This window comes from Bos mutus, chromosome 1 (assembly GCF_027580195.1).
Source record: "Bos mutus isolate GX-2022 chromosome 1, NWIPB_WYAK_1.1, whole genome shotgun sequence".
In the NCBI taxonomy this organism is placed as follows: Eukaryota; Metazoa; Chordata; class Mammalia; order Artiodactyla; family Bovidae; genus Bos; species Bos mutus.
The window spans coordinates 140,308,395-140,596,752 of NC_091617.1; the positions used below are offsets into that span (position 1 = coordinate 140,308,395).

A 288,358-nucleotide genomic window follows, 5' to 3' on the forward strand; every position below is an offset into this window, starting at 1 on the left:
TGAACAAAGCTAGTGGAGGTGATGGAATTCCAGTTAAGCAACTTCAAATCCTAAAAGATTATGCTGTGAAAGTACTGCAGTCAATATGCCAGCAAATTTGGAAAACTCAGCAGTGGCCACAGGACTGGAAAAGGTCAGTTTTCATTCCAATCCCAAAGAAAGGCAATGCCAAAGAAAATTCAAACTACCGTACAATTGAGCTCGTTTCACATGCTAGCAAGGCAATGCTCAAAATCCTTAAGGTAGACTTCAACAGTACATGAACTGAGAACTTCCAGGTGTACAAGCTGGATTTAGAAAAGGCAGAGGAACCAGAGATCAAATTGCCAACATCTGTTGGATCATAGAAAAAGCAAGGGAATTACAAAAAAAAAAAAAAAAAAAATCTACTTCTGCTTCATTGATTATGCTAAAGCCTTTGACTGTGGATCATAACAAACTGGAAAATTCCTAGAGATGGGAATACCAGACCATCTTACCTGCCTCCTGAGAAACCTGTATGCATGTCAAGAAGCAATAGTTAGAACCAGACATGGAACAGCGGACTGGTTCCAAATTGGGAAAGGAGTATATCAAGGTTGTATATTGTTACCTGCTTATCTAACCTATATGCAGATTATATCATGTGAAATGACAGGCTGGGTGAATCACAAGCTAGAATCAAGATTGCCAGGAGAAATATCAATAACCTCAGGTATGCAGATGACACCACCCTTATGGCAGAAAGCGAAGAGGAACTAAAGAGCCTCTTGATGAAAGTGAAAGAGAACAGTGAAAAAGGTGCCTTAAAACTAAACATTCAGAAAAACTAAGATCATGGCTTCCAGTCCCCTTGTTTCATTGCAAATAGATGGGAGGAAAATGGAAACAGTGGTAGATTTTATTTTCTTGAGCTCCAAAATCATTGTGGATGGTGACTGCAGCCATGAAATTAAAAGATGCTTGTTCCTTGGAAGAAAAGCTATAACAAAGCTAGAGAGCATATTAAAAAGCACAGATATCACTTTACCAACAAAGTTCTTTACAGTCAAAGCTATGGTTTTTCTTGTAGTCATGTATGGATGTGAGAGTTGGACCATAAAGAGGACTGAGCACCAAAGAATTGATACTTTTGAGCTGTGGTACTAGAGAAGACTCTTGAGAAGCCCTTGAACTGCAAAGAGATCAAACCAATGAATTTTAAAGAAGGTCAACCCTGAACATTAATTGGAAGGACTGATGCTGAAGCTCCAATACTTTGATCCAACTCATTGCAAAAGATTGAAGGCAGGAAGAGAAGGGGGAGACAAAGGATGAGATGGTTGGACAGCATCACTGACTCAATGCACATGAGTTTGAGCAAGTTCAGGGAGATGGTGAAGGACAGGGAAGCCTGGTGTGCTGCAGTCCAAGGGGTCACAGAAGCGACTGAACATATCCATTTGAAATACAGCAGGACCCTATGGTCCTTCCCTTTCCTCCATGTCCTCTGCCTGCCTTTCATCTATGGAAAACTGCCGGGAGCCGGCGAGAGACATTCCGCTCGTGACAAAGGTCATGAGGAAGGAGGCTCGGCATACGCAAAGGCGGGATCGAGCCTCGGGAGTTTCCCCGGATATTCTCGAGCATTTACCCCCCAAAAAACCAGAGTCTGCCTACTTTATTGCTTTGTGCTCTCACCTCTGACTTTACTGGGGGCTGTCCCCTACCACCATCTCGCTCTCTCTGTCAAAGAGTTAACTTACAGCTCCAATTAATAAAGTTCCTGGGCAATTAGGAGTGTTTAAATCCAAACCCCTCAGATGGCTCTCTAACTCGCCTGACAAGTTTACCCGGACTCCTGCAGCTATGCATACGATTGTTTACAGTCTCCTAGCCTCCAGAGGCACGGGAAGCTTAAGATATTCAAATAGCTTAGAGCCTCTCAGAGAGTTAGAAACTGTCAGAATAAACTAGTAAAGGATTTCATTGATGAGTCAATGTTTGTTGCCAAGTTTTCACATCCCCTAAATTGCATCCTTGAATATGTATTAATTAATAGTTGGTATATAGAAAAAATAAGTAGTGGCCTTGGTGTCAGTAACTTTAGACCCTTAAGGTAATAAATTCTTTTCTTTGTTGTAAGCCCATTACACATCCGCCCTATAGGAATGCAATTTTATCTTTGGAAGATGGCGCCAAACCTTAAAATAATTACTCTTAGAGAAAATAAGTCTTTGTTGATAAGTCCTTGTCAAGAGTCATAAAATGTTAGTAGGCCTTCTGGCCAGAAGATGATGTAAATCACCTAAACCATTTGTATATGATAAATTTGCAGGAAAGAAACCCTGGTTTTTGATAAGAATCAAAGACTGCTGACTTTGCATCCCCTATTATCCTCTATGTGTAACTTAGGGTATAAAAGCCCCTGTTGAAAATAAAGCTACGGGCCTTGCTCACCAGCGCTTGGTCTCCCCATGTCATTCTTCCCTTTAACTTACAGCTGAGTCTCCATCTGGAGCGCGGAACCCACCACGCTTACTAATTATGCCTGTGCTTCTAAGACCCACTCGAGAAGGTGTCTAGGATGAGGCACCTTCCGCTATTCGAGAGGGCGCCTGCGGCCTACGTAAGTGGTGCAAACTTCTTGTCTTGAAGTTTTATTGGTCTCCCGCGTAAACCAAGCTACTCAGCCTCTTTTCTCCACTGAATTTTCCTACTGAGCTATCCTCATTCTATTATTCTTTATATCTCTAATTAGCATATAAATAGTTGCCTAGGCCATCTCTCCTTCGAATACCCTGGATCAGCTGGGGCTGGTCCCCAGCAGAAAACTTTAGCCAGAGATTAATTTTAATCAGAGAATTGAGAAATATGGAAACAAAGGAAAACAATCAAAGGAGACTAAATAATAATAGTGTAGTCATTAAGCATAGTCAAAAACCTTTAATTTTTTCTCAAGAGCTATAGATAGGCTTCCTTGGTAGCTTAGTTGGTAAAGGATCCTCCCACATTTTGGGAGACCTGGGTTCAATTCCTGGGTTGGGAAGATCCTCTGGAGAAAAGAATTGCTACACACTGCAGTATTCTGGCCTGGAGAATTCCATGGACTGTATAGCCCATCTGGTCGCAAAGAGTCGGATACGACTATGCGACTTTCACTTTCATAGATGATATTCTGAGCCATGTCCTGTGAGCTGTCCTATAGATACCAAAACACCAGGTGGAGAATTTAACTACATGATGACAAGACTGTACCCAGGACATGAGCTGCCACACATCCAAGAACTGGCTGCAAAGAAATGAGAACAAATAGACCCTGGAACTGAATATTAACTGTACCTAAAACAACCAAGATGGTGTTGGTCAGAGCACTGATGACTAATTTGAAGACGACTTAGAGATGACTGTGTTGTGTCTGCATGTAGACCCTCCCCCAATCTGTCTATAAAAGCTCTCATCCCCTGTTTGTCAGGGTAGGGAGGAGTCAGCCTTTGGACAGATGATCACCACCCTTCCCCTCAGGTGCCGGCATCTGAAATAAAGCCAACTTTCCTTTCCATCAGTCTGGCCTGTTTCTTGGCTTTTGAGAGGTGAGCAGCCAGACCCACACACCTCTTTTAGTAATATATTGAGTTGGTGATGCCATCCAACCATCATATACTTTGTCATTCCCTTCTCCTCCTGCCCACAGTGAACTCAGGATGACTCCGTGCAGACTGTCTGCTGATGCATGGGCCTCTGCTGGTTGTTTGGCCTGAGGCTTATCAGCACTGGAGCCTGCAGCTTGTCAGGTGGGTCCAGGTCTTGGTACCAAAATGTGGACCTTTGAGAAACCTCACTCCAATCAATATTCCCTGTGTCTTCCACTACCAGCGTCCTTGCCCCCACAGTGAGCTATTGTTGACCTTCACCTCCCCAGGAGACTGTCCTTAGGGAGGTGGAGCCCAGGTCCCCATGGAAGTACTGCTTGTTTTGGGTCCCAGTGCATGTGAGACCTGTGCATGCCCTCCAAGAATGGGTTCTCTGCTTCCCCCAGCTCTGTGGGGCTCTTTATTCAAGCCCTGCTGACCTTCAAGGCTAAATGCTCTAGGGGCTCTTCCCCTCAATGCCAGACTCTCAGACTGTCTTGGAGGGCTATCTTTCTATGGAAACATCCCTTTGTAGTGTGTGTGGGTTTCATGCTTTTTGGCACGAGGGCTATTTTTAGTATAGATGTCTGCCACCTCTTTCCTCAGTGTGTGCTGGCCATTATCCCCTTGATAGGAGGTGTGACTGACCTTGTGACCAGAGTGTTGCATACTGAACGGGGCCTTTTCTTTGCTTTGTGGGTGTCACCACCTTATCAGAGGCAGGATCTGCTCCCTAGTTGTTGGAATCGAAGCCCTCAGATCTGTTTCTTAGCTGTGTTTCTGATCTAAGGTGTGTGGCAGGTGGGACTGGAGCACTCCCATAGGGAAAGAAGCCGCTGGGTATTCCTGTTGCTGTTGTTCAGTCACTAAGTTGTGTCCAACTCTTTGCAACCCCATGGACTGTAGCACGCCAGACTTCCCTGTCCTTCACCATCTCCCTAAGTTTGCTCAAACTCATGTCCCTTGAGTTGGTGATGCCAACCATCTCATGATCTGTCTTCCCCTTCTTCTCCTGCCCTCAATTTTTCCCAGCATCAGGGTCTTTTCCAATTAGTCAGCGCTTCACATCAGGTGGCCAAAGTACTGAAGCTTCAGCTTCAGTATCAGTCCTTCCAATGAATATTTCCTTCAGGATTGACTGGTTGGATCTCCTTACTGTCTAAGTGACTCTCAAGAGCCTTCTCCAGCACCACAGTTCAAAAATATCAATTCTCTGGGGCTCAGCCTTCTTTGTGGTCCAACTCTCACATCCATACATGACTACAGGAAAACCCACAACTTTGACTATACAGACCTTTGTCAGCAAAGCGATGTCTCTGCTTTGTAATACACTGGGTTTTTCATAGTTTTTCTTCCAAGGAGCAAGTGTTTTAATTTCATGGCTGCAGTCACAGTCCACAGTGATTTTAGAGCCCAAGAAAATAAAATCTGCCACTGTTCCCATTTTTCCTCCATCTATTTGCCATGAAGTGACAGGACCGGATGCCATGACTTCAGTTTTCTGAACGTTGAGTTTTAAGCCAGCTCTTTTTTTCACCTCTGGAGCACTCTGTGGGAGTGCTCTGTCGTGTCACCTTTTACCCGCTGTGCAAGCTCTCTGATTACAAGGTTGTTGGCACAGCTCTCAGCCCGATCTAAATCATGGCTGTGCTGGCAAGTGGCCCCGGCGACACTCAGGAGTTGCTTTCCTCAGGTCACCAACACAGATTCACTGAAGTCAGATTCCAGGATCGCAGTATCATGGCTCTGCATCCACTTGTGGGCACTATGGGGGCAGCACAGTTCCTGGCCTGGCCCTGACCCCATGTGTACATGCCCATAACGTCTACAACTGCTAAAGATGACCCATCTTGGCTACGGGAGCTACTCGTTGTCCATTCACATGTTCTGTGTGCTCAGTCACTCAGTCCTGTCTCTTTGGAACCCCATGCACTGCAGCCCACTAAGCTCCACTGTCCATGGGATTTCTAAGGCAAGAATACTGGAGTGGGTGGCCATTCCCTCCTCCCCAGCAGATGTTCTATAGGTGCTAGGTTTATAAAGCTGGTCATGGGGGTGGCAGTGTGCACAGCTGAGAGAAGAGATTTCAACTTTTCTTCTTTAGTTACATGGCCCCTGGGGCTCAGCTGTGGGTAACCCCACCTCTGCATGTGGACCACCCACAGAGGTCTGCTTCCCAAGGCTGCCATGGAGCACAGGAGTCTGCCCCAGAGAGGAGGGGGCATGGAGGCAGTGGTGGTCAGGGTCGAGAGAGCATCTGCTCTGGTTGGGACAGGGGTGGAGGAGGAGGCAGCAGCAGCTGGGGTCATGAGAGTCCCAGTAGGGGCTGGTCACGCAGGGGGGCTGGCGGCCATGTGCATGAGGGAGCTGGCTCCAGTACTGATAGGTCATGTGGGGGAGCCTGTGGCTGGAGGTGCAAGAGATTGTAGGCTCTGGTGGGGGACTTCCCTAGTGGCTGGGGAGGCAGGGGCTGGGATGTGGGGACAGAGACTGTAGTGGTGCGCCCCACCCCCCCACTCCTCCTTGCACATCACTTGACAACGATGCTTTCTCCACAAGCATTCCTGGTTGTGGAACGCCTCATTCCCATCCCCCAAGGCTGTCTCTTCTCAGCCAACAGCAGGGCCCTCCCCGGGTCTGCTCTCCAAACCCCATGTTCCAGCACCAGCACCCCCCACCCCAACCTGGCCCTGTGCGCAGTGAACACATCAGGCTGGGGTGTGCAGGGCCATGGCATGCCCCTCTGTGTGGGTCTCACCCTGTCCTGTCTGCCGTGGACCAGTTACTTTACTCTCCACTGACTGCCCCTGATGTTCCCCTTCTGTCCTGACTGATCACCCAACTGGTGAGGGGGCCCCTGCATGAGGGAACCTCTCCTCTCTTTTCCTGACTCATCACCCCACCAGTGAGGGGGCTCCTCCACACGAGGGAACTTCTCCTCTCTTTGACCTCATGCCCCCAACAGGGACACAGGTCCTGTCCCACTTCACCTCCTCTTTCTCTTCCCTTCTTCTTTCTTACCCGGTTACGTGGGAATCTTTCTTGTCCTTTTGGGTCCTCTGCTAGTGTTTAGAGGGTGTTCTGTGAGAATTGTCCCATTTGTAGATGTCTTCTCGATGCATCTGTGGGGGGTGGGGGGAGGGATGGGCAGGAGATGAACTCCACCACCTCCTACTCCGCCATCCTGACTCTTTTTTATTTGCCTCATTTCTGTCTACTGTGTTCCTGTTAGGTTTTCTTGAGCGTCTGTTTTCTCTAGGGCTTCTCTGAGTGACTCCGTCTTTTTTTTTCCCCAGGCCTTTCTTGAGTTTGATCAGCTTGAATTTTATTTCCTCCAATGAGTTTGTTATTTCCCCTAATCTTTGCACGTCTTCATTATGGGCCTTCTTCATGGAAGGAATTGCTTCAGTGAATTGTTTTGGTTTAAAAAAAAAATTGTGATGAAAGACGTACTTCCATTCTCTACCTGCTTTCCAAAGACCCTTTTCAGGTGAGTGTTCCTCATTGGATGGTAAGTTTTGTTGCTTTCTTTTTTTAATTTCTCTTTTTTAATAACAGCTGCTCAAAATTCTGCTTGAGTTGTGTTTTTAAATTGCTCACTCGCTCACCATGAAACTGGAGACCAGCTATTTGCAGGAGGTACCAATGGGGAAGCAAGTGTAGGTTTCACCCAACCTCCAGGTCTCACGAATCTAATGTTCCCTCTTTCTCAGCTGCCAAATACGTGGACTGTTTTCTGGAAATGTGGAATGTGTGTGTGCTGCTTCTCCCAGGAGTACCCCCGGCTCTGGTCCCTCTCCTTCACTTTTCCCTTGTTGAAAAGAAAGGACAGGCTTTCACACTTGACAGTGAGCCCCTTCTGCGGGGAAATGAACTCTTTTTGGTGTCTTCTGAGTTGGGTGCTGCTGGAACCTGAAATCACTGGTCATCCTTTATCATTCCATTCCTTCCCTGTGGCCTCTGCCCTCTCTCAGCTGCTTCTGGAAGCTTCTCCACACTCTTTCCACCTGCAGCTTCTCCCTCCCTCCTATTTTCACTAAAAATGTAAGGTTCAGGGAGTGTGGTTCACTTGCCTTATTTTTCTGGTTTCTCATCTGTGATTTCCCAGAGAAGCAGAGGGTGTTTGCCATCTTACATGACCATGTTCATATTGAAACTCTGGTCTTCTAGGATTTTTTTTTCTTTTTTCACTTTTTTGTCATTTTTTGACCATGCCATGCAGCATGTGGGATCTTGGTTCCAAGCTGGGATTGAACCCATCCCAGTGCAGTGGCAACTGAGAGTCCTAATTACTGGGTCACCAGGGAAATCCCTGATCTTCCTTTGTAATTGTATACATTTTTATATCATTTAAGGTTTCCGTTTGCTTCTTTGTCTTTTCTACAGGAATGTTGAGTGTGTTTATTTAAATGTTTTTAAACTCTTTAGTTGAAACTTGGGTAAAGATTTAATACAAATGTATTGCTGTGCTATACAAGGTGGAAAAAACGGAAGACCTACATGTCCAACAGTACAGAAATAAAGTAATTCTCACACATTCATAAGTGGAATACTCAGCAACCATTAAAAATATACAGGCAGACCTCAGAGATGTTACAGGTGTGGCTCTAGACCACCACAATAAAGCGGATATCACAATAAAGCAAGTTACACAAGTTTATGTTTACACTATACTATAGCCTATTAAGTGTGAAGTAGCATTATGTCTTTTAAAAATACCCATGCCTTCCATAGTTAAAAAATATTGCTAAAAATGCTTACCATCATATGAATCTTCATGAGTTGCAGAAAGAGCATCAAAGATCAGTGATCATCACTGATCACAAATATCACCATAACAAATAGATTAATAATGTGGAAACTTTGAAATGTTACAAGATTCATCGAAATGTGACTAATAGACATGATGTAGGTAAACGCTATCAGAAAAGTTGTGCCAATAGACTTGCTTGATGCAGGAGGTCCACAAACATTCACTTTGTGAAAAACACAGTATCTAAGAAATGGAATGAAATGAAGTCTGCTTTCCTTTTAATAATTTAAAGGTTGGGAAATGATTATGTCATTCAGTTCAGTTCAGTCGCTCAGTCATGTCCAACTCTTTGCAACCCCATGGACTGCAGCATGCCAGGCCTCCCTGTCCAAGCTCCTAGAGCTTGCTCAAACTCATGTCCATTGAGTTGGTGATGCCATGCAACCATCTCATCCTCTGTTATCCCCTTCTCCTCTTGCCTTCAATCTTTCCCAGCATCAGGGTCTTTCCAATGAGTCAGTTCTTTGCATCAGGTGGTCAAAGTATTGGAGTTTTAGCTTCAGCATCAGTCCTTCCAATGAATATTCAAGACTGATTTCCTCCAGGATTGCCCGGTTGGATCTCTTTACAGTCCAAGGGACTCTCAAGAGTCTTCTCCAACACCACAGTTCAAAAGCATCAACTCTTCAGCACTCAGCTTTATTTATAGTCCAACTCTCACATCCATACATGACTACTGGAAAAACCATAGCTTTGACTAGACAGACCTTTGTTGGCAAAGTAATGTCTCTGCTTTTTAATATGCTGTCTAGGTTGATCATAGCTTTTCTTCTAAGGAGCAAGCATCTTTTAATTTCATGGCTGCAGTCACCATCTGCAGTGATTTTGGAGACCAAAAATATATCTTACTAAGAAAAAAATTAAACTGCCTATGCAGTGAAATCGATAATTTTAAATACACATCCACGCTTATGCAAACACACACACAAACACATTCAGAAAATATATAACATCAACTTGTTTGTGGAATCTAAAAAAAGATACAAATGAATTTATAAATAAAACATAAATAGACACACAGACATAGAAAACAAATTGATAGTTACCAAAGGGAAAGTGGGGCAGGGGGAAGTTAGGAGTTTGGGATTAACAGATACATACTACTACATATAAAATAAACAAACAACAAAGACCTACTGTATCAGACCTACTATATAGGACCTACTATGTCTGTATAGGACCTACAGATATACTCAATATCTTGTGTTAACCTATAATGGAAAAGAATCTGAAACATCTTATGGTAAACCAGAATGAACTTTTTGACCAACCCAATAGGTAGGACTGCATCCCTATTCTGTACACCAGAAACTAACACATTCTAAATCAACCAAATGTCTTCAATAAAAGACATTTTTTAAAAGAAGGATTTAAAAGAGAGACCAAAGACTGAAAAAAATGGAGCAAAAAGTCAGAGAGGTTATCTCTGAAAGAACTACAGTTAATTACAATATTCTTTTGAAAATTCTGTTTTCAAAACATATGTTGCTTTTAATAATGAGGAACAACTATTGAAAAAGCAACCTTGTGCATTGTTTTCTTCCTGTTCCACACTTGACTCTGTTCTTATTTTATTCTCTTAGTGGAGGCCAACCCTTCCCTTCCCCCTCCCCCCGACCAGAAGCCTGGGCAGAAAACCTAAGTCATTCCATGCCCTCCCTTTCCTTATTCCCCATTCAAATTGCTTTTGTTCCTACCTCCTAAAGAGCCCAAACCCCTCTGCACTCACCTGGATGGTTCCAGCCACCTGGGCTCTTGAGCTGGTTTCCTTATTCGTTTCCTTGTCTTCAGCCTCTCCCATCCTGAACCCACCTTCCCTATGAGCTGGACCACTCCCAACCTAAACACTTCCATGGCTTGCAGCAGCCACAGGAGAAAAATCCATATGCAAGCACTCAAGACCAGCCCCAGTTTCACCTAACTTTACCTCTTCCAGGGCACACCTGTCACACTCCCATGCCTGGAACAATCATCAAGCTGTGTAATAATAGCTGGCACACATCAAACTTCAAACAACCAGAATGCACACCGGCCCATGCCAGCTGCTGCGGGCTGGCTAGATCTGCCCCCTTGAGAGTGGAATGCATGAATAGTGGAGGAAGGGATTCAACCTGGCTCCCAGTTTCAGAAAGAACCAGTTCTAACCCATGCTAGAATAATAATTTGTCCCGGCTTAGGAATGTGTAAGGATAGGATCTCAGATTCCTGCCCGGCAACCATGACAGTACCCAGTCCATGTTTTGATTGTTTGAATAACATATTCTGTTACCTCTATGCTTTTCTCTGCAATTTCACTATCTCCTTGGTTCCTTCTGGTCACCTCATTAGATAGCTGGAGCAGACAGCATCCCCGTGTTATATGAAGTGGAAGGTCTGTTGAGTCAGGGATTTAAATACTTTTCCAGTGAAGCTATTCAAATTCACATTCCATTCAGCAAAGGATGAAATCAGTTGTCTGGCTGATGTTATTACCGTTATTATTATTATTTTAAGAATTTGCTAATTTTAAAGAGATCAAACCAGTAAATCCTAAAGGAAATCAACCCTGGATAGTCATTGGAAGGACTGCTGCTGAAGCTCCAATACTTTGGCCACCTGATGTGAAGAGCCTACTCATTGGAAAAGACCCTGATGCTGGGAAAGATTGAAGGCAGGAGGAGAAGAGGACGACAGAGGATGAGATGGTTGGATGGCATCATCAACTCAATGGAAAAGAATTTGAGTGAATTTTGGGAGATAGTGAAGGACAGGGGAGCCTGGTGTGCTGCAGTCCATGGAGTCGCAAAGGGCTGGACACGACTTAGTGACTGAACAACAACAATAACGTCTTTAAAAGAGAAGAAAGTGAACCCAAGCAACAGAACTCGCCCTCCACCCAGGAACAGCAACACTGAGGTTTTCCTCTTGGTGCTTTATTGGGGAAACCCCAAGAGACTTTTTTAAAAGCTGGTAAATACACTGTCAATTAAGTCATCACAGGGAGGGGAAGAAGGAAGAGGTGTTTCCTTCAGTTACCGTTAAAACAAATCCAAGGCTTATCAATCTATTTGCTCATTCGTTGTGTCCAGTCATTGAACAAATATTGAAGGAGTGCCAGCTGAGACCAGCCCTATTCGAGGCCCCTTGGATTCCACTGTGAACAAGTCAGGGACCCTATCTATCCTCATGGAACTTATTGTCTGGTGGAGAGAGGTTTACACTCCAGATGATAAGCCAGTTAACACAAAAATGCCGAAAATACTGCCGAAAATGTCTAAAACACTGCTGGGCAGTACTCAGTGCTGCAGAGGAGAGGAAAAGTAGGGGAAGGGAGAGCAACAGGGAGGGGAAGGGCTGGTTTAGATAAATATCATGGCCCCCATCCCATCACCATGGCCCATTTCCACAAAACCCCATGGGCTGCCCTTTTGTGGCTCCCCCACCTTCAAGGCTACCCTAGAGATCCATGCTCCATCCATCCAGCTCTCACCTGCACAAACTCTGGGAGAGGCCAGAGACAGCCCCAAGGCTGGTCCTTCCAGGAGGCAGAACGGAGGTTCAGTAGGCACAGCTGTGCCCCACCAGTACCAAGTAGGAGTGCCTGCCACACTGTGCCCTGGTGGCACTGGCCCAGCCAGTTCAGTCCCTCTCATATCCCCCTGCTTACCATTACCCCACTGGAGGCAGCCTCTAGTTCACACACCAGGAAGCATTAGCTGGGCATGACTGTCATTTGCAAGGTGTCTAGAAGGAAGGGGTGGGAGGAACAGGCTGTCTCTATGACCCAGCTCCCTGATTATGAGCATTCCTTCTCCCATAACCTCCCTCATAAGCTGTCCCCACCCCTCCCCTCCCATCCATCAAGACACACCCCAGGTAGACCCTCTTTCCTCCCCTCCCTGCCACGCTTTGACTAGCTATGTTACAAGGGGCCACGCCCCCCTCCCCCCAGAGGCTTCATCTGGGTGCTTGGAGTGAATTCTTAAAGTCCATCCACACTGATGCTCTGATTGAATGTCACCTAGATGCGGATGGTGAATTGCTATTTTATTCTTTTGTTTGTATTTTTTGGCAGAGTTACACAGCTTGTGGGATCTTAGTTCCCCAACCAGGGATTGAACCTGGGCCTAGGGCAGTGAAAGCACAAAGTTCTAATCACTGGACCACTAGGGAACTCCCAGTGAACTGCTATTTTAATAAACTAATTCTGTTAGAGTGAAGTAAGTCAGAAACAGAAAAACAAGTATCGTATATTCACATGTATACATGGAATCTAGAAAAATGGCATGGATGAACCTATTGTAGGGCAGAAACAGAGATGCAGATGTAGAGAATGGACTGTGGTCACAGCAGGGGAAGGGGTGGGGGTGAACTGGGCGCGTAGCATTGACATATACACACCACCGTGTGTAAAGCAGCCAATGGGAAGCTGCTGTAGAGCACAGGGAGCTCAGCTCGGTGCTCTGTGATGACCGAGAAGGGTGGGATGAGGAGGGGAGGGAGCTCACGAGGGAGGGGATATATGGATACATACATCTGATTCACGTTGTTGTACGGCAAGAACCAACACAACACTGTAAGCAGTTATCCTCCAATTTAAAAAAAAATGAGTTAACTCTGTTAATAAGTGCTTCCAGAGGAAAGAAGCACGGGTGGCCTGGTGGTGCTCTCAAAGCATCCCCTGCAGAGCATCTCCGGGAGACCCCTGGACTGCCGGGGGTCTGCAATTCCAACAAACTCCTTCCCTGGTGCTGCAGGTCCTAGGTTGCCCACTGAGGGTCCGACGCCACGACAGCCTCTCTCCTGCCATCCTTTCTTCTCAAATCCAGTGCTTCTCACCTGGGACAGTTCTGCCTCCCAGGGAGAGTTCTATGGTGCTCACAACTGGGGCGATGCCACTGGCCACAGTAGACAGAGAATAGGGCTGCCACCAACCATCCTTCTGGGGACAGGACAGCCCCCAGAGTGAAGGATTATCTGGTCCCAAATAACAAGAACGCCCCCAAAACCTTATGTACTAACTCAGTAGTACCTAATTCTGTCTACATATGGAAGCTATCTGGATTTCTTTTACAAATGTCAGCTCCTGGGCTCCCTTCTGGACGATATCAGCATCTCAGGGGTGAGGCCTTGGTTCTGCACTTGGATGTGCCTCGTGATTCCAAAGTGGGTCCTCAGCTGAGAGCCAGCAGCCTCACCAGCGCTGACCACAATGGTGGAAGTAGTGGGCTGGGGAAGACAGCTGGGACATGGGGACTTAATTTAGATTCCTAACTCCCAGCACACATTTTTTTCTAACTCTGGCTGCCAGTGCGTGGGGAGGGGATTTGCGGGGGTAGGGAGCCCGAAGACAAAGTGCTTTTTGTGGTCTGTTCAGTGTAATGTCCTCCCTTTGCACATGGCAGGGGCGGGGAGCCAGGTGGTTTCCCACTCCAGCCCAGAAGCCCCATTCAGCATTTGTGTTTGTCACTGCTGGCTTCAAACTCCTCCAGGAACCCTACAGGGGAGTTTCCATCTCATCTTTATGAAAACTGTAGAGGCAGGTAGTTAACAATCATCATCATCACCATGCCATCTTAAAGGTGAAGGAACTAAGGGCTGGAAGAATTAGGTGAACTGATTAGAAATGTGGCAGAGCTGAGACTGGAACCTAGAATTTTTAAAGTCAAATTAAACATAGTCTTTACTTTATTCCATTGCTTTCCAGAGTTCATTTGTTCATTCATTTATTCAAAAGGTACTGAAAATTTGCTATGTGCCAAGTATGGTTTTAGTAACTGGATAAATAAGTCTTGGGCTTCCCTGGTGGCTCAGTGGTAAAAACAACAACAAAAAAGCACCAACCTGCCCATATAGAAGATGCAGGTTCGATCCCTGGGTCAGGAAGATTACCTGGAGAAGAAACAGCAACCCACTCCTATATTCTCACCTTTAGAATCCTATGGACAGAGGAGCCTGGCGGGATATAGTCCATGGGGTTGCAAAAGAATTGGACATGACTCTGGAACTAAAAAACAATAAACAAGTCCTATCCATAAGTAGGGCTTCCCTGGTGGCTCAGCTGGTAAAGAATCCGCCTGCAATGCGGGAGACCTGGGTTCGATCCCTGGGTTGGGAAGATCCCCTGGAGAAGGGAAAGGCTACCCACTCCAGTATTCTGGCCTGGAGAATTCCATAGACTGTATGGAGTCACAAGAGTCAGACATGTAAGGTGAATAGGCATTGGAATACAGCATGATAGATGACCAGCAGCCCCAGTCCCACCAGCCAGGTGACAATGAACAAGTCACCAGAACTCACGGGTCCGCAACTGATCCTCAACTGTCACATCTGTAAAGTGGGTCCTACGATTCTGCCCTCCCAGGATTATTGTGGCTGTGAAATGACATCATGGAAGTCACAGGTCCAAATGAGCCTCTGTTCATTCATTCACTGCTCCGTTAAGAGCTGGAGAAGGGAATGGAGGAAGGTGAAGACCAGGTGAAACTGAGCCTATGAAAAAGTGAAAGCTGCTTTTGTTTCTCTCCTTAGAAAGAAGGCAGACACTTTTATTAAACGGGCTTTAAAATTTTTTCTTGTCACCTCTTGAAAACGTGTGTGCGTGTGAGTATGTGTGTACGTGTAACTACTTGTTATTCTTGCAACTTGCTGATCACTGTTAGACTTTGTGAGAGAAAAGCAGCTTTAGATCATGGTTTTTAAAAGGAAAGTTTCCATTATGAGGAAAGAATGAGCCAGGTTCCTTGGCACGATGGTTGTTAGGCAATGCGACCAAGGAGTTTTTGCTTTGCATTCTTCACCAGATATTCTGACTTCTTTCCACATCATGACGTCAAGAACAATCTACAACAGTGATTTTAGTGTTTTTTTTTTTCTCTCAAGAAACATCTCTCCTCCAGCCAAATCCTGTGTTGTTCAAATATCTTAGCTGTCAACACCAATGACTGAGCTAATTGGAGGTATGACTCTTTTTCCTGATCTTGTGGCCTGAATTCCAGCTACAGTTACAGGTAGTAGCCAAAGCACTCTTTTATGAAAATACAAAAATACAAGCTTATTATTACTCCAGGTTGAATCCAGTTTGAGGCCCTTGAAGATCAGGCTTTCAAAGAGGTAAGATTTAGGGATGTCCCTGGAGTTGGACACGACTGAAGTGACTTAGCAGCAGCAGCAGCTGGAGGCATAGTGAGTAAGAATTTGCCTGCCAATGTAGGGGACATGGATTTGATTTCTGGTGTAGGAAGACTCCACATGCCATGCAGCAACCAAGCCCATGTGCCACAACTACTGAGCCTGTGCTCTAGAGTTTGGAATCTGCAACTACTGAACCTGTGCACCACAGTTACTAAAGCTTGCATGCCCCAGCTGACTAATAGGGAGCTGAACTAAGCGAAACCTGGACTTGTCACCCGCTTCGCATTTTCGTAGGCATCCATGCAGCACATAGTTTATTTCTGAGTGCTTCCTCAGTGCCTCAGCGGTGCTGGATGCTGGGGACATAAAGAATAAACATAGTCCTCACCCACCAGGAACCTATAGGCCAGCAGGTGCATCAGCCATCTGGCTTTGTAGCAAATACTCAAAAAAGACCTGCATGGGGCATCAGGAGAATGAAGGGGAGGTGGGGAGCATTTTCACAGAAACATTTTGATATGGAGATTAATTCTAAAGTACTTCAACCAGGGCTCCTCATACTTCTTCCCCCACCCCCCCCACCCCCCCAAGGATACATGATTATAAACGGACAAAAAGCCTCAGTGGGAAAGCTGAACCTTGACTTGAGGAAGTGGGCAGGGCCATGCTGATGGACAGAGCATGAAATGGGGGCTGCCTGGCCAAGGGAGCTCACATACCAAGCCTGAACAGGGCCATTTCCAACATCCAGCCCTTTTTTTGAATTTACTTTTTATTCACGTCTAGTTGATTTACAATGTTGTGTTCATTTCTGCTGTACAGCAAAGTGATTCAATTATATGATTCATATATATATATATATATATATATATTTATGGACTTCTCAGGTGGCACATATGGTAGAGAACCTGCCTGCCAACACAGGACACGTAAAGAGACATAGGTTTAATCCCTGGATCAGTAAGATCCCCTGGAGGAAGGAATGGCAGCCCACTCTAGTATTCTTGCCTGGAAACTCCCCTGGACAGAGGAGCCTGGTGGACTACAGTCCAAAGGGTCAGATAGAGTCGGACACAACTGAAGCAACTTAGTATGTATACGTATATATGTGTGTGTATATATACATATATATGTATATGATATAAACATATATAATCTTTCAAAACCTACTTCTCCATTATGATTTATTACAGGATATTTTTTTAAATTGCAGTATTTACAATGTTCTGCTAACCTCTGCTATATAGCAAAGTGACTCAGTTATACACATATATACTTTTTTTAACAAATATTATTTTCCATTGGGTTTATCAGGATATTGAACATAGTTCCCTGTGCTGTACAGTAGGAATTTGTTGTTTATCATCCTATATTCTAATCCCAAGCTCCCAGTCCATCCCTCACCAACCACAATTTCATAGTGATACAGGCCTTCATCAAAAAACAAGAAAAATCTCAAGTAAACGACCTAACCTATCACCTAAAAGAATTCCAAAAAGAAGAACAAAGCCTAAAGTCAGAAGAAGGAAGGAAATAATAAAAATCAGTGAGTAAATAAATAAAATAGAGATTAAAGAACAATGGAAACAAATCAACAAAACCAAGGGCTGGTTCTTCGAAAGGGTAAACAGAAGTGACAAATCTCCGGCCAGGCTCACCAAGAAGAAACGTGAACCAAGTACACAGAAGAAAGAATGAAAAGACAATAATCTCACCTGATACCACGGAAATACAAAAACTATAAGAAAATACTATGAACAATTGTATACCAACAAATGACAACCTAGAAGAAATGGACAACTTTCTAGAAACATACAGCCTACCCTTTCTGAATGCAGTCTCCTCTGCCTTGAGAACTTGGCTGTGGCCATGGCCTGCAGTGGGGTCATTTCCTTGGGCAATTTAAGCAAACACAACCCCAGGAAAGCCCAGGGTAGTGGCTGGGCCACCAGCGGTGCCCCCTTAGGAGCCTCCCAGGGGGCTCTCCCTGGTAGGGAGGATGATGTGGGCCCAAAGGGAGGAGGCAGGAGAGGCGGCGGCGGGCCCAGGGAACACGTGGGGAGATGTTGGGGGCGCTTAGGAAAGGCGGTGAGGGACCCAAATACCACACCCACGCCAGCATCTGCGGGACAGACGCGGGACAGGTCGTGTGGAGAACCACCTTTCTTCCCCTGGAGTTCACCGGGAGGGAAATCCCGCGCAGATTGGAGTGCGGCCCCCCAGCGGCGGCGGGAGAGGCTGCATAGACTCCGCCACGTGTCCGCGGACCGGCGGGAATGGGGATGGCGTGGGTGCGGCGCCTGCTGTCCAGAACACGCAGAGGCCGGAGGCGGCCATGTGGTAAGAGAAGGGGCGGGAACCAGGGTCAGGAAGGGCCAGGGGCCGGGCGCGATGGGGGCGGAACGGAGATGGGAATCTGGGTGGGGTCTGATCCCGGTTCTGGCCTAGAGGAGACCGGGTTGGGGCTGGATACCAGACGGGACCGCGGGGCCGGTTCGCGGTTTATGGAGACCGCGGGCCGCCATGCAGGCCAACAGAGGTCGGAGGGGCCTGCCTGGGGGTCTCAGGAATAAGCCCTCAGGTGTCCAGCACCTCTGGTTTCCGGGGACGGATACCCCACATCGGGCTGAGCTTCACTGGTCCAACTCCCTGGCTCTTCTCAGCACGTGAGAGACTGCACCCCCGACTCCGTGCTTGTCCTCCGAGGGGGCCTTGAGCGAGAACACCACGTGGCCTAGGACCTCCGGGCTGGCCGCCCCCCAGACCCCACCCGAGCGCCCCCAGCAGAAGGTTCCAGAAGCTGCGGCGGGGGAGGGCGAGCTCCAGGGGATCAGAGCCCCTTCGAACCCCGGCTGTTCCCTAAATCAGTGGCTTTGGGGTTTCGGCACGTGCCGGGGTGTGGAAAAGTGGACGATGTCTGGAAAGGAAAGGTGGCAGGAAGTAGGGAGACCAGTGGGGGCTGTCGGAGAGACGTCATGAGCACCGCGTGGCACGGGGACCCGCAGGAGTCAGGGAGGGTGGGCAGGACGCCAGGGGGTTGTGCGCGGGTGACTTCTGTAGAGCCCCTGTATCTTCAGTTCTCCAACCACTCCCCGAGGAAAAGCGTTCATAATCATGTGCTTCCGAGCTGGAAGCACCCCAGGCTGGATGGAGGTCCGGAGGGCCGCGATCTTTACCAGAAGATGGGAAAGAAAAGGGGCGGGGTGGGGTTCACGTGGGGTCCCGGCAGCATGCTCTTGGGTTGATGGGGGATAGTTTGGGTACAGGGAAGGGGGTCCTACACGCGCGAGAACTGTCAACACGCTGCAGCTCAGTCCAACTCACCAAACTGAGTTTCAGAAATATTTTCGTTTTCTTCCTTTACATTTTTTTGGACTATTATATACATATGCTGTTGAGTTTTCTTGGTTTTCTTTCCTGAAGGGATTACCTTTAAGAAACATTTTTTTCTCCTTAGAATATCCTAGGACAGATGTCATACAGTGTTTCTTTGGTTGTCCCTTATATTTTTCTTAATCAAAACTGAAATTCAGCTGGTTTTTCTCTTGATAGCTTATGATAGTGAGAGACAAAATGACCCATTACCATGAGAATATCGACCTTTCATGGGGAGCCTTTCCTGCAATGTAGGACACCCGGGTTTGATCCCTGGGTTCAAAGATTCCCCAGGAAGAGGGCATGGCCACCCACTCCAGTATTCTTGCCTGGAGAATTCCATGGACAGAGGAGCCTGGCAGGCTAATCTATGGGGTTGCAAAGAGTTGGACACCAGTGAGCAACTGACACTAACTCTTGTGCATCCAGCCTCCTCCTAGGTATCTTCTCATCCTGTCTCTGAGGTGGCATTGTGATTCCCCCCACCACACACACTGGCTCACACTGAGGGACGGCACCAGGAGATACGGGTCAGTCTGATCCATTTTCCATGCTCTTCCTCCTAAAATCTGAGCCACTAAAGCCAACAAAACTAGTTTCATGAAGAGTGAAAACTAGCGACAAGGAAAGGCATTTGGGTGTTGGGTTTTTGCTTTTGTTTCTCACACATCTTGCATTCCAGGAAGAATGCATAGAATAGTGGACCATCAGCTGGCAGACGGGCGAAGAGGGAGAGACATGGCGTGAGGGTCTCACGGTCTGTGTGTGGTCAGTGAGGGCCTGTGCACTTCTGCTCGCCATTCCAGGACCTGGTGACCTCAGTTTAGATGAATCGAAAGGTGAACACTTCCTCTCCAACGTTGGAAGAGCTCTGAGGTGTCAGCCCTTCTACCCTCCTATGACCATCCTGGGCTCTGTCACATGACATGGAGAGCCTTTCTGTCCATGTAGTTGACCAGCCAGCCAGGAGTCTGAACTTCAATCCTAATTCAACTGAGGCCCTGGCTGCCTCAAAGCCCTAGAGGACCAAGCGCAACATGCAAAAATAACGAAATGTCCAAATGCCTGCTAGCTGCAGATGGTCTGTGCTGGTACATTACTTCATTTAATGTCAGCAGCTCTGAAAATGATGTTACTCTTCCCATTGCACAGATTAAAAATAAACCTCAAGGGTCAGGGATATTAAATTAGGTACTCTACATCCATCAGCACAGTGTGGAACATTGATGGAAACACAGGTCTGTCTGACTGCAGTATCTGGTCCTTCCATTTCTAAAGGGTCTGCTCAGTATTCTAGTCAGGCAGCCAGAAACAGCAGTCCTCAAACTTTTTCATCTCAGAACCCCTCTGTAAACTTAAAAGTGACCAAGGACCCAGAAAAGCTTTTGTTTCTGTAGGTTGTGTCTCTGTGTCCGTCGCTCAGTCATGTCCGACTTTTTGTGACCCCATGGACCATAGTCCATCAGGCTCCTCTGTGCATGGAATTCTCCAGGCAAGAATACTGGAGTGGGTTGCCATTCCCTTCTCCAGGGGATCTTCCTGACCCAGGGATGGAACCTGAGTCTCCCACATTGCAGGCAGATTCTTTACTGTGTGAGCCACCAGGGAAGCCTGTAGGTTATGCATTTGTAATTAAAACAGAAAATTTTTAAATATTTGTTAATTCACTTTAGAATAACAGCACTATAGTCATTTTATGTCAACATATTTTTGTGAAAAATAACTTTACTCTCCAAAACAAAATAGTGAAAATAATGCCATTGTTTTAAACTTTTGCACATCTCTTTAATGTCCTCAGCAGAAGACAGCTGGGTCCTCAGGGCGCCTTTTGTATTCAGTCTGTTTTAAGGTGTCGTTTTGGTGGAAGGACTGGCAAAACTCTGGCCACATGAATACGTAGTCAGAACAGTGTGGAGTACCTTTATTTATATTTATTTATTTGGCTGTGTTGGATCTTAGCTGTGGCATGCAGGATCTTCATTGCCTCATGTGGGATCTTCATTGTGGTGCAGAGGCTCAGTAGTTGGAGTATGTGGGCTTCATTGCCCCTCAGCACTGGGATCTTAGTTCCCCAAGCAGGGATTGAACTCATATCCCTTGCTTTGCGAGGCAGATTTTTTAACCACTGAACCACCAGGGAAGTTCCAGTGTGGAGTGTCTTAGATCCTTCTTACATAACTGTGGCTATCCTGCTTTGATCCTATGCCAAAATTCAACAAATGATACTTTTTTTTTAATCATTCCCTATCATTTTCTTTTTTTGACCACACTGTGCAGCATGTGGGATTGTAGTTCCCAGTGTGTGCATGTGTGCTAAGTTGCTTCAGTCATGTCTGACTCTATTGGACTCCATGGACTGTAACCTGCCAGGCTCCTCTGTCCCTGGGATTTTCCAGGCAAGAATACTGAAGGGGGTTGCCATTCCCTCCTCAAGGGGATCTTGCCAACCCAGGGATCAAACCAGCATCTCCTACATTGCAGGCAGATTCTTTACTGCTGTGCTCCTGAGGAAGCCCCCTTAGTTCCCTGACCAGGCATCAAACCTATGCCCTGTGCAGTGGACGTGGGGAATCTTAACTACTGAACCGCCAGGGAAATCCCAACAAATGGTATTTTCTTAAAGATGAGTTGCAATGTAGAATCTGAAAATGAATTTTCCTTACTCTGCTATGTGAAATATAGTGGTCTGTCTGGCACTTGGAGTGGGTCTTTTGCCCTTGCATGATCTTGTATCATTTCTTATCCCTCGTTTGAAAATGCTGGTTCAGTGAGTCACGCAGACCTTCTCAGTAGACAGTGGAAAGCTCCACTGTATACTCCTGGGAGAATGAGAGTGGAAAAGGCAATTCATGTTACAGTGTATCAGTTTGGACCCTGGAAAATCCCTGAAGGGTCATGTGGACCCTTCAGGGGTCCCCTGAGCACACTTTGAGAACTGCTGGTCTGCAGTATAAATTGAATGGTCATTGACGACAAAGCCCTGTAAGAGGACACAAAAGAAATAAAAAATTAAATCCGATGATCTTAACACTTGAAAAGTATGTTTCATTCAGTATGTGAAATTAGGGAAAGGCCAAAAAAAAAGAGAAAACACAGATCACTTAAGTTTGCTAAGCATTAAGAAAAAGCAAAAGCACTTTGGGTCTCATTCTCTGTGTGTGAGTGATGACTGACCTGGGCAGCCACTCATGACCCCCAGTCACATCCATGCCGTGGCTCCTAGGCCAGCCTCCTGTGAACTGATTTCTACTGGAGAAGCTGGGGTGACCAGAAGCATGTGGGGGCCGATGTGGGAGGGAGACAGAAAGAAAGGTAGGCTTGGGGGAGGCCCTGAAGGAAGAGTAGGATACAGTTTAGTGGAGGGGGGAGGTGTCCAAGCTGAGAAAGGACCACCATTATTCCCTCCAGTCCCCCAAAGAAGGATGAAGGCAGCTTGCACTGTGTGCAGCCAGTCAGAGCCAAAGACAGGCTTCAGAGGGGCCACTCGGGTCTGAACTGGCTCTTGACCAGGTGGCTGGCGTGCCCTGCATCGGCCGGACTAAGCTGTAAATGTGCTTCCGCAGCACCGTCCAGCTCTGTCATCTCTGCCCACTTGTTTTTTCTTTTCCTGATAACGTACATGATTGAAGCACTCTTCGTACTTCAATATGTGTATTTTATGCAGTAAAGTACACATATAGCCCTATAACTTTTTATGTAATATTCTTGTGTACTCGCCGCCCAAATAAAGATAAAGAACTTTTCCATCACACCTGCACATTTTCCCCGATTCCTTTCCAACTGAGTATCTTTCCACCCCTGCACTCAGAGGAAACCACCGTTCAGTCTTCTGAACCACAGGTGACTATTATCTGCTCTTGAATGTCGTCTGAATGTGATCAGTCATTCATTCGGTATGGTATGCATGTTGTTTTTGTAACATTTATTGATTTGGCTGTGCTGGGTCTTAGTTGCGGCATGTGGGATCTTAGTTCCCTGACTGGGGATTGAACCCAGGCCCCCTGCATTGCATCTTAGACATTGGACTGCCCAGGAAGTCCTGATATTCATGTTGGTTTTGAGAGTTATCCATGTTGTTGCACTTAACAACAGTGCTTTCTTTTTCTTTTTCTTTTTTTTTTAATCCATGAGTAGTATTTTACCCTGTGAGTATACCACAGTTCATTTATCTTTTTTCTTATTGATAGACTTTCGGATTGTGTGTGGGTTCGGGCTATAATCTTCTGTGGATGCTATCAACATAAATGCCTGCAGTTCATGTTCTAGGGGATGGTGCTGAGGTGGAGTTGCTGCATTGTATACTAAGTGTGTTGGGCTTTATTGGAGACCACAGCAGAATACACATTCTTTTCAAGCTAGCATGAACATTCGCCAAGAGATACGGCTTTCTGGGCCATAAAACACAGTTTAACAAATTTAAAATAATAGAAGCTATATAATGTCTGTTGTCAGACTTACAATGGCATTAAACTGGAAATAAATAACAGATAACTGGAAAATACAAAAATACATGGAGATTAAACAACATGCTTCTAAATAAAACCTGGGCAAAGAAGAATGCGTGCGTGCTAAGTTGCTTCAGTCATGTCTGGCTGTCTGTGACCCTATAGACTCTAGCCCGCCAGGCTCCTCTGTCCATGAGATTTTCCAGGCAAGAATACTGGAGTGGGTTGTCATTTCCTCCTCCAGGGGATCTTCCCAACCCAGAGATCAAACCTACATCTCCTGCATTGGCAAGCAGATTCTTTACCACCAGCACAATGAGAAAATTTAAAATATTTTGAACCAAATGAAAATGAAAACATAACTTATCAAACTTTGTGGGATACAGCCAAACATTGCTTGGGAAACACTTACAGCAGTGAATGCATATATAAGAAAAGAAGAAAGACCCAAAGTTTCTACCTTAGGAAATTAGTGAAAGAAGAGCAAATCAAATCCAAAACAAGTAGAAAAAAAGAAATAATAAGAATGAGAGCAGAAATCAGTAAAATAGGAAATCAACAAAACAAAAAACTAGTTCTTTGAAAAGATCAATAAAATTGATAAGCCTCTAGCCAGGCTAAGAAAAAACAAGAGAACACAAATTACCAATATCAGAAATTAAATTGAAATCATCACTGCTGACTCTATGGGCATTAAAAAAGTATTAAAAGAATACTGTGAACAACTTATGCCTACAAATTCTTAATTTAGATAAGTTGGACCAATTCCTTAAAAGACATGTTGCCGGCCAAAATCTTGGCTTTCTCTGCACACCAAAGACAAATAAAAAAATACAGAGACAGAGTTTGTAGGCAATAGAAAGGTCGCTTTGATTCTCAGCCAGCAGAGAGGGGAATACAGTAGGCTCATGCCTCAAGAACTGTCCTCCTTCCATGAGGAGTCTAGAGGCTTATATAAGATGAGTGCTAGCAGTCAGGAGTCAGTGATGAGGAACAAAGGTGTTAGGATTTTGTTCAAAGACACTCATAGGCTCACGTCAGTCACCCAGTAATTGAGTCCGGCAGTCCAGTGGTTCTGCAGCCTTCTTTCTGATGTGTAAAAAAGAGGAACTACAAAGGGAAGAGGGTGTTGTAAGGCTAAGCAAAGGGTAATTAATACACGTGAAATGTAGCTCTTGCAGACTTAGGGAGCAGAAAAGCAAACTTAGTTACAGACACGCAGAGTAAGGAACAGTTAAAGTAAAAAAGCTAAGAATGTTCAGGCCTCCTCACTGTTTTCTTTATCTTCTTTGTTTGCAGGAAAGAGAAAGAAGGGAGGAAGGGAAATAGGTGTTGCTCTTGTCTGGCTGAGGACAGAACCTCAGTTTTGCTATTTGACAATCACTAGCTGTTCAGGGCAGGGGCCCAGCTATCTCCTTCAAATTTCCTTTGAGAGACATGAACCCTAAGAAATCTTTAGTGGGGTGATGAGGGACAGACTGTCTGTCTTCCATAACTTCTTCAGTGCTGGCATGGGACTCATAGACCCTACCTAGTGGGGGTCACGGAGCACCCATCCTGTTTTATTAAGGGGCCCCTGGGTGAGTTTTGTGGTTATTCCCACAGGATCTGTTTAGGGGAGTGACTGTAATCTCTACATCATCATTATCTTGATGTAAAACTGTTGTTATCTGGAGGAGACAAAACTTAACAGACAGTTTAAAAAAAAAAACAGAGGCCATAGATGAGTAAAAGAGTTATTGTAGCTAGAGGCCAAAGAAGAAGAAGCAAGATACATTTGATGACAATTTTGACTGTGATTCAGATAGGCTCAGTGCTTGGGTCTTCTTGTCCAAACGAATGGAGCAATTTGGACTCGGAAATAGTTGGAGGAATGACAACCTGCACAATAATAGACAAAATAGAAAAAAATTATCCGGATGCTAATTTAGACTTAACATTAGACTTAACATTAGACTTAACATTGAGGAGACTTGTAGCCAGGTAGCCGGTTGTCTGGGTTTATCTAAGTAGGTCTTAACCTTTAATGTGGCTGTTGGTCATTACACATGTGTTTGTTTTTTTGTTTTTGTCAACACATGATCCAGAGCAATTTCATTGTCTAAACATATAATAGTTACAAAAAGAGACCTTTAGAAAGTAAGGTTGTAGTCAGCAGCTGCTAGCAGACTTTGTTTTTAGAATGGCTGATGGCATCCTAAGTCTGACACAGCTCAGGAGACTCGAGTTTTTAACAATATAGGACTTGTCTGAAATACCATTGTGTCACCTAGTTATTTCCATAACTACTCTATTTTGACTTTAATTGTAATTTTTCCTTGTTAGCCAAAGTGATTGTAACCATCAATGATGTTAATGTTTCTCTAGGTATGAGAAGATGTAAAAATCAGGGCTCATAAAAATCTTCTCCTGAAAGTGTCTATCTGAAGGTCTCTTCTGCCAGTTTTTCCAAAGCACAGAGTGCCTCATTCCTAATTTCAATCTTAAACTCCTTTCAGGGGATATTGAAGGTCAACAGCTTCAGTGGCCATGATTTAATCTTTGTAGAGGTAGATGGCAATTGCCAACTTGCAGTTGGCAGAGCCCCTTCAGGGTCATGAATTTGACCATAGTTCGGGGATATTACATGACCATTTTGTCCCATGGTGCTAGGAATGCTCATTCCCAGATCTGGTGAAGGTTTCGTTGACAGGTCACTCAATGTGCTATTACTGGACTAGGCCATAAAACAGTATTCAAGATTCTCTGGACTACCTGTACTTACTAGTCCTTGTGGTCCAGGAAAATATTCCCTTTTGTTGTTTCTTCCCATATCTAGACTTACACTGTTACAGTCGTTGACCTTATATGGAACTGCATTTCTCATCAACTGCTCTAAGTCATCTAGTCATCATTATTTTTGTTGGAGGACTGGTTAAACACTGGGTACAGTAAGAAACAATAATCTTATAAAACAGGACCTAAGTAGTGCAGCTAATAACACTGAAAAAGTCATAGTGTAACAGGGAGACAAAAGCATAAGCAATTTGGAAACAAAGGACAAATTAAACAATGATTAATATATACATTGAAGTGAAGTCGCTCAGTCGTGTCCAACTCTTTGCAGCCCCATGGACAGTAGCCTACCAGGCTCCGCCGTCCATGGGATTTTCCAGGCAAGAATACTGAAGTGGGCTGCCATTTCCTTCTCCAGGGGATCTTCCCAACCCAGGGATCGAACCCAGGTCTTCTGCATTGCAGACAGACGCTTTACCGTCTGAGCCACCAGGGAAGCCCTGATATGATTAATATAACTAGTTATAATTCAGTTGCAGTAAACCATCAAGTCCATAGGAGAGCCAGTTGGAGAAGCTAAACTCTAGCAGGATCAGGTAGGGTGGAAGAGAAAATGTTTTATCTTTGTTTTTATCAACCTGTTGTAGCTCACAGCATAAAAGAAAAGATATTTTTGAAAAACAGAGATTCAAGCTAGTATATTTTCTAAAGTCACAAAGTAATAAATCATATGTATCAGTTCATTCAGTCCCATGTAATTGAATTTTGATGACTCTTAATGACATGCCTATATTAATTAGATCAATAAATTTAAACATTAATACCAGTATCAACTTAATATTGGGTATTTCCCAGTTTACGTGAGCCTGAAATTCATTTTGGTCAGTTTATTTAAATGTAGCATCTTTTCTTAAACAATTATATAGAGCTCCTTATGAATTTAATTTCAATATTACCTTTCAGAAATAGAGATAATCTCATGTAGAATGGGTACACAGACATAAATAGGCAGACAAGAGATCTGATGGCTTCACTTAAAAGCTTTGTAATGAATCAGGCATTACAAGATAAGTTTAATAGTTTATCAGGTACTTATGACCTGTATTCATATTCTGGTTGAGACATTTGCAAGACAAAGACGGTTGTTTAGTTTTTCAACGAACGGTTTTGTCACCTTAAGTTACTAAAGTCAGTGACAAAATTTTTAATCAAACTGAAATTTATTTTACAAGTTCTATATTTTGTAACTTTAGAGTTTAAACGATTATGCCTTCAACGGTTTGTATAAGGCATTCAGCAAAGGCCTTTCTGAATTTATAAATTAAACCAAAGCAGAATTACTGTTTTTATTTTTATTAGCCCTTGTATGTTAGTTTCCAGTTTTTACTTATTTTGTATGGCGCAGGTAACTCTACTGGTTTATTCAGTATGTTAATATTTTCTTAGTGGCAATCTATATGCCTTATCTATCCCACAATATAAGAGTTGTAACCACCTGATATAAAGCTTAAATATATTAATTTTATATACCTTTATCTAAATTCCACCAACTCTTATAACTTTAGTTTTCATTTGGATCCAATCATCAAGCTTTTATCTTGGGGGAGAGTTTAGAAGGCTTTTTCTTTTTGTTCCTTACTTTATCTACTTGTTATAAAAGGTTCTGGGATCGGGTAGAGCCCAGGAAGGCAGATCCTTTCTCCTTTTGATAAGATTAGAGCTCCTGTTAGAGCAATCAGCTCAGCTCTCTGTGCAGAGGTGGAGGGGCGGGGAGTGCAGGCAGGGCTGCTGTGACAACTACCTGCTGCTCCGTAGCTACTCTGTAGCTGCTCCGTATCCTGCATACGTCTGACCCTCCTTCCCTAAACTACTGCCATCAGTAAAGAAGTGCCAATCAGCCTCACTCAGAGGCTTACCTGTCAAATCCAGTTGACTGAGGTAAGTGGTCTTCAAAACCTCCAGGCAGTTCTGGAGGATCTCCTTCTTAGAGAGTGAGGGAAGCAGGGTAGCAGAATTTAAAACATTGGTCACTCCAATGGTGACATTGGGATCATCAAGGAGGATTGCCTTATGTTTTCCCATCCTCTCTGACGTTAACCAGTATCCACCCTTTTGTTCCAAGAGGACCAGGACTTAATGTGGGATGTTCAATGTCGTTGTATTGTTGCAGGAAAGGGACCCCTTCCAGGGCCCAAAACTGGGCTCTTGTCAAACACTCGGAAATGAATTGTCCGAGGAGACACATCTGCTGACAAAGCAAGAGATTTTTTTGGGAAAGGGCACCCGGGTGGAGAGCAGTAGGATAAGAGAACCCAGGAGAACTGCTCTATCACATGGCTTGCAGTCTCGGGCTTTATGGTGATGGGATTAGTTTCCGGGTTGTCCTTAGCCAATCATTCTGACCCAGAGTCCTTCCTGGTGGTGCACGCCTTGTTCAGCCAAGATGGATGCCAGAGAGATGGATTCTGGGAGGTGGTCAGACAGGTAGTGCCTCCTTTTGACCTTTCCCAAACTCTTCTGGTTGTTGGAGGCTTATTAGTTCCCTGTTCCTTACCAGGACCACCTGTCATAAAACAACTCATGCAAATGGTTACTATGGTGCCTGGCCAGGGTGGGCGGTTTCAATCAGTGTGCTCCCCCTAACAGTATGGGCAAAGTGAACCTTTCTGTAGATCACAGGTGGTGGCCACTGCTTGTAAGCAAGGGAGCCAGCTGGCAGCTGTCGTGTCCAGCTGTTTTGAAAGATAAGCTACTGGTCAGGGAATGTCTCCCACCAGTTCTATAAGTATGCCCAGGGCCATCCCCTGCCTCTCATGCACACATAGTTTGAATTCATTCTGGAGATCAGGCAGGCCTAGGACCAGAGCAGTCATGAGTTTCAGTTTCAGAGTTTTGTAAGCTTTTTGACAGTGTATGTGTTAGTCACTCAGTCTTGTCCGATTCTTTGGAACCCCTAGACTGTAGCCTGCCAAACTCCTCTGTCCATGGAATTCCCCAGGCAAGAATACTGGATTGGATTGCCATTCCCTTCTCCAGGGGATCTTCCCAACCCCGGTCTCCTGCATTGCAGGCAGATTCTTTACCATCTGAGCCACCAGGGTAGCCCTTTGGCAGTATCCCATCCAAACCAAAAGTTCAGAATCTGCACCTTTCAAAGTATGGTCTAATGGCTTTGCAGTTAGCCCCAAATTTGGTATCCTTTTGTGACAAAATCCCACAATTCCTAGGGACCCTGGAGTTGTCAGTGGCTTTTTGGTTTGTGCTCTAGAAACTTGTTTGTTAGTTTCTCTAATTTTGAAAGGGCCCATCATTTGGTCACCAATAAATTGTATCTCAACAGAGATTCAAGCCATTGTTGTTGTTCAGTCACTCAATTGTGTCTGACTTTTTTTGACCCCATGGATTGACTCCTCTCTTCATGAATTGTCCAGGCAAGAATACTGGAGAGGGTTGCCTTTTCCTTCACCAGGGGATCTTCCCAACCCAGGGATCAAATCCGTGTCCCTTACATCTCCTGAATCAGCAGGTGGGTTCTTTACCACTAGTGCTCGTGTAAGATGAGAATTCGAAGTCAGGGGTCAGAGATGAGGGACAAAATGTTACAAACTTGTTCAAAGACAGTCACAGGCGGGCATCAGTAACCCAGTAATTGAGTCTGGCAGTTCAGTGGCTCTGTGGCCTTCTTTCTGATATGTTTTATAAAAAAGAGGAACCATAAGGTTAAGAGAGTGTTGTAAGGGTAAGCAAAGGATAATAGGTGCAAAATGTAGCTCCTGCAGAGTTAGGGGGCAGAAAAGCAAACTTAGTTACAAACATACAGAGTTAGGAGCAGTTAAAGTAAAAGAAACTAGGAATGTTCAGGCCTGCTCACTGTTCTTTTTATCTCCTTCATTCTCAGGAAAACTCATTCCTCTTTTTCCTTTCCCCTGCAACAGACACAATTTGCCAAAACTCACACCAGTAGAAATAGACAACTTGAATAGGCCTACATTAATTAAAGAAATTGAATCGATAATTAATAACCTTCTAAAACATAAAGCACCAGGCCTGAATTCACCAGTCAATTCACCAGATGAAATTCTGACAGACATTTAAGGAGGAAATTGTAACAATTCTCTATAATCTCTTTCAGAAGGTAAAAACAGAGGCAATACTTCGTAACTCATTCTGGGAGGCTGTTATTACCCTATTACCAAAACCAGACAGGGACATTACAAGAAAACTGTAGACCAATACTTCTCATATACGTGTAAAATTTTTCAACAAAATATTATCAAATCAAATCAACAACATATGAAATGAATTACATACCACAGCCAAGCAGGCTTTATCTTAGCTATGCAGGACTGAATCAATATTCAAAAATCCATTAATGCAATCCATCACATGAACAGGCTAAAAAAGACAAATCACATGATCATATTAATAGATGCATTTGACAAAATCCCAATATAATCACAGCACAGAGTTCTTGGTTAAAACTCTCAGGAAACTAGAAATAGAGAGGAACTGCATCAACTTGATAAAGAATGTCTACCAAAAAACCAACAGCTAGCATCGTACTTAGTGGTGAGAATCTCAGGGCTTTCCCACTGATGTCAGGTACAATCAAGGATGTCCTCTCTCATGACTTTGGTACTGAGCATTCTATCTATTCAGTAAGACTAATAAGAAAAAGAAATAACAGGTACACAGATTGGGGAGGAAGGAATAAAACTGTTCACAGATGACATGATCATCTGTACAGGAAAATCTAAACAATCAACAAAAAACTCCTGGAATTAAGTGATTAGAACAAGGTTGCAGGATCCTGGAACTAAGTGATTAGAGCAAGGTTGAAGGATACAAAATTTATTAACTTGACATTAAAGTCTATCACTTTTTTTATACACCAGCAATGAACAAATAGAATTTGAAATTAAGAACACAATACCATTTAATTAACACCCTCCAAAATTAAATACATATAGATCTAACAAAATGTCTGCAAAATCTATATGAGGAAAGTACAGAACTTTGATAATGAAATCAAAGAAAAATGAAATAAATGGAGAGATATTCTGTGCTTATAGACAGACTCAGTACTGTCAAGATGTCAGTTCTTCCCAACTTGATCTGTAGATTCTATGCCATCTCAGTCAAAACTCTTATGTTATGGACTTTGGCAAACTGATTCTAAAGTTTATTCATAGGGGCAAAAGACCTAAGATAGCCAACACAACTTTGAAGGAGAAGAACAAATTCAGAAGACTGTCACTACCCAACTTCAGTACTTACTGTAAAGCTACAGCAACCACAGCAGTGTGATATTGGTGAAAGAAAAAGCAAATACATCAATGGAACAGAATACACAGCTCAGATATAGACCTACCTAAGTATAGTTAGGGCTTCCCTGGTGGCTCAGAGGTTAAAGCGTCTGCCTGCAATACGGAAGACCCGGGTTCGATCCCTGGGTTGGGAAGATCCCCTGGAGAAGGAAATGGCAACCCACTCCAGTACTCTTGCCTGGAGAATCCCATTGAGGGAGGAGCCTGGTAGGCTACAGTCCATGGGGTCGCAAAGAGCCTGTCGCGACTTCACTTTCACTTTTCAAGTATAGTTATGCTTTTGAACTGTGGTGTTGAAAAAGACTCTTGAGAGTCCCTTGGACTGCAAGGAGATCCAACCAGTCCATCCTAAAGGAGATCAGTCCTGGGTGTTCATTGGAAGGACTGATGCTGAAGCTGAAACTCCAATACTTTGGCCACCTCATGTGAAGAGTTGACTCATTTGAAAAGACCCTGATGCTGGGAGGATTGGGGGCAGGAGAACAAGGGGACGACAGAGGATGAGATGGCTGGATGGCATCACCGACTCGATGGACTTGAGTTTGAGTGAACTCCGGGAGTTGGTGATGGACAGGGAGGCCTGGAGTGCTGTGATTCATGGGGTCTCAAAGAGTCGGACACGACTGAGCAACTGAACTGAACTGAACTGAAGTATAGTTAGCTGATCTTTGACAAAGGAGCAAAGGTAATACAATGGGACAAAGATGGTCTCTTCAACAAATAGTGCTGGAACAACTGGACATACACATTAAAACAGACCTTACACCCTTTACAAAAATTAATTCAAAATTATAAAACTCACAGAAGATAACATAGCAGAAGCCCTAATGGCCGTGGGTATGGTGATGCCTTTTTTGATGCAATGCCAAGGCACCTTCCATGAAAGAAATCATTGATGACCTCAGTTCAGTTCACTCACTCAGTCATGTCTGACTCTTTGCGACCCCATGAATCACAGCACACCAGGCCTCCCTGTCCATCACCAACTCCTGGAGTTTACCCAAACTCATGCCCATTGAGTCAGTGATGCCATCCAGCCATTTCATCCTCTGTCGTCCCCTTCTCCTCCCACCCTCAATCCTTCCCAGCATCAGGGTCTTTTCAAATGAGTCAACTCTTCACATGAGGTGGCCAAAGTATTGGAGTTTCAGCTTCAGCATCAGTCCTTCCAATGAACACCCAGGACTGATCTCCTTTAGGATGGACTGGTTGGATCTCCTTGCAGTCCAAGGGACTCTCAAGAGTCTTCTCCAACACCACAGTTCAAAAACATCAATTCTTCAGTGCTCAGCTTTCTTGACAGTCCAACTCTCACATCCATACATGACCACTGAAAAAACCATAGCCTTGACTAGATGGACCTTTGTTGGCAAAGTAATGTCTCTGCTTTTGAATATGCTATCTAGGTTCGTCATAACTTTCCTTCCAAGGAGTAAGCGTCTTTTAATTTCATGGATGCAGTCACCATCTGCAGTGATTTTGGAGCCCAGAAAAATAGTCTGAAACTGTTTCTAGTGTTTCCCCATCTATTTCCCATGAAGTGATGGGACCGGATGCCATGATCTTAGTTTTCTGAATGCTGAGCTTTAAGCCAACTTTTTCACTCTTTTCTTTCACCTTCATCAAGAGGTTTTTTAGTTCCTCTTCACTTTCTGCCAAAAGGGTGGTGTCATCTGCATATCTGAGGTTATTGATATTTCTCACAGCAATCTTGATTCCAGCTTGTGCTGCTTCCAGCCCAGCATTTCTCATGATGTACTCTGCATATAAGTTAAATAAGCAGGGTGACAATATACAGCCTTGATATACTCCTTTTCCTGTTTGCAACCAGTCTGTTGTTCCATGTCCAGTTCTAACTGTTGTTTCCTGACCTGCATACAGGTTTCTCAAGAGACAGGTCAGGTGGTCTGATATTCCCATCTCTTTCAGAATTTTCCACAGTTTATTGTGATCCACACAGTCAAAGGCTTTGGCATAATCAATAAGGCAGAAATAGATATTTTTCTGGAACTCTCTTGCTTTTTCTATGATCCAACAGATGTTGGCAATTTGATCTCTGGTTCCTCTGCCTTTTCTAAATCCAGCTTGTACACCTGGAAGTTCTCAGCTCATGTACTGTTGAAGTCTACCTTAAGGATTTTGAGCATTACCTTGCTAGCATGTGAAACGAGCTCAATTGTACGGTAGTTTGAACTTTCTTTGGCATTGCCTTTCTTTGGGATTGGAATGAAAACTCACCTTTTCCAGTCCTGTGGCCACTGCTGAGTTTCCCAAATTTGCTGGCATATTGAGTGCAGCACTTTCACAGCATCATCTTTCAGGATTTGAAATAGCTCAACTGGAATTCCATCACCTCCACTAGCTTTGTTCATAGTGATGCTTTCTAAGGCCCACTTGACTTCACATTCCAGGATGTCTGGCTCTAGGTGAGTGATCACACCATCATGATTATCTGGGTCATGAAGATCTTTTTTGTACAGTTCTTCTGTGTATTCTTGCCATCTCTTCTTAATATCTTCTGCCTCTATTAGGTCCATACCATTTCTGTTGTTTATTGAGCCCATCTTTGCATGAAATGTTCCCTTCATATCTTTAATTTTCTTGAAGTTTTAATTTTATTGATGACCTAGACTTCACTGGAGAAGGCAATGGCACCCCACTCCAGTACTCTTGCCTGGAAAATCCCATGGACAGAGGAGCCTGTAGGCTGCAGTCCATGGGGTCGCTAAGAGTCGGATATGACTGAGTGACTTTACTTTCACTTTTCACTTTCATGCATTGGAGAAGGAAATGGCAACCCACTCCAGTGTTCTTGCCTGGAGAATCCCAGGGATGGGGGAGCCTGGTGGGCTGCCGTCTATGGGGTCGCACAGAGTTGGACACGACTGAAGCAACTTAGCAGCAGCAGCAGACTTCATTAAAATTAAATACTCTACCCTGCAAAAGACAATGTCTAGAAAATTATGATAAGCCACAGACCTTTAGCAATCTGATTAAGGACTGTTATCCAAAATATACAAAGAAGTCTTAAAACTTAAAAACAAGGACTTCCCTGGTGGTACAATGCATAGAAATTTGCCTGCCAATGCAGAGGACATCGGTTTCATCCCTGGTCTGGGAGGATTCCACATGCCGTGGCGCAGCTAAGCCCTCGGGCCACAAGAGAAATCACCACAATCATAAGCTTGTGCACAGAAATGAGTGGTAGCCTCTGCTCACCACAACTAGAGAAAGCCATGAGCAACGATGAAGATCCAGCACAGCCAAAAAGAAATAAAACTAAATAAATAAAAATTGTAAAACTTAACAAGAAAACAACCTGTTAAAAAAGATTAAATACCTTGACACCTCACCAAAGAAGACATACAGATGGCAAATACACATAATAAAAGATGCTTCATATCATATGTCATCAGGGAAATACAAATCAAAATGAAAATGAGATACCAGAACACACTTATTAGAATAACCAGAATCTTCAACATTGCATGGTCCACCTCTCACACCCATACATGACTCCTGGAAAAACCATAGCTCTGACCATACAGACCTTTGTCAGCAAAGTGATATCTCTGTTTTTTTAACATGCTGTCTAGATTGGTCATAGCTCTTCTTCCAAGGAGCAAGCGTCTTTTGATTTCATGGTTGCAGTCACCATCCAGAATGATTTTGGAGCCCAAGAAAATAAAATCTGTCATTGTTTCCACTTTTTCCCTTTTATTTGCCATGAATTGATGAGACTGGGTGCCATGATCTTAGTTTTTTGAATGTTGAGTTTTTAAGCCAGCTTTTTCACCCTCATCAAGAGGCTCTTTACTTCCTCTTTGCTTGCAGCAGCTTTATTAATAATTGCTCAAACTTGGAAGTAACAGATGTCCTATGTACATGAATGGATAAAGAAACTAGTACATTTAGATAATAGAACATTTCAGTGCTTAAAGGAAGTGGGCTATTAAGTCATAAAAGATAGGGAGAAACCTTAAATGTCTATTACTAAGTTAAAAAAAAAAAAAAGAAGAAGCTAATCTGAGAAGATCATACACTGTATGGTTCCAACTACGTAACATTCCGGAAAAGGCAAAACTGCAGAGACAATAAAAAGATGGGTGGTTGGGGTGGAGTGGTAGGATGACCAGGCAGGGCAGAGGGGGTTAAGGCAGTGAAATGACTGGTATGAGGCCATAAAGCTGAATAGATGCCATTGTCCATTTGTGCAAACCCTCAGTGCCTGAACAACTGAGAAAAAGGCCTAATATAAACGGTGGGCTTTTGGTGTCTTTCATGTGTCAGTTCATTGTAATGATGTGTCGGTTCATCAGTTCTAACAAATATACCCTCTGGGGGGGACGTTGATAACGGGGCAGGCTATCCCTGAGTGGGCGACAGGATATATTGTCAATTTCTGTGTCTTCTTCTCATTTGTGCTGTGAACCTAAAACCGCTCTAAAATTTTCGTGTTAATGAAAAAAAAAAAAAAAGACATCTAGGATGTTTTGATCCCAGGACATAAAGATGTGGTTGCAAACATCCTCTGCTCCAAACATCCTTCATTTGTAATCTGTGTGGTCAAAGGAAACAGGTGGTCTTTATTACCATTGATTGGATGCTTCCTTCTCTGTCTCTGATCATTCCCTCCCAGGATCCTGTGGATCCTCTTGTTTCCTGGGTTCTGCCCCTTGAGCCAGCCTCTTGCCCCTCACTCAGGCCAGCCTCATAACCCAGCTCCTGTAGCAGGGTGCCACCCACTCCTGACTTGCTGTCTCTTCCTGTGGGATCACTGGTTCACACCTTATCCCTGTACTCAGTGTTCACCAGAAACTCATGGAGAAACCTGTTCATGTCAGGCTCTGTTCCAGGTGCTAGTGTCCCAGAGATGCTGACAAGGAGGTCCTGCCTTGGTAGAGCTTATATCCTGCTGAAGGAGACAGACAGTATATAGCTCCCCCAAACAAGGAAGAGAATTTGAACAGGTATAGAGGAGTGAAGAGTGAAGAAGAGTCCTAGGGAGGACTGCTTTGAAAAAGAACCCTTTAGAATTTAGGGTTAGAAATAATATACACACACACACACACACACACACACACAGAACAACAACAACAAACAACGAATAGGTTTAACAGCAGGTTGGATAGAGCTGAGCATATGATTAGTGAACTGGAGGGAAAGTCAGAAAAAGCTACACAGAGAACAAATAGAGAAAGGGTGAGCAATTTTGGAGAGACACAGTGATAAGATCTCACAGCTGCAGAAGAAGGGAAGTTAGTTTTCAGAAATTTCGGGGCATTTCAATACATCCAGCTGTACAATGGAGAAGGAAATGGCAGCCCACTCCAATGTTCTTGCCTGGAGAATCCCAGGGACGGGGAGCCTGGTGGGCTGCCGTCTATGGGGTCGCACGGAGTCGGACACGACTGAAGCGACTTAGCAGCAGCAGCAGCAGCAGCAGCTGTACAATAAACGAGAAAAATCAGAATTGACTTAGTTGTAAAGAAGTTAAATGTCATTACGTTAAAGAATTTTTTGAAGTCTTAGCATTTTATGTGCTGTGAATTTTTGAGATGGAGAATGAAACTTCGGAAGCAAGGATGTTCATAGATACAAGTAGATGGAACTTAGGGATCATAGTTATTAAAATAGAATTATTAGGAGGCCCTGGAGTTGTCTTAATTGATGAGCTAAATAAGCAGATGAACTTACCGAGGAAGGATGTGTGGAGCCACTTTCAATCCTGGAGAAACTTTGATCACTAACTGATGAACTTCGTGACATCTGATGTTTTACTTCACCATCCGTAAAATGGTTCCGATATCTCCCCTTTAGGCTATTGTGCTGTTTGAAAAAGATTTCTCAGTAAAACATCCAAAACAGAGTGCAGGCTTCGTGGCTGGAGGGTAGTAACGGTTCCACGAACCGTCAGCTGAACCCAAAGTTCATGGGGAAAGTAAACATGACCTTATTTATTAATGCAAAACAGAAAAAGCTCACAGACTTAGAGAATGAACTTATAGTTGCCAGGGATGAAGAAGGGTGCGGATAGATTGAGACTCTGGGGTTGACATGTACACATTGCTGTATATAGAATAGATAACCAACAAGGACCTACTATATAGCACAGGGAACTCTGCTCAATACTCTGCAATAACTACATGGGGAAAGAATTTGAAAAAGATGAGATACATGTGTAAAACTGAATCACTTTGCTGTACAGCAGAAATTAATATAACATTCATTGTTAATCAACTATACTCCAATATAAAATAAATTAAAAACAAATTTTTTAAGTTCATGTGGAAAGTAAACATGCACAAATCACTAGAAAATACCTACGTGGAAGGAAATAAGGCAGAAAGAAGAGAACAAAGTCCAGATATGTACAAGATTATCACACACGGCACTTAATATGAGGAAGAGACATTTCAAATCGATGAAGGAAGGTTACCATTCACCAAACAGTGAACAACTGGCTGAGCAGCTGCAGTTTGAATTTCCATCAAAACTTAGTATAGAGGAATCAAATATTTTGATTTAAAAATAAGAAAATATAGGGGAAAGGGAGGGAGAAAAAGGTCTTTCTAAGCTAAAAAAAACTATGAAAAGAAAAATCAAACATGTTTTAGCTGACAAAAGAGAAAAATTTGATATCCAAAGTAAAAACAAACAGGGAACAAAATTTTTTATTACCTGCAATAAGGAATTAATAAATATAAAACTGTAAAAACTGTAATACACACTTTATAATTCTACATCCCTGTGTACAGCAGATGTCCCTCTGTGTAGGAAGGGGGGCTTTGCACTATAACCAAGGTGTTCCCCCCTTGCTATTTTAGTTGCTTCACATCAGAATGTGTTTTAAGGGAAGTCCCTTCTTAAACAGCAGTTCTTTCTCAAAGTAAGCAAGTGAAGATGAAAATCGAGCAGTAAAAATTTTCCTTGAAAAGCCCTTAAAGGGAGCCATGCACGAACACTGCTAGGGGGTGGGGAGGAGGGGCACATGTCCGTGAACATAGCCTCCAATCCGGGTCTGTTCTGGCAGAATCTCAGGATTACTGATAGACAAGCTCAGCAGTTCTTCTAGGAATTTATTTACTTTTCTTCACTTGTTTGAAACAAGTTGTTTCAAACTTGTTCTATGTGAGAGGTTTTCATTACAGAGTATTAGTCCTAAAAGAAGGTGGAAAAGAAACAGCTGAGTTAGGGAGCTAATAAACGGTGATCCATCCTTGCTGTAGGATGCTCTGCAGGTGTGGAAAGATGAAGAAAATCTCTGTGTGCGCAAGCAGCAGGCTCTCCAAGATATCTTGAGAGGCAAGAGGTGGGTCAGAGTGAGACTATGTTAGTTTAAGTGTTGGCCGGTAGGGATATTCTTTTTTTTTTTTTAACTTTACAGTATTGTATTGGTTTTGCCATATATCAATATGAATCTGCCACAGGTATACACGTGTTCCCCATCCTGGACCCTCCTCCCTCCTCCCTTCCTGTACCATCCCTCTGGGTCGTCCCAGTGCACCAGCCCCAAGCATCCAGTATCGTGCATCGAACCTGGACTGGCGACTCGTTTCATATATGATATTGTACACGTTTCAATGCCATTCTTCCAAATCATCCCACCCTCTCCCTCTCCCACAGAGTCCAATAACCCTGTATATGAGACAGCAAAAGAGACACTGATGTATAGAACAGTCTTTTGGGATATTCTTATTTAGTTGAATATGTATAAAGAAATTCTGGAAGGACTCCCAAGAAGTTAATAACCTACTAAAAACCTATTGGTTTTCTATTGGGTAGAGAAGATGCAAGAGTAAGGGGGCAATTTATTACTATCAACCTTTTAATATATTTTTAAAAATTGAACCATGGGGACTTCCCTGGTGGTCCAGTGGTTGAGAATCCACCTGCCAATACAGGGGACACAGGTTTGACCTCTGATCCGGGAACTAAGATCACACATGCCGAAGGACAGCTTAGCCCTTGTGGCAAAACTACTGAACCTGAGCTCTAGAGGCTGCGAGCCACAACTTCTGAGCCCGAGTGCTGCAACTACCGAAACCTGTATGGCCAAGCCCGTGTTCCGCAAAGAGAAGCCACTGCAACGAGAAGCCTGCACACTGTAGCTAGAAAGTAGCACCCGCTCGCCGCAACTGGACGCAAGCCTATATGCAGTACTAAACAGCCAGCACAGCCAAAAACAATAAATAAATACAATTTAAAATTTTTAAAATAAAATTGAACTATATACATGTATTATCTAGTCCACAAATTACTTCTCAGAGCTCCTAACATAATCAGAAAAAAAAAGTTAACAACTTAATAGAAAAGTGTGCAAAGTATATGACTAGATACTTCCTGGGAAAACAAACAGGCACCAATCACAAACAGCTTTTAAACCTATGGAAGTATGCAAAGGCCATCACTTTAATGACAGAGTCAATTGGAACAATACTAAGTTTTTTCAACAATACGCTGTATAGATCAAAAAGTTGGATAATGTGTCAGGATGGATATGAAAAATTGGGATTCTCGTGTGCTGCTGGCTGGCTTGTAAATAGGTGTAACTTCTCTGTTGAGCTGTGGGAAGTATCTGGTAAAATTCAGAATTCACATACCCTTTGATTCAGTAATTCACTTCTAGGAATTTACTTTAAATCCACCCCTATATGTCTGCCAAGACAGATGCATAAAGGTGTTTCCTGCAGAATTGTTCATAGTAGAAAAGCCTGGGAAAAAAAAACAAAATGCCCTTCCATAGCCTATTTAAAGAATAGAGGACTTCCTTGGTAGTACAGTGGATAAGAATCTGCCTGCCAATGCAGGGGACACAGGTTCAATCTCTCCTCCTGGGTGATCCCGAACACCATGGAGCAACTAAGCCTGTGTGCCAAACTACTGAGTTTAGGGCCCAGGAGCCAGAACTACTGAAGCCTGTGTACCTCGAGCCAGTGCTCCGCAACAAGAGAAGCCATTGCAATGAGAAGCCCATGCCTCGCAGCAAAGAGTAGCCCCTGATCACCGCAACTAGAGAAAGCCCAAGCTAAGCAATGGAGATCCAGGGCAGCCAAAAAAGTTTTTTTAAAAAAAGAAAAGGATCACCCAACAATAAAAAATATGGTTAAAAGATCTACAATCCAACAATAAAAGACGGTTCATCAAACAATAAAAAGAATAGAAAAAAATAAAACAACAAAAGAATCCAACGGTAGAAAAGAATACAGGAATCCACTATAACAGGCCAATTCTGTGTGCGCTTGTGTATATAATGCTCTCTGAGATGTTATAACATAAAAGGTAGGTCGTGAAATACCATGTACAAAATTATAGCTTGTGTATAGAAAGGATGAGGGACTCATATGTGGGCTTGGGTGAGATAGCTCTGAAGGCTACAGGAAATGCTTGGGACAGTGGTGGTCTCTGAGAAGGGAACTCTGGACTTGGGGGAAGTACCTGTGAAGGAGAGGGGACTCCTATGAAACAGACTTGCTGGGTGGGGAGGGGCTGTGAGAGGAGAGTTTTGAGAATGAGCTGGTGGCCCAGGAAAGCATGAGGTATGGAGTGGGGATGAAGCAGAGGTTATAGGAGTTTTCAGTGCACATTTATTTTCAAAATTTTAAAAGTAATGTGGCCTTATACCAGCTTCCCAGGTGGCTCAGACAGTAAAGAATCTGCCTACAATGTAGGAGACCTGGGTTCCATCCCTGGGTCGGGAAGATCCCCTGGAGAAGGGAATGGCTACCCACTCCAGTCTGCTCCAGGAAATGAAACAGTTTTCACTTTGATGTGTTTCCAATCTCTTTATATGTACCAGTGTCCACTGTTTGTTCCTGCTTTGCCACTTAACATGTATTTCACGTACATGTTTCATGTGTATTACAAGTAATGAATGCTCCTGACAGCAATCATTTTAAATTCCTTCATAGCGTTAAGTGGTGACAGAGTAATTTATTTGAACAATAACTCCGTCATTTGTCACTCCCGTAGATTTCATTACCTTTTTCAGTGTTGTGTGTACATGGCATTTCTTCTTTAAAGAAAATTCCTTAGTACAGCTCCCCAGACATGGAACCTATGTTGTGTTGCTAAGGAGAACTTGAGGAAGTTTCTCATAGACAGTGTGAGAATCGGGAGTGGGGTCTGGAGTACGGTGATTACAGCAAACTGAAAGCAAACAGTAACCTAACTAAGTACACTGGAAAGTACAAGACTACAAAAGAAACTATAGAAGACACGAAGAAATGAAAAGACACCCAGTGTTCATAGATCTGAAGGTTTAATATTGTTAAGCTACCCATGGGCTTCCCTGATGGCTCAGACGGTAAAGAACCTTCCTGCAATTGAGGACACCCAGGTTTGATCCCTGAGTTGGGAAGATCCCTTGGAGAAGGAAATAGCAACCCACTCCAGAATTCTTGCCTGGAGATTTCCACAGACAGGGGAGTCTGGCAGGCTACAATAGGGTCTCAAAGAGTCAGACACAACTTAGCAATTAACACACACATACACACACACACACACAAGTCACCTATACTACACAAAAGCAATCTACAGATTCAATGCAATTCCTATCAAAATATTTCTGCTTTTTGCAGAAATAGAAAAATCCATTCTTGGGATCATATGGAATTTGAGTTGATTCTGAACAATTAAAATAACCTTGAAAAAGAAGAATAAAGTTGGAGGGCTCACACTTCCTGATTTCAAAACTTATTATAAAGCAGCAGTCATCCAAAAAGTGTGGTACTGGCATAACGACAGACTAGGAAGTCTTTTCAACAAATGGAGTTGGGAAAAACTGAAAGTCCACATGCAAAAGAATTAGTCCACATGCAAAAGAATTAGTCCACATGCAAAAGAATTAAATCAGACCCTTACCTAAAACCATGTACAAGGAAATTAACTTGAAGTGGATTCAAGACCTAAAACTGTAAAACTCTTAGAAGAAAACATAGGAGGAAAGTTTCCTGACACTGGATTTGATAATAATATATTGGGTATGATACCAAAAACACAGGCAACAAAAAGAAAAGTAGATGAGCCAAATAAAAACTACATCAAACAAGACTTCTGCACATCAAAGGGCACAGTCCTCACAGTTAAAACTATGAATTGGGAGAAATATTTGTCAACCATATGTCTGATCATGAGTTAATGTCCAGAATATTTAAAGAACTCCTACAACTCAACAACAACAAAACCAACCAGATTTATTAATAGGCAAATGACCTGAACAGACATTTCTCCAGAAATAATATACAGATAACCAACAAGCTATGAAAAGATGATCAACAATACTGATATATTAGAGACATGGAAATCCAACTACAATGAGCTATCACCTCACATCCTTCAGGATGACTACTATAAAATAAAAATAATGTGTTGGTGAGCATGCAGAGAAATTGGAACACTTGTAAAATGGACTTATTAGGCCTGTAAAATGGTGCAGCCACTGTGGAAAACAGTATGGTAGTTCCTCAAAAGAATTAAAATAGAATTACCATATGATCCAGCAGTCCCACTTCTGGTACATACCCAAGAGAATTGAAAAGATATTTGCACACCTATGTTCATAGCAGCATCATTTACACTAGCCTAGAGGTGGAAACAACCCAAGTGTTCATCAAGGGATGAATAGATAAAGACAATGTAGCCTATACATACAATGGAATAGTATTTGGTCTTTTTTAAATTTTTTTATTTTAATTGGAGGCTAATTACTTTACATGAATATTGACAAAGCTATACATTGACATGAATCAGCTATGGGTGTACATGTGTTCCCCATCCTGAACCCCCCTCCCACCTCCCTCCACACCCCATCCCCTGGGTCATCCCAGTGCACCAGCCCTGAGCACCCTGTCTCATGCATCGAACCTGGACTGGCGATCTGTTTCACATATGATAATAGTATTTGGTCTTAAAAGGACTGAAATCCTGTCTCATACTACAACACAGATAAACCTCAGGTTCATTATACTAAGGGAAATAAGCTGGTCGTAATAAGACAAACACTGTATGATTCCAATTATCTGAGATATCCAAAGTACTCAAAGTCTGAAAACAGAAAATAGAATGGTGGTTACCAGGTGCTAGTGGGGAGGGGATGGGAAGTTGATTAATAGGAGCAAAGTTGTAGTTTTGCAAGATAAAATGTTCTAGAGTTCTGTTGTACAAAAATGTGACTAGTCTTAACATCACTGAACTGTACACTTAAAAGTGTACATTTATTTTAATTTGGTAAAAAGTGATAAATTTTCTATTAAGAGCACTTTTGACCACATTTTTTAAATGAAAACAAACTCAGAGATAAAAGCTCCATCTCTGAAATGAGGTGAGCTCAAGACAAAGATGAGATGAAACCCACACTCCCTTTAATGAGCTGATTCACAGTGTTTGGTGTAGTTGTTAGGAATAGTTGGGAAATGACTTCTGAGTAGCACCATAGGCAGCTCAGAAAAGCATCCAGAATGAAATGTGCCATGCTCAAGCTGGTTACCCTTCTGGAGTCCTGGGGTGAAGTGAGTTAAAGTCGTTCAGTCGCGTCGGACTGTTTGCCTCTGTAGCCCACCTGGCTCCTCTGTCCATGGACTTCTCCAGGCCAGAATACTGGAGTGGGTAGCCTATTCCTTCTCCAGTGGCTCTTCCAGACCCAGGAATTGATCTGGGGTCTCCTGCATTGCAAATGGATTCTTTTCCAGCTGAACTACCAGGGAAGCTGGAGTCCCAGAGAAGAGAAGTTAGAGAAGGAATACAGACCTCTGTCTTCTGGGTGGGTCACAGCCAAGCTTCCTTGGCCCCCCACCACCACCCAGGGTACTTTGGAATCTTCTGGGCTTTCTTAGGGAGCAGAACTTCAGGAGCCAATAGATCCAGAGGGTGGTGCTCCCTGCCTCTTGGGAACTCTTTTTTCCACAAAAGTGACCAACTGCCCTTGGAGCTTTAACTTGCCCTTGGGAGTCTGAGTCCACCATGACTTTCAAAAGCCCCTACAACCTGATGGATATCTGGAGTGCAAGCCATCTGTGGGTGAGAAGCAGCTCTTTCTCTTTGGAGATGGTGCGTCTTCTGGGAAGCTCACTTCCAACATCTGCTGGCCTCCCGCTCAAGCATGCCTGGCCTCCTGGAAATTCAAGGACCTGCAGCCCTGCCATCCTGACCACGGGGCCTGGGACATTGTTCTGTTTTCCACGATCAACTGCCGGAGTCAAGGAGGAAGCAAGAGGCAGGAGGCTGGGCTGTGCAAACAGCAGTGGGCAGAAATTTCTGGAGGAAGCGAAGAGCCTTAGAACAGTGGCTGTGGTGACCTGGACTTTGAACCTGGATTCGGGTGGAACATCTTAAAAACTCAGAATATGGCTATTTTGGCAGTCTCTTGACCTTGAGAGACGTTAATTGGGGTCTAGAGCTGCCAACCATAAAGGAAGGGCGTCCTCCCTTCAGAGCAAAACCCTCTGGTTCTCTCTGATCCCCTAGTCAGCCTGGGCTGCTGACCCAGAGCTCCAGGGCGCCGCCAGCGCACCGCCGCGCTCACCTGCCCCGCCCGTACCGCCTGGCACACCAGCACACGCATCTGCCCGCCCTCTTTGCCGCCGGCCTGCCCCCCAGGGCGAGTCGCCCAGTGGTCAGTCCAGCCCTCGAGAAGCTCTCTCGGTCGCCCGGAGCTGCGGCCAAGGGTCAGAAGGGCCCGAGCCGCACCTGGAAAATGCGCCCCGTGGCTGCCGGTGAGTGCAATCCCCCACCGGAGGGAGGCGGGAAGGGGGCCCGGCACTGGAGAGTCGCCCCCTCGCCCTTCCTGGGACCTGCCACACGGAGCCAGAGGTGGGGGCGGCACAAGGAGGGTCTTCTCTTCGGGGATCAGGGATGCGCGAAGCGAATCCAGCCGTGGTGTGGGCTGAGGTTTCATCCGCCCTCCCGCCTGTCCCCACCGCCCCAGCGGCGTGCAGGGCGGAGAAAAGGGGGGAACCAGTGACTGTGACGCTTTGCCTGGAAAGCAGGCGGTGGCTGAGCGCAGCTGGAGCGGAACCCAGTGAGCCCTTAGGCGGGAGGTGCTCAAGTGCCCCCTCGCTCCAGAGCGGGGAGGGGTCCGCCCGAGCCGGTCAGAGGCCGTTGTGAACTGCACTTGGGGTCCCTCTGGCTGAAGCCAGGGATCCTGAGCCACAGGTCCACCTGACGAACCCAGGGAATTATGAAAAGTGCAGAAACTGAGACTGTTTTAAGTCACCTGTCTGCGGGTGGCTGGGAAGTGGGGGCTCATTATCAAGGAAGGCCCCATTGTCCCTTTTATGACAGTTCCGGTAGCATCTTTTTATAAGACTCCCTACTCCCCACTCCTCACCTCCAAACTACTTGAGCCTGCAGAAGGTTTGGGGAAAAAGTAGGAAAGACACTATTTCATCTCCTAGCACTCGGTTTTCCCAACAGTGGCCTCTGTGTGCCTCGCCCTCCCACCTGCCTGTGAATTCAGGCACTCTGGGGTCCATGTGAACCTCTGGTTCCTGCCACACATTCTAACCGATTCTAATCGATTTTGCTGTTTCTTCCGTAATCTGAGGAATCTAGATTCCTCCCAGAGTATGGCAGCATAGTGGGAAGAAATGAAAAGATCAAAAGCATTCTCCTGGACTCTCTAGAGGTCAGCCCTCCATCCCTGGGTGGCAGGTGATCTCCTTCCTCCCTGAGAGGCTTATGGTTGTGTGACCACACTGCAGAGAGTCCCACTCACTGCCTTTCTGCTCCATGCCCAACATGTAGGAAAGCCCAGTTTTAAGATTTTTATTGTATTTGTGTAAAATATCCGTGCTTTCTACAAAACCATCTTCCTACGAACAGTACTGCTTTGGGTAACTTGCATGGCTTGCCGGATAAATGTGAGAAGATGCACCTATTTGCTTGGGGGAAAATATATCTCTTGGGGCACTGACTTTTATTACAGCCATTTTGGAAGAATTTTTTTCATTATTTCTACTTTATATACTTGGGCTTTCCAGGTGACGCTAGTGGTAAAGAATCTGCCTGTCAATGCCAGATACAAAAGAGGCGTGGGTTCAATCCCTAGGTCAGGAAGATCCCCAGGAGGAGGAAATGGCACCCCAGTTTAGCATTCTTTGCAGAAGAATTCCATGGACAGAGGAGCCTGGTGGGCTACAGTCCATGGGGCCACAAAAACTGGGACACAACCAATCATCTGAGCACAACATGTTATTTGGTATATACTTATCATATGATTTTGCTGCTGACTTGGTGGAAAATAATTGAATATCATTAGATTGCTTTTCTCCCTACCTACTACTTTTTCACACGCAGTCCTTGTGATTCATTTGTGAGTTATGTGGTCCTTTCATGTCAAGCTTTGAGGTCACACCGAGTTTGCATTTATCTGGGTGTGGCTGCCAGAGAGAATACTCACAAAAGGTCAAGGCTATGCCACTTTTGATTTTGTGAGCTAAGGATCTGGCAATGTGTGGAAGTAGCATTTCCCTAGACACTTCAGTCAAGCCCCAGATTTGCCCCAGGTAGGGCTCTAGGAAGGACCTAGGAAGGACACTCAGACTGAAGGAGAAGGGCAGCCACCTGGAGCAGTCATCCTAATTCCTTAAAAGTAAGGGTGCTGGTGGGTGAACTCTGAAAGGTGGGTTACCTTGCAAACCTGCCAAGATGCTCAGGTGTGACACTTCCCAGCCCTACTGCCAAAAAGCCTCATTGACAGGACTGTGACAGTTGTGGCCACTGGGGCTAGCAGGGCCTGGAGCCTCAAAGCTGCTGAAATCCAAGTCTGGTTCACCCACCCCTCAGCACCCCCAGCCTCTCAAGGACAAGAAGTGCAGGTGTGGCTGCTCCGGGGTCCAGGGGATGTGGGTCCCTGTGGGGAGGCTGCCAGTGACAAACAGCATCGTCATCCACTTGATATGGAAGGAATCCCTCTTGAGAGTGCTCTTGTGGGTTCAGGATTGGATGGGCAGGGGGATCCTGAGACCCTCCTCACCAGTATCCTGCCTTAGTGTGCACTGGCTTTGTCCTCTGGCCTAAGTGGTCAGTGCCAGCCTGAAACACCTGAGAATCTGAGGGGGGGGGGCGGCGAGTGTAGGGCATGCACACACGTGCCCTAACAGAGGGTCTCTGAGGAGGAAGTTCCAACTTCCTACCTGTGCCCAGGATGGCGTTTGCTCTAATGCTCACAGGTGACTGCTGGTGGAAGTGCTCAGGACATGTCTGTGGGCTGATGACAACTTTATTGCCTTTGAGGAAAGGCCAGATCCTGGTCACAGAATCACAGAAGTTCCTGGACTCTGTGTACTTCCTCTGTCTCCTCCTCCACGTCTGAAGGTGCTGGACCTCTCCTGCTGGGGTAGACCTCCCCCTCCCCGCCCCCTGCACCGGGGCTGGTCTTGAGCCCCCACCTTTCCCAAGAGGAATCCTCAGCCATGCTCCCCACGTGGCCCCAGGTGCTAGCTCCACCACCTGCTTGTGCCTCATCTTACCGTAAACTGGTCCCAGTGCGTGCTGTGGGTCTGCCCTCCCTCCCCAGGAGGGATCTGGCTGCAGATCCTGGCTCCTCCCAGCCACTGTGGGAAATCTGGCCTGGGGGTCAGCAGCTGCACCCCTCCCCCGGAGTTCCAAGTTCATGATTCTCCACGTGAGGATGTCTGGGCTTTATTCTCTCTTCATTATCTTCCCTGTCACTGCCACCGGTTTGTCCTTGTTCACCTGAGGACAAAACCATGCCTCCCTTCGGAGCGGGAAGGCATCAGAGAGGTGGCACCCCATTCCCTTTCAGTTTCCTCCAAACCAAACAGCAACCCTTTGCTCAAAGATCTCACGTGTGACATTGAGAAGATCTGAATAACCTCCGCTTTGCCAGTTTTCTTCAAGTACGACACTTGTTTGTGAACTGACACACGGGACACAGTGAACTATTGTTTTTGAACCTGAGACTCTGTTGACGCCGAATCCATGTTTCCAGCAGTCGCATCACACAGTTCACTCAGGGCACATCCAGCAGCCTGTTTGGAACACCCTGTGACCCTCACACCATCCCAGGTGTGCGGCACAGACCTGGAGGGGGAGACGTGGTGGGCAGCGATGATGGCTGACCTGAGGTTGGCCGTGCAGGCCACACCCAGGAGGCCACAGATCCGCGCGGGGGGCGTTGAAGGAACAGATGGCCAGGGGTCTGGAGGTGGGCACCGTGGGGGCAGAGGGACAAACTCACCCCCAGGGTGCAGATGGAGAGGCCAGCATGGCAGCGGGTCAGCACGGCTGGAGCTCAGAACAGACAAAGGGTTTCTGGGACAGCATGCCGGCTTCCCCTGGCCTCTCACTGAGTTTTCTGTGGCTGGTTTTTCCAGCTTGGAGATGTCCCTATGCCAGGAACTGCAATGACCACACTGTCTCAGTCATTTTCCAGCAGGAAGCCTTCTCTGCATTATGCTCTAACCTTCTCAGAAACCGCATGGTTGGAAAAAAGAGGGAATGGATGTTGAAATTATGCACTTGAAAAAAGACTAAATGATCCAGGTGAGGCAGAGGGGCCCTGTTTCACCAGGTGACTACCTAAGCTAACCAGACACACCTCCCCAAGCACCTGCAACACTGATGGATATAACCTACCCCGTGTTAGTACAGGTCGGTGGGGAGGGGCGGGGGAGAAGGGAATCTCTAGGTACTAGGAAGGAAGAGGGAGCTGAGATCCGGGGCTCAACATGGCCAGACTGACAGAGGTTTGCATTTCATCATGGCCAGAGAAAGAGGATACCCAGGGCTGGGTTCTGGAGAGTTGGAAAGGGGGCTGGGGAATACCCCCTGGTCTCTGCTCAGGGCTCTGGGTGGGGAGTCACCAGCCCTCTGACACGGACTAGGTGTCCAGCCATTCAGTTCACCTCTGACACCCACCACCCACAGGAGGCGCCAGAGCCCAGGCCTTAAGGGCAGTGCCCTCTGCAAAGCTGCCCTGTCTTCAGATGCCAGCCTCAGGGGCCACCCACACTTCTGAGCAGTCGGCTACAAAACTGGGGGTTCCCACAACTCCTGGGTGGGGGTGGGGGGTGGGGTTCTGTAATTTGCTGGAACGGCTCACAGAAACACTGCAAGCACCACTATATTTGCAATTACAGTTTCATCCTTTAGGATACAAATCAGGAGGACCAGCCAAATGCAGGGCTTCCCAGGTAGTACAGTGGTAAAGAATCTTCCTGCAATGCAGGAGACGCAGGTTCGATCCCTGGGTTGGGAAGATCCCCTGGAGGAGGGCATGGCAACCCACTCCAGTATTCTTGCCTAGAGAATCTCCATGGACAGAGGAGCCTGGCGGGCTACAGTCAGGGTGGTCGAAGAGTCAGACATGACTGAGCAACTAAGCACAGCACAGTGTGTTTACTGGAGTGGGCATTTTGTCTAACTGGGAGTCAGGAAGCTGGTTAGTAATGATCAGGGGGCTTTTGGCAATGGTTACAAAGGGGCTCAGTCAGCTTCAGAGGTGACCTTGATTCGGGGTTCTGCTTCCACTTCCGTGTGATCTGTGCAAAGCCTCGCACCTGTGGCCTGCAGCAGAACTCAACAACATCCTTCGCCAGGAACCGTGAGTGTCCCTCCAGCCTTGTCTGAGGATAATGACAGTCTGGGACCATTTCCAGTGTCACAGGGGTGGCTGCCTGCTCATGGGCACCAGGTACCACCCTCAGCACTGGTGACACGGTAAACACACCAGGGTGCCTCCGCCACCCGCTGGGTTTCTGTTTGCTTCCAGGAGCTTCCTAAGTCCCATGGGCTCTGGAGGGAAGGGCCTCGTCTGTCCTTAGGCCTGTCAGGGCTGCCTGACGAGCCCTTGATGTCAGCCCGGGAGGAAGCTCTGAGACCCAGCACAGCAGCAGATGGGAACCTCAGCCCGACTGCCTTCACATCCCACTCCTGTCACCCGCTCATGTCCCCTGATCCTGTTCCCCTCAGCAGCTGTGCTCAGAAGCTGATGGGCTCCACTGACTGGCCCCAGGCCCTCGCCAGGCCACCGTCCTGAGGAATTCCCCATGGGGCATTCTGCTAAGACTCAAGGGTGCCATCAGGAAGGCCTGGATGGGGTCAGAAAGCAGGTGGGGGCACCCACATGCATCTTGTCATCTGTCTGTCCACAGGCACCCTGAAGGCAGTGTTCTTCATCTTCGCCTCCCTGTGTGCCTGGTACTCCGGGTACCTGCTGGCAGAACTCATCCCAGACGTGCACCTGTCCAGCGCCGTCTACAGCATCCAGAGCATTGGCAAGAGGCCCGTCCTGAAAGGTGGGTACCACGGTGGGGTCAAGGCAAGGACTTGCAGCCCTGCTGCAGCGGTGAGACTGGGCTGTGGTCTCTACTGCCATTTATGTTGATGAAAAAGAGGAGGAGGAGGAGGAAGAGGAAGAATCCTCTACCATAGTTCCCACTCCATTGCCCTGCTCACACCCCGTGAGACCCCAAGCAAGCCATGATGTTAGGAAAACAAGCTTTATATGTGGGATGCATTAAAAATTCACACTGGAATTGGGGATGAAGTGAAATTACAAAATATCCACTAAAAGTTACATTGGAAAATGTGTGAGACCCTGAAGTCATCATCTGTACCTTTTCCACAATCTCATTGTAAATAGGTAGCTGATATATTTTTAACAGAAATAAATGATACAAAATTAATTTTCACACATATAAAGAGCCAGGTAATGATTTTAAAATGTTATAAAAAAATCATTCCTTTTCAAACTTGATTACCTTTTGTGGCCAAAAAAAAAAAAAAGAACTTTTTATGTATTGACTATGACTGAAGTGTTTTTATTTTAAGTAGGATTTTTCGCAGTGAATTTGCTTGTAATCAGATGGATTTTATTGCATGTGGATTATGGATGAGGCCAGTACCCTGGGGGAGACCCTGAATGTTCAGGGAATGGATCTGCTTTCAAAGGGCTGACTTTCTCGTTTTCTCCGATTTTACACAAAATGGGAAGTCTGTTCTGGGTGAGGGCTTGCCTCCAGGAGCTGCCTCTAACCTGATCTTTTTATGTGGGCTAGTTCATGTGGTTTCTGATTCCCACCAGGGGAAAGGGGAGGCCCTGTCACCCTCCCTCGTGACAAAGCACGTCGAGTTATTGGGAACCAAAGGTAGTGCTGAAAGCCAGCAGCTGTGTCCTGGATCCTACTGGCTTGGAGCCTCTGCTCTGGGGGAACTCATGACTGCTCAGGAGTCTGATGGACCCAGAGTGTGGAGGTTGTATCTTGTGATTCGTAGTCTGATGCTCACATGTGTTGACTTAAAAAATATTCACAACCTAAAAGTTGAGAGTTATGTTTTATTTGGTGGGAAATTTTAGGACTTTAGGTCCAGGAGACAGCATCTCAAGTAGCTCTGAGAGAGAAACTCTGAGGAGGCAAGGGGAGGAGTCAGTATATATAGAAGTTTTGCAACAAAAGGCAGGTAGTCTGAACATCAAAAGATGATGGTTAATTAAAGAGAACCAGATATCCCAAGTTAAGGAATTTAGCACTTTAGCACCCAAGAATCTAGGTGCACTGAAATCATTTCCTTTTATTTGCATCTCAGCTCTCTGGGGCCAGTATCCTGTTTTGTGTCCTGAGTTCCTCAGAGCTCACCGTAGGAAGTGGCTTCATTCTGACGGCTGCTAGATGGCAGGTGTTCTTTCCTTCCTGAGTTCCCTCAGGGCTCACCGGCTCTCGTAGGAGGGCTACAATCGCTGATGACTGTGACATCCTTGTTTACTGATATGGCAGGAAATATTCCATTTCTTACGTGGATAAAAGATTAAAAGGGGACAGCATCATCCACAGGGTCAGGCTGGCTTTGCGGCCACACTTAGTCTGGGCTGTTATCCACAGTGTGGCTGGGGGAATGGATGCTCCCCAGGGACAGGTGCCCCCTGTCCAGGTGCCACCTTTAGAGCCCCTCTGTGCCTGGCAGACAGGTGGGTAGAGGATGCTTTCCTGGCCTCAGGACCAGGTCCAAAGACAGAGCACAACTCCTGCAGGCCTCAGGGCCCTGGAATCCTCTGTTACTTTGGGCTCCACACAGAGTTTGTAAATCCAGCTCTCCCTGGGTTCACACCATCTGTCAGTAGATTGGGTGTAGCCTCCCCACCATATCCGTGTGATTTTGCATGCATGGGCAAGTCCCGCTGACTTGGCTTATTTTCTAGAGCCAGTCTCCTCCTGCTCAGGAACCTGGGCAGTGGTTGGAATCTGCCTGGACGGCAGGTTTTCATCCTCTGGCCTCCCTGCCTCCCCCTGCTGCAGCCAGCGCAGCATGTAGGGATCAAAAGTGGTCAACACACAGTTTGGAAAAAGGAAACTAGAGACAGAATTAAAGTTTTAAAGATGGGACCAGGGGACTCATGACCTCTAGGATCAAGGGCCCTGCTGACCAATTCCACACCACTTTTCTTGAGCTCTTAGTATGCAGAAGTATCTGGTTTTTAGATAACATAAGGTTCCCATGCCCCTAGTCAAGTCCGAGTTCGTGCTCTTCTCTGTGTTTGTATGTTACCTCCTAGTACCAAGGGCATCACACAGCCAAGGTCAGCAATCTTCACAGGAACATCGGAAGAACCGTCAGTGTTTCCGCAAGCGGCGTTCTGAACTTGCACTGACCCGGAGTTCCAAGGTCCACACCATGTTCCTCCTTAGCTCGGCAAGGCATGACGAGCCCAGCTAATCAGCCCGATGTATGTTTTCTTTAGATTATACTTAATTGCTCTATCTCACTTTTATTCTTTTCCTATGGTGTTCTTCTCATGACTTAGCCAGAGTAACAGGTAGCTGACTATTAACCCCTGCATTTCCCCCTTTTTGTTTTTGTAGCAGAACATATGTCAATCTCACGACTTCTTTCTTCATTAGTTCTTGGAGGACTTTCATGTGCCTCTGAAGACTAAACAGAAGATTATAGTGAAACAACAAAGCACGTGTAATGTTTAAATGAGACCACCTCTGATACCTTTGATCCACTCAAGAGGACTCAATGATTTAAGGCCCTTTGCTATTCCTTGAAGTATATCTGTTCCTGGTAGTAGTCTAAGAGAAGCATGCTGCATGCCCATGATTTTTGCTTGTTTAATATCTAGAGTAAGGTTGTCAGCCATATAGCCCTGCAAGTGTTGTCTAATATTTTCCCAGGTATGTTCAGATTGCTTATATTCCTGGGGTCACACAGAAAGTAGTAATGTTCCAGTCACACTTTAAATGCATTTGTAATTTAAGATTTTGCACTTCTTCCCCTAAGAGTAGCACTGCAGGATGTAGGTTCCTTTCTACATCCACCGACCTGTTGTTAATCTCCTCATCTATATGAGTTTGGGCTCCCCAAGCGGAACTGGCATTTTTATGCCACTCCTGCACAAAAGTGGTGGTTTGTACCATCTGATGGAGAGCTACTCCCGCCACTGCCACTGTGGTAGTGATGGCAATAATGACCATTATGGCGGCAATAAGGAGCCCAATGAAACGCTTGGATCTTTTCAAAATGGTATTTAGTACTGTGAGCAAAGTATGCATGTCAGGGGAGAGTTCCTAAGGCCTGCTTTGAGTTACTGGCAGCCAGACTCCTAAACATCTGCGCAACATCACATAGGAATGGTTACAGTTGAATCAAGCAAGTATATAGTTTGGAATCCTGGCAGGTTAGGTCCCTTTCTGTCTTGTTAATAGTTATAGTGCCAGTCATAATCACATATGGATCCCAAACACAAGTTTGAGTATAAAACGTCCAGTTTGTTGATGTATTGAATGACAGAGTATAAATTGTGGAATGAGAATAATTTCCATCCCAAATTCGATATCTCTTCAGGCTTATGGCCAACTTCCATATTTATGTCTGAGCCCTACCTGATTCGAGCTGTGGCTGTGGTGAAGTCATGCCACTGCCAGGCCAGATAATGGGGTATTCTCAGTGTGTAGTAATAGTAGTGTGATTGCACTCACATACATGCCAATGCAACTTCTTTTAAGGATTGCAGGGTGAGTTACGGTGTAAGCAATTAGAGACTGTATACCCCTCAGGGGACCAGTCCCAGACAATTCCATAGGAACCATTAAGTCAGATCACTCCCTCAGTCCCGCGACAGGTATCCCATTGTATTTGGTCTTGTTGGTTGGCCCATATGGGTCTGTTCTCACATGGGTCTATCTGATGTGGTAGATTATTTTGATTAGTTTCTCGATATCCAAAGCTCAATCCAGAAAGCAAATACTGTTGAGCCTTAGTGTGATTTCTGTTCAAAGAATTTACGGAAAGCCACGCCCGCATTGATAGATTAAGACAGCCCTGGTCAGCACCCAGGCAAACAGGCCAAGGGTCAAAATCCAAAGTACTATTGTAGGGGGTCCCCTTTTCCTTTTTATGAAGGGCAAACGCTTCTCTTCTGGACCAGGGATCCAGGAGGATTCATTAACATAAATAGGGATAGATCCTTCACCCCAATTAACAGGCCTTAGCAATGGGGGAATTAGGTACATAGGCTCAATAGGTATAATTCTTTGCTTCTGCCAAAGTCAGGAGTATACTCACTGCAATGGTTATCAGGGCAAACATAGCCATGATCAGGTTGCCTGGAGTCACTGATTGTTTCTGCTTGGTTTTACTCTACGAGCTGGAATCCACACAGGTTCTAGACCTTCTCCTGGGGAGATACAAGCAAACGCTCTTCCCCATGTAATTAATGTAATTAATTACAATGTAATTACAATGTAATTAATTCCCATGTAATTAACTTCCCCAGTAACAGCATTTGTTAGTGGATCTGCCACCAAATCACAGGCTTAGTTTTATTTGTGGATGTAGCCTGAAAATGTCACTCAGCTGCAGTTTCCGTAGTTTGTGCTGAAATATTCAAAAATTGAGAGTAAATAAAGCTTTCTTCAATATTATTTATTGTCCTGTGGCATCTCCCCCTTTTTTTGTTTTTGTATCATATGTTTAAGTGATTGATTAGCCCTCTCCACTATGGCCTGTCCTTGTGGATTATAGGGCATTCCAGTAGAATGTTTTATAGACCAAATTTTAAGAAATTGTTGGAATGCTCTACTGGTATAAGCAGGGCCGTTATTAGTTTTTAGAGGTTTTGGTAGTTTTATAACAGCAAAACAAGCATATAAATGTCTTTGTACACATTTTGTAGGCTCACCAGATTGAGTAGTGGTCCATATAAATTGAGAGAATGTATCAGTAGTCACATGTATGTAACAGAGATTACCAAAGGAAGATATATGAATTATATCCATTATAACTATGGGTTTCATATGGAACTATATACCATTATTATATCAGTGGCTTAGTCACACATTTGATAATGTAAGGGACAACACTTTTTGAAACAGGCAATATAGAAAGCAATATAGTTAGCAGTAATAGTAAAATCATAAGTAAGAACTTAAGTCAAGAACTTTCATTAGGTATAGCTCAGTAACATCTCCAGGTCATCTGACTTAGTTTGTTAAATGACTATGGCCTGTTGTTAATTTGCTGGTTGTAGATCCTGGAGCATCTGATCTTCATTCAAAGACTGGTTACTGATATAATCTTTAGAAACAAACTTAGAGTGTCCTTTTAAATAACTTAATTAAACCTCTTAGCAGTGTAACATAACCACGAGGAACTAGCCTTCCAGGCTCATCTGTCCATGAATTCTCCAGTCAAGAGTACTAGAGTGGGTTGCCGTTTCCTTCTCCAGGGGATCTTCCCAACCCAGGGATTGAACCCAGGTCTCCCGTATTGCAGGCAGACCTCTATCATCTGAGCCACCAGGGAAGCCCCCTTAGTAAATACAGATCTTATTAACAAAACTAGAACTGAAGATTCAGTGAAACAGATGTTATAGGCCTGACATCAGTTGGGTGGAGATTTCTTTTAGAAATCCTCAGTATACTCTGAGATTTTTGTAAATGTCTGGAAACCGTCCTTTTTACCTTGATGAGGCTGTTCACAACCCAAATGTTTCCAGTTTCTGGAGGAACAAGGTAAAGAGAAAAGAGAAAATGTTTTAATTTTACCCACAGGTGTAAATGACTAAATTGTTTTAAACCATCAGTGACTTGAGGAGAAGAGCTTTTTTATATCTGAAAACAAAAATGAGAAGCCAGTAATATGTCAGACGAAAAGTCATGAAAACTTTAGTCATATTTAGCAGTCTGTTCAATCTCATGTAACCAATCCCTTTGTTCTGTGGTCCTTGCCTGATGACCAAGGACATCAGTAAAAATGATAGTCTGCAAGAAGTTTGTGAAGTTTTTTGCCAATGTCTGTATGACCTGTCCAGCAAAGTGGATGACCCAATCACTGGAGATTGTAGAAAACACATTTTAACCTTTTTTTTTTTTCTATTGTGAGATATCAACCCTGAAGCCAGGAAAGGCTTTAGCTTATGAAATAAAAGTGAGGTTTGAAAGGGACCCAGGAAAAGCCACGTGGCTGTCTTGGACTTCCCATAGCCCTGACTGTTTGGTTTATGCTGCTACTGCTGCTAAGTCGCTTCAGTCGTGTCCGACTCTGTGTGACCCCATAGACGGCAGCCCACCAGGTTCCACCGTCCCTGAGATTCTCCAGGCAAGAACACTGGAGTGGTTTGCCATTTCCTTCTCCAATGCATGAAAGTGAAAAGTGAAAGTGAAGTCGCTCAGTCATGTCCGATTCTTAGCGACCCCATGGACTGCAGCCTACCAAGCTCCTCTGTCCATGGGATTTTCCAGGCAAGAGTACTGGAGTGGGGTGCCATTGGTTTATAACCATTGTTTATCCTTTTTAAATTTCCTGATGAGGGGTTAATTTTGTAGAAGCAGAATGATCTTTGTCCATGTGTGCCATAGTCTCCATAGATCACTGTGAAATAGCACTCATTCATTTTATCAAAGTAACAAAAGATTTTATAAGCAAGTATGTACTTTGGCCACCTCATGAGAAAAGTTGACTCATTGGAAAAGACTCCGATGCTGGGAGGGATTGGGGGCAGGAGGAAAAGGGGACGACAGAGGATGAGATGGCTGGATGGCATCACCGACTCGAAGGATGTGAGTTTGAGTGAACTCCGGGAGTTGGTGATGGACAGGGAGGCCTGGCGTGCTGCTATTCATGGGGTTGCAAAGAGTCAGACACGACAGAGTGACTGAACTGAACTGATGAATCACTTAAAGACAAAGAAATTTGTATAATCTGTTATCAAAAGCCATATTCCAAACTTTGTTTGGAAGAGAAAACCAAATTCCAGCTTGGTACCAGCTTATATTCACTGTAAAATAATAGCTTTTTTACTTAGTCAAAGTAACAATAAGACTTCAAAGGCAGTTTAATGTCTTAAGAAAATGTACCATGCACAAAACTCTTCTTTCATTTGCTACAAACCTTTTTCACACTTTTTTGTATTCATCACTTCATTTATCTATTTAGCAAATAACCACCGGTAAGTTTAGGCTCACTTCTTTTTTAATAGACTGTAATTTTATTTTTCATACCTTTTTTTATTAAAAACATAAATCTCATTTTCCTTAAACCATAAACTGTCTTTTATATTAGCATTTTGTAGATTGGTGAACATAAATACCAGTTTTAATTTTTTCTTAACAGAGAACATCTCGGGATGGCACTAAACATATTTATTAATAATCCAAAATCTCTTTAGTTTCTCTGTTAGTGTTCAGTAATTAATGTTTCAAAATCTTAATTTGTTTGGAAATGACCTAGCTATTTAATAAACTTTTATCATTTAGTTTAGCACAACCCTAGAAATTTAAGTTACCCCAGTCCTCAGATTATTTTAGATAGACATTTCTATAATATAATCATTTTAGTAGAGTTTATCTAAAAGTTTTCATCTCATATATATTTGTATGTGTGTGTTATTTTTGAAGTTTCTTCACTCGAGTTACTTTCCTTGTCAACAGATTTAGTTTACATTAAGCCTAGGCACAATCAAAGTATTACACAATGTTGATGACTCAAGACATAATTAGCTTAACAAAAAAACATTAATGTTGGATAGTTAATATTGAATATTTCTCAGTTCGTGTGAACCTGAAATTAAATAGAGCTCATTTATAAATTAACCTCATATTATCCTAAAACAAAGACACACACTGAGATACAGATAAATTTAGACAGACAGACGGACAGAGATCTCATAGTTTTCCTCTTGAAATTTAAAATGTCTCTTTGCCTCTTCTTTTTTTTTTTCTTGGTTTAAGTTCTACCAATTTGTTCATGGCTGGAGTCCCAGATAGAATGGGCTGTGTATCCCAAGGACAAGATAAGAGTTAACTTCAGGTTTTTTCCCAGGCCTGTTTTTGTTTCTCAGGCAGAATTGAAGCTCCAAAAAAGTATTTTAACAAGTCAACTTTTTCCTAATTGTACATGCAAGAAGAACCGGTTTTGCAATTTCAAAAAAGATTTTATTTTAACCAGTTTTCTCTGGAGTCTAAAGAATATCCTGGCCACTCAGTGTCAAAAATGTCATCTCTCTTTTTTGTAGTCATTGTTTCATAGCTAAAAAATAAACCAAAGCGTGTTCAAATGGGCTCTAATGACAGGTGTGGCCTGACTGATAAGATGTTCCAGCAGGGATTGTCTCTCTGGAGCGGTGAGGTCTTCTCTTAAAGTAAAGAAAGCCTGTCCTTTAACCTCTATTTTCTCCCAGGCTCTTCTGTAGTATCGCCTCACCTGTTCTATAGCCTGATCTTCCATAAGCACTTGATCTTGAGTTCTCCCCCAATTTCCACTGCCTATCAATTGATCTGAAGAGATGGGGATCTACCTGACTTGGTCATGAGCTTCCATTATCAAAAGGGAACCCTCAGCTAGTCCCTGCACTATTCCCATGATGAAAGGAGAATTTACTCCATAATTCTGAACAACTTGCTTAGGTTCCTTTAATATTTTGAATCTGCTTGTGTATAGCCTCACACACCCCACTAGGATTATTAGGATCTGTCCCAGGAGCTATCCGTTCATGTATTGTCAAAGGAAACGCCCTAGCCATAACCTCCAAATCACCCCTCCTGTCGAGCGCCAAAAAACCTTTCTGGAGGGGTGACAGAACTGCTGTCTATCCTAAAGAAGCAAAAGCTTGAGCTGCTCCAGCAGTTAAGACAAGAGGGGGAGGAAGAGGAGGCAGAGGAAATTCCTTTCTTAAACAAAGGCAAAAAGGAACTGCAGCTTGTTCTACCCCCTTGGGCTCTGTATATTCAAGTCCTCCCTCTGATGGGGTTTCACATTCATCCTCACTCCCTTCTGAGCTTTTAGGGGTCGGAAGAGGTTCCAAAGCAGTTGACCTGATAGATGCAGGCAAGGGCACTCCCTTGCAAAGAAGTTTCTCTAATTCACTACCTACCTTCTCCCATGTTCCTAAATCTAAAGAAGGGAACCGCCAGCAATGTTTCTCAATGGTTGGTGAAAGCTCCAATAGCCGGCCCTCACTGATTTTTGTCCCCTCCTCCACCCCGGTGCCTCACCTCTTAAAAGCTGCCTTACAAGGCATATATACGGCGAAGGCAATGGCACCCCACTCCAGTACTCTTGCCTGGAAAATCCCATGGATGGAGGAGTCTGGTAGGCTGCAGTCCATGGGGTCGCTAAAAGTCGGACACAACTGAGCGACTTCACTTTCACTTTTCACTTTCCTGCATTGGAGAAGGAAATGGCAACCCACTCTAGTGTTCTTGCCTGGAGAATCCCAGGGATGGGGGAACCTGGTGGGCTGCCGTCTCTGGGGTCACACAGAGTCGGACACGACTGAAGCGACTTAGCAGCTAGCAGCATACGGCGGGTATTGTTCCGAGCTTTTTGAATTTCCCATGCTTAACCCCGGTTTCAATGCCTGAGAGAGTGTTACTTACTGCAAAGGGGGATTTCCAGAGGCCTCACCCCACTTTTCCTCTGGACCCTGCTACAATTGTTTAACTTTAGCTTCCCTCTCAGCGATCCTTCACTTTTGAGCCCCACATTGGGCACCACTTACTGCGGCCAGAGCAGCAGGTAGGGATTGAAAGTGGTTAACGCACAGTTTGGAAAAAGGAAACTAGAGACAGAATTAAAGTTTTTTTTAATTAATTTATTCATTTTAATTGGAGGCTAATTACTTTACAATACTGTAGTGGTTTCTGCCGTACATTGACATGAATCAGCCATGGGTGTAGATGTGTTCCCCATCCTGAACCCCCCTCCCACCTCCCTCCCCATCCTATCCCTCCCTTCAGGGTCATCCCAGTGCACCAGCCCTGAGCACCCTGTCTCATGCATCGAACCTGGACTGGTGATCTGTTTCACATATGATAATTTACATGTTTCAATGCTATTATCTCAAATCATCCTACCCTCGCCTTCTCCCAGAGTCCAAAAGACTGTTCTATACATCTGTGTCTCTTTTGCTGTCTAGTGTATAGGGTCATTGTTACCATCTTTCTAAATTCCATATATATGTGTTAGTATACTGTATTGGTGTTTTAAAGATGGGACCAGGGGACTCATGACCTCTAGGATCAAGAGCCCTGCTGACCGATTCCACATTGCTTTTATTGAGCTCTTGGTATGCAGAAAGTGTCTGGTTTTTAGATAACATAAGTTTCCCATGCCCCCAGTCATCCCAGAGTTAATGCTCTTCTCTGTACTTTTATGTTACCTCCTAGTGCCAAGGGCATCACACAGCCGAGGGGCAGCAATCTTCGCAGGAACATCAGAAGAACCATCAGTGTGTGCACAAGCAGCATTCTGAACTTGCGCTGACCCAGAGTTCCAAGGTCCACACCATGGTCCTCCTTAGCTCAGCAAGGCATGACGAGCCCAACTAATCAGCCCGATGTACTTTTTGTTTAGATTATACTTAGTTGCTATATCTGGCTTATATTCTTTACCTATGCTGTTCTTCTCATGGCTTACCCAGAGCGACAGGTAACTGACTATTAACCCTTATATCCCCCTTCTCATATTTCACGGGGAGATTAGGACTTTGTGGAAGGTTCTGTGCTCGCCTCCACGACAGGACAAACACACAGTCTCCCTCCCCCTGAGGGGTAAGGCTTCCCACGTCTCTCTTCCTTGACCCACTCCTTCCTTTCTTCCCTGTCGGGCTGTCCCCCAGCAGGCCTACAAGCCCTGCACTTGCCCAGTTTCAAGACCCAAGAAAGCACCCAGAGTCAGCAACACAGACATCATTGGTTTAATGGATGGGGGGCTTACACATTGGAATCAGGGTCCTGGGGTGATACCCACACTCACTGTGCTGCCAAGGGAGCAGGTCCTGGTGGCAGGTTTTGCTCCCGGGGGAAGGGGGAGGTTATCAGTTACAGGGGACACTGAACCAGGTGGGCTCTTTGGTTACCAGGGAAGCCAGCAGAGAGGCAGGCCCCTCACTGCCCCTTTAATAAGAACTGTCACTAGGTGGGCCTGGGACAAGTGTCGTAGGAAGGAAGGTCAGGCAGGTGAGTGGATGGATGTGAGGCAAGCACTGGTGGAGCCAGGGAGGGACAGAGAGCAAGAGGACAGCCATCTTCAGTGGTCAGAACCTCTGGACTAGGAGTAGAGGTGACCTGCCATGGACCAGGCTGCCCTCACTTAATTAACTAATTAATTAAAAAAAATTTTTTATTGGGAAAAAATACAGTGTAGCCTTAGTTTCTGCTGTACGGCAAAGTGAATCAGCCACATATATACATATATCCCTTCCTTGAATTATACTGAGTAGAGTTCCCTGTGCTCTACAGTCGGTTCTTATTAATTATCTATCTCATACATGTGTTTGTGCTCAGTCCCTCAGTCCTGTCCGACTCTTTGTGACCCCATGGACTGTAGCATGCCAGGCTTCTCTGTCCATCACCAATTCCCAGAGATTGCTCAAACCCATGTCCATTGAGTTGGTGATGCCATCCAATCTCATCCTCTGTCATCCCCTTCTCCTCCTGCCTTCAATCTTTCCCAGCATCAGGGTCTTTTCCAATGAGTCAGTTCTTCACATCAGGTGGCCAAAGGACTGGAGTTTCAGCTTCAGCATCAGCCTTCCAATGAATATTCAGGACTGATTTCCTTGAGGACTGACTGGTTTGATCTCCTTGCAGTCCAAGGGACTCTCAAGAGTCTTTTCCAACACCACAGTTCAAAAGCATCAATACTTCAGCACTCAGCTTTCTTTATAGTCAAACTCTCACATCCGTATTTGACTACTGGGAAAACTATAACTTTGACTAGACGGACCTCTATCAGCAAAGTAATGCCTCTGCTTTTTAATAAACTGTCTAGATTGGTCATAGCTTTTCTTCCAAGGAGTAAGTGTCTTTCAATTTCATGCCTGCAGTCACCATCTGCAATGATTTTTTATTTTGGAGCCCCCCAAAATAAAGTCTTTCACTGCTTCCATTGTCTCCCCATCTATTTGCCATGAAGTGATGGGACCAGCTATCATGATCTTTGTTTTTTGAATGTTGAGTTTTAAGCCAGCTTTTTCACTCTCCTCTTTCACTTTCATCAAAAGGCTCTTTCGTTCTTCTTTGCTTTCTGCCATAAGGGTGGTGTCATCTGCATATCTGAGGTTATTGATATTTCTCCCAGCAATCTTGATTCCAGCTTGTGCTTCATCCAGCCCGGCATTTCACATGATGTACTCTGCGTGTAAGTTAAATAAGCAGGGTAACAATATATAGCTTTGAGGCACTCCTTTCCCAAATTGGAATCAGTCTGTTGTTCCATGTCCTGTTCTAACTGTTGCTTCCTGACCTGCATACAGATTTCTCAGGAGGCAGGAAAGATGGTCTGGTATTCCCATCTCTTTAAGAATTTTCCACAGTTTGTGGTGATCCATACAGTCGGAGAAGGCAATGGCACCCCACTCCAGTACTCTTGCCTGGAAAATCCCATGGACGGAGGAGCCTGGTAGGCTGCAGTCCATGGGGTCGCTAAGAGTTGGACATGACTGAGCGACTTCACTTTCACTTTCATGCGTTGGAGAAGGAAATGGCAACTCACTCCAGTGTTCTTGCATGGAGAATCCCAGGGACGGGGGAGTCTGGTGGGCTGCTGTCTATGGGGTCGCACAGAGTCGGACACGACTGAAGCGACTTAGCGGCAGTAGCAGCATACAAAGGCTTTGGCATAGTCAATAAAACAGAAGTAGATGTTTTTCTGGAACTCTCTTGCTTTTTCAATGATCCAACAGATGTTGGCAATTTGATCTCTGGTTCCTCTGCCTTTTCTAAACCCATCTTGAACATCGGGAAGTTCACAGTTCACATACTGTTGAAGCCTGGCTTGGAGAATTTTGAGCATTACTTTGCTAGTGTGTGAGATGAGTGCAGTTGTGCGGTAGTTTGAACATTCTTTGGGATTGGAATGAAAACTGACCTTTTCCAGTCCTGTGGCCACTGCTGAGTTTTCCAAATTTGCTGGCACGTTGAGTGCAGCACTTTAACAGCATCATCTTTTAGGACCTGAAACAGCTCAGCTGGAATTCCATCACTTCCACTAGCTTTGTTCGTAGTGATGGTTCCTAAGGCCCACTTGACTTTACATTCTAGGATGTCTGGCTCCAGCTGTGTGAGCACACCATCATGGTTATCTGGGTCATGAAGATCTTTTTTATACAGTTCTTCTGTGTATTCTTGCCACCTCTTCTTAATATCTTCTGCTTCTGTCAGGTCCATATGATTTCTGTCCTTTATTGAGCCCATCTTTGCACGAAATGTTCCCGTGGTATCTCTAATTTTCTTCAAGAGATCTCTAGTCTTTCCCATTCTATTGTTTTCTTCTATTTCTTTGCATCAATCACTGAAGGAGGCTTTCTTATCTTTCCTTGCTCTTCTTTGGAACTCTGCATTCAGGTGGGTATATTTTTCTCCTTTGCCTTCAGCTTCTTTTTTCTCAGCTATTTTATATATACATTATTAATGTGTATCTTATACACAGTAGTGTATATATGTCAATCCTAATCTCCTAATCCATCCTTTCCCCCACTTTCCTCCTTGCTCTCTCATTTTATTTATTTCTCCCTTTATCCCCACTTCCCTCTCTGACATCACCCAGCATCCCCCAGGCCTCTAATGCATCTCCTCCTTGCTCTCTCATTTTATTTATTTCTCCCTTTATCCCCACTTCCCTCTCCGACATCACCCAGTGTCCCCCAGGCCTCTGATGCATCTAATGACACCCTTCTGATGAACACCTACTTGCATGCCAGCTTGTCCTGTTTTGCAGGCGTGCATTTCGGTGCTTCAAGGACCTGGTTCTTGGTGTCGCTCAGCGCCATGCCTGAGGCCCTATCTGGCTGTGGGTGCCTCTCCTCTGAGGCTGCTCAGGCTGCATGGTGCCTGGGGCTTGAGTCTTCGCATTTTCCTCCTCTTTCTCTTGGGAGTGGGGGCCAGCTCCCCGTTGCCTCCAGCTTGTCACCACACAGATGCTGTGTAGCAGACATCCCACAGGTCTCCTCGTGGACATGGCTGAAACTTTTCTTGGTATTTACATACCCAGGAGTGGAACCACACCGCACCTGTCAGTTCAGGTGACTCAGTCGAGCCTGACAGCTTTCCAGAACTGGCTCCTGTCTCCCGCCATCCTCAGCAACAGGCGCAGTTCCCAGCTTCCCAAGTTTCCCAGTGGGACAGGCACAAAGCGGCAAGTTGCCGCTGTGATGAGCATTTCTCAGGCTTCCAATGACCTTTGGAACGTCAAGCCCAATTTAGACAACTACAGTCATCCCCCTTATCTGTGGGAGATTGATTCCAGGACCTCTGCAGATGCCAAAGTGCACAGATGCTCAGGTGCCTTATATAAAATGGCGCAATTTCTGCATGTTACCCACCCACATCCTCCTTTATACTTCATCTCTTTTTCTTTCAATTTTATTGCGATATAATTGATATACAGGCGGATTCTTTACCAGCTGAGCTACCAGGGAATCCCATAATTGATATACAGCACTGGATTTGTTTGGAGGCTTCTCTGGTGGTCAGTAGTAACAAATCCACCTGGCAATGCAAGAGACATGGGTTCAGTCCCTGGGTCAGGCAGATCCCCTGGAGGAGGGCATGGCAACCGACTCCAGTATCCTTGCCTGGATAATCCCATGGACAGAGGAGCCTAGCGGGCTACAGTCCATGGGGTCACAAACAGTCGGACACGACTGAGCGACTAAACAACCAAGTATAAGTTTAAGGTGTGCAGCATGATGACTAGACTTACATACATCATGCGATGGTTTGCACAAGTTAGTAAATATCCACCATCTCATATAAACACAAAGTTAAAGAAATAGAAAAAAAATTGTGATGAGAACTCTGAGCATTTGCTGTCTTAACAACCCTCCTACATACTTTAAATCATAACTAGGTTACATACAATGCCTAGTACAATGTAAATGATATGTCAATAGTTGTAAATACAATGTAAATGCTATGTAAAGCATTGCCTGCCAGACGCAAATTCAAGTTTTGCTTTTCGGGTCTTTCAGAAATTTTTAAAAATCTTTTCAGTTCCTGGTTGGTTGAGTCCAAGATGTGGAATCCACAGAGAGAGGAGGGAGGGCTGACCTTATTTTTCTTTCTGACAGGCAGGAGGAGGAACAAGGGCCAGTTGAGGGAGGAACCCCAACTCCCTGGTGCCCAAGCACGCTAGGCCGTCATGCAGCTGTGCTTCTCAGAGAACTGCCAGCTCCCGCTTTCCTTCCTGCTCTCAGCTGGCAGCCTGCTGCTCCTGCCTCGGGCATCTGTCATGCAGGGGCACACAGAGGCCAGACCTGGGGCTTAAGGGCCTGTTGCTGCTAGAACCCAGAAAAGAAGGGTGAGGAGTGACTACCCGCTACTTCAGTGTCACAGCTTATTTCTAGGAGAAATAAACTTTATATATATATATATATATATATATATATATATAGTATGAAAGTGAAAGTGTTAGGCACTGTTTATGACCCCATGGACTATAGCCCACCAGGCTCCTCTGTCCAAGGGATTCTCCAGGTGAAAATTCTGGAGTGGGTTGCCATTTCCTTCTCCAAGGGATCTTCCCAACCCAGGGATCAAACTGAGGCCTCCCATACTACAGGCAGATTCTTTACCATCTGGGCCACCAAGGAAGCCCATAAATATGTATATATAATACATATTATATATAATATATAATGTATATATTATATATAAAACATTATATATAATACATAAACTATAACATTAATATATTAATAAAGTATATTAATACTTTAATATATTGAATATGCTATCATTATACTATATATAGTATATATAATATATTTGATATATTTAACATGTATTTAATATATATAATATAATATACTTAATATACTATATATAATTTAATATACTATACTAATATAATATACTTTAATATAGTATTATACTTTAATAAAGTATAATAATAAAGTATATTAATATTACTATATATAAGGCTCCACTGGTAGAAGTATATATTAATAGATACATATATTAATATATACTATTATTAATATGCATTAATATGTTATATAATATATTAATATATAGTGTATATAATATATATTAATTATTATAATGTATATGTATACAGGCATACTGTAGTTCATGGGGTCACAAAGAGTCCAATATGGCTTAGCAACTGAACAGCAAATATGCATATATATATGTGTGTGTGTACATACGTATATATATATATGTATATATGACTGAAGCACTTTGCCACACACCTCAAACTAACAACATTGTAAATCAACTATGAGCTATTCTTCCATAAAAAGGAAACCACTCACTGCTATTTTCTCAACATAAAAATGTATTTGAATCTTACTGAAATCATATTAAATACATAAAACTGCATTTGATATGTTTGCAGGCACAGCCCTTAGCTGAATCATAAAAAGACAGGCTATTTTTTAAATCTTCCCAACATTTTTGCAAAACGGGCTCTCTTGCCTTATGGCCTTCTCCTTCCCTGTTACTCAGAAGTTGAATTCCTCACCTGAGTTTAACTTCTCTCTGCTTTCTGGGCTGTGTCATGGAATCCCTTACGGAGCAGGCCTGCTCAGGAGATAGCTAGCACAGGGTTAATGGCTGGGAACATGGTTGGTTACACCCAGGACGTTGTTGGTAACCATGGACCCTCAGAAGCAGCATGGGTGATGCTTTGCCCAGGTTCCGGAAGACAGGCTGCCTCTTTCACCCTGTGGGAATATTTGTCCCACTTATTTGTGATGTTACCAGGCCCTGTTTGCTTCTCTTTTTCCAGCTGGCTTAAAAATAGAGTAAAATACCATTTCCGGTTCCACGCCCTGCCTCCCATACTAATCTGCTCTCATTCTGTCTCCAAACTACCACTTCCACTGGGGGTCAGGAGGTACAGTGTCCCCATGACCTTGGGATATTTTAAGCAACACTGGGGCTGGGCCATATTAGACCTTCCATCTTGCTGGTCACACCACAGCTGTCTGCACGCCCAGAACTCAGTGAGGACAAGAGGGTTATGTAGCCAGGGCACCCACCAGCATGGTGATGATGGCAGAGGGCCTGGAAATGTTGCCTTTCTCCAAGAGCAGGGGGAAGAGGAATCTCAAAGAAGTCCTGCCAAGAAGAGCAGGGTCCACTGAGCAAGTCTGTGTCCTTGGGAAGAGAAATACAGGTGGCAGGCAGGATGAGTGTGGATCCCACTTTAGGAGTGTTCTCTCTAGACAGTACAGAGCCTCCTTGGCTTACCTTTTTTGAGGGCTGTGCTGGGTCTTCATTGCTGCTCGTGAGCTTTCTCCAGTTGCAGCAAGTGGGGGCCTCTTATTGCAGTGACTGCTCTCCTTGTGGAGCACAGGCTCTAGACATGCAAGCTTCAGTAACTGTGGCTTGTGGGTTCAGTAGTTGTGGCTACAGGCTTACTTACTCCGTGAATGTAGGATCTTCCTGGAGGAGGGATCAAATCCTAGTCCCCTACATTGGCAGGCTGATTCTTAACCACTGGACCACCAGGGAAGTCCCGCTTCCTTGACTTTACAATAGAGTTGCATCCCAATAAACCTATCATAAGTTGAAAATATCACAGGTCAAAAATGTATTTAATACACCTGAACATCCTAGCTTAGCCAAGTTTACCTTAACTGGGCACAGAACATGTACATTAGCCTACAGGTGGGCAAATTCATCTATCACAAAGTCTGTTTATAATTGTGTTGATTATCTCCTGTAATTTGCTAAAAACAAAAAAACCAGAATGGCTGTCCACATACCGGTTATTCACCCTTGTGATCATGCAGTTGACTGGGAGGAGCTGTGACTGCCACTGTCCAGCATTACAAAGGCACTGGACCCCACAGCACTAGGTGGGAAAGGATCGTTGTTGTTCAGTCACTGAGTCGTGTCCACTTTCTGCGATCCCATGGACTGCAGCATGCCAGGTTCCTGTGTCCTTTACTATCTCCCAGAGTTTGCTCAAATTCATGTCCATTGAGTCGGCAATGCTATCTAACCATCTCATCCTCTATCGTCCCCTTCTCCTCCTGCCTTCAATCTTTCCCAGCATCAGGGTCTTTTCCAGTGAGTCAGCTCTTCACATCATGTGGCCAAAGTATTGGAGCTTCAGCAATAGTCCTTCCAATGAATATTCGGATTCTCTGCCACTGAGCCACCAGGGAAGCCCTGGGAAAGGATAGAAATTCACAATTCAAAGTATAGTTTTCTCTGAATTCATATTTCTTTCACACCATCATAAAGATGAACCATCATAAGTTCATCATAAAGATAAATCATCATAAGGAACCAACTGTACACACTCAGGATATCAGCAGAGTCTGGAAACAGACTTTAGGCAGCGTGTTAGTTACATTTTTAAATATTATGCTCAGTGTGTTTTTAGGTAAACTACCCCTGAATTCAAAGTAATGAGCATTATCATTAATTTTTTAAAAAACTAAAATAAATACACTTTCATGTTCAAAACTGAGAAACATTGAGAAGATACTGTATTTATAGCACTTTCGCATGTTAATAGTTGGACAACTTGCTTTAAATTTAGGTAACTGGAGATTAAGAAAAAATGTATTTAGTATATTATATGAAAATGTAAGTGAGGTAACATATATGTTCATATATGTTATAGATAAACTGTTTATATATTGTTAATCCATGTTTTCCAACTTTGCAGATGTCCTCTGCAGGCATAGAAAAGTCCAGAAGAAAATATACCAAAAGAGAAAACAGTGATGATTACTTAGAATAATACATAAGACTTTTTCCCTTCTTTTTGCCTTTCTATTACTTTCAATTTTTTTCTTCAGAAATTAGATTAAAAAAGATAAAATCCCAAGGTCCTTTGTTATTACTAAAAGCAAACCAGAGCTGCTGTAGCGCATGTACAGAAAGCCCTGACTCCAGGTTGCTCATCCCCTTTGTAGTGGGGGAGCAGGTTCAGTGGCTCTGAGTTTTCTGCCAAAGTAAGTAAGGTTTCTGCCTCACCAAAGGGCCAGATGTCCATTCACTTGTTACCGAACCAAACCTTGATATGCTCACCTTCTTGCAGCAAAGCCAGTCTGCTGACACTGGGTTGTACTGCAGGAAAGTACAGCATTTATTCCAGGTGCAAAGCAAGGAGTCCAGGCAGCTAGTGCTCAAAAGACTAGAACTTGGGTTTCAGGGAAGCATTTTTAAAGGCAACCTGAGGGAGAGAGCCTTAGAGTACATAATCAACTTGTGCACAGTTCTCTGATTGGCTGATAGAGAGGTGACAGGGCAGGGTACCAGGGGTTAACGTAATCACTCCTGAGGCTCCAGTAGGTCTGGAATATACATGCTAATAGTGGTCATCGGGTGGCTTCCCAGTGGCACTCACTAGTGGTAAAGAACCTGCTTGCCAGTGCAGAAGATGTAAGAGATGTGGGTTCAGTTCCTGGGTAGGGAAGATCCCCTGGAGGAGGGCATGGCAGCCCACTCCAGTATTCTTGCCTGGAGAATCCCATGGACAGAGAAGCCTGGTGGGATGCAGTCCATAGGGTCACAAAGAGTCAGACACGACTGAAGCAACTTAAAACACACACAGTAGTCATTGGGTAGTTAACCTCTTCCTTTTGGTGGTGGTTTTAGAACCTGGAAAACAACTCAGTGATGTGCATGAGATACTATTAGCCCTGCTGTGGACTTCAGGGAGGAACTAAAGATTCTGTCAGTGCCATATGGCTGATTTACTGTTTGAATTGTTACCAGTTCTCCTGGCCCAACTGCTACTTTTGTCACTATACAATCACATACCTTCAGTCATTAATCCTTGAGTCAGGCTTTTGTGACTCTGGGGAGTCCTGGGAGACTAAGCTCTTCTACAGACGAGAGGCAGGCAGAGGACTGTGGGGCCAGGGGGAGAGTGGGGATCTGGCCCAGGAAGACCCCATAGGGTCCTGCTCCGTTACGTATTTGTTCAACATGTTGATGGAGCAGCTGCTTGTGCTGCACACCCACTAGGTGCTGGGGGTGCTGTGAAAATAAACAGATGACATCCTGTCCTCATGCAGAAGCTTTTAAAGAGGGAACTATGGGGTGTTAAACAGTGATGAGCGCTAAGCAAAAGAAAATAAAACAGGGCAAGCTGGACGGTGCGAGGTGGGTTGAAGCTTTGGTTAGTGATGGGGGTAGTGCCAGTGAGGGGAAGAAAGGTGTGAAGAGCTAAGTGCGATGTTGGGGTGCACCCCCCCCAAGAACTCTGTGGCCTCCTGGGCACCAGGACTGGGCATGGACCAGCATCCGCATGATCCCCAAGCAGCTCAGCCCTGGTCCAGCTCAGCCCCATGGCGCTTGGCCATCACAACACTCACGGGTAGTCCTGACTCCCACAGCAGGGCCTCCCAGCCACCCTGCCGGCCGAGCTTTCATCCAGGTAGATGAAACAGAAGAGCACTGCAGGGATCCATAAGGCAGCATGTCCCCACTCAAACTGGAGGAGTGGGAGCACTTTCTGATTTTCATTTTTTTCTGGAGACTCAGGATTACAATTTAAGCCCAGCACAAGACTCTGGGTTCTGTGGGTGATGACAGATAGCTGCACCTGTGAAAGGAGGGAGACACAAGTGATGGCAACGAGGCACCCAGTAGTGGGAGATGCAGGTAATGCCCAGGGCTGGCTGACCCCATCCTCCCCAACTGCTGCCCTCTATTGCTGGGCAAGACATCTCTGGGGCCTGCCACCACTGACATAGCAGCCCAGGCAGAAAACCTCAGTGTCTCCAGCTTAAGGGAAAGGAGAGAGGTCAGCCAGGGCCAGAGTGGTGTTGTGGAGGCAATCTGAACGTGGGTTGGAAAAGAGTTTCCAGACACAGAGCATCTCAGAAGGGAGTGAGTTTATAGAGACCAAAGAGCAGAGATAATGTGGGTGCTGCGAGCTAGCAGGCTGATACCTCCAGACAGACCAGGGAGAGCCGACCCCTTTCGTGGATTAGTAGCCAATTTTTATAGCCTCAAAACAAAGAAAATTTGTGCTGGAAGGGTGGCATTAGTTGATTGGTTAGGGTGAGCACTGGAGAGGGCATTTTTGCCTAATATGGAGTCAGGAAGCCTGTTCATGAAGATTAAGGGGTGGCTTTTGGCAACGATGAGGTGACCTTGTTTCTGGGCTCTCCTTCTGGCCTTGGTACAAGGTCTTGCACCTGTGGCCTGGGGGCAGGACTAACAGTAGTCAGGAGTGTGTGTGTGTGTGTGTGTGTGTGTGTGTGTGTGTGTTTTTAGGTATGTAAATTCAGAAGCTGGACAGATGTTCCACAGGCTACTGGTTGGTTCACCATAATACTTAACGATTAAGAGTGATTCCCAACTCCTTTTAAATGGTTCCACCTACTCAGCATCCCCTCCTTTTGCATATTTGGTATTTGAATACAAAAGCAGGTTCAGTTAGCTTCACATCTTCCCAGTTTTCCTCTACCACTACTGGCATGGGAGGCCATTCCCTCCTCTGGGGGATCTTCCCAACCCAGGAATTAAACCGAGGTCTTCTGTGTTGTAGGTGGATTCTTCACCATCTGAGCCACCTGAGAAGCCCTCTACCACTCCTGGGATTTGCCAATACGAAGTCCTGGGACAGACAAACTGCCATTCATAGCCAAGCAGTGGTTTCTCCTGATCAGTACTGTGTGGTGCTAACTGTTACATTCTTGTTTGTTGCAGCCCCAACCCCAAAAAGGCAAAAATGTGACCACTGGTCCCCGTGTCCTGAAGACACCTACGCTTACCGGTTGCTCAGCGGGGGTGGCAGGGACAAATACGCCAAGATCTGCTTTGAGGATGAGATGTAAGTATCAGTGCAAGAAAAGAAAGCCTAGCTCCCCTGCGTGGTTGTTTGCCTTCTCTGAGGCTGAAAAGTGAAAATGAAAGTCGCTCAGTTGTGTCTGACTCTTCCTGACCCTATGGACTCCTCTGTCCATGGGATTCTCTAGGGACGAATACTGGAGTGAGTTGCCATTTCCTTCTCCAGGGGATCTTCTCAACCCAGGGATCGAACCCAGGTCTCCCGCTTTGCAGGCAGAATCTGAAACTGACTAGGCAACAAGTCTGTCCCAGGAGAGAAAGGCATGTCTTGGACTTCAGCCAGAGGCTAGGGGCATCCGAGGGGAGCTGAGAAAGCCTGCTGTGCCCATGGTGGGGTGGGGACACATGGATTGTCTCTCGTGGTTTTATGTGTCACATGTTGAGCTTCCATCTGACAGCAGTCAGCACAAAACTCAGGGCTTTCCAGGCGGCACTAGTGGTAAAGAACCCATCTGTTAATGCAGAAGATGTAAGAGACGTGGGAGTTCAGTGCCTAGGTCAGGAAGATCCCCTGGAGAAGGAAATGGCAACCCACTCCAGTATTCTTGCCTGGAGAATCCCATGGACAGAGGAGCCTGGCAGGCTCCAGTCCATAGCATCAGAGTCAGACATAACTGAAGTGAGTAAGCACGCTTGCACACACACAGCACAAACTTCAGGATATATTTTGCACTCTAGCCGTTCAAAATCAGGGAAACACCAAAACTCAGGACATAGCTGTCCTTGCATTTGGGTTTTGAGTCTCACCCTCCTGAATAGTGTCATCTCTCCCTACAGCCCACACCCCTTGCTCAACTCAGTCCAGGTTCCCTGCAACTGCCTTACCCTTAATAGCCCACTAATCCCTGGCACTTGGAACACTCCTAGCCCAGCGTGTTCCATGACTAGAGCTGCATAACAAAGTACACAGACAGTGCAGCTTAGGCAAGAGACATTCATTCTCTCACACTCTGGAAACCAAATGCCAAGATCAAGGTGTGGGCAGGGCTGGTTCCTTCTGGGGCTGCTAGGGAATGTCTGTCTCAGGCTCTCCCCTTGACTTGCAGATGCCATTTTCACCCTGGGTCTTCACATCACCTTCCCTCCTTGTGTCTTGGTCCCAGATTCCCCTCTTTGAAAGGACACCGTTCATATTGGATTGTTGTTGTTGCTCAGTTGCTAAGTCATGTTCAATTTGTTGTGACCCCATGGACTGCAGCACACCAGGATCCCTGTTCTTCACTATCTCCTGGAGTTTGCTCAAACTCCTGTTCATTAAGTCGGTGATGCCATCCAACTATCTCATCCTCTGCCACCCCCTTCTCCTGCCTTCAATCTTTCCAGGCATCAGGGTCTTCTCCAATGAGTTGATTCTTTGCATGATGTGGCTAAAGTATTAGAGCTTCAGCTTCAGCATCAGTTCTTCCAAAGAATATTCAGGGTTGATTTCCTTTAGGATTGCCTGGTTTGATTTCCTTGCTGTCCAGGGGACTCTCAAGCATCTTCTCCCACACTACAATTTGAAAGCATTAATTCTTCGATGCTCCTCCTTCCTTATGGTCCAAATCTCACATCCATACATGATGATTGCTGGAAAAACTATAGCTTGGACTAGACAGACCTTTGTCAGCAAAATGATGTCTCTACTTTTTAATACACTGTCTAGGTTTGTCATAACTTTTCTTCCAAGGGTCAAGTGTCTTTTAATTTCATGGCTGCAGTCACCGTCCACAGTGATTTTGGAGCTCAAGAAAATAAAATATGTCACTGTTTCCACATTGTCCCCTTATATTTGCCATGAAGTTATAGGACCAGATTCCATGATCTTAGTTTTTTGAATGTTGAGTTTTAAGCCAGCTTTTTCACTCTCCTCTTTCACCCTCATCAAGAGGCTGTTTCATATTGGATTAGGGTCACTCTAAAGAACTTGTTTTAAATGAGTCATCTCCTCAAAGGTCCTGTGTCCAAATGAGGTCACATTCTGAGGTTCTTAGGATTAGTATAACATTTGAACTTTGAGGGAACACAGGGTAACCCACAACACCCAAATTAAGGATGGTTTGGGTGATTAAGTGATTACTGCAGATAAAAGAAACTGAGTGCTCCTAACCCTGAGTAGGAGGTCATTTGGAATCATCCCACCAATTCCCCCAAAGCCAGGCCAACCCTCCCTTCTTTGTTAGTTACTTGTTGCCTAGAGCACTTGGCTCATTCACATTTTCCTCCCTCCATCTCAGTCACTTGTCTCTGCACACACCTCATCCACCAGGGAGTGGGCAGCATGCTCAGAGAGGGGGTCAGATTCAGTTCCACATGCCTTACTTGGTCCTGGCATATCCTTTGTTCAGTATTTATGAGTTGGGTAGAAATAGCCCCTCTATGGGTCCATCCCTTCTCCAAGCCCCATTCACTCTGCCAGACAGTTTATTGACAAACGTTCATCCACCAATGAACCCCCGGGGGTGAGGCACTCAGTGGAGGGACCCTGACATGGAACATGTGGCTCCTGCCCAAGAAGCTGACATCACAGTTCAGGGTTCGCCACCTCAACCCCATGGCCACAAGGGCCTGCTGGTTCTGTGTGGTGGGGGCCTCACTGGGCATTGCAGGCTTGGCAATTCCCCAGGCCTCCACCCACTGGATGCCATAGAGCCTTCCCCCCTCCCTCTGGCTATGACAACAGCACTCATCCCAGATATTGTCACATGTCCCCAGGGTGGCATAATCCTACTCCCCACCCCATTAAGAACCACTGGTATGGAGAGAACAAGTTGGCAGAGGAGTAGGTGGACGTGGAGTACATCTCTCTCCACAGATACATCAGGAATACACCTTCAGACACAGAAGTGCATGTGGAACACCAGCTGAGAGCCAACAGGAGTACCTGACCAGTGGAAAAGAATATATAAAACCATGGAAAACTCACTAGCATGAAGGAACTACGGGGAAAAACTGGAGTGTTAGTAGGACTGGACCTCGGCGGGTGGGGGACTGAAGCAGGGGTCCAATCCCCACATCGGGTTAGTTGTCTGAGGCAGAGGAGAGACATTTAGGGCTGAGAGTGAAAAAGCTGATCTGTGGCAGCCTAAATGAAATGAGAATCAGACAGTCCTTGCCACAGCCATACATACCCCGGACAGGGACACAGGTCCTCCGGAAGACACAGCGGCTAGGAGCTGAAGTTTAGGGATTGTGGAGCAATCCCAGGGGGAGGGCTGCTGATGACTATGGAGAGGTGGATTGAGGGGATGTGAGGTAAGAGATTGTGGAGAAAAGATTCCTTTTCCACTGCTCCACTGGGCAGCCATAGGAGCAAGGCGAAACTGCTGAGTCACATGTAGTGGGTGGGGCCATCACCATAGGCTCTCTCTCCCCACATGCCAGCACTGGCAGCTGAACAATAGAGAGGCTGGCCTGTCAAACGCCTGATGCACTGAACTACAGAGCAGGACCCCACTCGGGGTGCTCCTTTAAGTGCCTGATGTGCTGATTTACAGAGTAGGACCCCAGTCAGAGGGGCCCCCTCTGTGTGCCTGAGGCACCAAACAACAGAGAAGGACCTCAGGGAAGGGAGCCCTCTAAGTGTCTGAATGGGCAGAGTTATGGAGAAACACTGGCCAAAGAGGCCTTCTGATCGCCAGCTACAAGAGGCTCGAAAAAAGACTCTGATAGAGCCATAACTCCTGCGGTGGAGGCAGTCTGTGTCCCTGCACACTTGGTGCCGCCAGGGTCGCCTCAAGCCAAGCAGCTGCGCTGCCTTCATGTTCAACTCTCACTGGGGCAGAGCTGCCACAGGCAAAAAAAAGTCTTTCATCCATGTGCGCAGGGTTGCTTCGCTCACGTCTGACTCTTTGTGACCCTGTAGACTGCGGCCTGCCAGGCTTGTCTGTCAGGGAGGGGGTTCTCCAGGCAAGAATACTGGAATGTATTGACCAATACTGGTTGCCATACCCTTCTAGAGCACTGTGTTTCCTGCTGCCCTAGCCGCCAACTCCCCTGAGTTACCTGGTGCTGCCAGAACCCCTGAAACCCAGGCAGCTTCACGACCTCCATACCTGGCCCTCACAGGGGTAAACCCGAGTCCTCCAGGGAAGACTCAGGAGCAAACTTCAGTGGATGACCCACATACAGAGGTGGAAATAAAACCACAATTGAAACCCAGGGGCAGTGTGGCTAAGGAAGACCCAAAACCTTCCCACCAGCTGTACAAGCTGCAGACAAAATCCGCACAATCGACTAGGCAGACTCTGTCTATGAAATATATAAAAGGGCACTGAGAGCTCCCACAGAAGAAAACGCACTAGTTCTGATAGCTGTGGACATTGGAGGCAAGAACACACAGGAGAAGGACCAGATTAGAATCTGAGCTGCCCCCACAGCAGGTACAGAGATCAGCACAGTGTTGGAGGGCATTCTAGGGAGGTGAGGTGGACTGTGACTCCAAGCCAAGGAAAGGACTCTGACAGCAGTGACTCAAGAAAAAGGTTTATTATTCTTATGTTTTCACTTGTTCTGTAGATTTTTTGGATTTTTTCCCCCTTTTATCCCCTCTCTGTTGGAGTTGACGATTTTATCAGCACTATGAAATCTAATTAAGCTTTTGAGCTTGTTTTTTTTTTTCTCAGCCACATTTTCTATTGTTGTTATAAACCTCTGCCTCTATGTTGGGCTTTTGCAGTTCTGTGGAGTTTTCCTTTTTTTTTTTTTTAATTTCATTTTTATTTTCTCTTTTTAAATTTAAAATTTTTTAAACCTGTTATTATTTTTTCTACATTTATACCTTTGTTTGGCTTTCTTACTGTTCTTTTCCCCTTTAAATTAATCTTTAATATATATAAATCTTCTTCATCTACCTCGATTTAACCTTGCATGTCTATTCTTTATTTCTTTCCTTTCCTCTCAACATATTTGTTACTTTTGTTTTCATTGCTTTATTTCCCCCTTGGCACCTTGTTTTAGTTTTGTTTTCCAGTTTGTGCTTTAGTTAGCTTTGTTCTTATAACTGGTAAATATAATTTTTGATTTCTTTGTTCGCTGGGTCAATCTACTGTACTTTATTTTTGTTGGACTGTTTTCTCTTTGCTCATGGGTGTATATGTATATGTGTATATTTCATTTTTTAATTCTCATTTGCCAGTTTTCTAACTGCCATTTGTCTGCAGTTCATCTTTGGTTTCTCATTTTTGGATATTTGTTTTAATCTCACTTAATGCCATAACAAACCACTTGTGGAATCTTCGTTCCTGAAGAGATCAAGCCCTGAGCCTTTGGAGTGGGAGCACTGACTCCAAGACCCTAGACTACCAGAGAACTAACTCTGCTGCTGCTGCTAAGTCGATTCAGTCGTGTCCAACTCTGTGCGACCCCATAGACGGCAGCCCACCAGGCTCCGCCGTCCCTGGGATTCTCCAGGCAAGAACACTGGAGTGGGTTGCCATTTCCTTCTCCAATGCATGAAAGTGAAAAGTGAAAGTGAAGTCGCTCAGTCGTGTCTGACTCTTAGCGACCCCATGGACTGCAGCCTACCAGGCTCCTCCATCCATGGGATTTTCCAGGCAAGAGTACTGGAGTGGGGTGCCATTGCCTTCTCCGGAACTAACTCTAGGGAGTATCAAATACTGAGAACTCACATAAAGGAAACCAGTTGAATACAAGACCTGGCATCACCCAACCACCAGTAGCACCCTGTGCAGGATGCCTCATCTAAACAAAACAAAACAAAAATGCAAACCCAATCATCAACAGACAGGATTACCACCTAACTCAACCTTGACCATCAGAGGAAAAACAAACAAAAACTCAGCACAAATCTCACCCGAAAAGAAGCTTACACAAACCTCTAAGGACCAACCTTAGAGGGCAGAAACCAAAAGGAAGAAAGACTTCAACCTTGAAGCCTGGGAAAGTTCAGTTCAGTCTCTCAGTCGTGTCTGACCGACTCTTTGAGACCCCATGAATTGCAGCACCCCAGGCCTCCCTGTCCATCACCAACTCCCGGAGTTCACTCAAACTCACGTCCATCGAGTCAGTGATGCCATCCAGCCATCTTATCCTCTGTCGTCCCCTTCTCCTCCTGCCCCCAACCCCTCCCAGCATCAGGGTCTTTTCCACTGAGTCAGCTCTTTGCATGAAGTGGCCAAAGTATTGGAGTTTCAGCTTCAACATCAGTCCTTGCAATGAACACCCAGGACTGATCTCCTTTAGTATGGACTGGTTGGATCTCCTTGCAGTCCAAGGGACTCTCAAGAGTCTTCTCCAACACCACAGTTCAAAAGCATCAATTCTTCAGTGCTCAGCTTTCTTTACAGTCCAACTCTCACATCCATACATGACCACTGGAAAAACCATAGCCTTGACTAGATGGACCTTTGTTGGCAAAGTAATATCTCTGCTTTTCAATATGCTATGTAAGTTGGTCATAACTTTCCTTCCAAGGAGTAAGCATCTTTTAATTTCATGGCTGCAATCACCATCTGCAATGATGTTGGAGCCCAAGAAAATGAAGTCTGAAACTGTTTCCACTGTTTCCCCATCTATCTGCTATGAAGTGATGGGACCAGATGCCATGATCTTCGTTTTCTGAATATTGAGCTTTAAGCCAACTTTTTCACTCTCCTCTTTAACTTTCATCAAGAGTCTTTTGGGAAAAGGAGACCTCAAACATAGTAAGTTTAAAAAAAAATAATGAAAAGGCAGAGAAATGCTACACAAATGAAGGAAAAAAACTAGAAACACAGAAGTACAAGTAAATGAAGAGGAAATAAGCAAACTACCTGAAAAATAATTGAGAGTAATGATAGTAAAAAATGATCAAAACCCTTGAAAACAAAATGGAGAAAATGTAAGAACCAATTAACAAAGACCTAGAAGAATTAAAGAATAAATATACAGAGACAAACAACACAATTACTGAAACTAAAAATACTCTAGAAGGAATCAATAGCAGAACATCTGAGGCAAAAGAATGAATCAGTGAGCTGGAAGATAAAATGGTGGAAATAATTTCTGAAGAGAAAAATAAAGTAAAAAGAATGAAAAGAACTGAGGATAGTCTCAGAGACCTCTGGGACAGTATCAAATGCACCAACATTCAAATTATACAGATCCCAGAAGAAGAAGAGAAAAAGAAAGAGTATGATAAAATTTTTTAAGAGATTATAGTTGAAAATTTCCCCAACATGGAAAAGGAAGTAGTCAACCAAGTCCAAGAGGCACAAAGAGTCCCATACAGGATAAACCCAAGGAGAAACATGCTAAGACACATACTAATCAAACTAACAAAGACTAAACACAAAGAAAGAGTATTAAAAGCAACAAGGGAGAAGCCACAAGTAACATACAAGGGAAACCCCATATGCTTAGCAGTTGATCTTTCAGCAGCAACTCTGCAGACCAGAAGGGAATGGCAGGATATAGTTAAAGTACTGAAAGGGAAAAATCTACAACCAAGACTACTGTACCTGTCTAGGATCTCATTCAAAATTGATGGAGAAATAAAAAGCTTTTCAGACAAGCAAAAGTTAAGAGAACTCAGTACCACCAAACCAGCTTTACAACAAATGTTAAAATGGCTTTTATAGTCAAGAAGTACAAGAGAAGAAAAAAAAAAAGATCTACAAAATCAACTGCAAACAATTAAGAAAATGGCAATAGGAACAAATATATCAATAATTACTTTAAATGTAAATGGATTAAATGTTCTAACCAAAAGACACAGACTGGCTGAATGGATACAAAAACAAAACTCATATATATGCTGTCTACAAGAAACCCACTTCAGACCTAAAAAGCACTTATAGACTGAAAGTGAAAGGATGGGAAAATATATTCCATGCAAATGGGAAGCAAAAGAAAGCTGGAATAGCAATCTTCATATCAGACCTTAAAATAAAGATTACAAGAGATAAGAAAGAACACTACATAATGATCAAGGGATCAATCCAAGAGGAAAACATAACAATTGTAAATATTTATGCACCCAACATAGGAGTACCTCAATACATAAGACAAACACTAACAGACATAAAAGGAGAAATTGACAATAACATAACAATAGTAAACTTTAACACCCCACTCACGTGAATGGACAGATCATCAAAACAGAAAATTAATAAGGAAACACAAGTGTTAAATGACACATATGATGAGATGGATCTCATTGATATCTTCAGGACATTCCATCCAAATGCAGAAGAATACACCTTCTTCTCAAGTGCACATGGAATATTCTCCAGGATAGACTACATCTTGGGTCACAAACCAAACCGCAGTAAATTTTAAAAAATTGAAATCGTTTCAAGCATCTTCTCTGACCACAATGCTATGAGACTAGTTATCAATTACAAGAAAAAAGCTGTAAGACACACAAACACATGGAGATTAAACAACATGTCTCTAAATTACCAACAGGTTACTGAAGAAATCAAAAGGGAAATCAAAAATTTTCTAGAAACAAATGACAATGAAAACACGACAGCTCAAAACCTATGGGATGCAGCAAAAGCAGTTCTAAAAGGGAAGTTTATAGCAATACAGTCCTACCTCAAGAAACAAGAAAAGCACCAAATAGACAACCTAACTTTACACCTAAAACAACTGGAAAAAGAAGAAGAACAACAACAACAACAACAACAAAAACACACCAAAATTAGTAGAAGGAAAGAAATCAAAAACTCCAGCGGAAATAAATGAAAAACAAAAGAAAGAAACAGTAGTAAAGATAATAAAACTGAAAGCTGGTTCTTTGGGAAGATAAACAAAATTGACAAACTTTTAGCTAGACTCATCAAGAAAAAAAGAGAGAACAGTCAGATCAACAAAATTAGAAATGAAAAAGGAGAGGTTACAACAGACAATGCAGAAATACAAAGGATTATTAGAGACTATTATAAACAACTATATGGCAATAAAAAGGATAACCTGAAAGAAATGGACAGATTCTTAGAAAAGTTGAATCTTCCAAGACTGAACCAGGAAGAGATAGAAATTATGAATAACTCAATTATAAGCATTGAAATTGAAGCTGTGATCAAAAATCCCCCCAAAAACAAATGCCCAGGACCAGATGGCTTCACAGGAGAATTCTGTCAAACATTTAGAGAAGAGCTAATGCCTATCCTTCTAAAAGTCTTTCAAAAAATGGCAGAGGAAGGGACACTTCCAAACTCATTCTACGAGGCCACCATCACCCTGATACCAAAATCAGACAAAGACAACACAGAAAAAGAAAACTACAGGCCAATATCACTGATGAACATAGATGCAAAAATCCTCAGAAAAATTTTAACAAACAGAATTCAGCAATACATCAAAAAGCTCATACACCATGATCAAGTTGGGTTTAGTCCAGGAATGCAAGGATTCTTCAATATATGCAAATCAATCAGTGTGATACACCATATTAACTAATCGAAAGATAAAAATCATATGATAATCTCAATAGATGCAGAAAAAGCCTTTGACAAAATTCAGCACCCATTTATGATTAAAACTCTTCAAAAAATGGGCATAGAAGGAACCTACCTCAACATAGTAAAGGCCATATATGATAAACCTACAGCAAATATTATTTTCAATGGTGAAAAACTGAAAGCATTCTCCCTAAGATCGAAAACAAGACAAGGATGTTCACTTTCACCACTATTATTCAACGTAGTTGTGAAAGTCCTAGCTGTAACAATCAGAGAAGAAAAGGAAATAAAAGGAGTCTAGATTGGAAAAGAAGTAAAACTCTCACTGTTTCCAGATGACATCAAACTGTACATAGAAAACCTTAAAGATAGTATCAGAAAATTGCTAGAGCTAATCAGTGAATTTAGCAAAGTAGCAGGATACAAAATCAATACACAGAAATCACTTGCATTTTTATATACTAACAATAAAAAATCAGAAAGAGAAATTAAGGAATCAATCCCATTCACCATTGCAACAAAAAAAAATTAAATATCTAGGAATAAACTTACTTAAGGAGACAAAAGAACTGTACACAGAAATTTATAAGACACTAATGAAAGAAATCAAAGATGACATAAACAGATGGAGAGAGATATTCCATGTTCCTGGGTAGGAAGAATCAATATTGTGAAAATGACTGTACTACCAAATGCAATCTACAGATTCAATCTGATCCCTGTCAAATTACCAATAGTATTTTTCACAGAGTTAGAACAAAAAAATTCACAATTCATAGGGAAACACAAAAGACCCTGAATAGCCAAAGCAGTCTTCTTGAGAAAGAAGAATGGAGCTGGAGGAATCATCCTTCCTGACTTCAGATTATACTACAAAGCTACAGTCATCAAGACAGTATGGTACTGGCACAAAAACAGAACTATAGACAAATGGAACAAGACAGAAAGCCCAGAAATAAATTCATGCACCTGTGGGTACCTTATTTTTTTACAAAGGGGGCAAGAATATACAATGGGGCAAAGATAGCCTCTTCAATAAATGGTACTGGAAAAACTGGACAGCTCCATGTAAAAGAATGAAATTAGAACACTTCCTAAAACCATACACAAAGATAAACTCAAAATGGATTAAAGACCTAAATGTTAGACCAGAAACTATAAAACTCTTAGAGGAAAACATAGGAAGAACACTCGATGTCATATATCAAAGCAGGATCCTCGATGACACACCTCCTAAAGTAATGGAAATAAAAACAAAGTAAACAAGTGGGACCTGATTAAACTTAAAAGCTTTTGTGCAACAAAGGAAACTATAAGCAAGGTGAAAAGACAACCCTCAGAATGGCAGAAAATAATAGCAAATGAAACAACTAACAAAGGATTAATTTCCAAAATACACAAGCAGCTCATACAACTCAATACCAGAAACACAAACAACCCAATCAAAAAGTGGGAAAAATACCTAGACAGACATTTCTCCAAAGAAGACATACAGATGGCTAACAAACACATGAAAAGATGTTCAACATCACTCATTATTAGAGAAATGCAAGTCAGAACTACAATGAGATATCACCTCACACCAGTCAGAATGGCCATCATCAAAAAATCTACAAACAATAAATGCTGGAGAGGGTGTAGAGAAAAGGGAACGCTCTTGCACTGTTGGTGGGAATGTAAATTAATACAGCCACTATGGAAGAAGGCACGGAGATTCCTTAAAAAACTAGGAATAAAACCACCATATGACCCAGCAATCCCACTCCTAGGCATATACCCTGAGGAAACCAAAATTGAAAAAGAGACCTGTATCCCATTGTTCATTGAAGCACTATTTACAATAGCTAGAACATGGAAGCCACCTAGATGACCATGGACAGATGAATGGACAAATAAGTTGTGGTACATATACACCATGGAATATTCAGTTTCAGTTCAGTCGCTCAGTGATGTCCGACTCTTTGCAACCCCGTGAACCACAGCACACCAGGCCTCCCTGTCCAACACCAACTCCCAGAGTTTACCCAAACTCATGTCCATTGAGTCGGTGATGCCATCCAATAATCTCATCCTCTGTCGTCCCCTTCTCCCACCCTCAATCTTTCCTAGCATCAGGGACTTTTCAAATGAGCAGCTCTTTGCATCAGGTGGCCAAAGTATGGGAGTTTCAGCTTCAACATCAGTCCTTCCAATGAACACCCAGGACTGATCTCTTTCAGGATGGACTGGTTAGATCTCCTTGCTGTCCAAGGGACTCTCAAGGGTCTTCTCCAACACCACAGTTCAAAAGCATCAGTTCTTTTGTGCTCGGCTTTCTTTATGGTCCAACTCTCACATCCATACATGACTACTGGAAAAACCATAGCCTTGACTAGACGGACCTTTGTTGGTAAAGTAATATCTCTGCTTTTTAATATGCTATCTAGGTTGGTCATAACATTCCTTCCAAGGAGTAAGTGTCTTATAATTTCATGGCTGCAATCACCATCTGCAGTGATTTTGGAGCCCCAAAATAAATTCTGTCTAAGGAAATGGCAACCCACTCCAGTGTTCTTGCCTGGAGAATCCCAGGGACGAATCCCAGAGAATCCCAGGTGGAGCCTGGTGGGCTGCCGTCTATGGGGTCGAACAGAGTCGGACACGACTGAAGCGACTTAGCAGCAGCAGCTGTTTCCACTGTTTCCCCATCTATTTGCCATGAAGTGATGGGACCAGATGTCATGATCTTCGTTTTCTGAATGTTGAGCTTTAAGCCAACTTTTTCACTCTCCTCTTTCACTTTCATCAAGAGGCTCTTTAGTTCTTCACTTTCTGCCATAAGGGTGGTGTCATCTGCATATCTGAGATTATTGATATTTCTTCTGGCATTCTTGATTCCAGCTTGTGCTTCATCCAGCCCAGCGTTTCTTATGATGTACTCTGCATATAAATTAAATAAGCATGATGAAATATACAGCCTTGACGTACTCCTTTTCCTATTTCGAACCAGTGTGTTGTTCCATGTCCAGTTCTAACTATTACTTCCTGACCTGCAGACAGGTTTCTCAAGAGGCAGGTTAGGTGGACTGGTATTCTCATCCCTTTCAGAATTTTTCACAGTTTATTGTGATCCACACAGTCAAAAGCTTTGGCATAGTCAATAAAGCATAAATCGATATTTTTCTGAAACTGTCTTGCTTTTTCGATGATCTAGCGGATGTTGGCAATTTGGTCTCTGGTTCCTCTGCTTTTTCTAAAACCAGCTTGAACAACTGGAAGTTCACGGTTCACGTATTGTGAAGCCTGGCTTGGAGAATTTTGAGCATTACTTTACTAACGTGTGAGATGAGTGCAATTGTGTGGTAGTTTGAGCATTCCTTGACATTGCCTTTCTTTGCGATTGGAATGTAAATTGACTTTTTCCAGTCCTGTGGCCACTGCTGAGTTTTCCAAATTTGCTGGCATATTGAGGGCAGCACTTTCACAGCATCATCTTTCAGGATTTGAAATAGCTCAACTGGAATTCCATCACCTCCACTAGCTCTGTTCGTAGTGATGCTTCCTAAGGCCCACTTGACTTCACATTCCAGGATGTCTGACTCTAGGTGAGTGATCACACCATCGTGATTATCTGGGTCGTGAAGCTCTTTTTTGTACAGTTCTTCTGTGTATTCTTGCCACCTCCTCTTAATATCTTCTGCTTCTGTTAGGTTCATACCATATCTGTTGTTTATTGAGCCCATCTTTGCATGAAATTTTCTCTTGGTACCTCTAATTTTCTTGGAGATCTCTAGTCTTTCCCATTCTATTGTTTTCCTCTATTTCTTTGCATTGATCACTGACGAAGGCTTTCTTGTCTTTCCTTGCTATTCTTTGGAACTCTGCATTCAGATGTTTATATCTTTCCTTTTCTCCTTTGCTTTTCACTTCTCTTCTTTTCACAGCTATTTGTAAGGCCTCCTCAGACAGCCGTTTTGCTTTTTTGCATTTCTTTTCCATGGGGATGGTCTTGATCCCTGTCTCCTGTACAGTGTCACGAACCTCAGTCCATAGTTCATCAGGCACTGTGTCTATCAGATCTAGTCCCTTAAATCTATTTCTCACTTCCGCTGTATAATCATAAGGGATTTGATTTAGGTCATACATGTATGGTCTAGTGGTTTTCCCTGCTTTCTTCAATTTAAGTCTGAATTTGGCAATAAGGAATTCATGATCTGAACCACAGTCATCTCCCGGTCTTGTTTTTGCTGACTGTATAGAGCTTCTCCATCTTTGGCTGCAAAAAATATAATCAATCTGATTTCAGTGTTGACCATCTTGTGTATTACTCAGAATGGATATTACTCAGCCATAAAAAGGAACACATTTGAGCCAGTTCTGTTGAGGTGGATGAACCTAGAACCTGTTATACAGAATGAAGTGAGTCAGAAAGAGAAAGATAAATATCACATTCTGACATATACATACGAAATCTAGAAGAATGATACTGAAGAACTTATTTACAGGGCAGCAACAGAGAACCAGACATAGAGAATAGATTTATGGACATGGGGAGAGGGGAGGAGAGGGTGAGATGTATGGAAATAGTAACATGGAAATTTACAATACCATATATAAAATAGACAGCGGATGGGAATTTGCCGTATGGCTCAAGTAACTCAAACAGGGGCTCTGTCTCAACCTAGGAGGGTGGGATGGGGAGGGAGATGGGAGGGAGGTTCAAAAGGTAAGGGATGTATCCCTATGGCTGATTCATGGTGAGGTTTGACAGAAAACAACAAAATTCTGTAAAGCAATTATCCTTCAATTAAAAAAAAGAAGAAGAACCATTGGTATAGATGGAGAGAACAGAGTTTGCCAATGTCCATGGTAATACTTTCAACAGTACATGAACCGTGAACTTCCAGATGTTCAAACTGGTTTTAGAAAAAGCAGAGGAACCAGAGATCAAATTGCCAACATTCGTTGGATTATCAAAAAAGCAAGAGAGTTCCAGAAAAATATCTATTTTTTCCTTGTTGACTATGCCAAAGCTTCTGACTATGTGGATCACAACAAACTGTGGAAAATTCTAAGATGGGAATACCAGACCACCTGACCTGCCTCTTGAGAAACCTGTCTGCAGGTCAGGAAGTAACAGTCAGAACTGGACATGGAAAAACAGACTGGTTCCAAATAGGAAAAGGAGTATGTCAAGGCTGTATACTGTCACCCTGCTTATTTAACTTATATGCAGAGAGCATCATAAGAAATGCTGGGCTGGATGAAGCACAAGATGGAATCAAGATTGCCTTGAGAAATATCAATAATCTCAGATATGCAGATGACACCACCCTTATGGCAGAAAATGAAGAACTAAAGAGCCTCTTGATGAAAGTGAAAGAAGAGAGTGAAAAAGTTGGCTTAAAGCTCAACATTCAGAAGACTAAGATCGTGGCATCTGGTTCCATCACTTCATGGCAAATAGATAGGAAAACAGTGACAGACTTTATTTTGGGGGATTAAAAATCACTGCAGATGGTGACTGCAGTCATGAAATTAAAAACACTTACTCTCTGGAAGAAAAGCTATGACCAACCTAGAGAGCATATTAAAAAGCAGCGACATTACTTTGCCAACAAAGGTCCGTCTAGTCAAAGCTATAGTTTTTCCAGTAGTAATGTATGGATGTGAGAGTTGGACCATAAAGAAAGCTGAGCACTGAAGAACTGATGCTTTTGAACTGTGGTGTTGGAGAAAACTTTGAGAGTCGCTTGGACAGCAAGGAGATCCAACCAGTCAATCCTAAAGGAAATCAGCCCTGAATATTCATCGGCAGGACTGATGTTGAAGCTGAAACTCCAATACTTTAGCCACCTGATGCAAAGAACTGACTCATTGGAAAAGGCCTTGATGCTGGGAAAAATTGAAGGCGGGAGGAGAAGGGGATGAAAGATGGTTGGATGGCATCACTAACTCAATGGACATGAGTTTGGGTAAACTCCAGGAGTTGGTGATGGACAGGGAGGCTTGGCATGCTGCAGTCCATAGGTCTCAAATAGTTGGACATGACTGAGCAACTGAACCGGACTGAACTGATGGTTATGCTGTATGGTAATTGTGTGAGTCCCTTGGACTGCAAGGAGATCAAACCAGTCAATCCTAAAGAAATCAGTCCTGAATATTCATTGGAAGGACTGATGCTGATGCTGAAGGTAAAGCTCCGATACTTTGGCCACCTGATGGGAAGAACTAACTCACTGGAAAAGACTGATGCTGGAAAAGATCAAAGGCAGGAGGAGAAGGGAACAACAGAGGATGAGATGGTTGGATGGCATCACTGACTCAATGGACATGAATTTGAGCAAGCTCCTGGTGTTGGTGATGGACAGGGAAGCCTGGCGTGCTGCAGTCTATGGGGTTGCAAAGAGTCAGAGTGGACACAACTGAGCAACTGAACTGAACCTAATTGATATAATTTCAGAGGTGATGGCCTAATGAACAGAATTGTCATGAGATAGGTTGAAAACTTAGCAGGATCCCTTGGAAAGGAAGAGGTAGGAAGACCTGGGAGGACTGGGCACAGGGGGTCAGGTTGCTTATCTAGAATCACATCATCAGAAGGGGGTTAGTCAGGCTCAGACCCCAGAGCCTAGGAGTCGCCCTGCTCCACAGTTCCGGACACCTTCTCCAGACCATGACATAGGAGTATATCATCCTACCTGGTACACACCACCTCACTTAAACACTAACTTCATATGACTCCCTCTGAGGTAGTTACCATTATGATTCCCATGATACTGACAAGAAAACCAGTCACAGAGAGGTGAGAGGTTCAATCACCTGCCCCCCCATCACATAGCTGTTAGTGACAGGACCAGGATTCCACCCTGGGGAGCGTAGGATCTGCTGAGTGGACCACCTTGAATCCAGTCAACTAAAGGAACCACTAAATCTTTCTATGAATGTGTAGCACCCAATGATAGCTTGCCTGCTTCCAACAATATTCTAGATGTTTTTCAGAATTCAATGCAGAATAAAGCAGGATAAGCAGAAATAAAAGCAAATTAAAAGGAACAGGAATAAATGCGGCCAGATGCCAAGACATTTGTTTGTGGCTTTAGCATTGTATTTTTCTCGTTACTGACTCCTGGAACAGACAGTTCAGGTTGTAGAGACCTCGTTGTCTTATATAGAAAAGAAGCAGATTTGTGTAGAATGACAAGTATTTTGTTGGTTTTTTTTTTTTTTTTTGCATTTCCTTCAGCCCTACAAATGTCATGGTCTGGGCACCTGCAGGCACTCCTGCCCCGGGAACAGCCCCTCCAGCTGTCAGCAGAGCTCCCTCCTCACTTACATCCCTGCCTCTGATCAGCAAGATTATACCATACTCTCGTTTCCCTGTTTTATCTGCTGCCTTGCCCCAGTAGGTCAGCTCTCTTTCTACTGTACCACACAATTTCTATTCTCTTTTCTTGGGCTTCCCTTCTGACTCAGATGGTAAAGAATCTACCTGCAATGCAGGACACCTGAGTTTGACCTCTGAGTTGGGAAAATCCCCTGGAGAAGGGAACTTGCCCCTTGGGAGCTTAGCTGTCTTCTATTATATCACACAATTCCTGTCCACTTTCCTTACCATTGTTCTGATTAATTCACTATACTGTCATCGTGGTTTGAGCAAAATTCATCCTTTACATGATTATAACTGTGAGCATAAAATTCAGAGACCTTTAATTGATTGGAATATTTTACCAAGTGAGAACCCAACTTCTGGCGAACAAGGATACTTCCAGCTGGAAGGTGGTTAGGTGTGGCTCCCAGTGCTCACGACTGGGTTTATAAATCTTGTATGAATAAGTGCCTTGTCTTCTAGTGTGATTTGTTACTAGAAACTTACATGTTTTTGTATTGCATGAGCTGACTTGTTCATAACTGCAAGTTCATGATGACATGAAGAAAGTGTAGGTTTTGTTTAAGGTCAAAGTGAGCACTGGGGGGACATCAGGAAGGTTTTAAGTTTTGGTTATGTGGCTGTGAGGGTCTGTCTCAGGATATATTCAAACTCTAGCCTCTGGTTTTTTACTAATGGGATGAAGCAAATGTTCTTCACGACTGAAGCGTGTTGTGTACAATAATTACGTTTTGTTTGTGGTCGACTCTCTTGGTTTTCCATGAACTTAATGTCAATTTAATCCCTAAATTTCCTCCAGTTAAAATAAATCTCTCACATCAGATATTTGCCAACTTCACCTTGTGAAGCTTCTGTTCCGCTCCAATCAGCCAGGTTGTCCTGAAGCCACTGTGTGTCTGTCATCCCAGGACCCCTCTCTAACACCACTCTGGATGACCTCTGTCTCCTTCTCTGCAGTTGGAGCCCCTGTTTCCTGGATACAGTACCTTCTGCTTTCTTAGTTTTCACCTTTGTTTTGCTGGAGCACACCTTCCAGTAACATCTTGAGAAAAGGGTACAAGGGGAGGTAATTTTTTTTTAAGATTCTTTATGTTTAAAGTGTATTCATTCCCACTCACAATCAACTGATAGTTTGGCTGAGTACAGACTTATTGATTACCGCATACTTACTACAGTGTTACTATATAAATGGGCTTCCCTGGTAGCTCAGCTGGTAAAGAATCCACCTGCAATGCAGGAGACCCCTGTTTGATTCCGAGGTCGGGACGATCCCCTGGAGAAGGGATAGGCTACCCATTTTAGTATTCATGGGCTTCCCTGGTGGCCCAGACGGTAAAGAATCTGCCTCCAATGCAGGAGATCTGGGTTCAATCCCTAGGTTGGGAAGAGCCCCTGGAGGAGGGCATGGCAACCCACTCCAGTATTCTTGCTTGGAGAATCCCATGGACAGAGGAGCCTTGTGGGCTACAATCTGTAGGATCGCAGAGTCGGACATGACTAAGCACAGCACAGCACTGTATAAATAGCGTCCACTTTGAATCTTAAGTCATTGCCTGGAATTAAGCAACTGTCCCTCCAGCAACATTTGAGTAAGGTGACTGTGAGATTGCACTTCTCAGATTTCTAGTGGCAGGAAGTTCATTGAGGAAGAGTTCCAGCTGCTGCATTTTGAAATCCCTAGCAGGTTTGCTGGAGACCAGGCTTCCCCTGTCTGCTTCCAGCCAGTGACTGAGGACTGTTACAGAAAAGAAAAAAAAAAAAAAAATGTTCATGACACTTTGTGAAAATGGCCAGTCAGACTTTATTCAAGGGAGTGATGGCAGTAGATGTGGGGACAACTGCTGTGAGGTCCTGCAGTGAAGGTGAGAAATAGGATTCAACTCCAGATACATCGTGGGCAAGAAGTGAGAGCCAAGAAACAGTGTGGAGACCATGGATGGAAGCCTACCAAGAGGAAGCACCGGGGATTAGGGCATTCTGGCTAAACAGGCTAACAAGATTCTTGCTAAAGGTGGGCCATGGTGATCAGACATCACCTAGAGGCTAGGAGGATAAGGAAACTGATTTTATATGGGTGATGATCAGATATCAAAGGGGAGACATTTAACCACACCTTTAAACTGACTTAGCAGAATTCCTACTTAAATTGGAGGATGTGAAGATAAACACTGAAGTTTATCCAAAGTCACGCCTAGTTTAAAAAGATTTCAGGGCAGGGCTTCCTTGGTGGCTCAGTAGTGGTAAAGAACCCACCTGGCAATGCAGGAGTTGTTCAGTCACTCAGTCGTGTCCAACTCTTTGCGAGCCCATGAACTTCAGAATTGTAGGAGACACAGGTTCAAATCCCTGATCTGGGAGGATCCCACATGCTGCGGAGCAACTAAGTCCAAATTGATCCTGTGCTGTAGAGCCTGGGAGCCACAACAACTGAAGCCGGAGCTTCCTAGAACCCATGCTCCAGAGCAAGAGAAGCCACTGCAATGAAAAGCCCACACACTGAAACTAGAGAGTAGCTCCCACTCGCCACAACTAGAGAAAAGTCTGCACAGCAACCAAGACCCGGCACAGCCAAAAATTAAATAAATAAATAAATAAATAAAATGATTTTTAAAATTTGAAAAAGAGCTTGGAGAGCTTGAATACATTTTGGCCAAAAAGATAATAACCCTTGTCAGAACCTAGAAGCAGGAAGCTCCATTCCTGGGAAACACAAGCTCAGCTGAAGGCCAGATTGAGGTCTCAGATGTCCAGTGACCTTGCTGTAACCTCCTGAGACTGCCTAGCAGCCTGGGACATGTCCACCCCAGCTTTTCCTCCCCTTAGAGTCAGGCTTGAGTTGGGGTCTGCCCACCATCCCTGTTATCTTCTCTATTTTCACAACAAAAATTCTTGGCATTTAGCTCTGTTTCATTATCTGCTTCTCAGAGGACTCATATGAACACAATGAGAATGATGGCTTCCTCATAGTCTGTCCAACAAAGCATGTTGACCCATATTTTTATTTTTTTCCATTCCAAGAGAAGAATGTTTATCTCAGATAGTGTTTTACTCTCATCATTCTTGCTGTGAGTGAACCCCAGTGAATCCAGGGTCTTTTCATGCTAAAAACACCTAGCTGTATGTCAGCTCTCCCCCTCTATGTCTATGATCTGTGCTTGGTTGAATCCACTGATGTGGATCTGGCAGATACAAGGATCAGCTATGCAACTTCAGCACTTGGATTTGGGTATCCATGGCAAATCCTGGAACCAACTCTTTGCAGAGACTGAAGGAGGATGATATGTCCTGTGAACTGTTCATATCTCTTGCCCATTTTATTACTATCATTGGGCTTCTAAAATTGATTTCTTTATGTATTAAGGTAGTTAGCCCCTTTGTGTTGTAAAACTGTTCTCCATACTTTGCTTTTTATTTTTTAGACACCTTTTTTAAACATGCTTATCCATGAGTTCTTTGGTGGCTCAGATGGTAAAGAATCCACCTGCAATGCAGGAGAGCTGGTTCTGATCCCTGGTTTGGGAAGATCCCCTGAAGGATGGAATGACAAGCCTCTCCAGTATTCTTGCCTGGAGAATTCCTATGGACAGAGGAGCCTTGTGGGCTACAGTCTATGGGGTCACAAAGAGTCAGGCATGACTGAGTGACTAAGCCCAGCACAACATGATTTAGTTTTGGCTTCCCAGGTAGCCCAGTGGTAAAGAATCCTCCTGCCAGTGCAGGAGCCACGAGAGACATGGGTTCAATCCCTGGGTCAGGAAGATCCTCTAGAGTAGGAAATGGCAACCCACTCCAGCATTCTTGCCTGGGAAGTCCCATGGACAGAGGAGTCCATGGGGTCACAAAGAATTGGACATGACTGAATGACTAAGCATGTCCATGCTGTAGTTAATGTAGGACCTTTAACAAAGCAAATACACCCCATATAGTGAAAGCAAAAGTTTAAATATTTGAAAAGCAATGAAAACAACACAAGTATAAAAGCATCACACTCACACACACAAAAAACAAATATATCTCACATGTTAATAAGTGGCCTATAAACTGCCAAGGTGACTCTTAGATGAATCACAGCACAAAATTCCCAAATTATGCTGTATATTAAAAACATGTACATACAAAATAATTGAGATCACAGGGCAAACCAGTACCCTGAAAACTGGAGAGACAGGCAGATTCATAGAATCACAGCTTACCTGGAGCAGAGAGCTCAGCTGGAGCCTGCATTAGGTAGGAACCCTTAAAGGTGAAATGACTAACTGCTGGAGATTGAGCTTGGACAGGCTTGAGAAATTAACTCCTGGAAGCCAAGCCTTGGAGGAGCTCCTAAGCCTTCCTGAGTTTTTCCTCCAAGAACCCTAACAGGCTTTCGGAGTGAAAATCAAAAGAAAAAAAAAATCCCCTTGAGCTTCTGGCAGTGGCAGTGGAAAAGTGCTGTGCGGTGCTGTGCTTTGCTAAGTCGCTCAGTAGTGTCTGACTCTGCAACCCCATGGACTGTAGCCTGCCAGGCTCCTCTGTCCATGGGGATTTCCCAGGCAAGAATATTGAAATGGGTTCCCATTTCCCACTCCAGGGGATCTTCCCCATCCCAGGAATCAAACTCAGGTCTACCACATTGCAGACCGATTCTTTACCAACTAGGGCTTCCCTGATAGCTCAGTTAGTAAAGAATCCGCCTGCAATACAGGAGATTCTGGTTCAATTCCTGGGTCCAGAAGGTCTGCTGAAGAAGGGATAGGCTACCCACTCCAGTATTCTTGGGCTTCCCTTGTGGCTCAGCTGGTAAAGAATCCACCTGCTATGCAAAAGATGTGGATTCCATCCCTGGGTTGGGAAGATCCCCGGGAGAAGGCGAAAGGCTACCCACTCCAGTATTCTGGCCTGGAGAATTCCATGGATTGTGTAGTTCACGGGGTCACAAAGAGTCGGACATGACTGAGCCACTTTCACTTCTTTACCAACTGGGCTACCAGGGAAGTCCAAGAATACTGGAGGGAATCCCTTCTCCAGGAGATCTTCCCCAACCCAGGAACCTAACTGAGGTCTCCTGCATTGTAGGCGTATTCCTTACCGGCTGAACTTCCAGGGAAGCCAGTAGAAAAATAGCCCTTTTGAAATAAGTTCACAGTGTTCTGTTCTCCTTAACAATAGCCTGCCTTCAAGGGAAGTGGTTTTACCAGAGTCTAACCAATGTAGATTTTAACAAAGGCTGACCTGTGTTGGGGAGGAAAATACCCAACTCCAGGCCCCTCTGGCCTTTCTGTCTCACCTAAGGAGTGAAAGAAAAAATAAGGTCACTTGTGAAGGCCACAACCCAGGGGCACAGGCTCACTGAGAGACTGAGACCTAGTCACATGACTAGAGAACACGTCCTCATCCGACGTCTCTGTACCACATAATAGGGCTCCTGTAAAATAACAAAGGATTAAAGCTGAGAAGAACCAAAAGTCTCAAACCCAGTGTTAAAGAGTCTGTTGTTGTTCAGTCCCTAAGTCAAGTCTGGCTCTTTGTGACCCCATGGACTGCAACACACCAGGCTTTCCCATCTTTCACAATCTCTTGGAGCTTGCTCAAATTAATGTCCATTGAGTCAGTGATACTATCTAACCATCTCATCCTCTATCACCCCCTTCTCTTCCTGCACTCAATCTTTCCCAGCATCAGGGTCTAAAAAGCCTATAGGGATACTCAAGAAGGCAGGGAGAAATGTTAGCCTCTGACACAACCCAACTCTTTGCCAGATGAACATAAAGTTCATGTTAAACACTGAGTTATCTATGTCTGGCTTTCAGCAAAAAATAACAATGCTTATTAAAAGTAAAAACAACAACAACAACAATTTAAAGAGACATAAAAAGCATCAGTAGCTTATCCAAATATAGCAGAGATTTTGGAATTAACACAAAAGGAATATTAAAACAACTATGGTTAATATACTAAGAGCTGTAATGGAAAAAGTGGGCAGAATGCAAGAACAAAATGAGTAATGTAAGCAGAGACATGGAAATCCCAAGGAAGAATCAAAAGGAAAAGGCAGAAATGAAGAACACCTTTGATGGGCTCATTAGTGGACTAGACACATCCAAGGAAAGAATCAGTGAGCTTAAGAATATGTCCGTAATACCTCCCAAACTGAGAAAAGGAGAAGAAAAAAAGAGAAAAACTTGGAAAAACAAAAAAGAAGAGAACATCCAACAACTGTGGGACACCTTCAAAAAGTATAATAAATGTAATAAGAATACCGGAAAAAGGAAAAGAGAAAGCAACAGAAATATTTGAAGTAATACTGCTGAGAACTTTTCAAAATTAGACACAGACTCCAAACCACAGATTCAGGAAGCTCATAGAATTCCAAGTAGGATAAATACCCCAAAATGTACACCTAAGTAAACTGTATTCAAACTAGAGAAGATTGAAGACAAAAAAGAAAATCTTGAAACTAGCCGGGGGAGGTGGGAATAGCCACAAAACAAAAAACACCTTACCTGTAAAAGAACAGGATAAGAATTACATCAGACTTTCCTTCAGAAATCATGCAAGCAAGAAGAAACCATGCAAGAAGAAATTGGAGTGAAATATTTAAAGCAAAGTGAGCATACCATTTTAATTCCCTATCTATGTATAAGAGTTACAGTTTAGACACTATACTCACCAGTGCTTGGTATGGTCAGTCTTTCTAATTTGGACATTCTAATAGGTGTGCAGACTGTGGTTTAAATTTGCATTTCTCTAGTTACTAATAATGTTGAGCCTCTTTTCGTGTGTTTATTTGTTGTAAGTGTATTTTGTTTTGTGAAATACCTATTCAAATCAGCTCATTTTTAATTGGGTTGTTTTCTTATCAATTTTGAGGTTTCTTTATATATTTTGTATTCAGGCTCTTTATTAAATATAAGATTTGCATACAGATTTTCCCATTTTGTGTCTTGTGTTCTTCTCCTAGCTGTGTTTATCAAAGCCCAGAGAATCTTAACTCTAATGAAATCTAATTTACCAGTTTTTGTCCTTCTACAGAACATGTGTTTCATGGCATATCTAAAAACATTCTGTCTAACCCAAGGTCACAGATTTTTTCTCCAAAGTGTTCCAAAGTTTCTTTTAAATTTCTGGAATTTTGATAGTTTTAGGTTTTCACTTTATATGAGATGATATATCCATTTTGAATTTTTTTTTTTTGCAAATGATGTGAAATGTGAATCGTAATCATTTAAAAATGTGGCTAATTTTCTACAACCATGTGTTCATCACACTGTCTTTCTCTACTGAATCCTCTATGGAAACTCTATTTCCATATGAGTTTTTGAATAAACTTATAAATGTCTATACAAAAAGCCAACTCGATTTTTTTTTTTTTAATTGAGATTGTGTTGGATCTCTACATAATTTGGGGGAAATTGACATCTTGGTAATATTGAGTCTTTTACTCAGCTCCATTTATTTAAATCTAATTTGTCTCAGTAATGGTTTGTAGTATTCAGTGTATGCATCTTACAGACCTTTTGCCATTTTTAATCTCTAAACATCTCACACTTTTATGCTATTGTGCATTTTTTTTAAATTAAAACCTACAAAATAAATTTAAATTTTTAATTTCCAATTTTTTGTTGCTAGTATATAAAAGCAGTTGATTTGCATTGCTGTATAATATTGAATTGCATAAATATAGTACAATTTATTTATTCATTCTCCTGTTGAATGACATTTGGGTCATTTATACTCTGGAGTTGTGATTAATCCTGGTGCTATAAATAGTTCTATTCATACTTTTGCTGCATATGTGCATATATTTTGGTTGAGTATTGGGGGAGGGGCATAAACACCCTTAGTTTCAATGACTAGGACTCATAAGACTAAAAAAGAGTTAATACTACAGATAAAATTTGTTACAGCAAAAGACATGGAGCAAAAGCTACTGAATGGTTTGCTGGTGGAGAATTTTCTAAGTTTCAAATCTCTTTATTTGAATGTCTTTTTCAAATATCTTTATTTCATCTTCATTTCTAAAAGATTTTTTTTCTGTGGTGAGTTGGCTATTATTTTTCTTTCAACTCATTCAAGATACCATTCCATTATCTTCTGGCTTCTATTGTTTCTCTTGAGAGGTCAAACAACAATCTAAAAGCTGATACTGTAAAAGTAACTCTTTTTTTCCCCTCCCTCATCACCTTAAAGACTTTTTTCCTTGTCTGTGGTTTTCAGTACTTGCACCTTCTTTGTCTATTGTTTTTGTTGCTTTATCTTGTTTGGAATTTATTTGGCTTCTTAAATATGTGCCTATTGAAGTCCATCATCACATTTAACAAATTCGTCATCATTGAATCTTCTGCCCCATTCACTGTCTCCCATACTTCTAGTACTCTTGATGAAACGTATGCCAGACTTGATTGCTATGTTCTCTGTAAAATCAGTTCAGTTCAGTTAAGTTCAGTCGCTCAGTCACGTCCGACTCTTTGCAACCCCATGAATCACAGCATGCCAGGCCTCCCTGTCCATCACCAACTCCCGGAGTTCACTCAGACTCACGTCCATCAAGTCAGTGATGCCATCCAGCCATCTCATCCTCTGGTGTCCCCTTCTCCTACTGCCCCCAATCCCTCCCCAGCATCAGAGTCTTTTCCAATGAGTCAACTCTTCGCATGAAGTGGCCAAAGTACTGGAGTTTCAGCTTTAGCATCCTTCCCTCCAAAGAAATCCCAGGGCTGATCTCCTTCAGAATGGACGGTTGGATCTCCTTGCAGTCCAAGGGACTCTCAAGAGTCTTCTCCAACACCACAGTTCAAAAGCATCAATTCTGTGGCACTCAGACTTCTCCAACTCTCACATCCATACATGACCACAGGAAAAACCATAGCCTTGACTAGACGGATCTTTGTTGGCAAAGTAATGTCTCTGCTTTTGAATATGCTATCTAGGTTGGTCATAACTTTCCTTCCAAGGATAGACTCCATTTATTGTTTCCCATCTTTGTATCTCTGCCCTTCATTGTGGACAGGGCTGTTTTCAGTTCCCTAATTCTCTTTTCTACTGAATATCAGATCAGATCAGTCGCTCAGTCATGTCCGACTCTTTGCGACCCCATGAATCCCAGCACGCCAGGCCTCCCTGACAATCACCAACTCCCGGAGTTCACTCAGACTCACATCCATCGAGTCAGTGATGCCATCCAGCCATCTCACCCTCTGTCATCCCCTTCTCCTCTTGCCCCCAATCCCTCCCAGCATCAGAGTCTTTTCCAATGAGTCAACTCTTCGCATGAGGTGGCCAAAGTACTGGAGTTTCAGCTTTAGCATCATTCCTTCCAAAGAAATCCCAGGGCTGATCTCCTTCAGAATGGACTGGTTGGATCTCCTTGCAGTCCAAGGGACTCTCAAGAGTCTTCTCCAACACCACAGTTCAAAAGCATCAATTCTTGGGTGCTCAGCCTTCTTCACAGTCCAACTCTCACATCCATACATGACCACAGGAAAAACCATAGCCTTGACTAGACGAACCTTTGTTGGCAAAGTAATGTCTCTGCTTTTGAATATGCTGTCTACGTTGGTCAGAACTTTCCTTCCAAGGAGTAAGCGTCTTTTAATTTCATGGCTGCAGTCACCATCTGCAGTGATTTTGGAACCCAGAAAAATAAAGTCTGAAACTGTTTCCACTGTTTCCCCATCTATTTCCCATGAAGTGATGGGACCGGATGCCATGATCTTCGTTTTCTGAATGTTGAGCTTTAAGCCAACTTTTTCACTCTCCACTTTCACTTTCATCAAGAGGCTTTTGAGTTCCTCTTCACTTTCTGCCATAAGGGTGGTGTCATCTGCATATCTGAGGTTATTGATATTTCTCCTGGCAATCTTGATTCCAGCTTGGGTTTCTTCCAGTCCAGCGCTTCTCATGATGTACTCTGCATATAAGTTAAATAAACAGGGTGACAATATACAGCCTTGACAAACTCCTTTTCCTATTTGGAACCAGTCTGTTGTTCCATGTCCAGTTCTAACTGTTGCTTCCTGACCTGCATACAGATTTCTCAAGAGGCAGATCAGGTGGTCTGGTATTCCCATCCCTTTCAGAATTTTCCACAGTTTATGGTGATGCACACAGTCAAAGGCTTTGGCATAGTCAATAAAGCAGAAATAGAGGTTTTTCTGGAACTCTCTTGCTTTTTCGATGATCCACCGGATGTTGGCAATTTGATCTCTGGTTCCTCTGCCTTTTCTAAAACCAGCTTGAACATCAGGAAGTTCATGGTTCACATATTACTGAAGCCTGGCTTGGATAATTTGAAGCATTACTTTACTACCGTGTGAGATGAGTGCAATTGTGTGATAGTTTGAGCATTCTTTGGCATTGCCTTTCTTTGGGATTGGAATGAAAACTGACCATTTCCAGTCCTGTGGCCACTGCTGAGTTTTCCAAATTTGCTTGCATATTGAGTGCAGCACTTTCACAGCATCATCTTTCAGGATTTGGAATAGCTCAACTGGAATTCCATCACCTCCACTAGCTTTGTTTGTAGTGATGCTTTCTAAGGCCCATTTGACTTCACATTCCAGGATGTCTGGCTCTAGGTGAGTGATCACACCATCGTGATTATCTAGGTCGTGAAGATCTTTTTTTGTACAGTTCTTCTGTGTATTCTTGCCACCTCCTCTTAATATCTTCTGCTTCTGTTAGGTCCATACCATTTCTGTCCTTTATCGAGCCCATCTTTGCATGAAATGTTCCTTTGGTATCTCTGATTTTCTTGGAGATCTCTAGTCTTTCCCATTCTGTTGTTTTCCTCTATTTCTTTGCATTGATCACTGAAGAAGGCTTTCTTATCTCTTCTTGCTATTCTTTGGAACTTTGCATTCAAATGGATATATCTTTCCTTTTCTCCTTTGCTTTTCACTTCTCTTCTTTTCACAGCTATTTGTAAGGCCTCCCCAGACAGCCATTTTGCTTTTTTGCATTTCTTTTCCATGGGGATCGTCTTGATCCCTGTCTCCTGTACAATGTCACGAACCTCATTCCATAGCTCATCAGGCACTCTATCTATCATATGTAGGCCCTTAAATCTATTTCTCACTTCCACTGTATAATCATAAGGGATTTGATTTAGGTCATACCTGAATGGTCTAGTGGTTTTCCCTACTTTCTTCCATTTAAGTCTGAATTTGGCAATAAGGAGTTCATGGTCTGAGCCACAGTCAGCTCCTGGTCTTGTTTTTGCTGACTGTATAGAGTTTCTCCATCTTTGGCTGCAAAGAATATAATCAGTCTGATTTTGATGTTGACCATCTTGTGATGTCCATGTATAGAGTCTTCTCTTGTGTTGTTGGAAGAGGGTGCTTGTTATGACTAGTGCATTTTCTTGCCAAAACTCTATTAGTCTTTGCCCTGCTTCATTCCGTATTCCAAGGCCAAATTTGCCTGTTACTTCAGGTGTTTCCTGACTTCCTACTTTTGCATTCCAGTCCCCTATAATGAAAAGGACATCTTTTTTGGGTGTTAGTTCTAAAAGGTCTTGTAGGTCTTCATAGAACCATTCAACTTCAGCTTCTTCAGCATTACTGGTTGGGGCATAGACTTGGATTACTGTGATATTGAATAGTTTGCCTTGGAAACAAACAGATCATTCTGTCGTTTTTGAGATTGCATCCAAGTACTGCATTTTGGACTCTTTTGTTGACTATGATGGCTACTCCATTTCTTCTGAGAGATTCCTGCCCACGGTAGTAGATACAATGGTCATCTGAGTTAAATTTGCCCATTCCAGTCCATTTCAGTTCGCTGATTCCTAGAATGTTGACATTCACTCTTGCCATCTCTTGTTTGACCACTTCTAATTTGCCTTGATTCATGGACCTGACATTCCAGGTTCCTATGCAATATTGTTCTTTACAGCATCGGACCTTGCCTCTATCACCAGTCACATCCACAGCTGGGTACTCTTTTTGCTTTGGCTCCATCCCTTCATTCTTTCTGGAGTTATTTCTCCACTGATCTCCAGTAGCATATTGGGAACCTACTGACCTGGGGAGTTTCTCTTTCAGTATCCTATCATTTTGCCTTTTCATACTGTTCATGGGGTTCTCAAGGCAAGAATACTGAAGTGGTTTGCCATTCCCTTCTCCAGTGGACCACATTCTGTCAGATCTCTCCACCATGACCTGCCTACCTTGGGTTGTCCCACGGGCATGGCTTAGTTTCATTGAGTTAGACAAGGCTATGATCCTAGTGTGATTAGATTAACTAGTTTTCTGTGAGTATGGTTTCAGTGTGTCTGCCCTCTGATGCCCTCTTGCAACACCTACCATCTTACTTGGGTTTCTCTTACCTTGGGCGTGGGGTATCTCTGCACGGCTACTAAAGCAAAGCGCAGCCAATGCTCCTTACCTTGGACGAGGGGTATCTCCTCACCGCCACCCTTCCTTCAATGTAGGATAGCTCCTCTAGGCCCTCCTGTGCCCAAGCAGCCACGGCGTGGGGTTGGTCTCCCCGGCCACCGCCCCTGGCCTCGGGCTTGGGGTTGCTCCTCCCGGCTGCCGCCCCTGGCCTTGGGTGTGGGGGCATGGGGTAGCTACTCCTACCCGCCGCCCCTGGCCTCAGGCTTAGGAGCGTGGGGTATCTCCTCTCGGCCGCCGCCCTGACCTCTGACACGGGGTAACTCCTCTTGTTGCCGCCCCTGACCTCGGACGCTGGGTATCTCCTCTCGGCCGCCCCCCCGACCTCGGATGTGGGGTAGCTCCTCTCGGCCGTTCCTGCGCCATCGCAGGCTGGCACTCTTGGCCGCTGCCCCTGACCTCGGACGTGGGATAATCTGCCGTTAAATTATTAATTTTAAATATTCTATTATCCGAACTTTATTTTTCTAATCTATCTTTCTTTTGTAGTTTCCAGTTCTGAAATCTTCAGTCTTATCTGTCATCTTCTTGAACATATTAAGTATGGTTGTTTGAAAGTCTGTTTGATAATTCTACTATTTGGGGTCCATGAGTCTATCCTTATCATCAGTTTTTTTTGGTTGTGTTGGTTCTTCTTTATGTTGGCTTCTCTCCTTACATGCAGTATGCCAGAGAGTGCATTTGATAAATTGCTTTGCTTTGGGTTTTGTTGTTTGTTTTGTTTTTTACTGAGGCATTAGATGGTATTATCTTCTACTGAGGATTTTTTTTTTTTTTTTTTTTTTTTTGCTTCTGATAGGGATGCAGAATCTTTAGCAAAACAGAATGATCTGAATATATGTTAAGGATTGAGATTTATTTTTCTGAGCCACCCATTGGACTTAAAACAGCATCACAGCCATGCAAGTTCTTTTTTTTTTTTTTTTTTCTGATTCATTTTCACTTCTAGGATTCAATTCTTTTTGACCCCAACCCAAACAAAAGTGGAGGGTTTATCAGGGCCCTCCCTTTGGTTGGCCCTAGCTTCCAACCTTTGTCCTCCTTGCCTCAGATGGTTGTCAGAAATGCTACTCATCTTTTGTACTTTCTCTGAAATCAGCAAATGGTCCTAGTATTAAAGTGACTTTAAATGCTGGTCACCACCTTGAAATTTAGCCTTCTCAAAAATCTTGGCTAAGAATGCTTTACTACTTACTAGGTAATCTAGCATACTTCAGCAGATCTTCTTTTTTTTTTTTTAAGTTCCATTTAAAAAATTTTCCCTATAAGAGAATAGATTTATAATACCCATTTTTTCTTTCTTCAGATTGTTATAGGATATTCTCTAAAATTGCCCCCTAAAAGCTACTCTCTGCAAAAGGACTTAGTTTGGAAGATCCATGGGGACTTTAGGTAAGCATGGCAAGAACAGAATATTCCAGGGCCGTATTTACTGTTCTAAAGCATGGAAAGAGGAGGACAGCTTTCAAATTCTTTTTATGAAGCTATCGTATCATTGATTCTAAAACTTGACAGAGGATGCGTGCACACATACAGATGGACACACACACACAATTCCAGAGGTCTTCAGTAATGTTTCCCATTTCCAGGATAGTCAGTTTTCTCCTTGGTTTTAAGGCATAATCCGCTTGAACCTGGGCATTTCATATTCTCCAATTTAAAAGTAAAAATTAAGTGAGATAGTGAATGGAATTTATTTAAGGAGATAAACAGGGTTACTTTTTGTGGTTGGATAAAAGGATTCTTTGTTGTTCAGTCGTTCAGTCATGTTCCACTCATAATGACCCCATGGACTGCAACAGGCCAAGCTTCCCAGGCATCAGCAAAAGCTCTGTCAGAGCAGTGAGCGGAACAGGATGAATAGAAGCTGACACCAGAGTTGGATCAGACCCAGCTCTTTTCATTCACCTCTTGTACCTCATTTTTTCCAGCCAGCCAGGCTGAATGTGTCAGTCATGTTTGCCACCCCCTTCTCTGTGTGTCTCACATCCCACCCATTGTCGAAGCCCAGCAAGTATACATCTTCAATATCTCTTTACTTTGCCATTTCCTTTCTCTTCCTATTTCTCATCTCCTTGTTCATGGTCTAGTAAACTTTCATTAGACTATGCAAGTAACCAGGTAAAGTATGTGTGTGTGTGTCTGTTTGTCTACAGACTTTCTGGCTTCTAATGCTTTCTATTGGTGGTTGTTCTCCATATTTATATGGTTGGAAAATGAATGCCCTCCCATGAGGAGGTTAAAGCTTCAGTGAGAGAGTGTTTGCAGAAATGCTGTGCTAAGCAAACACTGGTGTTTCTCTCCCTGGCTGTTTGTGTAGATTATGAGACTATATGCAATTCCCAGATTCCGTGAGGGATTCCATCTACAGACCTGTGTGTAGGGATGGATATGCATACAGCAAGTGTAGGGATGACTTTCAAGGGAGCTGGGCCAAAGCCAGTGTATATCTACAAGGAAATGATAAGTGACAAAGGATAAATAGTAATTCTACCAAGAGAAGATCTTATAGAGCAGGGAGGGCTGCTCACTGCTCAGCGAGAAAGTTCTGTGATTGATGCTTATTTACATTTCAGGCTCATAGGAGAAAAGACTGGGAATGTTGCAAGAGGAATAAACATTGCCATTGTCAACTGTAAGTTATTAAATGTTTTCTTTAAAACACGTCTAAAAGCTTTGTGATTGGGTATTCCGTGGTACCTTGGGTTTCTTTATGATTTTTGCACACAGTCTAGTCTAGGTTTATATTTTAATGCACTTAAGAGTATATATTTAACTATTTTTACAATGCCTCACTCTATAAATTTGTGATTCTTCCCCCCAAAAAATGAAATCGGATATAAATTTACTAAGTTTTATTGGTGTATAATTGCTTTGCAGTGTTGTGTTAGTTTCTGCTGTACGATATAGTGAATCAGCTATGTGTGTATATGTATCCTCTCCCTCTTGGGCTTTGCTCCCTCCATCCCACCCTTCTGGACCACACAGCACCAAGCTGAGCTTCCTGCGCTTTATAGCAGGGTCCCACCAGCTATTTATTTTACATATGGTATTGTATATATGTCCTAAATTTTCAACAAGAGATGAATGGATAAAGAAGATGTGGTACAGCCACTGAAAGGAACAAAATAGGGTCATTTGTACAGACATGTGGACCTAGAGTTTTTCATAGGGTGAAGTCAGTCAGAAAGAGAAAAACACATATCCTGTATTCGTGCATATCTGTGGAATCTAAAACGACTTTAAGAAAACAAAGAAGGACCTGCAGAAGTCAGAGCTAAAACAGGATCAGCAGACCTGAGCACACAGACGCCCTGGGGGTGGGCCTCATGTTTGCTCTGCTGCCTAGCAGAGGGTGATACCAGTTCCTACCTTGTCTGATGAAAAGACCTCAGAGAAGCACAGCCTGACCTCCTCTTAGGCCTGGAAAAGAACACCTGTCCCTTTTGCCACTGGGACCCCTGACAGTAAGGACGGTAGCAGGTTTAGGGAAGGGGCTTCCAGTGGTGTCTGTCCCTGTGAGCGAAGTGAGCACAGACTCCTGTGATCGCAGGCTGTAGGATCCTGAGGAATGTGTGCCTGCTCTGATAATCAGGCAGGAAGATATACAGAGGGAGCAGAAAGGGCTGAGGGCGGCCCCAGTGTTCTCAGGAAGAGGCAGGTGCCCTGCGCAAGAGCATAGATGAGAATCTAACTGGAAGCAGGTGGGAGGGAAGCTCTGGGCAGATGAGGAGCCCTACCTTCCTGACCCACATCCTTGGGGGCCCCTCCAGGGAAGGCAGGCCTTTCCTTCAGGTGGGACCAGACATCATGCTTCCTAGAAGACAGGGAGAAGGAACACACCATTTTCAGAACTTTGGTATTATTGTTCAGTCTCTCACTTGTGTCCAACTCTTTTTGACCTCATGGACTATAGCCCTCCAGGCTCCTCTGTCCATGGGATTCTCCAGGCAAAAATCCTGGAGCAGGTTGCCATTTTCTCCCCTGTGGGATCTTCCAGACCCAGGCATTGAACCTGCGTCACCTTCATTGGCAGGCAGGTTCCTTACCCCTGAGCCACCAGGGACGCCCATTTTCAGAACCGCAGTACCACACGTGCACCCTGAGTCTCCATGAACCATCTTTCAAAAGCTGTTTCTTTCATTTCCAGATGTGACTGGGAAAGTGATAGCAACACAGTATTTCGATATGTACGAAGGTGGTAAGAAAACTCTTTTCTTCTTAAATTTAAAATGAATTATATCAAATTAAAATGAATTGAGATTAAAAACCCGCAATCAAATATGTCAAACGTTCTTATTCTGTCTACCAAGAAAGCTGCCAGAAGTGCACGTGAGTGCTCTAGAATGGTCTGACACAATCCTTGTGGTCTCTAAGTGAGTTTGTTTCAGTTGGAAGGCATGATCTAGAGAGTGTCTCTTCTCTGCTCACACTTGTCCTGGAACTGTGCTTCTGCTCCTTCATCAGATAAAGGAAAAGAGAAAACATCTCTTTTTGTTTTAAACCAGACAGGTAGAATAACGTGCTCAGTGCCCAGTCCTGAATGTCATCATATATATCGTTGTCTTCCCTGTGATGGGCTTGTTGGTCGGCATGACTTTGGAGACCATGTGCCCACCCTCCTCCAATGATCCCTCCATTCTGGGCTCTGAATCTCCACTGCAGTTATTTTTATTTAACCCTGAGAATTAACAGAAACAACTCTTTGTAAAGGTAATGGAGAGGAACAATTAAGAAGTATCCCAATGCCCTTGGGAATACTGTGTTTTCACTGTGTCATTAAACTTGATCGTAACTATAAATAACAAGCTCCAATGGTAAATAACGGGGTTTGAGCTGAGCCTTTGTTTTCTCCCTGTAAGAAACAGAGGGGTCTCTTAGCAAAGACTTACCTGTCTGGGTCAGGCATGTATGCCTCCTATTGCTCCTCAGTGTCCTAGGGCCACTCAGCTCTAAGATGGTCACACCAGGTCTGGTGCTTTCTCAGTGATTGTAGAGAAAAGCCCACCTGATCTGTGAAGTCATTGCTGGTTGGTTGAGAGTCAACCACAAGAGTCTTTATGATCTGATCGTGCTGCCCACTTCACGTGGCCCCACCGTGGAACCCAGGTCATTTACATGAGGGCACTAGAGGATCAGGTGCATGGTGGAGAGACAGCTCTAGAATCAGAGGTTCAGAACACAGAGCACAGAGCTGAGAGCAGAGCAACCTCTAGGGTCACAGCCTCAGCTGACGGAGAAGGTCCTAAATCTGATGTACGTTGACCCGGCAGATAACTCTGGACTGATGACAAAGTTTATTCAAAGCGCTCCCTCGAAGTCCTTGCTCTTCATGGTAACCCACGATGATGGCAGCAGCAGGTAAGTGTACAGTTGTATCACCGCAGGGGCCAGAGTCAGAGATGCCAGCTGAGGGCAGAGTGCCAGCCCTGTCAGGGTCCCGCAGGACACCCTTTGGGAGAGAACAGAGCTCCAAGGAACAGGAGGCTCCTTCAAGGAGAAGGAATGGGAGGCCACAATGAACAGATTGCATTTCCACAAAAATGATGAGCTGGTGGAGCACATGAATCCTAGAAATAAGAACTATTTCCAGGTAGCAAGACAAACTCATCACTGACAGTAAATAAAATAGCAAAGCTAACCCTTGGCCAGAGAGCTAAACACAGAGTGGGACTTACACACACACACACACACACACACACACGTGCACTCAGATACAGTGCTTTTATGAGAGAGAAAGTGACCTGGCTCAGTGTTTCTCCAGATGTGCTCGTCTAAGTAAACATGTGCATCTTCACTGCATAACTTCCGAGAACCTCAAGGTCCTGATACGCATTGTGACTTCCCAAGATGGGACTACTGAACAAGACATTTCCCAGATGTGTTTGAATTCAGATCTTCTTCTTTAATAGGGTATCTTCCCGGGCGGAAATTATTTGGCATATGCTTTGAAAAACTTGGATTTAGCCCACTTAGGAAAATCTGAGCTTATTTTTTTCTTTTCCTTTCTGCCCTCTTTCCTTTGTGAGCTCTAAATGGCAGCTTTCTACAAAGTAAGATTGTTTAGGGCTTCCCTGGTGGTTCAGCTGGTAAAGAATCCGCCTGCAATGCAGGAGACCTGGGTTCAATCCCTGGGTTGAAGATCCCCTGGAGAAGGGAATGGCTACCCACTCCAGTATTCTGGCCTGGAGAATTTCATGGACTGTATAGTCCGTGGGGTCACAAAGAGTCTTAACGAAACTGAGTGACTTTCACTTTCAAGATGTTTAGGTTTTTTTTTTTTTTTCTTTTTTGATACTGACTTTTGTGAATATGAAAGATACAGTTTTGACATTTGCTTTCATCTTTCAGCATTTTCTGTCTGTTTTATTCTGTGGTCAGTAAACAGGCAGCAGCAAGGACCGGAAATTATGTTGTTTGGGGGTGAGGATAATTGGACCATAAGCCCAGGGCTTTTCAGAATTGAGAATTAAAACTCTGTGCCCAGATTGAATCTAAAACGGTCCTTTGTTGTTGCTGTTCAGTCATTCAGTCACATCTGACTCTTTGTGATCTTCCCTGTCCACTGTCTCCCAGTTTTCTCAAACTCATGTCCATTGAGTTTTGAGTTTTTTATTCATCATCTAACCATCTCATCCTCTGTTGCCCCCTTCTCCTCCTGCCCTCCATCTTTTCCAGCATTAGGGTCTTTTCCAAAGAGTCCTGGATGTGGCTTTATGGGTAACTAGAGGCTTCCCAGATGGCTCAAGCAGTAACAAACCTGCCTGCCAATGCAGGAGACACAGGTTCGATCCCTGGGTCAGGAATATCCCATGCAGAAAGAGATGGCAACCCACTCAAGTCTTCTTGCCTGGGAAACCCCATGGACAGAGGAGCCCGGCAGGCTACAGCCCATGGGGTTGCAAAGAGTCGGACACGACTGAGCACACATGCACACAAAGATGTGACACACTCAGCCAGTATTCACGTCTCTCTCCTGCCCTGTGCCCCAGGATAGCAGATGCTGCTTTAGAAACCTGTCCTAGGACCAGACTGTGTTCTAGGGTACACACCCAAGTCTGCAGGTGAGACATTCATAGGCTTCCCCCCTTTGCATCCCTCCAGGCTGAAGGAAGATGCCAAGAAGGCCATAGAAGCCCTGGGAAGTACAGAGATCAGGAACATGCGATTCAGGTCAAGCTGGGTGTTTGTGGCAGCAAAAGGCTTTGAACTTCCTGCAGGAATTCAGAGAGAAAAGGTGAGTGGTTGTTAAACATCCCTTCTTCTCAGACAGTTACCGTATGTCCTAGCAATTCCATTCACAGATGCACAGACAAGAGAACAAAAACACATATTCGCACAAAAACTTGCGCAGGAATGTGCTATTACTCCTAACAGCAAAAAAGCAGAAACAACCCAAAGATTGGATGAATGGACTTAAAAATGTATAAATAAAATAGATATAAGTGCCCACTGGAACATTATTCAGGCACATAAAGAAATGAAGTATTGATATATGCTGTGACATGAGTGAACCTTGAAAACACACTGAGTGAGGAAAACCAAAACCAAAAGGCCGTATACCGTATGATTCCACGTGTATGAAAGTTCCATAACAGTCAAAACCCAGAGAGAGAAAGTAGATTAGGAGCTGACTGGGTTATGGGGCATGGTGAGTGGATATGGGCTTTCTTATTTCAGGGGTGAAAATGTTTTCGTTTGTGTTTTGCCAGGATGTGGCTTGCAGGGTCTTAGTTCCCTGACCAGGGTTTGAATCCAGGCTCCAGCAGTGAAAGCACCAATTCCTTACCACTAGACTGCCAGGGAATTCCCAGAATATGTTTTAAAATTGAGTGTAATGATGGTTGCATGTCTCTGAATATACTGAAAACCACTGAGTAACCACTTTACCATTAAAACCAGTAAAAACCACTTTAAATAGATGAATTTTATAGATATGCAACAAGCAACACAGGTTTACTATATAGTACAGGGAACTATAGTCAATATTTTGTAATAATCTATAACAGAAAATAATCTGAAAAATAATATATGTGTACATGTATAACTGAATCACCTTGCAGTATACCTGAAACATAAGTCAGTTATCAGTTCAGTAGCTCGGTTGGTCTGACTCTGTGCAAGCCCATGGACTGCAACACGCCAGGCTTCACTGTCCATCACCAACTCCCGGAGCCTGCTCAAACTCATGTCCACTGAGTCGGTGATGCCATCCAGCCGTCTCAGAAGGGGATCCTCTGTCATCCCCTTCTCCTGTCTTTAATCTTTCCCAGCACCAATGTCATTCGTTTCCAATTAGTCATTCGTTGCATCAAGTGGCCAAAGTATTGGAGTTTCAGCTTCAGCCTCAGTCCTTCCAATGAATGTTCAGGCTTGATTTCCTTTAGGATGGACTGGTTGGATCTCCTTGCAGTCCAAGGAACTCTCAAGAGTCTTCTCCAACACCACAGTTCAAAAGCATCAATCCTTCAGCACTCAGCCTTCTTTATGGTCCAACTCTCACATCCATAAGTGACTACTGAGTAGGCTGGAGCAAATCCCGTTCTAGGAATTGATCCTCTTTTCTTATTTTGCTCACAGCTGGCACATTAAACATTGTTGATTAGATGAATGGATACATTAAATCCTTTTCTTTCCTTTGCACAGATCAACCACTCAGATGATGTGAAGAACAGGTATTCTGGCTGGCCAGCCGAGATCCAGGTAGAAGGCTGCATACCAAAAGGGCCCAGCTAACACTGCCCCGCCTCGATAAATGGGCTTCTTATAGACAAATGCATCCTGAATGGACTACTGCCCTTTTCCAATGGTCAATATTTGATGAATATTTCAGGTTTGTCAACCAACCAACCAAAATATTTGCCAGTTGTATAAAATCTTGTCCCACAGACTTTTTATGCCAGTGTTTATAGAGTGAAGATGTTGAGCTGAAATACACGGGAGTGTTCAAGAGGATTCAGTGACATCACCTGGGAAGCAGCCCCTGCCTGTCCAGGTGTGGAGCTATTTTATCATCAGATCCAAGTTTGACCCATGTGGTCCAGATAGCTCTGCAGAGAGAAAACCTTTATTCTCCGACCACGGAGCACACCCTTGTTATGGACGGTCATCTCACAGGGACAATGAGCAGCAGCCATAGGGCTTAGCTACCTTCTTGGGTCAACCTTCTTGAGCTCTCCCTGCAGGTCCCTGAACTTATTCATTCATCCCACAAATGTGGGTGCGCCTAACTCAGGCACAAGCAATATGATGGTGAAGAGATTCAGTGTCTGCCTCCATGCAGGGGTGTTGCTCCAGTGGCACCTTGTTTAACAGGATGGGGAGGAGGGATCTCTGATGGGCTGGGTGGGCAGGGGCTGCTCTCAGGAGGACCACTGTACAACCCAGACTTCCTAGGAGACACACAGTAGATCCACATACCAAGATGCCCAGTGCCTTGGGGTTAAGAAAACCAAGTCATTGCCAAATGCTCTTTCTGACCTCCCTCCCAAATCTGGCTCCCAGAAACGATAGGAGACTTTGATGCCAGCTTGATAGTGCTTATCCAGCCTCCAGTTTCTCATCTATCCATAGAGGGGTTGGAACAGATGAACGGTTTTCTTCTTTTTGTTTTTTTTGAACGGTTTTCAAGTACGTTTATCAGCAGGCCTCCTTTTAAAAACATGGCAGTATGTGTCACCCTGAATTTCAGCATCCTTGCAGGACCCGACTCCCCAAGTCTCAGTGGCTGACAGCAGTGCTGAGTCCTCCATGGTTGTAGATGGGCTGCAGGGCAGTGGAGGCTCAATTCTGAGCATGGGGGCCAGGCTGAAGGAGGGTCCCTGTCGGGCATGGAAGCCAGAGAGAGCACAAGTGCAGATGTTTGCCAGAGCTCCTGCCAGGACACATGTGAGCCCTCATCATTGCATCCCGCTGCCAACCAGGGTGAACGTCAGCCTCCTGGCAGTGGCGGGGGGTGACCGTCGGCCCCTCAGGGAGCCTGCGTCTCTTTCTGCAGAGGAGTCTGCAAACCACTCGGTGGGATCTTGGCTGGGGCCCTGTTACAGGCTAGACTCTGTTCCTCCCTGACTCGTGAGTTGAGTCATAACTAACCGGCAGTACCACAGAATGTGACCTTGTATGGAAATAGGGTCACTCTTGGTGTAATAAGTTCAAGTCAGGTGGCCCCTATCCAGTGTGACTGGTGTCCTAACAAAAAGGAGAAATTTGGACACAAACAGGCCATCAGAGAGAACCCCCTTCTGGGCTCTGAACCACCTTAGAGGAGGCCTGGAAGGGAACTTGAGGGTCACTGAAAAGGCAGCAGAATGGAGATCCCAGGAGGGTGGGGGCTGGAGGAGGGAGGGGTGATCAGGACTTGAAGGGCAGCAGACTCCTCTCAGGACTCACGGTGGGCGCCTGGCATTACACACTTGTCCAGACCCACCGGGCGTCCAACCCCAAGAGTGACCCTACTGTAAACCATGGGCTCTGCGTGATGACAATGTGTCAGTCCGGGGGTCACCCCTCTGGAGGGGGGGGAGGGGGGGTCGACAGAGGGGAGGCTATGCCTGTGATGGGGGGTGAGGCAGGGAGTCTAGGGGAAATCTCAAAATCTCTGTATCTTCCTCTTTTTACTGTGAACCTAAAACAAATAAAGTCTATTACAAAACAAAGCTGTCAAGGAAACAGACTCAGATGGGCAGCCACCCGTCCTGAGCGTCTGTCCTCTCTCCCCAGACGCCCCACCCTGCCCCCATGTGGAAGTCAGCCTGAGCCTCCCCTACCCCCAGCCCCACCCTAAGAACTTTCCCAGCAGGGCCGCCCCGCCTCTCTCTGCTGCTGGAGAGCGGGTGGACCTGCAAGGACTGCCCCTCCCATGAGAAGGCAGGGCCTCTAACCTCCACCCTGTGAAAGGCAGGCACTTCTGAGCTCTAAGAATCTCTATTACCAATATGCCTGGATTTTTTGACAGGCTTCCCTGGTGGCTCAGCGGTAAAGAATCCGTCTGTCAATGCAGGAGATGCGGGTTCAATCCCTGAGTCGGGAAGATCCCCTGGAGAAGGAAATGGCAACCCACTCCAGTATTTGTGCCTGGAGAATCCCATGGATAGAGGAGCCTGGTGGGCTGCAGTCCAAGGGGTCTTAAAAGAGTGATTGAACACACACACACACACACACACACACACACACACTGGACTTTAGACATCACAGATTCAGAAATGGAGCATGTTCCTGTCTAAGGAGCTGAGCCCCTCTACTGCCCAGCAGCCCTTTGTCACCCCCTAGCCCAGACAGACACTGCCCACCCAGGCCTGTCCTCCGTCCACAGGCACCATGCATGCATGAGGGCAGACAGCCTCCTAGCACCTGCCCTGAGATGGGTCACCATCATCCCCCAGCCCCGCCCCTGCACCGCTGGAGCAAGGGGGGTCCAGACAGTGACAAGTTGGGGGATTTCCACCCACAGAGGCCTCTGCCACTCCACCACCCTGCACAGACACACACTTAGAACTCCTCACCTGTGCACAGGCTCCCAGTTCCTCACCTCCTCAAGCCATTAGTGGGGGAGACACTGCATGGTCTCTGCGCAACCAAGAAAGCAAACTCAGAAGGAGCAGTCCTGCTGAGGGTGTATGAGCACCCGGGCCAGCCCTTCCTCGGAGGGTCAGTGGGCCGGGTGGGATGAGGGACCCCGGCCAGGGTTCATCACCAAGCTCCGGCCTGAAACCCCGGACAGCAGTTTACGAACTAGTCCAGCACCTTGATGCTGCTGAGGCCCTGATCCTTCCCAGAGAGACTTCCTGAAGGGCATGCCGAGGGGCGCTGCTGTGCTGCTGGGGAGGGTGGGTCCTCAGCCACCTCCTTAGCGAACTTCCCTCGCTGCCTCCATGGAAGTGGTCCCACTTTGTCTGGCCTCTGCAGTGTCTTCCCTGTGCCTTTCCTGGAGCTGCAAAGGCATCCACCCTGTGACACAGTTGATGAATCAGAAAACTCACTGCAAAGTCAGCTGTCCAGTTCTTCCCTCCATCTTCCTCCTCTGCCCAGGGGTCTCTGGATGGATGACCTGGGCATCAGGTCCTGCAGGACGCAGATCCTGGAAACTCCCCCCAGGACCTCTTCATGCCAGGCTTTGAAAACCATCTTTTAAGCCTCCAAATTTCTTCTTTAGAGGAAATTTTGCCCACAAGTCAGGTGAATGAGCAAAAAAGTGCTCGGGATTCATTTTATTAATTTTCTAAGATTTTTTGTTTTGTTTTGGAAAGCCTCATGGGTGTGACGCTGAGACGGAGGCAGAATCCCCCCATCCTGTGCCAGCCCAGAACCCCCAGGTCTCCTTGGGGCCCCCAATACTCTGGTGATGGGAGTGCCCAACTCACCCTCACTTCAGTCACAGCGAAGGGAGGGCTTTGGGACCCCCAGGGGGTGCATACCTGTAGTTTTGCAGGCAAAGTAACCCACACAGGACCAGGAAGTCAGGCTCACTCCTGGGAACCAGCCCAAGTGTGAGGGTACGCACCTCGCACTTACATGAAGGATGCTGTGGAGGAGCTGTGGATGTCCCTTCCTGGAATGTTCAGAGCTTAATACGGGCAGAGAGTGGCAGCACACAGAATCTCAGAAAGGCCTGGGCAGCGCCATGCTAAGTGACCCATTCTCCAAGTGTGGTCAGCCCCGGCCTGCCGGAGAACCTGTTAGCCCCGTTACCCGCGCCCCCCCCCACCCCGCCCCTCCCTGTGGTTCACGAGCCCACCAGGAGACTGATGCAGCTGAAGTCAGGATCACTGTGTGAAGCAGCAGGAAATGGATGGACGCTTCAGGTTTCATTTCTGTGGCAGGCTAATGGTTTCGTTTCTAGGGCAAGCCATTAGTTTCATTTCCCTTACTTCTGGGAAAGCAAGCCACGAGGGCAGGAGGGATCCTATAAAAAGAAAGGGAGGAATGGGCAGAGATGACTTGCCGGCCTCCCTCCTACAAGTGCACAGGTAAGAGCTGGGTCAGTGCGGGGAGGGCTGCTTATTGCGTCTTCCTGCAGCAGATCTGCTTCCTGATAAACGTGGCTTGTGCCAGAAGGCTGGAGGCAGAAAGATGCTGTTTCTGAAGTTGCCTGCGTTGTGCGCTGGTGCTGGCCCCTAGCCATCCCTGCATGCACGCTCTAGAAAGGGAGCGGCGGGACTGGGAACACAGGGGGTCCCCATCTCCCTGAGTCTGGCCAAAGACCTTGTGACCACTCAGAGGTGGCTTCTGGAACTTCCATGGAAGTTGCACATCCTGAGGAGGGGAGAGAGTTTCATGCTCTGTGAAGCTGTGATTTATAATAAGAAATATATTAACTATAGTCACCTGCTGTACATTGCATCTCCACAGCTAATAATGTGTAGCATTTTAGAAAGTTGCTAAGAGAGTAGAAGGCTTCCCAGGTGGCAGTAGTGGTAAAGAACCCGCCTGCCAATGCAGGAGACTCAGGAGATGCAGGTTCGACCCTCAGGTTGGGAAGATCCCCTGGAGAAGGGCATGGCAACTCACTCCACTATTCTTGCCCGGAGAATCCCATGGACAGAGGAGCCTGGGAGGCTACAGTCCATGGGGCTGCAAAATAGACACGACTTAGAGACTAAACAATAACAAAAACAGTAGATCTTAAAAGTCCTCATCGCAAGAAAAAAAAAGTAAGTATGAGGATAGATATTAACTCATCCAGGTGACTATTTCATAATATTCACAATTGTAGGGGAAAAGGAGAGATTATTTGGTCTGTGTCAGTTCCAGCCTAACAGGTGTTCCTAAAACCCTCAGAAGGGAGGAGAGCGTCGGCTTCTGTTATGCTAATCAGGTGGTGTCAGGTCCCTGTGTTATGTTAATGAGATGGGAGCCGGTTACCTAGGTGAGCGGTCACGTGACAGAGGACTGGCACTTCCAGCCACTCCCTTCCTCCCGGAAGAGAAGCAGGGCAGGAGGTTGAGTTCAATCTCTGATGGTCAGTGATGAAATCACTCAGGTCTATGCAATGAAGCCGCCTGAAAACCCGAGTGTTTGGAGGGCTTCTGGAGCGCACTGGAGATGCGGGAGAGCAGCGCTCGCAGACGGAGCGTAAGCTCCACCCTCGCCCGGCGCCTGCCATCTGGCTTTTTCCGAGCTGGGCTTCCCTGGCGGCTCAGCTAGTAAAGAATCCACCTGCAATGAGGGAGACCTGGGTTCGATCCCTGGGCTGAGACGATCCCCTGACGAAGGAAAAGGCCACCCACTCCAGTTTTCTGGCCTGGAGAATTCCGTGGACTGTATAGTCCATGGGGTCTCAAAGACTCGGACGTGACTGAGCGGCTTTCACTTTCACTTCTCCTGAGTTGTGTCTGTGTGCGTGCGATTTCACTCAGTCATGTCCGAATCTTTGTGATCCCACGGACTGTAGCTCAGCAGGCTGTCCATGGAGATTCTCTGGGCAAGAACACTAGAGTGGGTTGCCGTGCCCTCCTCCAGGGGATCTTCCCCACCCAGGGTTCCCACCCGTGTCTCTTTTGTCTCCTGCATTGCAGGCAGGTTCTGTAAAGAACTAGCGCCACCTGGGAAATCCTTTTATAATTAACCTGTGATCTAGTCAGTGAAAGGTTTCTGCTCTAGCAGATTATTCAAACCCAAGAGGGGCGGTGGGATGAGGTTGGGGGTGTCTTTGCTAGCAGTTTGCATCTGAAATGGGCAGTGTTGACTGGGGAAAAAATGCACATGAGATTTGTGAGTTAAGTTCTATTTGGGGCAAAATGAGGATGGTAGACTGGGAGACAGCGTTTTGGATAGCTCTGAGGAGCTGCAACAAACAGCTAGTGGGGAAGTCAGTAATATCTGATTTTAGTGAAGGGCGTACATGCAATCAAGCACGCATTTCGGCAGAAGCTCACTGCTAGTCATGAGGAGCAGATGTCACTATTACTGATTTTAGTGCTTTTCTAGATATGAGGAGATTCAAGAATTGTGCTCATAAAATCTTCTCCGGAAAATATCTATCTGAATACCTGTTCTGCCAGTTTTTCCCAGAGCACAGAGGGCCTTGTTCCTGATCTCCATCCTGAACTACTTTCAGGGGAGCTACTGCAGTGGCTCAGGATTTAATCCTTGTAGAGTTAGATATGTGTGTGTGTATGTGTGTGTGTGTGTGCTCAGTCACTCAGTTGTGTCCAACTGTGACCCCATGGACTATAGCCCAACAAGCGCCTCTGTTCATGGGATTTCCCAGGCAAGAATACTGGAGTGGGATGCCATTTCCTTCTCCAGGGATCTTCCTGACCCAGGGATCAAACCCAAGTCTCCTGCATTGGCAGGTATATTCTTTGCCACTGTGCCACCCGGGAAGCCTAGAGACAAATGACAAGTGTCCATTTGCAATTGGCAGCAGGATGGGGTGGGGGCAGGTGAGTAGGGTGCACCCCATCTGATAATAGTCTGCTGTCATCTCCCGGTAGATAGTGTCTGAATTGAGTCAACTGTTTGATGATATAGAATGACACACTTTGGAACTCGTATCAGAATTGAAGCCCCAAAGCCTGATCTCAGAGCTTCAGGATCCCTCTTGCTTGAGGCAGTAGTGGCCAAGAGGCCTCCTGACACTGTTTCTCGAGGGGCAAGGACACCTGCTTTCTAGCATTTGCTGATTCCCATTGTAGCATGAACTGGTGGATTATTACACCTTCAGAATTTTACTTAGAGACAGATATGATGCCAAGTCCACCCAGCAAAAAAGGCACTTGGGGGGAACAGATTAGGTATAAACCATGATGCTTTTGAACTGTGAGGCTGGAGAAGACTCTTGAGAGTCCCTTGAACAGCAAGGCGATTAAACCAGTCAATCCTAAAGGAAATCAACCCTGAATATTCATTGGAGGGACTGATACTGAAGCTGAAGTTCCAAAAATTTGGCCACCGATGTGAAGAGCCGACTCATTAGAAAAAACCCTGATGCTGGGAAAGGTTGAGGGCAGGAGGAGAAAGGGATGACAGGATGAGATGATTGGATGGCATCACCGATTCAATGGACATGAATTTGAGCAAGCTCTAGGAGACTGTGAAAGAGGGAGCCTGGCATGCTGCAGTCCATGGGGTTGCAGAGAGTCAGACACGACTGAGTGACTGAACAGCAATGGTGTGTGAGTGTCCTAGGGTTGTCATGGCACAGTATCCCAGACTAGAGGGCTTACAAAATGAAAATTTAGTCTCTCCCAGCCCTGGAGGCTGGAAGATTGAGATGGAGGCATTAGCAAATCCTCCTGAGATTCTGCATAGAGTCCATCCCTGTCTCTTCCAGCTTCTGCTCATTGCCAGCACTCCTTGGCACTACTGGGGGAAAATATCTGAGGATGCTGCCAGCAGGATGAAAACCAAAAAGCAGAGGCCTTTTCATGGGATCATACTTTCTCTAGACACTTGCTGAAGGGTCATGTATTTTGTAAGACGAGGAATTTCGTGGAGGAGACTGGCCCCATGGGAAACAATCAGATGCAGAACAGAGAAAAGGCTAAACCTCAGGGACTCAGAGAAATGAAGAATAGAAAGATGCAAAACAGCTGTAAAAACCCAGATTTAGTTTTAGTCCCCAACCAGTGGGAGGGGCTGGCTGAGAGTCTTTTCCTCTAAAGCTAGCCACAGGGCATTTGAGGGCTGCGTGCCAGCAATTCCTGGCCCGGAAGTGCCCGCTTCATCCCCCAGCAGCCCCACACATCGGGAATTGGCTGACCATAGATTGGGGTTACCTGTAAAATTGGCCTTCCACCCAACACTCAGCTGAGCAGTCTTACTGCCCTCATCCACAGGAGGGAACAGAGGTGCTGTCTTAGGATTTCAGCACCGAGATAAGGGTGCTCCCTCCACTGGACAGCCTTTGCAGGGCTCCCCCAGGAGCGGGGCCGAGCCTGGGGGGGTCTCCCTTTCCTTAGGGTCTCCAGGTCAGTGGGGCTGACTGCTCAGAAAAGTGCAGGTAGAAGACTTCTCCACCTCCTTCCAGCCCATACCCAAATGTCAGGTCTAGCCCCAGCCATGTCAGGAAAGGCCAGGGCACAGCCCGGAAAGAGCAAGGCAGAGAGGACCAGAGGGGCCAGCCCCCAATCCCAAAGAAAGGAGCCGCCCCTGGGCTGGGCTTTCTGAGCCCCCAGGAGACAAGTGTGCTTCTCCCGGTTCCCTGAGCTCATTCTGACCTCAGGACCTTTGCACTTGGACTTGCTCTGCCAGGAAGGTTCCTCCCCAGGTCCTCACATAATAGTTCCTCTCTTCATTCATTTCCTGTTTTCTGTAAACACGGACACGCCCTCAAACAGCCCCTGCCTCCACCTCTGACACTGACCCCAGCATCTGTCACCCACGCCCTTTCGTCCAGACACTCCATCGTCACCTGGGGTTGCATTACTGCAGGCTTCTTCACTGGTCGGCTTTCTTGTGTTTTTTTTTGGGGGGGGGGTCCCCCTGACAGAATGTGTGTACCGGAGACAGGGATTTCATCTGGCTTGCTCACCACTGAATCCTCATGGCAGGAACCACCTCGCACATAGTTGGTCCTCGTATTAGTTTGCTCAGGCTGCTGTAACGAAGTGCCGCAGGGTAGATGGCTTAGACAACAGAAATTTATTTTCTCCCAGTCTGGAGGTCAGAAGTCCAAGACTAAGGTGTCAGCAGGGTTACTTTCTCCCGAGGCCGCCTGGGCATGGAGACGGCGGTCTCCCCGTGTCCTCATCCGCTCTTGCCTCTGTGTGTATTTGTCCTAATCTGTTTTTTCTAAGACACCAGTGAGATTGGATTAGTGACCTTGTTTACCTCAATCACCTCTTTAAAGGGCATCTCTCCAGTATAGACATACACCGAGGTCCTAGGGGTTAGGGCTCTGACCTATGAACTTGGGGACACAATTCACCCTGCATCAGTCCTCAAAACACATCTGTTGAATGAATGAATAAGTGAATGAACCACCCGCACTTTTAAAGCTAGGCCAATGGCACACACAAGGCGATGAATGTGCAGATCCAGTTTGAGGGAAGGTAAAAAAACCTGGCCCAGCATTCAGAGGTGGCATCAAATAGGAAAAGGTAGGTTAGGACCAAATTCTTTAGGAACTTTGTTCTGAAAGAAAAAGACCCCAGAAGTTTTTAGAAAGCACAGTGACAGGATGAGCCAGGGTTTAGACGGGAAAGGGCCACAGTGTGTGCAAGGGTGGAACCACTGTTGTGAGGAGGGGATGGATGGAGGGCTGGAAACGGGGCACACATGGATGCCCCAAGGGGCAGCTATGGGGTAGGCACCACCTCAAGACTCCAATCCTCCCCACTGGTTAGTGCCCTGGAGCTGGCCTGACAGATGCCCCCAATTCAGACACACAGGACATCTATTCTCTCCCGGTTCTCAGGCCAGAAATTCCAGGGTGAGGTGTCGGTAGAGTTAGTTCTTCCCAGAGGCTCTGAGGGAAACCCCTTTCAGGCTCCTCTCCCAGCTTCTGGGCCCCTGATCCCCTCAGGGGTCCCTGAGGTGGGGCAGCGACCCTCCAGTCTCTGCCTCCGTTGCCCTACAGCCAAGGGGCTCTGAGTCTCAAACCCTCTCCGCCTGTCTCTTCTTGCATTTCGGGCCCACCGTCATCCCCAGATCTGCCTCAATTCCACTGCAAGTAGACTTTTCCAAATAAGGTCACAGTCACATATCCAGGTGGACTCGCATGGGAGGGAGCGAAGCCATCCAACTCACTGTCTCCACTCTGGCCCCAGTAGTGGGGTGGCTGGGGGCTGGGCATAGTGGGAAAGTGTTCATGACCCAGAGTCCCTGGCCGGCCTCTGGGCCCTGACTCAGGCCAGTATCTAGACCTCTGCGCTTTACCTTCTTGACCTGAAAAAGTGCATATTAGGCACTGACATGCAGGGTTGCATGAACCCCAGAAACCTTTTCTCCCAGAATCTCCAGCAGCCTGACCCAGCCTGGGTGAGAAACAGCGATGGCGGGGCAGAGATTGGCTACCAAGGGACCCTGGAGGGGCTCCCTGTCATCTCTCCACGCCTTACTGCTTCCTCTTCGCCCTGAGCTGTAGGTGACGACGCGGAGCCCAGCAGAAGTGACAGCAGAACCTTCAGACTCTCCCGTGGAAGCGTGGAGTCCACTTGTCTCCAGGCCCACCAACGCCCCTTTTGTGTTCTGTGCCCGTTTGCTGCCATCAGCCCCGTCTGCAGACAGGCCTGAGCTAGGCTGCTGGTCTCCCCTGAGTCGGTGAGCAGCAGGTGAGTTGTAAGGGATTAGATGAGGCAGAGCTGGAAGAAATACAGCCCCCAGGAAGGTCTGCTGGGGGACCTCTGGGCCACATTCCCGTCTTGCGTCTTTGCAGAGCTTGCCTAGAGGACCAGAGGCACTGAGCCCCGAAGACCGCACACCCCAGCTCTCCGAGCAGACAGTCATGTCGATGTCCTTCAGGCCTTTGAAGTACAAGAGGCACACTCAGACTTCCACTCAGCACCGCCCAAAGCAAGACATTTACTTCCATCAGCAGCCACCAGGGCCACCACTGGGGCAGACAATGAGTCCCCCACAATGGCAGGTGGAAGAGAGCAACCCGGACTTCCTTCCCAACAACTTCAATCAGCTGAATTTGGACCCTCAGCAGCCAGAAGCAAAAGGGGGCCAACAGATGTCAAAGGTAAGGTGAGAGGAGGGTGGGTCAGGAAGGGTGCATGCATGGGGAGGGCTGGGGGGATGTGGAGAGAAGTGTGTGTGTTAGTCACTCAGTCGTGTCCGACTCTTTGCGACCCCATGGACCGCAGCCCGAAAGGCTCCTCTGCCCATGGGATTCTCCAGGCAAGAGTACTGGGGTGGGTTGCCGTTTCCTCCCCCAGGGGATGGATCTTTACGACCCAGGGATGGAACCTGGGTCTCCTGCATTGCAGGCAGATTCTTTACCATCTGAAAGAAGGTGGAGGGGTTGGGGGGAAGTGGGGAATAAAACCTACCAGTCTAGTCCAGTCCCCATGGCACAGCTGGTGCCCTCCCCCTCCCCCAACCTTCTGGGCACTTCCAACAAGCCCCAGGGGCAGACACAGTCTCTGGGGCACCATGACCTTCCTGGACATGGATCTGGGGCCTCCGTTCTCTGTGCTGGGGTCTCCTGCCTGGGAGCTTTCCCTCCAACTGTGACTGCCACAGTCATACTGCCAGCCACCCCCTACCCCAGCCCTGCAGGCCCGGGGTGGGCTTCTCCCCTCCCTCCAACTGGGAGTGCCTGCCCTCGCAGGGCCATCTCCCAACTCACACGGGCACCTCCACCTCCAGCCCACAGCAGTGGAAGCCAGGCCTCTGCAGGAACAAATGCAGAGGCCTTGCCTCTGGCACACCTGGGTCTGCCTCTCGCCCCTCCTGTCTCCAACCCCACATGAGCAGATTCACCAATTCAGTCGCAAATTCCAGAAAGCGATGGGAGTCCATCAAAGGCCAAGGCTGTGAGTCTGTGTCTCCTCCAGGGGCCGGAAAACAACCTGTACAGAAAGTATGAGGAGAAGGTGCGGCCCTGCATTGACCTCATCGACTCCCTACGGGCCCTGGGCGTGGAGCAGGACCTGGCCCTGCCCGCCATTGCCGTTATCGGGGACCAGAGCTCCGGCAAGAGTTCCGTGCTGGAGGCTCTGTCGGGGGTTGCCCTCCCCAGGGGCAGCGGTAAGTACTGCTGGGGCAGCCTCCTGCAAGCCACAGAGCATCCCAGGACCAGTAGGCTCAGGAGAGGTCACGGGAAGCCCCCCTGGACCGGTGATGTGGGCAGGGGGCGGTGGGGGGGTGGACCTGGATGCTCCTGCTGCCCCTAGGTTCTGAGTCCTCTTTCACGTGGCAACAGTCATTGCTGGGCTTTGTATCAGTTGGTTTCTTTCTAGTCCTCTGCTGCTGCTAAGTCACTTCAGTCGTGTCCGACTCTGTGCGACCTCATAGACAGCAGCCCACCAGGCTCCCCCATCCCTGGGATTCTCCAGGCAAGAACACTGGAGTGGGTTGCCATTTCCTTCTCCAATGCATGAAAGTGAAAAGTGAAAGTGAAGTCGCTCAGTCGTGTCTGACACTTAGCGACCCCATGGACTGCAGCCTTCTAGGCTCCTCCATCCATGGGATTTTCCAGGCAAGAGTACTGGAGTGGGGTGCCATTGCCTTCTCTGTCTAGTCCTCTAAGACTCTAGAAACATTTCTATGTTAATTTGTTAGTTTCTGGTAACATGTAAAGTCTTTTTGAAGAATTTTCTCAAATTTGAGAAGCTACTAGCCAGGATCATGGTGTGATAAGACACAACGTTTCATTTTAAAAAATAAATTTTTTTTTTGGTCACCGTCTCAAGGCATGTGGGCTTTCAGTTTCTCAACAAGGGGTCAAACCTGCACCCCCTGCATTGCGAGTGCAGAGTCTTAACCACTGGACCACCAAGGACGTTCCTGCTTCCTTTCAAAAAAAACAAAAGACAAAAAAATTTAAGCCTGTGTAGAATTAAGCATGGCAACCCACTCCAGTGTTCTTGCCTGGAGAATCCCATGGACAGAGGAAACTGGCAGGCTACAGTCCATGGGGTCTCAGAGTCGGACAGAACTAACTAACACTACTACTACGATCGTCTGGGCTTCCCTGGTGGCTCAGTCGGTAAAGAATCTGCCTGCAGTGCAGGAGACCTGGGTTCAATCCCTGAGTTGGGAGGATCGCCTGGAGGAGGGCATGGCAACCCACCCCAGTATTCTTGCCTAGAGAATCCCATGGACAGAGGAGCCTGGCCGGCTACAGTCCATGGGGTCACAAAGAGTCAGACATGACTGAAGTGACTTAGTACACACACATTCAAGCACAGAATGAAAAAGCTGTCATACATTCTGACAATGAAAATAATTATAAAGGGGAAAAAAGGATGGACCTGGCACCCTAAGGTGGGTAGTTTCCCCTGTCCTGATTCCCTCTCATACCCATCTTCTTCCAGCACTGCCCATCCGTCAAAAACAACAGGAACCCAGGGAGCCAGGGCTGCCTCCTGGGCACAGAGGAGGGTATGGGGGCTTCATGGACCCTGCACAGCCCTCAACAACCACGCAGACCAGGAGCCCCGGCCTGTGTGCCCTCCCAAGCATGGGCAGCCGGTCCTTTACTCCAGGGTCTCCTGTGAGATCCCCATCAGCCCAACTCTGGTGTGTGATGGAGTCAGAGTGGACACCAGCAGCTCCTCCTCTCCACCCTGGGTTCAGCATTTCCAGGAGAAAAGCAACAGAGCAAAGCGTCTGGAGGCCGGTGTGGCCCTGGCAGTCTTTCGGGGCAGGCAGGAGCCCCTTACAGTAGTGCTTTGGGCTCCCTCCATGCCCGAGTGTCAGGGGCTGGGAGGGCTGGATGGGGTCAGGTAGATCTCACTGCTTCCCTCCCACTCCTACCCCAGTCCTGGCCCTTGGCTGCCACCTGGTCTGTGCCTGAGGCCTTCCTAGGGCCGGGGGTAATTAGTGGGGCTGGACTGAGTCCTCCCTAGAGAGGGATACAGAGTTCAGACAAGGCCTCTGAGGACACTGGGGAGGATAAGAGCAAAGGGTGGGGCTTCCCTGGTTGTCCAGTGGTTAGAACGCCATGCTCCCAGTTCAAGAGATGGGGGTTCGATCCCTGGTCAGGGAACCAAGATTCTACATGCCTTGTGGTGCAGTCAAAAAAGAAAAGAAAAGGGCACCTGTGAATGCTTCTTTTTAAGGGAAACTTAGAGGCTGTTTGGGAAACTCTCTCTCAGGAATCATCACCCGGTGTCCGCTGGTGCTGAAACTGACAAAGCGGGAGTGTGAATGGACCGGGAAAATCACCTACCGCAACATTACGCAGCAGCTGCAAAATCCCTCCGAAGTGGAGTGGGAGATTCGGAGAGGTAGGGCCCTGCGGGCATCTGCAAGTCGGCTCCTTCTCCCCCTGGGGTCATCAGCGGTCACCCAGGCCTCTCCAGCTCCACAGCGAGCACCGTCTCTTCTTTCCAGGCTTTCCCACGTGCCGGCCCTCTGCCTCTCACATGTCCCTCCTCCTTCCTACATAACCCTACCCTTTTGTGACTGTCAGTTTACCTGCCTCTCCTCTGGGAAGTGTCCCGGGCAGCACTCCTGCTTCAGCTACCCTGGTCAGTGCTGGGGACGTGTGTCCTGAGGTGCTGCTCTAACCTGAAGTGTCTGGTTGCCTGTGGCCACATCCCTGTCCCCAAGCCCTGAGGTTTTCCCCAAGGCAAGCCCCGCCCACCCATCACTCCTAGAAGTACATCCAGCTCTTGAGATTAGCCTGAGGGAACCACCAAATGAGAAGGCTCAGTTGCTCCTGGAATGTCTTCCCAGGTGGCGCTAGCGGTAAAGAACCCCGCCTGCCAATGCAAGAGACATAAGAGACACAGGTTTGATCCCTGGGTGGGGGAAGATGCCCTGGAAGAGGGCATAGCAACCCCCTCTAGCCTTCTTGCCTGGAGAATCCCATGAACAGAGGAGCCTGGTGGGCTACAGTCCATAGGGTCACAAAGAGTCGGACATGACTGAAGTAGCACGCACACACGCTCCTGGAATCCACTTCCATACCCACTCAGAGGGGACCCTGGAGGTCATCCCCTCGCAGCCCTGCCTCCAAGGTCCCTGAGCCTGCCCACCCCTCCCCAAGGCATCTTCCCCTTCCTGCTCTCAAGCTGGGCTCAGCCAGACAGGCAAAAATTCCCTCTGATCATAACAAGAAACTCTGTGGCCATAGCTTCCATTCTAGGGAGATGGGCTTATGCCTCACTGAGCAGCAAACTGCATCTGAGGCTGGGGTTTTCACATGACTCCTTGGGCTCAGCTCCCTGAGAACCCTGTGTCTCCAGCTAGCTCACCAGAGGGATCACTCCCCAAATTGCAAGGTGCTGCCTCAATTCTAGATCCACCCCCAAAACAGGAACTTCCTGAGATCTTCACCTGGCAAGTTTCCTAGCTTCAAATGATAAAAGCTCTGCACTGCCATGCCTGCTACACCCATCCTGTCCACATGTGCCCAGCACATCCTTCAGCGTGGCTGAGATCTGCCCAGTCTCTCTAGCTGTGAGCTCTGTGGGCAGGTCTGGGAGGGTACGTTCTGTGAACGTGGATGAATGTTCTGTGTAAGGATGAGTAATGAGCATCTTTAGAACAGCATCTCTAAAGCATCTATAGCATCTGGGAACTCTGGTCCACTGCAGGTAGGAGTGTGAGTTGGTGCAACTACTTTGGAAAATTGACAAAATATCCACTAAGGCTGTGTGCACACCCCATGACACCTCAAAACTCTAATCCTGAGTATCAGTTCAGTTCAGTTGCTCAGTCATTTCCAACTCTTTGCGACCCCATGAACTGCAGCACGCCAGGCCTCCTTGTCCATCACCAACTCCCAGAGTTTACCCAAACTTATGTCCATTGAGTCGGTGATGCCATCCAACCATCTCATCCTCTGTCGTCCCCTTCTCCTCCTGCCCTCAACCTTTCCCAGCATCAGGGTCTTTTCAAATGAGTCAGCTCTTCATATCAGGTGGCCAAAGGATTTCAGTTTCAGCTTCAACATTAGTCCTTCCAATGAACACCCAGGACTGATCTCCTTTAGGATGGACTGGTTGGATCTCCTTGCAGTCTCCAAGGAACTCTTGAGAGTCTTCTCCAACACCGCAGTTCAAAAGCATCAATTCTTCGGCTCTCAGCTTTCTTTATCCCAAGTATACCCCAGCCAAAATGTGTACACAAAGTCGCTTCTAGAATCTCTATAGCAGCACTATTGTGATACCCGGATGGCGCTGGTGGTAAAAGAATCTGCCTGCCAATGCAGGAGACATAATAGATTCAGTTCCTGGGTCGGGAAGATCCTTTGGAGGAGGGCACAGCAACGCACTCCAGCACTCTTGCCTGGAAAAGCCCATGGACAGAGGAGCCTGGCAGACTCCAGTCCATAGAATCGCAAAGAGTCAGACATGACCGAGTGACTTAGCAAGCAAGCAACTATGATTACCCATCCCCCACCCCCCAGCCCCAACCCCCCCACACCCCACAGACTGGATCAAGACACAGAATGGCAATGAAAAGGAACAGCCCTCAGCCACAAGCACCAGTATAAGGTAATCACACAAACGAAATGTTGAGCTGAGGAAGCAGGACCAAGAGAGGGCTTCCCCAAGTGGCTCAGCAGTGAAGAATCCACCTGTGATGCAGGAGCCACAGGAGACTCGGGTTTGATCCCTGGGTCGGAAAGATCCCCTGGAGGAGGGCATGGCAACCCACTCCAGTAGTCTTGCCTGGAGAATCTCATAGATAGAGGAGCCTTTCGAGGTACAGTCTATGAGGTCGCAAAGAGTCAGACATGACTGACTTAGCATACATGCACACATGCATGATACCAAGAGAAGACATAGTTTACGATTCCTTTTATAATTAGGTGGGACCACAGGAAAATGCTCGTCTTGTAGGTCAAAAGTGATTATCCATCAGCAAATTCACTTAGCTCAACCAAGTATAAAGTACAAAAATGGGCAAAAGAGTAGATGCTGGTAAAGCTTAAGATAAGCGCTACTTTACCTGAGGGCTAGTGATCCACAGGGAGAGAGGGGCTTTAGCAGGGTAGGGGGCGCTAACCATGTTCTGTTTCTTGATATGTGTTTCTGTGACACCAACGGGTCCCACCTGTGAAACTCACCAAGTCACAGGTTTAAGACAAAGGGTACTTTCCTGTACGTATGTTTCACTTCAATACAGAGTTACAAAATCATAGCTTAAGTAGTGACAGGGCTGCTGCTGCTAAGTCACTTCAGTCGTGTCCGACTCTGTGCGACCCAATGGACAGCAGCCCACCAGGCTCCCCTGTCCCTGGGATTCTCCAGGCAAGAACACTGGAGTAGGTTGCCATTTTCTTCTCCAATGCATGAAAGTGAAAAGTGAAAGTGAAGTTGCTCAGTCGTGTCCGACCCTCAGCGACCCCATGGACTGCAGCCTTCCAGGCTCCTCCGTCCATGGGATTCTCCAGGCAAGAATACTGGAGTGGGGTGCAGTGATAGCTAAAACAGGAAACATTTACAAAGTAGCCTGGTTGCCATCATTCTCCCACCTCCTAATCTCTAAAGAACTAGGCAATTCATCAGGTCTGTGCTTAAATTGCCTCCCTGTTTCTCACCTTAGGACTGTCCCCAGATACAGGTGAGACACACAAATAGGTGAGGAACATAAATCTGCCCACAGATTCCACTGCTTTTGCTTGGTTGGGTTCTTCATCTGGACTCAGGGTTTCTCCTCTCTTGGTCTCCACAGCCCAGAACATCATAGCTGGGAATGGACTTGGCATCAGCCATGAGCTCATTAATCTGGAGATCACCTCCCCTGAGGTCCCAGATCTGACCCTCATTGACCTTCCTGGCATCACCAGGGTGGCTGTGGAAAACCAGCCACAAGACATCGGACTGCAGGTGAGCCTCCTGCAACTTGGGAGTGGGCCCCACGCTCAGCAGGGGGCACTTCTGAGGTCTCTGCCGGTAGCCCCCAGGGCTCTGGTGCACCTTCCCAGCCTGCTCTCAGTAGTTGAGGAAGAGGCTGAAGAGGAGAGTCTAGGGATAGGGCCTCATAGTCGGGGTCTGACAAGGGCCCGGCAGCCATGGAAACAGGTAAAGCTGACTCTGTAGGCCTGGAGATGTATAACGCACACCCTGCCCAATGCTGTCTTGTGGAAATATGGATCCAGTGTTACCACTATCCTAATATTTAAAAGAAATCAGACATTGGATTTTTACATGGGATCTGCCAATTTTAGCCACAAGTTTTTTAAGTAATACTACGTAAGTCAATCAGGACGCAGATTGTGGTCTCTGGCTGGGGACAAGAAGGCTGGTACAGTGGAGGCATGAGAACCGCAGAGCAGTTCTGACCGATACAAACCAACAGCTGCTGAGCCTGGGGCTTCTTTACCAAAGACCTTCCCACTTAAGGTTGCCTGAGAACATAGTCATCACAGGGATGCCAGAATCACACCTGATCTCTGGCTGGGTCTACCCTGAGACCAGCCTTGTCAAGCCTTGCTAAGCCAGCTCACATGGAGGCCAAGGAGGCAAGGACAGTCTCAGAAGCAGGGTTGCTGTCCAGGGTGTAAAGAGACGGGGTGGAGGAGAGGGAGAAGATGAGATCCTCTTCCCCTGGGACTGAGGTCACAGATGCCCTCTTGCCTTTTCCGAAGCGGGGGAGTGCACTGACAGTGTTGGGAACCCAATTACAGCCCAACTAAGACCATGGCAGTCCCTCTTGGATGGGTCTCTGCTGGCCCCACTGTCTTAGGCACTTGATTACTCTTTCTTCCTCAACATCCAGATCACCATTCTCTGTCTCTGGGAGCCTTGTAATTAGGTCATTCCCCTTCCTGAATTAAGGGACTAATTCCACACTTCCTACCCTGCTTCACTCAGCAAATGGGTGGGATTTCCCAGGGCATGACAAAAATGCTTGCCTGGGGTCAGAGCATGCCTCTTCCTCCTGTTGTCAGCTCAGAAGCATCCCAGGGAAGATCTGTTGAGGAAGGAAATCATGGGAATCAGGGAGCCTTTGGGAAAGAAGAAATACCAGTGATGAGCTCTGGAGGATAAGCAGGACATCAACAGAGAGCTCAATGGGGGCAGGTGGTCAGACATTCTAGAGGAAGGGTATAGGCTAAGCCAAAGCTCAGAAGTGTGAAAACTGGGTGGTGCTCTGGGATGACCAGCTGTGCTCTTGGGTGACCAGAGATGTGCTCTTCCTTTGTGACTCCCTGGCATCAGATCAAGGCACTCATCAAAAAGTACATCCAGAGGCAGGAGACCATCAACTTGGTGGTAGTCCCCTGCAACGTGGACATCGCCACCACAGAGGCGCTGAGCATGGCCCAGGAGGTGGACCCCGATGGAGACAGGACCATCGGTAAGAAGAAAGCACCAAGCTTCTTAGAGGACAGGAAGCCGGGGGAGACCCCTCAGATATTTGGAAGGTCCTGGATGTAATAGCTCTGTTAGAGGTGCCCACATCCTGCATCAGATACAAACTCTGTTCCCAGGGAAACTCTGTGGGCTCAGGGTGCAGTTGAACACAGCAGACGGGTCACCCTCACTCATGGTCAGGGCTAGATGTATGGCCAATATTTGGAGGTTCTTTGCCCTCCTTCCTATTGTCCCTTATTTGCATTCTCAACCCATTCTGGATCGGGGAGGAGAAATGCCTTATTTTCTCTCCCACAACGGTCCAGAAAGGAGGAAATGACTGGCCCATCAACTCTGCAAGTCCACAGGAAAAATTCTTGTGAGTCTTTGGTTCATGGAAAAGATCCTGCCAGGGCGTGTATGAACGTATTCCGGGAATACACTTACAGGTTTACACTGCAGCACAGGTGTCTACAGAGTTTATATTCAAGTAGAACTCTTCCTTGGGGAGATGGGTGCTCTTAAATTCCTTTTTAAAAAATGTCCCCCACAGAAGGCATTATAGGGGATTTGGTTTAAGAGCACAGATTGCCTGTGTTTCAATCCTTGCTCTACAACTTACTGGCTACATATCCTTGGGCAAATGAGAGCTGCTATTTTTAAAATTCTAATAATATTACTGAATATCACTTCTCCCCAGTCACTTCACTTACCCATTGAGCTTACTTTCCTGAAAACGTGCCAGTCATTTTCTTTGACTAAATGGATACCCAGTATATTACTGCCTTTTCCACTTTTTTTCCAACAAATGCCCAGGTTTCCAATAAGGATAAAAATAACAGTAGGGGAATACAACTCAAGTTTAATGTGTTATTATATGCCAGACTAGACTTGTACCCTGTTACCTGCTGACTTCTACAGGCATCTAGAATACATTGAACCAGAGAGAAAACTCAGGTTTGGGGTCATCCACCATTATGCAATCATAAGTCATTAGGGATGTCTCATTAAGGACCACAGAAGACAGTTTCATCTGTTAAGTAGATAGATCTATTTGGATATCCATCTCTTTATAGAAATTGAGTAATACTTCTTACTAGTAGTTTTCTATTCTTCTCATGGGGCTTCCCAGGTGGCTCAGTGGTAAAAAAAAAAAAAATCTGCCTGCCAATGCAGAAGACACAAGAGACATGGGTTTGATCCCTGGGTAGGGAAGATTCCCTGAAGAAGGGAATGGCTACCCACTCCAGCATTCATTAGCCACAAACTCTGATAATCTGTAAGCTTTCACTAAATATTAAGTATTATTGTTGTAAATTCAGTTAAGTACTATACACAAAGAGTATACACAATAAGGCCTTAGTATATTCCAAACAGCCTTATAACAGTGTGCAAATCTTCCATGCATTCAAGGTTAAGTATAGAAATAGAGAAAAGTATGCTAAATTTAAAAAAAGAAATGGAATACACTCAAGTACACAGCAGCCAAAAGGTGGAAGCAAACCAAGCATCCACCAAGATCACAGTCGCTTGGAATTCAAAGCCTTCAGTCCAGTGTGAGCGAGAGGAGTAAGGGCAGGAGAGTGGGAGAGGAAGGCAGGGAGGATCTCAAAGGAGGTACCACTAGAGGGGCAGAGTGAGTCTGTGACAGGAGACCCTAGAGAGTCACAGACCCTCCTTACAGTAGGGAGTGATGTGCTTTTGGAGACATGGTGATGGAGTGAGTTGGTTCTGATGATGCCAGCTGCCTTAGTGTTGGGGACTCAGAGGGCACCCAAGAGACATTTGTTAAATAAATTACACAAGGCAATTAATGAGTTGAGTGACTGGATGAGCAAATAAAAATACAAGTGATAGGAATGAAATGGAATGAAAGAATGAGCTGAGAGGCACTGGGCAGAAAAGACTCTTGGTCGTATCAATCTTGATAAAGAAGAAAGTTGGAGGCATCATAATTCCTGATGTTAAGTATATTACAAAGCGACTGCGATTAAAGCAGTATGGTGCTAGCAAAAAGAATAGCAAGCCCAGAAATAAATCCATGTCTGTATAGTTAGCTGATTTGGGGCACAAGTGGTAAGAATATACAATGGGAAAATGATAATCTGCTGGTCTTGGCCAAAAAAGACCCCATAGCCTAGAAGTGTTCAATATATTTGAAGAGAAAATTGACCTTTCCACTGCCCTCCTCTAATCATCTCACAGGGATCCTGACCAAACCAGACCTGGTGGACAAGGGCACCGAGAAAGGTGTCCTGAAGGTCATGCAGAACCTCACCTATCATCTCAAGAAGGGCTATATGATCGTGAAGTGCCGGGGCCAGCAGGATATCACCAACAAGCTGAGCTTGGCAGAGGCAACCAGGAAAGAAACGATGTTCTTTGAGACGCATCCGTATTTCAGGTAAGATTCTTTACGACAGCCTTGGACTCGATGGAAACCAGCCCTGCCTACCAGAATTGGCCAAGATGATTACCATATTTAAAAATTATACAATTAACTTCAGTTCAGTTCAGTCACTCAGTCGTGTCCGACTCTTTGTGATCCCATGGACTGCAGCATGCCAGGCCTCCCTATCCATCAATAACTCCTGGAGTTTACTCAAACTCATGTCCATTGAGTTACTGATGCCATCCAACCATCTCATCCTCTGTCGACCCTTTCTCCTCCTGCCTTCAATGTTTCCCAGCATCAGGGTCTTTTCAAATGAGTCAGTTCTTCACATCAGATGGCCAAAGTATTGGTTTCAGCTTCAGCATCAGTCCTTCCAATAAACATCCAGGACTGATTTCCTTTAGGATGGACTGGTTGGATCTCCTTGCAGTCCAAGGGACTCTCAAGAGTCTTCTCCAACACCACAGTTCAAAAGCATCAATTCTTCAGCACTCAGCTTTCTTTATGGTCCAACTCTCACATCCATACATGACCTATTGGAAAAAAGATAGCTTTGACTAGATGGATGTTTGTCGGCAAAGTATTGTCTCTGCTTTTTATTATGTTGTCTAGGTTAGTCATAACTTTTCTTCCAAGGAGCAAGCATCTTTTAATTTCATGGCTGTAGTCACCATCTGCAGTGATTTTGGAGCCCCCAAAAATAAAGTCTGTCACTATTTCCACTGTTTCCCCGTCTATTTGCCATGGAGTGATGAGACTGGATGCCATGATTTTAGTTTTCTGAATGTTGAGCATTAAGCCAACTTTTTCAGTCTCTTCTTTCACTTTCATCAGGAGGCTCTTTAGTTCTTCTTCGCTTCCTGCCATAAGAATGGTGTCATCTGCATATTTAAGGTTATTAATATTTCTCCCGGCAAACCTGATTCCGGCCTGTGCTTCATCCAGCCCAGCATTTCTCATGATGTACTCTGCATATAAGTTAAATAAGCATGGTGACAATATATAGCCTTTTCCTAATTGGAACCAGTCTGTTGGTCCATGTCCAGTTATAACTGTTGCTTCCTGACCTGCATACAGGTTTCTCAAGAGACAGATCAGGTGGTCTGGTATTCTCATCTCTTTCAGAATTTTCCAGTTTGTTGTGATCCACACAGTCAAAGGTTTTGGCATAGTCAATAAAGCAGAAATCGACGTTTTTCTGGAACTCTCTTGCTTTTTCAATGATCCAACAGATGTTGGCAATTTGATCTCTAGTTCCTCTGCCTTTTCTAAAACCAGTTTGAACATCTGTAAGTTCACAGTTCACATACTGTTGAAGCCTGGCTTGGTGAATTTTGAGCATTACTTTACAAGCATGTGAGATGAGTGCAATTGTGCGGTAGTTTCAGCATTCTTTGGGATTGGAATGAAAACTGACCTTTTCCAGTCCTGTGGCCACTGCTGAGTTTTCCAAATTTGCTGGCATATTGAGTGCAGCACTTTCACAGCATCATCTTGCAGGATTTGAAATAGCTCAACTGGAATTCCATCACCTCCACTAGCTTTGTTTGTAGTGATGCTTCCTAAGGCCCACTTGACTTCACATTCTAGGATGTCTGGCTCTAGGTTAGTGATCACCCCATCATGATTATCTGGGTCATGAAAATCTTTTTTGTATAGTTCTTCTGTGTATTCTTGCCACCTCTTCATAATATCTTCTGCTTCTGTTAGGTCCATACCATTTCTGTCCTTCATTGAGCCCATCTTTGCATGAAATGTTCCCTTGGTATCTCTAATTTTCTTGAAGAGATCTCTAGTCTTTCCCATTCTATTGCTTTCCTCTATTTCTTTGCACAGATCACCAAGGAAGGCTTTCTTATCTCTCCTTGCTCTTCTTTGGAACTCTGCATTCAAATGGGTATAACTTTGCTTTTGTCCTTTGTTTTTTGCTTCTCTTCTTTTCACAGCTATTTGTAAGGCCTCCTCAAACAGCCATTTTGCTTTTTTGCATTTCTTTTTCTTGGGGATGGTCTTGATCCCTGTTTGCTATCATGAACCTCCATCCATAGTTCTTCAGGCACTCTATCAGATCTAGTCCCTTGAGTCTATTTCTCACTTCTACTGTATAATCGTAAGGGATTTGATTTAGGTCATATCTGAATGGTCTGGTGGTTTTCCCTACTTTCTTCAATTTCAGTCTGAATTTGGCAATAAGGAGTTCATGATCTGAGCCACAGTCAGCTCCCAGTCTTGTTTTTGCTGACTGTATAGAGCTTCTCCACCATTGGTTGCAAAGAATATAATCAGTCTGATTTTAGTGTTGACCATCTGGTGATGTCCATGTGTAGAGTCTTCTCTTGTGTTGTTGAAAGAAGGTATTTGCTCTTGTGTGTGTTCTCTTGGCAAAACTCTATTAGCCTTTGCCCTGCTTCGTTCTGTACTCCAAGACCAAATTTGCCTGTTACTCCAGATGTTTCCTGACTTCCTACCTTTGCATTCCAGTCCCTTATAATGAAAAGGACATCTCTTTTGGGTGTTAGTTCTAGAAGGTCTTGTAGATCTTCATAGAACCATTCAATTTCAGCTACTTCAGCATTACTGGTTGGATTACTGTGATATTGAATCATTTGCCTTGGAAACGAACAGAGATCATTCTGTCGTTTTTGAGATCGCATCCAAGTACTGCATTTCGGACTCTTTTGTTTACTACGATGGCTACTCCATTTCTTCTAAGGGATTCTTTCCCACAGTAGTAGATATAATGGTCATCTGACTTAAATTCACCCATTCCAGTCCATTTTAGTTCGCTGATTCCTAAAATGTGGACATTCACAATTAGCATAACCAACTGTTTTCATTAGTTTGGTATTAAATGCATTGGCTTACTTAAATCATTTTTTCTTGAATTCCGATGATGACACTGATTAAAAATTGAAATCGAGTATTTCACAGGGCAAGGGTCCCCAACCCCCAGGCCATGGACCATTGCAGGTTTGTGGCCTCTTAGGGACTGGGCCACGTAGCAGGAGGTGACTGATGGGCGAGTGAAGCTTCATCTGTATTTACAACTGCTCCCCATTGCTTATGTTACCACCTAAACTCCATCTCCTGTCAGATTAACAGCAGCATTAGGTTTTCATAGAAGCACAAACTCTACTGTCAACTGCTGATGTGAAGGATCTCGGTTTCAAGATCCTTATGAGAATCATCCCAAAACCATTCCCCTCTGTGGAAAAATTGTCTTCCAGGAAACCAGTCCTTTGTGCCAAAAAGGTTGGGAACCACTGTCATAGGGCATAGCACACTTTGGTTTCCCAAAATGTTTTCCCTTGCTCTCTCTTTTGAGTCCCACAAAGTCTTGAAAGACGTTGGGATTTTTTCCACTGAACTGGATACTTTTTTCCTTTCCTTTTATTTAGGAACTTGCTGTTCCTGAACCATGGGGGAGAGGGTAATAAGATATAGTGGTCACTCCCACTTTAAGGAGTGACTGTGGGAAACTGGTGAATTTTTGCAGACCTGGTTTACTACTTACTCTGTGCCTTTGGGAGATGGCTCAACCTCTCTGAGCTTCTGCTTTTTCATCTGCTCAGAGAGTCCTGCTACTGCTTCATGGGATTAGGTTTAGGATTAAATAACATGGCACATGCAAATGTTCTGGCCAGCACACCATAAATATCACCTTGGTTCCTTCTTTCTCTCTGCTCTGGCCCTGAATGACAGAAATAGAAGGTTTTCAGAAGTATTGAGGGTTACAGCAGAGAAGACTGCTGCCAAGCAAAGAGAAGATTCTGTAACAATCACACACGTGGTTTTCAACCCTGAGCAAGCAACAGAATTTGTGGGTTATTGTTGTTCAGTCACTCAGTTGTGTCTGACTCTATGTAACACTAAGGACTATAGCATGCCAGACTTCCCTGTCCTTCACTATCTCCCAGAGTTTGCTCAAACTCATGTCCATTGAGTCAGTGATGCCATCCAACCATCTCATCCTCTGTCATCCCCTTCTCCTTTTGCCCTCAATCTTTCCCACCATCAGGGTCTTTTCCAGTGAGTCAGGGGTTCATATCAGGTGGCCAAAGTATTGGAGCTTCAGCTTCAACATCAGTCCTTCCAATGAGTATTCAAGTTTGATTTCCTTTAGGATTGACTAGTTTGATCTCCTTGCTGTCCAAGGGACTCTCAAGAGTCTTCTCCAGCATCACCATTTGAAAGCACCAATTCTTCAGTGCTCAGTCTTCCTTATGGTCCAACTCTCACACCCTTACATGACAACTGGAAAAACCACAGCTTTGACTCTACAGATTTTGTTGGCAAAGTCATGTCTCTGCTTTTTAATATGCTGTCTAGATCTGTCATAGTTTTTCTTTCAAGGACCAATTTGTGGGAGAGTTTGTTAAAATTCAGCTAGCTGTGCCATCCCAGAGTTTCTGAGTTCTAAGGTAGGCCCCCAGACTTTATAACAAGTTCCCAGACTTTCCTGGTGGCTCAGCAGGTACAGGATCCACCTGCAATGCTGTAGACTTGAGAGACTTGAGTTTGACCCCTGGGTCAGGGAGGTCCCCTGGAGGAGAAAAAATGGCAACCTACTCCAGTATTCTTGCCTAGAAATCCCATGGACAGAGGAGCCTGGCAGGCTACAATCCAAAGTGTCTCAAAGAGTCACATGGCAGTGACTAAGCACAGGCACAATTTCCCAGTTGAGGTCAACGTTGCTGGTCCAGGGACCACACTTTGAAAACCCTCTTCAACGTCTTTGGGAAAGTTAAGGCTTGGATGAAAAAGTGTGCTGAAGTTCTTTGTCACTGAACATCTGCGTTTCAATCCTTGTGTGCCCAAGTGCTGGGACTCAGCTCTTTTACAGCAAAGATGCTCGCAGCAGCACTGGAAAAAGTGATCCTACTGGGTCCTTCGTGAATTTATGTTAAAGGTAAACACTTTGCAGCCAGACCACCTGGTCTGTGACTCTGGGCAAGCTGCTTAACATTCCCGTGCCTTTGCCTTTCGCTCTCTAAAATTGGTTGTTCAATGATTAAATATTTGTAAAGCCCTTAGAATGGAATAGGCACTTAGTACAGACCATGTAAACATTTTTAAAATTTAATTTTACTATGGAAAGAACATTTAACATGAGGCTCACCCTCCTAACAAATATTTAAGTGCACAATGTGGTGTTGTTAAGTACAGGCATGATATTGTTCGGCAGCTCTCTAGAATGTGTTTATCTTTCGTAACAAAAACTTTTTGCCCTTTGATTAGCATTCTTCATTTCCTCCTCCCCACAACACCTGGAAACCACCATTCCTCTCTCTGATTGCCTGCGTCTGACTGTTTTAGATAGAGCACATAAATGGAATCATGTAGTATTTGTCTTTCTGTGACTGGTTTATTTCACTTAGCATGACATCTTCAAGGTTAATTCATGTTATCACATACTGCAAAATTTCCTTCTTGTGAAATGCTGAATTATATCCTATTGCATGTATCTACAATTTTCAATCCATTTATCTTTCCATGAACATTGAGATTGTTTCTACATCTTGGCTCTTGTGAACAGTGCTACAGTGAACAGAGGAGCCCTAATAAATCTGTGAGATCTTAATTTCAATTCTTTTGAATAAATGCCCAGAAGTGGGATTGCTAGATCATATGGTATTTCCATTTTTAATTTTTTACAGTACTTTATTGCTGCTTTCCATAGAGGCTGCATCATTTTGAGTTCCCATCAACAGTATACTAGTGTTGCAATTTCTCCACATCCTTGCCAACACTTGTCTTGTTTGTTTTTTTTTAATATTATCCTAACTGATATGATGTGATATTTAGTTGTGGTTTTGATTTGCATTTCCCAGATAATTAGTGATGCTGATCATCTTTCCATGTGCCTTTTGGCCATTTTTATGTTTTCTTTGAGGAAATCTCTATTCGAGTCTTTTAGCCCATTTTTAAATTGGGTTATTAGGGTTTATTTGCTAGTGAATTGTGGAGTTCTGTGCATATTTTGAAAGTTAACCCCTTATCAGATACAAGGTTTTGCAAGTGTTTTCTCCCACTTTGTAGGTTGCCTTTTGCTCTGTTGATTGTTCACTTGCAGTACTGGAGTTTTTAGTTGGACATCATCCTACTAGTCTATTTTTGCTTTTGTTGCCTGTGCTTTTAGTGTCATATTGATGAAATCATTTCCAAGGTCGATATGATGAAGATGATCCCCCATGTTTTCTTCTGGGAGTTTTACAGTTTTGGGTTTTACATTTAAGCCCTTAATCAATTTTCAGTTGACTTTTGTGTCTAGTTTAAGAAGAGGCTCCATTTTGCTGTGGTTACCTAATTTCCCCAACACCATTTGTTCAAGTGGTTATCCTTTTCCCATTGTGTATTCTTGGCACTTTGGCAAGAATCAGTGAACTGCATAGCATGGGTTTGTTTCTGGGCTTGCTATTCTGTCCCATAGGTCTCTGCTGTTGCTGTTTAGTCACTAAGTCATGTCCAACTCTTTGCAACCTCATGGACTCTAGTCGGCCAGGCTCCTCTGCCCATGGAATTTTCCAGATGAGAATACTGGACTATATCTGTCTTTATTCTAGCTCCATACTGCTTTCATTACAGTAGCTTTGCAATATAGTTTAAATCAGAAATATGATGTCTCTAGCTTTCTTCTTCTTTTCAAGATTGATACACCTAATCAGGGATAAATATTTGCTATAAGAAATAAAATACTAGTTTGGGCAAGTCACTTAACCTCTATGAAATTGTATTGTTTTGCTTTTCCTGAAAAAATGACTTACCACTTGAGTTTATTGGGACACAAAAAGAAAAAAAAAGTAACCTCTCTAGTACTATGCTTGCCTAGGTGTGATCTTGCTCCTTAATTATCAACTGTCCTCATGTACCACCTGGCTTTTCTGATGGTGTGTGTCGCTCCACGGAACTGAGCTCATCTACCCACTGATAAGGTACAGTACTGGAAAGTGATCCTAAGGGCCCTTCTTAAATTCATGTGTGTTCTGTCTTGTTTCAGAGTTCTTCTGGATGAAGGAAAGGCCACAGTGCCTCTTCTGGCAGAAAGACTTACCACCGAGCTCATCTGGCACATCAATGTGAGTCAGTAGTTGAAGTTGCAAGCTATAAAATAAAATGACAGCCTTGGGCACTTCCCTGGTGGTCCAGTGGTTAAGACTTAACCTTCCAATGCAGGCGTACAGGTTCAACCTCTAGCTAAGATCCCACATGCCTTGTGGCCAATAAACCAAACATAAAAGAGAAGCAATATTGTAACGAATTCAATAAAGACTTTAAAAATGATCCACATCAAAAAACAAATCTTAAAAAAAAAAATGACAGCCTGTCCAGGTCACTTTCTTAGTTATGGGTTGACTAGGATACTCCAGTGAAATGTCCAAACCAGCAGATAAATAAGAACATTCTGAAAACCAAATCACTCCTGGTCAGAGGCTCACAAAAGAGCTTCTGAAACAGAAAAGCAGTAACTGCATAGTGTTGAAATAAAGAGTTGAATCTGTCAATTTGGGGCAAGCAAAGAGAGAAGAAAAATTCTAACAGCAGGTTAGCAGTGTAAAAAGGAGTGAATATCGAGTTAGCAAATTTTTAATAGTTTGTTAACAATTCACAATATAAAAATCACTTTCCTTTTAGACTTCCTGATGGAACACTGGTTAAGACTTCACCTTCCATTGCAGGGGTGCAGGTTGGATCCCTGGTCAGGGAACTGAGGCCCCATGTGCTTCAAGGCCAAAAATCCAAAACATAATACAGAAGCAATCTTATAACAAATTCAATAAAGACTTTAAAAATGGTTCATCTCAACAAGTCTTTAAACAATAATTTAAAAATATAAATATAAAACATTTTCCTACCTTCAAACTTGTAGGAAATAAATGTTCGGTTTTCAGTGATTCTCAAAATAAGAAAACCACAAAGTTCTCATGATGTCATTGAAGGGGGACTCTGGCTTAGTGCTTATTGAGAAATAGAATATTTATAGCCATCACCATCACCACTGTGGGCTCCAGGACCAGGCACCAGCCACTGCATCTGCATACCCCCATCAAGAGGATGACTTGAGAGTTGGACCATAAAGAAGGCTGAGCACCAAAGAATTGATGCTTTCAAATTGTGGTGCTGGAGAAGACTCTTGAGAGTCCATTGGACAGCAAGGAGAGCAAATCAGTCAATCCTAAAGGAAATCAAACCTGAATATTCATTGGAAGGACTGAGGCTGAAGCTGAAGCTCCAATACTTTGGCCATCTGATGTGGAGGGCTGGCTCATTAGAAAAGACCCTGATGCTGGAAAAGATTGAAGGCAAGAAGAGAAGGGTGCGACAGAGGGTGAGATGGTTGGATAGCATCACTGACTCAATAGACATGAGTTTGAGCAAACTCTGGGAGATGGTGGAGAACAGGGAGGCCTGGCATGCTGCAGTCTGCGCAGTTGCAAAGAGTCAGACACAACTTATAGACTGAACAACAACAAATCAAGAGGATAATGGCCAGAACATGCAGAGGAAAGAGTGGCAGGTGTCCATACTAAAAATAGTCCTCCTATTAAAAATATTAAACCCACGCAAGCTACACAAGGACCCTTTCAAAATAGCCCTCTGAGACCACAGTGGATAATCATTTCTCCTAAACTCTCTGAGTAAGAGAAATACAAGTAAAATGAAGATGCAGAAGAGCATCTCTCAATTAAAAGGCCAAGAGAATGCCCCTGAAAGAACAATGAAAGAGACTTCTTCAGTCTCATAGATGCTGAGTTCAAAAGGGAGATAATGAAAATACTGGAGGAATTAAGAAAGGCCATGGATAGAAATGCAGGTTAGTATAAAAAAGGAACTAAAAACTATAAAGAGGAGCAAAAAAAAAAAATTCATTTGCCAAGATGAAAGCTGATCTAAAAACAATAAATAGCAGAATGAATAATGAAGAAGAATAAACAAGTGATCTGGAAGATAGAATAATGGAAATCACTCAGTCAGAACAATAGAGAGAAAGCCAAATGATAAATGGAATATTTGTCATGCTTGCCTGAACCATTGTACATGAGAAGATGAACCTTGAGAACAGAGGTGGAACCTAAGGGCTGGATCCCAGTCCGTGCTACATTGCACGTTGCATGGAAACAATGAATTCTTTTGAACCACAAAACACATACTCAAAATATTTGTTTGTAGAGGGGCAGCATTTCTCAAACTGTGTATGGTGCTTGTGGTAAAGAACCTGCTTGCCAGTGCAGAAGACAGATGTAAGAAATGTGGGCTAGATCCCTGGGTTGGGAAGATTGCCTGGAGGAGGGCACGGCGACCCACTCCAGTATTCTTGCCTGGAGAATTTTTGCCTAACACACAGGCAAAAATGTTACCTAGAAAATTTGTGTCAATTCATATTCCTGGGCCCTGGCTGAGCTTCTGAGTCAGTAGGTCTGGTGTGGGGCCCATGAATTTGTTTTTCTCAGGTGGTCTTTGGGAACATACTTGGAGAAGTACTGATTCTGGTGAAATCCCTTCAGTTTGCAGCAGAGAATTCTAAAAGAAATAACCCTGTCTAAAAACTATGCTGCTAGTACTAAATCACTTCAGTTGTGTCCGACTCTTTGTGACCCTATGAACTGTAGCCTGGCAGGTTCCTCTGTCCATGGGATTCTCCAGGTAAGAATACTGGGGTGGGTTTTTGTGCCCTCCTCCAGGGGATCTTCCCAACCCAGGGATCTAACCCACATTTCTTACATCTGTCTCCTGCATTGGCAAGCACTTTCTTTACCACTAGCACTACTGGGGAAGCCCGTCTAAAAGCTATATCTCCTATCTAATTGAGAAAAGCATCTTTTTTAAAAAGATGTTGTATTTTGATAATTTTTTCGTAACAGTTCTCAACATTTAAATATTGAACTTAAAATTTTGAATTTCAGTTTTGTACTATTTTAAATTAATTTTAAAATTTATATCAAGACGCAATCATGATCGTTTGAAATACCAGGAAAAAGATTAATACCTTTCTGCCTACAGATACAAACTGTCCAAAGAGAGAGAGGAGAGACCTTATCAACTTCTTGGTACGCTACTCCACAAACTTCCTCTAAATCCCAATAGCTCATTCTGCCTGGCTGACTACACTAACATCCTTCACTCAGATATCTTTACCTGCAGTTTTTACCTGCTCGGGCTGTAAAGGTGTGAGCAGCTGTGAAGTAAAGTCTGCTGCTTACCACCTCAGTGATGATATCAAACAGTTTGTCTCTCTGAGCCTTTTCCTCTCTTGTGAAAAACAGGCAACAAAGTCATGTGCTTTGTACCACAGCGCAGGGCTTCACTAAGATGTAAAGGACTTGGAATGATGCTCAACCCAAAGATAACCCTCCTCGGTGCCCTCTCCATCGTTCCTGCTCCTCCACTTTGTTAAATTGTCATCGCAACATTGACTGCTTTGGACCTTTGCCAGCCGACACCAACACATAGGCATAACCTCTTCCAAAGCACCGTTTATCAGTTTATAACACTCAAATGTTATAGGGAACATTTCACTAAGGAAACCTTCCATTATATTCAAAGGTACTTGTTATCTCAACGAAAGCTCTGAGTCAAACAAACAAAAAACCCAAAACTGGCCACCACCGATCCCCTCCCCACTCTGGTCACATGACAGAGCTGCAGAATTCTCAACACCAGATTGTTCAAGCATTGCATCCCGAGTCCTCCTTGAGTTCTTAGCAGGAGTCGCGCTCAACAAGAGTCACAGGATAATAGAAGCTGAATGCTTTCAAACGGGATTCTGCCCATACACCTAAGATACCCGTCAGCTAATTTCAGCAAGCGGCAGCATTTCCTTGTTTGCTCTTATCAGGGAAGATCCCCTGGAGAAGGAAATGGCAATACACTCCAGTGTTCTTGCCTGGGAAATCCCAGAGACGCCTGGCAGGCTACAGTCCCTGGGGTCACAAAAGAGTCAGATAGGACTTAGCGACTTAAAAACAAAACAAGTTCATCACGCTGCAGCCTTTCATTGCTTGCTCTTGTTTTGTTCAGAAATCGCTCCCCTTGTTAGAAAACCAAATAAAGGAGAAGCACCAGAGGGCGACAGAGGAGCTGCAGCAATATGGGGACGACATTCCCAGCGATGAAGGGGATAAAATGTTCTTCCTCATTGAGGTGGGGATTACCCAGGACTCCCTGTTGCTCTGCCCTCCTTGTTTCTCATGAGGTGGTGGGTGTGGGGAGGGGGTAGGGGGTGGGGGATGTATGAGGTGGGTGGTGGGTCATCTCACCCCCTTGGAGCCCCAGCCCCCACCCCACCATGCACGGCTGATCCAGATCCCTGCTCTTTAATACAATTACAGCACAGATTGATGATTTTATCTCATCTTTTCAGAAAATTAAGGTATTTAATGAGGACATTGGAAAGTTAATAGAAGGAGAAGAAATTGTAATGGAGACAGAGTCTCGCTTATGTAACAAAATCAGAGAGGAGTTTACAAGCTGGATACTCATACTTACCACCAATATCGAAAAAGGTAAGTCCTGGGACAGGGCTTCCCCAAAAGCAACATCACGTTTACCAAGACCAGAAGCAACTTCTGGCACATAAAAATTGTGCAAAGAGCCGACTGTGCCCATACTACGGACCTCTTAGTATCTATAACAGCTTCCCAGCCATTCTTGTGGAGCACGGCCCTTGCCAATTCAATAGTAGACCATTCCACCACCTACTTCCAACTATCTCCTTGCTTCTGTGTTTTGAGGCTCGGCAGTTTCTCTTACCCTGTCTCTTTCCTCCTCTTTACCCCCATTCCGAGATCAGCAAGGTTTATGCTTTGACAACAAACTCCTTACTTCCTCTGGCAGAGTTCCAACTTCTATCTGCTCCAGCCCAAAGGCCAATAGGGTGTGTGCCTGTGTGGTGTTGTAGTGTGTGTATGTGTGTGTATCTTTGCTTTGACACTTTAAAATCCATATTTATTTATTTATGTTTGGCAGCACTGGGCCTTCATTGCTGCACACACGCTTTCTCTAGGTGCAGAGAGTAGGGGCTTCTTTTGTTGTGGAGTACAGACTCTAGGACACTCGGGCTTCAGTCATTGCTGCATGTGGGCTCAGCAGTTGTGATTCATGGGCCCTAGGGCGTGGGCTCAGTGGTTGCGGTGCATGGGCTTAGTTGTCTTGCAGCATGTGGGGTCTACCTGGACCAGGGATCGAACTAGTGTCCCCTGCATTGCAAGGTGGGTTCTTAACCACTGATCCACTGAGGAAGCTCTGTTTTGACATTGAATAAAAGCAGCACTATCCCTTCCATGGTAAGAGCCTTCCAGCTACATGTAGCCTTGGAAGAAGAGCTGTAAGGGCCACAAGAATTTTTTGTTTCTATTTTCATTTAATTAATCAGATTTTTTTCCTACCAATTATAAACACTCAGCTTCTCTCCTGGCATGATGACTCTCAACTGAAACACAATGGAGTATAAAAAGATTTTTGTTTCTTAACAGTCAATATTTCTCAAACTGGCATTATCAGGCCACAGATAATTATTTTCATGATTAAAAGAAACTCTATTTAGAAACATTGCCATAGGATTCGTTGGGTAAGCAAGACTTGAAAAAAATCCCTATCTTTAAACTGTCTGTGAAATTATTAGAATTTATCCTGGTGGTTTGTTTTCGTTGCAGTTAAAAGTGTCCTTAACGAAGAAGTCTCAAAATATGAAAAGAAGTATCGAGGCAAAGAACTTCTCGGATTTGTCAATTACAAGACATTTGAGACTGTCGTGAAGCATTACCTGGGGCAGCTGATAGATCCAGCACTCAAGATGCTCCAGAAGGCCATGGGTGAGGAACTCTCATAAAAAAACTTTCAGATTGTTACCCTTGTACCTCCCATAGGTCTCATTGCTTGGAGGGAGAGATTTGAATGGAAGTATCAAACACAGCCTGTAGATGTTTGTCCACTTAGCGGGAGGGGGAGAGTGTTGTCAAGGCTGTATATTGTCACCCTGCTTATTTAACCTATATGAAGACTATATCATGTGAAATGCCAGGCTGGATGAAGCACAAGCTGGAGTCAAGATTGCTGGGAGAAATATCAATAACCTCACATACACAGATGACACCACCCTTATGGCAGAAAGTGAAGAACTAAAGAGCCTCTTCATGAAAGTGAAAAAGGAGAGTGAAAAAGTTGCCTTAAAACTCAACACTCAAAAAACTAAGATCATGGCATCTGGTCCCATCATTTTATAGCAAATAGATAGGGAAACAATGGAAACAGTGACAGACTTTATTTTGGGGGGCTCCAAAATCACTGCAGATGGTGACTGCAGCCTTGAAATTAAAAGATGCTTGCTCCTTGGAAGAAAAGTTATGACCAACCTAGACAGTGTATAAAAAGCAGAGACATTATTTTACTAACAAAAGTCTGTCTAGTCAAAGCTATGGTTTTTCCAGTAGTCATGTATGGATGTGAGAGTTGGACTATAAAGAAAGCTGAGTGTTGAAGAATTGAAGCTTTTGAACTGTGGTGTTGGAAAAGACTCTTGAGAGTCCTTGGACTGAAAGAGATCCAACCAGTCAATCCTAAAGGAAATCAGTCCTGTATATTCATTGGAAGGACTGATACTATAGCTGAAACTCCAATATTTTGGCCACCTGATGCAAAGAATGGACTCATTGGAAAAGACCCTGATGCTGGGAAAGATTGAAGGCAAGAGGAGAAGGGGACAACAGAGGATGAGATGGTTGGATGGCATCACTGACTTGATGGACATGAGTTTGAGCAGACTCTGGGAGTTAGTGATGGACAGGGATGCCTGGTGTACTGCAGTCCATGGGGTCGCAAAGAGTTGGACATGACTGAGTGACTGAACTGAACTGAACTGAGAGTGTGTATGAGCTTTATGTACCTCTTACCTAAGCCTGGATGACGCAGTGTGTGGAATAATTAGCTGCTAACCCTGCAGAAAGGGGCTCCCAAGTGGCACTAGTGGTAAAGAGTAAGCTTGCCAATGCAGGAGACACAGATGTCGTGGGTTTGATCCCTGGGTCAGGAAGATCCCCTGGAAGAGGAAATGACAACGCACTCCTATTCTTACCTGGAGAATCCCATGGACAGAAGAGCCTGGAAGGCTACCATCCATGGAGTTGCAAAAGAGTTGGACATGACTGAGTGACTAAACAACAGCGGCAATCCTGCCGAGAATGCACACCCAGGAAAGGACCAGAAGTTGACAGGATCTGCTTAGGATGGGGGTGGATTTGGTGTCTCCATGGTATTATGTGCCATCCCGCCTTCTCTCTTGGTCTGTAATCTGAGGAGCTCAGCACCAGAATGGGGCCAGTGTATCATGATTTATCCTCCTGTGTCTTTAACCCATTTCATTCCTGCTTGCATTTTGCTGATGTTTCGTTCTTTCCTTGATCAGAAATTGTCTGGCAAACTTTCAAGGACACAGCCAAAAAGCATTTTGCTGAATTTTGCAATCTGCATCAAACAGTCCAGGTAAGCTCCCGCAGTTTGCTTGCTTATAGTCTGCCTGCCAGTGCAGGAGACGTGGGTTTGATCCCTGCCTGGGAAGATCCTCTGGAGAAGGAAATGGCAACCAACTCCAGTATTCTTACCTGCTGCAAGCATAGGCTGTTCTGGGGCCAGGAAAGTTCAAAGGCCCCTTCCCCTGTAGCATCCTGGAATGAACAGAGGTCTGGGTGAGGGATGAACAGAGGTCTGGGTGCAGCTTCCTGGCTCCCAGCCAGCCACTTCCCTCCACCATCTGTACCTTCTCCTGAGTCTCATCAGAAGCCAGGATCTTGTGTCCTTCCATAAAACTCCTCGTGGAAGTGACGCACAGTCCATTTCTGCTCTCAGGCCCCCAACCTGCAAGGAGAGTGAGTTGTCACATACGTATTTGTGTCCACATACACTCCAACGAAGAACCTGCCCTTGTGAAGCTCTCACTTTCTCTCTTCTCGCAAACCGTTGTCTCTGCCTTCAGTGCACAAAAATCCCTTTGAAACTCAAAAGTCAACCTGTAACCCAGTTCCACCAAGTCATCTCTCCCTTTCCTGGGACACCCTTGCCCATGTGCATGACTCAGGAGTCGCAGGATTTCTGAGAAGCACAGAGATGGCGCTGTTCTCCCATGGTGCTCATTAGCACCGGATGCATTCTTGAATGCTTCGATTCAAGCCAACAACAGAGACAAGAGTGATGGGCTTGAACCTGTGGACTAAACCGTAACTGAGGAAGCAGAAAGGCAGTAACATGCGAGGAAACAGGTTGGGGCCAAGAGAAAGAGCAGACAGGTGCTCGCTTCGGCAGCGTATATACTGACAAACACACAACAGGCAGGAGAGAGGGTGAGCATGGCATGTGCAAGGCGGGGAGCCACAAGAGGCAACAGGTGAGGACACAGCGGAGGGCAAAGTGGGAGCTTCTGAAAATTGCTCGAAAAGTCTCACACCTTCGTTGACCTCGGATTATTTTTAATTCAGTGTTCAACGGTACTATAATAATAGTACAGTATTATAATAAGTAATAATAGTACGGTATTATAATAAGTAATAATAGTACGGTATAATACGGTACTATAGTAATAGTAATAATACTTCCTAAGTTGTTTAAACAGCAGGGGAAGAAAAGGGAAAGTAATGTATTTCTCTTCCTTATTCGACCAGAACAAGATCGAAGACATAAAAACAAAACAAATGGCAGAAGCAGCAAATCTGATCCAACTTCAGTTCAGGATGGAGAAGCTGGTTTTTTGTCAAGACCAGATTTACGGCGTGGTTCTGAACAAAGTCCGAGAAGATATTTTTAATTCCATGGGAAAGGCTTCAGAGACGCCTCAGTCGAAGCAGCCCTTTTTAAATGATCAATCTTCGATTTCCTCCATCGTTGAGATTGGGGTCCACCTGAACGCATATTTCATGGTGAGCATGTAGGGACACAGGTCAGTGTGCTGTGGTCCCTACCGAGCAGAAAGCAGGTATCCTGGTGGACAGCTGCTTAGCTGAGCAAAGAACAGGGCACTGCTGCGTACAAAGCCCTTTAGGCTGTGAAAACCTACTCATATATCATCTCATCATAGTTTTACAGTAACACTGAAAGGGAAAGAGTTAGTTGCTCAGTCAGGTCCGACTCTTTTAGACCCCATGGACTATAGCCCTCCAGGCTCCTCTGTCCATGGAATTCTCCAGGCAAGAATACTAGAGTGTGTAGCCATTCCTATCTCCAGGGGATCTTCCCCACCCCAGGATTGAACCCTGGTCTCCCACATTGCAGGCAGATTCTTTACCATCTGAGCCACCAGGGACAGTAACCCTAATAAGACACTTTTAATTAATTTGCCCCAAATCAGATTTTTCATCTTAGCAGAACATGTACTCAAAATTGAAGAAGGCAATGGCACCCCACTCCAGTACTCTTGCCTGGAAAATCCCATGGATGGAGGAGCCTGGTAGTCTACAGTCCATAGGGTCGCTAAGAGTCAGACACGACTGATCGACTTCACTTTCACTTTTCACTTTCATGCATTGGAGAAGGAAATGGCAGCCCGCTCCAGTGTTCTTGCCTGGAGAATCCCAGGGATGGGGAGCCTGGTGGGCTGCTGTATACGGGGTTGCACAGAGTCTGACATGACCGAAGTGACAAGGCAGCAGCAGCAGCAGTACTCAAAATTAATTCCAACTCCAAAGTTCATTATATTTTATTCTCTGCATAAATTCCAAAATTACTATGATCAGAATACAGCAAAACATAAGCACTAACTTTACTGGCTATGTTTTAGCTTTCCTGCATGTTCTCAGAGGGTACCCAGAGTGCCTCAAACTCAAACTAAGTCCCACAAAGTGGAAGTGAAAAAGCCTGTCCCTAAATTTTGCGGTCCAGTTGACTTCATGGTTTCTAAGGCTTCATCCATTGATTAAAGTATTAGGGTGCATGGAAAAGAAGGTAGCTTTTTATTTTAGTTGAATTTTTATTTATTTATTTGGTTGCATGGAATCTTAGTTGTGACATATGGGATCTAGTTCCCTGACCAGGGATCAAACCCAGGTTCCTTGCATTGGGAATGCAGAGTCTTAGCCACTGGACTACTAAGGAAGTCCAAGAAGGTAGCTTTTAAACTACCCAACTCCTGAAACCCTTTCTTGATTAGGATAGAAAGTAGAGTGACCCAGATGTGGGGTCCAGCTGTCAGGCAAACTGGAGATGCTGATGAAACGAGTGAATGAAATAAGCATTGAAATATGTCCCGATCATCTCCCAGAAGGGACCTGGGGTTCACTGCCAGGAGGTCTCTCCAGGGAGGAGAGTGGAAGTGAGGAGGAGATCCCTTCCAGGAAGACTGGGATGTCCAGAAGGTGGCTGGTTCTGCTGGCCTTCAGGTGGATCTTAGTGTCAGAGGGAATACCTGAGTAGTGAAAATGAGGCAACCCAAATAGATCCTTCCCTTGGTTGGTACTGACCACTGGAGTGGAGGTGGACAGGACCCCAGGACTTAGCATGCATCCAAGGAACTTCTCTCTGCAACCATAGACCCCTCCAGCTGACCTCTTACCCCTTCTTCCAGGAAACCAGCAAACGTCTCGCCAATCAGATCCCATTCATCATTCAGTATTTTATGCTCCAAGAGAATGGTGATAAGGTCCAGAAAGCCATGATGCAGCTACTACAGGACACACAGCACTATTCCTGGCTGCTTCAAGAACAGAGTGATACAGCTACCAAGAGGAAATTCCTGAAGGAGAAGATTTTTCGGCTGACTCAGGCACAGCAAGCTCTCTACGAATTCCCCCATTTCAAGGGGTAAATGCCAAAGGAACAGCAGTACTTCTGGGTTTTGCTTATGTGCATGATCATTAAGGGAGGTGGTCCAGGAATTGGCCTCTTGTGTGGGGCCAGACCTCTCTGCTGCTGTCTGCATCTATCTCTGCTGTACTGCACTCAGAACAAGAGTTTATATCTGAAGTCCTGAGCCGTTCAGAGCTGTCACCTCCTCCAGGAGGTCTTCCCGGTCCTCTGTGAAGAGGGGTCTCTCCAGTCCTTGGGCCCCATAGCTCCCAGTTACAATATTCTTAAATACTACTGCCATTCTTTGTTCACTTGTCACCCCTCCCCATTAGATTAGGAGACCTCAGAGAGGTAAGGTCAGTTCTTATTCTTTTGTATTTCCAGAATCTTGCGTGGCCTCTGGCGCATAGTAGTTCACTTAATAAATATCTCATTGAACAAATGAATGATGGGGATTACCTGAGGCTGTGGCTTAAATCCAGTTTGGTTGTTTGGAATGGTGTCCCTTAGCTGGTCCTTTTCTTATAAATTCAGTCGTACCACCTGCTTCACATCATTTGCTGTGATGGTGTTTCCCAGCCCCCCTAGAGGAAACCAGCTGAGTGATACCATTTTTAATTTAGTTTCTCTGAATGCAGTGAGCTCCATTGCTGTATTAAGTCTTAAAGAGAAATTTAATAATGAAAAACATTTTTTTAAAAAATATAGAGCTTCACAACAGTGGTCATCTCTAGATCGGGGGATTATGGATAATTTTATTTTCTCCCTCGAACTAAGCTAATGACTTCACAGCAATTTTAGGAGAGTTAAGTGAAACCATTTTTACAAACTGTGTGTCCCAAAGCAGGTGTTCAAAACTGCCAGCAATTTTTCCCTCTAATTTTTCTTTACCTCTAGGTCTATAGAGAAGTCCTCAGCTCTAAGACTCTTCCAGTCAATTCTTACATTTAGTTCTTTGATATTTTGACAATTTTTGTATATCATGTTAGATAAGCATCCTTTTGCATATGGATATCCAGTTTTCCTAGCACCATTTTTTTTAATGACTGTTCTTTCCCTATTGATCTTAGTTCCCTTGTCAAAAATCATTTGACCATATATGCAAGGACTTGTTTCTGGGCTTTCTGTTCTATTCCATTGGTCTATATGACTGTCTTTATGACATTACCATACTGTTTTGATAATTGTAGACTTGTAAGTTTTGAAATCAGGAACTCTGAGTCCTCCAGCTTTGTCCTTTTTTCCCATGAGTTTTGGCTGTTCAGGTTTCCTTGAAATTCCGTATGAATTTTAGGATGAGTTGTCCTATTTTTGCCAAAAGAAAAGGTCATTGGGATTTTGATAGAAATTGTAATGAATCCATAGATTGCTTTGGGTAGTGCTTGCATCTTAACAATATTAAGTCTTTCAATCCGTGAACATAGGATGTCTTTCCATTTATTTGTGTCTTCTTTAATTTCTTTAAGCAATATTTTATAGTTTTCTGTGTACAAGTTTTTCAGTCCCTTAGTTACCAAGTATTTTGGTCTTCTTGTAAATGGAATTGTTAATTTCCTTTTCAAATCATTCACTGCTAATTTACATACATGTGAATTTACATATATCATTTTTATGTGTTGATTTTATATCTTGCTACTTTGTTGAATTCATTCTTAGTTACAATAGTTTTGTGGTATATTTATGGTTTTTCTAATACACACAAGGTCATATCATCTGTGAAGCAAAATCATTTTGATTCTTCATTTCTGACTTGGATGCCTTTTATTTCCATAAATTGCCTAACTACTCTGTCTAGAACTTCCAATACTATGTTAAATAAAAGTGGTACAAGTGGGAATCCATGTCTTACAAATTTACTCTGATTTTAAAGAAGTGTAATATCAAAATTGAAGATTATGAGAAAATTTAAAAGACAAGCATTGGTCTCAGTTTAGGTATCATACTTTTCTTATTTTTGGCTTTCCCTCCTCATTTTATGAATTGGGTCACAGGTACAAATAGTAGCAGAACTAAAGAAAAGAATCAAATCCCTTCACAGTATAAATGCAGTTGTGAACAATAGAATCTAAGAAAAATGAAATCTGATGTTATCATTTGTGTCATAACTTGTATAGTCAAAGCTGCCCCTAAATACTTGGTACATTTCACACATGTGTACACATGCATTCACACCTGTGTGCACATGCACACAGCCTCAACCAAGCCTTCTCACTTACCACGTCAGGACTGACCCCAAAACTTAGGTGCGAGGCATCTGGGGAAGATGCTCAGTATCAGGTGTGTAGGTTTCCGGGGACTCCAACACAAGGCACCACGAGCTGGGGGGCTTAAAACAACAGAAGTTTGTTCTCTCACAGTTCTGGACGCCAGGAGTCTGAAATCCAGGTGTGGGCAAGGTTGGTTCCTTCTGGAGGCATTCTTAGTCCACAAGGACAAGCAAACTTACTCATTTACAGCTGGTGGTAGCAAGCGGGTCAGCCACGGTTGCTTACATTTTGGCAGAAACTCAAGGACAGGCAGAGGAGTGGGAAAGTTTAATAGTGGGGTCGGCGGAGGGGGGGGGCGGAAATGAAGGTTCAGATTGCACTGAGAAGCTGCTCCAAAGAGAAAACAGAGAAGCCAGGATATTTATGAACATTTTTTGCTAGGAAAAACACGTGTGTGTGTGCAGGCTCCATCATGTCCAACTCTTTGCAACTCCCTGGACTGTAGCCCATCAGGCTTCTCTGTCCACGGGATTTCCCAGGCAAGAGTACTGGAGTGGGTAGCCATTTCCTCCTCCAGGGGATCTTCCTGACCCAGGGATCAAACCCGGCTCTCCTACATTGGCAGACAGATTCTTTACTGCCTGAGACACCACAGAAGCCCAAGAAAAACATGTGGTCAAGCAGAAAATGATTACTGCTGGTCACAAAGAACAGATATCTCAAGTTAATGATTTCAGTGCTTTTCTAAATAGGAGAAGATGCAAGAATCTGGGGCCATTGAAACTTTTCCTTAGTGTACATCTTCACGATTGGTATCTAAGGGCTGGTGTATCTAAACACAGAGTGCTCCTTGTTTTTTCCCCCTCCTGTGTTCCCCTCAGGTGCACTGTGAGTGGGCAACTGTGGTGCCCAATGGCTTGATCCTTGTAGAACTGGAATGTCAGGCAACAATTCTTTTTCTTTACAGTCTTAAGTTAAAATTGGGGACAAAAAAGTGAGACTTTATTGGTAGGGACAGAGTAAAAGGAAGAAGGAGGTGATTAAATAGTTAATCCCACTAGGGATTGTAAGTAAAGAAAAAGTATGGGAGACCCTTGTAAGTGAATGATCACTCAAGATAGTGCTCAAGTGGTTTTCGAAACCTCAAAACCAAGCAGGCTCGCTTAGCAACAAAACCATGCAACAGAAACATGAAACGTGCCCCCAAACAAAAATACAATGGTGGCATGAGACTCACATCCTGCCCAGTGAGCTCAGTAAGTTAATAATTCCTAGGATACCATCCTCTGCACTGCTGCTGCTGCTGCTAAGTTACTGCAGTCGTGTCCAACTCTGTGCGACCCCATAGACGGCAGCCCACCAGGCTCCCCCGTCCCTGGGATTCTCCAGGCAAGAACACTGGAGTGGGTTGCCCTTTTCTTCTCCAATGCATGAAAGCGAAAAGTGAAAGTGAAGTCGCTCAGTCGTGTCTGACTCTTAGCAACCCCATGGACTGCAGCTTTCCAGGCTCCTCTGTCCATGGGATTTTCCAGGCAAGAGTACTGGAGTGGGGTGCCATTGCTTTCTCCAATATATATATATATATATATATATATATATATATATATATATATATATATGGAAAAGGTGACATTATACTAAAACCTAAGCTGATTTTCTATTTTTAGCATATGTTACCACCTTTTTGCTCATTTCTGTTGAACATGACAGTCCAGAATTGACCGTGTAGGCACAAAAAAACTCACCTGCCTGAAGTGGAGCTGATGATGGAAGTGTGACATCTATTCAAGAAAGAGGAAGAAAGTGGTCTTTTTCCCCTCCCCACTTTTACTTTGATTATAAAACTGGATCCCACTAATTTCTTGAGGTGCAACACCCTCTTGCCTGCCTGCTTATAAGTCACATAAACTTCATATTCTAATAAATCACTTCATATCTATCACACTACCTCTTGCTGAATTCTTTCCTGTGCTCAGACATAAAGGACTTGGAGGCCCCAGAAATGCCATCTGGTGGTTACATAATAACCGAATTGAAACTGTGCACCCCGTTCCTCCTCTGCCCATGGAATTCTCCAGGCAAGAATACTGGAGTGGGTTGCCACTCCCTTCTCCAGGGGATCTTCCTGACCCTGGGATGGAACCTGGGTCTCCCACATTGCAGCCGGATTCTTTACCATCTGAGTCACCCGGGAAGCCCCACACAGAAACCAGTGATAAATGGATTCGTTCCTGCCATATCAGTAAACAGTGATGTCACAGTGATCAGAGACTGCAGCCACAGCTGATGGTGAGCCGGTATCCCCGAGGGAACTCAGGATGGAAAAGAATATCTGCCACCTAGCAGCCATCAGACTACAGCTACACCCTAATTGAGCCCTGAGGAAACAGTATGTGAAAACAAAGAATCCTGGCCTCAGATAGGTGAGGTGCATATCAAAGGAATAAGATTTCAGTGAGCCCAAACTCTGGCATCTTCCCATACTTGGAAAAGTGCTCAACTCCTTAACTTGAGACACCTAGTTTTCTTTTAGCAGCAGTAATCTTTCGATGATCCAAGTACCTGTTTGCTGCAAAAACTTCTACTCATCCTGGCTCCCCCCATTGCCTCCTCAGAGCAGTTCTCTCGGGTTTACTTGAGATCCTGCCTCCCGGGCTTGAAGTCCTAAAAATTCCTGCTGAATAAAATGTAACTCTCAACTTTTAGGTTCTAAATAATTTTTTAGTCAATGTATGCAACCCAGATGTGCCTGTGCAGAATGCCAATGACCTCAGCTTTTTCCTCCATCTCCATCACCTTTCCCCAACTCTAAGACCACCCTGCTTACCCCATAAATATTCCAACTCCCTCATATTCTGGGAGGTGGATCTGAGACTTGTTCTCTCTTCCCCACTCTTGGCTGCTTTGTGAATAAACTCTTTCTCTGCTGCAAACAGACCTGGTTTGGTAACAAATCCCTGGTCATTTGAAGCTAATTATTCCAGGAGTTACTGTTTGACGTCCCAGACTATTGGAAACAGCGATCTGACTTCCTACAAGTTGGCCTGAAACAGACTGGCTTTCTTGGTTGGCTACCGCAAAAAATGGATTGGTTTCCTAGACAAGTCGCTCCAGCCTAAAGGTCAGATTTTTCACATGTGGTCTGACCATTCACTGTATGTTAAGCCTCTGACAGCTTACAGAGAAGGGAAGGAGGTGAGGAAGTAAAGTAGAAGAAGTCCTGTAAAATATCTCCTGGTTTCACCAGTCTTGGGGAGGGGTAGGTTAATTTCTTCTTTCCTGCAGCCATTCAGAGATGGGTAGGTCCGGGTGTCTCCCTGTGAAATGAACAAAAGCAGTTATGTTTAACATCCAGGCAGAGGGGCAGGGTTCCCTGAGATCTTGCGGGGCCTTCCTTTCTCCTCTACCCTTGGATACTGTAGACCTGCTCCTACAGGTGAAATCTGCTTTGATCAAAATCTGGTGATCTGCCTATGCTTGAATATGATCCCTCCTGAAGCTGATTCCAGCCTCTCTACCCCCACACTGAATTAATTTTTGGAGACAGATTTGGATGAAGTAGAAAAGAATAGCTTTATTGATGTGCCAGGCAAAGGGGGCCACAATAAGCTAATGCCTTCAAAACTGTGTGTCCCAACTTGGAGAGGGTAGTGAGAAGTTTTAGGGTAATGGTTCAAAGAGGACATGGTCAGCTTGTGGACATTCTTCTCATTGGTTGGTGATGAATCAACCTCTGAGGTCTATGCACTTATGGGCAACATACCGCTAATTTCTCCCACCTGGCAAGAGTTTCAGTATCTGCAGAACAGCTCAAAGATATTGTTTTATACGTCCCTTGATGGGGAACCAGGACCCTGGTCCAAGGCTGTACTATTGCCTCTCAACTGTTTCTCCCTTGTCTCAGCATCACCTCCCTTCCCTAATCGGCAACTGCTGGAACTCAGGAAGGGAGGCTGAATGAAGCCTAAATGGGGGACACAGAAAGGCTTTTGTGCTCAGCAACCCCACAAGATCCTGCTCAGTATCACTCTCTCCCCTCCCTTCCCTTGAGATTCCATATTGGGGGGGAGGTGGGGTGGGGAAGGAATATTCTCCCCAATCAATGGTGCAGTGATAATAAGACAAAATCTGACTCCATGTTGGATCTGTTTCTTTTACTTTGACCTCTGCTTTTCATTACTTTTGTTCTGTCTATAGCTATGTTGTCATTGTTTAGTCTCTAAGTTGTGTCCAACTCTTTGTGACCTCATGGACTGTATCCCACCAGGCTCCTCTGTTCATGGCACTTTCCAGGCAAGAATTCTGGGGTGGGTTGCCATTTCTTTCTCCAGGGGATCTTGCCGACCCAGGGACTGAACCCGAGTCTTCTGCATTGCACGCAGGTTCTTTATTGCAGAGCCACCTGGCAAGTCTGTAACGGCCTGCCTTGGGGACCGTGCCCCTCTACCTTAATGTTAAACCAAACTGCTCACAAGGAGACACCCTGACCTGCCCACCTCTGAATGGCTGCAGCAAAGAAGAAATTAACAGAACTGCTCCCCAAGACTGTGAAACCAGGAGATGTTTTGCAAGACTTGTGGCCTTTTTATTTCACTTACTCACCTCCTCCCCCTCTCTGTTCTATAAAAGAAATTAGCATCCAGACCCCCGAAAGATGGTCCTCTAGAACTCTACTTCACCGTCTTCCTGGAAGGCTAACTCTTTGATAAAGTCACTATTCTTTGTGATAGCTTACAGCGAATGGTGCCCAGCTCGTGGTATCTAAAGGAGAAAATTTCTCTCCGGGACCAAAGACACAGTCTCAGTCACTCAGAGCTTCGTGCAGCATATATTTTATTAAAGTGAAAGGATAGAGAAAGCTTTTGACATAGACATCAGAAAGAGGTAGAAAGAGTACCCCTTTTTTTGAGGTTAAACGGAGCTTTATACATTTTTCAGTTGGCTACTAAGAATAGGTAAAAGAATACTTCAAGGTTGCAAAACTTTTGCCGGACCTCTTTCTCACAACATATATCTTAGATACTATCACCATAAGATTAGCCAAGGAGAATAGGCTCCGGGCACTGTGTCTTCAAGCGAGAAAGCAGTGATATGGGAAAACAGACTCCAAGGCAAGATTTGTTAAAATTATAATCATTAACGTGGAGCCTAAGAAAAGCATTTTCCACCAGTAAGATATATTGTGATATATCATTAACTCTGGCCTTAAAACCAATTTTCAGACAAGATATATTGCTGCAATACAGAGCTTTAAGAAAAGTATGTCCTTGAGCAAGATGTATTGTTGCTTAAAGGGCCCATGTGACTAAGGCAAAACAATGTGAAAAAAAAAAAGAATGTTTGCCTCCTCCTCCTTAAGGGGCCTTGGACTCTCTTATCAACCTGCCTAACTGTGAACTTCCTGATGTTCAAGCTGGTTTTAGAAAAGGCAGAGGAACCAGAGATCAAATTGCCAACATCCGCTGGATCATGGAAAAAGTAAGAGAGTTCCAGAAAAACATCTATTTCTGCTTTATTGACTATGCCAAAGCCTTTGACTGTGTGCATCACAAGAAACTGTGGAAAATTCTGAAAGAGATGGGAATACCAGACCACCTGACCTGCCTCTTGAGAAATCTGTATGCAGGTCAGGAAGCAACAGTTAGAACTGGACATGGAACAACAGATTGGTTCCAAATCGGGGAAAGAGTACGTCAAGGCTGTATATTGTCACCCTGCTTATTTAACTTCTATGCAGAGTACATCATGAGAAATTGAGAAATGCTCAACTGGAAGAAACATAAGCTGGAATCAAGATTGCCGGGAGAAATATCAATAACCTCAGATATGCAGATGACACCACCCTTATGGCAGAAAGTGAAGAGGAACTCAAAAGCCTCTTGATGAAAGTGAAAGTGGAGAGTGAAACATTGGCTTATAGCTCAACATTCGGAAAACGAAGATCATGGCATCTGGTCCCATCGCTTCATGGGAAATAGATGGGGAAACAGTGGAAACAATGTCAGACTTTATTTTTCTGGGCTCCAAAATCACTGCAGATGGTGATTGCAGCCATGAAATTAAAAGACGCTTACTCCTTGGAAGGAAAGTTCTGACCAACCTAGATAGCATATTCAAAAGCAGAGACATTACTTTGGCAACAAAGGTCTGTCTAGTCAAGGCTATGATTTTTCCAGTGGTCATGTATGGATGTGAGAGTTGGACTGTGAAGAAGGCTGAGCGCCGAAGAATTGATGCTTTTGAACCATGGTGTTGGAGAAGACTCTTGAGAGTCCCTTGGACTGCAAGGAGATCCAACCAGTCCATTCTGAAGGAGATCAGCCCTGGGATTTCTTTGGAAGGAATGATACTAAAGCTGAAACTCCAGTACTTTGGCCACCTCATGTGAAGAGTTGACTCATTGGAAAAGACTCTGATGCTGGGAGGGATTGGGGGCAGGAGGAGAAGGGGACGACAGAGGATGAGATGGCTGGATGGCATCACTGACTTGATGGACATGAGTCTGAGTGAACTCCGGGAGTTGGTGATAGACAGGGAGGCCTGGCATGCTGTGATTCATGGGGTCGCAAAGGGTTGGACACAACTGAGCGACTGAACTGAACTGAACTGAAGCTTTAACTCTCTCACTTGCCTCAACACCTCGTCTCCCAAATTATTGGTCTGCTGTGTAGTGAGCACAGCAAGCTTGGACTTAGTAGCTATAAGACAAAGGACTATCCATAAGAGGGTATCTACAGGTAGGATAAACAAACTTGGATTGTCCATCTTGTTTCTTCTCCTTGAGGTCCTAAAATGCCCCCTTTGTCATGCATCGGTTCAGTTCAGTTCAGTCACTCAGTCACTCAGTCGTGTCCGACTCTTTGAGACCCCATGAATTGCAGCACGCCAGGCCTCCCTGTCCATCACCAACTCCTGGAGTTCACTCAGACTCACGTCCATCAAGTCAGTGATGCCATCCAGCCATCTCATCTTCTGTCGCCCCCTTCTCCTCCTGCCCCCAATCCCTCCCAGCATCAGAGTCTTTTCCAATGAGTCAACTCTTCACATGAGGTGGCCAAAGTACTGGAGTTTCAGCTTTAGTATCATTCCTTCCAAAGAAATCCCAGGGCTGGTCTCCTTCAGAATAGACTGGTTGCATCTCCTTGTAGTCCAAGGGACTCTCAAGAGTCTTCTCCAACACCACAGTTCAAAAGCATCAATTATTGGGTGCTCAGCTTTCTTCACAGTCCAACTCTCACATCCATACAGGACCACAGGAAAAACCATAGCCTTGACTGGATGGACCTTTGTTGGCAAAGTAATGTCTCTGCTTTTAAATATGCATAGTGACATGGTATAATGGTTATTATATTTTTACATAACAAATTACTCCAAATTTTAGCCCTGAAATTTCCTCATCATTTCTTGACTCAGGAATTCACATGAGCCTCAGACTGGTGCCTCTGGCCCAGGGTCTTTCCTGAAGTTTCAGTCCAGCCGTGGGCCAGTCAGCTGCACTTGAGGCAGGAGATAGATGGGTTCCAGGTCAGACATTTGAAGATGAAGTTCCAATACCCTGACCACTTGATGTGAAGAGCCGACTCATTGGAAAAGACCCTGATGCTAGGAAAGCTTGAAGGCAGGAGGAGAAGTGGATGATGAGGATGAGATGGTTGGATGGCATCACCAACTCAATGGACATGAGTTTGAGCAAACTCTGGAAGATGGTGAAGGACAGGGAAGCCTAGTGTGCTTCAGTCCACGGGGTCGCAAAGAGTCAGACATGACTTAGCAACTGAACAACAATAGGTTAGACATTTACAGACAGAAATAACTTCCAGATAGAAATAATAACAGGAACAAGGTAAATAGCTGGCTTTGCCTCTAGATAGACAATTAAGATTAACAGTAATGGCATTGGCAAGAGCCCTGTCCAGATAAGAGACAAAGACCACATATTTCTCATCCTCAAGGTCAAGGTGACCTTCTTGACGGCACATGCACAGGAAGGCTCCTTGGGGGGTCAAAAACGGAGGGAGTTGGCACCCTCCCTACAGGTAGTGATGTCAACCTACCTGGGGGCCTCTTAGCTGTAATCCAACTTGGCTAAGAGATGTGTGCACACATGGGAGGTTCCCGAGATATACCAAATACAGCCACAGAACCAGGTAAAGCAAGATGATTGGCCAGAGGAAACCTGGAAGAAATGCCCCATGTAAGTAATTCAAACTACCGCAAGGGCGTGACTCTGAGCCCACCCATGTGTGTCCATTCACACCTACTCTTTTTTTCTCCTAATAAACACTTTACTTGTTTTACTCTTTGTGGAAATTTATTTCTACACAGCTAGTGGGCTGGAGCCTTATCACCAGCCACTGGCCCCGGTGGCCTAATGGCTAGGATTCAGTGCTCTCACTGCCGGGGCCTGACCTCACTCTGGCTAGGGAAGCCAAGCCTGCTGCAAGCCGCTGCAGGCCAAGGCCACCCCAGATCAAGTCCGTTTCTCTGAGCTCCATTTCCCTGTTTGATTTATTTTTGCAATCTTCCAGATCGTATGTGTAGACAAATTAGCCCAACACCTGACGTGGTCACTCCACAGATGCTCCATAACCAAGAGATGGCAATTTTAACACAGAAATTCAACTTTATTCCATAAAGCATGGAACTCAGTTGCAGACAGAGGAGGAACTGAGTTGGAATTTGCAGGAAACTTGTATAAAGGACAGCCTGGATGGACCAATTTCCATTCCCCTGGGGAGAGTTCCCCGGAAGGCAGGTAACATGCACTTTTGCCTCCTCCATTGGAATATCAAACCTTCGCCAAGTGATCACGATGAATGCCAGCTGGACAGCTGGCCCTTATCCAGGACAAAATGATTTTGGAATGGCCACCAACCGTCCCCAGCGACTCCACATTGGGCCACATGAGAGCTTCTCCAGTAGGTCAACAGTAAAGAATCTGTCTGCAACACAGGAGATCTGACAGGAGATGCGAATTTGATCCCTGGGAGTTCCATTTCTGGGTCAGGAAGATCTCCTGGAGGAAGAAATGACAACCCTCTCCAGTATTTTTCCTGGGAAATCCCTTGGACAAAAATGTCTGGTGGGTTACAGTCCCCGCGGTTGTAGAGTCCAACTGGGCGACTAACACCACCACCAAGCCTCGTCCCAGGGCCACCAACTCAGCTTCACCAGTGACAGACCCTGCGTTTCTAGTAAGCTCCAGGGTGAAGCCGATACTGCCGGCCGGGAGACCTTCCTTTGAGAAGCACGGATATATGTCACCCGCACAGAAGAGAAAACGCGGCAGTGACACCAGACTCAGTCTTCAGCAGGGACTGACAGGGCCCTGACCAGCATCAGAGAGGGGAACATGACCCTGGTGGGTCGGTTCCCAGGCCCCCCGGAGCCCCGCGCAACCCTGCGCTCCGGAAGAACTGCGTCCGGGCTGGATGCAAGGTCCTAGCAGCAGCGCGGCCACAACGCGCAGCGCACGAGACAGCCAGGCTGCGAAATCATCCGGCGGGGCGGGGTGCGGACCCCTAACTCCACCCCCTCCACCTCCCGCGAGTCCTTCTGTCTCCTGAGGCTCCGCCCCCCACCCCGCGCACCGCCCCCTCCTCTCCGGGTCCCTGGACTCCAGGGGGGCGCCAGTAGGACTTTTCTTTTTTCTGAACCGAGAAGAAGAAACCGAAACCCAACTTGAATAGACTGGGAAACCGGAGATCAGAAACTGAGAGGCCTGGGGAAACTCTCCGGAAGTCATGTAACCTCCGGAGTGGTCATGCAGGCCATTCTGCAGGAACAGAGCCAGTCCCCCGACTCTTCACTCACTCATTCATTCTAGAACATTTATTGAAATGCTATGTGTCAGGAACTGTGCTGGATCACAAGGATAGCAACAAACACCACCGACTTGTCCGCCCTGTTGATGGCCTGGTAGCAGACAGGGCGTTCAAGAAAAGACCAAGACGGTGTGATGAAGCCATGGTCCCGGGAAGCCGGAAGCTGGGGCGGGGAGCTCCCAGAAAGCAAGTCCATTAGGCCTGGAGAAGGACGGAGACTGGCTGACTTCTGGGGAGAAGCCCAGATGGAAGATGAAAGCCCTGAACTGGAAGTTCTTGTGCGGTGAGGAGGCATTACATTCAGGCAATGGAGGTGGAGCAAGGTGAGGCTGGGCATGCCAAGCTGAGCAGGTTGGAATGCCTCTACCCTCTCCCAACCCTGCAGTGGGGCACGGGGGTCCGTTCGCTTCCCACAGGTATCTGAGGAAATGCACCAGTTACAAGTAGGGAGTGATGCATAGAAGACTGCTCAGCCCGGCTTCCCATTAACACCAGTGCACCTCTCCTCTGCAGATCCAGGCCAGCAGGTGATGAGAGGGCTGGACAAGGGCCAGAGAGACCTACAGAGCCCTGAGCACCCAGGACAGCACAGGCAGAAGGGGTTCTGGAGTCAGCGTGATTTTTTTTGCCTCTGATATGCTTTCCTGGAAAAGACCCTGATGTTAGGAAAGATTGAGGGCAGGAGGAGAAGGGGGAGGCAGAGGATGAGATGATTGGATGGCATCATCGACTCAATGGACATGAGTTTGAGCAAACTCTGGAAGATGGTGAAGGAGAGGGAAGCCTGGCATGCTGCAGTCCATGGGTTGCAAAGAGTAGGGCACGACTGAGCAACTGAACAGCAACAAATGCTTTCCTGTGGATGCTGTGTTTTCGCCAGACACTTTAATGAAGTTAGGAAACAGTAAGAAGAGGGTAGGGGGCTTCCCAGGTGGCGCTAGTGGTAAAGAACCTGCTTGCCAATGCAGGAAACATAAAAGACATGGGTTCAATCCCTGGGTGGGGAAGAGCCCCTGGAGGAGGACATGGCAACCCACTCTAGTATTCTGGCCTGAAAAACCCCCATAGACAGAGGACCCTGGCAGGCTACAGTCCATGAGGTCGCAATGAGTGGGACCCGACTGAGTGACTAAGCACACACATGATTACTAAGCAATCACTGTTGGTAAGTAGTTAGGCACTGGAGCATCCAAGCTTGATAGGCTTTTATCAAGATGACAGCCTCATCAAGGAGGTGGCCGTATCCACACTATTCAGAACATCCATCTGAAATGCAAAGCATCTTTGCCTGAGCTAATTAGGCCCACAGAAGGGAAGAGGTGGAAGAGGTGCGACCCAAGCTGGAAGAGGTGTGACCCAGGCTTAGAAGGAGCTGTCCAGGGTAGCTGCAGAGACAGGAAACACACAGCTGGGGCTTGACCAGAAAGGAGCATGTCTCTGGGAGCCCAGGATGACAGTTAGGTCAGCAGAAGTGGGATCAGGGGTGGTGGGTGGTGAGTGGGGTGCTGAGCCTGGAGGGCAACTCTCAAGGGCTAAGAGTTTGACACTTACCTGGTAGACTAGAGTGTCTCTCTAGTAGGCGAAGAGTAGTCCACAAGTCAGGTAAAAGGTTGTGAACTTCCCAAGAACAAGAGCTGCATCTTGTCAGCTTTAGCATGGAGAGAAGATGCTAGGGAACCCAGGCTTAAGAATAAATGTCTTGATTACAGTCTAAGCTCCCCCACTTCCTAGTCAAGGGGCCCAAGAGTAACCTGACTTGTTGGCCTCAGTCTCCTCATATCTAACATGAGTGTGATGATCTTACTCCCCTCACAGGGTGGTTCTGAGGTGAGTTATTTTCTCAGGGTGGCACCCACATACTATGGCCTAGAGCATACAAGCTATTATTGTCTTATTATTGAATTACATTCCAAACAGAACCCTGGGCTCTTTAGGGAACTACCTTCTAAGGTGCATATAGAAGCAGCAGGTACCAAAATCCCAGACCAGGAGGCAAGAGGGGGAAGAGCGTGAAGCATCTGGGCACCAATGTTAAGGATACACTTGACCTACTGACAGGGAGTGATTCTTTCAACACTGAACTCCAGGCACCTCACTCACCTGTTTCTAGTTCTGGCCCGGGCAGTGACTTTTGCCCTGGCCAATTTTCACTTTTGCCAGTGGCTCTTCTGAGTTCATTTCTGTACAGGAATCAAGGGGAGAGCCTCCTGTGGTTTGAAGAAGTAGGATCATGCCTCAGATTTAAGTCTTCACTCTTCTTTGTGTCAGCTGAAAAAATACATGCAACCTAAAAGTTTGGAGGTATGCATTATTCAGCAGAAACTTTTAGGACTGCAAGCCCAGGAGACAGCATCTCAAGTGACCCTGGGAAAACTGCTCTGAGAACAAGGGAGCTGGGGAGAAGCCAGGTTATACAGATGTTTTGCAACAAAGGGCAGGTAGTTTGAATTCCAAAAAAATTTTTTATAAATTACAGAAAACCAGATAATTCCAAGTTAAGGAATTTAGCGGCTTTTCTTTGTATGCGCCTAGCCCAAGCTATAGTTTTTCCAGTAGTCATGTATGGATGTGAGAGTTGGACCATAAAGAAAGCTGAGCATCAAAGAATTGATGCTTTTGAACTGTGCTGCTGGAGAAGACTCTTGAGAGTCCCTTGGACTGCAAGGAGATCCGAATAGTCCATCTTAAAGGAAATCAGTTCTGAATATTCATTGGAAGGACTGCTGCTGAAGCCGAAACTCCAATACTTTGGCCACCTGATGTGACAAACGGACTCATTGGAAAAGACCCTGATGCTGAGAAAGATTGAAGACAAGAGGAGAAGGGGATGACAGAGGATGAGATGGTCGGATGGCATCACCGACTCAATGGACATGAGTTTGAATAAGCTCTGGGAGTTGGTGATGGACAGGGAGGCCTGGTGTGCTGCAGTGCATGGGGTCACAAAGAGTCGAATATGACTGAACGACTGAACTGAACTGAACTTGAACATTCTTTGGCATTGCCTTTCTTTGGGACTGGAATGAAAACTGGCCTTTTTTAGTCCTGTGGGCACTGCTGAGTTTTCCAAATTTGCTGACATATTGAGTACAGCATTTTAACAGCATCATCTTTTAGAACTTGAAATAGCTCAACTGGAATTCCATCATCTCTACTAGCTTTGTTTGTAGTAGTGTTTCTTAAGGCCCACTTGACTTCACACTCCAAGATGTCTGGCTCTAGGTGAGTGATCACACCATAGTGGTTTTCCAGGTCATTAAGATCTTTTTTGTATAGTTCTTCTGTATATTTTTGCCACCTCTTCTTAATATCTTCTGCTTCTGTTAGGTCCATACCATTTCTGTGCTTTATTGTGCCCATCTTTGCATGAAATGTTCCTTTGGTGTCTCTAATTTTCTTGAAGAGATCTCTAGTCTTTCCCATTCTGTTGTTTTCCTTATTTCTTTGCATTGATCACTGAGGAAGGCTTTCTTATCTCTCCTTGCTATTCTTTGGAACTCTGCATTCAGATGGGTTTATTTTTCCTTTTCTCCTTTGCCTTTCACTTCTTTTCTTTTCTCAGCTATTTGTAAGGCCTCCTCAGACAACCATTTTGCCTTTTTGGATTTCTTTTTCTTGGGAATGGTTTTGATCACTGCCTCTTATACAATGGTACGAACCTCTATCCATAATTCTTCAGGCACTGTGTCTATCAGATCTAATCCTTTGAGTCTACTTATCACTTCTACTATATAATTGTAAGGGGTTTCATGTAGGTCATACCTGAATGGCCTAGTGGTTTTCCCTACTTTCTTCAATTTAAGTCTGAATTTGGCAATAAGGAGTTCATGATCTGAGCCACAGTCAGCTCCTGGTCTTGTTTTTGTGGACTATATAGAGCTTCTCCATCTTTGGCTGCAAAGAATATAATCAATCTGATTTCAGTGTTGACCATTTGATGATGTCCATGAGTAGCATCCTCTCTTGTGTTTTTGGAAGAGAGTACCATGATGGCTGCTAGATGGCAAGTATTCTCCTTCCTGAGTTTCTTTAGGGCTCACCAGTTCACCGTAAGCTGTGGCTACAATGGCTGGTGACTGTGACATCCTTGTTTACTGATATGGCAGGAAATATTCCATTTCTCATTTGTAACTAGGAAGTAACTGAGGCCTGGATGGGTAAGCAGCCATGCAAGGGTTCCTTGAAAATTGCTGGGGAAGCCCGTGTTCTCCCATTAGACCCCAGCAGAGGGCCACATACCAGACTTCAGGCCAGGGAGCTGCTCTGTGTGGCCCCCGCCCCTTCTTTTGGGTGCCACGACATTGAAATTGGTTCCATCCAAGTTTTCCCAGTGTGGCTGAAGAATGTCACCTGCCATATCAGTAGACAAAAGATATTGCAGCCATCACGCTAGCACCCACTGCATTTTTTGACCTGTGACTGTATGTCCTTCAGGGATTCAGGATGAAGAAAAGCAGGATGCTGGCCCTAGACGGCTAAGGTGCACATCAAAGGAATAATTTCAAGGAGCCCAGACTGTTGCATCTTCCCATACATAGAATAAGTGCTGAATTCATGAACTTGAGATGTCTGGTTTTCCTTTAAGTAACAGTAATTTTGTTAATATTTTCACTACCTGGATTTTGTTGCAAAAACTCCTGTATATTCTGGCTCCTCTCTGACCTGTTTGGAGCCATCCCTAAGAGCAGTCTGAGAGGCTGTCTTCCAGGGAAAGTCCTCAGCAAGTCCACCAAGTAAAATATAATTCTCAATGTTTTTAGGTGTGCGGTTTCTTTTTTTTTTTATTTTTTAAAGTCGACATCTGACCCCAGGACTTGGAAAAGGGGCAGTTCTGGGTCTTTGTGTAGGGCGCAGGAGACGCTCTCTAACCACAGGAATCTTTGTGGGGAGGACACTTGTCCAGGCTTCTTAGCTGAGCCAAGGAGAATGGAGGTGGGGTGCCAGCCCTTTCCAAAATGAAATTTTACTCCTCACCCCCAAAGCCCTCCGGGAGGGCTCATCTTTGGGTCTATTTGACCTTGGTCCCCCCACTTTCTACTCATTTCCATCCTGAAGAAATCAAATGAGCTAAACTTCAGGGAGGGCTTGGGACTTCCCTGGTGGTCCAGGGAACCCTTTGCTTCCAATTCAGGGGGCACAGGTTTGATCCCTGGTCAAGAAACCAAGATCCCACATGACATGCAGAGAGGTCAAGAGATTTAAAGGTGGGGAGAGGGGGCGGTGCTTGAAGAGGATAAGGAAAATTGAGAAAGGAGCCTGATGTAGGTCTGGGTGAGGAGGGGGCTAAAGGGGTAGCTCCCTAGCATGCTTGAGAATCCCTCCGGGGCTGGAATGTTCCCAATGAACCTACAGCAGGAGTTTGAGACCCAGTTATCAATGCATCTGTTCAAACAACCAAAGGTTAAGGGACCGGTTCCAAGCTACCTTGGGCTTTGGATGACTCGGGGCTGCTTGAGCAGAGGTTCTCAAACTGCCAGGAACTTCAGAAGGGCCGGATAAAGCTCGGGTAGCTGGGTCCTGCGCCCGAGTTTCTGAGGCAGCAGGTCTGGGTGCGGGCCGAGAATCTGCATTTCCCGCAAGCTCCTAGGGATGCTGTTGATGCGGGGCGCACCTAGAATGCCTTTGGGAGAATACAGTTGAGTGTGCGGGGCGCAGCGACCTCGGGAGGCGCAGGTTCGGAAGTGCGCCACCCGTTCGGTTTCGGTTTCCTTTCCGATCCAGCAGCCCTGAAAACTTTCTGAGTTTCGTTTCTCCGTTTCTCCGAGGCTGGGTAGGAGATGAGGGACGGGGAGGCGGGGCAGCGAGCTAGGGGCGGCGTTAGCGCTGAATAAAGCCGAGGAGGGTGAGCGCTGGGAGCCTGCCGGTCTCTGTGCTGGGGACGGGTAAGTGTAGCGCTCCTGGGTCTGGGCACTCTCCGCGCGTCGGGGCATTTGGGCGTTGGCTGGGAGTTGAGCGCTCTGGGGTGCCGGTATTGCGCAGACTAGGAGAAGGCGATGGCACCCCACTCCAGTACTCTTGCCTGGAAAATCCCATGGACGGAGGAGCCTGGTAGGCTGCAGTCCATGGGGTCTCGAAAAGTCAGACACCACAGAAGCGACTTAGCAGCAGCAGCAGCAGTAATAGTAAAAATGAAAATGATTAATAGTGATGGCAACCCAGTATTCTTGCCTGGAGAATGCCATGGACAGAGGGACCTGGTGGGCTGCAGTCCATGGGGTCTCAAAGAGTCGGACACGACTGAAGCGACTTAGCACGCAATAGGGATGATGACATGATGATGATGATAATGCAGTGTTGGCTGGGTTCAGAGCATACTTGATTCTGCTTTCCCACCGACACGCTGCTGAGGCTTTTGAGTTACGCGTCAAAAAACAAGCACTGGCGACTTTTCTGCCGGAAGAAATAGGAAGGTGGAGCAGAGCAGGTAAAGAGGGTCTCCGAGGGAGCTAAGGAGTGCAAGCCAAACAACTCTACGCCGGGGGCTGGGAGGTATCCTTGGAAGCGCAACGACCCAGGGGATCTTCCCCAATCTCGCTGCAAAGAGGGATGTTATAGCCGAGGGTCTCCGCGGACAGGTTTTGCCCGCGGGAGCTTCCCTGTAGAAAGCCGGGGCTCGCCGGAGATGGGGCATGCGCTGAAGTGCCCTGTGCGGAGTACAGGTCACCCAGGGGATGGAGAGCTGCTTCCAGCAGCTGTGCAGCGGGATGCGATGGTGTGCGGCCGGCTCAGTTAGTTTTCCGGGTGGAGCGAGGTAGGACCGTACTGGGGGCTGGCCGAAAGCCCAGGCATTGCTGAGACCTGCAACACGCGGAGCAGCCGGGGGTGGCATTCGCGGAATCAATAAGTCAAATTTTAAATCAAGTTTTTGTTGGACTTGGGAAGTAAGAGGAGATGTGTTGATTTCTTCTTTATTGTAGTCATTCACAGGCGGCTGGGTCAGGATGCTTCTTGTGAGCTGAAAAAGTGTTTTAGTTTTACATCCTGCCTTGGGGGTCATTGTGTTTAAGCTGTAGGGAACACCCCTTTAATGATTAACTTGTGGCAAAAGCAATAGTGTTGCAGGAAGCGGGACCCCTTCCAGGGCCGGAAACTGAGCCCTTATCTAACACTCGGAAATGGATTGTCCAAGGAGACACACACATGTGCTGACAAAGCAAGAGATTTTATTGGGAAAGGGCACCCGGGTGGAGAGCCGGATGGTAAGGGAGCCCAGGAGAACAGCTCCGCCAAGTGGCTCGCAGTCTTGGATTTTATGGTGATGGGGTTAGTTTCCAGGTTGTCTTTAGCCAATCATTCTGACTCAGGGTCCTCCCTGATGGTGCACAGCTTATTCAGCCAAGATGGATGCCAGCAAGAAGGATTCTGGGAGGTGACTGGACGTGTGGTGTCTCCTTCTGACTTTTCCCAAACTCTTTCTGTTGGTGGTGACTTATTAGTTCCCTTTTCTTACCAAGACCTCCTGTCATAAAACAACTGATGCAGATGGTTACTGTGGTGCCTGGCCAGCATGGGCAGTTTCAGTCAGTGTGCTTCCCCTAACAATAGAATATAAAGGGAAAAGTTAAAGAAACAGATCTAATACAGTGTCAGATTTGTTATTCCCTATTACAATCATAAACAATTTAAATGTCAGTGAGTTTTTGGAAGGCGAAACACTTCCATGAGAAAAAGCAAATAGAAGTTCTTAAAGGATTACCTGGACTGAATTATTTGGGCTGTTCAGTTCGACAAGTGCAGCCAGGTGCTGAACGTGACGAGTAAGTAAAACACTGATTTTTATTAGGAGATGGCCTTGCCCCAGAGATCCAAATTGATTTTCAAAGACTATCTGAGATAGGTACAGATGTTTAAGATGTACAGACAAAACTCACAAGACTTGGTTTTCAAGGGAATGTCACTTTATGAAACAAAGATAGAGACTTTTTTGTTCTCAAAGCACCCATGGTCATTGAATGCTAGCCCTGGGGATCAATGATGCCACATGACTGGGCACAGTAAGGTCAGCTGAGGTTGTGGTCTTTAACCCGGGGCCCCAGCTCCAGCCTAGGAGCCCCTGGGCACACGAAATCATGGGGATGGGTGGTGGTTAAGAAATAAATTGCCAGATTCCATAAGTATTCTTTAAAGTTGATCTCTTTCAAAATCACCTTTCACTATAGAGTGAACAGAATCCATCCCTCCCCCGCGCTTTTTTATTTTAAGCAAGCTTGCCCTTTCAACTTGTCCTTTCAAAATCCGAATAGGCCTTGGGGGAGGGTCCCTAGAGAATATACAAAAAGAGCATCAGGAAAAAAAAGTGTTGATTCAGTACACGGACAGCAAGTCTCTCTGCTTTATCCTTCAACCTTAGAATTTAAATATTTAAGGTTTACAAAAGGACTCAGGGAACTGTGAACTTCCTTCAAAGCACATCCCCTCTGCATCTTCACCATTCTCAGCAATGGGATGTATGGCGATGAGCACTGACATGTATTGTGTTCATCGGGTTTTGGTCTAATTTGTACGTTTTGCCTGATTCCAAGGCGGTGTTGGAGCAGAGCTCTGCATTTCTGCCAACTAGTCAGCACTACATTGTCAAGTAAAAGGAAGGTATATTGAGGTAAGTGTTTTATACTTTTTATAACATTTATTTCAAGTCCTAGGAGAAATATATTTTCATTTACTTTTATCCAAGATTATTACATAAGTCTTAATATTTAGAAGCTTATGGTCCCAGAAAAAAAATTACAATTTTTTAACATATAGTCCAGTGGTTAGGACTCAGCACTTTCATTGCTGGGACCTGAGTTCAAGCCCTGGTCAGGGAACTAAGATCATGCAAGCTATGCTATATATATATATATATATATATATATATATATATATATATAATAATGTTTGGGTATTATCAAATATTTAGAATCCCTCATCTACATTGGAAAGAGTCTTACAGTAATTTTATTTTTAAACGTAAATTTTAAAATGCATTAGAAATTTCATTCTTTGTTGCTATTTAAATTTATGGTGAAAAAAATTTTTGATGTTCACCTATAAACATGATTGGAAATACAGAGTTTTAAAAAAGCTTTTGACATCCAGAAACATGTCTTTGAAGACCACTGAGCTGGGATGGAGCGTGTCTTCATCTGACATTTGGTTCCTTGGAGTTCTCCTGTCATTTCTTTCTGATCTCCCACTCTGTCCCAGTGTGTCTTATGGTGGGTTTGGTTCCATGATTGAATGTACCCAGCTCCTGAATTGTGTTAATTCTGATGTTCTTGATTTATGCTGAACTGATAAAGGAAGAAGATGGTTCATTCTGACTTGGGTATCAAAGAACTTGATTCACCTGAATCCAGTCTAAATGGAAGTGAAGATATGGTGAGGGAACATGAAACTGTAAGTTGATGCCTGAAAACCACTGTCCATGTGGACATGAACTGTGTTCACTTGAGGGCTGCCCATTGATAACTGCGATGCCATTGGTGCCCAGGGATGCTCGCTTCCTCATCTCTCCAGGGGCTATATGTGGATGCAAAGATGTGTGTGATTCATTCTGCTTGGGCCCTTCTTGCAGCCAAAGGACTTCCCTGGTGGCTCAGACGGTAAAGCGTCTGTCTACAATGTGGGAGACCCGGGTTCGAGCTCTGGGTCGGAAAGATCCCCTGGAGAAGGAAATGGCAATCCACTCTAGTACTGTTGCCTAGAAAATCCCATGGACAGAGGAGCCTCTGGTAAGCTACAGTCTATGGGGTCGCAAAGAGTCGGACACGACTGAGCGACTTCACTTTTCTTACAGCCAAACGCCATTAGTGTTTTGTCTTAGCTGATCCTGAAAGTGAAAGTGTTAGTCACTCAGTCATGTCTGTCTGTGACCCCACGGACTGTAACCTGCCAGGCTCCTCTGTCCATGGGATTCTCCAGGCAAGAATACTGGAGTGGGTAGCCATTCCTTTCTCTAGGGGATCTTCCCAACCAAGGCGTCAAACCAGGGTCTCCTGTATTGCAGGAGGATTCTTTACCATCTCAGCCCCCTGGTTGGGGTGCAATTTTGGTCTGGAAAATCCAGGCAAGAGGCCAATGGGCTGGTGTAAGAATTGGGCCCAGACACTGGGCCCAAGGAGCCCTGTGAGATCACGTGCCCACATTATAGTTTGGTCTCGAGCTCAAACCTCCTAAGTGTCATTGTGATATCTCCAACAGTGAAGCCATGTGGTGTCTTTTCTCCCAGGAATGAGACATATTTTTGGTGGGAAGCAAACTTGGCTTCTCGAATCAGTTCAACCTGAATTTGATTCCACTGCTGACACGTGCAGCTGTAAGATCTTGGGTGGTTACTCCTCCCTTTAGAAGCTTGGTTTTCCATTTCTAAAATGAAAATAATAAGAGTATTTACTTTGTGCAGCTGTTGAGAGGAGGAGTATTTACTTTGTGCAGCTGTTGCTGAAGCTGAAACTCCAGTACTTGTGGCCACCTCATGTGAAGAGTTGACTCACTGGAAAAGACTCTGATGCTGGGAGTGATGGGGGGCAGGAGGAGAAGGGGACGACGGAGGATGAGATGTCTGGATGGCATCACTGACTCGATGGACGTGAGTCTGAGTGAATTCCGGGAGTTGGTGATGGACAGGGAAGCCTGGCATGCTGCGAATCATGGGGTCGCAAAGAGTTGGACAGGACTGAGCGACTGAACTGAACTGAACTGAGAGGAGGTAGAGTTTGGGCACTTAGAAAGAGCTCTGTTTATTGCTGTCATATGTTTTAAAGCAATGGATCTTCAGCCTCTTTCCAATTGCCTCCATTTTAATCATCAGTGGTTAACAATATTTTAAACAATATTATAAACTACACCAAAGGACACAGAAAAATAAGAAATTCACCCATCTTTCCAGCACCATAATATAACTGTTGTCTCTTGCCTGGCTGTAACTGGCAAGGAATAGGGCAGTAGGAACTCATAATGCTCACACCCACATGTTTGAATGTTGTTGTTGTTGTTATTCAGTTGCTAAGTTGTGTCCTACTCTTTGAAACTCCATGGACTGTAGCATGCCAGGCTCCTCTGTCTTCCATCTCCCAGAGTTAAATTCATGTGCATTGAGTCGGTGCATGCTATCTAACCATCTCATCCTCTGCCAAGCTCTTCTCCTTTAGCCTTCAGTCTTTCCCAGCATCAGAATCTTTTACAGTGGGTTGACTCTTCGTATCAGGTGAGTGTAGCTTGGCCTTTCTGGCCAGGTTGAACAAGGTGTATCTTATGACCCAGAAATTCCACTTCTAGATATTGACCTTGGTTCTCAGAGTATGATCCCCAGAGAAGCAACATTAATACCTCTGGGGAAGTTTGAAATGCAAACTATCACCCTCACACACCCTTCCCCAGACCTAGTGAACTAGAAATTTCAGGGGTGGGACCTACCATCTGTGTTTCTACAAGACTTCTAGGTGATTTTTCTTTGTGCTGAGGTTTGAGATGCATTTTGCCATGTTTGTACAGCATTTTTTTATAAGCAAAACCAGAAATAACACAAGTGTCCATGAGTAGTGGAATGCATACATAGATTGTGGTATGCAGTAGAATTCCACACAGCAGTGAAAAGTAATGAGCTAGACTTCCAGGGATCATGATGGCTGGGTCTAAAAAACAATGGTGTAGCTGGTGGCTCTATGGTTCGGGCTCAACACTTTAACTGCCATAGGTTGGATTCAATCTGTGGTTGGGGAACTAAGATCCCCTGGAAGCCACATGGCATGGCCCTCCCCCAAAATAAATAAATTACAATAAATAGACTGTGGTGAATCCCCTAGAATCAGGTCACAGAAGAAATATACTGTATCATTCCATTTATATAAAGATCCAGGCCGCCATAAGCCATGTATTTTTTAGGGAAAGATGGGTGGGGGGTAAAATGAATGAAAAGCAAGGACATTGTTTTCATAAACCTGGAAATAGAGGGACCCTCTAGAGGTAAAGGGGTTTTAGGAGGAAGTTGCCTGGGGAAGGGTGGACAAAGTGTCTCAAGTACAGGGGATATGTGTTTTCTTAACCCAGGTGGTTGGCACATGCATTTTGGCTAATTACCGTTCATGTTTTATAAACTCTTGGGAATGGGTGATATAAAGAAATGAAAACAAAAAGAATCATAGTGAAAGAAAGTGAAGTCGCTCAGTCATGTACGACTCTTTGCGACCCCATGGGCTATAGCCTACCAGGTTCCTCTGTCCATGGGATTTTCCAGGCAATAGTCCTGGAGTGCATTGCCATTTCCTTCTCCAGGGGATCTTCCCAACCCAGGGATCAAACCCGGGTCTCCCGCTTTACCGTCTGAGCCCCCAGGGAAGTCAATAACCCATAAAGAGGGCTAAAATAAGCCACTGATGAGTAGGAAGGTACAGCCAGGTATGTGCATAGCCCCCACAAGGTTTTCCCTGGGGATTCAAGCTCCAAACCTTTCTTAAGTGAGAAAATTCACACAGGACACTTATTTAAAAATAGTGGGGAAGATTTTATTCAAGACTATTGCAATAGAGGAGAGAGCTTGAACTTAGTGTGGCTACAAGGACAAGAGGACAGGATAGAGGAGAGGAGAAGGAATTGCCAAGAGTAATTTGGGAAGGGTAAAGGGAGGTGAAGAATTGATGTTTTTGAAGTGTGTTGCTGGAGAAGACTCTTGAGAGTCCCTTGGACTGCAAGGAGATCAAACCAATCAACCCTAAAGAAAATTGGTTACCACAGCTTTAATAATAATTATGGAAATCAGGTCATGTTAACCCTCCAACTCTTTTGTTTTTCAAAGTCATTTGACTATTCTAGGAGTATTTAGACTCTTTAGATTTACTGTGATTGTTAATATAATTGGACTTGGAAAGATCATTTTGCTATTTGTTTTCCATTTGCCCTATTCTTCATTTCCTCTTTTTCTGCTTTCCTTTGAATTAACTAAGTTTTTTATGATTTCATTTTATTTCCTTTGTTGGTTTATTGAGTACAACTGTTTTAGGGAGTATATCATGTCTTTAATTTATCAAGTTTACCTTCAAGTACTAATATATTATTTCATATATAATATAAGAACCTTATGATAATATGTGTCCATTTGTCTCCTCCCAGCCTGCATGCCATTTTTGTCATGAGTTTTTATTTTATCAATATTTTAAGCCCCCACATTATACTGTTATCCTTTTGGAAATGGCCAATGTCTTTTAAAGATATCTGTGGCAACAAAGTGGATATTAAGGACAGAAAGGTTAAGGCAAAGTCAGTTGTCTTCCACCGAAAGAAGAATCTTCAGTCCTGTGACATTTCTGCCAAAAGTAACTACAGCTTTGAAAAGCCCTTCCTCTGGCTTGCTAGAAAACTGATTGGAGACCCTAACTTGGATTTGTTGCCATGCCTGCTCTTGCCCTGCCAGAGGTGGTCATGGACCCAGCCTTGGCAGCATGGTATGAGCACGATTTAGAGGTTGCTCAGACAACTGCTCTCCCGGATGAAGATGATGACCTGTGAGAAAGCGAAGCTGGGGCCCAGCGTCGGAAGGCTAGTTTTATAGGCAACTGTCCTGTGACGTCAGCGGTGCAGTGTGTTTGCCACTTTATTATATAGCTAAGCAGAACATGTGCTTAATCTTTGGATGCTGAAGGAGATGGATGGGCTTTGGAGTGAATGTGGCAGTTTAAAAAAAAATACCTTCATTTTTTGGACCCGCATATTTAGGTGTTTTGGATCACAGTTGTTTCCTCCTTGAGTTTCAAATACAAGACTGCTATAGTCACATGACAATATTGAGAGGTGGAATCTTGTTTGTTACTGTCATTCCCATCCCTTTTCGTTTAGAATCAGAATAAAGTTGTATTTCAAATATCTAAAATAAATAAATAAAGAGATTTAAGTAATAAAAAAGAATAGTAGTCACCATTTCTGGTGTAAATTCCTTGGTGTAGATTAAAATGTCCATTCAATATCATTTTCCTTTGGCTTGAAGGGCATCCTAAACATTTCCTGTAATGCAAGTCTGCTAGTGATGAATTCATTCATTTTTGTACATCCAGAAAAGTCCTTACTCACTTTCTTATTTTAAAAGATTTTTTTTTTCCGAGTAGAAAATTTTAGGTTGATGATTTTTCTCAGTACTTTAACAAAGTTGCTACACTGTCTTCTCATTTGCATAGTTTCTCCTGAGAAATAGGCTATAAATCTCATGTTTATTCTTCTGTACATAACATGTCATTTTCTGGCTGGCATTCTGTCATTATCACTGATTTTGACCAATTTGACTATAGTGTGCCTTGATATAGTTACTTTATGTTTCCTTTGCTCTGGGCTCATTGAGCTTTGGGGATCTTTGGGTTAATAGTTTTCACCAAGTTTGAGGACATTTATTTCTTCAAATATTTATTTCTGTTTTACCCTCATTCTCTTGATTGGGGAGCTTTAATCACCTGTATCCATTAGGATGATTGAAGTTGTCCATCTTTGATGGAACGTGACCTGCAGGTTATGATAGAGATCTCCCATTCTGCCTCTTCCAGGAGTCCAAGAGCAACCTGTACAGCCAATATGAAGAGAAGGTGCGGCCCTGCATTGACCTCATCGACTCCCTGCGGTCCCTGGGCGTGGAGCAGGACCTGGCCCTGCCCGCCATCGCTGTTATCGGGGACCAGAGCTCGGGCAAGAGCTCTGTGCTGGAGGCCCTGTCTGGGGTCGCCCTCCCCAGGGGCAGTGGTAAGCACTTGGCTTCTGTGTTGGTTAGCTCAGGCTGCAGAAACAGAGGACCTCAGACTTGGGCTTAAACAATAGAAGTTTACTTCTCAAAATTTGGGAGGCTAGAAGGCCAAGATCAAGGTATTACCAGTGTTGGTATCTCCTGAGGCCTGTGTCCTCCGCTCACAGATGACTGTCTTCTCCTGTGTCTTCTGGGGGATGGTGGAGGATGTTTGCAGAAGTCTGGGGTTTCCCAATGCAGTGTACCACCTGGGCTGATGGAAAACACCGGGGTGAAGCAAAAGATCTAAAGTAGGGGATTTCAAGTCAAACTCCATCTGAAATGTACATTCTAGATGCACATTCGTGAGTCACCCCAGATAGCATGCCTCAGAGAGTCAAAGGGTGAGAACAGGGAGTTTGCAGTTTTAGGAGCCTCCCGGATGATTATACAAATTTAAGAACCACTGGTCTAAGACCACCATATAGGACTGTTAGCAGCAGAGTATAGACCTGATGAGTAGTGGTTTCCTAGGTATTGTTACAAGATGTCCTCTTGTGCTGAGGCTGAAAAAACTTGGGAATGAAGACGAGTGGAAAGGCAAAGTCAGCTTCCTGGACAAAGAGATTGAGATTCCAGATGCTTCACAGGTGGAAAAGGAAATCAGTGAAGGTAAGTGTCCCATGTTTGTTCTTCATGCCTATTTGGATATCTGGTCAACGAGGTGAAATAGATGGGGTCTGCCTGTCACTGTTCCCACTCTCCCCTTTCTAGGCCTGTTCTGGTCCCTCAGGAACCTTCCCTTCCCTCCATCAGGCCCCCAGCTCTCTTGTATTTTCTCTTTTTTTTACTCTCATTAAGACCAGTGCTTTGGACAGAATCTGACCTCAGTAATTTATTACTTAGTATGTAAGTATGTATCTGAGCATAATGTGAATTTTGAAGCTTGTCTTCAAATATGGAGTATTTGTCCTTTATTCAAAGGCCTCCCCACTCCACAGATCTGATGTCAGGGTGTGGGGCCAAGGAACACCTTCACCTGTTAACCAGCTTTCCAAAATGCTGACTGGACCATCACTGAATCCTGTTCAGAACTGGAAGTCTTTTTCTTCCAAGAGTGGGATGCATGTGCTTGAATAATCCCAGTTTAGAATAATATATGGCAGGTCTCAGTAAATGCACACCACAGAGATTACTGTATCAATTTGAAACATCTGAAAAGAGAAAATTAACGCTTAATGTCGGAGAAGGCAATGGCACCCCACTACTCCAGTACTCTTGCCTGGAAAATCCCATGGACAGAGGAGCCTGGTAGGCTGCAGTCCATGGGGTCGCTAAGAGTCAGGCAGGACTGAGCGGCTTCACTTTCACTTCTCACTTTCATGCATTGGAGAAGGAAATGGCAACCCACTCCGGTGTTCTTGCCTGGAGAATCCCAGGGATGGGGGAGTCTGGTGGGCTGCCGTCTCTGGGGTCACACGGAGTTGGACACAACTGAAGCGACTTAGCAGCAGCAGCAACGCTTAACGTCAGAGATCAGATCAGTCACTCAGTCATGTCCGACTCTTTGTGACCCCAAGAATCGCAGCACACCAGGCCTCCCTGTCCATCACCAACTCCCAGAGTTCACTCAGACTCATGTCCATCGAGTCAGTGATGCCATCCAGCCATCTCATCCTCTGTCGTCCCCTTCTCCTCTTGCCCCCAGTCCCTCCCAGCATCAGAGTCTTTTTGAATGAGTCAACTCTTCGCATGACGTGGCCAAAGTACTGGAGTCTCAGCTGTAGCATCATTCCTTCCAAAGAAATTCCAGGGCTGATCTCCTTCAGAATGGACTGGTTGGATCTCCTTGCAGTCCAAGGGACTCTCAAGAGTCTTCTCCAACACCACAGTTCAAAAGCATCAATTCTTTGGCGCTCAGCCTTCTTCACAGTCCAACTCTCACATCCATACATGACCACAGGAAAAACCATAGCCTTGACTAGACGAACCTTTGTTGGCAAAGTAATGTCTCTGCTTTTGAATATGTTGTCTAGTTTGGTCATAACTTTCCTTCCAAGGAGTAAGGGTCTTTTAATTTCATGGCTGCAGTCACCATCTGCAGTGATTTTGGAGCCCAGAAAAATAAAGTCTGACACTGTTTCCACTGTTTCCCCATCTATTTCCCATGTAGATAGGGACAAAGTAGTGATATACTTAGTTGCTGCTAAGTGTGAGTGAGATGAGTAAGCAATTTTCCCTTATTGACTTTAATTTCTTCCTAGTATGTCACATAATTAAGTTCTAGTAATTTGGGGAAGATACAAAAATGGTATGAACTGATATCCAGCAGTAGGAAAGAATGGATTTGACTCTATAAAAGTGGAAGTACTAACTACCATTTATTGGCTGTTGTGTAAAAATTAAATAATGTTATCATGAAAATGTTATTGTGTGTTTGTTGGGATTAGGTTGCCTGCAGAAAATGCAAAATTAGTGTGTATCAGTTAGTCCTTGGTGTGTAACAAAACAATCTCAAAACCTAATGGCTTGGAACAGTTTATTTCCTGTGATTCAAAGGATCAGCTGGGCAATTCTTTTCCTCTAGGATGATTTGGCTGGGGCCAACAGTCTAGGATGACCTCGGGTACCCACCCAATCCTCGACTGGAATGACCAGACCTTCCCATGGTCTGACAGTGGCCTGTCCCCCCCAGGTGACTGGGTTGGGTTCTTTAACATGTTGGTAGAAGGGTTCCAAGTACCAAGAGACCTGAGTTTGAAGCTCTGATGTGTAAGCACCTTTCAGTGTCTACTGGAATACATTTTGTGACAACCTGTTACCCAAAGAAATGAATGTACTCAGGCCCACTTTCAAGAAGCAAACTCTCTTGATGGGAGAAGTGGCATTCTTTCTATAAAGCAGCGTTCATATGGAGATGGGAAGGAGTATAGAAGCCATTTGTGCAAGCAAGTTACTAACACAGTGGTTTAAACAATGTCAGTTTTATGTCTCTCAGAGCTGATGTAAGGGTTCCAAGGTTATGAACCCAGACTCCTGTCTCATTCCTACACTCTGTGTGGCCTCTGCTCCCAAGGCCCCCTTATCATTTAGTCAAGTGCCCATTCTTGCCAGCTAGTTGTTGGCAAAGGACCTATCCCTGTCTTAAGCATATTTCTGGAAGTTACACATAGCATCTTCACATCTATCCCATGGGCCAGACAATTTTATATGACCGCATCTCTGGGAAATGGATTTGGTGGGGTGGGGGGCAGAATTAGCAGATTGTGCTACATATAACATTGTTACTATTATTTCCTTCTACATTCTTGACCAATATAAAGCATACCAAAAAGACATTCCGGATGTATAAAATAGTCAACTGGTATTAGCTAAAAGTTTGATGAAATAAACTCTTATCTTGAAATTTTTATTATTATGGAGGAAGGGACAGAATTAAATCTCTTAATGGAATATCAACAGCTAATGCTCAGCTTACCTGAAACAAGCATGTACCACCACCCATAACTTTCCAGGTCATGTTTTAGGAGTCACCATTTATTTTTATTTGTTTTCATTTTACCTCTTTGTTAAGTTCCTAGTGGATCAATGGGAGGAATTTAGGTGTGGCACCAGGAAGAACTTACCTGCTCTGCCAGGTTAAGACTGGTTCAGATGGGTGTCACCTACAGAGGTGTTCTCACTAGTTCTCTCTGCAGACTATTCTGGCCACTGGCAATGCAAATATGGGATTATCCTTTGATGTCCCTTTTTGTTTTGGAGAAATGAATCTGCTCCAAATATGCCTTACTGTTGAATCACAGCAGGTGGGCGTTGCCTTCAGAAGATTCACTGTAATGAGATATTCCATCCCAAGCTCTATTCCGTTTTTCTTTCTCCTCTTCTCTAGCCCAGATTGCCATCGCTGGGGAAGGCACGGGGATCAGTCATGAGCTGATTAGTCTGGAGGTCAGCTCCCCTCACGTCCCAGATCTGACCCTGATAGACCTTCCTGGCATTACCAGGGTTGCTGTGGGCAACCAGCCACCCGACATTGAATATCAGGTGAAACTTCAGGCTCCATCCTGGCCCAGGTCTTGTGCGGGGAGGGGCTGCATTAGAGCATCAGTGAGTCCAAGACCAAGCTTGAGGAGTGGGTATGGGGAGGTGGGGAATTTGGAGCATGCATTGGTCAAAATTACTCCACCAAGTTGGATGGAAGCTTCTATGGGAAGAGGCAAAGTTGGGAAAGCATTTTATTTGTGTTTTATGCAGTGACTCATTTTTGGTTATAGTTATACTCTATGCCATATCTAAATTGCATGCATTAGGAAGGGGTTTTATGTGGGAAGAAGGAGCATTAGGAGCAAATATAATGATATTCCTGTATCAGTGAATCTCACCCTGTGGATTAAAGATTTAGGGAATATCAAGCAATTCTTTTGGCATCTTATTTTTCATTGTGACCTTCAGATTTGAGGTCTTGGCAGATGACTCATGAGTTAAAACCTCATAGTGTTCCCTCAGAAAATGTAGTTTTCCTGACTTGTATTGTCAGCTCATTTCTGTGTTTGCTTCTTGGAAGAAATACCTCTGGGACTTGGAAGGCCAGAAGCAAGTACAAGGTCAGGACCTGTCTCAACTCTCAGACCCTCTAATTTTCTTACAGATCAAGTCTCTCATCAGGAAGTATATCCTTAGGCAGGAGACCATCAACTTGGTGGTGGTCCCTGCTAACGTGGACATCGCTACCACAGAGGCGCTGCACATGGCTCAGGAGGTGGACCCCCAAGGAGACAGGACCATAGGTAAGAAGAATGAAATTGTCAGTCACTCGGTCATGTCTGACTCTTTGTGGCCCCATGGACTGTAGCTCTCCTAGCTTCGATGTCCTTGGGATTTCTGAGGCAAGAATAGTGGAGTGGATTGCCATTCCCTTCTCCAGAGGATCTTCCTGACCCAGGGATTGAACCCGTGTGTCCCCCATCTCCTGCATTGCAGGCAGATTCTTTACCAGCTGAGCTACCAAGGAAGCCCACAGTGGAATAGTTCAGTTCAGTTCAGTCGCTCAATCGTGTTTGACTCTTTGCGACCCCATGAACCGCAGGACGCCAGGCCTCTCTGTCCATCACCAACTCCTGGAGTTCACTCAAACTCATGTCCATTGAGTCAGTGATGCCATCCAGCCATCTCATCCTCTGTCTTCCCCTTTTCCTCCTGCCCCCAATCCCTCCCAGCATCAGAGTCTTTTTGAATGAGTCAACTCTTTGCATGAGATGGCCAAAGTACTGGAGTTTCAGCTTTAGCATCATTCCTTCCAAAGAACACCCAGGGCTGATTTCCTTTAGAATGGACTGGTTGGATCTCCTTGCAGTCCAAGGGACTCTCAAGAGTCTTTTCCAACACCATAGTTCAAAAGCATCAATTCTTCGGCGCTCAGCTTTCTTCACAATCCAACTCTCGCATCCATACATGACCACTGGAAAAACCATAGCCTTGACTAGACGGACCTTTGTTGGCAAAGTAATGTCTCTGCTTTTGAATATGTTATCTAGGTTGGTCATAACTTTCCTTCCAAGGAGTAAGCGTCTTTTAATTTTGTGGCTGCAGTCACCATCTGCAGTGAGCCCAAAAAAATAAAGTCTGACACTGTTTCCCCATCTATTTCCCATGAAGTTCGTTTTCTGAATGTTGAGCTTTAAGCCAACTTTTTCACTCTCCACTTTCACTTTCATCAAAAGGCTTTTGAGTTCCTCTTCACTTTCTGCCATAAGGGTGGTGTCATCTGCATATCTGAGGTTATTGATATTTCTCCCGGCAATCTTGATTCCAGCTTGTGCTTCTGCCAGCCCAGCATTTCTCATGATGTACTCTGCATAGAAGTTAAATAAGCAGGGTGACAATATACAGCCTTGACATACTCCTTTTCCTATTTAGAACCAGTCTGTTGTTCCATGTCCAGTTCTAACTGTTGCTTCCTGACCTGCATATAGGTTTCTCAAGCGGCAGGTCAGGTGGTCTGGTATTCCCATCTCTTTCAGAATTTTCCACAGTTTATTGTGATCCATACAGTCAAAGGCTTTGGCATAGTCAATAAAGCAGAAATAGATGCTTTTCTGGAACTCTCTTGCTTTTTCGATGATCCAGCAGATGTTGGCAATTTGATCTCTGGTTCCTCTGCCTTTTCTAAAACCAGCTTGAACATCTGGAAGTTCACAGTTCACATATTGCTGAAGCCTGGCTTGGAGAATTTTGAGCATTACTTTACTAGTGCGTGAGATGAGTGCAACTGTGAGGTAGTTTGAGCATTCTTTGGCATTGCCTTTCTTTGGGATTGGAATGAAAATTGACCTTTTCCAGTCCTGTGGCCACTGCTGAGTTTTTCATATTTGCTGGCATATTGAGTGCAGCACTTTCACAGCATCATCTTTCAGGATTTGAAATAGCTCCACTGGAATTCCATCACCTCCACTAGCTTTGTTTGTAGTGATGCTTTCTAAGCCCCACTTGACTTCACATTCCAGGATGTCTGGCTCTAGGTGAGTGATCATACAATCGTGATTATCTTGGGATAGTGGGATAGTATCCAACCTTAAAAAGGAGGGACATTCTGACACCTGCTACAATGAGGATGAACCTTGAAGACACTGGGCTCAGTGACATAAGCCAGTGCCAAAGGACAAATACTGCATGACCTCATTCATATGAGGGACCTAGTGTGGTCAGGTTCATAGACAGGAAGTCAAGTGGGGGAAGGGAGAAATAGGAGTTAGTGTTTGGCGGTTACAGAGTCTCAGCTGGGGAAGAGGAAAAGGTTTTGAAGATGAATAGTGGTCAAGGTTGCCCAACAACGTGAAAGTGTTTCATGCACCTTAAATGCGCATGTAAAAATGGTTAAAATGTTATGTTTGAAAAAATGCATTTGGCTGTAAAGAGCAGAGAGCCTGAGGAGAGTGGCTGAAACAAACAGCAATTTATTTTCACACCTAACAAGAAGTCTGGGCAGAGGCTACTCACCTGCATACCAGTGATGCCGTCAGTCCCTTCCACATTCTGCTCCACCATCCTTAGCTGCAGGTTCTCATTCTTTGCTTGTCCTGCTGCCCATCCTGCCTGGGATGAGAATCTCTCAGCCAGGGCTGCGGCTACAAGTGGGCACAGTAAACCTCAGAGTTAATCCTGGGCTGGACAACCGCACGGGGCCTCACATACAGATGGGTCCGTGCTCGGGGCAGTGTTCTGATGCTGCCATCTTGCAATACTTGTTTAAACAGGCATTCTGCATTTTCATTTTGCACTGGGTCCTGCAAATGACCTAGCTGATCCTGGTCAGACCCTTATTTTCCCAAGTGTGAGCCAGGCCCCACCTGCACCAATATTAACTGAAGAATTTTTAGAAATGCAAGTCCCTTGATCCTACCAAATCTGCTGAATCAAAATCTCTGGAGCGGGGCCTTAAGGTGGCTCTGTTGTACAGGGAAGTTTGAGACCCATTGCATGAGAGTGAACTCCTTTGCTGAACAGGAGGAACGTAATGGGCCATTACACGCTGCTGTCTCTCTGGCATGAGAGCCAAGGTCTTGGTGAAGTGAACTTAAGGAGCACAGAGGGGCTGAGCCTCGCACCTTCACTAGGCAAGCTGCATTGTCTGCCCCAAGCAGCGTGGGAGCAAGCCCAGGGCTAGGGGACCTCGCTCCCCAGGAGGAGAGCTGACCTTACTTCTCACCCTGCGAAGATGTGAACATTCTGTAACCAGAGTCTCTGGATTGCAGGGATCTTGACAAAGCCCGATCTGGTAGACAAAGGCACGGAAGACAAGGTCGTGGACGTGGTGAGAAACCTGGTTTTCCACCTGAAGAAGGGCTACATGATCGTCAAGTGCCGTGGCCAGCAGGACATCAAGCATCGGATGAGCCTGGACAAGGCTCTGCAGAGAGAGCGGATATTCTTCGAGGATCACGCACATTTCAGGTATGTGCATGCAGCTTTCCCAGGGAGAACTGAAATTAAGGACCTCCTTCCTCACAGGAGAAATGCATGCTGTCCAAGGTTGGCTGTTGAGAGTATCCGTGTGTGTCTGTTCCTTTACTGTGATCATGGGGAATCTGCCTGGAAGAGTAAAGGAGGAATTCACAAAGTAGCCAAAGAATAAATCTAAAACTTCAGAAGAAAGCGGAGACTTTTTGCAATAACTTATTATAGTTCTGGAAACAGAATATAAATGTAAGTGTAACAGGATGGAAACAAAGTGGAAAACCCAGAAGTAGGCTCAAGTACATACATTTGGTCTGTGATAAACGTGGCACTTCAAATTCCTGGGCTTTTGTCAGTTTCATTATCAATCAGTGGCACTGAAATAATTATTTAATAGTTGGGAAAGATTAAATTTGTCCTTACTTAACATGGGATACCAGAATAAATATCAGTGGAAGTTTAAAATTAAGTACAAAGAAAGTACCACTTCTCATAAGAAAATATAGGCGGAGAATTAATAATCCCAGGATAAAGGCCTTTCTAACCCTGATGCCAAAAATGAAATTTTTTAAAAAAAGGATGATACTGATAAATTGGTTATTTTGAAATAATGAGAAGGTGTAGAGTTGGTGGGAAAGGAGGGGTGTGGGCTTGCATCTCCGCTGCCAATGGCGTGTGCTGAGATCACACAGGTGTCCCTAAGGCTGAGTTCCATTTCTAGGAATTCCACACAGGCAAGCAATCAGAGATGTGTTCAGTAATGTCCCCTAAAGCATGTTCAGCACAGATTTGTTTTTAATTGTGAAGACTGTGGAATGTACATGTTGAAAATCATGGGATTTGTGTGGACAAACTAGAGTAAGAGATCACAGTGCTAGCAACCATTATAGTGCTGTGCCAAGGAGATGCCAATAAAAAGATTCTTATAGGACGTTGAGGAAAAAATGACACATTCACTGAGATCCCTTGTGTGTGCACATGTGTATGTGGGAGGAGACGCATGTCCTTTGTAAACATTATCATATTTGATGTTCCCAGAAGCCTGCAGAGACACATAATTCAGAAGAGATCCTTGCAGTCCTGTGTTCATAGGAGCATTATTCACAATAGCTAAAAAAAAACATGGAAGCAAGCTGAGTGACCACTGATAGATAAACACAATGTTTATCCAAAATGGATTAAAAAAATTCTATCCACACAGTGGAATAGAATTTGGCCTTAGAAAGGAAGAAAATTCTAGCACCTGCTATAACACGGCTGTACCTTGAGGGCAATACGCTCAGTGAAATAAGCCAGTCATGAAAAGACAAGCACTGTATAATTCCTCTAATACAAGGTCCCTAAAGGGGTAAATTCATAGAGACAGGACCTGGGGGAGGGGGTGGAGAGATGTTTAATGGGGACAGAGTTTCAGGTGGGGAAGATGAGCTGTTTCTGGAGGTAGATGGTGGTGATGGTCACACATCAATGTAATTGTACTTAATACCACTGAATGTGTGCCTACAGGCTTCGCAAGTGGCACTCCCCACTTGTGAGTAAAGAACTCACTTGCCAATGCAGGAGATGCAGGTTTGATCCCTGGGTCAGGAAGATCCCCTGGAGGAGGGCATGGCAACCCACTCTAGTATTCCTGCCTGGAGAATCCCACGGACAGAGGAGCCTGGTTGGGCTACCTTCCATGGGGTCACAAAGAGTCAGATATAACTGAAGTGATTTAGCTCACACATGTGCACTTACAAATTATTAAAGTGGTGAATTTTATGTATATTTTCCCACAATTAAAAAATTAGACAGGTACAGAAGCTGAAACTTAGGTATGAGTGTACTCTTGCAAAGATGTGTGTGAACTCATGTTTCCTGGCTGCCCTTCATCCTAAAAAGTCCTTTAACATGTGGAAAACTGTGTAGTAGCTCACTCTACAAACACATATTTGGAAAGAGTGAGAGGAGGGCTTGATCTCCTTCCCCAAGCAGCTCATGGTTTAAGTTGTCATTTTGGAGAAGGGTGGGTCCCCCAGTTCAGGCTTCATCCATGCACCTGTGTAAATATCTGTCAATATATTTTCATGAAGCCCAATACCAATGCACTGTGTATACAGAAGGGTATGTGCATGTTATGGAAACATATCTGTAGGTGATATGTGAATTTTTATAAAGACCATTTGTAGTCAGGTGTCATAAGACACATTTAATGTATCAGCTGGAAGGGATCATTCTATACCATTTTCGAAATATGCAACATTACAAAAATTCAGTCATGATTCTGTGTGATCCAGTTGCAGGACATGCCATCCAGTGGGAAGTAACTGCACTTACTTTGGCTTTCCCCAGTGACAGAGAGCCAACCTGCGTTTTCTGGCTAGACCCAGGTGGACATGAATGTTGTCTTCTCTTGCAGGGACCTTCTGGAGGAAGGGAAGGCCACTATCCCCTGCCTGGCAGAAAGACTGACCAGTGAACTCATCATGCACATTTGTGTAAGTGCACGCAGAGCTGAACAGAGTCTTGCAAGTGCAGAGCTAAACCATGTTGACACACATGGACCGCCTGGACATCTTGTTAAGATGTGGGCTCAGATTCAGGGGCTGTGGATGTGGCCTGGGATGCTCCCAGGGGGTGTGGCTATTGCCTGTCAGAGGATCACATGTTGGGTGGGATGCTGATAAACCACCCACCCGGCCTAATTAAAAATGAGCTTCTTGCAAGCACTGGCCTAACCCTAGCCCTTCCCCATCGCCAACCACAGCTCATTCCCTCTTCATATTTATGTCTTTCTGTTGTTTTTCTCAGAAAACTCTGCCCCTGTTGGAAAATCAAATAAAGGAGACTCACCAGAGAATAACAGAGGAGTTACAGAAGTATGGCAAGGACATCCCAGAAGAAGAAAGTGAGAAAATGTTCTGTCTGATAGAGGTGAGGACTGCCAGTGGTGCCGAGCCGGGGAGTCGTACATCATTGTCCACAGGGATTGTGGGCGTCACGCTCATCTGTCTTCACTTCCCTAAAGCTGATCCAAACGCATTCTGCCCACTTAGCACCAAAACGGGCCCGGAGTTAGAAGGCGGGCAGGGAGTGGTGGACCACCCCATGCGTGCTATTGGCTCTTCCTCAAGTGCGTTCCCTCACTGGGGACCCCCCAGGCTGTGAGGGGAGTTTGGGGTTGTCTGCTGCCCAAGCTTCTTCTCTCCTGTCCTCCCATCTGGCCTGAGAGACAGCAAAGAGGGACTCACCCATGCACACGACTGCCAAACTCCCTTGCTCTGTTTGGAATATCTCTGCTGATTCTTTTTTTTCTTCTTGGCAGAAAATTGATACATTTAATAAAGAGATCATCTCAACAATAGAAGGCGAGGAATTCGTGGAGCAGTATGACTCCCGACTGTTTACCAAAGTACGAGCCGAGTTCTCCAAATGGAGTGCTGTGGTTGAGAAAAATTTCGAAAAAGGTGAGTCTGAGGCACCACGGTAAACATGTCAAGTTGAGCTGAGTCCAAGGCTGGGGGAGGTGCGTGATGACGGTGGCCAAAGACGGTCAGAGTAAGGACTCGGCAGCGTGAAAGCCACATGTGCTGTTTCAAGTCCCTGAACTCAGGCCAGCAAGCATCAGGTTCAGACTTCAGAGGACACCTGGAGAGAAGATGCAGGTTCAATGGCCCATGCCAGTCATGACTCTTAGAAGACTCAGTTTTCCCTCAACAGGGAGCAGGTGAGCCTGCCATGTATGTCATGCCCTTTGTGTTCCCAGTGGTGCTGCCCCTGAAATAATTCAGTGGGTAATCCACTGAGGCCTTGAAACCTGACGTGTCCTGTAATGGATCTTATAGTCACTGTTTAGTTGCTCAGTCATCCGACGCTTTGCAACCCCACAGACTATAGCCTGCCATGCTCTTCTGTCCGTGGGATTTCCCAGGCAAGATTAATGGAATGGGTTGCCATTTCCTCCTCCAGGGCAACTTCCCAACCCAGGGATCAAACCCATGTCTCCAGGTTGGCAGGTGGATTCTTTACCACTGTGCTACCTGGGAAGCCCTTATAGTTGCAGTGGCGAAAAGAAAATACAGCAGCATCTTGGGTACCACCTTGCATCATCAAATCCTCAAGAGTCTAAGAAAAGTAGAAAATGTGATTTGAAATTTTTTTTACTATTTTAAGAAGCCTAAAGGACTGCAGTACACCAGGCTCCTCTGTCCTTCACGATCTCCCAGAGTTTGCGCAAACTCATGTCCATTGAGTCTGTGATGCCACCCAGCCACCTCATCCTCTGTCATCCCCTTGTGCTGCTTACAGAAGCCAAGTCCGTGAGCGGAGAGTTGTACACCTGCTGTGCAGCGTGTTCTTATGTCGGGGAGGGGGAGCACCATGCTAACCCCTTTCAAAGAAAACAACAATCTTTGGCTTCCAGAAGCTCCCTCGTGGCATTGCCTGGCCAGGTTTTTATGGCAAAAGTGCTTATGGCAGACAGCCTGTGAGAAAAATGGCTCATTTTTTAAAACGATACATTCCTCCCAACAAATGATCAGTTCCATATCACTGGGTGTCCAAATGTAAGAATTGATTTGGACCCCTACTGCACCTCCTATCCAAAAATAAACTCAAAATGGATCAAAAACCAAAGTGTGCAAGCCAAACCTGTAAAACTCTTAGAAGAAAGCATAGATTTAAAACTTTGTGACCTTGGGATTAGGTAGTGGTCTCTTCAGCTAGGACACCTGAAGCAGAAGCAATACAAGGGAAAAAATGATATATTGGATTTCATCAAAATTTAAAAGTTGTGTGCATATCAAAGAACACTATCCAGGAACACGATCAAGAAAATGGAAAGACATTCCACAGAACTGGAGAAAGTATTTAAAAAGCATGTATATGATAAGGGTCTAGTCTTTATAGGACTTCACTTCCTAGGTGGTGCTAGTGGTAAAAAACCTGCCTGGCAATGCAAGAGACCTAGAGTTGTGAGTTTGATCCCTGGTTCTGGAAGATCCCCCGGAGAAGGAAATGGCAACCCACTTCAGTATTTTTGCCTGGAAAATCCCCTGGACAGAGGAGCCTGGTGGGCTACAGTCCATAGAGTCACAAAGAGCTGGACACAACTAAAGTGACTTAGTACTCACTCACTTGTATTTATAATATGTGAAGCACTCTTACAGCTCAACAACAAAAAGAGAAATAATTCAATTTAAAGATGGACAAAGGATTGGAATAGACATTCCTCAAAAAAAAGAAAAAATATACAGGTATGGCTAATAAGATTGTCTTCCCAGTGGTCAGTGGTAAAGAATATGCCTGCCAATGCAGGAGACATGAGTTTCCTCCCTGGGTTGGGAAGATCCCGTAGAGGAGGAAATGGCAACCCACTCCAGGATTCTTGCCTGGGAAATCCCACGGACAGAGGAGCCTCAGGGGCTACAGTCCATGATAGGTGGCAAAGAGTCAGACACAACTGAGCACCCGCACACACATGGCTAATAAGCACGTGACAAGATGCACAATATTGTTAGCCATCAGAAATGCAAGTTAAATCCCATCTCACACGTACTAGAGTGGCCCTTATGCTAAGTGGAAGAAGTGAGACACAAAAGGCCACAGGATATACAGTTCCATTTACATGAAATGTTCAAGACAGGCAAGTCCATAGAAATAGAAAGTGGATTAGTGGTTTCAGGGGCTGGATAGAGGGAATGGGGAATGAGTGCTGATGGAAACAGGGTTCCCTGGGGTGGTGGAAATGCTTGAGAATTAGATAGTGGTGATGTTTGCACCACTTTGTGAATATAATAAATATATACTTTAATAATGGTGAATTTATGGTATGCCAATTAAATCTTAATTTTTTTAAATGCCTTTCAGAAAGTATCTCCTAACCAAAAGAGGGTAACCAGGCTACCATCCCTGGTTAGTTCTTCAAAAAGAAGGAACCTTAGTCCTTCTGAATCATCCTCCCCCCACCCCATGAAGGAGGTTCTTCACACCCTAGTTTGTTTAGAGTAAAAAGAATTCCAAGAATATAGAGAAAAAATTAAGTGCTTTATGTGGTAAACAGTGATAACATATCACATTAATAATCCAACTGTATTATCCCTCTGGTTTATAAATACATTTTACTCCTACTGCAACCTGGGAATATATGCTGAGTCACTGACTCCAGCTGGCCTTACGGTCATTTCTTTATTTTTTTTTAAGTGGGTCCACCTCGAGGGGCATGTGGGATGCTAGCTCCCCGACCAGGGATCAAACCCTCGCCCCCTGCACTATGCCCACAGAGTCCTAACCACTGGGCCACCAGGAAAGTCTCCATTTCTGTTTTTTAAAGTGTCTGCAGGTCATAGTATTCTATGACACAGTTTTCTTTACAAAATCAAATTTGACTTACCAAATTTCCTACTCAAGTTACCTTTTCCAGAATATGTCTTGGGACTTCCCCAGTGGTCCAGTGGTTAAGACTCCACCTTCCAATGCTGAAGGTGGAGTCCAGCTGAACCAGGGGGCCCTGGTTCAGTTCCTGGTCAAGGAACTAAGATCCCACATGCTGTGGTGTGCAGCCAAAATTTTTTTAAACTGTCTTAGTAAGTTTCTGCATTTGCTATTTTTCAGTGTCCTTCCCTGGCTTTACACATGCCATCTTGAGATGACTAAGGACAGTTATCTCAAAATCTGTTTCTTTATTGCAATCCTTGAATCTTTTTCAATTTGAAAATCAGATTTGATTTTTTTTCTTGCTCCTCTGTATTTTCAGGAAGGTCAGAATGCTACTGTGTTCAGCCAAACCAGCAAGGTTATTTCTGCAAAATAATTCAGAGCTATCCTTTCCTTCTGTAGGTTATGAAGCCATACGTAAAGAAATCAAGCAATTTGAAAATCGGTATCGTGGCAGAGAGTTGCCAGGGTTTGTGAATTACAAGACGTTTGAGACCATCATAAAAAAGCAGGTCAGAGTTCTGGAAGAGCCTGCTGTGGACATGCTGCACACGGTGACAGGTGGGTTCTTGGTTTTACTTTAGGCATTTTATCAATTTTTCTAGGAGAAGGTCAAAGCCAGTACCTCCTGCTGGGGTGTTTTCCAACACAAGCAACCCAACCAGTCTTCTCCAGACTGTAACTGGGTGTCCAACAATTCATTCCCCTTCTGACACTAACTGCCTAGAGTTCACATAGACCCATAGTTCAGCTCACAAGACCCGCCTCTGTGGATGGCAGCTCCGTGTCTGAGACTCCTGTACTGCTGAGTGACCAGCTATAAGTCACAGTTCCCACCACCCACTCCTGGGATTCCATACTCAGCTGAAACAGCTCACAGAACTCAGGAGCATACTCTACTTTACTGGTTTGCTATAAAGGATTTGCTTACCTTTACCAGTTTATTACTGGGGCTTCCCAGGTGGCTCAGTGGTAAGGAATCTGCCTGCCAATGCAGGAGCCGCAAAAGACATGGGGCTTCCATCCCAGGGTCGGGAAGTTCACCTGGAGAAGGGAATGGCAACCCACTCCAGTATTCTTGCCTGGAGAATCCCATGGGCAGAGGAGCCTGGCAGAGATTAGTCCTGGGGTCACAAAGAATGGGACAAGATTGAGTGAGCACACACACACACACCAGTTTACTGGTGTTGGATATGAAAGATTGCAAGTTTGCAACGAAAGTTTGCAGTGAAAGGTTGCAGATGAACGATATGCATAGTGTGTGATGTGGGCGGGTCACAAGTGCGTCTGTTGGAGGAGTGGAGACGGCGGGACCACCCTTTCGGCATGTGGTCATGTTCACCAGCCTGGCTATCTTTGAGCCTGGTCATTAAGGGTTTTTATGAAGGTATAATCAATTATACAGCTTCCCTGGTGGCTCGGATGGTAGAGTCTGCTTGCAATGAGGGAGACCTGGGTTCGATCCCAGCATCAGGAAGATCCCCTTGAGAAGGGAATGGCAACCCATTTCAGTATTCCTGCCTGAAGAATTCCATGTACAGAGGAGCCCCGAGGGCTACAGTCCGTGGGGTCACAAAGAGTCGGACATAACTAAGCTATTAACACACACACACACACACACACACACACAATCAATTATCCCATGGGAGCATAATCAATTTTTAATTCAATCTCCAGCCCTTCCCCTAGCCCCCAGAAGTTGGGGAGAAGGGGGAAGCTGGGTTGGAAGTTCCAGGCTTCTAATCAAAGGCTTGGTCTTTCTGGTGACCAGCCCCATCCTGAAGCTGTCTAGGGCCACCTTGTTAGAACAAGCGATGCGCCCGTCACCCAGGATATTCTAAGGGGTTTAAGAGCTCTGTGTTAGGAACCAGGGACAAGAACCAGATGTATGTTTCTTATCATACCTCACCTCCCTCTACTCCACCACTTTGCATACTTTACAATCTCAAAACACTATTGTTTATTCGAAATCTCTGAGAAGTAAGGTTGACTAAACAGCTGCACATGATGGGAGTGGGCTGTGCCTCTAAAGTGCGGCATGAGCCTGAGACGGTGTCACTGTGGTCACGTGCCGACCGCAAGCCAAGTGGGCACTGTGGAGGAGACGCACAGTCCCCCGCAGTACTCAGCACCCCCTTCACCTCGAGAATCTTCGCTCCCTGGTTTCCTGTTTACTGCTCTGAGCTTACTGAATCTCTTTTCTGTCATCTCCTTGGCTGACACCCTCCTCACTCAGGCTTCAACTGTCTCATTTTAGCATCGAGTCGCAATCTTGAGGATCCGTGAACTCGTAGGGGTGAAGGGAGGACAGCCTTTTCACAGTTGATAAGACACGTATTTCTTTTTTGTTTACTTTGCCCTTTTATTTACTTTTGGCCGCACAGGGTCTTCCCTTCTGTGCACAGTCTTTCTCAGTAGCCGCGAGCGGGGGCTACTCTCCAGTTGCCGTGAGCGGGCTTCTCATTTGGGTGGCTTCTCTTGTTGAGGAGCGCGGGCTCTAGGGCCTGTGGGCTTCAGTAGGTGCAGCACGTGGGCTCAGTAGGTGAGGCTCATGGGCCCAGTGGTTGTGGTATACAGGTTTAATTTCTCCTCGGCTTGTGGGATCTTCCTGGACCAGGGATTGAACTTGCGTCCCCTGCGTTGGCAGGTGGACTCTTATCCATTGAGCCACCAAGGAAGTCCAGGTGGCTTCCCTGGTATTTCTAACTAAATTTTACCTTCAGGCTTAATAACTACAAACCAGAATCTGTAATTGTGTCTTGATGATCAATTGTGCATTCTTCAGTCAGTCCTAAAGAAAATTCTTGTGTAATGCTTCAAGGCTTTCTGAAAATTCTTCAGAAAACATTAAAAAGTCTATATATACCTATTTCTGTTTAGAAAAATGTGATATGTAGCCAAAAGATTTCCAAGCATAGCAGCCAGTGGTTAGCACTGGTCCAGTGGTTAGGACTCTGCACTTCCATCACAGGGGCGAGGATTCACTCCCTGGTCAGTGAACTAAGATCCCACATGCCTCACAGTGTAGCCAAAAAAAATTTCCAAGCATAAAGATACTGTACATCACACTAAGATAACATTCTGTGAGGAAGTCAAGTGGAGACATCAGTTTCAAAAATGAAATAATGTAAGTTTTCTGATTGAAATGAGAGTTTGTTCACCTATTTGTTTCAAATGGATAACAGAGCTATTTTGATTCCATTGATGTATTTTAAAAAGTGATGTGTTTTACTATAAATATTAATGTATTTATAATAACAGAAATTGCATTCTTTGCAACTATTTATACTTGGGAAGAAAATGTAAACATCAGATAAATATTTCAGTGGACATATAGATTTTTAAAATTCCTCCAGGATGTTTTTGAGTAAGAAAGCACACCTTCTTCCTTCAGAAAGAAAGAGAAGATTGGGGGTGGGGAAGAGGGAGGCAGGGAACTGTTTCTGTTGTTTTACCCTCTTATTTTTTGCAATTTATGAAGTCATGGGTCCTTCCAGCAAGACTTGACTTTTCTTTCTTTCACCAGATATAATCCGGAATACCTTCACAGATGTTTCAGGAAAACACTTTAATGAATTTTTCAACCTCCACCGAACTGCCAAGGTAAAACTGACCATTAAGTTACTTAAAAAAAAAAAATGTAGGCCTGACATTAGAAAACAGATTTCTTAGATTAAGACTGTTCAACCTTTATTGTGTATTTGGAGAAGCAAATAGTCAAGATCAATAGTGAATTTAAGATATGAGCAATGATGTCTCGTTAAAGGCAGTAAGAGGGAGAGAAAGAAAGAAACAATTCAGAAGGAAAATATTTAGTCACAGGAACAGAGGAGAACCACAGTAAGTGTGGAACCCTGTTACAGCTGAAGAGACTGGTCCTGAACCTGGAAACTCATCAAGGAAACCAAATAGGAACGACTCGTCCGATCTAGGAACAGGGGCTCCCCCTTGTCCTGGCTTGGGCTGCATAGCTAATACCACTGCAGACACTTAATATTTCTCATAGTCCAAGAGACTGGAATCCCAGATGGAGGTGCTGGTGGCCTCATTGGCGTCTTCACAAAACAGGAGGCTGGGGGCAGAGGTAGAGAGAGAGGTCCCTGGGATCTCTTCTCAGAGGGTCACTAACCCATTTGTGGGGGCCCCACCCTCATGACCTAATTACCTCCCAAAGGCCCCCCACCTCCAAATTCCATCCTGTTGAGGATTAGGCTTTCAATGCATGAATCTGGTGGGGACACGAACCTTAGACCCAGCACCCAGCAGAGATGGGAAGACTGGCTCTGCCTTTTGCAAGCCAGAGGTCTTGGGGCTTCTTAACCTGCCTGGGCCTCTGATTCCTCATCTACAGACTAGGACTAAGAGTGCCCTCTTAGTCAGAAGGAACATAGAGAAGAAGATTTAGGACCACACTTGGCATCACACTCTTGCATTCAGTGAAGCCAGGGGGTCCAGGTAACTTTCTGTGTGAAGGGTCCCCTCTTTGACTTTCTGGCAGCCAGTTCCTCTAAACCCCAGGAACATGGAATATGTGCAATTTGACTGATGGAATCTGGCTCCCATCTTATCCCTGTGAGCTCTCTGGTAGAAAAATATTTCTCCTCCTCAGATGGAAAAGTCTGTAAAAGGGAAAAGGAAAAAAGCTGGAAATCAGGCCTGAGAACAGAGCCCATGCAGGTTCCCAGGCCCTGGGGATGCACGGTCTGGTCATCTGTGTGGCTCAGGCTTCCTGGGAAACTCTGACCCTCAGCCAGAATAGGAAGTCCCACTCCCTACCCAGATAAGCTGTTGTGGGGACAGAAGGCTGCTCCAAAGCCACCAGCTCTTTTCTAGATGGCACCTGCTAGGGGTGGCCTTTGCAGTGGAGCTATTGTCCTCTGACCCAATGCTTTGTTTCTAGATGGAAATTCTGTTGTGTTTCTCCTTTGCTATAGTCCAAAATTGAAGACATTCGATTAGAACAAGAAAATGAAGCTGAGAAGTCCATCCGACTACATTTCCAAATGGAGCAGTTGGTCTACTGCCAGGACCAGGTGTACCGGCGTGCATTGCAACAGGTCAGAGAGAAGGAGGCAGAAGAAGAAAAGAACAAAAAATCAAACCATTACTTCCAATCCCAGGTCTCAGAGCCCTCCACAGATGAGATCTTTCAACACCTGACCGCGTACCAGCAGGTGAGTCTGCTAGTCTCAGGACAGTGCTTCTCATCCATTCTCTGTCTCTGAGAATGAAGAGCCTGTCTCTTCAGTCTTATCCCTGTAAGGGGACCACCAGCCCCATCTTTCAGCCCTTGGTAAGCCTCTGTAGGAGCAATTCAATCAGACATGGAAAGAGTTGTTACTTAGAGCCATCTGCATCTGGTTTGGGCTGGCTGTGTGGCCCCAGTCAAGTTATTTAACCTCTCTGAGCCTTAGCTTTCCTCTCTAAAAGGAGGTAAAGTGGTTACCTCCTCCCAGGGTTCTTGTGAATATTCAGCAGGATAAGTGTAGAAGGCAGTGACCACTGGCCCTGGAGAAGCTGCTGTTCACAGAGACTTGTACTTTGATTGCTACCCTACCTTTGGGGCTTCCCAGGTGACACTAGTGGTAAAGAACCCACCTGCCACGGCAGGAGATGTAAGAGACGTGGGTTCAACGCCTCAGTCGGGAAGATATCCTGGAGGAGGGTGTGGCAACCTATTCTAGAATTCTTTCCTGGAGAATCCCACGGACAGGGCAGCCTGGCAGGCTGTAGTTCATAGGGTTTCACAAGAGTTGGACATGACTGAGCAATGTAGCACATGCACTTTATGTTTCAAATAACTTGAGGGTCCATCTAATTCATCTGGGGAAGGATGCATAACTCAGAGCCCGGAGGGATGTGAAAGTCTGGACAAGAAGACAAATGGCAACCTCCTGGTTTACCAGATGTCTCCATCACTTCAGGCAGAGCATCTCACACCAACCATGCTCACATGTTTCCAGGATCTTCCAGAGATGCAGATGTAGCAGTAGCGGGGCAGGTCTGAGATGGGGCACAATTCTGCATTACTGACGGGCTCCCGGAGGATGCCATGCTGCTGGATGGGGATACACTCTGAGCAACAAAGCTCAAACGGTCAGACTCTGCAGACCTTGGGATGTGCACGGGTGTGTGTGAAGCCAGTAAAGGGCAAGGCGAGGGCAGCCCTGTGCCCCCTTGGTTTCTCCTGCAGCCAAGCTCACCCCCCAGTGCTGCCTGGCAGAACCTTTGAGAGTGAGTAATACACACACACTCATACACACATATTAAAGCCTTCACCTGATTGGGTGAGGCCCACCCACATTCTTGAGGATGATCTTTTTTTTTTTTCTCTCTCTCTCTTGTATTCTTTGAGTCTTGCTTTCTGTCCTGGTCATCTGATAGTACATCTTATATTTCGTAATAGACTACAGAATACTTGAAGAGTACAATTTAAAGAAACAGAATCATAGAATATAGAAATTTTGACAATTTTCTGCACTATGCTATTGTCAAAAGCAGGAAAGAATGCCAACTAGCAAGGCTTAGGACAGTCTAACAAGAACCATAATGAAGACAAAGAAATTGTGTTAGGAATGAGGCTACAAGTCCATAGTAGCTTTACTTACTTAAAATTGACTGATTGGAGCTATTAACCACATCTACAAAATATCTCCACAGAGATACCTACATGAGAGTTTCATTGAATAAGTGGGTCTACAACCCAGTCAAGCTGACACATGAAACTGACCATTATATCTAGGGAAAGGCTAGGGCTTGTTTTATATCTATAAATATAAACAAAGGAACTGGCTTATACAATTATGGAGGCTGGCTCATCAAGTCCAAGGTAGGTAGGACAAGCCATGCAGAAAGCCAGGCAGGTGCCGAATCTGCAGACCACAGGCCAAAGTCCTTCTTCCTCAGAAGAATTTCTACCTGCAGTGGAGGAGTTGACACCTTTGTGCCTTTAAATTTCCTACCCAAGAACATCAGGAGACCCCTGATGTTCCTTCTTAAATATCCTTTTGGGGAGTCTCAAAAGTGTTTAAACTTCTCTTTGTGTAGGTGGTACACACGTCTGGAGTTTATTCCTACTTCTTATCTCATCTTTGTACCTCCTATCAATGAGATTCTTCTTCCATGACATCTCATTTGTAGATTTCTGTATGTTGTCTTACATTTGTCAACTGTGCTGATTCCTTTAACTGTCTGTGGTGGTTTTACATCTGTTTCTCCGAGTTTTCCCAACAAACATTCATCCCTCTGCAGACAGTGGTGGTTTTACACTTTCCCTGATCTTTCCAGTTTTTATATCTCAAACTTTTCTTGCCCCTTTAGTGCGACTTGAAACCACTGTAGACCAGCAGACAGCCTTGCCCTGTCCTGACTTTAATGAGAACGCCCTACTTTTCCTATCAAGTATGATCCTCACTGGATAAAGTCAAGATGTTAGCAGGGCTGGGTGCCTTCTTGAGGGTCTAGAGGGAGAATCTCTTTCTTTGCCTAGTCCAGCAGAAACAAAGGAAAATAGTCAAGTAAAGCAAATTAATATCGGGTTGGCCGAAAAGTTCATTTGGGTGTCTGCCTTTTTTCATTTTTCTGATTAAATTTATTCTTTGGATAATTTTTTTAGTAGACCAAAAGGAAGCAGAGGACGTGGGTGAGGTGGGAAGCAGGTATTGTCTCAGGAAGGACTCCCTCAGGAAGAGGGAGAAAGGAAAGTTGAAAGTGACTTCCAGCGTGCTTAGAACTCAGAGGGCTCCCTTCTGTGGCTTTTGATAGCCCACCTCCTTTTATGCTAAATAATTTCAGCCTTGATTTAAAACAAAAAAAAAGAGGTTATAGAATCTTTTAGGGAGAGTTGTAAATGATTTTAAAATGCAGGTTTGTTTAAATTTATTTTTAATTGGAGGATAATTGCTTACAATGTCGTGTTGATTTCTGCCATACAACAAGAAGAATCATCTGTAAATACACATATGTCCCCTCCGTCTTGAACCTCCTTCCCATTCCCTCACCCCCATCCTACCCTCTAGGTCATCACAGAGTATGGAGTTGAGCTCCATGTGTTACATAGCAACTTTCCATTAGCTAGGTATTTTACACATGGTAATGCATATGTTTAAATGCTACTCTCAATTCCTCCCACCCACAGACTGTCCACAAGCCTGTCCGCTGTACTTTCTGTACTCCGTGCATTTACCTTCCTAGGGCACGTTTTGCCCTCTTGCATCAGAAGTAACCATTTAGTGGTCTGGAGAGGCTGGCGGGAGCCCAGAGTGGGGGTTGGTCCCTAGCCTGGTGCTGCCCAGACCACAGAGGATGCGGGTGGGTTTGAAACCCAAGCGGGGACTGTGCACCCACGGGGTCTGGGTCCCTGCCGGGGTGCCGTGCTGAAGTTAGGGTGTCCTGGCTGCCGCGGCCCCTCACCCTTGTGTGAACTGCGCCTTCCTTCCTCGCAGGAGGTCAGCACCCGCATCTCCGGCCACATCCCCTTGATCATCCAGTTCTTCGTGCTCCGGACGTATGGCGAGCAGCTCAAGAAGAGCATGCTGCAGCTGCTCCAGGACAAGGACCAGTACGACTGGCTGCTGAAGGAGCGCACCGACACCAGAGACAAGAGGAAGTTCCTGAAGGAGCGGCTGGAGCGGCTGACCCGCGCTCGGCAGCGGCTGGCCAAGTTCCCGGGCTGAACCCGCCCTCCGTGTAGCCCCGGGTCTCCAGGGAGCGGACAGCCGACAGCTCCCCTGACGGCCGCACGCCCTCAACTGCCCGTTTCACAGATGCGTCAGTGGTCAGCCTGCGGCCGTAGTCTCTGCTGTCTCTTAGTGGATAAGCACACTGGCTTCAAGCATCAGGTGATTTCCTTCGATGCTTCATGCCCACCCTGCCCCATCCCTGAACTCTCTCCACCCCTCTGTCAGTTAATGATCCCCACACAGCACTGTAGAAGGGTCATTCCAATTGCTGTAATAGCCTTTCACACCCCATGTTTTAGGAACATGAGTGCCATACTTGTGAATGCATACAGAAGCCTATGTCTTCAATTTGTAATACACTTCTTTCTACCAGACATTTCTCTGACACTTTCTTTTCTAATGTTTATTTATTTTATTGTTATTTTGCTCACACTGGGTCTTCATTGCTGCACTCGGGCTTTCTCTGATTGTGGCGAGTGAGGGCTACTCCGCAGTCATGCTATGCGGGCTTCTTACAGCTGTGGCTTCTCATTGTGGTGGCCTGTCTTGTGGTGCACGGGCTCTAAGGCACGTGGGCTTCAGTACTTGCAACACGTGGGCTCAGTAGTGGCGGTGCATGGGCTTCATTGCTCCTAGGCATACGGGATCTTCCCAGATCAGGGATCAAACCTGTGTCTCCTGCCTTGGCAGGTGGATTCTTACCCACTGTGCCATCAGGAAACCCTCTCTGACACCTTCTTTATTTGGGAGACGTTTGAAAATGACAGCAGGTGGGAATCTGTGGGGCAATCAGTGGACACTAAGGCTGCCCTCTGTACTGGGTCAGGTCAGAAGGAATGGTTGAGCAAAAGAACGTGGTGGGTTATTTCTAAGAGGCTAGAAGGGAAATGGGGAATAAAGTTAAAGAAATGGGACAGAAGGTGAAGCAGTCAGCATTTGTGGTTTATAATGTATGCTGATCAAGCATCCAGTCTGCTTAATTGCTGGCCACCTAGTGTGGAGCTGAAAGGTGAAAGTCTAAGTCGAGAGAGGTCACTGCCCACCTAGGAGGATTTTACAGCAGATGCTGTTCTGGTCTGGGAGGTGAGAAGGCAGAATATTAACCACGTGTTGTCCAGAAGGAGCAGAGCAGGGTCCCGACTGGCCTCCTTGGACTAGGCAGCCATGGGGACATGCAGACACCCAGCCAGAAGGGGAGTGGCTGCCTCATGAGCTGTCCATTCACTCCCAGGCCAAGCTGGACAACAGCTTGTTGGAAGAGGTGGACTAGCTGCACTGTCCCCTCCCATCTAGCCCCTGCCTCACCCCCACCCCTAGCCCCTTCTGACACTCAGGATTCCACAATCCTCAAAGCTTGGGACAATGCAAGAATTTCTGTACAAGATTATTTATGTATTATTTTCTTGGGCTCCAAAATCACTGCAGATGGTGACTGCAGTCATGAAATTAAAGGACGCTTGCTCCTTGGAGGAAAAGCTATGACCAACCTAGACAGCATTTTAAAAAGCAGAGACATTACTTTGCTGACAAAGGTCCGTATAGTCAAAGCTATGGTTTTTCCAGTAGTCATGTATCGATGTGAGAGCTGGACCATAGAGAAGGCAGAGAGTCGAAGAACTGATGCTTTTGAGTTGTGGTGTTGGGGAAGACTCTTGAAGAGTCCCTTGGACAGCAAGGAGATCGAACCAGTCAATCCTAAAGGATATCAGTCCTGAATATTCATTGGAAGGGCTGATGCTGAAGCTAAAGCTCCAATACTTTGGCCACCTGATTCGAAGAGCTAACTTATTAGAAAAGACCCTGATGCTGGTAAAGATTGAAGGCATAAGGAGAAGGGGACGACAGAGGATGAGATGGTTGGATGGCATCACTGACTCAATGAACATGAGTTTGAGCAGGCTCCAAGAGACGGTGGGGGCCAGGGAGGTCTGGCGTGCTGCAGTCCATGGGGTCACAAAGAAATGGACTGAGCGACTGAACAACCAATGTACGAGAAGGGATGCTCTGAGACTTGGGGCTGCTGCCCCCTCGTGGCTGGCTGAGTAACTGCTCCAGTATCAGGCGTCCCATAGAATCTACCTCGACCAGAAAGAGGTGTCACTGTTGCCAAGGATTCTTCTTTGCTGTTGTTATAGTTTTCCTAGAGATTCCTAGATAGATGGGGGAAGAAAGCTGATAATATTTCAGAGAACAGGAATTAACTTGGGGGACAAGCCCACTGGGGACTCACAAGGAGCTCACAAGGTGCTGGGGACTCACAAGGTACTCACTTTCATCAGAAAGAGCAGGTGTCCAGGAATCCCTCAGATCTGTCCTGACTGGCCATCGACAGGGCAGAAGAACACTGGCTCCCCTCCTATCTGTTGAGGAGTCAAGCAGAGGCTGGCCTGGAGTCTGCTCTGTGTGAGTCCATCACTCAGAGGGCAGTGGGGCTCAGGCAAGCGGCTGAACTGCCCCCCATCCTCCAACCCCCACCGCCCCACCCCAGTCCCCCATCTCCTCTGTGAAGGGCAACACCAGGAGCAGAGCCTGCCTCTCGAGATTCTGCTGCCGGCTCCACAGCGCCGGCTTCAAGGTCCATGAACCTGGGCAGACTAAACTAGAGGAGCAATCATGCGTACTCAGGGACCCTCTCTCCAGGCAAGTCTGGGGCTCGGTTGACCCCAGAGTGTGGGGTTGAGTTTGGAGCAGAGCTAGGAGAGGAACTAGATAACATTGAAGTGACAGAACTAGGAAGCCTCGGTTTTCCAGAATACAGGGTCTGCTGGTGCTTAGTAAACGCTGTGGGAGGGAGTGGGCGTAGGAGATGCCAGGCACATGTCCAAGTGACTTGCTGCTTGCTTGACTATCTTCTAAGGTGCTACGGAGCAGCTACCTTTATTAGTTTCCTTCTTAGAGCAAAGACAAAAGCAGCCAGCCAGGAAAGTCCCCACCGTCAGTTACTGTGTGGGAGGAAAGGAATCCAATCCAACTGGTAAACCAGGAAGCCCTAAAAGCAGCTAATGAGGCACTGACGTTGGCTTTCCAAGTGATTAGTGGATTTTCAGGGGATTATGAGTTCAGGTTCTTTAATCAAAGCAAAACGATGGCTCAAACACCAATATTTATGGGGTTAATTCGTTTAAAATGAAATAGCTGGTATATTATGGGCTTTCGCAGGTGGCCTAGTGGTAAAGAATCTGCCTGCAATGGAGTAGATGTGGGTTTGATATCTGGGCGGGGAAGATCCCCCAGAGAAGGAAATGACAGCCCACTCCAGTATTCTTGCCTGGAGAATCCCATGGACAGAGGAGCCTGGTGGGTTGCAGTCCATGGGGTTGCAGAGTCAGAGAAAGCAGGCACAGCTGGTACATTAGTGACTTTTTAAAACAAAGAACTGATGCTTTTGAACTGCGGTATTGGAGAAGATTCTTCAAAGTCCTGTGGAAAGCAAGGAGATCAAACCAGTCAATCCTAAAGGAAATCAGTCCTGAATATTCATTGGAAGGACTGATGCTGAAGCTGAAGCTCCAATACTCTGGCCATCTGATGTGAAGAACTGACTCATTGAAAAAGACCCTGATGCTGGGAAAGATTGAAGGCAGGAGAAGGGGACGACAGAGGATGAGATGGTTGGATGGCATCACAGACTCAATGGACATGGGTTTGAACAAGCTCCGGGAGTTGGTGATGGACAGGGAAGCCTGGTGTGCTGCAGTCCACGGGGTTGCAAAGAGTCGGACATGACTGAGTGACCAAACTGAACTACTTTGGAAGTAGCATAAATTGCACATTTTTCTTAAAACACTGGGCACACTGGGAGAAGAGCTCTGGCCTGTACCATATCATACATCACCCTCTCTACATCCAGAGCAGAAAAGGACTGCGGCTGGGGGATAGGACTCCAACCGGGAGTATATGTGTGTGTGTGTGGCTCTTCACAAACTCGGGTCCAGGGTGAAGCCTTGGTCAAAAGAATAAAGTCTCTGAATTTCGAGCCAAATCAGGGCAACCCCAAGAGAACCAGGGAGGTGCTGAGAACAGACCAGGTGCCTGAGTTTAAGGCAGGACTGTGCCCTCCCCCATAACAGCTCAGTGAGAATCGAATCAAAGTTAATTCATTCTCTACCCTGGAAACTCACCTACTTCCCCAGCTGCAAGAAGCCACAAAGTGATCAACACAGATTCCACACCTTTAATACTCATGTGTCCACTTTAGTATTTTGGGTTAATTTATATTAAGCAAATTAATGTTTGTCTCTTGTAAAGGTTTAAATACAGAAATATCTATTTCCCTAGTTTCAGCATTCAGGCTGGATCTTTGTTGTTTATATTTATTCATTTGGCTACGCTAGGTTTTAGTTGCCGCACGCAGGATCTTCGATCTTCTTTGTGGCACGTGGGATCTATTCCACCCTGGGATTAAACCCAGTCCTCCCGCATTGGGAATGTAGAGTCTCAGCTACTGGACCACCAGGAAAGTCCCCTCCCTGGCTGGATCTTTTAAGTGAAATCAGCTTCATTCAAAATTAAAGCCACTCATGGGAGGAGGACTGCAAAATGAGAAATACAACTGAAAAAGATGTCAGCTGCCCTGCCACGTGGACACTTTTAGGACACAGTCCATCTTCATTATTCACAGATTCCGTACCAGTAGATCCACCTACTCATTAAAGTTGATCTGTTACCCCAAATGAACACTAGCAGCGCTTTCGTGGACACCGGCAGAGGAGCAAAAACACTGAACAGCTGATTGAGTGTGAAAGTGGCTACCCTGCCTTCCTGCTTCGGCTCAGACTGTAAATAAGTATCCTTTTCAGTTTATTTAGCACCTGTTCTTTAGCATTTTTGTATTTTCAGATGGTGATGTCAATGTTGAAATGGCCCCAAGCAGAATGGGAAGTGCTGTCTAATCTAAGTGCAGGAAGGCTGGCTGTGCCCTCCAGACAAAACATGTGTGCTAGGGAAGCGTCCTTCAGGAGTGACTTATGGGGTTGCTGGCCATGAGTTCAGTGTTAATGAATTGACAGTATCTACCAGTAAGGTGTCTTTAAGCAAACATACAGAAAACAAAATTCTATGGCGATCAGGTGACAAAGACTGGTGGCTGGCAGGCACCTGCCCCAACTTGTCCCCTTTCGTTCTTTTGTTGTTCAGTCGCTAAGTCATGTCCGACTCTTTGCGACCCCATGGACTGCAGCACGCCAGGCTTCCCTGTCCTTCACCATCTCCCGGAGTGATCTGACTCACGTCCATGGAGTTGGTGATGCCATCCAACCATCTCATCTCGTGTCATCCCCTTCTCCTCCTGCCCTCCCCTTCTCCTCCCACCTCCAATCTTTCCCAGCATCAGGGTCTTTCCCAATGAGTCAGCTCTTAGCATCAGGTAGTGAAAGTATTGGAGCCATAGCATAAAAGATTCTAAAGATGGCCCACATCAAAAAAAAAAAAAACTTAAAAAAAATATTATCTAACAAAACACATGTTTTCTTTACTTTTTTATTACAACTTTTACCATAATTTTAACACAAACTGACACAACGCAGACAATTCTCTCCAATCACCTGTTACACATTGGGACCTGCCAGATTTGGGCTATTTGAAGAGCATGAGTGGATATCTCTTCCAGGGAGGAAAACATTTACCCTCTCTCTCTCTCTTACCTGTAGTCACAACTCCAGGGGCTGAGACACATGTTAAGGAAGCAGCTCTGCTGCCATGAGCTCACAGGAATTTTAGGGGAGGAGATGCTATACAAGTTTGAGAAGGCAGAATCTGAGGACTCTGGGGTCACTGGGCAGAGAGTTCTAGAAGGGAATTGGGTCTCAGGGTCCATATCTGGGAGAAATGGGAGGTACAGGTGATGCTCCTTAAGGAGCTTGGTTACCTCCTATAGCAGGGGTCCCCAGCCCCTAGGATCAGTACTGGTCCAGGCTGCACAGCAGGAGGTGAGTGGCGATGGGAAACTTCATCGGCCGCTTCCCATCGCTCCACCTGAACCATCCCAGTTCATGAGAAAATTGTCTTCTATGAAACTGGTCCTCGGTGCCAAAAAGTTGGGGACTGATGCCTTCCCTGGTGGCTCAGACAGTAAAGAATCTGCCAGGAATGCAGGAGACCTGGATTCAATCCCTGGATCGGGAAGATCCCCTGGAGAAGAGAATGGCTACCCACCCCAATATTCTTCCCTGGAGAATCCCATGGACAGAGGAGCTTGGCAGGCTACAGTCCATGGGGTCACAAAGAGTTGGACATGACTGAGCAATTAACACTTTCACACTTTCACTTTGCTATCCTACAGGACAAGCTGTGGGGGCCAGCAGGGCAGCCAGGAGACCACATCTGCCCCACCCCACCTGACCTCACCCCCTGCCAACCCACCATTCAGGGGCTGCCCTGACATCAAGGCCCAATGCGGAAATGCAGACTGGTTCTGCTTGCCACATGTTTGGAAAAAAAATGCATAATTTATTTGTTCAGTTTTTCACAATTGAATTTTACAGTTTAAAAAAGATACAAAACAGAGAACAAACAGTGGTCACATAAATTAAAAGAAGCACTAAAGAAGGAATGCTTGCTCACCATGACGACGCTTTTTAAAATCTGACTCGGGAGCAGGCAGGTCAGGATGGCCCCTGGGATGCTGCCGCCCGAGCATCCTGCTAGCGCATCGTCCTGACTTCCACTCCAAGGTCAAGTCCTTGTGCAGAATCACTCAAGTCGTTCTGCGAAACCAGCGTGTCGGAGAGGAGGCAGGACCTCACAGCACCCGTGTTTACGCTTCACACTTGGTCACTGAAGCCTGACTCTCCCCTGCAGGGGAGCTTGAGGAGTGGTTGGAAGGGGCCAGGGGAGGCCCATGCACACCCCTCTCTCCTTTCTCACAAGCCCAGATGCTGTGCTTCAGGACAACATTTACAGAACATTAAATTGGGAGCAGTCACTTTGTGAAAGTAGCTCAAGTCGGCTACTGCTCACACAAGCAAAGGCAGCAGTAATTTCAAAAAGTAAGAGTAGGACTACGGCCCGGTTTCATGGGCACTGAGGTAGTAACAGGTAGACGCTTTACAGGAAACAGTGTTTCTTTAATTAGTATCCCTGATTTCCCTGGGTGAGCTCGATTTCCAGGTGAATGATTAGCAGGCGTTAAGAGGGTCAGCAGGCACCCTACTCGGGGTGAAGACCTCAGTGGGGGCCCGGGGCATTGCACCATCTTCAAGGGAGGCCAGAGAGAGACTGGAGAATAAGGCGGGTCTCCCTGGGTGGGGGCCCCCAGCAATGCTGGGGGTGATCACATATGTTCCCAGGGCCCTGTCTACACACCCCCCGAAAGAAAAAGGTTTGGGTCCCCTTTCAAGTGTCTATCAAGTCATCACCCATGAAGAGCTGGCCCCTTTATTTCCAGCCAGCACTCTGGGCTGCTAAGAAGGCACTCAAGAATGTTCATCAAATTCCCTCGTGGAGAGACAGGCCCTGGGGCTACCCTAAGTGGTCTCACCAGCAGTGGCCCCAGAGGCTGGCCCCTGCAGGTTCTGCCAGGCTTTTCGCCTTCCTTTCTCAAGCCGTCCAGCAGCTGAGAAGTCGCCAGCCCCCTGTGAATCCAAGAGGAGTCCCTGCAGTGGGACTCAGAGGGGAGGTCCCCGCGGGGCAGACCCCGTCCCCTTGCTCTGCGCTGGCTCTGCTGTCCATGGCCAGCCAGCCTCCCCGGTCAGATGAGGGGTCTGGAAGGGTGGGCCCGGGGGGGTAGGGGAGCCACGGGGTCTGCACAGAACTGTGGAAAGGGCCCAAGACATACAGGATCATGATCGCATGAAAACAAAAGGACCTGGAATCACTTCAAAAAATACATAATGCGTGGGGATTAACAATCAGCCCCTTCTTTTTCTTGTGCAATGTTGTCAAGGACCCAGGCTGTACAGATTAGCTGTTTGCCTGTTCAAAAAGGAAAAAGAAACGATATTATTTTCTTAAGACAAACAAAGGCAGAAAATTATTTTTCCCCTACATTGACAGGGAGGGCTTCCCTGGTGGCTCAGTGGTAAAGAGTCCACCTGCTAACACAGGAGACATGGGTTCTATCCCTGATCCAGGAAGATACCACATGCTTCGGAGCAATTAAGCCCATGTACCACAACCACTGAGCCTGGGATCTAGAGCCTGTGCTCCACAGCAAGAGTGCATGCTACATTGCTTCAGTCATGCCAGATTCTTTGTGACCTCATGGACTGAAGTCCGTCAGGCTCCTCTATCTATGGGATTCTCTAGGCAAGAATACTGGAGTGGGTTGCTGTGCCCTCCTCCAGGGGATCTTCCCAACCCAGGGATCGAACTCAAGTCTCTTACATCTCCCTGCACTGGCAGGCAGGTTCGTTACCACTAGCGTCACCTGGGAAACCCCCCATAAGAGAAGCCACTGCAATGAGAAGCCTGCTCACACCATGAGAGAGTAAACCCCGCTCACCACAATGAGAGAACGTCTGTGCAGCAATAAAGACCCAGCATAGCCAAGAATTAAATAAATAAATTATTTAAAAAATAAGACAAAGGGATATTTTTTTCTACAGCATGAAGGTTGGGTTAGACTGACAATGGAGGAGAACAGTATGTGCAAAGGCCCAGGGACAGGAGGGGCCGGGATGTTGGGAGGGGGGGGTCCTATCACTCAGCACCGCTGGGACACAGGCATCTCTGGGCCAACCAAGCATGACCTTAGCCACTGAAAGTCATCCATGGTCTACGTAGTCCTGCTTTCTACTCCACCTCCTCTGTTGTCATCCAGCCGACCACCCCCCACCCCCGCCACCACTTCCTGCTGATGAGCCACCAGCATTGCCTAGACACACGGTGCCTGTTCGCTGTCTCATCCTGGAGGGACAGTTACCCCATGGCCTGCCTCACCTCCCCGGCCAGTCTCCCCAGGACCCCCTCCCAGCTTGCCTGCATCATGCAGGTCCTCAGTGGGACAGTGGGGGCCATGAATTTCCAGAACTCGGCCCTTTGTGGGGCGGGGACTGGCTGGGCCCCGAGTCACTTGAAGGTGTTAGGTCTTAGGTTTGGGCTCAGGAGAGACACAGGCCATGCCTCACCAGGCACTGCCCTCGGCTTCTGCCCCATCTCCTGGCACCTGGGCACCTTTGGAGACTTGAGGGAGACAGGACTTTCACCTGGAACCTGGCCCTGGAAGGAGCCAAAATCTGTGAGCACTGCCCAGTCCCAAGACCCCTGCGATGGACAGACATCCAGTCCTCACCCAGGATCCAGACAGGACCCAAGACTGGGCCCCTCTGAGTATCATGCACCAGGCCAGAAGCCAGAGGCAGCAGGGGCACCAGGAACCCCTGGGATCTTTCCCTTCTCATGCCTTGTACCAGAGACCCCAGCTGCTCCCCTGGGTGCCTGTGACAGCCCAGAGAAGGATAGGCCTGAATCATGCCTGGCAGCCTGGCTCTGCTTTCTGCCCATCCCCAGAAGTTTGATGCAATGACATCTGAGTAGGTGAATGGAGCTATTAGAGCCAGAAGCAAGCCCATCACAGGTAACCCTGGACCCTGCAAAGCTGGGACCCAGAAGTTTTCATCCAAACGCGTATGGGGAGGGGTGCGACCTGTCACAGGACCACACCTCCTAGACCCCCAGGCTCTGACACAGTGAAGTGGGGAGCCGATCAGGAGGATGGAAAGGTTACCCTCATTTGTTGATAGATCCAGTCTGTGAACACTGTCACGTTCCCGTACACTCCCGGTCGGTACGCCTTGGCACAGCCTGACCCCCAGCTCGTGTCTCCAATCAGCCACCAGACACTGCTCTTCAGTGTGACCAGAGGACCTCCACTGTCACCCTGGGGGACACAGCAGGTTACAGAACAGAAGTCAATCCACAAGCCACACAGGCCAGAGGGCAAGAAGGTGGGATGAGGGCTCAGCGGGGTGATGGGAGAGTCTCCAGGTCTTCTCCAACCCCGGGTCCCAGGTAGGGGAGGGACACACTTCATGGGCCCAGTGGGAGCCGGGCAAAGCCCAGCTGGTCATCACCTGGCAGGAGTCGACAGTGCCCCGCAGGTAGCCTGCACAGATCATGGCGGGCGTGATGAGGTTGTCGTACATGTACTTGCTGTTGCACTTCCGGGGCTCAATGAGGTGCACCTTGGCCGCGTTCAGGTCATCTGAGGTCTTCCCTGCAACAAAAGACAGCATAGCTTTCACAGGAAGCCTGGTCTCCCTCCTGGACACGTGGACATACGGCCATGCCACTCCTACCAAGCCGGCTCCTGGGGAACCCAGGTACCTTTCAACTGCTGGGGCGTGCATTTAAAGTGGCTCTGGATTGTGTTTGGAGAGGACTACCTGCCTCTGGGCTGAGGACCAAGCTCCAACTGTGTCCTAGAGTCACCCGCTCATGGCCCAGCCACGTGGTTCCCTGGGATCACTTCTCCTCCTCCATCGCTCTCTCCCCTCTGGACAGTTCCCAGGCTGACACCAGAAGCTCCTGGGTTTCCACCTCAAGCACCCTAAGCTTTCTCAAGCCCACGCGCTGCTCCACTCCTGACTGCCTGCCCTCGCTCCCTGCACGTGGGAGCGACCAATCACTTGCAGGTCTGTGCTGTCTCCATCACCCACCTGCTACACAGAGGTTTTCTAGGCTCTGTGGCCTTGGGGGCTGAAGCAGAGCCTCTCCTGGAGTGCTTATCCGCCCTAAGCCATGCCACTTGAGCCTCCTCAACTCGGGAAGTGGCCCCATGCCCCACCATGGGGCTCAGATCACGAGCACGAATCAGGCCCCCCAAGACTGCTCACTTTCCCGTGACACTCCATCGATCAACGGATTTGGTGGCTCTGCCCCTACCCCTACACCCACCTCCCTGGTCTGGCCACCTTCTTGTCTCGCAGGATGTGGCAGTGGTCTCCTCTCCATGCTGTCACCTTTTCTGTGAGTCCCTACTTAGCCGTCCAACCATGTCACTCCCTAGCAGCTCCATAGCCCACTTGGATTAGAAGCCAGCGCTATCATCATAGCCTACAATACCCTATGCAACCTGACTCCAGACTGCCCCCTCGCTCCTGGTTCATCATGCCCTGGCCACACTGGCCCTTCTGTTCCTAAGACATTCTTGTCATGATGATTTCAGCTCAAATGTCCCCTCTTCCGGGAAGCCCTCCCTGACCACCTCTCACCGTGACAAGCCTCCACTGTTTGAAAGCACCTAGTTTCTCATTTCCTATCTGAGCACAATCTGCCCCCAGCGCCCACAGGAGAATGCGAAGCTCCTGCAGGCAGAGGTTTTGTTTTAGTTTGCTCACTGTTACTCTCCCAGCCCTTGGAAGGTGCCCGACAGATCATGGCTGACTTTTCCTCTGGTCTTGGCTGCTGAGGAAACTTGCTCACAACTGGAAGGATCAACCCAGGAGCTTCTCTCGTCCAGATGCCAAGATACTCAGCCCAGTTGCCAGCTCTCCCTTCTTTCTCTAAGTCGCTCCTCCCATGTACTATTCACCTCGCTTTAAACCAGTGGTCCCCAACCTTCCTGGCGCTGGGGGCCAGTTTCGTAGAAGGTAGTTTTTCCATGGACCAGGGAGGTGGGGGGATGGTTTCAGGATGATTCAAGTGCATTACATTTATTGTGCCCTTTGTTTCTATTATTAGAACATTGTGATAATGTGGTAATGAAAGCAATGGGGAGCAGCTATAAATACGATGAAGCTTTGCTTGCTCACCCGCTGCTTGCCTCCTCCTCTGTGGCCTGGTTCTTAACAGATCACTGACTAGCACCAATCCATGGCCTGGGGTTTGAGACCCCTGCTTTAAAGAATTCCTTGTAGGTGTGCCCTAAATACTTCTGGAAGGATGTAAACAATATATTAATATAAACGTACCACTAAGCACATCCACATACTCAGCAGTGGCCACAGGACTGGAAAAGGTCAGTTTTCATTCCAATTCCAAAGAAAGGCAATGCCAAAGAATGTTCAAACTATCACACAATTGCACTCATTGCACACACTGGCAAAGTAATGCTCAAAATTCTCCAAGCCAAGCTTAAACAGTGCATGAACCATGAACTTGCAGATGTTCAAGTTGGATTTAGAAAAGGCAAAGGAACCTGAGATCAAATTGCCAACCTTCTTTGGATCACTGAAAAAGCAACAGAGTTCCAGAAAAACATCTAATTCTGCTTTATTGACTACTCCAAAGACTTTGACTGTGTGGATCACAATAAACTGTGGAAAATTCTTAAAGAGATGGGAATACCAAACCACCTTATCTGCCTCCTGAGAAATCTGTATGCAAGTCAAGAAGAAACAGTTAGAACTGGACATGGAACAACAGACTCGTTCCAAATAGGAAAAGGAGTACGTCAAGGCTGTATACTGTCACCCTGCTAATTTAAGTTATATGCAGAGTACATCATGAGAAATGCTGGGCTGGAAGAAGCACAAGCTGGAATCAAGATTGCTGGGAGAAATATCAAAAACCTTAGATATGCAGATAACACCACCCTTATGGCAGAAAGTGAAGAAGAACTAAAGAGCCTCTTGATGAAAGTGAAAAAGGAGAGTGAAAAGGTTGGCTTAAAACTCAACATTCAGAAAACTAAGATCATGGCATCCAGTCCCATCACTTCAAGGCAAATAGATGGACAAACAATGGAAACAGTGAGAGACTATTTTGGGGGGCTCCAAAATCACTGCAGATGGTGAATGCAGCCATGAAATTAAAAGACGCTTGCTCTTTGGGAGAAATGCTATGACCACCCTAGATAGCATATTAAAAAGCAGAGACATTATTTTGCCAACAAAGGTACATCTAGTTAAAGATATGGTTTTTCCAGTAGTTATGTATGGATGTGATAATTGGACTATAAAGAAAGCTGAGCATGGAAGAACTGATGCTTTTAAACAGTGGTATTGGAGAAGACTCTTGAGTGTCAATCAAACCAGTCCATCCTAAAGGAAATCAGTCCTGAATATTCATTGGAAGGACTGATGCTGAAGCTGAAGCTCCAATACTTTGGCCACCTGATGTGAAGAACTGACTCCTTAGAAAAGACCCTGATGCTGGGAAAGATTGAGGGCAGGAGGAGAAGGGGACGACAGAGGATGAGATGTTGGATGACATCACCAACTCAAGGGACGTGAGTTTGAGCAAGCCCTGGCAATTGGTGATGGACAGGGAAGCCTGGTGTGCTGCAGTCCATGGGGTTGCAAAGAGTCAGACAGGACTGAGTGACTGAACTGAACTGAAGCACATCCAATGCTCCATATAAAGGAAACAGCCTGGATCTCTTCATTTGAAAAAGGTTATCAGACATGAAACCAAATTATAACTGAAGGCAGCAGGGCCAGCCTGCATCAGGAGAGTCTAGAGCCTCTTCCCCTCTGTGTGGTCAGGGCAGGAGGACTAGGCTTTGATGACTTGCAGCCAGTTGCTGCCAGTCACACAGGCCCATCCTCACTGAGACCATTATCCTCGCATCAAAGGCCAGCAGACTTCCAGGCAGCCCGTTAATGACTCTGTGACTTGAACATGGTGGGCCATGTGCCTCTCACGTTTAGGTGCCCTCTACACTCCAAAACGCAGTTTCCACTCACTGTTCCACTTGATTTGTTTTTTTAATTAATTTTTTGATGTGGACCAGTTTTTAAAAAGCCTTTATTGAATTTGTTACAGTATTGTTTCTGCTTATATTTGGTTTTTTGACCACGAGGCATGTGGGATCTTAGCTACCTGATGAGGGATTGAACCCACACCCCTTGCACTGGAAAAAGAAGTTTTAACCGTTGGACCACTAGGGAAGTCTTTGCATTTGACCTTAATCAGGGCACTGTGGTAGGTAGGGCAGGTAAGATTTTCCCATCTAACATGTAGAGAACCTGAGGCAAACAGCCTGGGTGAATCACCCAAAAATCATCCAATCATTCAGTGGTAGAACCAAGATCAAAACCTAGATCTCCCACTTCTGAACCCATGCTCTGATTCATGGGACCTGCAGACCCTGGGCGGGGAGACTCACCTTTCTCGTAGGTGGCCCCCCACCCGGAAATCCAGCAGGACTGAGTTGGCTCCAGCATCATGCCTGGATTGGGTAGACACACTGGCTTCACTTTGTCTGTTTCATGAAAAGAAAACACCATGAGCGGCTCTGGTCTAACTGAAGGCCTCGGGTGATGGTCTCCACCTGGACCTTTCCGTGTGCATGCACTGGGCCTGGGACCACCACCCTATGGCCCAGGGAGCCTTCTAGATTCCAATGTGTCCTAGCATCCTCTTCCTCTCCCTGCCACGACCCTTTTTCTAAGAGACAAGAAGTTCACCTCTGGAAGTTAGGGTTTGGGAAAACTGAAGGTCAACAGTTAACAGCTGAAAGTCAACAGTCAACAGTCCTGTGATGCAAATAGTTGACACTGGGCACGGCAGGGCTGTATCAACTACAGACTAAACTGATCACGATGAAGGTAACTGATCAGTGTATTATAATTAAAGGCACAGTGTCAACTGTCACTGATCAGACCCTGATTATGAAATGACTTTTGTAGATGTGCATGTGTGCTAAGTTGTCACCGTGTGGTGGAGGAAAAACATGGTGGTGACCACATCGCTCAGTGGCCACAAGCACATTTTGGGGTGGCTCAGTCTCTGGAAACCCTCTTCTAGCAGTCATCCCCTCCCCCAGCCCTGCACACTGTAGCTCAATGCACATTTCCTCCATCCAGTCTTCACAGCACATTTTATTTCCAGTCAGCCTCTTAAGATTTGGTCAAAACTGTTCACACACCCTGGGCTGCTGGAACACAGGTACACACCGTTGAAAGTCAGAGGCGTCTGCAGCTTCATTAGCGCGATGTCATTGTTCTTGGTCTTGGAATCATAATTTGGGTGGGAAATCACTTTTGCTACTCGGTATCCACTTCCATAGAACATGTAAGATTGTTTCAAGATTCCTGCAAAGGCCACCCAGATCTTGGGATTGTTAAGAGGTCTGGAAGACAGAGAGGAACACCGCTCAGCATGTAAGAATGGCAAATACAAAACATGCATTCCACAGTTCTCAAAAGTCATCAGCCCCAGAGGCGACATGACTTGTCAGAAGCCACACCAGAATGGCCAGGTGGTCTCAGGCTCTTCTCTCTCCCCATCTTACACAGCCTCACCCTCCTACACCCCTCTCCTTTACTTCATCAGTGAATCATTTTCCTCCTGTATTTCTGCACCAGCCTGCAAACACTTGCAATTCCAAGAACACTTATGCATGTGTGCTAAGTCGCTTCAGTCATGTCTGACTCTTTGTGACCCTATAGACTATAGCCTGCAATGCTCTTCTGTCCATGGAATTGTCCAGGCAAGCATACTGGAGTGGGTTGCCCTGCCCTCCTCCAGGGGATCTTCCTGACCCAGGGATCAAACCCATGTCTCTTAAGTTTCCTGCATTAGCAGGCAGGTTCTTTACCACTAGCGCCACCTGGGAAGCCCAACTTATTCTTGAATCTACACATCTCCCTGAGGTTTGAAACCTTATTTCCAGCATGACTGGGTCTTACTTATCTTTATATACTAGAACATCTCCTGGCACACAGTAGGTGCTTAATAAATGTGTACCAGGGAGTAGACTCTGAGTCTAATAACCACCCAGGCACTACCTTCTTTTGGGTGCTTCCCTTCTAAGAAAACCCCAAGTCTTAGAGCCCATGGAATCTGGTGGATGGAAGGAAGGGACACTCCTGAGTTATACACACTCCTTCCTTCAACCTTCGCAACAACCCTCAAAACAGCACACCTGACTTACAGGTGCAGACACTACTGTCAGACACCTGGGGTGAACTGTGTGAGGCTAATCAGCCAGGGAACAGCCAAGTTAGGCCCAGCCTCACTCTAAACATGACAAACAGCTCCCATGAGTGAGGGTTTTTCAAAATATCCATGTGACCAAAAAAAATTCCTTGTTTAAGAAAAAAGAAGGAAGAACAGTATCGTCTACAAAAGCTAACGCTATAAATGATGGCCACCCTCACCCCTCCCCACCCATCTGTATGGGCAACTCTGGGGCCCAGGCTGCTTAATGGATCACAGAGAACCTTCTGGCAGGACAGCCTGACGTTTGAGTGTCCCCAAGTTTCTCTGAGTGTCTCTCTGGGGACGAGCATCCAGGGAGCCCAAACTTGTCGAGAGGGCAGCGGCCTCAGGAAGGATAGGACCGAGCTGAGAAGACTGTGGACTGGAATTCGTTCTGATCATAGCATCACCCCAGCCTTACACTGCATCCCTATGCTGACTCAAAGCGATGGACACACGCTATGGGATGTATTGGCCACAGTTTCATGTGCTTCATAAGTCATCTGACCCTCCCTGTGACGCCAGCGAGGCGCCCTTAGAAGCCCCAGTTGTCCCCAAGGAAACCGGAGCCTGCAGCAGTCAAGGACTTTGCTCAAGGCCTCTGGCAAAGCCTCCTCAGAACCCCAGGCTCCGCCCCCTACTCCTCTGGTTCCGCCCCTTTCCTCAGGCCACGCCCCCTTCCTCAGGCCCCACCTCCTCGAGACTTACTCCTCTACGCAGTGCGCGGCTGTCACGATCCACTCCGGGGTGATGATGGAGCCCCCACAGACGTGGATGCCCTGCACGTGCAGGCTAACCTGCCAGGGCCATTCGCCCGAGTAAGCATTCGATCCCCCCACAATCCGGCTCTGGCGGCTCGTCTTCACGGAGACCCCGCATTCTGAGAGAGACAAGCACAGTGCAGCCGGCGAATGAGCAAAGCAGGGCCGCCCCCACCCAATCCCACTACGCCCTTTGCCACCCTCCATCCCGCTTCTCCCGGACACCTGCCATACTGTGTTCCCATCCCAAGGTTCCGGCCTGGCTGCAGGGTGACCGTGATCTCCTCTTGTTCCTGTTTCTTTGGGCTCTGACTTTGGAAAACGCCGCCTGGTCTCTTTAGGCTGGGGTGGGGGGCCAGAGGACACTCCTCCAGCAACCACCCCACCCCCGCAGCCACCCCCGGGAAGCACCGCTTCTGATAGCCTGGATGCCACCAGTTGCTTGGCACTTGTGTGATTCCATCAGCATCTCCCAAATACCCATGTAGCAGGGCAGATAACAAAGGCCCTGGAACCCCCTTGAATGCTCAGAGACCCTAAGATTCCTGAACAAAGCTAAGGAGGGCTTTTCTCCTATGCACTGCTCTCAAACCATCACAAGGTGGACAGCGTGGGCAGGAGGGCAGGGCAGGCACCACGCTCTCCTGGTATCTCCTGGTATCTTGAACCAACATGTGTGGGAAGTTACTGCCAGGACCACTGGGGAATGGTGTTCACCCCGGAGCGACTGCTAGCTTCACCTGTTCAAACTGGGAATCCAAGCTTCAGGGCCGAGACCCATACGGGAAGAGGATGGGGCCATACCAGAGAAGGGAGCTCAGGGACAGTATCCTCCATACCCATAAAACGTTTGGAAAATGTGAAAGTGTTAGTTGCTCAGTCATGTCTAACTCTTTGCGACTCCATGGATTGTAGCCCATCAGGTTCCTCTGTCCATGGAATTTTCCAGGCAAGAATACTGGAGTGGGTTGCCATTTCCTTCCCCAAGGGATCTTCCTGACAGAGGGATTGAACTCAGGTCTTCTGCAGTGCAGGCAGATTCTTTACTGTCTGAGCCACCAGGGAAGCCCAAAAGGTTGGAAACTACAAGTAGTCCAAACGCTGGAATGGGGACACCCATGGGTCTCCAGCCCCACAATGTGGACACCACAGAGAGGGCCACATTGTCTGTCTCTGCAGTTTGTCTGTCCTTGGGACAGCTGTTTCTTGGACCAAAGCAATAGGTATCTAAAGTGTATCCAGATTCAAGAACGGGAACCCTTGGGCAGGGTGCTGGGTGTGTCCTGACGCGTCACTCCACCTTCTATCTCCAAGTTCCCCAAAGACACACTGGGATACATTTCAATAAGGTATCAAATTTGATACCATTTGATTTTGGTATCAAATGGGATACCAAAATGCATCCCATTTTAGAAACAGAAAACCAAGAATCACTTACCTATACAGCGTAAAGAAACCACTGTTTTTGAAGAACAAACATCGCTGCAAAAGAAGAGGGGAAAATTCTGCTCACTATAACAATAAAGACACTTGATTCTCAAAATAATTAGAAATAAATATTTTCTTCCAGTGTTCTCACTCCCTGCCTCTTTAGATATAGAAGAGTTTGCAATTGAAGACATGAATAGAGAAAGTAAACCTACATACATAGGGGACAGTAGTAAAGAGTGGACACCAAGTCAAACTGGAGGGTTAAAATCCAAGCTGTGTGACCTTGGGCAAGGCACTTAACCTCTCTGTGCCTTGATTTCCCCATCAACAGAATGGGCTAATGATAGTACCAAAGGTGGTTGTGAAGATAATCACACATTGTATGTATGTGTGTGTATGTGTGTGTATGTTAGTCATTCAATAGTGTCAAGTCAAAGCACTTATCATATCAGCTGTTATTTTTTTTCTTGTAGTTTAAAATCATCCTTTAATTTTGTAAGGAAGACTTTTGTAAACTTCCAGCTTCTTGTAACTGCTTTATATGAACTGCACAGAAAACTATACAACCATTTGCCTGGGAACAGAAGAAGAGTTACTCCTTGGGAGGCAAACATTCCAGGTTACAGATGAAAAAGAACTAACCAATGCATTCCATTGTACACTGAATTTTCTCCAACATGTTGAAAAGAGAAGCAGCATTGATGCCCAGGTATTTGAAGCTGGCAGTGTTCCTTTTTTTTTTTCTTTCTTTTTTTATTTTTTTTAAATTTTATTTTATTTTTAAACTTTACAATATTGTATTGGTTTTGCCAAATATTGAAATGAATCCACCACAGGTATACATGTGTTCCCCATCCTGGACCCTCCTCCCTCCTCCCTCCCCATACCATCCCTCTGGGTCGTCCCAGTGCACCAGCCCCAAGCATCCAGTATCGTGCATCGAACCTGGACTGGTGACTCATTTCATACATGATATTATACATGTTTCAATGTCATTCTCCCAAATCTTCCCACCCTCTCCCTCTCCCACAGAGTCCATAAGACTGTTCTATACATCAGTGTCTCTTTTGCTGTCTCGTATACAGGGTTATTGTTACCATCTTTCTAAATTCCATATATATGCGTTAGTATACTGTATTGGTGTTTTTCTTTCTGGCTTACTTCACTCTGTATAATAGGCTGCAGTCACCATCCATAGTGATTTTGGAGCCTAAGAAAATAAAATCTATCATTGTTTCTAGTTTTTCCCCATCTATTTGCCATAAAGTGATGGGACCAGATGCCATGATCTTCGTTTTTTAAATGTTGACTTTTAAGCCAGCTTTTTCACTCTCCTCTTTCACCCTCATCAAGAGGCCCTTTAGTTCCTCTTCATTTTCTGCCATTAGAGTCATATCACCTGCGTATCTGAGGTTGTTGATATTTCTCCCTGCATTCTTGATTCCAGCTTGTAATTCATCCCGTGAACCTGGTCCAAACCTCACAGTGACCAACAGCCCCCTCTGCTGGCTGGCACAAGTGACTGCACTTCTTTGCCAATCCCAGCAGTAGCCTGGCTTCATGCTAGCCCACCTTCTGACAAAAAAGCATTGAGGTACCAACTATAGAATCACCCTCATTTCTGGACAGCATCCAGTCCATGGCCAAGCCTAGCTTTCTGGAACCTTCCCCAAATGACTCAATACAAGCCCACATCCCATTATAAGTCCCTTCTAACACCCTCCCACTGAGACACCCATGGTTCCAAGACAAGGTGTGCCCTGGTGGTCTCTGGCTGGGTGGCACTAGATGCCAAGAGAAGACATGCTCCCATTAAGAGTGGATGTTTTCTAAAGATCATCAGGTCATTCCCCCATTCTGATGGCACACTGAGCAGCCATCAGACCCTGATGCTGGGAAGGATTGAAGGCAGGAGGACAAGGGGGCAACAGAGAAGGAGATGGTTGGATGGCATCACCATCTCAGTGGACATGAGTTTGAGCAAACTCTGAGAGATGGTGAAAGACAGGGAAGCCTGGCGTGCTGCAGTCCATGGGGTCACAAAGAGTCAGACACGACCAAGTGACTGAAGAACAACACAGCATCAGGGCACAAAGCAGTCACTCAGACGAGCCCTACCAGGAGCCCGAGGTTCGAGTATCAAAGTGCTACATCTGAAAGCAAACAGGAAAGAAGTCCTCCCACCCCCTGATGAGCATAGGGGATACCATGTGCCAAGCAATGGCCTCTTTTTTCCTCCAAAGTCTGAAGCCATCTTACGAGTTACCACAAGGTGGCAGCCTTCCCTCCCTTGCTCAGTCCTGGTTCCAAGTAACCAGCAAGACAAAGAGACAGTATTTACAAAGAGCCCAGGCAGCTGTGTTTAGCTTCTCAGGGGGACAAACCACGGCCCGCTGTTTTGATGGCCACACCTGGCTATGGGCACCCTTCCTCCTAGGCTCAGCCTGGCATAGGCTCAGGTGCCCCGGGCAGAAGTCAGCCCCCCAGGCCACCAGGAACACAAACCTGCTTCAGTCTCCCACTCACAGAAAAGGAGGGGGAAGCTTGACTTGTCCTTCTTTCCCTAAACACAGCACCTGGCACCTGGCCAGCAGGGAGGGGACGGCATGGTTTGGATGAGTGATGGGGAACTGGGAGCTGAGGAAGCTGTATGTTGTGTGTCTTTTACATGAAAGAACATTCCATTTGGATAACAGTATTCTATACTCCCTGGTGGCTCAGTGGTAAAGAATCTGCCTGCAATGCAGGAGACCCCGGTTTGGTCCTTGGGCGGAGAAGATCCCCCTGGCGGAGGGCATGGCAACCCTCTCCAGTATTCTTGCCTGGAAAAATCCCATGGACAGAGGAGGCTGGAGGGCTACAGTCCATGTGGTCGCCAAAGAGTCAGACACGACTTAGTGACTAAATAACACCAGCGTGAATGATTCTAGGAAGACTGCAAACATTTTAAACATACGCAACACAGACTGAGTAGCCTAAGCCTAGCCCTCTCCCCGACCTCCTAACTAGTCAAACCATCAACCGTGGGACCAACTCAGGTTCACGTCCACCCACTGGACACACTGCGACCTTCCCAGCACTGCAAGTTGGCCTCCAGGTATAGGAAACACTGGAGTACTGGAATAGCCGCTAGCTCCCAGGCCCACCCCTCACACAGCATCCTCTGACTCTACGGCTGGGGCTGGGGGACCAACCTTCCCCACTGCCTGGGCTGAGAGGACCTCTGGGAAGCAGAGTTTCCAGTGTGAAACCATCAGGGTCCTGTGAAAACCAGGATGAGTTGGTCACCCCAGTGGGGACCACGAGACATTCTTCTGGACCCCTAGACACACACCCTGACACACGCCAAGATGCATCTCTAGTGTCTGCAGAGAGAAGAAAATCGGGAAAGAGGAATCTTCATTTTGTGATGTTACCCAATACCCCGGAGGGCAGAGGGCACACACGGGTGGCCAGCAGACCACAGCTGCTTCCCAAGGTGGCGCTGATGGTAAAGAACCTACCAGCAATGCAGGAGATGTGGGTTTGATCCCTGGGTCTAGAAGATTCCATTGGGGAGGAAACGGCAACCCACTCCAGTATTCTTGCCTAGAGAATCCCATAGACAGAGGAGCCTTGTGGGCTCCAAAGAATCAAACATGACTGAAGTGACCTAGCACAAACGCCTCCCTAGAATGAACCCAGAGCTGCTCAGAGAGACGGGTCCTACTTAGAGTCCAATCTCCTCCCTGTGAGGAACTCAGACAAATTCTCACCAGCAAGAGAGAAATCAGACTCTAACGGTGATTCTCCCAGACATCCCCTACTCATTTGCAGTTTTTGAAAGGAAAAAAGAAACAACCATGCCCAACACACCCGTGAAAAGATGCTCAACATCACTAATTATTAGAGAAATGCAAATTAAAACAACAATGAGGTATCCCCTCACACTGGTCAGAAGGGCCATCATTAAAAAGCCTCCAAATAACAAATGCTGGACGGGTTGTGGAGAAAAGAGAACCTTCCTACACTGTGAGGGGGAATGTAAGTTGGTGCAGCCACTATGGAGAAGAGTGAGGAGATTCCTCAGTTCAATTTAGTTCAGTCACTTAGTCGTGTTTGACTCTTTGTGACTCCATGGCCTGCAGCATGCCAGGCTTCCCTGTCTATCACCAACTCCTGGAGCTAGGTCAAATTAATGTCCATCGAGTCAGTGATGCCATCCAATCATTTCATCCTCTGTTGTCCCCTTCTCCTCCTGCCCTCAATCTTTCCCAGCATCAGGGTCTCTTCCAGTGAGTCAGTTCTTCCCATCAGGTGGCCAAAGTATTGGAGTTTCAGCTTCAGCATCAGTCCTTCCAATGAATATTCAGAACTGATTTCTTTTAGAATGGACTGGTTGGATCTCCTTGCAGTCCAAGGGACTCTCAAGAGTCTTCTCCAATACCACAGTTCAAAAGCATCAATTCTTCAGTTCTCAGCTTTCTTTGTAATCCAACTCACACGTTCATACGTGACTACTGGAAAAACCATAGCTTTTACTAGACGGACCTTTGTTGGCAAAGTAATGTCTCTGCTTTTTAATATGCTATCTAGGTTGGTCATAGATTTTCTTCCAAGGAGCAAGCATCTTTTAATTTCATGGCTGCATTCACCATCTGCAGTGATTTTGGAGCCCAAAGAAATAAAGCCTCTCACTGTTTCCCCATCTATTTGCCATGAAATTATAAGAACAGATGCCATGATCTTAGTTTTCTGAATATTGAGTTTTAATCCAAATTTTCACTCTCCTCTTTCACTTTCATCATGAGGCTGTGATGTTTTCTTCACTTTCTGCCATTAGGGTGGTGTCATCTGCATATCTGAGGTTATTGATATTTCTCCCAGCAATCCTGATTCCAGCTTGTGTTTCATCCAGCCTGACATTTTGCATGATGGAGTCTGCATATAAGTTAAATAAGCAGAGTGACAATATACAGCCTTGACGCACTCCTTTCCCTATTTGGAACTAGTCTATTGTTCCATGTCCAGTTCTAACTGTTGCTTCTTGACCTGCATACAGATTTCTCAGGAGGCAGGTAAAGTGGTCTGGTATTCCCATCTCTTTAAGAATCTTCCACAGTTTGCTGTGATCCACACAGTCAAAGGTTTTGGCATAGTCAATAAAGCAGAAGTAGATGGTTTTCTGGAACCTCTCTTGCTTTTTTAATGATCCAACAGATGTTGGCAATTTGATTTCTGGTTCCTCTGCCTTTTCAGCTTGAACATCATGTTCATGTATTGTTAAAGCCTGGCTTGGAGAATTTTGAGCATTACTCCAGGGATGGGGGAGCCTGGTGGGCTGCCGTCTACGAGGTCACACAGAGTTGGACACGACTGAAGTGACTTAGCAGCAGCAGCAGTTGCTAGCCTGTGAGATGAGTGTAATTGTGTGATAGTTTGAACATTCTTTGGCATTGCCTTTCCTTGGGATTGGAATGAAAACTGACCTTTTCCAGTCCTGTGGCCACTGCTGAGTTTTCCAAACTTGCTGGCATACTGAGTGCAGCACTTTCACAGCATCATCTTTCAGGATTTGAAATAGATCACCTGGAATTCCATCACCTCCACTAGCTTTGTTTGTAGTGATGCTTCCTTCCTAAGGCCCACTTGACTTCACATTCCAGGATGTCTGCCTGGGTGATCACACCATTGTGGTCATCTGGGTCATGAAGATCTTTTCTGTATAGTTTTTCTGTGTACTCTTGCCATCTCTTCTTAATATCCTCTGCTTCTGTTGAAGTGAAATGAAATGAAGTCACTCAGTCATGTCTGACTCTTTGCGACCCTATGGACACCAGGCTCCTCCGTCCATGGGATTTTCTAGGCAAGAGTACTGGAGTGGGTTGCCATTTCCTTCTCCAGGGAATCTTCCCGACCCAGGGATCGAACCCAGGTCTACCGCATTGTAGACAGACGCTTTACCAACTGAGCCACTGGGGAAGTCCACTGCTTCTGTTAGGTCCATACCATTTCTGTCCTTTATTGTGCCCATCTTCGTATGAAATGTTGTTCCCTTGGTATCTCTAATTTCTTAACGAGATCTCTAGTCTTTCCCATTCTATTGTTTTCCTTTATTTCTTTTCATTGATCACTGAGGAAGGCTTTCTTATCTCTCCTTGCTATTCTTTGGGACTCTGCATTCAAATGGGTATATCTTTCCTTTTCTCCTTTGCCTTTAGCTTCTCTTCTTTTTTGAGCTATTTGTGAGGCCTCTCCAGACAACCATTTTTCCTTTTTGCTTTTCTTTTTCTTTGGGATGGTCTTGATCCCTGTCTCCTGTACAGTGTCACGAACCTCTGTCCATAGTTCTTCAGGCAGTCTGTCTTTCAAGTCTAACCCCTTGAATCTGTTTGTCACTTCCACTTTATAATCATAAAGGATTTGATTTAGGTCCTAACTGAATGGTCTAGTGGTTTTCCCTACTTTCTTCAATCTAAGTCTGAATTTGGCAATAAGGAGTTCATGATCTGACCTACAGTCAGCTCCCAGTCTTGTTTTTGCTGACTGTGTAGAGTTTCTCCATCTTTGACTGCAAAGAATATGATCAATCTGATTTTGGTATCGACATTTGGTGATGTCCATGTGTAGAGTCTTCTCTTGTTTTGTTGGAAGAGGGTGTTTGCTATGGCCAGTGTGTTCTCTTGGCAAAACTCTGTTAGCCTTTGTACTCCAAGGCCAAATGTGCCAGTTACTCCAGGTATCTCTTGACTTCCTACTTTTGCATTCCAGTCCCCTATAATGAAACGGACATCTCTTTTGGGTGTTAGTTCTAGAAGGACTTGTAGGTCTTCATAAAACCATTCAACTTCAGTTTTACTGTTGAGGCATAGACTTGGATTACTATGATATTGAATGGTTTGCCTTGGAAATGAACAGAAACCATTCTGTCCTTTTTGAGATTGCATCCAGGTACTGCATTTTGGACTCTTTTGTTGACTATGAGGGCTATTCCATTTCTTCTAAGGGATTCTTGCCCACAGTAGTGGTCATCTGAGTTAAATTGGCCCATTCCAGTCCATTTTAGTTCACTGATTCCTAAAATGTCGATGTTCACTCTTGCCATCTCCTGTTTGACCACTTCCAATTTACCGTGATTCATGTACCTTACATTCCAGGTTCCTATGCAATAGTGTTCTTCACAGCATCAGACTTTACTGCCATCACCAGTCACATCCTCAACTGGGTATTGTTTTTGCTTTGACTCTGTCTCTTCATTCTTTCTGGAGTTATTTCTCCACTCTCCTCCAGTAGCATACTGGGCACCTACTGACCTGGGGAGTTCATCTTTCAATGTCCTATCTTTTTGCCTTTTCATACTGTTCATGGGGTTCTCAAGGCAAGAATACTGAAGTGGTTTGCCATTCCCTTCTCCAGTGGACCACATTTTGTCAGAACTCTCCACCATGACCCATGCATCTTGGGTTGCCCTACATGGCATGCCTCATAGTTTTGTTGAGTTAGACAAGGCTGTGGTCCATGTGATTAGTTTGATTAATTTTGAGATTTCTCAAAAGACTAAAAATAAAAGTGTCATGTTATCCTGCAATCCCACTCCTGGGCATATACCCAGACAAAACTATAATTCAAAAAGATACAGGCCCCCCAGTGTTCACTGCAGCACTATTTACAGTGTCAAGACATGAAAGCAGCCTAAATACCCACTGATCGACGAGTGTATAAAGAAGATGAGGTACATACATACAATGGAATACTACTCAACCGCAAGAAAAAATGAAATAATTCCTTTTGCAGGAGCATGGATGGACCTAGAAATGATCATCCTAGGGGAAGTAAGCCAGACAGAGAAAGACAAATATCACATGATATCACTTATATGTGGAATCTAAAATAAGAAACAAATGAATTTACTTATGGAACAGACAGACTCACAGACGTAGAAACAGACTTGTGGTTGCCCAAGGGGAGGGAAAAGCAGATAGACTGGAATTTTAGGATTAGCAGATGCAACCTTTATATATAGGATGGTTATAAACAACAAAGTCCTACTGCACACCACGGGGAACTATGTTCAGTATCTTATGATAAACCACATGGAAAAGAATGTGGAAAAGAATGCATGTATTTGTATAACTGAATCACTTTGCTGTTTGGTGGAAATGAACACAACATTGGAAATCACCCATACTTCAATAAAACAAATTTTTAAGAAAAGAAATCAACAAATTAAATACCTGTGGTAGAGTTTTTTATAGAGATCGATATCATTGGCACTTATGTTCAGCTTCATAAAGCTTGTGGCTCCGCTGTCATCTGCTATTCCTTGGCTAGAATAAAAACTGTTCCTAAAAAAAAGACAGAAAGTCTTACTTAAAATAATAGTTTTTCTGCAAGCATTTGCACATCCTATGCTATAGCTATATCATAGTACTTATCTTATACTACATGCAGGTTAAGAGCATTTTGGAAAACAAAAACACAACTTCTAATTAAGTGACACCCCATTATAACCATCCAATAACCCTGAAGTGTCAAGGGAAAGTCCTCCATCAGTCGTGTTTCGAATCTAATCTGGATCAGGATAAAAAAGCAGTAAGAATATAGATGTGTGAGGACGTATAATGTAACCAAACATATAACGTAACCACACGTCCAAATGCTCCCAGTGATAAAATGTAGCCCCTGAACCGTGATGAGACATCCCTACATCATTCATAGTGACACACACTGCAACTAGGGCAGAGTGGCATTTGGAAGTAGTTCCCTAGCTGAGATGGCAACTTTTTTATCAAGTGATAATTCATTTTGAAAACTGGCATAGGGTCAACAGGCTGGAATTGCAGAGAAGTCACATGGGGACACGCCCGAGGAAGAGACGGTGGCAGTAAAATGGCCCAGCCTCTCCCTGGAAGGCCGGGCTGGCAGGCGCGCTCCAATGAGCCCCTGGCTGGAACCTTCTCTGGTGGCTACATGAGGGATGTATTCTCTTACCGATAAATCCAGTGATCAGCACTCTGTGTTCAAAAGCCCCCAGTGCCTCCTGCACTCCTGAAGTGAAGCTCTCACATGTCTGTTCCCTCCGACCTCCCCCGCAGTCCTCCCCACTGGCCCCCCACCCAGGAGGCGAGCTGAGTCAAGGCTTCCACCTTGCACTGGAGTCTCCTCTGGAAACCAGTCTCTTAAGGCCCTCAGCCAGCACCCGGGACCCTGGTGACTTTGGTGCTGGACAGCCCAGAGGAACCAGGAGCAGATGGGGGCCCAGGAGGAAGTGGGGCTGGGGGTGTGGGGCACACACTTCCCTGCTGGTTCCCTGGGGCAGCTTTGGGAAGAAGACAGAGGTGTGTGGTGTCCGTGGGCTGGCACTTCCGGGAGGGGCAGAGAGAAGCACTGATTCTATGCTTCTGTGCCTGTCACCATCACAAGGGAGGATGAGGGGCTCGGAACTCACCGGTAGCCCATGTCCTGGCAGGCCGCCCTCCCGTAGCTCTCACTCCAGTCGTCCTGGCACACGGGGTGCCAGGACTTCCTCTGTGCTGAGTACACCTGAAGGATGAAGTTTGGTCCATAGAGGCGAACTGTGGGAAGGGAGGCTCCGGTGAGTCCCAGACCGTGACCTTCATCCTGTCCTCACGCGGGCCCCACCCTCCCCGGACACAGAGGCTCCAGAGGGCTTGGCTCCCTCCCCCCAGCTACACAAAGGAGATGCCCGGAATCTTGCCTTTCCTCCCAAAATGTGCCCTTCACCCTACAGAGCTGAAAACAGGTATTCAGACAAAAATGAACATTGTGCACACATGTTCGTGAGAGCATTATTCACAGGAGCTGGAAGGGGGTAACATCCAAACATTCATCGATGGAGGAGCACACAGAAGGCAGCCCTTGCGCACAATGGAACGCTATTCGTCCATGAAAGGGGATGAAACACTGACTCGACTCAACAGGCGTGAACGTTCACACGTGATTGATATGCTCCTGACTGAAAGAGGCCAGGCAACCGTCCACACACTGTAGGACCCCATTTCTATGAGACATCTGGAGGAAGAAATCTACGGAGAAGGAAAGCAGGTTAGTTGTTGCTTAGGGCCTGACACTCAGGCTCAGGCCGCCGTGGAGCGACCAGCTGGTTTCCTGATGCTTCCGTGGTGAGCAGTTCCATCCACCATGTGAGTGGACAAACCAACTGTAAGCGCATCCAGACAGTGGAATATGATTCAGCCCTAAAGAGACATGAGCCACCAGGCTGTGGACAGACATGGAGGAAGCTTAAGTGCACGTCAGTCAGTGATGAAAGAAGCCAGTCTGAAAAGGCTGCATACATCCTGTAGGATTCCAACTCACGACACTTGGGAAAAGGCAAAACCATGGAGACAGTAAAAGGATCAGTGGTTTTCTGACGAGAAAGTGGTTTCAAGACAGGGGGTGAGGGGCTGACAGGTCCAAGCTTCTACCCGTGGCTCAGTCTTTGTGGTGACCAGAGCCCCCAGGAGCCATTCAGGAGCCACCCAGAATCGCCTCATAGAACAAAAGACCCTTCTATCACCCAGGAAATGACAAGGGCCTTAGGAGCTCGGTGTCAGGAGCTGGGGTCAAGGACCAGATATCAGAACAAAAGATGCACCAGGTGGTCTCACCACTTGAAATTCACCATGGTCTCAGGAGCCCTGTGCTGGGAACTGGGGTCAGAGACCAGCACCTGTCCTCTATCTAATCTCACAGTGTATGAGTGTATGTATTAGTATCTGTGAGCATGAGACTGTGTGTGAGTGCATCACGTGAGAGTGTAAGTGAAGTGGTAGGTGAGATTTTTCACTGCCTACCCTTAGCTACTTCCTGAATTTTGATCTATTTGAAGACATTAACTCTTAACAGTATTTAAGTAAATACAACTTCAACATTAAGAAGAGAAAGTCTCTCCAGGCAACATCATGAGTTGGTCTTGCTAGAGTTATTGACACGTGAGTGGACACAGGTATTAAAACATCAAACACCATTCCATCCGATAGAGTAACCACGTCTGCTCAACCTGAGAAACTCTCAACTTTACTTAAGAAAATGGTGACAAATATACTATCACCCATAATGGCAAAGCACTATGTGGACACTTTGCAGAGTGAGTGAGTCTGCCAAGTGCAAATCCTCTCCTGTAAGCGAGAACTCCAGGAACTCCCAGTGCAGGGGAATCCACAGGCAGGACAGCAGTGTCTCACACAGGTGCCCTGACCTGGACTTGGGGTATAAAAGAGAACCATCTCCCCAGGACGGCCACAGAAGGATGGACAGCTCTGGGGTGGAGCACAGCCTCTGTCTGCATCACTTGCACTCAAAGTTAACAGCTCCCAGAGCATGCAGCAGGCTTCAGGCTTTGGGTAGGGCCTTCAGCAGATATCAGCACAACCTTCATCCTCAGGCATCATTTCCCTGCTGTACCTACTTTGTGTTCAGTTGCTCAGTCATGTCTGACTCTGTGCAACCCCATGGACTATAATCCACTAGGCTCCTCTGTCCATGGGATTCTCCAGGCAAGAATACTGGAGTGGGTTGCCTTTCCCTTCTCCAGGGGATCTTCCCGAACCACGGACCGAACGCATGCCTCTTGCATCTCCTGCACTGGGAGGTGAATTCCTTACCACTAGCACCACCTGGAAAGCCGACAGCTACTGAAAAATTCATTGAAAATAAAAGCAGCAGCAGTGTCCACCCTGTGACACGGACACAGGCCACCCGAAAGGCAGCTTGCTTAGAAAACACAGAGCCCACTCCCAACTTGATATTTTAAACAGTTTGCTGTTTTAGTCATGTCCCGTGGCAGCTGGGGCATGAATGTGGTCTGGCCCTAGGCTGTGGTCTCCCATTCCCTGGCTGTGTGACTCCCGGTGGGAGCTCGCCCCCTCTGAGCCTGTCTCCTCACCTGAAAACTGGGCTTGCATGCAAGGTTCAGCCTCCAGCAATGGAGTCGGTGATGGAGTGATTGACGTGCGGGATACAAGCCTGGCACCGTGTGCCTGCCTTGCTGTGGCCTCTGTGGGGGCCACCCAGTGCCCAAGCCAAATGGCCCCCTCTCACAAGCAGCCCTGCCACTTACCGCAGCGGTTCTCGTCCTCGCCACTGGGGCAGTGCAGGATGCCATCGCACCAGAGAGAGGGGCTAACACAGGTCCCGGAGGAGCCGCACTCCATCCCTGAACACTCGTCCTCCACTTTCAGGGAAACAGAGGGAGACGCTCATCAGGCTGAGAAACCAAGGACACCCTCAGCCCTCGGGACAAGAGACAGCAAGCTGTCCCCCTCTATTTTAAAAGGAGGAGATGGGTACTTGCCAACAGCATATGTCAAAGGAAGCAGGGCTGGCCAGAGCAATGGTGAATCCCCCAGGTTTATTACTTCCGGTCAGAGGCGGGTCCCTAACCTGGGACGTCAGCAGTTCCCCACACCCCCGCCACACAGGTGAGTCCTGTGACCCATGATCCCCGCCCCAGGCTGGTGGAGGAGGCCTGGCTGTGGGTACAGGAGTCCCCGGGGAGGGAAGGCCTCCAGCCACCACCATGTACACTGAAATGCAGGAGACAGGTGTGCCCCCTAGGTGCGGGTGCTCACAAGTGCCAGGCCCCACTCAGGGTCCTAAAGCACAGGGTGAACTCAACGTGCTTCTCCCGCATGTGTCAATACCACGCAAAGGACATGGGATCTTGACAACCCACAGATGAGGAGGAAGTATGCCAACAAGACTGGCAGCTTCCAAGAAAGGTTATTCAAGCATCTAGTAGTCAAACAGGAGGAAAGAGATGGGAAACTTCATGAGCGGCTGGGGGTGGGCCCCCGGTCCAGGCACCAGGGCTGCTGAAGGGCCAGCACAATGCAACTCAGCTCTGGCCAGCACTTACTGTACTTCCAGAGGAGGACGGCGGCAAGGATTGCTCCTGCCAGCAGGACCACCAGGGTGAAGGTGATGCACAGGGCTTTCTTAGTCTCTGCAGGAAAGGAAGTGAGTACACAACTTAGTCACCTGGTTTCTTAGACTCTCAAATTTCATGCACTACTTTTATGGTATATCTTATCAAGGAAGAATAATTTTGTATACACTTAAATGGGGCTTCCCTGATAGCTCAGTTGGTAAAGAATCCGCCTGCAATCCAGGAGAGACCGGTTTGATTCCTGGGTCGGGAAGAAGACCCTGGAGAAGGGATAGGCTACCCCCTCCAGTATTCTTGGGTTTCCCTCGTGGCTCAGCTGGTAAAGAATCTGCCTGCAATGCGGGAGACCTGGGTTTGATCCCTGGGATGGGAAGATCCCCTGGAGAAGGGAAAGGCTACCCACTGCAGTATTCTGGCATAAAGAATTCCATGGACTGTATAGCCCATGGGGTTGCAAAGAATCGGACACGACTGAGAGCCTTTCACTTACTTATACACTTAAATATTATTCAGCCATAAAAGGAATGAAATTGGGCCAGCTGTAGTGAGGCAGATGAACCTAGAGCCTATCATACAGAGTGTGAAGTAAGTCAGAAAGAGGAAAACAAATATCATATTTTAAAACATATATATGTAATCTAGAAAAATGGTGCTGATGAAACTATCTGCAAGGCAGGAATAGAGATGCAGACATAGAGAACAGACCTGCGGACACAGTGGGGGAAGGGAGGGTGGGACGAACAGAGAGCGCAGCGTGGACATACACGCACCAGCATGAGTGAGACAGCTGGTGGGGAGCTGCTGCCGAGCACAGGGAGCTCAGCTCGGTGCCCTGCGATGACCTAGAGGGGTGGGATGGGGGGCTCGGTGAGAGGGAGGGCCACGAGGGAGGGGCCATATGTCTACTTGTGGCTGATTCTCATTGTCGTACAGCGGAAACTAACACAACATTGTAAAGCAATTATATTTCCATTTTTTAAAAGTGACTTTTCTCTTTAGGAACATATCCTGTGAGGCCTTATTTCTTCCACAGAGTTGAACTAAAGTTAACTTTTTGGAGAACCAAAGCAGGCAGCCGGGATATAAAGCAAACATACATTGAAGTTAAGCTCTTAAAAAAGTAAGATAGTCTTTTGGTCTTAAGATAGTCCAAAAAATGATGAATGTAAAAAGTTGGTTGAATAAAGGAAATATTCCTTGCTCCAGTAATTACAAGCATAAGCAAAATAATAATAACACTCCCCAAACTGTCATCTCCAGGGACGTCCCTGGCTGTCCAATGGTTAAGACTCCAAGCTTCCAATGCAGGGGGTCCAGGTTTGACCCCTGGTTGGGGAGCTAAGGTTCTGCAAGCCACAAAGCACAGCCATTCTCTCATCTCCGTGTCAGTGGTACTTGAAGCAGAGAGAAAAAAGCCTCTTCCTCAAGGCAGTTTAGGGAATGGATGGGCCAGAGTCACACTGACTCACTGACTCACAGTCACTGGCCTCATGTGGCTATTTTCACTTTAATTAATTCTCATGTTGCTGCTGCTGCTGCTAAGTCGCTTCAGTTGTGTCTGACTCTGTGCGACGCCATAGACGGCAGCCCACCAGGCTTCCCTGACCCTTTAAATAATATTAAATCATTCTGTAAATTCAACTGCTCGATAGTCCCACATGGCCAGTGGCTGCTGCGAGTGGCTGCTGCGCTGGACAGTGAAAAGGAAGGATGATCTATCACTGTGGGAGTATCTACAGCACTAGGGTCGCCCCTCAGGTCTGAGGATAGGAGCTCCGAGCTCACATTTCAGCTAAGAAGACAAGCTGTAGGACAAGGTCACCAGTGTTCTCTGCTGCTGCTGCTGCTGCTAAGTCACTTCAGTCGTGTCCGACTCTGTGCGACCCCATAGACTACAGCCCACCAGGCTCCCCCGTCCCTGGGATTCTCCAGGCAAGAACACTGGAGTGGGTTGCCATTTCCGTCTCCAATGCATGAAAGTGAAAAGTGAAAGTGAAGTCGCTCAGTCGTGTCCGACTCTTAGCGACCCCATGGACTGTAGCCCACCAGCCTCCTCCATCCATGGGAGTTTCCAGGCAAGAGTACTGGAGTGGGGTGCCATTTTGAAACAAACTGACACGCGGCTGTTGGTCAGAGCATAAGCCACAAGTCGTGCCGAGCTTCAGAGTAAGATGTCCACCACCGCCAGCCCCAGCAGTTCCTGTTCAGAGAGCACCCCAAGCAGGTGCTTCCCTCGGGAGATGGGCGGACAGGCAGAGGAGAGGAGAGCCAGGGCGAAGGCTCTTATACATCCTACTACTCCTTAGCTCCTACAGGAGGACACTGGGCGGCAGAGGTGGAGCTCATGGGGAGGCCCTGCACCCCACCTGTGCCCATTTTTCCTTCCAGAAGTCCACCAGACCAAGAAGTCCAGTTTCTGGAGTCAACTGAACCACTGGATCTGGGCATGAACCCTCACCCCTCATTTTGTTACCACATTCTGTAAATTCCACAGTTTATGCTCAAACTGGCTTAGGAATCACCTGGCGAGCCTGTCACCCAGAGATTCTGACTCAGCTAGGGGAGAGGAGGTGAGTCTCAGACCTACAGGCTCCTAGGTGAGGTCACCTGCTGGTCTGAAGAGTGCCATGTGACACCAGCCATGTGTTATCAAGGCTTGGTTCATGGTGAATGCTTCTGGCAGCAGGCAAGGTGGGGTCGCCAAGGAGGCTCAGGGGAAATTCCAAATGGTCAATTTGATCCATCAGTAAAGGGTGATTTCTTCCTTTGGGTGACTTCCCTGTGTGTCATAGAATCCAAGATAATATACCATGCCTGGTGAGTAGAAGGATGTTAAACCAGGTGTCCTGAACCTTTCGTTGGGAGGGTGTCCTGAACTAGGCATCCTGAACCTCTCCTGGACAGGGTGGCAACCCGCCCGGCTTTTGCTAGGGGGCCCCAGATCTCACTGCTGCTGGACAACTATTTCAGGATCAGTGTCTTGTCCATCAGGCTGGACTGGGTGCTGGTTTGCAATTGTACCTCTTTGGGTGTAGGTACAACTGACTAATCATTTGCTGTTGTTATTGTTGTTCAGTCCCTAAGTCATGTCCGATTCTTTGCAATTCCATGGACTGCAGCATGCCAGCTTTCTCAGTCCCTCACTATCTTCTGGAGTTTGCTCAGACTCATGTTCATTGAGTTGGTGATGCTATCTAACCATCTCATCCTCTGCCACCCTCTTCTCCCGCCTTCAATCTTTCCCAGCATCAGGGGCTTTTCCAATGAGTCAGCACTTTGCATCAGGTGGCCAAAGTATGGGAGCTTCAGCTTCAGCATCAGTCCTCCCAGTGAATATTCAGGGTTGAATTCCTTTCGGATTGACTGGTTTGATCTCCTTGCAGTACAAGGGACTCTCAAGAGTCTTCTCCGCCACAATTTGAAAGAATCAATTCTTTGGGGCTCAGCCTTCTTTATGGCCCAGCTCTCATATCTGTACATAAGTACTGGAAAAACCATGTGTGTGTGTTAGTTGCTCAGCTGTATCCAGCTCTTTGTGACCCCATGGACTGTAACCCTCCAGGCTCCACTGTCCAGGGGATTCTCCAGGCAAGAGTACTGGAGTGGGTTGCCATTTCCTTCTCCAAGGGATCTTCCCAATCCAGAGATTGAACCTGGGTCTCCCACATTACAGGCAGATTTTTTAGCATCTGAGCCATCAGGGAAGCTTCTGACAGTTTGGACCTCTGTCAGCAAAGTGATGTCTCTGCTTTTTAATACACTGTCTAGGCTTGTCAGAGCTTTCCTTCCAAGGAGCAAGCATCTTCTAATTCATGGCTGCAGTCACCATCCAAGGTGATTTTGGAACACAAGAAAATAAAATCTTGTCACTCCTTCCACTTTTTTCCCCTTTTATCCACCATGAAGTAATGGGACCAGATGCCATGTCTTAGTTTTTTTAATGTTGAGCTTCAAGCCGGCTTTTTCACTCTCCTCTTACCTTCATTGTTATTAATTGTTGATGTAGCCCTTCTGTGACCAGTGTCAACTATTTGCCTCACAAGATTGTTGACCTTCAAGCCTCCAAAACCCAAATGCTAACACATGTATTAAGGTTCAATGTGAAAGATCTGGAGAGCCAGGAAGATAAAACAAACAGAGCCAGGAAGATAAAAAGTCCCTTGTACTCTCAGTGAGGATCTCTTGACTTTGTGCTTTTTAAGTCACTTGCAAAATACTGTCAGGCTCTGACAGGCTATGTACTGCTGCATGACTCCAACTCTACACTCTAAAAGAGATAAAATTACGGAGACAAATCAGTGGTTGCCAAGAGTTAGGGAAGGATGAGCTAAGACCATGAGGGGCTAAGACCAGCGGTCCTCAGCCTGGGTGCCATGGACATCTTGGCTGGGCCATCCTCGGTGGTGGTCATTCTGTGCACTGGAGGATGTTCAGCATCATCACTGGCGCCTCCCGAGCAGATGCTGGTAGCAACCCCACCCCAGTTATAGCAGCTGAAACTGTCTCCAGACATCGCCAAGTGCCCCTGAGGGTCAAAATCACTCCGTTAGGAGCCACCGGTCTCAATCTAACAGCCACCACCAGAAAGACATCAGTGCAGAGACAAGTAATTTATTGAACCAAGATGAACTGATGGAGAGAAAGAGAACCACACAGGAAAGGAGTAGGAGTAATTAAGGAGAAGGGATCACAAAGGGGTAGAAAACACAGGAATGGAAGAGAGTAGCGGTGGGGAGAAGGAAGGATGGAAGAGCCATCTGTGAAGCATGAGGGAGACAAAGGAAAGGACAGGGAGAGAAATACAAGGAGGACGGCAGTTGTGAAGAGCCAGGGAGGTCTAGGGAGGTCTGCGGAGAAGGCAATGGCGCCCCACTCCAGTACTTTCGCCTAGAAAATCCCGTGGACGGAGGAGCCTGGTGGGCTGCAGTCCATGGGGTCGCTAGAGTCGGATACGACTGAGCGACTTCACTTTCACTTTTCACTTTCATGCATTGGAGAAGGAAATAGCAACCCACTCCAGTGTTCTTGCCTGGAGAATCCCAGGGACGGGGGAGCCTGGTGGGCTGCCGTCTATGGTGTCGCAGAGTCGGACACGACTGAAGTGACTTAGCAGCAGCAGCAGCAGCAGGGAGGTCTAGGAGAGGAATCTTCAAAGGGTACAGATATTACCTGATGCCACTGTTTATGGTGTGTTGTTGGCACGTAGAAATTCACCCTGTCATAGATCTTTAACTGTGTGAGTTGTGTGTGAGGGTATGTGTATCTCACAAAATAAAATAAAAATGTTATCAATGAAAATGTTCCTTGGGCCAGCCCCTGTACTAGCTCTGTGCTCATATAAGTAACTGGCTGTACTCGTCCTGCCTAGGCAATGCTTACCACATCAACTTGCCTGTGTTACAAGTTAGGGGATGGGGCACAAAGGGAAGGCATCTGGAGGGAAAGAAGATAAAATGAAATGTAAGGAGAGCAGACGAGGACTTCCCTGGTGGTCCAGAGGTTAAGACTCCGTGCTGCCAATGCCAGGGGCACGGGTTCAATCGCTGGTCGCAGAACTAAGATCCTGCAGGCAGCATAATGGGGCCAAAATGATTAACTAATTAATTAAAAGTTTGAACTACTAAAAAAGAAAGCAGACAAATGAGAGGACTTGAAAGACATGGAGTTAAGGTGGTGGGCAGAAGACACACCACCTGCGGTCCCTCATCCTCTCCATGACCTGCTCAGGTCTGCCTACAAGACCCTTCAAGCCATGAGAAAATGTTGCAGATGCTTCTGGGTGACAACCCCACCAGCCACTTTCTTCACTGAATACACAATACTCATCCAGCACCTTGACCGTGACTTGTAGCATCCAGGAAATGGGTATGTAGAGAAAGGTTGTTTCTTCCTGTACCGGGGGCTTGCCATCTACTCAAGATGATACAGTGGTAAACCATGCAGACAAGAAGCAGTTCAGAGAGGCTGGGCTGGCAAGACCACCCTGGGTGGTACAGGCCAAGCTGGTACACGTTAGTGGGAGATGAAGGTCTTAGCAGCTGTGTATGTGTGCTGTGTGCTCAGTCATGTTCGACTCTTTGTGACCCCATGGGCTGTAGCCCGCCAGGCTCCTCTGTCCACAGGATTCTCCAGGCAGGAATACCGGAGTGGGTAGCCATTTCCTCCACCAGGGGATCTTCCCGACCCAGGGATCGAATTCACCACTCTGCCATATCCTGCACTGGCAGGCAGATTCTTTAACACTAGCGCCACCTAGCTAACAGGCTAGCAAAGGCCTCCAGGAGGTGAGAACCAGGGTCCACGACTTTGACCCAGAGATGGAGAAGGGAGAGGCATGCGCACCAGCCCTGCAGACAGAGGAGAGCCGGCACCGAGCTGGTGGGGGCAGAGGGCACCCTGGAGAAGGCAGACCCCAAACTCGGCTCCATTAGAGAAAATACAAGCAAAAAGGGCCCTACTTGAGGTGCACGCTGTCCTGGATGGAGGTTTGGGCTGCCTGTAGATGACAGGTGTCGAGGCGTGCGTCTGAACCCTTGGGGTGTACTGGGGCACCACGGGCGGGTAGTACTGAGCGGGGTACACCTCGAAAGCAGGGGGAGCCGTGGGCAGCTGCTGAGGGTACAAGCTTTCCGGCTGGTATCCATGGTTCTCATAGTAAGGCCCGACACCTGGTGATGATCCCTAAACGATTAAAAAGAAGATGAATGATACAAAGCTGTAATTATTCCAAAGCTTAAATGAACATTCCATGCTGCTGCTGCTGCTAAGTCGCTTCAGTCGTGTCCGACTCTGTGCCACCCCATAGACGGCAGCCCAACAGGTTCCCCCGTCCCTGGGATTCTCCAGGCAAGAATACTGGAGTCGGTTGCCATTTCCTTCCCCAATGCATGAAAGTGAAGAGTGAAAGTGAAGTCACTCAGTCGTGTCCAACTCGGCACTCAGTCAATTCATGGGTTCAGCACTGCAGATTCCTACGTGAAAGTGAAACTCCTAGTGACTCAGTCATGTCTGACTCTTCAAACCCCATGGACTGTAGCCCATGGATTGATATTCATGGAGTTTTCCAGGTAAGAATACTGGAGTGGGTAGCCAATCCCTTCTCCAGGGGATCTTCCTGACCCAGGGATTGAATCAGAGTCTCCCGCTTTGCAGGCAGATTCTTTACCAAAGATACCAGGGCATCTTGAATCATGTCAAACCCTCACCTAGAATGAAAACTCACCAGGATGTCCAATTAATTGGCAATAGCGTTTGGTTTTGTTTGTTTGCTATTCATTTTTTGAAATAAAGGAAAAATAAATGGCTGACATTGAGATTGCATAACAAACTAAAGAAAAAACATGTGTAGAAGTCTGGGAATGAGCCGGTATCCCGGTCCCGAGGCTGGGGTACCAAGTTATGAACTAGCAATACCAATGAATTACAATGAGAATAATAAAAGCTAACATTAGAAAACTTACCAACTTGGGTATCTGTATTCAAGCCTCCTTAAAGCCTGACCATAACCTCCTAAGACAGAGAAGGCAATGGCAACCCACTCCAGTGTTCTTGCCTGGAGAATCCCAGGGACGGGGGAGCCTGGTGGGCTGCCATCTATGGGGTTGCACAGAGTCGGACACGACTGAAGTGACTTAGCAGCAGCAGCAGCAACCTCCTAAGACGGTACAGGTGTGATGGGTATACTCAGACAGGAACGTGAGTGACAGAGGTTACGAAATCTATCTGAAGGACTTACAGCTGGAGGCAGCTAGCAGCTCTGCTGCCCCAGGCATCTTTCCATGGCAAGAGTGTCTGTGTGGACAGCACCTGGACTCTGGCAGCTCCACCTCTGAGTGGTATTTCTGGGGTGCAGTGTACACACTCACACAGACATAGAAGGGATGCCCAGTCTCTGCATCGCACTCTCAGCTCCATCCTTTGGCTGGTTCCTATCCGACTTTCTTTTTAAAACTATTCTCTTTGTACCTAGCGTTGTTTTCTTATCTACTTGCTTAAAATTAAAGTTTTTGATAACAAACAGGAACATTTTTTCATGAAATGGTAACGATCTGGGGGGAAGGTGTATCTGCTATGCCATAAGTTCTTTCCAAGATTTCAGCAATGCTGAGGTTGGCAACATTGATAAAGGTCCAGGGTCTTCCAGTGTTTACAATCACAGAGTTATGATTATAAAAAAAAATAATATTTTCTTTAACAAGAAGTATTGGTTTATGCTTTTTGCCAAAGTATCCGTTGGAACATTGTGTGTGTGCTAAGCTGCGTCAGTCGTGTCCAACTCTGTGTGACTGTACCCTATCCTCTGTCCATGGGATTCTCCAGGCAAGAATGCTGGAGTGGGTTTGTGTGCCCTCATCCAGGGGATCCTCCCAACCCAGGGATTGAACCTGTGGCTCCTGCATTGCAGGTGGATTCTCTACCCCTGGGCCACCAGGGAAGCCCATTGAAATCTTAGTGTTCTACCAATTAATTTTTGTGAACACTCTATGTAGAAAGTGATAAATCTTTTCTTTAAAATGTATTTTCTAGCTTGTCATTTGCCTTTTAATTTTGGTTTTACTTGTTTTTCTTTTCTTTTTTTCACTTCTCTTCTCCCCTTATGCCTACTTAAAATCTGTCCTTTCCAAATCCTGACCCCCCAAGGCCACTGGGGACCCCAGGAGTTTGTGAACTTGCTGTGCTTCAGACCCACTCCTGCCCCCACAGACCACCCACTGGCTAGGTCACCCTGGGAGCCACACCTGCCCTCTTATCTAAGCGTCCACTTGCAACACTCCTCCCCACTCTGTAATTCCTCCCCTTGTTCCTTGTTGACTGAGAGCTCAGAGAAAACTAGTATTCTGAGCATAGGCGACTTAATGCTGAGAATTTTAAATGAGGCCTCCAGGGCAGCGTGGTTAGAAAACAGTGAGCCAATCTTGAGTTTAATAACTCACCAACGTGCCCCTTCCAGAGTCCGAAGATTGCACCCAAGACCAGAGCAGTAACAGAAAGGGAGAACAGAAGGTAATCTCTTATCTAAATGAGGAAGCCAGAGGCCAAAAAGCAGAACAGGCATCTGGTCTCCATCTGAAGCATCTGAGAACATGGTGACCTTCCCAGGAAAGGTGGCAGTGGGCACGGCGGTCTAACCCTGTGAGTTCCTGTAACATGGGTTTGGAATTTTAAAAGGATCCAATGGAAACTATCAAATACAGGAACGGGGCAAGTGAAGGTCTGCTTTCCAAACAGAGAGATCTCTGTTGTCAACCACAACTTTTAGTAATCTAAATGTAAGATGATAAGTGAGATGCGATGGGGAAGGAACAGCCAGTCAGTCAGTTCAGTCTCAGTCATGTCCAGCTCTTTGTGACCCCATGGACTACAGCATACCAGGCTTCCCTGTTCATCACTAACTCCTGGAGCTTGCTCAAACTCATGTCAGGGATTGAGTCAGGGATGCCATCCAACCATCTCACCCTCTGCTGTGAGAAGGGTTGTCCCCTTCTCCTCCCGCCTTCAATCTTTCCCAGCATCAGGGTCTCTTCCAATGATTCAGTTTTTTGCATCAGGTGGCCAAAGTATTAGAGTCTCAGCTTCAGCAACAGTCCTTCCAATGAACATTCAGAACTGATTTCCTTTAGGATTGCATGGTTGGATCTCCTTGCAGTCCAAGGGACTCTCAAGAGTCTTCTCCAACACCACAGTCCAAAAACATCAATTCTTCAGTGTTCAGCTTTCTTTATAGTCCAAGTCTCACATCTATACATGAGAAGGCAAAGTAATGTCTCTGCTTTTTAATATGCTGTCTCTGTGTTCTTGCCTGGAGAATCCCAGGGATGGGGGAGCCTGGTGGGCTGCCGTCTATGGGGTTGCACAGAGTCGGACAGGACTGAAGCAACTTAGCAGCAGCAGCAGCAGGTTGGTCATAACTTTTCTTGCAAGGAGCAAGCATCTTTTAATTTCATGGCTGCATTCACCATCTGCAGTGATTTTGGAGCCCAAGAAAACAAAGTCTGTCATTATTTCCATTGTTTCCCCATCTATTTGCCATGAAGTGATGGGACCGGATGCCATGATCTTTGTTTTTCGAATGTTGAGTTTTAAGCCAGCTTTTTCACTCTCTTCTTTCACTTTCATTAAGAGGCTCAAATGTAAGGTACATTTGTATCCAAAGTGTGGGGAGGGGGCGGGGGGTATTTCAGGAAGGGGTGGCCAGCCCTTTGCTTCAGCCACGGCCTCTCCCAGGCTACCAGTAAGCGAGGCTACACTGTGCTCTGCTGGCCACTGGTGTCACAGGCACTCTCTTTTAACTGGGAAAGAATCCTCCTGCAATGTGGGAGACCCGTGTTCAATCCCTGGGTGAGAAAGATCCCCTAGAAAAGGAAATGGCAACCCACTCCAGTATTCTTGCCTGGAGAAACCAATGGACAGAGGAACCTGGTGGGCCACATACAGTCCATGGGGTCACAAAGAATCAGACATGCTTGGGCGACTAACACATACACACACACACACACACTCCCTCTCACCACCATCCTGCCTCTGTCCCCACATCTCACCCCTGCCCCCTGCTTCATCCTGATCAAAGCAGGAAGAACCTCATCCCCACACACCCCCAGCAACTGCACAACTGCCACGCGGCTCCCTGCACCCCACTCCTGCTCACCCTTGAACCCTGGAATGCCTTCACAGCATCCCAGGGGGCTCAGGCATCCAGCAAGCAGCTCTGACAGTGCTGACCAGCACACACTGCCGCTGGAAAGAGCAGAAGGAACCCAGGACAGGGCAAGGCCAGGGAGGTAATGATTAACCACTTACTGAGTTTAAAGCCATCCTGATGTTATCAGCAGCATCGGGTAAAGGGAGGTATTTGGAACGTTCGAGTTGACCTAGAGGAAAGAACAACAGGACTGTTTTGCTTCTGTGCCGGTGAGTTTACGGGAGATGAGACGGGAAAGAACCAGAAGAGGTCCTGGGTGACAGTCAGCTCTCACCACAACCACGGTGGTTCTACCTGCTCACCTTCACCTTCACCTCATCACCTGCACCCACAGCTGCCCATCCTGAAGGAGCTGGGGACCTGCTCGCTTGTAACTTACATTCAGGGCCTGCCTCACTCACCCTGCTCCCACTGAGAGGCCCAGTCTTCCCCAACATTGCCTCCACCAAAATAAGAATCCATTGAAAATGAAACAGGCATGGGGAATTTTCTGCCATCAGGTTCGGCAGAAGTGATGCAGGGCAAAGCCCTGGGTCACCTCCTGACAGTGCCATGTCTCGTGGTGCCCTTGGGCGAGTGACCTCTCTGGATGTCGGGCAGAAGCGAATGCAGCCACCACACTGGCTTGTGTGCATAAGGATTTAACTTGAGAGTGCAGGCAGATACCTCACATGCCCCAGCAGTGGCAGATGTGATGAGATATTGTGGCTCTTCCCTACAGAGCATCCTCGGGGAGAAGGGAGCAGCAGTCCACTCCCCCCTCCCCGAAGTGGTCTAGAGCTTAGACCCAGATGGAGGCCACACCTGACTTTTCAAATAAGCCATCAGGGGCTTTCCTGGTGGTGCAGTGGCTAAAACTCTGCACTCCCAATGCAGGAGGCCCAGGTTGGATCCCTGGTAGGGGTACTAGATCCCACATTCCGCAACTAAAGATCCTGTGTGCTGCAAGCAAGACTCAGTGCAGCCAAATAAATAAATAAAGTAGTTTTTTTAAAAAAAAAAAACAAGCCATATGAAGTGAGAGGGAAGTTCAAGAGGGAGGAGACATATGTATACATATGGCTGATTCATGTTGATGCTTGGCAGAAACCAACACAATATTGTAAAGCAATTATCCTTCAATTAAAAATAAATAAATTTTAAAAAGCAGAAAACACACACACACATACAAATAAGCCACAAGGAGTCACTGCAACCTTAACCAACACAAATGTGTAATAATTCTATAAAACACATTTAAACTCACTTGATACTCCACTTACTATTCCCAAACCCAGAAAAGAAGGAAATTCAGGACTAATCATTTGAGTGGTTTCTAAGGATATCAGTCCAAGAGAATTTTTCAAGCAAGAATACTGGAGTAGGTTGCCATTTCCTCTTCCAGGGGGTCTTCCCTGCCCAGAGATTGAACCCAGCGTCTTCTGTGTCTCCTACGTTGGCAGGCGGATTCTTTAGCACTGAGCCACCTGGGAAGTCCTATACAATATACTTATCAATATATAAGGAAACTGGTCACAAAATATAAAGCCCTTGGTCACTTTGTTTGCACACGTTTCTAAACAGTGGTGTCTAGGAAGACCATCAACATAAAAAGCTTTATAGTAAAGGCCCATCTGATGTCACTCTTCCCATCATAAGCAAATAATGGCTTTTGTCCACCACTCCTGGAAGCCTTGAATTGATCAAACAGTAACTCCAAGAAACAGCCTTCACAACCACCCATCCACAGGACCTGTCCCGGGTGAGAAAGCTCTGGGCTTCAAAGCTGGCAGATCTGGTCAGAGCATCTTTCATCCATAAAGTGCCTGGTGCGCAGCCGATGAGGGCAGCACGGCAGGGTGGTTGAGCCCATGACTCCTGGGACCAGACTCTGGATCCAAACCAAACTCACTCACACTAGCCAGGACCTGGGGGCAAGTCTAATAATGCTTCCGGGCCTCAGTTTCCTTGTCTGTAAAAAGGGAAATGGTTTAAGGAATCATTAGGGTTGGTTTGCCTAAATCACTGCTTTTTAAAAGTGGTTTCACTGTACATAATACAGAAGTTATCTAAGACATACTAGAAGCATCTTTCAGAAGAATGTAGTTTGGTATTTATTTAGTATAAGAGGTTTTTTCGCAATGTAACATAGTGTTTACAAACCTGATTTTAAAAAAAAGGAAGGGGAGGGGATAACAGTGGCACCCAATACAGGGTTGAAAAAGAAATAAAAGGAATCCAAATGGGCAAAGAAGAAGTCAAACTGTCACTGTTTGCAAATGGCATGATTCTTACTATACATAGAAAACCCTAAAGATGCCACCAGAAAACTACTAGAACTACTCAATGAATTCAGCAAAGTCGCAGGATACAAAATTAATACACAGAAATCTCTTGCAGTCCGACACACTAACAATGAAAGATCAGAAAGAGAAATTAAGGAAACAATCCCATTTACCATTGCAACAAAAAGAATAAAATACCTAAGGAATAAACCTACTTAAGGAGGCAAATTGTGGAAAATTCTTAAACAGATGGGGATACCAGACCACTCTACCTGCCTCCTGTGAAACCTGTATACAGGTCAAAAAGCAACAGTTAGAACCAGATACGGAACAACAAACTGGTTCAAAATTGGGAAAGGAGTACATCAAGGCTGTACATACAGAGCTGACTCTGTAGCCCACCAGGGTCCCCTGTCCATGAAATTTTCCATGCAAGACTACTGGAGAGGGTTGCCATTTCTACTCCAGGGAATCTTCCTGACCCAGGGGTCGGACCTATATTTCTTGAGTCTCCTGCATTGACAGGAGGATTCTTTACCACTAGCACCACATGGGAAGCTCTTAAAATTGATCATAAAGCTGATAAATGTTGAACAGCCCATAGAGGCAGGATGGGCCTGATTGGCAGTATTTATAGATTCGCAGATCTGCATCTGGAAAGAATGCCCAAGATACCAACAAGAAATCCACCAGCTCTGAAAAATGTACTGGAGCTCCTGCTGGAACTGCCTCTCTGAGTCCCAAGCAAAATTATTATTTGACTCATTACACATTAAAAAAACCTCAAACATTAACTTGGATAAATAAAAATATAAGTAAGGGTGTTTAATCTCAGGAAAACTTGTTGAACAAGTCACAAGAAAGATGTACCAGATCATTCATTTACTTTTCATGTAAAGATAAAATAAAAGAACCAGTTCATGCTGACAGCTTTGAGATTTTTTTTTAAGATTAAAAAAAAAAAAGAGTCAACATGGTTCCAGGTATGAGGGAAAAAACCTGACCCATACCCAGGAGGAAGAGATCAGCATGTAGAATATACATGATGTTTACATCTTTACGTGGGTGTGATGATCACATATTAATAACCTTTCCCACTTCTGCTCTGTAACGAGAGACGTTCCTGAGACTTGAGAGCAGCACAGAATCCTCTCGTCTAAGCAGTAAAAGCTGGCACCTTCCTTGGATTAGTTTCAGGTGAGTCCTGCCCCGGCCAAGGTTCTCGCCGCTGGTTTCTCTGCCCTCAGTGGTAGGCACTCCCCGGGCCTCTGAGCTATCTCACCAGTTATAGGTTTGGTTGGAGTTTCAGGAAATGAAAATCTGATCTCACTGGCGGCTCTCCCAGTTTAAGAGCCCTCTGAAAGGAGTGATGAATCAGTGCCCAAAATCCATGCTCCCTAGTCATTCAAGATCCCAAACAGTGAGACCAGGAAGCCAGGAGCTCAGGGGCACCAGGCAGCCGTGAGTTGTCCCCTAAAAGCCCAGCACCCAGAAATAACTGCAGCACAATCCTCTCTCACCCAGAGATCCCACAGCCGGCAGATCCTGAGGACCCAGGACACCAAATGTGCCCAGATGGGCTGCCACGGACTCTGGAAGGGAAGACGAGTCGGAGTGCTCCTAACTGTCAGTGTGTGTGTGTGTTAGTAACTCAGTCATGTCCAACTCTTCGAAACCGCATAGACTGTAGCCTTCCAGGCTCCTCTTCTATGGAATTCTGCAGGGGGGATACTGGAGTAGGTTGCCATTTCCTCCTCCAGGGGATCTTCCTGACCCAGGGATTGAACCCAAATCTCCTGCACTGCAGGCAGATTCTTTACCATCTGAACTACCAGGGAAGCCTAACTCTCGGTGGCCAGAGACAAAGGAAGGAAGAAAGGTCTCCCCTGGGACCTGGATCTGATGGAGACGCACTGCTGTCCAAAAAGACCAGGGGATCACGTTCTGTGTGATTAATTTCCCAAACAGGCAATTCCACTCCCATACGAGGTAGCAACTCTCTTTAGCTGGTTTCTGAAAGGAACAAGACAATCCAGATGGCAGAGACAATACCGCCTCTCGAATGTTCTCTCCGGTCATCAGAGGACACCCATGAGTGCTCTTGATTCCGGAAAGCCAGCCTCAGGGAAATGCTTTTCCCCAAAGTGACCAAGACTCACGTGAGGCGAAGCTCTGTCCTGCTGCTCCTGGCACGCCTCCACTTCAATGTCGCCCACTGAGTCACATAACAGAGCATGACTGTCCTGGGCCACCCTGGGCTCTCCTTTCAGGGGACTGACTCAACCCTCGAGTCACCTGCCCGGCCACCACTCATCAGGACAGTTTTGTGCAATACCACCAGTCTCCCATGACGTGATGAAGCTATTTCTAGACAAGGAGGGTCCCTCCTTACAGTATCTTTACTCTGGACCTCAGAACACATTTGCTGGAGATTTATTTTGAAAACTACCAAACCAATGGAAATGAGGTCAGAGAGGTAGATACTGATGCCCAAGCAGGAGTCAGGGGTTTTCCCTATTATGAAGGCTCCACTGACTTTCCCTCACACATCATTCATGTATGGCGCCTGCACTGGGCCCCTTCTAATGCCTTCCAGACACCAGTTGTATGATGAGGCGTGACGGGTGGAAGAAACCCCACCTTCCTGACCTCAGATTCGGTGTGCCTTCTTCAAACTTCTAAGCAAACACCACCAACAGATACTCCCTATCTGAGGGTCCATGACCAGTGGAGCTCCTTATGTCTCAGCCACTGCATACAATCACCTTACATGTGGAGAGGTTCACAAAATGCACTGGGAGAGGGGAGTTAACAGAGACAGTGGTGGATTGAATTAACAGTTCAATGTAAACAGATATAAGACTATCAGAGAAATGGCACACACAGTGACTGACGCAGGAATGAGAAAGACAGAGGGAGGGAGAGAGCCGCTCAGGAGAGGCACTGCCTGCATCATCCAAGTTTCTTTTTCTATGAATGCCTCATTGTCCAAACGAGATTGCAAACTTTTTAGGGCAGGAATTGAATCTGGTCCTTTTTTCTTCAGTCTAGTTTTGTACCATACACAGAAAGTGTTCCAATTTTTTTTTTTTTTTTTTGCATCCCACCAAAGGCCAAATGAGTAAGATGAAATTTAAGACAGAGAGAGCCAGAAAGCCTGCAGCTGGACAAAGCAGACGCCAAATTGAGGATGTCAGTGACCTCACAGGTCCAGGTGCACAGAACTGACCGAATGCCAGCAGGCAGGCTGGAGAGGTGGCCAGTCCCGCGATAAAGTACAAAAGCCACTGTCTAAGGTTCGAAGAACTTGCCTGAGTCGATCTGTGAAATGGGCATGCATGCAGGTTATGCGTGCTGAGTCACTTCAGTCATGTCCAACTCTTGGCAACCCCATGAACTCTAGCCCGCCAGGCTCCTCTGTCCATGGGATTTCCCAGGCAAGAATACCGGAGTGGGTTGCCATTTCCTTCTCCAGAGGATCTTCCTGACCCAAGGATAGCAGATAAATGGGGTTCTGTCCAGATTAAATGTGTTTGTGGCCTAACACCATGCCCATCACAGGATGAGCCCTCCAGAATAACATAATGACAATAGCTAAGGGACTGATGTATGGGAAAAGGACTCAATTTTTTTGTGTGAAGATCCAAAGGAAGAACTCAGGATCAAAAAGGTCAGAAATATCAGGAGGGCAGATTTAACTCAATCCAGGGAAACCAAGTTCCAACAATGAGGAAATTTCAGTATCCACTGGGTTCCCTTGTGAGAAACAGTTCCTCAAACCAAAAAAAAAAAAAAGTCTGATCCAACGCTGGAAGGCTATGTCTACAGCACATTCTAGAACCAAACTGGCTGAGAGGCCAGACAGGATGATCTTTTATATTTTGTGGTCAGAAACACAAATCTATCCCTAGAAAACACAGGCTCCACATGCCTGGTGTTCAGATCGAGTCCCAGATGAGGCCAGGTGCTTGCCCTGCCAGGAGGGCCCTTCCGAAATCAGGGAGCTTAAAGCGATGCTGATGTGAGGTGACATCCAAACAAGCCATCATAAAAGCCTAGGCTTCATCTCATCTTCCAGATCAGAGCTCCCTAGAAAATATTTCTCTAATGGACATCCACTAGAAGGCCAACGGAACTCCCAATGATTCTGTCCACTCTGCCTTTGCAGTAGCATCCAAACTTAAGCTTTTGTTGCTATTTACATGCAGCTAGCTGCAAGAATTAATGTGAATTTCAGGGCTTCCATTGTGGCTTAGATGGTAAAAAATCCGACTGCAGTGTGGGAGACCTGGGTTTAATCCCTGGGTTGGGAAGATCCCCTGGAGGAGTGCATGGCAACCCACTCCAGTATTCTTGCCTGGAGAATCCCCATGGATAGAGAGAGAAGCCTGGCAGGCTGCAGTCCACGGGGTTGCACAGAGTCAGACACAACTGAACGACTAAGCACAGCACTTGCTAAGTCATCTCCAACTCCTTGCAACCCCATGAACTGTAGCCCACCAGGCTCCTCTGCCATTTCCTTCTCCATGCCTTTCAAACATTTCCTGCTTCCTTATAACATTTCTGCACCCTCGTCCCTCCTGCACCCCACCCCTACACACAACATAAATGCCTGGAGTTTCCACTCATGGCAAGTCCTTCCCTCCTTCTCCTTGACTGACCTCTAACAAGCATAAAGCTCTGCTTTGAGTCACCTGCCCTCTTCAAGATTCACACTGTTCACAGTTCAAGGAGCTGCCCACATGTCCACCAGAAAATCAGGGTCTGCCATTCTTCCTGGATGTCTCTAAGACTGCCCATGACATTTTTCATGCCCCTGGTTCCTCTTCTCTGGACCTCTGTCCAGTGGCTGGGGCAGACCAAGTCAGAGGTCACTTCCCCTTCCTCCTGATCTCGAGTTCTGCCTCTGGGTTGTTCCTCAGACCTGTCTGTGTGATCAGCTGAGCCCTCTGCTACTGCATTTGGGACCAGGCTGGCCATCGGCACGGTGGGGGCAGGGGCACTGGGAGTTCCCTCCCCCACATCCAGGCCCACAGTCCTGAGCGGCTTTCAAGCCAGATCCCCCAAAATGGCCTATACATAGGGATCCCCAACCTCAAGCTAGGAAGGGACTCACCAAGCCTGGCCCAATTCACATCTCAGCACCCAGGTGTGTGACACCTCTTCCCTCCCCAGAAGCCCCTTAGCTCATCTTGGGGGTGCCAGGAAGGGTAGCAAAGACTGAGCAATTGTGGGAAGCAAGACCACCCAGCAGACCCAGAGCTGAGAGAGCAGCAGAAGGTGGACGAGCCCTGAGTGCCCCCACCCCAACACCAACAGAGCCGGCTTCCCCTCCGTAATTAAGCAAAGCTGACCAGACACTACTTTGACCCAGTCGCCTTTCTTTTTTCTACTTCCATGCCTAAGGACTGCATAATTCTGGAGGGCTTCGAAAAATAGATTTCCTATTCCATCAGAATCTGATGCAGCAACTGAAACCAGGGCAATGATCCCCAGTGGTCACAGAGGCCCCCAGGACTCCTGCCACAGGCCTAGGTGGAAAAGAGTGAGAGGCACCAGCCTGGAGCCCTGGTTTACACATCCTGGTAGACCCCGTGTCCCAGGCTGGGTCGAGTCTCCGCAACAACCATTATAGTGTCCTTCGCGTGTCTAGGCTTCACCGCCTACAAGACGTTTGTACCCTCAGCCACATCACCAGAGACGGTCAACCCTATGCACTGCCCCATAAAGGGGCAAGCTGTCCTGCCCAGGTCACCCTGGAAGTGGGCAGCTCGGAGCCAGCGGGGCAGGTGTTGGCGGGGAGGGGGAAGGGAAGAGGCTCTGCTCTTGGATGTTGAGGAAGTCAGCCTGGCCCTAGAGCCACCCCCTTTCCCACGAGGATTCCAGGCCTCACAAAGCTTCCCTGGAGCCATCTGGCCTGCCTGCATCCCCTGATCTCCCTACAGGTCATGGGATCACCTGGGGCAAGTTATTTCCCGACTGCCTTAGTTGCTCTCAACTGAGTTACATGCATCATAAAGAGCCTGGAAGGATGCCCAGTTGGAAGTAAAGGCCACATCCACATGGGCTGTTCCTATGATAACAGGGGTGCAACCCAATGTTCTCCTACAATTAACGCAGGAGTCCAGGGTGGAGCAACCCAGGGTGAGCAGAAGCCAATCAGCAAGCAATCCTGAGCCCTGTAGGCTCCAGGCAACTACACAACCTTGTAGGAAAAAGACTGACCTTGGAGGTGTCAATAAGAAAGGCATTGCTGGGGATCAAACAAACAAACCTCCCAGTCAAGAACAAAGGACTCCTGCTGCTAGCCAGCTCACGGTTTTAAAAGCGGAGAGGGAGGTGTCCGTAGTCAATCTCCAGGAGGAGCCCGCCCCGTAGCTCCCTGACTCCTGTGGTGTGGGCTTGCTGGTGCTGCCCTGGCCTCTCACATTGACCTCAAGGGTCCAGTAAGGTTGGCCGTGGTGGGGGATGCAGGCAGGCCCACCTCTGGAAAAGCTGTGGAAGGGGGGAGCAAACCTCCACCGCCTCCCTGGGTTCCCCAACCCCTGCACCTCACTCAGCAGCAGCAGCGCCTGCGCCCCCAGGAAGCTGTCATGCAAGCCCGGCTCCCACTCCCAGCCCCCACCGTCCTCCAGGGGAGATTGGCTCAGTCCCCACTTCCTGGAGAACCTTCCGAGACCTCCCAGGCTAAGTCAACAACCCTCCCCTCACTTCAGGTTTTCTAAACACCTTGAAGTTCTCCTTAGCAGCCTTTGTAATTTTCCATCACTTGGTTGGCTCTCTACAGCCCGGAGCCCAGGACGCCTGCTGTGTGCCCGGTACTACCACGCGGGTCTGAATCCGGCGGGAATCGGGCGGGATTCGCAGGCTAGAGGCGAGCCCCGGGTGACCCCTGCCCGACAGGCAGGTCTCCAGTCACTCTCTTTTCCCTCCCAAACGATCCACTGGGATTCCACCTGATCGGCCTGCAGCCACCTCAGCGTCCGAAACTGAACTCCGGATTTGGGATCACCGGCGGGGTGGGCCCTTCCCAAAAGCCGGGGAGCACGCCAGGGCAGGCAGCCGCCCGCAACCCGTGCTTCCCCTCTGGGGCCTGGAAGTGCGGAATTTGGGGCCATAAGGCAATTCTTATCGGTGCCCACTGCCAAGCTGGTGCGTTCAGCCGCGGTGCCATGGCCCGGGGTCCTGCCAGATGGCATGCAGTGGGCCGAAGTGCCCAGGTGTCCGGCCTTGTCCCTGGCATGGAGTGTGAGCCGAGAGACCAGGACCGCTCCTTCCCTCACTGGAAGCGCAGGAGACCGGAGCAGGGGCGGGGGGCGTTGCCGGCTGTCCAGGCGGCCCAGCCCTGATCGTGGCCTCCGGGTCGCCGCACTGGGGCCCGTGTTGTGGGAATTGCCTTCCTGGGGCCACCGAGCGGTTCGCACCTCGCCCGGAGGCCCTCCAGGCCCGCCCCCGCCGCGCCGGCGTTATCGCTCCCTGCATCTCCGAGAGTTTCCAGTTTCTCCCCACTTTGGGAGGGAACCAAGAAGCAGTTCAGGTAACACTACGAGGCTGCAGAGATTTTCCCGAAACAAAGAAGCGGATGGACAACCCTCCCTCCGTCCTCGTCCTCGAAGGGAAAAGGCGCACCCCTTGTTCCCAACTCGGAGCTAAAGCGGCCAGGGGAGCATGAGCCGATTTCAGCCAAGGGGACCCACTCCGAGGCACCTTTCCGGCTACCAATTGGCTAAGGACCGGCAGAGTAGCCTGCACCAACCCAGTGATGCCAAAAGAGCAGCCTGGGGGGCTCTGACTCCCATGCCAAGGCGTCCCAGGCGCTCGGAACACTCCTGACCTCACGCAGGTCGCTTTGCTCGGCTCAGCCCAGTGCGTCCAGACGGCGGGAGGACGGAACTACCGGGCCGGAGCTGCTCACACCTGGCTTCACCTCCCGCTACTCTCACCCAGCCCGGGCGCCCAGGTCCTCCCTTGCTCCCGGGATCTCCAGCACAGAGAACCCGTCGCGCGAGCCACTTACCTGCTGCCCTCCGGGGCAGCTCCCCTCCCCTCGCCCCTTCTTCCTCCTCCTTCTCCTCCGCCTCCTCTGGAGTTCGCTGCTTCCTCGGCCCGGCTCGGAGTCCTCGATCCTCCCCGGCTCTCGCTTTAATCTTGGGAGGCGGTGTCCGAGCGCCCAGGGCAACACCCCCAAGCGCCGGTCCCGGGTCACCTCGGACAGAGGGAGGGGACGGACCGGAACGGCTGTCCCGGGCGGGGCTGGTCGGGGTGAAGGCGGCGAGAGGAGGAGTTTCCTCCAGGGAAAGCCCGGCACGCGCTCCCGGAGGGACCCTGAGGGAGCTCGGGGGACGCTTCCATCCTCGGCGGGCAGTCTAGGGCTGGGAGGAGTGCGTCTCCCTCCCGCATTCCCCGGGACCGAGCCGGTCGCCGGCGCCTTGTGCCCGAACGCTCAAGTTTGCATTCGGCAAGGGGATTCTGGGGAGCGCTGACCGAGTCTCCTGTGAACCGGCCGAGCCCTGGCTCAGGGGATCCACCTGATCTCTGTGTCCTAGGCGAGGACCCAGGAATCTGGTTCCAGAGGCCGCTGGCCTGGGCGCTAGAGTCCAAGGACCCCAGTCCTACTGGGGGGCCTTTTTCTGCTCTCAGGTCCCAGGTCCCTCCCCTTCCCTCAGAACGTCCCCAGGAGTGGCTTGAGGTCTTCCTGCCCCAACTAAGGCAGAGGGTGAGGGTAAAGGGTGAAATAAAGCTTAGCTTTCTGCCTCCTTTTAAGAGGCTCTTCCCAATGTCGTTTGCAATACAAATGAATCTGGATTGCTTTAGAATCAGGTAGAGGCAGAAGAAAGCCCGATTCATTCCAAGTCATGTGCTGCCTTGGCACAGCATTCCTTCCTGGGCAGGTGTCCTGGGACTGGACTTGCCTAGAAGTTCTTCCCAGCCTCTCCTGTGGCTCCCATCCTTTGGCCCATCCCATCTCTCATCCTTCACCGTGTGCAGGTCGTCCAAGTAGAAGACCCTTGAGGACTGCTTCAAGGTGAGTGTCAGGTCACTGCCAGGTTAGGTGGTGACTCATCTATTGCTGTTTTGAACAGTGCATTTGGAGTCTGCTGGGAACGGCACCGTTGTTCACCAGACCTCAGTGTCCACCGCACACCAGGCACTCTGTGCATCCACCTGCATCCCTTTAGTGCTTATTTTCTCACTATCCATTTCCCCCTCTTTTGTCAACTTTCTGCAACGTTTGTTCCCAGGAGCAAATGACGAGCTTGGGGAACCACCTCAGTTTTGGAGGTGAGCACATGGCCAGTGTCTGGCTTAGCAGCTAAATCCCATCCTTGCCTGAATTTGTGCTTCAGGGGCCTTCAGAGACCCTCTCCCTTGTGCTTGGAGGAAGAAGCAAGTAGTCACAGGAATTGTTGATACCTATCTTTCCATCACCAGGGAGCTAGTACCACAACAAAGATAGCTTCTCCACCAAAAACCACAGCATACACCTCACACCAGCCAGAATGGCCATCATTACAAAGTACAAGTAATAAATGGTGGAGAGGGTGTGGAGAAAAAGGAACGCTCCTACACCACTAGTGGGAATGTACATTAGTGCAGCCACTGTGGAGAACAGTATGGAGGTTCCTTAAAAAGCTAAAGATAGAGCTACTATGTGATCCAGAATTCCCACTCTTGGGCATTTGGTGGAGAAAACTCTAACCTGAAAATAAATGTGCATCCAATGTTCACTCCAGCTCTACTTAAAATGGCCAAGATATGGAATCAGCCTAAATGTCCATCAACATAGAAATAAAGAAGATGTGGTACACATATATAATGGAATATTCAGTTCAGTTCAGTTCAGTCGCTCAGTCGTGTCCAACTCTTTGCGACCCCATGAATCACAGCACACCAGGCCTCCCTGTCCATCACCAACTCCTGGAGTTTACTCAAATGCATGTCCATCGAGTCGGTGATGCCATCCAGCCATCTCATCCTCTGTTGTCCCCTTCCTGCCCCCAATCCCTCCCAGCATCAGAGTCTTTTCCAATGAGTCAACTCTTCGAATGAGGTGGCCAAAGTATTGGAGTTTCAGCTTTAGCACCAGTCCTTCCAAAGAACACTCAAGACTGATCTCCTTTAGAATGGACTGGTTGGATCTCCTTGCAGTCCAAGGGACTCTCAAGAGTCTTCTCCAACACCACAGTTCAAAACCATCAATTCTTTGGCACTCAGCTTTCTTCATAGTCCAACTCTCACATACATACATGACCACTGGAAAAACCATAGCCTTGACTAGACGGACATTTGTTGGCAAAGTAATGTCTCTGCTTTTTAATATGCTATCTAGGTTGGTCATAACTTTCCTTCCAAGGAGTAAGCATCTTTTAATTTAATGACTACAGTCACCATCTGCAGTGATTTTGGAGCCCAAAAAAATAGTCTGACACTGTTTCCACTGTTTCTCCATCCATTTCCCATGAAGTGATAGGACCAGATGCCATGATCTTCATTTTCTGAATGTTGAGCTTTAAGCCAACTTTTTCACTCTCCTCTTTCACTTTCATCAAGAGGCTTTTGAGTTCCTCTTCACTTTCTGCCATAAGGGTGGTGTCATCTGCATATCTGAGGTTATTGATATTTCTCCCGGCAATCTTGATTCCAGCTTGTGCTTCTTCCAGCCCAGTGTTTCTCATGATGTACTCTGCATAGAAGTTAAATAAGCAGGGTGACAATATACAGCCTTGACGCACTCCTTTTCCTATTTGGAACCAGTCTGTCGTTCCATGTCCTGTTCTAACTGTTGCTTCCTGACCTGCATATAGGTTTCTCAAGAGGCAGGTCAGGTGGTCTGATATTCCCATCACTTTCAGAATTTTCCAGTTTATTGTGATCCACACAGTCAAAGGCTTTGGCATAGTCAATAAAGCAGAAATCGATGTTTTTTTGGAACTCTCTTGCTTTTTCGATGATCCAGCAGATGTTGGCAATTTGATCTCTGGTTCCTCTGCCTTTTCTAAAACCAGCTTGAACATCTGGAAGTTCAGGGTTCACGTATTGCTGAAGCCTGGCTTGGAGAATTTTGAGCATTACTTTACTAGCGTGTGAGATGAGTGCAATTTTGTGGTATTACTCAGGCATAAAAATGAATTATATAATGTCATTTGCAGCAATATAGATGGACCTAGGGATTACCATATCAGGTGAAATAAGTCAGAGAGAGGAAGAAAAATATCATATGATACCACTTATATGTGGAATCTAAAAAAAAAAAATACAAATGAACTTATTTACAAAACAGAAATAGATTCACAGACCAAGAAAAGAAACTTATGGTTACTAAAAGGGGATAGAGGAGGGGAGATAAATTAAGAGTCTGGGATTAACATATACAGACTATTACATAAAATAGATAAACAACAAGGACCTGCTATGTATATAGTACAGAGAACTATACTCAGTATCTTGTGATAACTTATAATGGAAAAGAGTCTGAAAAAGAATATGTATATAACTGAGTCACTTTGCTGTACACTTGAAACTAACAGAACACTGTAAATTAATATCAGTTCAGTTCAGTCACTCAGTCATGTCCAACTTTGTGACCCCATGGACTGCAGCACACCAGGCTTCCCTGTCCATCACCAACACCCAGAGCTTGCGAAAACTCATGTCTATCAAGTTGGTGATGCCATCCAACTGTCTCATCCACTGACATCCCCCTTCCTCCTCCTGCTTTCAATCTTTCCCAGCATCAGGGTCTTTAACTATACTTCAGTTTAAAAACAAAAACAAAAACACAGTATAGAGATGACAGGAAACCCTAATTCTTAATGATATCATTGAACCACTGCATCCAACCACTGAAGTTAAGCCTCCTTTACCACATCTTCCATGAGTACTAATAGAAATCAGAATTATCAACCAAGGGGAGTAGCCATATACAATAAAACAAAACAATATTGTTCTATGATAAAAATGTGCTATGCTTAGTCCCTAGGTCGTGTCTGACTCTTTGCAACCCCATGGACTGCAGCACACAAGGCTTCCTGTCCTTCATTATCTCCTGGAGTTTGCTCAAATTCATGTCCATTGAGTCGGTGATGCCATCCAATCATCTCATCCTCTGCCATCCCCTTCTCCTCTTGCTCTCAGTCTTTCCCAGCATCAGAGTCTTTTCCAATGAGTTGGCTCTTCGCATCACATGGCCAAAGTATTGGAACTTGAGCTTCAGCATCAGTCCTTCCAATGAATATTCAGGGTTGCTTAATGGAGGGGGACTAATGCTATACTGAGAATTTACAAGTACCAGCAAGCCCTCTTACAAGAATTCAAGTTTTGAAGCCTAACTCCCACCAAGTTTGCAGTCAGAGAAACATCAAGTCAAGAATTTAATCAAAAGTGGTCCCAGATAGGTAATGCCCCAGGCAAACGGCAGAAGCAAGCCTCTCTAGTAGAATGTCACTTGTAATGAATAATTTTATGTGTCAACTTGACTAGACTTAAAGGATACCCAGGTAGCTGATAAAATACTATTGCTTGGGGCAATAACACCTTGGTGAAGGTGTTTTTGGAAAAGATTAGCATTTACGTTGTAGATTAAGTAAAGATCTGTCCTCACCAGTGCTGGTGAGCATCATCCAATTCTTTGAGGGCTTAAAATAAAAAAGACAGAGGAAGGGCCAGTTTGCTCTCTCTGCCCAACCTGAGGCATCCATCTTCTGCCTACCAGCATCAATGTTCCTGATTCTTAGACCTTTGGGCACAGACTAAACTATGCCACTGGTTTTCCAGGTTGCAAACAGCGTGTCCCAAGACTTGTCCTCCATAATCTGGTGAGCTAATTCCTATAATAATAAACTCACATATGCATACAAATACACACATAACATATATCTTTTACTGGTTCTGGAGAGTTAATATTTTCTAATGACTGATAAATTCTCCAACCCAGGAAAAATTCCCAGTCAATTAAAATGAGCTTAATTTAATTAAAAATAATTCAAATAAGACAGCGTGCAAAAAATCAACAAGCATAACAATAGCAGAATAAGACCATAGATACTGGCATTATTAGACACAAATGACAAAATAAGTATATCTGCTATATGAAAAAGTAAAGCAGAGACTCTAAAAATGAATAAGAAGCAAGGATTGTTTAAAATTAAGAGAATTGGGGGTAAAATACTAAGTTCAGTTCAGTTCAGTTCAGTCACTCAGTCATGTCTGACTCTTTGCGACCCCATGAATCGCAGCACACCAGGCCTCCCTGTCCATCACCAACTCCTGGAGTTCACCCAAACTCACGTCCATTGAGTCGATGATGCCATCCAGCCATCTCATCCTCTGTTGTCCCCTTTTCCTCCTGCCCCCAATCCCTCCCAGCATCAGGGTCTTTTCCAATGAGTTAACTCTTCGCATGAGGTGGCCAAAGTATTGGAGTTTCAGCTTTAGTATCAGTCCTTCCAAAGAACACCCAGGGCTGATCTCCTTTAGGATGGACTGGTTGGATCTCCTTGCAGTCCAAGGGACTCTCAAGAGTCTTCTCCAACACAGTTCAAAAGCATCAATTCTTCACCACTCAGCTTTCTTCATAGTCCAATTCTCACATACATACATGACCACTGGAAAAACCATAGCCTCGACTAGATGGACTTTTGTTGGCAAAGTAATGTCTCTGCTTTTCAATATGCTATCTAGGTTGGTCATAACTTTCCATGCAAGGAGTAAGTGTCTTAATTTCATGGCTGCAATCACCATCTGCAGTGATTTTGGAGCCCAAAAAAATAAAGTCTGACACTGTTTCCACTGTTTCTCCATCTATTTGCCCTGAAGTGATGGGATTGGATGCCATGATCTTCATTTTCTGAATGTTGAGCTTTAAGCCAGCTTTTTCACTCTCTTCTTTCACTTTCATCAAGAGGCTTTTTAGTTCCTCTTCACTTTCTGCCATAAGGGTGGTGTCATCTGCATATCTGAGGTTATTGATATTTCTCCCGGCAATCTTGATTCCAGCTTGTGCTTCTTCCAGCCCAGTGTTTCTCATGATGTACTCTGCATAGAAGTTAAATAAGCAGGATGACAATATACAGCCTTGACGCACTCCTTTTCCTATTTGGAACCAGTCCATAGAACTGTCGTTCTATGTCCAGTTCTAACTGTTGCTTCCTGACCTGGATATAGGTTTCTCAAGAGGCAGGTCAGGGTAGTCTGATATTCCCATCTCTTTCAGAATTTTCCACAATTTATTGTGATCTACACAGTCAAAGGCTTTGGCATAGTCAATAAAGCAGAAATCTATATTTTTTTGGAACTCTCTTGCTTTTTGATGATCCAGCAGATGTTGGCAATTTGATCTCTGGTTCCTCTGCCTTTTCTAATACCAGCTTGAACATCTGGAAGTTCAGGGTTCACGTATTGCTGAAGCCTGACTTGGAGAATTTTGAGCATTACTTTACTAGCATGTGAGATGAGTGCAATTATGTGGTATTCAGTTCAGTCCAGTCACTCAGTCGTGATCTGACTCTTTGTGACCCCATGAATCGCAGCATGCCAGGCCTCCCTGTCCATCACCAACTCCCAGAGTTCACTCAGACTCACATCCATTGGGTCAGTGATGCCATCCAACCATCTCATCCTCTGGTGTCCCCTTCTCCTCCTGCCCCCAATCCCTCCCAGCATCAGAGTCTTTTCCAATGAGTCAACTCTTCGCATGAGGTGGCCAAAGTACTGGAGTTTCAGCTTTAGCATCATTCCTTCCAAAGAAATCCCAGAAATCCCCTATCTCCTTTAGAATGGACTGCTTGGATCTCCTTGCAATCCAAGGGACTCTCAAGAGTCTTCTCCAACACCACAGTTCAAAAGCATCAATTCTTTGGTGCTCAGCTTTCTTCACAGTCCAATTCTCACATCCATACATGACCACTGGAAAAACCATAGCCTTGACTAGACAGACCTTTGTTGGCAAAGTAATGTCTCTGCTTTTCAATATGCTATCTAGGTTGGTGGTAACTTTCCTTCCAAGGAGTAAGCGTATTTAATTTCATGGCTGCAGTCACCATCTGCAGTGATTTTGGAGCCCAAAAAATAAAGTCTGACACTGTTTCCACTGTTTCCCCATCTATTTCCCATGAAGTGATGGGACTGGATGCCATGATCTTCATTTTCTGAATGTTGAGCTTTAAGCCAACTTTTTCACTCTCTACTTTCGCTTTCATCAAGAGGCTTTTGAGTTCCTCTTCACTTTCTGCCATAAGGGTGGTGTCATCTGCATATCTGAGGTTACTGATATTTCTCCCGGCAATCTTGATTCCAGCTTGTGCTTCACTTCTAGAAACAAACCACAATATAAATTTTCAATAGCTGAAGAGGGAATTAGTGACTTGGAATATATTCCTGAAGAAATTATCCAAAATTCACATAGAAGGATAAAATTATTTTTAAAAATTTAAAATTATAAGAAGCTAAGTGGTATGGAGGGTCAGAAGATCTAATGTACATCTGATTAGACCTCCAAAATGTGATAATGGAGAAAAAATGTTAAAAGCAATAATGATTAATTTTTTTCCCAAAATTGTCCAAAAAATTCCTCCCAAAAAGTCATGAATCCTTAGATTACTGAAGCACAACAAATTCTGAGCAGAAAAAAAATGAGGAATCCAGAGTTAAATTGTAATATAGTGAAACTTCAGAACTCTTAAAAGAAAGAAAAGATCTAAAAAACATCCTGAAGCAATAGACCTAGCCCCCAAATGGAAGGCAGAATATGGTGGAATAAAATATTCAAAGTATTTGGACAGAAAAAATGACTGTTAACCTAAAATTTTATATCCTGTAAAATATCCTTCAAGAAAGAGGGAAATGACATTTACAGACAAATTAAGACAGTGTTGATCACAAAAAGAGATTGAAAGTTATGCAATCCAGGAAGAAGAAAAATAATCCCAGAAGGAAAGTCTGACATGCAAAAGGAAATGGTGAAGCAATAAAATGGTAAAAATGCAAATAAATCTCAACAAATATTGACAGCATAAAAAAGGCACCACTGATAATGGTGAATATATGAAGGCAAAGTGATAACAACAAAAAGTAGAACAAAGATATTGGAAAGTGCTTTAATTCTGTTGCTCTAGGTAGGAGAAACAGAATCACAGCATTATAATCATTGCAGTCTTCTGGAGGAGCATAAAGACATGGATTAACATGAGACTTCATTGAGTTAAAAGGAAAATTGGAAAAGAATAAAAATAGAGTGTATGTTAACCTAGTCCAAACCTAACAAAGAAACAATGAGTTAAGGAGGAAAAACACTCAGTGAAATTTAACAAAATAAAGGAAAAAAAGATAAGGAAGGAAGAGAAGCAAAACCAGACCCAGAAAGAAGACAAATAGAAGCACAAAATATAACCTAAAAATATGTACAGATGCATCTGTAATCATAGTACATATAAATACTCCTATCTGTCCTGATAATATGAATAGATTTTTGAAAGATATAAATTATCAGATAGTCTAATTTTTAAAGATAGAAACATGTAATTTGTGAGAACTATGTAGAATGGACATATGAAAAAGAAAGCTGGCTTGGCTAAATTAATAGTGGGTAAAATAGACTTTTGAAGAAAAGGCTTTATTGACTTTGTCATGGTAAAAGAAACAAGTTACCTGAGAAATGTAACAGTTGTGAACTCACTGCTGCTGCTGCTGCTGCTAAGTCGCTCAGTCGTGTCCGACTCTGTGTGACCCCATAGATGGCAGCCCACCAGGCTCCCCCATCCCTGGAATTCTCCAGGCAAGAACACTGGAGTGGGTTGCCATTTCCTTGTACCTAAAAACACAGTCCCCCAAAAATGTACAAAGAAAACTTTATAGAAGAGGGAAAAGATCTTTTCAAATCCACCATCATCTCTCTCAGTAATGACAGGTCAGCCAAATGACAAAAATTTAGTAAAAATATAGATTTGAAGAATAAAGATTTGAGCAAGCTTTATTAACGGACATATATAGATCCATGGACACGGGAGCCTGGTGGGCTACTATTCATGGCATTGCAAAGAGCTGGGCACAACTGAGTGACTAACACTCACTTGTAGATGCCTACACCAGATAAATGGCCAGAGGCTTTTCCAGGTTAATTCTTTGAAACAGTTAAGAAACACAATATTCCAGTCTTTCAAATGCTTTTTTCCAAGGAATAGGGATATAGAAAATAGTCTCCAACTCATTAGTGCCTAAACCAGCAAAGACAGTTCAAGAAAAGTTATAAACCAATCTAATTCATGAATATAAATGTGAAAATCCTTTTTAAAAATTAAGAAACAGAATCCAACAGTGTATAAAAAAGACTATGACTAAATTGGGTTTATCCTAGAAATGTAATACTGATTTAACATTAGAAAAACTGTTCATATAATTAGCACAATAACACATTAGATAGAAAAATTGTCTAAAGTGTTAAATGATAAAAAAAATTGTATCCAGTAAACTAAAATGCATTCATAATAAGAGTCCTCTGAAAAGATGAAATAAAAGGAAGCTTTCTTACCTGATAAAGTATATCTGTGTGTGTGTGTGTCTGTGTGTCTGTGTTGGTCATTCACTCATGTCCAACTCTTTTCGACCTCATGGACTGGGGCCTGCCAGGCTCCTCTGTCCATGGGATTCTCCAGGCAAGAATATTGGAGTAGGTTGCCATTCCCTTCTCCAGGGGATCTTCCTAACTCAGGGATCGAACCTGGGTCTCCTGCATTACAGACAGAATCCGAGTCCCCTGGTGGCTCAGATTTTTAAAAAAAGGATATTTATAAGTGTCAAAAAATATCCTCAATGGTAAAAGAATTATGATTAGCACCATTTCTGCTCAACATCATACTGAATGCTTTAGCCAGGGTAGTAGATATATGTAAACATATATCCCCTCCCTGTTGGACCTCCCCACGCCCCCATTCCACCCCTGTAGGTCACCACAGAGCGCTGAGCTGAGCTCTCTGTGCTACACAGCAGCTCCCACTGGTTATTTTCACGTGTAGCGTTTATATGTCAGCCGTAATCTCTCAATTCATCCACCTTCTCCTTCCCCCCATGTCTGTTCTCTACATCTGGTTATCTTACACGTGTAGCCTATATATGTCAGCTGTAACCTCTCAATTCATCCACCTTCTCCTTCCCCCACGTGTCTGTCCTCTACATCTGGATCTGTTTCTGCCCTGCTAATAGTTTCATCTGTACAATTTTTCTAGATTCCACATATACGTGTTAGTATACAATAATTGTTTTTTCTCTTTCTGATTTACTTTACTCTGTATGACAGACTAGGTCCATCCACATCTCTATAAATGACCCAATTTCATTCCGTTTTATGGCTGAATAATGGAGAACAATATGGCAGTTCCTTAACTAAACATAGGACTACTATATGACTGAGCAATTCCGCTACTGGGCATATACCCTGAGAAAACCGTAGTTCAAAAAGACACATGAACCCATGTTCGTTGTAGCACTATTTACAATAGCCAGGACACGGAAGCAAACTAAATGTCTATTGACAGATGACTGGATAAAGAAGATGTGGTACATACATAGAATGGAAATGTAATTTTTAAATGTATCTTTTATTGACACTGGTAGTGTGAATTTTTAGGAGCATACCATTTTTTCAAGTGCTTAGTGACTCTTCAGTCTTTCAAGTGCTCTGACTCTTTGTGACCCCATGAACTGTAGCCCACCAGGCTCCTCTGTCCATGGGGATTCTCCAGGCAAGAATACTGGAGTGGGATCCCCATGCCTTCCTCCAGGGGATCTTCCCAACACAGGGATTGAACCCAGGTCTCCTGCATTGCAGGTGGATTAACTGTCTGAGCCACCAGGAAAACCCATTTTTTTCAAGAGGCATGGGAAAATATTTAGAAGTGAAGTGTCATGATGCCTACAACTTAATTTCAAACAGTGTATCAAGAGAAAAAAAAAAAGCCACATACAGGAAATTTTAAAAAATCAATGGATCTAGGAGGAGGGTGTACCTCTATTTATTCTACTAACCTTCCTATTTTCTGCCTCTTTGAAATGTGTCATCATAAAAAATTGAGGAAAAAAATCACAAGGATAAACCACTTAAGTGTCAACACAAATTAGTTACCTTGATATAAATATACTAAAATATGTGAACATTCTTATGGAGAAAATTATAAACCCCTATTGGAAGGTATGTCAAGGCTATGGTTTTTCCAGTGGTCATGTATGGATGTGAGAGTTGGACTGTGAAGAAAGCTGAGTGCCGAAGAATTGATGCTTTTGAACTGTGGTGCTGGAGAAGACTCTTGAGAGTCCCTTGGACTGCAAGGAGATCCAACCAGTCCATTCTGAAGGAGATCAGTCCTGGGTGTTCATTGGAAGGACTGATGCTGAAGCTGAAACTCCAATACGTTGGCCACTTCATGTGAAGATCTGACTCATTGGAAAAGACCCTGATGCTGGGAGAGCTTGGCAGGCAGGAGGAGAAGGGAATGACAGAGCATAAGATGGCTGGATGGCATCACCGACTTGATGCACAAGAGTTTGGGTGAACTCCGGGAATTGGTGATGGACAGGGAGGCCTGGCGTGCTGTGATTCATGGGGTCACAAAGAGTCAGACATGACTAAGTGACCCAACTGAACTGAACTGATTGGAAGGTATTAAAGAGTAAATAGATGGAGACACAAATTATTTGTATATGGAAGATACAGCATTCAAGGATACTAATTATCTCCTCAGGTTGACATAATAGACTGAATACAATTGCAACCAAAATTCTAACATATCTGTTGGAGTTCACTGATGAACTCGGTCTACTATATACTTGCGAGAGCATGAAAGAACAAAAGACCAAAAAGAGTTAAGACACCCATAGAAAAGCAAAGACATGACAAGCTTATTCCCAAACCAATTGTCCCATTCAGAAGGCTAATGTAGGAGATCAAGACTCCTAATTTCATTCTAGAAAGCTGTGTGATGAGAGGTGTAAGGAGAGGAGGAAACCATGAATGGAAAAGAACAAGGAGCAAGACACAGAACCATATCTACCTGGAGAAATGAAAAGTTACAGGGATACAGGCCATGGGAGACATCTCATGGGATAATCCATTAGCCACATGGGAAAAGATGGAGTAAGAATCTTACATCCCATCATATATGTAAATCAATTCTGATGATTTAAAGACCATATGAGAACCTGAGGATGAAGGGCTTGCGTATGGCTAGAATTTCCTTTCCTATGTGGCTCTCGTTACACTGGGCCATGAGATCTCGGGAGATCTGGGTAGCAGAGGTGAAGCAGGAATTTAAGGTTTTGCTCCCACATTCATTGCTGGCCAGCAGGCCCACTTCGTCACACAGGGCAATGTCCAGGCCCTTTCCCCTGACCCTCTCCTTCTGAGACTCCAGGCCGTGAGTGCTTACCTCTGGATGATGAGCCCCACCCCAGCTTCTGCAGGACACTCCCATCAAGGTCAGGGCCAACAATCCGACCGACCGTGTGGGCTCCAGCTTGTTCTTGTGCTCCCCATTTCACACCTGTTGTGGACTGAATTATGAACCCCAAATGCAGATGCTGAAGCCCCATCCCAACATGACTGGATTTGGAGATAAAACTTTCAGGTAATCAAGGTTTAGTGAGGTCATGGGTAGACTGGTGACTGGTAAGATTGATCCTCCTTGTGGAAAGATGTCTCTCACTTTGTACACACGTTGAGGAAAGGCCATGTGAAGACACAGTGAGAAGGCAGCTGTCTCCGAGCCAGGAGGAGGGTCCTCACTGGGAACCAAACAGGCTAGCACCCTGATTTGGACTTCCAGCCTCCAGAACCGCAAGGAGTAAATGTCTGTGATGTTTTGTTATGGCAACCTGAGCAGACTGATATGACGGCACTCACTGCCCCATGAAATGCAAGGTGTGGCACCAAATGAGAACACAAGGGCCACGCAGAAACTGCTTAGACAGCTTCCTCAAGTGCAAGGTCAAATCCGCTCACCAACCCCTTTAAAAACACAAAGACACATCATTGTAGAACGTGGAACACAAATTAAAACGGAGTGAGGGTCCAATGTGGGGGAAGCTTGAGGACATTATTGCGGAATGAAACAACCAGACACAAAAACACAAATGCTGTGGGCCTCTGCTTCTATGAGGTCCCCAGAGGAGTCAGATTCCTAGACAGAGAGTAGATGGCGGCTCACAGGGGCTGGGAACAGGGTGAGTTTTCAGGGGGACTGAGTTTCAGTTGGGGAGATGGAACATTCTGGAAAGTCAGTGGCATTCTGGAGAATGGGGCTGGGATGGGGAACACCCCTTCTCTGGAGCCCACCAGGGGAGGGCCCAAGGATGACCGCTTGTGGCGGGAAGGAAGAAAGGACTCACATTTTCATTCTGGCAGCGACCGCCGTCCAGGGCAGTTCCTGCCATGTTGTAGCACCTATAATAACAGGTAATATTAGTGAGTGCCTAATTTTTTTATAAGGCATTTTTATAAGCTGGTTGCACCACACTGTGAATGCCCTTAAAGCCATTGAACTGCACACCTAAAAATGGTTAAAATGTGAATATTTATGTAATGTATGCTGCTGCTGCTGCTGCTGCTGCTGCTAAGTCGCTTCAGTTGTGTCTGACTCTGTGCGACCCCACAGACGGCAGCCCACCAGGCTCCCCCATCCCTGGTATTCTCCAGGCAAGAACACTGGAGTGGGTTGCCATTTCCTTCTCCAATCCATGAAAGTGAAAAGTGAAAGTGAAGTCACTCAGTTGTGTCCCGTTTCCGACTCTTCGAGACCCCATGGACTGCAGCCTACCAGGCTCCTCTGTCCATGGGAGTTTCCAGGCAAGAGTACTGGAGTGGGGTGCCATTGCCTTCTCCGATGTAATGTATATTTCACCACAAAAACAAAGATACCAGATCAACAAAAATTAAAGTTACTCAATATCACGTGTGGCCCAAACTGAGTCAGCTGGAGGGGAGGGGAGGGTAAAGGGAGAGGGTGTAACTGGAAACCTTTTCAGAATTCTACAGTAACACTGAAGTTGTTGAAAACCCTTCACCCAGCAATCTCACTCCCAAGTATGTGGCCTGAAGTATTCCTGTGAAGTTTCTACAGAAATGTTTACAGAGGCGCAATTGCTATTGCAAAAACCTGGAAACAACCTAAATATTGACAGGAGTGTCCTGTCAGTTCTTCTCATGGGAAAAGAAATAAGTTTGTGTTGGTCTAATTCACATGATGCAATGAAACTGGGCAAATGATAAGGGTGTGCTTTACTACAAATGAATCTCACAACATGTGAAGCAAAAAAGTGAGCTGCAGGAGAACAACATACAAAGGACTCCCTTTATGTAAAGTTCTAAACATTCAATGTTAAACAATGTTTTTAGAGGTATTTACATATATGGTGAACTGTGTAAAAGAGAAAGAAGAGAAAGAAGTGTAAAAGAGAAAGAAGGAAAAACTCTGTACTGGTGTTTTTCCCCAGTGGGAATGAATGAGGTTCAATAAGGAGGAGAGATGCAAGCTAGGGAAACTGGACATAACGCATAATGTATTGATGACAATATGTTTCTAAGCCTGGTTGGTGACAACATAGGTATTCCCTTTATATGTTCTTTACAGCATTCTGTATTATATATATATTTTAAAAAAGGCTAAGTGCTAAAGAATGGATGCCTTCGATCTACGGTGCTGGAGAAGACTCTTTAGAATCTTTTGGACAGCAAGGAGATCAAACCAGTCCATCCTAAAGGAAATCAACACTGAATATTTATTGGAAGGACTGATGCTGAAGTTGAAGCTCCAATACTTTGGCCACCTGATGCAAAGAGCTGACTCACTGGAAAAGACCTTTATGCTGGGGAAGATTGCAGGCAGGAGAAGGGGACAACAGAGGACAAGATGGTTGAATAGCATCACCGACTCAAAGGATGTGATTTTAAGCTAACTCTGGGAGACAGTGAAGGACAGAGAAGCCTGGCATGCTGCAGTCTAGGGGTCTCAAAGAGTCTGACACGATTGAGCTACTGAACAGCAGTATGCTATTGTTGGGACTTCCCAGGTGGCTCAGTGGTAAAGAACCTGCCTGCCAGTGCAGGAGACATAAGAGATGTGGGTTCAATCCCTGGGTGGGGAAGATCCCCTGGAGGAGGGCAAGGCACCCCACTCCAGTATTCTTGCCTGGAAAATCCCATGGACAGAGGAGCCTGGTTGGCTAGTCCATAAAATGGCAAAGAGTCAGATATGACTGAATCGACTTAGCGTGCAGGCACACATATGTTATTGTACGTATGGAGTGTTTCATAATTTTACAAATGATGTATGTGTCATTAAACTGTTTTGTTTTTAGAATGTGTATAGCTGAACATGAATGCCTTTTTAAAATATTTATTTCTATTTATTAAGCTGTGCTGGATCTTAGTTGTGACATGCTGGTTCTTTTGTTGCGGCATGTGGGATCTAGTTCCCTGACGAGGGGTCAAACCCAAGCCCCCTGCATTGGGAGCACAGAGGCTTAACTGCTGTACCATTGGGAAGTACCTGAACATGAATGCCTTGATGAGAATGATGGAGCTGCTCACCATCCAGCGCTAACAAGACCATCTTGGCCCCATGGTGCTTCAGATGGAGAGGATAATTCTGTGTTGTGGTTTTGATGCTCACCAGAGTCCTATGGGTGCCCAGAGTCAGAAGGAGTAAGAAAGAATCAAGTCCCTTGAAAAACAAGGATGCAGGACACACAGGATTTATTCTGAACCAAAATGAGGAGGAGGACTGTGCAGAAGCCGATGCCATGCCCGGTGAGCTCAGGACTTCCGGCCCGTCCTTCCAGAGTTAATGAGGCCCCTCATCAGACCCCACTGCTGAGCAAACAGCATCTCTAGCGGCTGCTTGGCGCGGTCTCCATGCTTTCACCAAGTTCTTTGGGTGAGCCCAGATCCCACTTGTTCACACAAGGACAAAGTTTTCAGTAGTTGTTTCTCGTGACTGAAGCCAGTAGTAAGGCTTTGCGCCAAGGCTCAGCAAGTCCTGAGTCTCTGGCCCTGTAAAAACAACTACCTTTCATTAAACATTTTCTGCACCAGTCATCACGCTGGGGTTTACACTACCTCATTGTGAGAGTGGGGCATTGATTTCCCCATTTTTTACAACTGAGGGTCCTGAGGCTCTGAGGGGGTGCACCAGACATTGCTTCAGCACATAGGTGAGGCTAAGATCAGAACTGGGTTTCTGGCCTCCGCCGTCTCTTGGGCAGTGGCATCAGATAAGGGTAAGGCGCTCCTGGTACCCGGATGTGGGAGGGTCCTGTGTTCCCATCTGTTCCGGGTCTCTGGGCTCCCTTTCCCCCAGAACCCAGAGGGAGGCAATTAATTGCAGGGGCAAAGGGTGTGTGGGGCAGGGGGAGGGGTCGGGAAGAGGGGAACGCCCACAGCAGCTGCAGTGAAGGAGGAGCAGCCCTCCGTCAGCCTCCTCCTGGGCCCTGGTCCTCCGGCCTCCATGAGGAATCACCCTCTCCAGGGACCTAAGCCGGGGCACTGGAGGATGTGCATTCACTCAGGGCAGCAAGCCTCCTTGGCTCTGGGGGCTAAGTTCCCACTCTGTCCCCAAAGGCACCAGATTCATAACAATGGAGCAAAAACAGGACAGTGGCGGGGTGGGGGTGGGGGGGCGGGGAAGCCACTCGGAAAGGGGAGGAGAAGCAGCAGCATTTTATTTGGCGCCCACCCGGCTGTCCCTTACTGCCGTCCCTGCCCTGCTGTCCTGGGAGGTGCTGGTGGTCCCAATTCTGCCCTGGACCCACTTCCTTTTGCCGGTGCAGGTGGGGGCTTCACGGTTTTTCCACGCTGGATGGGGCATCACTGGAGGTGCAGACTCCAGGTCTATGGCCAGCTTGCTGGGCTTCAATTTCCATCAGTCAGTTCTGGTCAGACAGGCTAGACTCAGGCCTGGTCCTTGGCTCTGACTGGCCACTGTCCTGGCGCACAGAGGGAAGAGTGCTGGGGAGGGGTCCCACCACCTCCCGGGGCCTCCCCTGAGCCGACCAGACCCGGTGCCTGAGCCAGTCTGGCTCTTTCCACGATTCTGTGACTTTCTCTCACTTGATGCTCTTTCTCCTCTGGAGAAGATGAACTCCCGAGCTGAGAGGTTTATTCACCACTGACTGTCTCCTCTCACAGCCATGAAGAGACAGCCCTGTAACCCTCTAACTGCAGTGCCTCAGAACACACCGGCTCTTCCATGGGGTCCTAGGTGGCTCTTGACCAAATGCCCATCTCCAGCCTGGGGCACCAGGTCGCTTCCCAGGACCCTCCTCTCCCAGGACAGCATCTGCACCAGTGATTGGTGGGCAGTAGCCCCCACTGCCTGAGGTGTGGCCCAGGCCTCTGGGGTGATGGCATCACAGCTCAGCCCTTCCCTCCATCCAAAGCTGCTTCCTTCACCCCCAAAATGTTTAACACTTCTGAAGAAACTTCCTGTCTCCAGGGAAGCTGACACAGGACAGAAGTCAGCTAATCTCTTAGGGCCGCAGTGGAAAAGCCATAGAGAGAAAGTTGGGTTTCAATGAGAAATGGCATGTAAAAGGTTTAGAAAAAGCATCACTATTACGCAGTTACTACTACTGGTGCTAACTGGCTTTGCGTGTGATGCTCGTGGTAAAGAGTCTCCTGTCAGAAGACACAGACAGAAGACACAAGAGACGCAGGTTCCATCTCTAGATCAGGAAGATCCCAAGGAGGAGGAAATGGCAACCCACTCCAGCATTCTTACCTGGAGAATCTCATGGACAGAGGAGCCTGGCGGGTTACAGAGTCAGACACAACTGAGCAACTAAGCATTCACATACTCCTGGTAGTCCTGCTTGTAATACTCAGGACACACCACTGCCTCCTAGCGCATGCCCTGCTGTGGCTCCAGCAAAACCCCCACCCTGACTCAAACCCACATGCTCACGGCGATGTGTTCCAGATGCTCAAGGTGTGCCCATGCATCTAAGGACCATAGATTAAGGATATTCACTGCTTACCTATGTGAACTCATCCATTTCTCATTAATCGACTGTGGAATTAACCCCCTGATGGAGGAACCAGCAACCCCAGTCTGGAGAGTTTCAAACTCTGTCTCTCATCAAACCACATTTCCAACTTGGAGCACCAAAAATCCTGTTATCATCAGAGCCCCCCTCTATGGACCTTCTGTCAGGAGCCCAGTGGACTGTGTTCACACTGCCTTAGGGACTAGAAGATTTTTTTCATCAGGTCAAGACTAATATTTCCATCACATTGTTGAATGCCAACACTTTCAGACAAGAAACCGGAGCAGAAGCACAGGTGAAATACAAATGCCCGCGCATAGGTTAAAGCGTTTTAGTAGATGATCCCCTGCTCTCAGAATAACAGTTTATTGTTAAACAAACTTCCCTAAAGCTTAGCCATCAGAGTTAGTTTCAAGCCCACATCTTGGATTTTCTGAAAACCTCAGCGCTGAATAAATGCAAGGTGCTGAGGCATTAAAGGGCGGGACCTTTTTCGGGGAGGTCATGGTCACAGATGCTTTCCTTTCAAGCTGCATGCTTTCAGAAAAGTGAGCCCAGCACCCCTGCTGGCCAGCTTATCCCTTGGAGGCTGACAGCCAACTGGGAGTTCCCAACCGGGACCAGGACAAAAGCTGACAGCCTCGGCAAGGTGGAGGAGGTGGGGACAGTGAGTGGCTCCAGTGGGCGACAGAGACTGCATCCCCAGGCAGGGAGGCCGGGGACCACTGCATTAGGGGAGGACCAGGTCCCATGGGGTGTGGAGCCCATGGTGGGGCCATCCGGGTGATCTGAACTCTCCTTTTCATCCACTAGGTCTGCTGGGTCCATCTTGCAGCATGTGCAAAATTTCACTAGAAACGTGCTGCTGCTTGAGAAACCTTTAAAGGTGGGCTGGGTAAGACTTCCCTGGTGGTACAGTGGATAAGAATCTGCCTGTGCCAACACAGGAGACATGAGTTCGATCCCTGGTCCAGGAAGATCCCACATGCCCCAGAACAGCTAAAGCCCTTGTGCTGCCAACTACTGAAGCCCTTGAGCCTAGAGCCTGTGCTTGGCAACAAGAGAAGACTCCGCAATGAGAAGCCCGCACATCGCAATCAGAGAAACCATGTGCAGCCACAAAGACCCAGCACAGACAACAATAAACAAATAAATAGTATAATTTTTTTAAAGTGGGCTGGATCAAACCTCAGAGACCTCATAGACCTGTTCAAAGAACTTAGTTGGACCTCAATGCAGGGGCATCCTTGAATAGTTTAAGATGGGAGATGAGATGGATTTGCACCCCTGGTTTCTGCCCCTACTCCCATCCCTGCCCGACCAGGTAAGTGGCAGGAAGGGGAAGATGCTTGTGGGGGAGGGGTGCTCAGTGAGATCAAACACCCCTGGAGACTCCTGATAAGTTTCATTTGCTTAACAAATAATATTCCATCCCTCTTACTTTTAGCATTGTATTAAAATTTGTTTCTAAATGAGCAATACAGTTTTTATTATCTTTGCAGGACGCAGCTTAGGTCAAGGGAAATCAAAATGTTTTCATTACCAAATGCAACGTATTTGCAGGAAGATTTTCTGATGAAACCAGCCCCACTGAAACTTAATGTGAGCACTGGGTCTTCACCCTGCTGACACCCCCACACTACAAAGAGGGATATCACTGATTTGGGTAGTTTTCTTCTTTGAAAAAGAGAAAAATTAGAAATGTTATTCCATTCGTAGTAAGTTCTTAAAGATCTAAAAATCAGAGGTTTCGTTTTTCACAAATATTCCTCATTCTAAAACATGCTTGATGTGACTTCCCTGGCGGTCCAGTGGTTAGGACTTGGCCTTTCAATGCAGGGGGTCTGGGTTTGATCCCTGACTGGGGAGCGGAGATCCCACATATCTCAAGGCCAAAAACCAAAACACAAAACAGAAGCTATGTTGTAACAAATCCAATTAAGACTTTAAAAATGGTCCACATCAGAAAAATAAAAACATGTGGATTAAAAAGCTTGATTTTTTTCATGTTACACCTGATTTCTCTCTTCTGGCTCAAATCCAGGCAAGTAACTTTTTGGGAAAAGATTAAGCCTGGCCAGTGATGTTACAAGTGCTCTTTTTGGTACTCACGCTTAAATGCCCTTTCAGACTTTGAGGAGACACTGGGGATCCCCAAGCTTCCATGCTCACACCTTGGCACTGGCTGAATTTACCTCCCCCAGTTCCCTCCCTCTACCAAGAGCCCCTGATGCCCTCAGTCAGGAAGGCAGCTTAGCAACCTGCATCTATTTTTTTTTTTTTCTCCTGGTAATGGCTGGTTCAAAGGTTCATAAAACCCTTCAATCTCTTTCTCCCCAGAGAAACACAATGTCCAGTCATGAGTCTATGCAGAATGTGAGAGAGACAGATGTTCTCTTGGGTTGGGGGCCACAGGCTACAAAGCAGAACAAGAGCAACCTGGGGGTGGCCAGCAGCTTCAGGACTGCCTGGTCCTTCTCCCACTTCTTCAGGCTCAGGGATGCTCCAGGTGTGGCTACCTCTGCTCAAGAAATGAACTGTAACCGATCAATTTGCCACATGATTCATCTGGACTCAAATGCCTCTAGTTCAGTTCAGTTGAGATGTGTGACCCTGCTGAACACAAGTTCAAAATCTATGCATGTGTGTGTATTCACGGGGCTGCCCTAGGTGGCTTAGTGGTAAAGAACCCGACTGTCAATGCAGGAGATGTAAGAGACATGCGTTGGATCCCTGGGTGGGGAAGAGCCCCTGGAGGAACGAACCCACTCCAGTATTCTTGCCTGGAGAATCCTGTGGACAGAGAAGCCTGGCAGGCCACAGTCCATGAGGTCGCAATGAGTTGGACGTGACTGAGCACACACGGAGAAGGCAATGGCACCCCACTCCAGTACTCTTGCCTGGAAAATCCCATGGGCGGAGGAGCCTGGTGCGCTGCAGTCCATGGGGTCTCTAGGAGTTGGACTTGACTGAGTGACTTCACTTTTACTTTTCACTTTCATGCATTGGAGAAGGAAATGGCAACCCACTCCAGTGTTCTTGCCTGGAGAATCCCAGGGACGGGGGAGCCTGGTGGGCTGCCGTCTATGGGGTCGCACAGAGTCGGACACGACTGAAGCGACTTAGCAGCAGCAGAGCACACACAAAGCCCTGTCATTGTGTACACACATAGCCTTGTCATGTGTACACATATTTATGTGTGCATAAATCCGTACATGTGCAAACACATCTATACAGTATATGCAATTTGTGTGTATATATATGTAAAGATGAAAATACAAAGATATGCTTTTTTCTCACCGATTTTTAGGAACTGTAGCTGCTTCAGTGACTCTGTCCTTTAAAATATGAACACTGAAACCCCCCATGCCCCATGCCCATGCCTGTCTACATTAACAAGATTTTATCCAACACCTTCATTAGCATGGCTGCTATTCCAGGAAGCTCAGGCAAATTACTTGGTCATTCAATCCAGAAACCTCCCAAAAGGCCTGCTTTCAGTGGGACGCGTCAACAGACAGTTCATGCCCTGAGGTTCTACGAACCCCTGCCTTAAACTCCCTGCCTGGCTCTTCCCACCAACGTGGCTCTGGTAGCATGATCTACATCTAACCTAATCATACCTGTGCCCCCCGGCCCCCCACCTCCTAAGAGCCCCCAATTTCCATTCCAGGGCAAATCTCACCTGCCTCCCTCTGCCACAGAGGTGAGCTCTGCCTTATTGCCAGGACTAGCGAGCTGGTGAGTGAGAGGTGTTGAGGAGCCTGAACCTGAAATGGACCAATTTTCTGTAGTTGGACAGAGATAAATTATTCAATAGAGCTAATAAAGAAAATTAAACGGCAATCATGTTCCTGGTTGCAAAGATCTTTCAGTCCTGGGTACAAATCGTCTGCTGTAAAACAGTAAGTTACTGTGCATTAAAGATGAAAGAGGGGACCTCCCTGCTGGCCCAGCAGCTAAGACTCCACACTCCCAATGTAGGGGGCCTGGGTTTGATCCCTGGTCAGGAAACTAGATCCCACATGCCAAACAAAGACCCAGGGCAGCCAAATCAATAAATATAAACATTTTTTTAAAAGATGGAAGAAGACGCAATCTCTTTTCTCCTTTACCAACTATGACCTTCAAGAAGGAATGGCTCCCAGCTCCCCTAGTCATCCCCAGGCAGTGCCTGGGAGGGACTGGAGATGGCTCCCAGTGCATTCTGGGTGCCAGAACGGGACTGAGAGAACCAACTGCCCAAGAGATGCAAGAGAAGGCCCAGAGACACCAGAGTGGACCCTCCCAGGCCTCCAGGGATCCCTGTGGTCAGAGCACTGAAGTCTGCACTCCCTCTGCTTCTTACTCCTTCTGTAATCTCATAGGCAAATTGCTTACCTAGTTCCTTTATTCACAAAATAGGCATAACAACATATTTCTGTGTCATGGAACATTAAATTAACCAATGAATGAGGAGAGACTTTGCAAACTGTGAAGAGCTAGGCAAATCCAAGGGTTCATCTTTTCCAAACTGGTGTGCCTCTGGGATGGGCCTCCACACCTAGGGTGTCGTGTGTGGCTGTGTAGTTGTGGACTGCACAACTCCAGGGGTGCCTTTCACATCTGTAGTCATGCGAGATGAATACCTTTAACATGACAGCATCCAGCAGATGGCAGAAAGGATGATTTACTCTAATTCATGTGAGAGTGCTGAGCAAGCTCAGGTTAAGGTTGCCTGTCCAGCAGCATCTGGTAAGATGGGAGGAACGAACCCAATGGCAATATTCTCCTCTACCAGGTTTGCAAAGTTAAATCACTGTTTTAGTGTCCTAACTGTTCTGTGACTTAACTATATGGCTACAGGCCAGAAGGAAAACCATCAGTCACTTTAAAACTGTGTCAAGTCACTTTAGACTGACCTGCTGCTGCTGCTAAGTCGCTTCAATCGTGTCTGACTCTGTGCGACCCCATAGACGGCAGCCCACCAGGCCCCGCCGTCCCTGGGATTCTCCAGGCAAGAACACTGGAGTGCGTTGCCATTTCCTCCTCCAATGCATGAAAGTGAAAAGAGAAAGTGAAGTTGCTCAGTCGTGTCCAACTCTAGTAGTGGTCAATCCAGGCATGACTCATCCTTCCAGAAACACAGAATTCTAAAACCGTTTTGAAACAACATTTTAAAATAGGGAGACTTCACAGAAATCCAGCTTTCTATCTATTTTTGAGAGATCTGGCTGCTTGGGCCCTATACCTTTTAGATGGAGCAGGGGTGGCCCCAGCTGCCCTGAACCTGTCAACTTAAAGAAAAAAATGCAAGGCTCCCCAGGTGGTCTAGTAGTTAAAAATCTGCCTGCCAATGCAGGGGACACAGGTTTGACTTCTGTTCCAGGAAGATCCCACATGCCACCGAGCAAGAAAGCCCTAGAGTGCTACATCTACTGAGCTTGTGCTTTAGAGCCCGGGAGCCGCAGCTACTGAAGCCCTCATGCCTAGAGGCTGTGCCCCTCGACAAGAGAAGCCACTGCAGTGAGAACCTGCACCCCAAAACAAGAGAAAACAAGAGCAGCCCCCACGGGCTGAAACAAGAGAAAAGCCTGTTGTGCAGCAACAAAGACCTGGCACAGCTAAAAATCAACAAATACATCTTTTTTAAAAAGAAAGGAAAAAAAAATGCAACACAGCAGAGCTGAGTTTAAATTTTATCCAGGGACTTCCTGAGTCCAGGATACAGCCTATAGCAGCTCTGAGCGAACTGCCCCCAAGACGTTGGGGAGAAGCTGGTTTATACATTATTTTTCAGCTGGAAAATACCTGCAGTCAATCATACATTTTGGTAAAAGGTTATCCACTGCTGGTCACAAAGAACAGATATTTAGAGTAAGTGATGTTAGTACTTTTCTATATATGGGAAGATGCAGGAAACTGGGGTCATTGACATTCTTCCTGAGACACGCATGGAGCTATATAGGGGCAGCTTGTCCACAGTACAGGGCATCTTCTCCCATGGGTACCTTCCTTCCTCTCAGTGCCCAGTCAGTGGACACTGCCATAGGTTGCAACTCCACCCTTGTAGAACTGAGTGCTGAGCAGTCTTTGCTGTCCTCTATGTGGGCATCTGTGTGGCTGCTCCTGGCATGGAGGACCCTTGGGACCACTGGACAACCTGTTCCAGAAGCTCTGGGGTCCGGTCAGTGCTGAACGTACAGCACTGAGCTTCGGATACCTGTCTCCCTGGAGCTGAGACCAGAAGCTGCTGCCAATGCCCCCACCTTCTTCTGTGTGGCCTCCCTACTCCTCATGTCCCTACTTAGTGGGACAAGGAAAACAGAGGAGGGCCCCCACCCCTTCGCCTGCTTCTACTCTTGGATGCCCCCGCAATTACTGAACATCTGCCGCGCGCCAGACCTGTGCTGGGGGCTCAGGGAGGACTTGTCCTTGTGCAACTGTTTTTCCACCAGAAAAGGCCGAAATTCACAAGCAATAAACACATAGTGTGGAGTGGGACTAAAAGCAAAAAAGAAAAATTAAACCAGGGCAAGGGGGCAGAGAGAGGCTCCTTCTCACATGGGAGTCAGGGAGGTCCTGACAAGAGGCTGGAGAGAAATGGGTGCCCCTGTGTAGGGCAATAGCTTTCCAGGTAGAGGCTCAGAGAGCAGCCCTAGGGGCCGCATGGGAGAACAAGCAGGAACCACGAAAGATGAGATAAGAGATGGGAGATGGAGGCAGGTTGTGGGAGGTCTTGGGGCCTCGGGAAGAATGCGGGTTACATTCTGAGTTGGATGGAAGCTGAGACATCACAGGGCTTGGTTTACACTTGGAAGGAGCACTCTACTCTCTGCCATGTTCAGAATAAATTACGGGTGAGCCACGTGGATGAGGGAGGTCCGCGTTTGGTGGGGCCAAGAATCCTGGAGGCTGTGACAGTGACAGACTGATGGGATCGGCCTTAGTGAGTGGATGAGAGGCAAGTGGGGAGTCAGAGAGGACCCTGAAAATAACCCCTGGAAGGGAAGGGCCACTTACCAAGACAAGGAAGCAAATTTGGGGATGGCTAAGAATGTGGTCTTGGGAAGATTGAGTTTCAGGTGCTTTTATGGGCTGAATTGTGTCCATTCGCAGTTCACATGGTGAAGCCCTAACCCCCAGGACTTTGTCCTGCATATGGAGGTTGGGCCTTTAAAGAGTTGATTCAGTGAAGATGACACTAATCCCATCTGATTGGACTCCTCATGAGGAGAATCTGGACACAGAACAGGGATGTGATAGAAGACCACTGAGGACACAGTGAGAAGACAGCCAGCCACCCACAAGCCAAGGAGAGAGGCTCAAGAGAAACCAGACCTGCCGACACCTTGAGCTTGGGTTTCTGGCCTCCAGGTTGTAAGCAGCTGTGTTGTTCAATTCCTCAAAGCACATGGTATTTAGTGACGGGTCCCAGGAAATTGACACGGCTGCCAACTGAGTCTCTTAAGTGGAGATGGTTACTCTGTGTCAGAGCCGAGGGAAAGGACACTCAAAGCTGGAGTCACCAGCAGAGGATGATACTGAGACCCCAGGTCTCTACGGGTCCCCGGGTAGGGAGTGTCCCCCACGAATGGAGCTGGTGTGGGGCAGGGGGTACTCAGGGGAAGGAGGATAAGAGGGAAGAGCCTGAGATGGGAGCAGGAGGGACCAAGCGGGGAGAAGTCCTGGGAGGCAGAACGAAGAAGGGGTTCCAGGCAGAAGGAGCAGCTGGCCTGTGATGTGAGGGTGGACCAGTTGGATCCCAGCCTGATCCAGGGACCACAGTGAGGGTGATTCCAGTGATTACACAGATCTGGTTGCTGGGGAGTTGACAGAGTGAGTGGAAAGGATGAGGCGACACCTCAAGTTCTTTAGAGGCACAATCTTAAGGCCCATCCAATATTGGAGGGTTTTCTTCTATCTTATTTACAGAAGGAAAACCCAGCCTAGGAATGGGCACTGCTGTGGGCTCTTCCTGCGGGAGTGGACCCCTCATCACACACAGTCCTGTCTGTGTCTGGTGGAAAGATGTATCTAATCTGGTTCTTCTGGGAAGGACCCTCAGCTCCCAAGAATTGCTGGGCTGCCCCAATCATCCTTGGTTTCCAGGAAGCTCAGAAACAAGCTTGCTGTGCTCACCTCTACAGCCGGCGTGCTCTGCTTCCTCTTTATCCTTCTAGTTTGCTTGTTAACTCTAACTTCCTTATTGCTCAGGTCTTTTTATTCTCTTTTGCAACCTTGCATCAGACTTTTGTGACAGGTGGCATATAAACCGATCCCAGCAAATGGAACACCTGTCCAGTCTGCCCAGGTCTCCTTGGAGGGACTCTGAATCCTGAGTTTTCTTTTCAGGATATGTTTCATTATCATGATGACTACATTAAATTCTCAAATTTTCAAACCAAATGAATCTACTTATTTCAATATAAAACTTTAAAGATAGGTTCCAGGTCCCTCCTGCCCCCAACCACAGGCTCTGCCGTCTTATGCTGCCCCCCTGGCTTCCCCCCGACACACCAGCGCCATCCGTGATGGCCATTCCCTTCCTGGGGACCTGTCTAGACCCTAGTTCTCAGTAGCATCCTCTACCCTGGGGATCCGTTGGTTAAGACTTTGTCTTCCTGTGCAGGGGGAGCAGGGGGAGCAGGTTAGATCCTTGGTTGGGCAGCTAAGATCCCACATGCCTTGTGGCCAAAAATGAAACAACCTGTAAAACAGAAGCAATATTGTAACGAATTTAATAAGGACTTAAAATGACAATAATATTTTTTAAATAAATAAAAATAGATACCGTGCAATCCCATAGAAAGAAAGGTACAAAGGTAAAGAACAGTTGGAGATAAGGAATCACTGCTGGTAGCTGCCTCCATGGGCCCCATGGTACTGGGAGACGCCCCATCTGGGGAAAAGGCAAAACCAACAGAACCACAGCACTTACTACTCAGGATGCCTGACTGTGTAACCGTCTCAAACAGAAACCCAGATCCCCGTGGAGAAGGCGACCAGAGGTCTATAAAGAGGAAGCTGAAACGCTCCTCTCTACTTAGAAAAGGGCAGAGTATAGACACAAAGCACTGCACCCCGGTCCTCTCTTCTTCTCAGCAAATTCTCTCCTCCTTTCAGTTTACAGCCTTTTAAAAGAATGCTCCATAAATAGTTCTCCTAGGGATTTAGACTTTGGGACTAAAAAAAACCGGAAAGAACCACTTCTGGTCACTTCTCTCCATCTGCCACCTCCTTTTCCAGGAAATAAAAGTCCACAGCCTGCTCTAGCCAGGATGAGGCAGGAAAGGGGAGATGTAAGACAATATGATTAATATCTCAACATATGTAACCTGGAAAAGCTACTGAAACCTCTAAGCCTCAGTTATCTCACCCACGATGTGGGATGAGCAGCTTCTGCCGCCATGGGGTTGTTGCAAAGACTGCAGGACACAAGCTGTGTAGCAGCCATGGCGCTGTGCTTGCTAGGCTCTGCACAGGCAGCCTGTTATTACTACACGTGGACAGCATCTGACAATTGTTTCACCCTGTTCTCAGGTTCCAGTTCACCTATGAGGATGGAGCCACAAGGAAAGGGTCTTACTACCTTGAGGAAATAGCAGTGATGATGGTTTGAAGCAGAATGAAAGGATAGGAGCATGTGGGGCACCAGCCTGAGAAATCGAAACGCCAAAGGCCAGGTCTCAGGAAAGAAGCCAGTGGTCCAATTCTCAAGACCTGAACATTTTTGTCTGGTTGCTCATCAACATCAAACTCGTCGTCTCACCCACAGCTTTGGTGATGTGAACATAGAGCAGAGCTCCTACCTGATGATCGTCTGACTTCCGTGTATTAAGTATCTCCCCTCACCCTGAAATTTAACCAAGAGAACTGAGAGGAGGACCACATGTGTTATGGTTTCTGGCAAAGCCTGCGCTAATGTAATTTCCTGTAAGAAGGCATTTACTAAGCATCATTTTATCGGGCAGGATTTTGGGAGAATAAATGAATTCCCATGTTGGTTCTTATTCGATGATAGCAAACAAAGGACACCCAAAGCAATGGGAAAAGTATTATAGAAAGGAGTGTTTTCAAAATATTGAAAAATAATTTATTTTATTTAAAAATATTTATTTATGTATTTTTGTGGTTCACTGGGTCTTCATTGTGGTACATGGGGTTCTCTCTAGTTACCCCATGGCGTGTGTAATCTTAGTGCCCTGACCAGAGATCAAACCAGCGTTCCCTGAATTGCAAGGTGAATTTTTAACCACTGGACCACCAGGGAAGGCCCCATGGTCAATATTTTTGGAAAATACAATCTTTTGTACCAATGGTACTAAGTAACAACAATAAATATTCAAATCTCTATTTCAGATTAAAAATTCTCATTATGTATAATGGAATTGTAATCACATAGGTGCTATAGATTTGTTTGAAAGTGTTAGTCACTCAGTCGAATCCAACTCTTTGCAAGCCCATGGACTTTGTAGCCCACCAGGCTCCTCTGTCTATGGAATTCTCCAGGCAAGAATACTGAACTGGGTAGCCATTCCCTTCCCCATGGAATCTTCCCGACCTAGGGATTGAACCCAGTCTGCTGCATTGCAGGTAGATTCTTTACCATCTGTTCCACCAGGGAAGTCCATAGATTTGTTTGTGTTCCCCCAGAATTCATGTGTTGAATTGTCAACCAAAAAATATATATATATACAAAAACCTAGAGATTGTCATGAGTCCTACAGAGAAAGACAAATATCATGTGATACCACTTATATATGAAATCTTAAAAAGTGATACAAATGAACTTATTTACAAAACAGATCCACAGACACAGAAAACAAACTTATGGTTACTGAAGAGGAGTGGGGAGAGATAAATTTGGAGTTTGGAATTAACAGATACACACCTGTATATACAAAATAGATAAACAGCAAGGGCCTACAGTATAGCTCAGGGAACTACATTTAATATCTTGTAATAACCTGTAGCAGAAAAGAATCTGAAAAAGAATGTATCTATATCTATGTACTGGAATCTCTTTACCACAAAAAGCAAGTAGCTGGAACACCAAAAGATTACTGTTAATTTAGTGCTTTTCTTTATATGGGAAGATGCAAGAGTCTAGGCTCATTGAAATCATTCTCTTGATAAGCACCTTAATTATCTAGGGCCAGGGTACATGGAAGTGGGGGACAGGCTGCTGCACTGGCTGATGACTTGATGCCAATAATATCTTTTATTTCACTACCCAACTTCGATACTATAAAGCTACAGTGAAAGAAGGCTGAGCACCGAAAAATTTATGCTTTCAAACTGTGGTGCTGGAGAAGACTCTGGAGAGTCCCTTGGCCTACAAGGAGATCAAACCAGTCAATTCTAAAGAAAATCAACACTGAATATTCATTGGAAGGGCTGTTGCTGAAGCTGAAGCTCTAGTACTTTGGTCACGTGAAGTGAAGAGCCGACTCATTGGAAAAGACCTTGATGCTGGGAAATATTGAAGGCAGGAGAAGGGGATGACAGAAGATGAGATGGTTGGATGGCATCATCGACTCAATGAACATGAGTTCGAGCAAACTGCGGGAGACAGTGAAGAACAGGGAAGCCTGGTGTGCTGCAGTCCCTGGGGTCACAAAGAGTTGGGTACAACTTAGTGACTGAACAAAAACCATTGGCAGGTTGCCTTCTTCATACACAAATCCTGACTCCCAGTGTGATGGTATTAGGAGTAGGGACTCTGGGTGATGAGGTCATGAGGATGAAGTCTTCACGAATGTGGTCAGTGTCTTTATGGAAGAGATCCGGGAGCTGAGGACCCAGTGAGAAGTCAGGCATCCACGGACCAATGAGGCCCTCCTGACCACACACTGAACATGCTGGCAAGCTGATCCTGGTTTCCCTGGCCCCAGCAGGCAGAATTGTGAGAGATGCTTGCTGTGTGAGCTACCCAGTCGTCGGTATTTATGTTATAGCAGCCTAAAGGGACTAAGACAATAGGCTTAATTTTCTTGAGTTTGAAGGACCACCATGTGCTCTGTATGTCTGTGGTGCCTCCTGACTGTTCGATCCTTGCAAATGTCCCCTAGAAAGGCAAGCCACGGGCAGGGGGATGTGCTAGTTTTACTTCCTTACTGTCCTTCACAGGTGGGCGGCTCAGGCTAGCTCCCTCATGCAGGCCATTATGTATGCTTACAAAAGTAGCAAGATGTGGATTAAAGTCACAGCAGATCCAGTGTACATTCAAAATTAACCCTTCCCAGTTAAAATTCCCCCTTCTCAACGTGCATCCCAAATCTTGTGGGAGATGGGGGGGACCATTTTGCTTGTCAGATGGATCTTCCTGGAAATGCCTGCAATTGGTGCTGGAGTTTTAAATGTTGAGACTTGTCTTCTTTTGTTCCTCTTGGAAAAATGCACACTTTACACCTGTAGACTTAGAAATAATGAACTTCAAACATAAGAGGCAGCATCTCAAGTTAAGAAACTTACCTCTTGTCTATGCACGGGGAAGAAAAGACCCTGGAAAAGACCCTGATGCTGGGAAAGATTGAAGGCAGGAGGAGAAGGGGATGACAGAGGATGAGATGGTTGGATGGCATCACTGACTCAGTGGACATGAGTTTTAGCAAGCTCTGGGAGATGGTGAAGGACAGGGAAGCCTGGTGTGTTGCAGTCCATGGGGTCACAAGGAGTCAGACATGATTGAGCGACTGAACAACAACAACAATGTATGGGAAGATGCAAGAGTCAGGGCTCATTAAGTCACATTTTATATATCTTAGCTGCCTGGGGCCTGTGGTCCTGCATTCTCAGTTCTTCTCAGGACTCACCATAGGGAGTGGCTGCAATCTGATGACTGCCAGGTGGCAGGGATTCCCCTTCCTCAGGGATCACTAGCTCACATTGCTAGGGCTGCAATTGCTGATCCATTTCTCAGGTCTTCCCCTCTTGGGAGACATTTTATGATCAACTTTTGTTCCAAGGCACTGGGAGGCTCATCCCAGTTCAGGCAAAATTCTTGATATGCCACTCCAGGGGTTAAGTTTTAGACCAAGCCCCACCAGTAATTAAAATTCTCTGGATTCTGTTAATATTACCCCAGAAACACTAGCCTTTGTTGTTTCTTCCCACACCTAGAATCACACTGCTACAATCGTTTCCTCAAAAATGTTTAGTCATCGACGTTATGACGGAGGCCTGATTTACAGATTGTTTACTGTAAGAGACAACAATCTTACAAATTAAACAGGATATAAGTAATGTAGACTATGACATAGTGTAGCACAGAGACACAGAGCATGTTCTGAAAACAAATCTATAATGATTATTATAACTGGCTGTAATCCAGTTACAATGATCAAGTGACACCAGGAACCATAACTGATTTAATGAGCTATCTGCAGTTTCGTTGTACTGGCCATGCACACTTATGCATGGCTTAATCTTTGAGACAAGCATATATTACTGGCAGGATCAACCAGGTACAGAGAAAAAGAAGATGTTCCAATTGGCATAATCTACCAAACCATTGCAAGTCATAATTAGTTGAAGAAGTATTTTTCTTACATCTGAAAAACACAGATTTAAACTGGTAGTCCTTTGAGATAGAAACCATAAAAATTGCAACCATATTTACCAGTTTATTCAGCTCTCTGTAACCAATCCTTTTTGTTTTGCTTTATGAAGTCATCAGGTTTCTCATTAGAATTCAATTTTTTTTAATTCAGTTCAGTATTATGTTCTGAAAGTTAGAAACTTGTTTTTATCTGAAAGTCCTTTCCATAAATCTTAAAGAAGAGGCATTTTTACAAAGGCCTCAGAGTGAAACCATAACTGTTTATATTAACAAAAACTTAAAGAAGGAAAGTTTAAATTTGATTAAAATGCAATTGACAAAGCAACCTGATTACTGTTATGACATATAACACCTTCAGATAACTAAAAATATGACTAATAACATTCTACCAGGACATATCAGATTCTTAGGTTCTAGAATATCTGTACCATCTACCACAAAATTTGGAGTTTATTATTCATTTGACAACACTTCCCTTGTAGTTTAACATACCAGAAGAACCTGATTTAATATCTCCCTTTGGGGTCCCTCAGAGGCCCTCTGAAGCACCCCAGAGTTAGCTGGGGTGAAAGGAACTTTATTATAATTTGATTGGGAAGTCTTGTCAAAGGAGTACCAAGTAACATTTTAAAATACAACCAGACCATGGGTCACCATGAAACTTAGCTAAAGCAATAATAGAAGATTTCAAAGGCAAATACAGATTATTTAAAAGGTAACTAGAACTCTGTTATCAAAAGGCAGTTTAACATCTTCAGAAAATTTGTCCATTTTAAGAGAAGGAAAAGTGAAATTTATTTTTCACATTAGCTTAAAGTCTCATTTACTCAGTTAAACTTGTCTAAACCTTAGTCAAACTGACTGATCATGTGCAAGACCATTGTATCATTATCTTAGCACAATTTTAACTTTTAAGTTGTAGAATATCCAAAGAGGTTCTAAAACATTATTTCTAGAAGTTCCTTTACATTTAATGGGGCCTCCACCCACTTAGGTGTATCACTTAGCTTGCTGATGTGTTATAAAGAGTGTGTGTTGAGGCTTAAGGTCCACTGGAAATTGACTAGTCCACCATCCTAGACCTATTTGCTTATATTCAGCCTGTGTGGCAGAAAGTGAAGAGGAACTCAAAAGCCTCTTGATGAAAGTGAAAGAGGAGAGTGAAAAGTTTGGCTTAAAGCTCAACATTCAGAAAACGAAGATCATGGCATCTGGTCCCATCACTTCATAGGAAATAGATGGGGAAACAGTGGAAACAGTGTCAGACTTTATTTTGGGGGCTCCAAAATCACTGCAGATTGTGACTGTAGCCATGAAATGAAAAGACACTTACTCCTCGGAAGGAAAGTTATGACCAAGCTAGGTAGCATATTGACAAGCAGAGATATTACTTTGCTAACAAAGGTCTGTCTAGTCAAGGCTATGGTTTTTCCAGTGGTCATGTATGGATGTGAGAGTTGGACTGTGAAAAAAGCTGAGCGTCAAAGTATTGATGCTTTTGAACTGTGGTGTTGGAGAAGACTTTTGAGAGTCCCTTGGACTGCAAGGAGACCCAACCAGTCCATTCTAAAGGAGATCAGTCCTGGGTGTTCTTTGGAAGGACTGATGCTGAAGCTGAAACTCCAGTACTTTGGCCACCTCATGTGAAGAGTTGACTCATTGGAAAAGACTCTGATGCTGGGAGGGATTGGGGGCAAGAGGAAAAGGGGACGACAGCGGATGAGATGGCTGGATGGCATCATCGACTCGATGGATGTGAGTTTGAGTGAGCTCCAGGAGTTGGTGATGGACAGGGAGGCCTGGCGTGCTGTGATTCATGGGGTCGAAAAGAGTCGGACACGACTGAGTGACTAAACTGAACTGAACGGGACTGAATGTCCTTGGATTATGTCATTCTTTCAGATTGTGTCCTGCCCCCTTTTCTTCTGTTTCATTTCCGCCCCCCTCAGAGATTTTATTCCCATATTCTTATGAGAAGTAAAGGGGTACCTACCTTCTGTAGTTGCAGTAAGGCTTAGTGAAGCTTCGACTTGGCCTGTCAGGGAGCAAAACTCCCAGAAGACCTGGTCCAGGGACCCAGGGGCAGGGCAGCCTTGCTTTCATCTGTGTGGGCCGGAGTCCTCACACAGTCGTCATTTTCATGTGGAACTGCTGCAGCTGCTTCCGTGAGCTTTCTGTGAATCTCCTGGATAATGAAGCCCTTACTGTAGAGCATCAGAGTACAAAAGTATCTATAAATGACAAAAGACGTCATAGTCACGGTTAAGCATCTGATCAACTGACAAAGGCATTTGAATAAAACTTAATTCTTAACCAAAGTAACCAGAGATCTCAAAAGCGAATACACATCACTTAACCAGGCAGGAACATATTTTCTTGGGCTTTCCTGGTGGCTCAGATGGTAAGGAATCTGCCTGCAATGCAGGAGACTTGGGTTCGATCCCTGGGTCAGGAAGATCCTCTGGAGAAGAGAATGACAACCCACTCCAGTATTCTTCCCTGGGAAATCCATAGGACAGAAGAGCCTGGCAGGCTATAGTTTATGGGGTCACAAAAAGCTGGACACGACTGAGGAACTAACTCATACCAAGGCAAAAATCTCACATAATCCATCATCGAAATGACACTCCAGCAAAGCTTTCCTCTGAACAGAAAGAAAAATCAAATCCACATCCTAGCTTACTCCCAAAAAAGACTCATTTACCCAACCAAACTCAACCCAGTCTTAAGAGGTCCTGATCATACATAACTATTCAGCATTTTTTTTATTTCTCACACCTTCTACTGAAAGAACATATCTTAGTATTCTTAAATTCTTTTCCACATTGAGGTACATTTTGGCTCACAAATTTGTAATAGATATAATGCCTCATTTATGCTAAACCTAGGCACAATGAAAGTATTATACTTAATATTAAATTTAATGTGTTGATGACTCAAGACATGTCTATATCATTATTATCAGATCAACAAACTTAAACATTAATACCATGTACTAATTTAATATCAAATATTTCCCAGTTCACAGGAACCTGAAACTCAAATTAACCGTGGCAATGAGATAAAAAAAAAAAAAGACACATACAGACACACAGTGAGACCTCAGTTCTTATTTTGGTTTCGATCCTGAGTCAGGTACAGTACTATAAAACCCATTAGTTTGCAAAAAGGTTGGATTGATATTGGGTTATCAGCAGGTTTTTATTTTTCCCGTTCTAAAATTGCATTCCAAAGGACAGCAGAGAGGAGACCACATAGGACATCTGCATCTCAAAGACACACAGAAATGTACATTTCCATCTAGGGGTTCTCCGTTTTCCTTTAAGGAATCCCCACCACTGTTTATTTAGATTGTTTTTCCCTCTTCCCTCTGGTGCAGCCGCAGATGGAGTCGTGGTGCCCCCTGGGTTGCTGCTGGGGCATGCCAACCTGGGGCGCAACGTGAACGTGACTCAGGCCTCACGAAAGCCTCTGGCCCCAACAAAGTGAAGCGAGGGGGTCAGAGTGGGCGCAGACCCGGATACCTGGTGGGGAGGGAGCCTCAGAGGGGGCTAGCCAGGCACTGGGACACTGGTGAAGACAGAGCATCAAAAGAGGACCAGACTTGGCCCCACCATCATCGGTTCCCCATCATGTGCATGGGACCGGCCCTGCCCCGGACACCATGGGGTGCAGCCAACAGACCACTTGTGGTGCCGGGAAGCTCTCAAGTGGGAAGGAGGGGAGCTGACCACAGAGGCCACGGCTCTATTTTGCCCATTTATCTAACACACGCCCAAGAATGCTTTCCTTTGGGACGGACAGAGTATTCTCCACTTCTATAAGCTTCATAATACCAAAATGCTAAAGACGTACACACATTTCAACAAAAATGGCACAAATTTCAATATCAATGCACCGATGAACCAGCGTTCAGAATAGGTGAGTAGACTTCACCCTATAGAACAAATGAACCAATTTTGGCTAGATAGCTTACCCCACAAGAATTAGCTCCCCAAATGAACAGATTCTGGTTCCCACTCAGGTAAATAGGCTTTACCCTAGAGAACAGAGGGCTTTGCTAAATGGCTCAGATGGTGAAGCGTCTACCTGCAACACAGGAAACCCGGGTTCGATTCCTGGGTCAGGAAGATCCCCTGGAGAAGGAAATGGCAATCCACTCCAGCATTCTTGCCTGAGAAATTCCATGGACAGATGAGCCTGGCAGGGGTTGCGTGGTGTCCATGGGGTTGCAAAGAGTCGGACACAACTGAGCAACTAACACATTCCAAATATGCTACAGAACAGATAATCCAATTCCAACTAGGCATCCTTCAGTTCAGTTCAGTTCAGTTCAGTCACTCAGTCATGTCCTACTCTTTGTGACCCCATGAATCGCAGCATGCCAGGCCTCTGTGTCCATCACCAACTCCCAGAGTTCACTCAGACTCATGTCCATCGAGTCCGTGATGCCATCCAGCCATCTCATCCTCTGTCGTGCCCTTCTTCTCCTGCCCCCAATCCCTCCCAGCATTAGAGTCCTTTCCAATGAGTCAACTCTTCGCATGAGGTGGCCAAAGTATTGGAGTTTCAGCTTTAGCATCATTCCTTCCAAAGAACACCCAGGGCTGATCTCCTTCAGAATGGACTGGTTGGATCTCCTTGTAGTCCAAGGGACTCTCAAGAGTCTTCTCCAACACCACAGTTCAAAAGCATCAATTCTTCAGCGCTCAGCTTTTTCACAGTCCAACTCTCACGTCTATACATGACCACTGGAAAAACCATAGCCTTGACTAGATGGACCTTTGTTGGCAAAGTTATGTCTCTGCTTGTCAATATGCTATCTAGGTTGGTCATAACTTCTTCCAAGGAGAAATTAAAAGTAAGTCTTCTAATGTCATGGCTGCAATCACCATCTGCAGTGATTTTGGAGCCCTAAAAAATAAAGTCTGACACTGTTTCCACTGTTTCCCCATCTATTTCCCATGAAGTGATGGGATTGGATGCCATGATCTTTGTTTTCTGAATGTTGAGCTCTAAGCCAACTTTTTCACTCTCCACTTTCACTTTCTGCCATAAGGGTGGTGTCATCTGCATATCTGAGGTTATTGATATTTGTCCTGGCAATCTTGATTCCAGCTTGTGCTTCTTCCAGCCCAGCATTTCTCATGATGTACTCTGCATAAAAGTTAAATAAGCAGGTAACAATATACAGCCCTGACGTACTCATTTTCTTATTTGGAACCAGTCTGTTGTTCCATGTCCAGTTCTAACTGTTGTTTCCTGACCTGCATATAGGTTTCTCAAGAGGCAGGTCAGGTGGTCTGATATTCCCGTCTCTTTCTGAATTTTCCACAGTTTATTGTGATCCACACAGTC

General features: G+C 45.8%; 4 protein-coding genes and 1 long non-coding RNA gene across 12 annotated transcripts; 3 read left to right on the top strand and 2 right to left on the bottom strand.

The window, feature by feature from the left end:
- Window positions 1-45,047: 45,047 nt before the first annotated feature.
- FAM3B (FAM3 metabolism regulating signaling molecule B) lies at window positions 45,048-111,245 on the top strand. The gene is made up of 8 exons (XM_005893027.2): window positions 45,048-45,150; window positions 50,554-50,697; window positions 72,529-72,652; window positions 104,378-104,436; window positions 105,952-106,002; window positions 107,075-107,162; window positions 108,906-109,038; window positions 110,448-111,245. The coding sequence occupies exons 1-8, from the start codon at window positions 45,132-45,134 to the stop codon at window positions 110,535-110,537; spliced, it is 708 nt and encodes a 235-aa protein (XP_005893089.1). The 5' UTR covers window positions 45,048-45,131; the 3' UTR covers window positions 110,538-111,245.
- Window positions 111,246-111,396: 151 nt separating this feature from the next.
- On the bottom strand, window positions 111,397-114,589 carry LOC138989161 (uncharacterized). The gene is made up of 5 exons (XR_011465372.1): window positions 114,215-114,589; window positions 113,544-113,747; window positions 113,303-113,366; window positions 112,732-112,836; window positions 111,397-112,425 (listed from the first exon to the last, which is right to left on the bottom strand). It is a non-coding gene; the product is annotated as an uncharacterized lncRNA (long non-coding RNA).
- A 61-nt stretch (window positions 114,590-114,650) lies between these two features.
- On the top strand, window positions 114,651-151,662 carry MX2 (MX dynamin like GTPase 2). Of its 3 annotated transcripts, none has more exons than XM_005893016.2 (15): window positions 114,655-114,766; window positions 120,829-121,015; window positions 121,120-121,428; window positions 122,246-122,438; window positions 124,511-124,642; window positions 128,043-128,197; window positions 129,533-129,671; window positions 131,873-132,071; window positions 139,060-139,138; window positions 143,079-143,201; window positions 143,422-143,563; window positions 144,713-144,871; window positions 146,461-146,537; window positions 147,710-147,964; window positions 149,605-151,662. In XM_005893016.2, the coding sequence occupies exons 3-15, from the start codon at window positions 121,189-121,191 to the stop codon at window positions 149,842-149,844; spliced, it is 2,133 nt and encodes a 710-aa protein (XP_005893078.1). In that variant the 5' UTR covers window positions 114,655-114,766; window positions 120,829-121,015; window positions 121,120-121,188; the 3' UTR covers window positions 149,845-151,662. The 3 variants fall into 3 exon arrangements, with proteins under 3 accessions (XP_070232547.1, XP_005893078.1, XP_070232545.1); XM_070376444.1 differs by having other exon boundaries at window positions 114,692-114,766; window positions 120,823-121,015; XM_070376446.1 differs by lacking the exon at window positions 147,710-147,964 and having other exon boundaries at window positions 114,651-114,766.
- Window positions 151,663-167,600: 15,938 nt separating this feature from the next.
- LOC102273400 (interferon-induced GTP-binding protein Mx1) lies at window positions 167,601-200,874 on the top strand. Of its 5 annotated transcripts, none has more exons than XM_005893018.3 (15): window positions 167,601-167,738; window positions 170,379-170,455; window positions 171,138-171,216; window positions 176,364-176,556; window positions 177,071-177,208; window positions 180,426-180,580; window positions 181,185-181,323; window positions 184,288-184,486; window positions 186,888-186,966; window positions 187,280-187,402; window positions 187,794-187,935; window positions 191,306-191,464; window positions 194,430-194,506; window positions 195,838-196,077; window positions 199,348-200,873. In XM_005893018.3, the coding sequence occupies exons 3-15, from the start codon at window positions 171,145-171,147 to the stop codon at window positions 199,576-199,578; spliced, it is 1,947 nt and encodes a 648-aa protein (XP_005893080.2). In that variant the 5' UTR covers window positions 167,601-167,738; window positions 170,379-170,455; window positions 171,138-171,144; the 3' UTR covers window positions 199,579-200,873. The 5 variants fall into 5 exon arrangements, with proteins under 5 accessions (XP_005893080.2, XP_070232552.1, XP_070232556.1 ...); XM_070376451.1 differs by having other exon boundaries at window positions 167,602-167,738; window positions 171,138-171,234; window positions 199,348-200,871; XM_070376455.1 differs by lacking the exon at window positions 167,601-167,738 and having other exon boundaries at window positions 171,138-171,234; window positions 199,348-200,872.
- Window positions 200,875-206,627: 5,753 nt separating this feature from the next.
- TMPRSS2 (transmembrane serine protease 2) lies at window positions 206,628-251,618 on the bottom strand. 2 transcript variants are annotated; one of them, XM_070376475.1, is made up of 14 exons: window positions 251,450-251,618; window positions 241,267-241,337; window positions 236,928-237,150; window positions 230,440-230,526; window positions 229,642-229,755; window positions 227,008-227,134; window positions 225,794-225,904; window positions 217,588-217,631; window positions 216,097-216,268; window positions 214,362-214,537; window positions 213,572-213,667; window positions 209,595-209,737; window positions 209,249-209,401; window positions 206,628-207,495 (listed from the first exon to the last, which is right to left on the bottom strand). In XM_070376475.1, exons 2-14 carry the CDS (start codon window positions 241,279-241,281, stop codon window positions 207,484-207,486), a joined length of 1,473 nt encoding a protein of 490 aa, XP_070232576.1. In that variant the 5' UTR covers window positions 241,282-241,337; window positions 251,450-251,618; the 3' UTR covers window positions 206,628-207,483. The 2 variants fall into 2 exon arrangements, with proteins under 2 accessions (XP_070232576.1, XP_005893081.1); XM_005893019.3 differs by lacking the exon at window positions 251,450-251,618 and adding an exon at window positions 251,267-251,421.
- Between the last annotated feature and the right edge of the window lie 36,740 nt (window positions 251,619-288,358).

Coding starts and splice junctions, on each gene's coding strand:
- FAM3B (XM_005893027.2), top strand. Junction 50,698..72,528: donor CAAGAGGCCCGTCCTGAAAG/GTGGGTACCACG, acceptor TGTTTGTTGCAG/CCCCAACCCCAAAAAGGCAA. Junction 109,039..110,447: donor CAGGAATTCAGAGAGAAAAG/GTGAGTGGTTGT, acceptor TCCTTTGCACAG/ATCAACCACTCAGATGATGT.
- MX2 (XM_005893016.2), top strand. CDS start 121,189: ATGTCGATGTCCTTCAGGCCTTTGAAGTACAAGAGGCACACTCAGACT. Junction 124,643..128,042: donor GGAGTGGGAGATTCGGAGAG/GTAGGGCCCTGC, acceptor TGGTCTCCACAG/CCCAGAACATCATAGCTGGG. Junction 129,672..131,872: donor CGATGGAGACAGGACCATCG/GTAAGAAGAAAG, acceptor ATCATCTCACAG/GGATCCTGACCAAACCAGAC.
- LOC102273400 (XM_070376451.1), top strand. CDS start 171,145: ATGGTTCATTCTGACTTGGGTATCAAAGAACTTGATTCACCTGAATCC. Junction 180,581..181,184: donor CACCCGACATTGAATATCAG/GTGAAACTTCAG, acceptor ATTTTCTTACAG/ATCAAGTCTCTCATCAGGAA. Junction 184,487..186,887: donor GAGGATCACGCACATTTCAG/GTATGTGCATGC, acceptor CTTCTCTTGCAG/GGACCTTCTGGAGGAAGGGA.
- TMPRSS2 (XM_070376475.1), bottom strand. Junction 217,632..225,793: donor TATAAAAAACTCTACCACAG/GTATTTAATTTG, acceptor CTTCTTTTGCAG/CGATGTTTGTTCTTCAAAAA. Junction 214,538..216,096: donor GCCGCGCACTGCGTAGAGGA/GTAAGTCTCGAG, acceptor TCTGTCTTCCAG/ACCTCTTAACAATCCCAAGA.